Source organism: Lepidochelys kempii, chromosome 14 (genome assembly GCF_965140285.1).
Source record: "Lepidochelys kempii isolate rLepKem1 chromosome 14, rLepKem1.hap1, whole genome shotgun sequence".
Taxonomy (NCBI): Eukaryota; Metazoa; Chordata; order Testudines; family Cheloniidae; genus Lepidochelys; species Lepidochelys kempii.
This window is the reverse complement of record NC_136393.1, coordinates 12,712,945-13,001,302: the sequence shown is the minus strand read 5'-3', so window position 1 is coordinate 13,001,302 and position 288,358 is coordinate 12,712,945. Positions and strand designations below refer to the sequence as shown.

The 288,358-nt window shown below is 40.3% G+C and overlaps 6 protein-coding genes across 23 annotated transcripts; 3 read left to right on the top strand and 3 right to left on the bottom strand.

Moving 5' to 3' along the window:
* Nucleotides 1-72,490: 72,490 nt before the first annotated feature.
* SPAG9 (sperm associated antigen 9) lies at nucleotides 72,491-178,930 on the bottom strand. 5 transcript variants are annotated; one of them, XM_073310895.1, is made up of 30 exons: nucleotides 178,500-178,930; nucleotides 169,617-169,737; nucleotides 145,936-146,006; nucleotides 133,139-133,233; nucleotides 127,306-127,459; nucleotides 116,328-116,538; nucleotides 115,439-115,538; nucleotides 114,259-114,380; nucleotides 110,020-110,077; nucleotides 108,331-108,483; nucleotides 108,197-108,248; nucleotides 107,607-107,737; nucleotides 104,806-104,862; nucleotides 103,499-103,672; nucleotides 100,450-100,579; nucleotides 99,860-99,952; nucleotides 99,242-99,409; nucleotides 98,176-98,347; nucleotides 96,542-96,769; nucleotides 95,790-95,985; nucleotides 94,779-94,898; nucleotides 94,196-94,276; nucleotides 93,590-93,657; nucleotides 90,560-90,708; nucleotides 88,776-88,947; nucleotides 87,687-87,800; nucleotides 85,600-85,638; nucleotides 84,532-84,708; nucleotides 78,119-78,256; nucleotides 72,491-76,211 (listed from the first exon to the last, which is right to left on the bottom strand). In XM_073310895.1, the coding sequence occupies exons 1-30, from the start codon at nucleotides 178,803-178,805 to the stop codon at nucleotides 76,096-76,098; spliced, it is 3,966 nt and encodes a 1,321-aa protein (XP_073166996.1). In that variant the 5' UTR covers nucleotides 178,806-178,930; the 3' UTR covers nucleotides 72,491-76,095. The 5 variants fall into 5 exon arrangements, with proteins under 5 accessions (XP_073166996.1, XP_073166995.1, XP_073166998.1 ...); XM_073310894.2 differs by having other exon boundaries at nucleotides 94,779-94,901; nucleotides 178,500-178,929; XM_073310897.1 differs by lacking the exon at nucleotides 85,600-85,638 and having other exon boundaries at nucleotides 94,779-94,901; nucleotides 178,500-178,929.
* A 2,474-nt stretch (nucleotides 178,931-181,404) lies between these two features.
* LOC140897557 (uncharacterized) lies at nucleotides 181,405-195,936 on the bottom strand. Its single transcript, XM_073310311.2, has 4 exons — nucleotides 195,176-195,936; nucleotides 190,819-194,026; nucleotides 183,087-183,310; nucleotides 181,405-182,706 (listed from the first exon to the last, which is right to left on the bottom strand). The coding sequence occupies exons 1-2, from the start codon at nucleotides 195,701-195,703 to the stop codon at nucleotides 193,904-193,906; spliced, it is 651 nt and encodes a 216-aa protein (XP_073166412.1). The 5' UTR covers nucleotides 195,704-195,936; the 3' UTR covers nucleotides 181,405-182,706; nucleotides 183,087-183,310; nucleotides 190,819-193,903.
* LOC140897558 (nucleoside diphosphate kinase A-like) lies at nucleotides 185,984-192,489 on the top strand. Its single transcript, XM_073310312.2, is given in 7 exon segments — nucleotides 185,984-186,031; nucleotides 186,033-186,206; nucleotides 186,209-186,234; nucleotides 187,121-187,253; nucleotides 187,795-187,896; nucleotides 188,607-188,719; nucleotides 189,474-192,489. Coding segments are annotated over 7 exon segments (708 nt in total). The 3' UTR covers nucleotides 189,586-192,489.
* A 1,311-nt stretch (nucleotides 195,937-197,247) lies between the features above and the next one.
* On the top strand, nucleotides 197,248-201,707 carry LOC140897556 (nucleoside diphosphate kinase). Of its 2 annotated transcripts, none has more exons than XM_073310308.2 (5): nucleotides 197,248-197,353; nucleotides 198,029-198,161; nucleotides 199,371-199,472; nucleotides 200,689-200,801; nucleotides 201,459-201,707. In XM_073310308.2, exons 2-5 carry the CDS (start codon nucleotides 198,033-198,035, stop codon nucleotides 201,574-201,576), a joined length of 462 nt encoding a protein of 153 aa, XP_073166409.1. In that variant the 5' UTR covers nucleotides 197,248-197,353; nucleotides 198,029-198,032; the 3' UTR covers nucleotides 201,577-201,707. The 2 variants fall into 2 exon arrangements, with proteins under 2 accessions (XP_073166409.1, XP_073166410.1); XM_073310309.1 differs by lacking the exon at nucleotides 197,248-197,353 and adding an exon at nucleotides 197,505-197,698.
* Nucleotides 201,708-204,078: 2,371 nt separating this feature from the next.
* On the bottom strand, nucleotides 204,079-260,020 carry MBTD1 (mbt domain containing 1). 12 transcript variants are annotated; one of them, XM_073310301.2, is made up of 17 exons: nucleotides 257,464-259,016; nucleotides 256,731-256,932; nucleotides 249,112-249,313; nucleotides 247,731-247,870; nucleotides 246,119-246,233; nucleotides 245,936-246,021; nucleotides 238,908-239,025; nucleotides 237,589-237,723; nucleotides 236,984-237,072; nucleotides 235,456-235,690; nucleotides 233,893-233,948; nucleotides 233,480-233,584; nucleotides 232,435-232,582; nucleotides 229,439-229,521; nucleotides 228,713-228,947; nucleotides 227,129-227,206; nucleotides 204,079-208,457 (listed from the first exon to the last, which is right to left on the bottom strand). In XM_073310301.2, the coding sequence occupies exons 3-17, from the start codon at nucleotides 249,263-249,265 to the stop codon at nucleotides 208,339-208,341; spliced, it is 1,896 nt and encodes a 631-aa protein (XP_073166402.1). In that variant the 5' UTR covers nucleotides 249,266-249,313; nucleotides 256,731-256,932; nucleotides 257,464-259,016; the 3' UTR covers nucleotides 204,079-208,338. The 12 variants fall into 12 exon arrangements, with proteins under 12 accessions (XP_073166402.1, XP_073166403.1, XP_073166399.1 ...); XM_073310302.2 differs by lacking the exons at nucleotides 256,731-256,932; nucleotides 257,464-259,016 and adding an exon at nucleotides 259,876-260,020; XM_073310298.2 differs by lacking the exons at nucleotides 256,731-256,932; nucleotides 257,464-259,016 and adding an exon at nucleotides 259,506-259,581.
* Nucleotides 259,785-285,943, top strand: UTP18 (UTP18 small subunit processome component). Of its 2 annotated transcripts, none has more exons than XM_073310306.2 (15): nucleotides 259,785-259,915; nucleotides 260,120-260,428; nucleotides 266,905-267,035; nucleotides 267,218-267,313; nucleotides 268,371-268,447; nucleotides 268,704-268,789; nucleotides 270,023-270,148; nucleotides 270,634-270,808; nucleotides 271,352-271,452; nucleotides 273,521-273,611; nucleotides 275,265-275,388; nucleotides 279,381-279,555; nucleotides 283,141-283,283; nucleotides 284,119-284,186; nucleotides 285,774-285,943. In XM_073310306.2, the coding sequence occupies exons 2-14, from the start codon at nucleotides 260,159-260,161 to the stop codon at nucleotides 284,141-284,143; spliced, it is 1,620 nt and encodes a 539-aa protein (XP_073166407.1). In that variant the 5' UTR covers nucleotides 259,785-259,915; nucleotides 260,120-260,158; the 3' UTR covers nucleotides 284,144-284,186; nucleotides 285,774-285,943. The 2 variants fall into 2 exon arrangements, with proteins under 2 accessions (XP_073166407.1, XP_073166408.1); XM_073310307.2 differs by lacking the exons at nucleotides 259,785-259,915; nucleotides 260,120-260,428 and adding exons at nucleotides 261,330-261,663; nucleotides 263,290-265,579.
* Nucleotides 285,944-288,358: the final 2,415 nt, after the last annotated feature.

Sequence of the window (288,358 nt, the reverse complement as noted above, 5' to 3'; positions counted from 1 at the left end):
TCATTCTGATTTGGAATGAAAACAAACCTTTGAAATTCTCCAAAGCAGAAATCTGAAAAAGAAAGAACAAAAGAAAAACTTAGTGTCTTGTTCTGATCTTTTGCCACTCTGTGGCAGCCTGCTGGGATTTCAGGCAGCCAGTTCCCAGGAGTCAGGGCAGGTAGCCTGGCAGAGTTGCCCCACAGCCTCCGACCTTGAGTCCCCAGGCATGGATTAATCCAGCAGGTAGGCTGCTGAGGAAACAGATGGGCAAGTTGGCAGAAAACCAGGTAGGGTTCTGTCAGAGCTTCATCGAAACTGAACAGTCTCCACAATGTTTTGAATCCACAAATTCCGACAGTATTTTGCCAGAATTTTCCCAACCTGTTTTACTAATGAGGTCCTACACTGAAACACACAAGTAATATAAATGCTTAAACAAATGCTGCATTACAGGAGAGTACCCCCAACAACAGGCAAAGGGGTAAAGGATCAAACAAACCACTTATTTATATTTCACTAGGTGCTGTATAAACACAGAATAAAAACACTGTCCCTGCCCCAAGGAGCTTACAATCACTTGAGACCGAATGATCACTGCCTGGGGACAGTTCCTCCGTGTCAGGGTTGAGGATGGGTGCATGGAAGTTTGCACTTCTATTGCTTTTGCTGGACCTATTCTCCAGCAAAATAGGATCTTGTTTACGCTGAGACTTTTATGAAATTTTCTCTTTGCTGCTGTAGTGATGCTAGCAATGGCGAGGGAGGTAGTATAGACAGGCAGCCAGTGTGTTTTGGGCCCTAAGCATGTGCTTAAGTCCCATTGAATTAACTGTGTGCTTAACATTAATTGTGAAGTGCTTTGCTGAATAGGAATGGATTTAAGTCCATGCATAGTCTTCAGTATATGCTTTTGGTGCTTTGTGGAATCATCCTGAAGGATAAGCGCATGCTTTAGCGTTTTGCTGAATTGGGGCCCAAGTAGTATTCAGAACCTAGTAGCAAGATCTCCAAGGCCTGGCATCTTTCATAAGCAGTAAATTCAACACACACATTTAGAAAATACAGTTCTAGAAAGTGGTTTTAAAAAAAAAAAAGTCGAGAGAAGAGGAAGAAAAACAATCCCTGAGGAAATAATTAAACTGAGGGCAAGACATCTGTGGGGTTTAAAAAAGAAAATGTTACTAGCGCTAGTTTAGCATTTGGATATGGATGAAAGATGCTTTAGATACAGAGCTGATTCTGGCCTTTTTTTTTTTTTTAAAGTTTTATCACTGATGCCATTGAATTGCTGCCGTAGGGTCAGACAACTTCTGCCTCACGCATTTAGCCCTCTGGTAAGGTCCTGAAAGGAGGCTGTTCTGCTGATGAAGAATGGAGGTTTAACTGCTGGTGATCAATGCATTCTGGGGGTTTTGTGCATGAAAAGGGTCACTGATCAAATGTTGCTGTTCTCAGCAGCGAGCACCTGGTTTATAAATAACTCCAGATATAGTTACCTCATGACCTTCATTTCTCAGCACTGGCAAACCAACTCTGAGCCAATCAAAAGTTATCATTCTCACCCACTCCCTGAACAAATAACACTGTCTTATGACAGGTTTCAGAGTAGCTGCCGTGTTAGTCTGTATCCGCAAAAAGAAAAGGAGTACTTGTGGCACCTTACAGACTAACAAATTATAGACTCCTGTCCCAACACATCTGTGATAATGAGTGCCCTCTGTAGGAAACCAGCATGTTTACACTCAGTCTGCACAGCCTCTTTGATCAGACACTGCCACGTACAAGCAAGGAGCATGGTGCTGGTCTTGAGATAATTAAATAAAATCTGATCTTTCATAGATGTACACTGGCAGTGAGTTTCCCTAGGAAAAGAGATCCCGATCTGCCCTCTTGTGTACCAATGAGTATTCATTTTATATATGCTGCATTCTTAACTTTTCACTGTTTGGTAGAAGGTTGGGCATATATACAGGCTTTTGTCCTATATATATAAAATGTGACATACAAGACTAGCAAACTTTCATGTAATTTAATGCAAAATAGTTACATTTAGATTGGTTAGATATTAAATTGATCAGTGTTTTATAATTGGTTACATATTTTTACATGCTTTTTATGAAAGATTAAGCTATTGTAAATGAGCACTTGCCACCTCCATCTGTGTACCATGCAACACTTTCATAATGGAACTAAAACAAGCGGGCAAAAATCTCTGGTTACTCACACTTCAAAATCTCAGGCCAGGTTACCAGCATTTCAAGGAAACCTGGGCTGATGTGGAGCTTGGAGGGAAAGACTCGGTGACCTGAAACGAAACAAAACGTGGCTGTTCCAGGATTTGTTTTAACCTAGTACATAATGTTTGTGTAGCAATTGGGTCAGTAGTTAACTCCTGGCTGAAAGAAACCCTAATCGGTTCTTCCAGCAAGTTACCTTCTGTATCATATCTCCTGACGTAGAGTAAATAGGCAAGATATAAAAACCTGCAGAATTGTCCCAACTTGGGGGGAAGGAGGGCAATTAGAGGCAAAAGTCATAGGCCAAATTCATGTCTTGCCACCAGTGTCCTCTTACTATGATGCGTTGATCTCTTACTCTTTCCTGTAACACTCAGACTATGACTCTGATATAGGCTCAGGCAGAGGAAAAATATTCTTATTTCTTTAAAAAGAAATTTACATTTATTATTATCTATTGCTTGACTAATAATGCATAACTAATAACTTATCTGATCTCACCTTTTTTCTGATTGAGAATTGTCTGCCAATAGATCTGTTTTCTCAAAATTTGCTTTTGAGATTTTACCAAGGGACTACTGTGAAAAATTCTTGGTGTGGAGTTCATTTGTGAGTGGTTTGTTGTGAATATTTTATATTATCAAAATGATCTTTGTGATTAGAAACATAACATGCAGCTTAGGGTTACCATTCTTTGACTGACTGGACATAAAACTTAGAATTGGGTTTTCTTGCATGGGTGCTTGTGGAATGCAAACTTAAATTTGCTTCACATCAATATTTTCTAGTATTCATTTTAAAATTCACTGCTCCCACAAACATCCTGTCAGTAAACTTGCTCACTAGACTGTTTTGTGGAAGGCAAACACAAAAGGGGCCTGTTCAGTTAGTTATTTAAATATTCATGGATTTCTTTCAGTACTCTTCATCTCTACTAGGAGCAAAGTGAATTGCTTGTGTACATTTTTCACATTTGCCAGGGTACGAAAGTCCCTTTTACACTGTCTTATGGAAAAGATTTTGAAAACCATACTTATCAGGGACAGCTCTGCTTGTTTAGTGCATGTTACCTGCCTCTAGCTTTTCAGTTACTGTCTCTGTAGGGGTCATGTGCATGAAAAAAAGTCTGTTTCATAAACACATTAGCTCCTGTCCCCTACCTGATGATAACATAGTCCTTCAACATCCACATCATCTCTGTTAACAAATTGTGGCTGCTAAGGTTATGTTATAAGTAGTAAACAGAAGAACTCTAAAGAAAGCTTGTGTAAAAAGAAATACACAGAACTATTGAAATATAGTATCAATAGAATGGCTTTGAAAGATTTGCAGGTGGTTACAGAGTTTGTGTTTTAAGGCTTTTGCTAATGCATATGCTTGTTATACGTGGTTAATCCCAGGCAGGGAATCTTTACAAATGGGTAGCATAGCTGAGTGTGTAGATCCACCGTTTGTCAGGGTGAAATTAAAACCCTTTCCCTGAAGAGAAAGCTGCAGCAGATGGAAGCTTTTCTCTCTGCTGACATTTCTTGAAGGTTTAAAAGCTTTGCTTTATTTTAAAATGCCTCTTTCAGCAGAGGCAATGCTCACTGACACTTGTAAACTAACATAAATCTCAAAGTTTCTAAAAATCTGTCAAGGATTCCCTTCCTCAAATGGATGGAATCCAAGGTGGTGGGTGCTGGGTGGATAGGGACAGTCCCCATAAATCATAGCAACTTTGTAATTCATCTCTGCAAGACCACCACACTTTCAGATAACTGCATAACTGGATCATTAGACAATTGTCTGTTTGTTAATTGAGAGACATAGAGTAAAAATTTCAAAATGACCAAGTCCCGTTTTCAAAAGTGACTTAGGAGCTCAAGTCACTTGAAAATTTTGCCCTTTGTCCATTTCAGACTAGAGTTGCGTTTTATTCTAGAAGTGCCACGGTTCTAACAAATAAGCTACAAAATCAGTTCATGAAAACTTCATTTGTGTTTTAAGTATAAACCATAATTTGTGTTCTCACTGTCTCTGGGTTTGACATTCAACACAACATCATATTGATCTGCTGCTAAAAAGAGGGTGGCCATCTAGGTATTAATGGCATAATATTTTGTTCTGTAATTTAGAAACCATTTTTAACTGTGGGAATTCTTGAACTATTTGGGATCCCCAATGGGAATCCTAGCTCACCTAAAAATGTTTGTCACCGCTCATTCTGACCATCCTGTAAGCCCTAGAGGTCTAACAGATTCAGCAGGTTTTTCTTTTGCTAGCTTGCCAAAGTAGATGTCAGTATAGAGATCCTGTAATTTTCACTGCTTTGTAACTTTCATTGCTTGCACAGGGATCAGGTAAAATGTTGGCAGAGCTATGGAAATATTTACACATTACACTGACTAGATTGTAAAGGATGTAGTAATAAATCATTTAACCATGACCAAGCTGACATAAGTTAAATTTCTTACACAGTCACCACTAAATTCAAAGAATTACCACTGTATGGAAACCTCGTTCTGTTATAACCTGTGGAAAAAACATAGTTTGGATCTGATTTTTTGCATGTCTGGAACTACTGTGTGACTGCATAGGACATTTCATGTGGAGAAGTACCGCTCACAGAGCAAGATTTAGGATGCTGAGGTAGTGCAACAAGGCTGCCAAGAGAAGAGACGTTTTCTTCAGCCTCTCTCCCTCTAGGTCACCAGTTTTAATTTCTCTCAGCCTGGCAGGGACCAAAAACTTGCCATGATCGGCTTGCCATTTGGCAGTCTATATGAAATGTGGTGTTAAAATATCTCCAGTTCCTTGGGGATGGCTGTCCATATCACAGAAACTCAAGGCTAGGGCTGTAGAGTTGTTTTAAAATCTGTTTGAAACTGGTATGGTTAAAGTGATGTAACCCTTACAGTGGACGCTGTTTTGTTTTGTTTTGTTTTTTAATCTCTGTGTGAGAATATTTTCTGCATGGTGAGAAAATATACCAGGATGTCATATCCCCAGAAACTAAACAGTCCATTAAGGAAATACAATTGTTTGTTCTCTGCTACAACCCTGGATAACTTTAATCGGGGATTATGCTTTCTTTTCAAAACATTCTTCCTTCCATAATAAAAATGTTGCTCCTGCTAATGTTTCCGTTACAGAACTTTCCAAATTTGCTGTTGAGCAATAAAAGATACTTAGACTTATGATTTAGTCAACAAAAAGTTCATGATGTAATAAGGGGTTGCTTTTCTTTTATAGAGTGATATCATTTAAAGTCAGTTCTGGTTTGATGTGGCTAAAAATTCTAGGCATTACTATCAATGCCTGGTGCCACTAATCATATTGGTGTATCTCCAACTCTAATTCTGGTTATTGTTATATTTATACACTAGTTTCTACTGATGGGTGAACTCAAAGGGTCAGAATTCAGGCTGTCTGGATACTTATTTGAACTATGCTAACCTTGAATTTGCAAAATTCGACTCCAAACCTCACAAGAGGCGGCTCTCATAGCAATAACTTTAGACTGTGGTGTCTAATATATCTTTAACACTTTGTACCCCTCAGGCAGATCCCTACTCTTTTCCCTGCCACGTTGACAATCAATGAATTTTTTTTTTTAAACAAGCCTTAGCTGAAATCTAATGTTAACACAGATAGCCTGGGGAAAAACTAGACTCCAAGGGGCAGTTTACAGCTGAGACAACACAGAGCCAGTGTACTAATTCAGAGTGCACTTGGGTTGTGGCTTGCATGTTTGCCAGCTCTTGAGTGTTGTTTTGCTGCAACAACGCAACACATATGGGACCATCTACTGAAAGGTATTATGGCCCTACAGTGCAGGGAGGGAATTCACACAATTATTTCCACACTACCATCCTACCATGATGCTAAACTGCGCAGTACATGAGTAGCTAACAACTGGTCTCTATTAGAGCTTGGGGAAACAAGTGAACAACTTTCTGCAAAGCTTCTTGCAGACCAGGCATTGCCCTTTTGTTTCATGCCTGTCAAGTTAAATTTTTCTACCAAATTTGATACAGTGGTGCTTTTCTCTATTTGCAACAAAATCAGTTTAACACTAACTTTTGATTAAGTGATCCCATTTCCATGGGGAGGGGAGGAGGATAGCAGAATGTGTCAAGCTGGAGGGTGAAATTTTCAGTTCCTAATTTCTCAGACCTCACCTCTTCTATGGTATGTATTTTGCAGGCTGCCATAGCTATGGGGCACAGTGAGAGTACTGCTACGAGAGCACAAGCATGTAGCTAAGAAGCCTGCTGCTCCCCTTGGTACCGGAGCTCAGGCCCTCTAGCAAAAGGGCTCTGGCACACAGGACAGATTATTGTTGATCAGAAGAAACGCCTGCTCTTTTTTGCAGTTCAGTTCTTTGTTTCCTTAGTAACTCTTGGTAAAAGTAAATGTACCTGAGTGCAGCTTTAACAATGTGAAATTTCTACATACGTTGCCTGATCCAAGTCCACCCACTCTCAGCATCTCCCTCATCTTCCACGATCGACCTGCCATTACACACTATACGGTACGATCACTAGCGGAGTGGGTGCAATCAGAGACTGAGAAGCATGTTAACAAAAGTCCTGGTGAAGAACAAAAATAACCCCCCTGCCAGTCACCATAGCAAATGTTGCTCCCGAGAGATAGGAAAAAATTATATACTGAGATGTATGTGGTGTAAGCCTGCCTATACCCTGTGTGGGAAGGGGCTTTACTAAAGCACTGAGAGCCTGCCTGCACGTGGGTGGAGAGAAAAACAAATGTTAACAGTTCCTTTTGTTGTCCTGGATAGCATGATAGAGAATGGAGAGTGAAGGGAAAGCTCCCCTTGTTCTGAAGAGATACAGACTCATTGTGATAACTGCAGAGAGACTAGTAAACTGCCACACTTGGCACTGCTTTTTTTCCCCCTAGGGTTACTTGGTCCTGCTTCAGTACTGGGGACTGGACTTGATCACTTCTGACAGTCCCTTCCAGCCCCACATTTCTATAATCTACTGCAGCAACGTTATGGGGGTCAGTGTCCATTTGAGAGCTCACGCTTCACTCTTCTTTCCTGGAAAAGGGGTATGCTGAATTGTACTACGCCCCTGCATACATAATAGCTCCAAACATAACTGGGTCTCCTTGCAGGCAGAATGGCGGCTGGTTGCATTCATGGCTTGTGAACTGGCTGGTTAAACCAGACACGTGTCATTTTGCTTAGTGAAGCAGAAAGTAGGATGGGCTTTGTGTCCTCCCTCCCCCAGGTAGCAGCAGCTGGACACAGTGACCAGACAATGTTTAATGGGAGCCTCTGAGCAGGACCCCAGTGGGAAGGGAGAGTCCCGGACAGGCGGATTGCAGTTTCATGCAGGTAACTAAAAAATACAAAAGTTCCCCTTCCTAGAACAGGCCAGACTTCACGGAATGAAGCTAGGTGTAAGTATATGAAACTAGGGTTCCAGGAGGGGCCTGTAAAGGTGGTCCCTGAGCACCCTCTTGCAGTCCTGTGCACCTTAATGTCTCCAAATAGAGCAGCAATAGGTTTCAGTTTAACAGCTCAGGGCCAGGGAGAAGCCAATACATATTAACAAACTACCATCTCCTTTTAATCAGATGTCAGGCCAGGAATTCTTACAACACGCATTTCATTGGGCTCTGGGTTCACAGCTCCCAAACTTGCAGTCTACATCAAGTCTCTGAATCAGATTAGGCTTGTCTCCAGGTACCCGAGAGAGCACCTCCTGCAGCCCACCAGGCTCAGGCTCCTGCTCTCTTTCCTTGTTCTGCTTCCTGTTAATATAGCTCAGATCCCAGGGCAGGGTGGCCTTGATTATCCTCGGACTATACACTCCAGCCTGTTCCTTAAAGGGGTAATACCCTTTCCCCCTGTCTGTTTCACAGGGCAGTATAAATAAGTCCCCACATTAGACAAGCACAAGTCGTTGGGCCATGTGGTTGCATTTAATAACTTGAATTGTATGCAATCCAGTTTCATAATCAAAAATTGAAATTAGGAATGGATGCCATGCATCCTAGGTGTGGAGTGAGGGGTACTCCTGGCATTCCCCTGAGTTGGGAAGCTCATTGAATGCGGAGGGCTTGCAGGCACAAGTTCCAAATCAGAAACTACAGCTGAGGAAGAAGAATAGTCATGGGAGTAAGACACTGGACCAGGACTTCGGTGAGCTAAGTTCAATTCCTGGATTTGCTGCAGGCTTCTCACATGACTCTGGCTAATCATTTTTATTTATACTGTGGTAGCATCTAGGGGCCCTGATCATGGCTCAGAGCACCACTGTACTAGGCATTGTAACACAGTGTCTCTGCCCAGAAGTGCTTCCAGTCTAACTAAGGGCTAGTCTACTCTAAAAGTGCTACATTGGCACAGCTGTGCTGCTGCAGCACATCTGGTGAAGACTTTCTATGTTGATGGAAGAGCATTCTCCCGTCAGTATAGTAAATCCATTCTGCCAGAGGCAGTAGCTATTTTGGCAGGAGAAGTTTTCCCACCAACCTAGTGCTGTCCGCGCTGGCGCTTAGGTCGGTATAACGTATGTCACTCGGGGTGGGTGGGGGTGGCTTATTCACACCCCTGAGTGATGTAAGTTATACCGAAGTAAGTGGTAGTGTAGACCTGGCCTATGTCACTAACTCTCTATGCTTATGTACTATGGGGATAAAACCTACCTCACAGGATGATTGAGAGAATAAAGCCACAAATACTCCAGAGGTGTTCAGATATTACCGTGGTGGGCACCGTTAAGAATATAGCTGAAACCCCTAGACATGGCTTTTCTATAAATGTTCATGTTGCAAAGCTGCTATTGGGCAATCTCCCTATCCCTGTTCAGACACGTCCTGTACAGTATCGTATCTTGGTCACCCAAACTCAGCAAAAAGTTGGACTATCGTTATCTTGCCTTTCTTTCTTCCTTTGACAGGAATAAATGCATTGCCCCCTGAAAACTCGTATGAATGAACGTCTCATAAATTTTGCACTCGAGAAACTCTGCTTGTATCCTGTGGTCATAAAAAAGAAATTAAATCTGCATATAACATTCAGGAACCTGTAATTCTGCTGCACAGCTTCATGCCTACATAAATCAGCGCCTGTCATGAATATTGCACGGGCCCTGCAGCTGCCTGACCCACGTGATTTTAAAAAGATAAATAAAATGAAAACAAAGCAATATTCACAGAGAGGCTTCACAAACAGCACCTGCTCTTTGAAAGCTTGAAAGGCCACAAATAGCAAACTAGGAAAGGCACAGAATGTAAAGGTCTGTTAAAGCCTAAAGGTTGTGCATATGTTTGTTTTCCTCTTGCAACGGTGGGAGAGTGCTAGGAGTTCTAATACACGGAATATCCTCTGGAGGGAGGGTATTGTAATGGGGAAGAAGGCATGATGACCATCAAGCCTTGCAGAGGGCAAGGATCTATGGGAAAAGCTATTCTACAGATTTTGGGGAGAGGGCATTACTTGTAGATAGAGCTAGTCAGGAATTCATCGTTGGAATGTTTTTCTTCAGAAACTGCCGATTCATCGAAACCAAAATTGTTTGCGGGAAAGCATCTGTTTTGACAAATCTCTCAATTCCAAAGGTTTTGAGAAAAAGTTTCAAAATTGTCTAAATGTCCCATTTTGATACTTGAAATTTTCATTTTCTGCTTCAAAATGACTGTTCCAAAATGTTAGTTACTTTTTTTTAACACTCTAAATTCAAATCAAAATGAAGTGCCTTGATTGACATGATCTGAACCTTTTTTGGATTATTGGTTTGTGAAAATTTTACTTTTTATCCCAATTCAGAGTGGGAAAAGTCTTCAAAATCATTCTCGTAGGATGGGAAAAGCACAGGCACCTCTTCTACCCTTATCTTTGGAAACCAAGAGTCATGCTGCTATTGGCTTTTTCCTCCATGGCTGTGGCCCCTTACTGCGTCAGGGGGCTAGAAAATACCCACAACTCTCCCACGCCCACTAACTCTCCTGCAGATTTCTACAAAGAAAATCCAGTGGATTGATGGGGATCATGCTGCATAGAGGCCCTGTTCTGCCACCTCATCTTAAATGACTTTGTTTGCTGCCCCAACAAATTTCACTCCCAGAAACCACAGACTTGTGTGGAAGGGTACCCACCAGCTGTAGGGAAGGAGAAAACATGCCATTTTGGCTCCATTCTTCTCCCTTCCAGAGGGCTAGGGGCCTTTCAACCCTTCCCCACCCCCCTTTGTTTTTCTCATAGGCTTCTAGTGCCTGAGAACCCAAGGTCCTTCGGCAGCAAGTTAATAACATAGCAAATAAATGCAGCTCTCACACATGTGGCACCTTGGGAAAAGTACAGTAAGGGTTTGGAATAAATTATGAGTAGGTGAACTGGTTCAGAAACAGCATGAACGCTCTCTTCTTGCAAACTGTTGTTCATTGTCAGGTTCAGTTTGGGTCTGGTTTTATTTAAAAGCTTCAGCAATGCAGGTGCTGTATTGAAAGTTTGAAATACTTAACAGAACTTAAAGCAGAAGGCAGAAGCAGGGCAAGCCTCCCCCGTGCTGTATCACCAGTATGCCTCTATCATAATTGTCTTCACCCCATACCCGCTCAGTCCTATATTGTTCAGCTAAGACTGCACAGGGGACAGTGTATGGAAGGAAATTAGGCAGGGAGCTCAACTGGTGCCAACTAGACTGAGCTCCAAACTCATCACCCCATAGGCCACTGCTGAGTCATTGGAATGCAGCAATTTTTAGTTTGATTCAGTCCGGCAGGAAATATTTTCTTTGTAAGCTGAAATGCTCTGGTGCAAGATAAAATCAAATAGTCTCCCATTTATTTCCTTTTAGGAGAAAAAAATACACTATTTGCTTAATCCTAAAGGAGGAATTTGGCACACTGTTTTTTAAAAAGTTCTGTTCTGAGACCTGTCCAGACACCCTTTTGGTGCACTGAGAACTGGGCCCTGTGTGATGAAAGTACACAATCCTGCAACCTCCCTCTGCCAAAAAAGAGGCTCAATTGATTAATCAAAGGGCTGGGAGTCAGGAGTTCTATTCCCCATTCTGTCACTCCCTGTGTGACCTCAGGTAAAGTATTCCACTTGTGCTTGTTTTCCCCATCTGTAAAATGGGGCAATAGCTTAACCACCTTCATAAAATGCTTTGAGATCTACAGGTGAAAGAACTCTGGAAGCTGCAAACAGTTTCTAGTGCCATGTTAATCTATGGTTTACACCGATTTGGTCCTTGTTATCCTCTCATTAAATAAAGAGGATTTAAAAACATAAAAACCCAACACACAGCAATCCCATTATTGTTTACTCACATCCACACAGACTGTACTTTCTCCTATAGCAACCCAGAAATACAAAACATTGTGCTTTTTTTCTGCATGCTTTGCTGTACTGCAAAATCCTGCAGTTTTAAACATTAAGCAAAGTCTTTGTATTATAGCTGATGCATGCTATTAAAAGGGTACTGAATGCTTTTTCCACTGGCATTAATTGAGTGAAGGGAAAACAGACTCCAACACTGTCATATGGTATCAAAATAATTAGCTCAGCTATAAATAGCTTGGCTTGTTCGTTTTGCTTTTTTTTTTTTTTTTTTTTTTTTAAGGTCAGCTGTAACATCACTGTGCATGCAACTGTGCCTTCTGCAACGATTCATGTATGTTAGTGCTAACAGGGAAGTGCATTCTCAATCAATGATCCTAAAGCCACACAAACTATTTAATGCGCTATTGGACAAATAACAAGTCACACTTTAGACTGGGAAAGAGGTGTTAGCTAGTGATTTGAGTGCAAGGCCTTGTCTACACAAACTTATCCCAGTTTAACTAAAAGTGGTGGTGTTTTTTGTTTTTTTTCCCAATCCAACTTTAGTTAAACTGATGCAACCCCCTTGCAGGGAAACACTTGAGCTGAAGAATGCATCCTATCAAATTATCTTACATTGATTCCTTACCAACTTCAGCTAAAATATAGGGTACTCCTAATATGAAATAAGTGTCTACACAAGAGGGTTCATCAGTTTAGTTTCTAAATCAGCTTAGTTTTTTTTTTTTAAAAAAGTGAAACTTTCTTGGGTAGACAAGGCCCAAGAAGGCAGCTAGGAAACCTTTGTTCTAATCCTGGCGGTCTCTAATCCTGTCCTGACCTTTATATCCTTGAATGCTGATTAGGGTTTGTCTGTACAAAGAATAGACTAGGTAAAAAGGGTGTTTAAAATGCCACCTTTTACAGCTGTTCACTTTGTGTTGAATCTAGGCTCCCATTAGTGACAATCAGCTAAACTTACTATAAAGTTGTTTAACCTGCGTCCATGCTAAATCAGGTTTCAAATCCTGTTGGCCAACTCATTTTTTAAAAAGCACCTTTGCCCCAATCTATTCCTAGTGTAATTACACATTTAAACTGCCTGTCCATTTCCTCCTCTATAACAAGGGGGTGATAATACTGACCTACTTCACAGGAATAACGAAGACTAGTGACTATTTTAAATGTGCTTTAAGATAAAGCATGAGAGTGTTAATTGTTTTATTAATAAAGCTAAACTTTCAGTTCCCATTTAGCTTTCATGTTCTGCATGTAATTTGCAATTACTTTAGTTGGAAGATGCCCTTGAAGCTCAGTGGGTCTGCAGTAAAGCTGAATACAAAGCAGCTTGTGTCAGTCTACAGTTCTGCTTTAAAACTACATGCATTTTGCCCCCCCCCCCCCCCGCTCCACGAAAACCATGATGTCTTGTGACTGCAGTTCTGTGGTAAAATCTCCTTTAACTGCTGGGTATTTTGAATAAGGCAGCTTAAATTCTAATTGCAAATTCTAATTTGCTCTGTGTTTAGGATTGCACAACATATTGGACTAGAAAGTAGCCAAGCAACGCATTTAGGTCCATATCTAGGTATTGTGTGTACTTTGATATATACACTTTCCTCCCCCACATATTATGCAACTCTTCTTTAATTTATCAGAAATATAAGACTTTAGTTGTCACTAAGCTACTACAATGGCCACAAAATGTTATGGCAGCCGTGTAGACTCGGGATAGAAGTCTGCTCCTTCTGCTTCAAGCTAAAGGAGAATTTTTCTCAGCTATTACTAGGCTAGGCCATGAGTAAGGCCCTACTTCATTCATGATATTGCGAATCCCACAATATTAGGCTTTCACCGCAGTTTGATTTTAATTAGCTTACTTTGCATAGTCCACAGTTTTGCATACAATTTGAGCATGTAACTAGTACTGCACTAACAATCAATGTCTGTAAAATGTAAAAGGCTAAAGTGACTGGACTTGATTTCTACTGCAGTTGTGTTTTAGTCTTCTGCATTTTATATTGTACCGGTCACTACTTTTTTTTTGTTTAATGAAAGTAATACAATTGCAGCAAAACGTCTGGTTATTTAAAAAAAAAAAAATAGCAGGCATAACCTAATACTTGAGTGTTTATTTCATTCCAGCAAGTTTTTCTTAAACAAATAGGTCTACTCTGGCTTTTCCAAATTACCACTATTAATAAAGGTCCATTATTACTTTTCCATGTCTTGTCCACAACTCAGCTGCAGTTATTTGGAGATCATCCCACAATTCAAGTAGGGCCTTAGTCGCAAGTCTATCTTTGGGTCTGAGATTTTCATAGGAACCTAAGGGAGTTAGATGTCTAACTCACACTGAAATTCAATGGGAGTTGGACACAAAATTCCCTTAATCCCTTCTGACAATCCCAGCCTTAGTACCTAGTAATAAAGGCACACTGAAAATTACACAGAAAGGGAACTGTTTCTAAATAAGATTCACCACCTTTTTTGGAGTAGTCATGTTGGATCAAACCATTGGTCCCTCAAGCCCAATATATGGGGAAATTTGATGCAGTGGTTAGGGCATTAGCATGGGATTTAGATGAGAGTCAAATTCCCTGCTCTGCCACTTCCTATGGCCTGGTCTACACTTAAAAAATTAGATCAACCTAGCTGTGTCACTCAGGGCCGTGGACAATTTTGCAACCTGAGCGCCCTAGCTAGATCGATCTATCCCTGTAGTAAACAAATATAGGTCCACAGACTGATTTCTCCATCAACCTAGCCACCACCTTTTGGGGAGGTGGATTCACTACAACAACAGAAAGAACTCTCCTGCTGATGTAGCCTAGATGATTCCTACAGCAGCAGCACTGAACAATGCTGTTGTAGCAGCTATAGTATAAACACGGCCTATGTGCCCTTAAGTGGGGCACTAGTCCAGGGGCGGGCAAACTACAGGCCCTCGAGCTCGCGCCGGGGAGCGGGGTTGGGAGCTTTCCCCACTCTGGTGCTCCAGCCAGCGAGCGGGGTGGGGGGCTTGCCTTGCTCCACTCTGTACGTGCAGCAGCTCCGCCCAGCTCCCAGAAGCAGGGACAGCCAGGGGGCTCCGCACACTGCCCCCACCCCAAGTGCCGGCTCTGCAGCTCCCATTGGCCGGCAACTGCGGCCAATGGGAGCTGCGGGGCTGGTGCCTGCGGACGGGGCAGCGCACAGAGCGATGTGGCCCCGCCTCCGCATGGGAGCCGGAGCGGGAACAGGCTGCTGTTTCCAGGAGCCGCCTCGGGTAAGTGCTGCCCGGATCCTGAACCCCTGAGCTTCCCCCCACACCCCAACCCCCTGCCCCAGCCCTGATCACCCTCCAAACCCTTTGATCCCAGCCTGGAGCCCTCTCCTACACACCAAGCCCCTCAGCCCAACCCCAGAGTCTGCACCCCCAGTTGGAGCCTCAACCCCCTGTGCACCCCTGCCCCAGCTGAGAGCCCCCTCCTGCCCTCTGAACCCCTCCATCCCGGAGCACCCTCCTACACCCTAAACCCCTCATCCCCAAACCCACTCCAGAGTCTGCACCCCCAGCTGGAGCACTCATCTCACCCCTCCGCCCCCCGTGCACCTCAATCCCCTGCCCCAGCTGGCCCTCCATACAATTTCCATATCAAGATGTGGCCCTGAGGCCAAAAAGTTTCCCACCCCTGCACTAGTCTCTCTCTTTGCCTCAGTTCTCCATCTGTAAAGTGGAATAAAATAGCACTTGCCTAACTCACAGCACCGCTGAGATGATAAATACATTAAAGATTTTGAGGCACTAGGATATTATAGTAATAGAGGCCATATAAGTACCATCAGTACATACAATATCCTGCTGTGGGAAGAGGCCAATACTTGATGCTTCAGAGGAGGGTGAAGAGCCAAGCCCCCATCCACTATTGCACATAGGTTATGACCCAAAGTACAGAGAAATAGAGATTATTCCATTGACTTCAAAGGACTTTAAATCAGACCTATAGCCAGTTGTACAGTTCTACAGATGGGGGTGAAGAAGGATTCCTACCTGATCCCATTGGCAAATCAGTTTACAAACTGAGGCATGGGATCTGAATACGGGTCTTGTAACTCATATCCATATACTTGCCTTGACTGTGTGAAGGAATGAGATACAGGCTAGGTCTTAAGCCCAAGAGTGGCCCAACATCACAACCAGTGACGCTGCCAAATTGCCAAAGGCACAGCCTTATGAGCAGATGCAAGTGTGCTTGTGAAGGATAAGATGATAGTGCAGAATCTAGACTACCTTTACTCCCAGACACTCTTGTGAATCTGTTTTTGGTGTATGGTTTTAAAGTGTAAGCAGATGAAGCTCTTCCCAATTCAGTAGGATACACTGAACAAGAACCCAGAGGATTATGAAATGAGACAGACAAGTGTACAGAAATAGATCGCAAGCATTCTTAAAGGTTAGTGGGTTGATTTGTCTCATTAAAACATTCAGTGGAATGGAAAGCTTTATCTCAGTTTGAATATTTCTCAGGTACTCTGTCTTCTTAGGTTTGGGACACGGAATACGCTGCCTACACCTAATGATATTTCGGAAGCGCCTGTGGAAACTAGATTAATCATTTTATATGGGTCTATGTGAGGTTCTCCAGAAATCCCTGAGTGTTGAAATTATATTCTACTGTCTCAACAATACAGTCCCTGCTCTGCTATTAGTGTGAAGGACCAGTGACATCCAGTGGCAAGTTGGAGTGACTGAATTCCTTACAATTCTGCCAAAGCACAGGTACTTTATTTTCACATGGGTTGATAGCAACTCTGTCCCGTTGTTTTAGAATCATTATTATTAAACGTATCTTGTCTCTAGCTTAGGGTGACCAGATGTTCCAATTTTATAGGCACAATTCCAATTTTTGGGTCTTTTTCTTATATAGGCTCCTATGACCCCGTCCTGATTTTTCACATTTGCTGTCTGGTCTCCCTACTCTAGCTTCTTACTCCAGGCCCATTTCTGTGGTAGCTGGGAACCTACTGAGCATGCTCTGTTTTACTATTCTTGTGAAGCACATATAGTTCTATATTTGTTTTAACTTTGGTTGCATGGGTACTTCAGTGTGAGCTTCATTGGGAACAATGGCCATAAAACTCAAAATTCTCTAGCAATGACATTCCACATAAACATAACCAGGGAGAAATTTGACCTTGGGAGAGGCTATGTGCCTAAAATACATGACTTGGTTAAGGATATTATGAAATATTTTTCTAACACTTAGGGTACAGAAAGAGACTGAGCACTCAGCGATAGCACTGACTTATTTTAGAGTGAGTGAAGATTGTTTTCCTCTTTCTCCCTCCCCTCCCCCCCCCTTTAAGAAGAAATTCTGACCACTGTACCAAGATTGTTTACCAAACCTCCAAGAACTTCTCTTAAAGATCAATAACAGAATGCAGGTGTGTATTGTAAATTACATTTTGGAGAATGCTATATTTCAAAAACGGTTCTTCCTTTTGTTCACTGCCTAGTTCTGGATTCCCTTTTCCTTGCAAGAGTTGATCTCTAGTATTCACTTGAACTAAAGATGCAGTCCTCACTGAATGAGTGAAAGAATAAATGTCATTTATTGTCTGGGTGGGAAATATTTGAAGTTGGAAGTGGTTATTAGCAAAGTTTAAAAAAAAATCTGAAATCTGTTCACAATGTTGAAAGTACAGAATGGAGAATTATTTTGTTTAAAATACAAAGTAATTCATAAAAAATCATAACATGACTTGTGACAGAAGAGACCATATGAATTGCAGATCCTCTGGTAATCTTAATATTAGAGGGGCCTTTACTGAAGAGAAATAGAATAGAATGATTTACTGCTTGTGTTTAGATGCACTGAACTCTGAACCCCTCTGTGTAAAAATAGATCACTGATAACCTTAATAAGGTTGTGTATTTACTGTAACCCATAACTTGCATTACGTCAACTGTACTTCATCCTCTGTATCTGCCACAATCTTTTACTCATACTGTCAACCGCTGGTTAATAACAAAGCTAAAATTAAACACACCAATTGGTAAGAGGATCAGATTAAATATTGTCACCAGCAAAGTTTAGTGTCATTAAAAGCTCTCTAAGGACTCTGTAATAGTACCAAATATGTGGTCGGTATTATTTAAAACAAAACATTGATCTATTAGTTTTCCTTTACTTACACACACACACACACACACACACACACGGCATTGTCTTTCTACCACTGAGGGTCAATGGGAACCCTCCCAGCGTCTTCACAGGGAACAGTACTGTGCCTATTATGTATCTAACTTATCAGAAGGATTTTTTGGGGAAAAATATGGATAGTGTCTAGATTTTCTACTAGAATGGGATGGGATGGGCTACAGGCAGGGCCGGCTCTAGGTTTTTTGCCACCCTAAGCTCCGAGAGCACAACTGCCCAAGCAAAAAAAGGGTGGCCGGAATGCTGCCCCTGGAATTGTGCCACCCCAAGCACGTGCTTGCTTTGCTGGTGCACAGAGTCGGTCCTGGCTACAGGACTCTCCTTCAGGAAACTCAATTGCCAATTACCTTAAACCCAGTATTACCAACCTGAAGTATTCAAACATGAGTCAGGATGGAAAAAACATGTGATTTTAAAATACAGTAAAATTTGGTGTGGGGTTTTTTCTTTTGAGTCTTTAGTGTGCACTCAGGTCACCTTTTCAAGCCTTTCTCCCCAAATGAAGGCTAGAATTTTATTTTTTTAAACAAAAGCGGAGATTCACACTTGACCCTATGAACTGGGAACTGAAGACTCATGATTTTAAAACCATGAGTTGGCAATACTGTTCACCCACTGACCAACTAGCCTAAACCTGGAATATTCTTTCGTTCTTTTTTCACCTGGGGAAAATACATTGTTGATACTAAAAACTCATGAACATTCACAGTTAAACTGTACAGATATCTTTACTTTATGGCTGTGAGCACATATAACTGACGAAAGCCTTACCTATGTTAATTGGTTAATGTTACTTTTCATACTGTGATGTGATCTATATATAAAGATAGGGAAAGGATAACTAGATAAAGTGTGTGTCAGACATACAGACAAGAATATTACTTTCAGTTACAAACTAGGCACTATATATTCAGCAGTCATTGATATGTCCAATTCAATTTCTAGTACACTATGTAGACTTCAAATGGACCCACACCACAGGGACCGTCTCTTTTACAGTAGAGAGAGGATCACAAAGGGAAGCTTAATGTTATTTTCAATTACAAACTAATTTTGTAACTCAGACTGTAAATGCCTCAGGGCAAGGCCTTTTGGTTTGGGTCCGGCACAGAGCTCAGCAGTATCAGCGCTTTAACATTCTCTACTTCAGTTATTTTATTTTGTAGCTTACATAGTGACTAAAATTAGCCTGCTTCAGTCTTGTCTCAAGAGGACAACAGAGTTGCCACTGTTGCTTCAGGTTTCTTGGCTTTAACAAAAATCTCAGCCTCCTTAGAACATAAAAATATCCTTCATAGTTCACTCTCCTCTTGACTGAGTACTGCACTCTTGAGGTGACACTCAGGTATCAAAGCTGTCTTTTAGCATCAGCAAAAACCTCATTCTGAGCAAGGGAGAATGTAATCGAAATATATAATAACCCATGATCCCTGAAACTTCACCTTTTCAGTCTAATTTTTAGAAAATAGTTGATTGGGGAGAGTGTTTTGCAAGCTATCAGGCCAGTCTTCCTTGGAGCTGGGTGCAGTGACTCCTCTCTAAGGAAACCACTTAGCCATCATAAGAGACCGATTTTTCTGAAAACTCCAAAGGGCATAGTAGATCTGAAAGCTGCTCTGAAATGGGGAGGGAGGAAGAAAGAGGGGGCGGGGAACAAACAAGCCGCACACACCACACCTCAATGCATCAGTCTTCTCAGAATTGCTTTCTTATTCTTGTTTGCCCATTGGATTGATTCTAGGAGTTATTACTGGATCCTTAGTCAACTAACATCTGCATCCATGTTGCTTAGCATCCACATGTGTCTTCACTGTATAAGCTTTGCTACTGCAGTCTTTAAATCCAGTTTCTCTAACAACAATAATAATAAAAAACCTAGCTCTTATATAGCTCTCAAAGCACTTTATAAAAGGTCAGTATCATTAACCCCATTTTACAGATGGGAAAACTGAGGCATGGAGGGAAATTATTTTCCCAAGGTTCCCCAGCAAAGCAGCTGCAGAGTCAGACCCAGATCTCAAGTCCCAGTCCTGTACTATGTCCACTAGGCCACACTGCTGCCCACAGAGGAAAAATAAAGAATAGACCCCACACTTCCATCTTTACTCCTCCCGATGTGCTATTTGCTGGTTTTCACAAGAGTTCACATTAATTTAACACGAGACATCTGTTGTGGACGATAGGAGAATTCAATAGCAACAGACCAGCTTATCGATTTACATGGTGCTTTTCAACCTCAGATGCTGGTGGTTGCTTCTCTTTCACCTAGTTGTATGAAATAGTAATTCAGTTGTATAATAGGATTGTTTACAACTTCTTGCTGTATTACAGAATACTTGCTGTTGTGTGTACTATTGCTTTCAACTAGATTAATTCTGAATAGCTCAACTGTGTGTCCTAGATCTTATACTGCTAACAGCTAATGGAGATCTTCCTGTAGTTCTAGTGGTAGGGTTGGAAAAAGGAAAAGAGCAGGAAAAACAGAGTTCTATTTCCAGTCACTATGACGTTCCAAGTAGCCATGGTGTGAAGTTTTAGATGCCAGATTTAAGATACCACTAGAAACATACAAAACTAACTTATTCTAGCAATGTCCCAGTTAAGTACTGATTTTTATGCAAATGAAAGCCTGCATCCAATTTTGTTTTGTGCTATGTTGTAAAAATTAAGGCTCATCTTTTTAAAATGCATTTTAGATTATTTTTATGTTGCTAATTATGTGTTTTATGGGATAACCCAACAGTACTGACCAAAGTGGGATAAGTGTTCTGGCTGGTTGCAGTTAGGAACAGAACAGCTCTATGACATGAAAACTGATGATACTGTGGTGAACTTTTGACCTGATGTAGAAACTTGATCGTCACCTTTCCATGTTTTCTTTTTAAATTTCAACTCTACACAGAAAAACAAATCTATCTTTATTTTTGTAGGCAAGTTTCCTCACACTTCACCACTGAAGTTTTATATGGTCTAAAATAAATATGCCAGCCTCTGAAGGTAAAACTTATAAGTGGCTAAGTGAGATCTATGGTGTCTTGCAGTGTCTCTGGCTTTAACCTGTAAACCTAAAACTAATGAGACTGGGCCATGTAAGGAAAGTGAGAAGCTACCTTGTCCAACTTTGTGGTGTAAACAGAGTAAAATACTGAAACAGATATTACTGGACTTTTTTTCCACGGCATTTGGAAGCTAAATTGATGGGCTGTGCAACTTACTGGAGTCAGTAAAGGTATGTCTATACAGCACACTAAGCGCAGATGCTGACTCCGGTTTAAGCTCAAGCCCCTCCTTCCATCCCCACAGAAATCAGCCTGATTCAGGCTAGGAACTTCTCTGGACTTGAGCCCACAGACTCTTCCAGGAAGGTGGGTCAGAGCCCGAATCCTCCTGTGATGTGGATGAGAGGCCAGAGTGCAGTGTGAATGGAGCTCAAGCCCAGGTGCGAACTTGGGTCTGGAGAGTCCTTCAACACTATTCCACAATCCCTTAGAGCTGTGCTTCCCAGCCCTTCCATCCCAAAACTTTCCATTTGCTTCCCAGTTATTGGAAGCAACCTACTAGTTCAAATGCAACTACTTGGCGTTTATCCCTTCATTTCCGCATGGGCTGCTCAACTGGAAACACAGTCATCCTGCCAGTGTATTAGCTTGGTCAGCACTCAGAAGTCGTCTTGCATTAAGTGAGCTGCTAGCTGGCCAGATGAACACAGCTGGATTCTGGTTAACTTCTGATGCGAGGCAAGCAAGACTTCTAACTTCTGCAAGAGCACAAGAAACGTCTACAAAGCTATCTCTGAGTGGCTGGCAGAGTTGAGTATCAACCGGACAGCAGAACAATACAGAGAACGAATCAGGTGGCTGAAGACAGACTACCACAAAGTCCAGGTTGCTAACAGCACCTCTGGGAATGCCCCGTCTTCCTGCCTCTTTTACAAGGAATTCGACTGGGTGATGGGAAATGTAGTAAGGACTGAGCCCACAGAGGTGCATGACAACCTGCTGAGGGGGGATGGCACCCTGAAACCCTGCAGTCACATACACCACCAGAGGAGAGCCAGCCACTGGGTGAAGGAGAAGTTACCTGATGCTGAGGCCAGTAACCGAAGAGGCTATGCCACCAAAGCGGCTACAGCACATCCCGGGTCTGTACTCAGAGGAGTTGTTTGGAGATGGCCCTGTGGAGTAGCAGGCTGCAGAACTGGTAGCAGAGCAAGCCCTGGAGCTGGAGCCTGGTACATTTCTGTTTGTATTAATATGTAGATGGGAGATTTCCGGCTTCTGGGCCTAGTAAGTTATTAACACAAACTGTGGGTTTGGTGTGCTTCCATTCAGGCTGGAACATTCTCCTTCCGCCCTCTCCTGTTTCTCTAACACCACGTGAGACTCAAAATGGACACTGTGAAAAGAGGTGGGAAAAGCTAAACAAGCAGTTATCATGAAATGTGTACTAGCTACTTACTGATTGTTCTAAGTATGGTTTGGGGCTCCACAATTAGTAGCTTCACACATCCCTCCTGTCTATTCAGCACACCTTATAAGCCAGCCATGCTCTCATTGTAACTCTCAGACCCTCTCTCCCCCACCATTCTGAGATGTGCTGGTCCATCACAAGACTCTAAATATGTCCTTAGTGCATATGGATGGTTGTCCTGGAACTGAAATTCACACTTCCACTTTAGGACCTCCAGAATATCAATATTCTCCAGAGCTTCCCCTGCCTGACAGGATTGAAAAACCATAGCTCGTGACTAGGCCACTCATAAATTCTCCTCTCCCCTGCTCACACACACCAAAAATGAAGAGGTTGTAGAAATCATTTCAACTGCATTTTTACCATGATTTGTGATGGTTTTCACTACTGCTCCAAAGGACATCTGAAGTGGCTGGTGTTTTGTGTGAATAAAATAAAGCTCATTATTTTTTTTTTAAAATCAATCAATCTTTTGACCTTGAATTAAAGTGGTCTGAGTCCTCTCCACATTATCCTGTCCTGCAGACTATGTAGCCTTTGGACAATTCAGGAAGTAGCTGGACCTTGTCACATGCAATGAACAGTAGCATATGGAATGGACAGATGTACCCTGTGTGTTCATCCATTCCAGTCTATTTGTGGCCCACACATGCAAAATGCACCAGAAGGACCAAGGAGAACAGAGGGACAGGGGACATCCAGGAATAGCTGGATATGTGGATATGTTTGGGAACATTCACCTTTCACTGTTTTGGCAGTGAGCTGATTATGTTGTACGTTTTGACAGCAGCTGGTCTGCTTTTCTGGTTCTTACACTGGTATGTAAATATCCGTATACAATGTGTAAAATAAAAATGTTGAATTTGCACACAAGGATACAATAGAAAGTTTATTATGTCTAATGTTAAAAGTGGCACAAACTGTACTGAATGTCATTATGTGCCCATGCTCAACAAATTTCCTTATAAATATTTACAAAATGAGATCAGAGTAACCCATAAAATGAGAGTTGTAGCACATGGCCAGTATTTATAAAATGCACATCTCCAGACATTTCATGAAAGTGTTTACAAAATTCGTAATAGATAATACCAGCACATTTAAAAAACACCCCACAGCTGCCGCATCCATACACATTCTCACCTTAAATACCATTTTATTCTCCCTCGTGCGTGGGACCGTGCAAATCCATTATGTGGGGACACAAAGCATCCCTGATTTCTGGGGGTGTGTGTGTGGATTCAGCACTGGTCATGACAGGTGCACTGTCTGGCTGTGTGTACCAGTTCAGAAATCCAGCAGTGTCTTAAGGCCACGCCTGGTGAAAAGGGCTTCCCCCTTGTCCTTGCAGACAGTGTGCAGAACACAGCAGGCCCCTATAACACAGACTGCATTGATGACTCTGGCATCCAAACAGGTTTGAAGGCAGTCCCAACAGGATTTCGGTCTGCCAAATGCATGTTCCACCACCATCCTACAGCTACTGGCCATGTAGCTGAACTTGCTGTTTTGCCAGGTCTTCTGAAAGAAGGGTCTGGTTTCATAAGCCTGTCAGCAGGCGGGTTGGCGGGGTCCCCTAGAACAACAGTGGGGACGGTGACTGTTTCTAACAATAAAAAGAAAAGGAGTACTTGTGGCACCTTAGAGACTAACAAATTTACTGGAGCATAAGCTTTCGTGAGCTACAGCTCACTTCATCTAACAATGTCATTCGATGGGAATAATGTCTCAGCTTGTCCATGAAGGTAAAGTCCTGATCTCCAGAAAACCCTGGTACCATGCGCCCTGCCAGTACATCCCACATTAGTGTCTATGAATCTGCCCTGTGGTCAGCCAGGGCCTGCACAATGATGGAATAGTACCCTCTGTAGTTTATGTCTTCATGTGCTCCTTGTTACATCAGTGGTCCCAGCAACTATTTCAGGAACATTTGTAACACCCATTGCCTCTGGATCCTCAGTCCTGATCGCCTCACAAGCCTCTGTTACAACCACCCCCACAATTGATTTGTCAACTCCATACTGGTTACCCACAGACCTGTAACAGTCTGGGAGAAGCCGGCTTCCAGATGGCTAGAAGGAGCGGCTTCTGACTTGGCCTGGCCTCCCTCACTGGGGGGTTGGTGCAAGCTGATCACAAACCTCCAGGAATGCCTGCTTCTTTAGACGTTGGTCATCCCAAGTCCATGTGATGACATGGTCCCACCCGTCTGTGCTTGTGGCCCCGCTCCAGAAGCGCTGGTCTACAAAGGCGGTATGTGACCAAGACAACAGGAATGACCAGCATCAGTTGGGTAGCAGCTGGCATGTCCGTATCCTCCTTTGAGAAGTGCCTTTGGCAGTTCAGAAACTGCCAGTGAAATGTCCACCAGCATCTTGCAGATGGTCTGCCTGTTTCCCGAAATAGGACAGAGCATAAGTGGAGTTCTTCCATTGGGTCAGGATCCATCTTGGACTGTGCCTGCTGGAGGCATGCAGATGCAAAATGGCTTGACAGCGTGTGTTTGCAGGCTAAACACACTTCCGGTCAACTCTCTCAGGACAGACAAGTTCTCCCACAACCCACCAAGGGTGCCAGGACTCTTGAGATACGATGGTATATGTCCACAGAACCTGAAGTTCTGACTCAAGTCTGCATCGTGCAATATGGATGCACCAGCATGGTTGTAAGGCCCAGGTTTCCCATGCAGTGTGGATGCTCAAAGGCAGGCTTGGAAATATCAAGTGTGCAGGCACAGGTCATGTGGGCCCAAGTTTAGTGTGCTGTGTACACATATCCTAGTTACTAATTGACAACCTTGGCCACATTCTCTGCTTCAGGTGCAAATTTAGGGCTAAATTCTGAAGTCTTTACACAGTCCTGAACTATAGCAAAACTTCTACTGTTGAAGTAAGGTCAAGTAACTGCAAAATCACCGAAAGGGTAAAGATTACTGGTGAGAAGTGACATCTGCTGATAGATAACTGTGGTGAAAGCACCCAGTAATAAGAATTCTGTCCCAATTATCACCACGGCAAAATGGCTAATTTGGGCCTACATCCTAGTACTTTACATGCTGCCGTCTTTTAATGGCAAAGAGGTGACTGCTGTTCTAGTGGAAAAGCCCTAAGCCACCTAGTATGTGGCTAAACTGGGTCTCATTTCACACAGCTCTTTGAGAAAATCTGTCTCAGAACTTCGCTATCCACATGTGTTGATACTGAGTTTCTTATTCAGGAAGGATTACCACATTCTATAGCTTTTTCAGTTTCCCTCCCTCCCCCAGTGCCCTGTCACATAGTGTTCTATCACATACATAAGTAACCCTTTGTCCACAAGCAACCCCTCCTCCCATACACATCCCTCAGCTCTTTACCAGGGGCCTCTCCGTCATTCTGTCTGTATTTCACACAGTCCCCTCTCTGCATTCGTGTACTTTCTATCTTTACTGCTTTTGCAGATGCACTGTTTATTTCCATGACTGCAGCACTTTGCTGTTCTGTAGCTAGCGTTGTTTGATTATGATGCATTGATGTGATTTCTCATTTAAGAAACAACCTAAACTGGGAAAATTTACAAGTTTAAAAAGACTTTTCCCATCAAAACTGCAGAACCGCCTGAACTCCTTAAAATTTAAAATATTATTTGAATTGATTTGAATCCCTTTTTCTAGAGGGGCTCCATTTAACTTTCCATATCCGTGGACAGGTCCAATATTATTACAATGAAAGTGTTGTCTAGCAGTTAGAGCAAGGGACTGGGAGGCCACTCCAGCATTTGATTTCCCCTCTCTGAAACTGTTTGCATGTCGCTTACACCTGAAATTCAAAGCCACTGAGCTCCTGCAGCAACCATTGATTTCAATTGCAACTACAGATGTCCAGCAGTCCTGAAAAATCAAATTCTTTACCACTCTGCAGCACTGTCTCCCTGTCTGAAAACAAAGCACAGCTACCACCAACTGGTAGCGAGAGGCTTAATTAATGAATATCCATGGGTGGAAGGTGCTATAGAACTGCAAGTTATTAAGTTTGCTTTGTTAGATTAGTTTATCTTCAGCATGATTCCTGGCCTGTTTAGAAACATGGATAGAGCCTCATTCTTCAATTCAGCAGTCTGGCTCATTTAAGCATGTGCTTAACTTTAGATAGCTAAGTGATTTGTTGAGTAGAGATGAACTGCTGAACTGGAGAATGGAGTCAGTTACTGAGGTCTGAGGAAGAGACTGTTCCTCTCCACGCTTCTAACGTGCTGAAGATCTGTCAATTCGACTTAAGCATGCAATATTTTGTTGAATTGGTACCTTTGTCAGTGTGGTCCCAGGGCGGAACCTGAATAAAGGCCATTGGAGAAGGAATTCCAGAAACAGCACCATGGGTCCTGGTGGTGTGATGGGGTGGAATAAGCAGCAAGGGAGCTGGCAAATGAGGGACTAGACGATCCAAAGGAAAGAGGAATTGCATAGCTGGCTCAACCTCTGTGGCTTAGGAGGAATTTCCTTCTTAGAACCTTGCCAACATTGTGAGGAATGTGTTCACTTTCCTAAGTAGAAGCCAGTAAAAAAAAAACAACGGAGGGCAAGAACAAAAGACACTCACCTCTGCTGCACTTGCTCTCATTAAGATGCAGTGTCATTCATGTTTTGACTTTTGTTGTTTGAAATAGTTAGCTTGCTTTGACCATTTAAAAGAATAAACTGCACATCTACCAAGTTTCTGTGATCAGCACTAATTAGAAGATTCCTAAGAATATTGGGGAGTCTGCAATATTGTCTTCTGTAGTCTGGAATAAAATAGAAATTGGATATGGTCCTATGGAGTTTAAGATTAGATTTTGGGCTGGTGTCTAAGTGAGCTTGGACCAAAGAGCCTCTAACTAACAAGTCATGGGCATCAGGATACCCAACCTGGGAAAACAAACAATAGACCTGAGACCATGGCTTGTCTGAACCCATAATAACCAAACCAGCCTCCTAAGATGAGTCTTTAATGTTAGGAAGGCAGGCAAGCTATACTCTATTTTGGTTAATGTGATTTACATTTTCATGTTCAAGGCACTTTACCAACAAATTAATTCTCTCAATACTCCTGTGAGACAGGTAATTCTTAGCCACATTTTGTAGAGGGAGAAACAGAGGCAGAAGGGTTTAGACTTGCTCAGAGTCAGAGGGAGTCCATGTTGGAACCAACATTCATTCCTCACTACCAGTCCCATATTCAGTCCAGCAATTCATATCTTCCCTCCTTATATATTTTCCCCACCTTCCATAGCTATCATTTCCATCCTCTAAGAGGTCTCTCCATAAACCATGGTTAGAGAGCCACTATTCAATGAACGTCAGTCTTCCTACCTACCTATCATTGCCTTCTTACAGTTCAACAGTCTATCTACTGAGGCACTCCAAAGTGGACATCTGTTCCAAGTACAGTTCCACAATACCACCCTTTTGTGCTGTGCCATATTTAACTCTTCTCCCTTTTGTCTTTTCTACAGTTTGCACATCCCAGCATCCTTCTATCTTTCCTTAACATATGGACAAAAGGGCAGCAATTCATATCTTCCCCCTTATAAGATAACCAACCGTGCTCCTTCTCCACTGTGTTTGATGAAGGCCTTGGTGGAGCTGAGCCCAAAGCATGAACTGCTTATGAGAATTTGGTTTACTCTCAGTTAGACATGCCTCTGGCATCATCAGAAACTCGAGTTGTTGGGGCTTCCCCATTTTGCTGTCTGCCTGCTAGGGCAAAGGTTGAAAGCTCTCCAGACTTATCAGTTCATGGAGTTTAGCATTAGCATTGTCCTGAAATGGTAAGCTTTATTTGAGAGAGTATGTTTAAGCAGCTTTTTTTCCCCACTAGGCTATGGCTTTAAAGGAGGCTGGACTAGAGAGCTGGACCAAGTTTATTACATATAATGCAGCTTGTAAACATTCTCCATTATATGGCCGTTGTGAGGATTTTTAGTATGAAAGTGCTGTTAGCGTGCTTGGACCTGTACAAACCAGAGCAAGACACGGTTCCTTCCTCATGGAGCTTGTAGTCTGTCACTGAACCAATAAAGCACTTATTTTTTCTCCTTCCCACCCCCTGTTATGCAAAGTACATTTGGTGTATCCAGTGTGTCAAATTAACTGGAAAATCTTTTTGCACTGCATGTGAAGAGCTGTGCTAGTTACTTCACACTTCAAGGACCCTTTCCCTGGAGGTTCTCAATGTGTCTTACAAATTGGGCTCAGCCAGGGCCACCCTTCCCCACAGCATTCCTCCCAGACCCAGAATTGTGCAAGAGAGATCCCACCCTTATTCCACTCTGGGAAAAGTAGGACCCAAGAGATGCCTGCCTTCCCTCCTCCACAAACCACGTGACCTTGTGGAATAAGTGCAGAGAAGAACCTGCGAAACTCCAGCCTGCCTGAACAGCTGCAGAACAAACCAACACAGGGGCCTTCAGAGAACTTTCTATAGTTTTGACTGGACCTTCTCTGCCCTGTGCTGATTGGCTGTTTGCGCCAACTCTCCCCCTACCTCGCAGTCTTCACCTCGTCTTCACTCTATAGCTGCCCCTCTGCCTCCTCAGTTCCCTTCCCTATCTCCTCTCCCTTAACTTTTCTTTCCATTTAGATTGCCCCCTCCTAACTATACCCTCCCAAAAAACAAAACAAAACATGGAAATAACGTGTTGTTGCCATTACATTGTTCACTCTGCTAGTGTGGTGTTCTCCTTCCTTCGCCTTGTGTCTGTCTGGTCTATTTAGATTAGTCTCTGCTCTGAAGAGACTAAACTACTACTCTATACAGTGCCTAACACAATGGGGCCCTATTCTTGCTTGATCCTTCAGCACTTCTGAAATAACCCAGATTATTATTAATATTAAATAATAATAATAAGGTGCCTTGCAACACCCTGCGAATTAGGAAATATTAGCCTCCTTCTACAGATGAGTAAATTGAGTCACAGTAACAGAAAGCTACTTGTCCAGATTTCATATGCAATCAGTAGCAGTGATCGAAAGAGATATCCTGGTCTTTCACTATTGACTCTTGAGCTAAGTTTTATTATGTGGTGAAAATACACTGACATCCTTCCATGATCATAGATATACTTACTACTGACTAAACAAATCTGGCTGACTTGTAATTTAAAATTGATTCATTCATTGTCCTTTGGTTACACTACATGGTGCTGTTCTATGTAACAAAGGCCACAATATATAGAGTACAGGGCAGCAACATTAAGTGGTCTGGCTTGCAGCCAACTAAAGCTATAGAGTAGATTTTTTTTTTTTAAATGCACCTCCTGTAAGTTGCCTAGCAATGTGAGACTCTCTCATCCTTGGTTTTAGACTATAGATGGTGGACAGGATAGTGGAAAAGTCTGACCTTCCAAACCTGGGATTGAGATTCAAGCCTAGTCAGCTATCACATAGTAATTTGAGTGCAGAGTTCAACTGCCAGGGCGCAAGGTCTTCAGGACAACTCCAGTTGATCTAGTTTTGCCTCAAAGATTCAAAGTCATTTGTATGCCAACCTGTGTAGTACATTTGAGTCAGGCAGCTATCAGTTCATTATTACATCAAAGATTACAAGTCACCATGAGGAGAGAACCTTCCTTCATAATCAGTGTCCCCTGGAATACTGGTGAAAAACCTGAACTGCTGAAACTAACCATCTGTCTCAATTCAGACATATCAAAGAAAACCTGAACAGTAAGGCCGATGCCCAGTAAAATCATTATCCTAGAGTGTATTTTTGCATTATGATGTTACTCATTCACATCTATCTTTCTGATTGCGCTTCAAAATAGTTCTCATTACTTCTGTGTTCTAGTCCATTTGAGGAGCCTGACTTGTTTAACAACATCCCAAACAGACATTTAATCCTGAGTGCTGTTAAAGGTCACATGGCCCTGAGCTTTTAGAGAGCAGATACTTCTTAAATGCTGTCATAGGTATACCCTCCCCTGTGTGCACACAGGCTGAGTGAGTGCATCTATTTATCCTTGGTTTCCTTTTCAGGAGAATCAATGTGTTGCCAGTGAACACTGTTTGATATTTTACAGTTATAGAAGGCTGCTTATTCTTCCTCTGTGCCTGTAATGGTATCATTATTAGGCCATTTTAACTGACTCTTTTACTTCTGCCAGCTCTTAGGATTCACTTTGAAATTGTTGTGCTATTTTTATGTTTTGATTTAAGAACATAGGAACAGCCATAGTGGGTCCCATCAATGGTCCGTCTAGGCCAGTATTCTGTCTTCGAACAGTAGCTAGTGCCAGATACTTTAAAGGATCAAAAGTAATTTTGTATCACCTGAAAACTTTTCCACCTCACTGTTTACCCCTTTTTCCAGACCCTTTATGGAGATGTTGAACAGCACTGGTCCCAGTACAGATAACTGAGGGTCCCCACTATTTACCTCTCTCCATTGTGAAAATTGACAATTCACTCCTACTTTGTATTTTCTGTCTTTTAACCAGTTACTGATCCATGAGAGAACCTTCCATCTTATCCTATAACTGTTTACTTTGTTTAAGAGCCTTTGGTGAAGCTTTGAACTAAGTTAAAATGGCTTAAAAGTGAACTAGAAGGCTGCACTTATATGAAGTGCCCCATGGAACAGAGCCATGGCACTCAAGTTTATTCAGTACTAGTACAGAAGAATTTAGTACACCATCCACTGGCTAAATACATAACCTACCTTCCTGGGAATCCGTAAGTACCCTAGTAAAACGCACCACTTTGTAGCAAAGTCCTTCAAAGAATAATTCTCATACAGCCTTTGTGACATAATAGTACCTAATTTGTGTATACAGTAGTAGGTAGGTAAGTGGTGTTAGTCCAATATTAACGATGAGTGAGAGGTTAGCTGAGCCAAAAGTACATAATGGCAGAGGTGGGGCTGAACACAGATCACCCATTCCTAGTCCCATGCCTAACCTTCGGGTATATGCTGCCTCTCACATGTTTGTGCCCATTTTTTGTGGGGTTTTTTTCCCCTCTGTACAGTCAAGGGATGTGAGTTCGCCAGCAGATGTTTGCAAAAAGTGAAATTTGAAGAGCATTTCAGGATAAACCTCCAGAATAGGGTTGCCAACTTTCTAATTGCACTAAACGGAATATCCTTGCCCTGCCCCGCCCCTTCTCAGAGGCCCTGCCCCCTGGTCACTCCATACACACACCCATTGCTTTCTCTCCCCCACCCTCACTCACTCCTTTTTACTGGACTGGAGCAGAGGGTTGGGTACAGGAGGGGGTGGGGGTTCCACTGAAATCTTCCTGTTTATGAAAAATACCTACTAATAACTGAGACTGCACCCACAAGAATGAGGGTTTGTTAGCAAAACCTGTTATTCCAAAATATAAAGGGCCTAATTCAAAAAGTCTACTTACATCAACAGGAAAATTCCAATTGACATCAATGGGTTTAGGTGGCTTTTGAAGATTTGTACTCATTGCCCACAGCATATATAATGCATTATTCTCTGTAAAGACACAATCCCAACTCCAAGGAGTGTGGAGTCTAGGTACTGCATTATATATAGTTTCCTCTCAATTCAGAAAAGCTACAACAGTTTGAGAGTCTGCTGGGAGACAAAAGGGGAGGGGGAAATGACTAATTGTCCTGTGGTCTCTTCACTCATCCATTTTCATGCCTCTTCCTCTCAATCCACCCCAAGTCAAGCAAACAGTATGTGCAATGTTCAGCAGATGGGCTGGAGCTAGCCTGCATGGCAGCTGTGTCTCCCCAGCATTCAGATCAGCAATCAGACACTGGGACTAGAGAGGGAATTGGGATTATCATTAAAAAGAGATTAATCAACCCATCACTACCAGTCTTACTTGGAAAATGTCTATAAATAAATTATTAAAATGAGTCCTGCTGATGCCCCATCAGCTCATCGGCTGAAATGTAAATTAGGGGAACTGATGTATAATTCAGATGGGTTCCACTTTTCTAAAATTCTGTAATGCCCAATTCTATTCTATATAGATTCTTATGTTCCCCTCATCACCACAATATTCTGAGCGCCTTCCAGTCGTGACAAATGTTATTCATGTCACTTAATACACTTGTTCCTCATCCTCTCCACAAGGGGAGAATTGTGTGTGTAGTGTTTGGTTTGGCAGGGTTTGTCTGTCTTTAAAATGGGGAACATACTATTTACCTACTTCCCAGTGGTATTGTAAAGATCAGTCAGTGTTTGTAAAGCAATCTGAGGGGGTGCTGGGAAAATGCAAATTATTTTATGCAATGTGAAATATGGTTTGTTTTTGAAGTAAAGTAAGGAAAAGATGGAGACCATAATCCTAAATGTAGACATTATATGCCATGTTATTCCTTATTCATATCCCCCCTCCCTAATGTTGTTTCTAATTTGGTTGCATGTATGCAGTTTTATTTATAACATATAGTTGAAATCAGTCAGGGGGAAAGAAGTTAACAAATGACTCCTGTTTTCCTTCTGATGGGGCTGCAGGAATATGGAGAGGGAGAATCACATATCCACAAATTGGAACTTCATATGGAGTGGAATATACTTGTGGTTTTTCTGCCCAGAGAAACAAGCACCTGTGCTTCACCACCATTACTGTTCCGTGCTGGTTGCTGCACTACTGAGCTCTGATGCAGCCAAAAGCCTTGGTGAGCACAGATGTGTCAAACTAAAAATAAGTTTAAGTTGGGAGGGGCAGTTTTAAACGTTTCAGGCAACCAGCAAGCTGCAGTCCACCTGCTTCTTCACAAGCTTTATATAACCCAACCCCCAAGACCATTAACTAAGTAGTAGTTTTGAGAAGATACTAGCCCTTCTTGAAGGTTTTTCCTCCCTGGAGCCACAGATGAGATGTTAGCAACAAACAGTGTCTGAGCATAGGCAGAGCTAGGATGCTTACATGACACAGATGGTGGCTTCTAAAGAGGATGGGAAGCCTTTACCAGGTTAATCTCTTTTCCTTCCACCTCAAACATGTGGCTTATGCCAAACAACATTGGTAGCCAGTACCGTACTTGGCAGGCAGGCAGGGAGGACCAAAAAGTCACCCCCAGTCTTGTTAGTGTTCTTTTCAAACCTACTTCCCTCTTTAAAGTTGGAATTCACTTTCCAACCAGCCAGGAACAAAGCCCAGAAGCAAGACCTGATAACTACTTCTGCTGGATCATCTGTTACTAACTCACTATATAATTATCCTCCCCCACAAATAAATCAGGGTAGTTTTATTTTCGTGTTCAATGTGGAAAACTTATCTCCCTTTTGTACGTAAAGATTGTCTGGGATTTTTCAAATGAGACTAAAAGGAGTTTGGTGCTCAATTCCTATTGAGTTTTAGTTGGATTTGGATGCATAACACTTTGGCTCTTTGGAAAATTCCAGCTACTAAATATGCACTCTCAGATGGAGGCAATTTTCAGGTTATCCATAGTAGCAGACACTTGTTTGAGGTTTACTATGGTACCAATTAGAGGTTATTTATCTCCTTCATAAAACTGTCTCATTCTGGTTATTCATTTTCTCTGAAAAGCCAAAAGAGTTGGATTCATAAAACTTGTCTGGACTAAATTCTTCACTCAAAAGCCATGCTTGGTTTGGAAATAATACCTAGAGAAATCTTTTTCCATGGACGCTCATCATACATCTGAAGTAAATGGCTCCATATTAAACAGACACAGATCCACATTTCACCACCATTCAGAGAAGGTCAGATCTAGGATTTTGGTTTGGCTCACAAGACAGAGCCTGAGCCAACACCTCCAAAAATCTCAGGGCTGCTTGAAACGAGTGGGTTTCTCTGGCCACAGCTTTGTCTTAAGAAATGCGAACAGTATGAAGTGCAAAGTCAGTTCTTAAGTAGCATCACAGTGAAGTTTGGTGAGAAACATTTACACTAGTAATTGGTTGGGTAAATACATGAAATGAGACCCATTATGATACAGAAAACTGTTTTGGATTTGGATTTTGCTGACCAGTCTTCATTCTGAAGTTTTGAGCACTGTCTAAGCTATCCTTCCAAATATTTGCATTCTGTGATTTGCTACAGTCCCCCTGGATAGCTGAAATTGTAGGTAAACAGTTCACTATTCTTAATGTTGAAAGCTGCAAATGTTTTCTGAACTGTCCTACCACCCTTATGTGTTTAACTTACTCTTTCTGGTGATATACAGCACAGCTGCTTGTGATGATGACGACAAGGGAAAAAGAGACTTGTGGACTTTGTATATCATGCTATTTGTACCAAGACGACACAGCTGACTCAACAGCAAGCACTGACAGGCACTGCTCATGCTGTCTGTAAAAGGACATTTGAATTGGGGGGAGGGGAGTTAGAGAAAGAATATCTAAACAAACCAACCAGATCCCACTTTGATGATATGGTAAAACTTCCATTGCAGGAGGCCTTGATTAGAGACCATGCTAGGGCCAGATCAGGCCAGACTAATTATAACTTTGACCAAGGAGCTGGAGGAGGCTTGCCTGAGAGTCTTTAGCAGAACTTGGCTTTTGGGACTTGAAGAAAAATGTCACTAAAAAAAAGCAGCTTGTTTTCTTACAAAGATAATCCTGAAAATATGCCCTGGTCACGGGGTTGAAAGGGAAAGAGCGACTAGGTTTCATTTCTCAGCAAGGCCGACTGAGAGCATTCAGAAGTCATGAGTCAGGCCTCCTGATAACGGAGACTTAAAATGAGTTCCGGGTTTTTATTTGCCTTCTGTTTTGAGCCTGGGACATTCTTGTTTTCAAGATTTCTCTCTCTAACCATGATGGCTAGGAACTAACTTAAAAATAAAAGCAGAGATTCTGATGCAGTCACATGATTCCAGGAGCTAGAGCTTTAAGAAAAACAATTGAGACGCTCATGATAAACATTGATTACACTGATTTTTTTGCAAGCTCTCTCTTTTTGCATACACACATCCCCTTTTATATAAGATATGTCAATCAAGTTTAAGGGTATCCCAAAGAAAAGCATGTTTACTGAGCCAGAATGTATGTTTAAGTTCCACTCTTGAGGGTTGAATTATTGTTTTCCACAGCACTTGTAAGCTAGGTATCGGGTAGCCATCAGAGCTCTTGGAGTCAGGGATCCTAGTGGAATGGATTCCTCCTACCCTGATCTTAAAAGGACTCATAAGTGAGCCAATTATAGCTGTTTAGGTGTTGGTTTTATCCATCACTGCTTTACCTCCTCCTCAGTCAAGTTCTCAAAACATGACTAGCGATAACTAATGTTGGAGTAGAGAAACAGGTGAAGTCTGGCTCTGACTCAAATTCAGCAACACTCAGAAATATGGCGTTAGGCAGGCTGGTTTAGAATATGCCTTAAGCTTGATAACACATGCAAAAAAAAATCTTAATTAGAATGTATTTTGATAGTTATTTTTTATTTGAAAAGAGGTTAGGAATGAAGTTTGTGCATGTGCGTAATAGATATTGTGGGTTCAGTTAATGTTTCTTTTGAAGATCAATGCTATACTAAATCTCTCTCATTTGCTCTATGTGCTAAGTAGTTGGTTCTATTCTGGATGAAAGCATGGAGTTATTTATCAGTAACCGTTTCCTTTCAAGATGTGTGTTTTCATCTTACTCGTTGATTAAAAATAGCGGACTTGCCTCATTTTCTGCCTCTGCTTTGGTAGCGAGAAGTTTAACTAGATCTTGTTGGATCATTCTCAAAGGTTTCAGACAAAAGTCCAAGTTGGGAAGCTCTTATGAGCTATCAGCAGAACTGGGGGTGAAACTAACCCAGGAGATGGCTAGTACTTCCTGTTTCTGGTCAGGCTCCTTGCTTGTTTGTTTACTGTTTTTTCCTTCCCCCTCTTCCAATCTCTGGTTTCATCCAGTATCTGGAAGCGGCTGATGCAAGAAGCAGAGTTAAATCTACTCTACAAAAAAGTTTTATGTTGGCATTTAGAGCAAAATTTTGTGGTGAGATGTGCAGCACGTTTTGTGTTTTACCCGAAATAGTTTCCCCATTCCTATTGGGAACATCATCCATCCTGTTAATTCTGTTCATTAACCTAGCTTGTAAGTTCTTAGAAGAAGGGGATAGTCTTTCGACTGTTTGTTGAGTGCCTCGTCCAATGTGGTCCTAGATGCTACTACAGTACAAATAAATCAGCATTTTTCAGACTGCTCTTCAAACAAATTCTTAGACTACAATGCATATAGTGAACGTTATGACTGTGCCACCAAAAAGGACCTATTGTTCTGTCTATTATAAGGACCTCATAGTGAAGTGAAGTTGAGATAAAGGGAACTACCCAGGGACTTAGATTTTACCAGCTTCAGCTCTTTGCCCCTGTTTCCTCTTCTGCAAAATTATGGGTCTTGCCTATTTTGATTGTATCTCTTTGGGGCAGGGATTATACGGTGTGTTTATATAGTGCCTGGCATAGCGGTGCCCACGTCTTATTTGGTGCCTATTGGCGCTATAAATAAGTTTGCAGTTTTAATAGGGTTAATATCACTATCGTGTACCAGTCAATAAAGAATATTACTATGGTACTTTTTAATATTATCTGGATCATAACCATCCAATACTTGCTCCTAAAACTTGAATATCACTTCACAAAGATTGATGGAGTCCCACAGCTGGTATAATCCCATGGAGAAAATACGAACGGTCTCATCTATTGTATCTGAACAGAGTGTTTGTAACAGCCAGCAGCAGACAGCAAGGGAGCCAGATCATAAAAACTGCACTAAATAAACCTAATCTACAGCATTAGTTGATACAAAACAGCAATAAAAATCAGAGGCAATAAAAGGAAAAAACTGGAAAGAACAGGTTCTTGAAGCTGAAATGAGAGGATTTAACTTAAATATGATGACAGATTCCTTTTCCCAGTATGACTGGCATATGCAGTATTAGAGATCATCACCCATACATACATGGGTATGTCATCTTGCATTCATGGTACTAAAATGTTACTGTCAGTTATACAGTCCACAAACACCACTAAGATTTTAGACTCCACTTCCCTGCAACCCACTCCTGCAGTTGCATCTGCTTGTTTAATCTATAATTGGTCCCATCCTCCTCTACCTCGGGGTTTAGTGTGCAAATGCAGGGTGGTGTTGGTGGCCTGTGATGTACAGGAGGAGGTTAGACAGATGATCTGGTGATCCCTTCTGGCCTTAAACTATAGATTGCAGGAGACAGTTTAGAAATTCATGGCTAGGTAAGCCTCAGCCAAATTCCCAAGGTAATCAGATGTCATGTGCCACCTCAAATATATTTAAACTCCTTAATTAGCAATTACAGAGCCATTGATAAGTCCGGTTAAGTGTCATTTAATGCATATGGTATGTGCAGCCACTGTTTGCTATCCTGTATTGTGATAGAATGGATGTGCTTCACTCAACAAAATTATTCTAAACTAGCTAAAAAGAAACAGACTTTCCAAAGCTTATACAGGAAGTCTTCTTGAAGTGTTGTTATACATTTGGAGAGGACTCAACTTTTGTTGCTTGTTACCCATGCATGTACAGATTGTCTTGTCTACCCACTTAAGCCATTACTTTTTTTCTGTTGTGCTTTGGTGCTGAAACCAGGTGCATGTAATTATACATGTGCAAAAATGCAAGTGCAGCTGCACACCTGATTTGTTTGTGCAGTTACTATAATTATGGGTGCAAATAGGACATTCCTGTGCATAATTCCCCAATGCGTAAAATGGTTAATTATGCATAGGAATGGCTAGTTACGTGTCTGGCGGTTTGTCCACACTTAAATTTGTTCATCCGACCACAGAAACTGCAAACACAAAACAATTGTACATGAACCTAATTTTAAAAATTAGGTTCCATACTGCACAAGTGTCCCCAATTTTTCAGACGGATATTTCTGTAAACACACACAAGAGTCTATATATAGCAATATACACTAATGGTGTTTAGGTTTTTGTACTGTAAAATTTTATAGCAAGATTTCAGCCTGCCCCTCAGTCCTGCATATTTAGCACCCAGAAACTTGTACAGACCAGAGGAGATGCTTTGGCTCTGTACAAAAAATTCTCATTCCACAGCCAATGTCTTAAATCTTTTTAGAGATTTGCAGATGAACTTCTGTCCTGAGAGTGGGGAATTGTGGGGTGAGGCGTGAAAGAACCTTACAGTGCAAATTGCAGAAGGGAGCTTAGAAGCAATGAGTAGAAGAGACTGGCAGCCATGGAGATGGGTTAGGGAAGCAACTGGGAAGACTGGTGGAACATGGATGGGAACCAGACTGGAGGGTCAGGTGGATATTGGAGAGGGGTACTTCTTTTCGTAAGAGGTTCCCCCCCACCATGTATGAGACAAGCCACCCACCCCATACTGTAGGGTTACTTGTGAGTTATGATACTTGCAGATATTTCGGTACTGTGCATCAGTGGCATAGCAGGGTATTCCTTTTCCATTCCCGTCTCTTTTGCCCTTAGCTTGGGTTTCCTGATCTCATCCAGCACAGCTTCTCGGGCCTATGCCAAGGGTCCTAACATCCTGAGGGCAATGACTCAGCATTGAGGTAACTGGCTTGAGTTGGGACGATGGAAGTGGCAGTGTTCAAAAACGTTGGCCATCCCCTATTTCTCCCTTACAAAATCCAACCTCTCATACACTGGTCGCAGTGTAGTACAGAGACAGTTGCAGTGTTTGCCAAGCAACTGTATCAGCCCAAGCTATTACAATAAATAAATAAAAATTCCTGACCTCTTCGTTTCAGCCCAGTGCAATTGGAAACAGCCAAGACCAACACGCCACAAATCTCTAGGTTTCCAACAGAAACTATTCAGCCTTGGAGACAGCTAAGCTTAGATATAGTTAGTGGCCTCTGCAGCTGAGAAACAGACTAAGTTCACTCTTCTTATTAAATTAGACAGCAGAACAGACTTGAATGTTTGGAACTTGCACTGCACTTGGGCTTTTGCTAAGTCCACTTCAGCTCTTATTTTGGATCTACCTGCTACCCTAGTGAGAGCTCAGCTGCTTGTTTCACTGATGTCTAAGCCACTGAACCCCTCATTTCTCCCCCCCCCCATTCCCGTCAAAGCAATCTAGTTTAGCTTTGCAGAGACTAAAATACTTTACCAGCTGCTGACCACCTTGTGCGTGTGATGACTTTAGGAAAAGGGAATAAGAAACTGAAAATAAACTGCACAGGACCAAAAAGACAAAATACAGGCCACACACTAGAAGTGAGAGAACCAAAAATAACAGTGACATGATCCATTTAATACTATAGTTCAGAATTAACCACTTGAGTGTCTTAGGACATCTAGCAAGTGTCTATCTAGCAATAGGAAAGTAACATGGTTTTAATGACCTAGACAGTGCGTCCTGGGCTCCTGACATTCCATGGCTGAAAATAGACTATATATGGCTGGGCCCCAAGCCTGCTGATGTCAAGCATCAACACTGACTCCAGGCAGCATTACAGAACAAGCATTTCCCTCCCCCACCAGTCTCCTTAATTTCATTTGTGAATCACCACACTTGCTTAATTCTTCTAGTACTGGGAATCAGGACTTACTAGGGAGATGAGCTAATCTAATGCATTGATTCCAGCCTGCTGACGCTCCTAGGAATTAATTGGAGGGGTGAGTAAGAGCCACGGTGAATTTGGCAGGTTCCACTGCCGAGGGGAATTCACTTTTTCAGCCCAAGCACAGGCCAGCTGCCTTTTGCTATTAAAAGTGCTCAAAAATGCAAGTTTTGTGTCCCATGTTAACTGGAGGAAATCAAGTACAGATAAGCCTGAGCCAGCCCATTTGCTTTTGTGAATACTTCCTAAGCCTCAGGTACACCGATGTTTGTTTTACTGTGATTTGGAATCCAGAAATCACAGTGCTGGCCAGCGTTCAAGTGTGGTACGTGGAAGCAGTGTGGTTGGTGCTTCCTAGAATGCCAATATTCCAGGTAGCAAATATTTCCAAGTTTTTAGGCCATACAAACCCACCCAACCCTCATGCAAAACCGAAGGGTAGCTGGGTTTTTTAAACTCAGCTTTTTGTTGAAACACAAGTTACCGCTCAAGTAGTTGAAGCAAACAAAAAATTAAACTAGTTAACATTTTAAAGAGACATGTAAACTGAAAAAAGCAAGATGAGTTCTGAGCTAAGGTGGTCACTCCCTGACATGTCCAGACAGTCTTCTTGCATATATGGTATATATCAGGCAAACTTTCAGTGCCTTGCACATCCAGCTGAGAGAACAAATGAAACAGCAGTATCTATAATCTCTCCAGCAAAAATTCTGCCATAACTGGCACTCCATGATGCACAAAACACTGCTGTAGTGAATTATAAAGCCTTTTGGAAAGGTGGCAGTATTTAAACATAGGAGCAACTGCCATCCCCTCAACTCAAATGTTTAGCCTGCCACACTTTCTACAGAGAACTGCAGCGTGGATATGAGAACTAACCCTAAACTTCTAGGTATGGAGTAGGATTTTAGCTTCGTGGCTCCCATTGAAAAGTCATTTGGAGTCGTGATTAAAGAGCCCTAAAGTTCTTTGAAAATTCCATAATCCTGGGTAGTAGGGGGTGGCTTTGGGGGGAGGGGGAGAAAGGCTTTGTCCTTGGGGTGAGCAGCAGTGGGTGAAGTATTAAAAGATAGCTGCTCAGACTGTCCCACCAGTCACTCAAAAATCAAGATTACGCAATGTGGTTAGGCGTGGACAAGCCTAGACTGTTGTGAAGGAAGAAAAGCTGCTAGACCAGTGGTTCTCAACCTATTTACCATTGTGGGCTGCATATGCAGCTCTCTGTGTGTTATGTGAGCCACATCCACACAATATATATATTACCTGTATGTCTGAGGATGTCACATGGGCTGCAGCTGCATGCTGATTGGGCCGCAAGCGGGCTACGGGTTAAGAACCACTGTGCTAGACAGACACAGACTGAAGAGTTATAGTCAGTAACTTGGGTGTTCTAAAGTCATGAAATTTGCTAACAAACTCTCCCCCTACTGCAGAATCATGCTCCAGAACCAGACTTAAAAAAAAAAAAAATTCTAGCCTCTACGATTGCAGGGAGCCTCAAATATGAGCTGAGCACAAACTGTACAGTGTCATCTGCAGAGACCCTGAAACAAGCGTTCTGAGAGGTATGACCTGCCCCATTTATTTCAAATCACAGCCCTGCAGACTTGACAATTCCATGGAGCCAGCAGCAGGGAGTGGGAGCAAAAGCTACAGTCCAGTATGCAACCAAGGCGTAGAGCAGACAAGTGCAAGCTGGTGAGCTAAGTAGCTTGGAAAACAGTGCAGCAGCTGAGATATGGGGAGATAAGCTGCTGAAGTCACCCACAAGCTACCCTGGAATAGATAGGGTACGTCTACACTGTAGCTGGGAAAGTGCTCCTCAGCTCTGCTCAAGCTGGCATGCTAAAAACAGAAGTGTAGCTGGGTGTAGCATGGGCTGACGCCTCTACCTACACTGCTATAATTTAGCACATCTGTCTACTGTTTCCACCTACAGTGTAGATGTACCCAAGGTTGAAGAAGGTAGTTCTCAGGTGGCCTGACTGGTCAATATCACGGGAGCAGAGGCCTAGGGAGTGGAGCTCTGGCACATCCTCCTTTATCATGGCAGAAAATCAATCAGCAAGTTTTAGGTCAATGACTATTCAGCTAGGTGCGTGTGTGATGGGGAGAGGGAACAGGAACAAGAGGCATTTTATGGCAATAGAATAAATTAAGGTTGCTGTGGAATTCAGGGGCTACTGCCACAGAATTTGGCCCCATTGGGATGTAGAGTATGCAGGGTCCATATTACAACTGGTTATGATGATTGTGCCTCCAGCTAGTAATGTATCTGTGGTAGTTACATGGGTGGTCTCTGACTGGCTGCGAAATATCAGTGTTGATAAGGAGACACAGTGAGGTCAATTTAGGCCCCATTTTAGGTTTTTTAAATACATGATTTAACATATCATTAAATGTTTAAATTAAATGTTTCCACTTCACTTCCAGTGGAAGCCAACTTACTAAACCAAACAGCATAGCTTAAACTCAGACATTGCAGCATTGTGCTAGACCTTGAGAAATGGAACATAAAAACAAGTGAAATTGACTAATACATTTCCTTTGTTAAAGCAGAGAAAAGTACAAGAACTCAAGGCATGGATGAGGGGGATATGTTTGAAATCCTTTCCGTTTTAATAGTAGGTGATGGTTTAAAGAAAAAGAAAAAAGATTTTTAAAAACAAAGAAGAGATGCTCTTTAACCTGCCGTGTCCCCAAGGAACGTTTGCTTATGACATAGGAACTTGTATGGCAAGGTTCAGGATGAGTTTTATAGAAACACTGAGTTCCTTCAGTAGCATAAAGGCCAGTGACCATCCAGATCAATGGGAGCGGAGAGTGCTGAGCAACTTTGAAAAATCAGGCTGCAAGAGCAATTTTGAGATTTGTGTGCCCCACCTTATAAAATTAAATCTAGCTTAAATAAGGGGATAGTGTTGCTCTCAATGGCACTTTCATTCGCTTAGAAAAAGGATTCATTCTTCAGCTGCAGAAATGGTAGAACGAATTCAGAACTCTTCATTACCGACTATAGACTGAGTGTGACCATATGCCACAAGGGAGAAGAAACAGAACAAGAATTCAGCAGCTCCTTTTATTACGAGGTATATCTTTCTGGGCAAAGATGACACCAGTACTTTTTGGTCTGCACTGACTGCCTATCCAATACCAGACAGGAGTGCCAACCCAAAAAGTGGGAGTCAAACCCCAAAAGTCACAATTGAATCTTTAATATCCTATTTTGGTCTGATTTTTTTTTTAAATCTCTTCTTGCCAACTCCCAATATGTGTCACGGTGAGCAGCTTTGAGACTAAGCCTGGGTAACATTTTCAAAAGTGCCTAAGTCTTATTTTCAGAGGCGATTTAAGGACTTTAGAAAATGTTACCCGTAGGTTCTTAAGTGCCTGTGGGTAAGTCCACACTGCATTTTAAAACCAACAGCAGAGAGTCTCAGAGCCTGGATCTACAGACTCCATTTCATGCTAAGACCCTAAAAACAGCTGTGTAAATGATGAAGCTCAGGCTCCGAAGCCAGGGGAGGCAGGTTGGATTTGGCACTGTTCAGCTGAGTAAAATGTTTACAACTCTCAAAGAGAGAGGACCTGATTCTCCTTCCACTTACACCAGTGGGAATCGGGAATTCCACTAAAAATCAATGTGTTACCTAGATGTAAAACTGAGATCAGTCTTTAAATAAACGAAAGTTAACCCATACAGCCTCTTACCAGTCATGACTTGAAGACATCAAAAGATGGAAAATCCACCACTTCCTCTGGTAGTTTGTTCCAGTAGTTTAAAAAAAACCCCAACAACCACCACCACCCCACCTCCTTACTCCTGCTCACTATTCCCCTGTTTTTACATCCAAGGATCACATAGCCCATTTTGCCACAAAATCTTACTGTGAGCTCATCATGTTCAATTGCTTGTCCACTTCGACTCTTAAATCCTTTTCAGAGTCACTGCTTTCCAGGAAAGAGTTCCACATTCTGTAGGAATGCCCTGTGTTCCTTATTCCTAGAGGTGTGACTTCACACTTGACTGTATTAGAAACAAACAAACAAAAAAACCACCACATTTTGTTTGAATGGGCCCAGCTTACAAAATGATACAGATCACTCTATATGACTGTCCTGTCATTATTTACCACTCTGCCAGTCTGTGTGTCATCCACAGATTTTAACAGCAGTGTTTTTTCAGATCATTAAAGAAAACATTGAATAGCATTCAGCCTAGTACAAATACTGCGGAACACCTCTAGAAATACCCTCTTACAATGATAATTCCCCATTGACCCTACTTTGAGATGTGTTAGCCATTTCTTTATCAAAGCACATGTGTTTTGTATAGTGGTAATTTTTAATAAAAAAAGGGGAAAGCTAAACAGAACATATCCAGTAAGAAAGCAAGCATTTGATTTCGAGGAAAGCATTTAGAACCAGAAGGTAAATGACAAGTACTCACTCCTGCTTATTTAAGTGGTGTCCAACAAAGGTTGACCTGGGACAGAGATGTCAGAGCTCCCTCTAAAGGGCATCTCTTGGAAATGTTAGTTAAACTAAGCAGTGGACACATTAAGCTATTATTGATCAACTTCAGGTTTCAGAGTAGTAGCCTTGTTAGTCTGTATTCGCAAAAAGAAAAGGAGTACTAGTGGCACCTTAGAGACTAACCAATTTATTTGAGAATAAGCTTTCGTGAGCTTACAGCTCACTTCATCGGAATGCATCCGATGAAGTGGGCTGTAGCTCACGAAAGCTTATGCTCAAATAAATTGGTTAGTCTCTAAGGTGCCACTAGTACTCCCTTTCTTTCTGCAAATAGTAACTGTGCTTTAAGAAAGCAGCACTCTGCATGGGTAGCAAAGATGGAAGAGCACTAGTAGATTTTCTAGTCCGTATCAAGTTTCTGTTGGGACCTATATAATGCAACTTATTTCTTCTACTTTCTTTGTGCAGTGGAATATTCCAGGGGTTCTCAACCTTCTTCTTTCTGTGGCTTCCCCAACATGCTATAAAAACTCCACCGCCCACCTGTGTCACAACTGATTTTCTGCATATAAAATCCAGGGCCAGTGTTAAGGGGTAGCAAGCTGGGCAATTGCCCAGGGCCCCATGCCACAGGAGCCCCCTCAAAGCTATATTGATCAGGCCTCAATATCAGGCCTCAGGTGGCAGGGCTCAGGGCCCCAGGCTTCAACCTCATACAGTGGGGCTTCGGCTTTCTGCCCTGGGCCCTAGCGAGTCTAATACTGGCCTGGCTTGGCGGCCCCCCTGAGACCTGCTCACAGCCCCCCAGGGGGACCTGAACCCCTGGTTAAGAACCACTGGAATAGTCTATCCAATAGGTCATGCATGCTATGCTGGGTTTTATATTTTATTCCTTGGCACATAAGAACAAAAAGATAAGCTTTTCAAAACTCCTTTTGACAACTTAAAATTTTGTTTTAGCAATACGTGAGTAGTCCATTTTGACAGGGAGTTTTCCGATACATACTTTGTGAATGAAGGTAGATTGGGAGACCAAGGAAGAAACTATCTGTTTACTTTGTGTTGTAGAAGACCTAGGAGAATCCACTGAGCTAGAGTTCAGTACCTCTGGAAAAACATCTCACTCTTTGGGTCATAACTTTAGGTGCCTACCTTTGAACAGTTTTGGCCTAATCATATCTCTGAAAGCAGGTTTTGCTGACCAGGAACAAAACAGGTATTCTAATATTTACGTAAAAAGAAAAGGAGTACTTGTGGCACCTGAGAGACTAACCAATTTATTTGAGCATGAGCTTTCGTGAGCTCACGAAAGCTCATGCTCAAATAAATTGGTTAGTCTCTAAGGTGCCACAAGTCCTCCTGTTCTTTTTGCGAATACAGACTAACACAGCTGTTACTCTGAAACCTGTCTAATATTTACGTACTGACTTTTGCCAAGTTACTGTCCAGATGTACTTTCAATTCCAGAAAATAAAAGGTCACCTCTGTACTTCAGCTGCTAATTTGAGAACTTTAGGTTTTTGCTTTTTATTGAAAGACTGTTGGTCTCAGCACTGTTTGTCCATAATACAGTGCTACGAGATGATGGCAGCTCTCTAGAAGCAATAGTAAACTAGGCTAAAAATTAATTTAGGCCAAGATTTTCAAGAGTGACTAGTGATTTTGGGTGCCAGCTTGACACCTTAGAGGACCTGTTTTTTCCCAAATGGGCAAGATCTCAGCACCTTCTAAGAGTCAGATCCCCTTTAAGATGTTTAAGATACCCCAAAATCATTCATTATTTTTGAAAAGCTTAGTTTTTAGCACATTCAGTCAGCTATGTTAATGCATATTTACCTCTTATAGAGTGATTAGGCTGGAATAACCTGCCCTATTTATGGCTATTCCCCTGATAAGTGAAGTAACACACCTCCTATCTCAGTAAATGCTCTTCATTAGCATTTTGGAGAAGAATAACTCCTCCATATGGCCTGTTAAGAAGCTTGACATGGCTCTAGTTGAACATGTGGTTGAGATTATGGAAGGTAGCATTGGTTATTCCATATGGCTTGCCTGTCACTGAACCACAGCACTTCACAATGAATAAATGTATAGGTCTCAGTATTTCTCCCTCTATAAGTCCCTTTGGGAAGGAATACTGCTTCACCACATTTCACAACAGGTATACATGATTATATCTGCTCTAGGAATCAATCTGGGGAAGTCCTATCACCTGTAGGTGGTCAGACTAGATGATCACAAGGTCCCTTCTGGCCTTGGAGTCTGGGATTCCAGTTTCTAGTTTGAATGGCTTTATAAAAGTTCTCTATTCAGGTTTGTTGACTCTGCAGCCAGAATCATCTCACTATGGAACACATTCCAGGAAATGATTTTCTTTTTAGACAAATGTATCCTAAACATTGTCAACTAGACACTACAGATGTTCTGAACCAACCTAAACTGGACAGCCTTCTATTGTTATCAGGTTCAGCGGCAGAAGAGTTAGATCAATAGATTGGTATTCAGGATTCCTGTCTTTGCAACTGATTCACTGTTGCCTTGGGCAAGTTACTTCACCTTTCTCTTCCTCATATTCCCCATCTGGAAAATAATGGTGACTCTAATCTGCCTCCTATGGATGCTGTGAGAAGGTGTTCAGAGCTCTTTTTGTGAGAGCTCTGAACATATTATAGAAACAAAGTGTTAAAATAGGATATACATCATAGGCTCTGACTCTGTGGGTGCTCCAGGGCTGGAGCACCCATTTTTTCCCCTGTGGATGCTGAGTACTCATCAACAGCCCCCCCGCCCGATCAGCACCTCCCCCTCCCTCCCACCTGCTGCAATCTGCTGTTCCGCGGCATGCAGGAGGTGCAGGAGCGAGGGGAAGGAGGAGGTGCGCTTGGTGGAGGGGGTGGGGCAAGGGCAGGAAGAAGTGCCTGGTGCAGAGCCAGGGTCAAGCATCCCCCAGCACATTGGAAAGTTGGCACCTCTGATATACGTTTAATAATACTTTCTCAGTACAGGAAACAGGCACTGCACAGTAGATTGATAACATCCTTGTACTTGCTGTCACTCTCCTTACACACTGTGCATCTACTCGTATGTGGTCTACTTCATTTGGGTATCACTACCTGCTTGATGCACGCTTACAAGTTACAACCTGCAGTGCCTTATGTTCGTCAGCGCATGCAATGAGAGATTGGCGCAGGACATGCAGCGCCGTCCAGAACTCTAACGGTCAGTTCCTGTTCTACAGCAAATTGTCTCCTAGTATCAAGACTGGTATTCTAAATAAAGAATACAGGAGAAAATTGTAGAGTAGATGAAAGCAGACTCATCTGCTGTGAAATGAGAAAGCCATCAGTTGTAAATAAATGTCAAACTGAAAAAAGCAGATAGATAAGAGTGATTAGAAAAAACAAGACACCCCCCCCCCCAAAAAAAAAGTTTTTAGGTTTAAAATTGCCATTGCTGTACTCATCCTCCTGTCCTGGATGAAAGAGAAATCCCCACTTCCAAGATTGATGCCCATGCTACTCTGAATCAGCCAACAAATTGTATTCTTAGATCAAACCTTACCTCCCCTTTTCTCTCATGTGTCCCTGTGCTGAAGCTTGATGAATTAAGCCTGGTTCTGCAAACACTTAAAGCGCACACTTAACTTTAACCACAAAGAGTCCCACTGAAGTCAAGTGCTTAAACTTTAAGTGTGTCCTCAAGTGTTTTCAGGATTGAGGCTGAAAAGTCCAGAGAGGTCTACTGACCTTGGGTCACTTTCGTGGGAGCGCATCTGCTGCCCTTCAGCACAAGGTTGAAAAGCTTCTATCTAGAAGTTACACGTGTGTTGGAACCCCCTGTGGGATACTTTGAGAACTGCAATGTTGGTGGTCTCAACTGGAAGCAACCATCCTGGGTTTCTAGTCAGATCTCCCACTCCCCCTCACCCAAAACCAACAGATTTCACTGTTCAAATTTTGACTAATTTTCACTTGACTCCTGTAACAGCAAAAGCCATTGTTTATAACATATACCTCTTCACTGTTTACCTTCTTTGCTTCCAATCCTTTGCTATTGGTATCTCTCAGTTTACAGGAAGTGCCTGCTTATAGGGAAAATCCATTATACATATTTATATGTTAGCAGTTTGGGTGGACAACAGAGGTTTTTATAGAATGGAATTTGTATCTATAAACAAGAGTACAGACTTTGAGGCTTATTCCAGTCACGTAGTATCTTTTTTTAACAGAAGCTATAAAATCCAGGAAATAAATGTGGATTTATGGCCCATAAAAGGCTTAGTTAGAGCTATGACCTACTAGGTTATGTAACTTTATTTATTATTGGCCTTGGATGAAGTTCCTTTTCAAGTAACCCCACTAAGCCTATTTTATAGCATTCTTTTTATATAGGCTATGTTAAAAATGCAACAGTGTTAATCATTCAGTTATTTCAAAGACCTTGTTGTGGGAGGGAATATAGACTTGCTTTCCAAGAGGCAGTTACAGCCAGAGAGATTCAAAGCTTTGAGCTTCGGGGGGGGGGGGGGGAGAGGAATAAATCCTTCTCCACTCAGTTTATTGTAAATATAGACTTGTTAAAGTTAGAGATGGGATGAACTATTTATCTCAATATTCCTGCAAGCCTTCAACGTGAACTTGAAACAGATTTTCCTGAAGGGTTCAATAGGGGGATGGTTGGGTTCGAACCTCCACTGGTGCCCCTTCTCTGGCTCTTTAAGAGCTCACATACACTTTGAGACTCTGCGTAAGAGCACTCCAGGGAATTAGCTTCCTTGATCAGATCCTTCCTAAGAGATTAGGAGAACTGATGGACACTACACATGCACATCTTGGTTTATATAGGGCAGATCAATCCAGCATTGCTCAGTTGCCTACTCATCTATTCTCTGTTGGTAGCACATCACCTCACCCCCTAGGACAATCAGTTATGATGTGATTCTCTTTCACTCACAAGTGTTTGTAGTTGCATGTGAATGCTCTGAAAGTGTAATTGTCCCACCCATTTCAGGGCAGTCCCACAGAATCTGGGACTGGAGACAACCCTGTCCTAACCACATACAGGAGAGGGGTAGACTGGTCCTTAATTCATTACTGCTTTGGGTAGGATTTTTCAAAGAAGCTTAGGGGAGCTAGGGAGACTTCAAACAGCAAACTTTAGATTAGATCAAGATAAATTTGATACACAAGGTAGAGTGCCATCATGATGGATATATGATCAGTAGGTGAGGGATCTGCACCTTTGTGTTCTGTGAGCCAGATATAGCACAAAGGCCCGAAGTAGAGAACTTGAGAAAGTTAGTGGTGCAGAAAGCTTAAAGTGATCCTCCTGAAGGAAGGAGGACAACTAATTCCTTTAGCAGAAAGAAAGACAGCAATTTCTACAACCTCCCTCTGGGGTGGTGCATTTTGAATGCAAGTGCCCAACAACAGACTGTCCTAGACTTTGCAGTTTTGTCTTTGACCATGAAACATGGAGACCAATCTTAGCTGACTCCGCCTCCATATGCTGGAGTGCCTCACGAAACCTGTCGGGGCTCTGTACTAAAAGAACAACACCATCAGCATAGTCAAGGTCTGTGAGCGAGAGATCATCGATCTCAGTGCCTACAGACCTGACAGAATGCTGCATACTGGGTCAGACCAATGATCTATTTAGCCCAGTATCCTGTCTTCCAACAGAAGCTAGTGCTAGCTGCTTCAGAGGGAATGAACAGAACAGGGCAATGATCCATCCCCTGTTGTCCTCTCCCAGCTCTGGCAGTCAGAGGTTTAGTAACACCTGGAGCAGGGGGTTGCATCCCTGACCATCTTAGCTAACAGCCATTGATGAACCTATTCTTCATGAACTTCTGATTCTTTTTTTGAACCCAGTTATATTTTGCCTTCACAACATCCCCTGGCAATATGCTCCACAGGGTGACTTATGTTTGTTTTAAACCTCCTCCTATTAATTTCATCAGGTGACCTCCGGTTCTTGTGTTATGTGAAGGGGTAAACAACAACAACGTTTCCTTATTCACTGTCTCCACACCATTTGTGATTTTATAGACTATCCTCTTCCCCCTTTGTCGTCTCTTTTCTAAGCAAAAGAATTCCAGTCTTTTTGATCTCTCCTTTGCAGCTCTTAAGTAACATTCTGAAATCCTGGGCTACATGGTGCTAAGGTGATAGCCATACTTGCCAAAGAATGGAACACAAGGTGTAAAGTCAACACTATATATATTTTAAAAAACAAAACAAAAAAAAACCTTTCAGCTTTGAGCCTCATTGTCACTCCCTTCCCCTATCTATGGGTAATACTTGCCTACCTTTGTAAAGTGCTTTGAAGTCCTCTAGAAGGCTCTATACAACTGCAAAGCATTAGTTAGAGGTATATGACTATTGCAAAGAACAAAACACCCCCCCCCCAAAAAAAACCCACCACCAAAAACCCCACCAACCCATGAATATGGAAATAGCAAATATTGTGGGTGAAATACATATCTGTGTAGGACTGGTGCCTGCTTAGTACCACTTGGTCCCATAGCAGGACTTGAGCTGGTTTTTGGCATGTAATGAAGATTGCAGAATTTTTGCAGAAAGTAGATATTGAATGGGTACCCGTAAGCATTTGCACTGAAGCCCTGATTCTAATACATACACTCATCCAGCTGGGGAACAGAAGAAATAAGACATGTGAGCTCTGTACCTCAGACAAAATAGACTTTGAATAATCAGAAACTGCTTCTTGAATGAGCAGCTGACCAAGATCTATTTACACAAAATTACGTGGCAAATAACTTCAAGCCAATGAATTTGAGAAAGTTGCCATCTTCTCAGATGATTCATGGCTGGGGAAAAAAGTTAAAATTCATTGGATAGATAATTTGTTAACCAACTTTATTTATTTGGATTTAAAAGTACAGCAAAGAGATGCCTCTCTCATGTGCATGTGGCACCCCTGAGAGTTATTTTAAAAATACAATCACTATAAAGAGAAAGGAACCTGCAGCAACCACGAAGTCTCACAATCAAAATCTCCTCCCTAAGCACTGGGGCATCTCCCGTAGAAAGGCAAACCCATAGAAAGGCAGGGCAGTGCCCTGAAGGTAAATAAACTTAGCATTCATAGAGGCAGAAATTATGGAACAGCTGAAAAGCTTAGGCTGAAGAACAGCATCTTTAAAAAAAACCCAAAATAGTTGATTTATGCACAGTGTGTGTAGTAATTATTTTGATTAGCTTTTTATCTCTGAATTTTCCTTTTTGAGCTCAGCCTGACTGTAGACCTATAATTTAGGACACCTACATACCAGCCTAAAGCAACGTTCTGTGCAAGCAGTAAAAAGTTCGTTCCTGCTTCTCATCTGAAAGCCCAGTCACTTTGGCACAGAGACCAAGCAAGTCTGTTTTAATCATGAGTAGCTGCTTGGAAGTGAAATACTGTTACATCAGCAATATAAGCTAAGCAATACCATTGGAATTCTTCTCAGGGCTGGAGATATTTTTTTATGAGCTATTCAGATTTAATTCCCTTTTTCCTTTATCTCATTTGAGATCACACCTTGCAGTGCTTAAAAAAAAAAGTCACAAAACTAGAACGCTTTCTACATGGAAGTGTCACTGTGAGGCTGAAATATTACTCCCAGCTCAGGCTGAGGCTTATTAAAATCTCTTCCTTCCCCATAAATTTCTTCCTTGCTGCCTGTTTCAACATTTTAAAATCCTTTGTGTCATTTTTGAGCTGGATAACTAGCAAGGACATGCCCTGATCTCCTCTTTAAAGGAAATACTGCAAAGGCAGCCATGACAAGTTGTTTCTGGATTCTTTTATTGGCTAGAGCTGTGTGAACTCAGTATTTGCTGCTTATGGGTTTAGGACCTTCACGCTAAGACTTTAGGGTTGGAGACTTTGGAAGTTTGCAAAGGTGTAGCTACACCCATGTGTTTGTACTGGTGCAAATACCTAATGTAAACCTACTGCAGCAGAGTGTCTTAGCCCTGTAAATTACCAGGTAACTTAGTAGTGCAAGGTAATGCAAAGACACTCAGTGTGGACAGGACCTTTCTGGGGGTGAGAGAGTTGGGTGAGAACATGTGCCAGCTAGGTAGGGTGAAGGCACACGGTCACCCTCCTGCAATGTTGTAGCAATTTGTGCACTTCCACAGCTGTGTTTGATCAGTCCCAATCTGGAAGTGGGACCCCATTGTGGTAGGCACTATACACAGATAATGAAAGGACAGTCCTTGGCCCAGGAGATCACGATCTGGGTAACATTTACTTCTGCTTAAAACTGGGGAAAACTCTACTGGTGCAAATCATGGCTTTCCTTGACTATAGTTGAGGGCTGTTCTCGTGTAGGTACATTGAAGTCTGGTCATTGGTTACTGAACAAATTCCTAAAAGAGATGAGGCCTTTGTCTGGGACCTGAGCAGTGTTGAAAAGCTGATAGAAAGTGGTTTCTGGGGCCTGGTTACAACTCCTTACCACCACCAATGGATGTAGTCTTGTTAATGAAAGTAAAGCACTCTGCTAAGAATATTCTCGTGAGCACTTTGTGGACTCTTCACTACATAAGTCATTTGTCTCAGGAACAAAATGGGTGAGCGTATTACAAAGCAACAGGGCTGACTGGCTGTGCCTCCCTTCCATATCTGCATAACAGCAGGTGTCTAGCTTCCTCCTGAAAAAAGTTACAGTTTCTTTGAAGGAGTTCAATATGGGACTTCCGTTACCAGGCATTTGAACCAAAACTCATATGGATAGCAGATGAAATGGCAGACTCTTTATTCCCAGCCAGCACACTGCAGAGGTTAAACCATGACTTTAGCCAAAGTCAATGTATGTTTCTGGCTTTGTTACAGATCAAAGTTGCCATGGTGAACTGACCTTTTAAGCACCTTGAAAAGTTCAGAGATTTGGCTGAGAAGCAGCTAGCCTTCAATGCTGCTTGCAAAAGCCAGTCATCTGACTTGTTATTCTAGCAGAGAGCAGGGCACTTTGACAGAGTGTATTCACCCTGGAGGTAGCAAAACTATTTCCCTGCCCCCATTCCCAACTACAGAGTTTTTACTCTCTGCCCTAGTGTTTTATAGCGAAGTTATTGCTGATGGTCAGTGCAGGAGGCAAAGCTCATTGTTCTGATATCAACCACAGAGGCTACTAATTCCGTCTGATTCGAGCGTAATACAGCAACAGAAGAAGTGGAGTTGCAGCCATTTTATTTTTTTTATGGGGTTATGATTAACTTCAATCCGAATGCAAATCGTCCTTAATCCCCTTCATCCCCTACTGAGCTGTGTTTGTGTTAGGAAACAAAGAACAAAAACCCTTATGTTGTCTTTGAGGCATAACACATGGAGGCAACATGTCTAAAATTAGCTGCTTACTGCTCACCACTTAGACACCCACTTGTGTAATATTGCTGACCGCACAGCGGACACTTGGCTTTTTTCCTTAAAATCAGGAGTGTGGGGCCCCCACAACAACATTAAGCTTTGGGGATCCAGACTTATCCAGAGTCCAGTGGTGGCCAGATATGGGGTTTGGGTGAGTCCCATCTGTGTTATTTATATGAACAAAGGTTTATTTTTTCACCTCTTGATCAAAATCCTTTAGCAGTGTTACACTATATACTCATGAGTGGTGGCTTGTAGACCAGGCATCAGATGTATTTAGAAGATATTGAGGGAATCCTGTATGGGGGAGCAATTGCCCCCCTCTTTTCCAGATGGCTCCTGCCATCTTCATCCCTTCCATCACCTTCCTCCTGAGGGTAAACTCTGTTGCTGCCACTCCCAGTCCTAGCATGTAACATGTGGAGGGGCATCCAGGGCAAAAAGACACCACGTGACTGCATTGTGTGCACAGGCCTAGGACTAATTCTCCTTTCTGGCAGCAGCAAAACTGTGCAAAAGAGAAGTCCTAGGTAATTGTAATTCCCATACTTGGAGCAGTTGGGCTGCAGCCCCACTGGCTCACTCTGAGAGTCACGCTATTTTGCCCAGAAATCTAATAACCAAGATGTAAAAGGGATGGATGAGATGGGTCAGGGGACTAGTACTGGGTTATAGTCTGTCTCCAGATGAAATCCTGCCCAAGTCAATACATGATCCATGGCTACTACTGTCTGATGACTGGTGGTCTATGTGATTTTGGGAGATCTCAACCTAGTTCCACCACTACATTTGACAGTAACTGTCAGCTCTGTTGGCAAACTGAGAGGCCAAGAATGTGACATGGCATGTAGGAGCTTGGTCTCCAGGGCCATCAGTTCGGAGTTCTGTGTCCCCCCGCCCTTACCTGAAGGGACAGACCTTTGGTTGCATTGGTGGGCTCTGCCCACCAATCCTAGTCATCAGCTAGGCTGACACCTCCCTAGGGTGACCAGGTGTCCCGATTTTATAGGGACAGTCCTGATTTTTGGGTCTTTTTCTTATATAGGCTCCTATTACCCCTCACCCCCGTCCCATTTTTCACATTTGCGGTCTGGTCACCCGACCTCTGCCCAGTATTAATGCACTTTGATAGTCACCACTTACCGATGGAGCTGGTAGAATCTGATGCTTTAGAAGTTTGCATGGAAAATTACCCAATAAATGTGTATTTGGTTCTTTTGTAAAGTGGTGCTGGACTCTTCATTTTTGGCTTGTGCCGTTCTTGCCATCAGAAACAGAGCTGAAATCACCAGCAAATAGCCCCCTGCTTGCCACTTTGCAAATCAGCAAATAGTTCGGAGAGATGACATGTGCGAAGTTCACAAAAATAGGGGCCGGTAGGACAGAATAAGTGGGAGGAGTTGGAATTCTATGGGCCTGGTTCTCCTTGCATAAGTTTTACACTGGAGTAACCCCAGTGACTGCTACTGGGCTACTCCCGATTTATATCTAAATGACAGGATGATCTAGCCCTGGACCTCTACCGCAAAACCATATTGTAGTGTAGACTATTTTCAGTGTCTCCACCTAGATCAGAAGTTCAATTTTAAATTCTTAGCTTCACCATTCATTATTATGTTTCCACCAACATGCATAGTATAGTCATACTATGGTTGTGTTCCTTATTGCTCCAATTATTTGCATAGTGGCAGAACTGGGCAAGGTGTTCAAACTGCAAGTGACAGGTCACTGTCCCAAGGAACTTTAATTTAAACTAAGCGTTTACAACCTAAATCCTGAAAGTCTCCTGATTGGATGGAATCCTTAATGGGGAGTTAGTTGTGGGTCCCTTTTCATGAGCCTAGAGCAGAAGTTCACCCAACCACCGTTCACAGTACCCGTCTGCACTTTCACAGCCAGAGGTTTATGCCGATTCTGCGTGCCGCACAATTGCGTAGTAGTTCACCAGCTTTACAGCACGGATGGCACCTACACCATCCTGACAGAAATAGTAAGAATAGAAGTACAGCCACTGACACAAGAATTTAAAAAACAAAACAAAAAACAACCACCCCATGAACTGTGGATTTGTGCTACAGTTGAAATGAAATCTCTTTAAAATCAAAATCTTTCTTCATGGAGCAGGGGTGCGGAGAGCCATTGAACCAAACTATAAACCCCGTATATGATGGAAACCACTTCCAACCAGGGGGTGCAGCAGCACCCCCTGCACCCCTAGTCCCAGCACCTGTGTTATGAAGGATACCATAGTGTGTGTGTGTGTGCTTGTTCTCTCTCTCTCACACCCCCCCATCATGCTGACCAATATTGTCTCATTGTTCACTTGTACTCCGCCATCCGTTTACATCCCTCTGTTGTCTCTTACTTAGATTGTAAGCCCCTTGGGGCAGGGACCATCTAGTTGGTCTGTTTGTACAGCACCTAGCACAATGGGGGCATGGGCCACGACTTTAGGACTCTGAGGCCGTATGAACTTACAGGTTTCCGGTCAAAGTTCTCTAGTGCCTAGAACTGTAGCATTCCCCTTTTAATTGGGAAATTCAAGATTGACATCTCTTCAAAATGCACAAGAGATTTTTGCTGGTTGGCACCCACACAGGCCAAGTATTATTTGCCAGCTGAGTCATCCCTACTCTAACGGTTTTGTATGTGATGTTCAAGTCTCCTCTTCTATGTCTCAGGGGTTTTCGTTATTTATTGGGCAATTTTGACAAGAATTCTATTTTCCCTGCCCACACAGGCATGCTGCCATTCTCTCCCTGAACAATTCAATTTGAAGCCAAGAAAGCCCTTGCATCCTCTCTCCTCTGTATATTCAGTCCTCTTCAGATCAGTCTCTAAGAACATTTCCCCAGGCGGTTATCCGAGGGATCTACTAACATGCAACTGCTAATGGATTTGATTCCTTCCTCTCCCACTCCAAATGTAGCATCACAATCTCCAGGGCCATGACCTGGTAAGTCTGTAATAAACTGCTGCCCCTGAAGACTGGCTCAGCTTTGTATCTTCAGTAGCAACTGTCTCTCTGCAGGTTTCAGATTATTTGTTTCCCTTCCCACCCCCACAGGGAGTTTGTCTATCAGAACTAGAGCTCTTGCTACCAGCCAAAAGTGCCACTGAAGATTGTTGGGAGAGAAAGTAAATGGTGGTTTAAATAAAGCTCAGGGCCAGGGAGGCTGCAGAGTAACCCCGTCAGCAGCTTGGGCATTTCTGGCACCACATAGTCCCATTCCCAGGGCAAATCCTGCCCCCACTTTACTCCACAGGCATGGACGGACCTGCCTGCTGCAGAGGGTCTGCTGCACAGGGCAAAAAGAAAAGGAGTACTTGTGGCACCTTAGAGATGAACAAATTCGAAAGCTTATGCTCCAATAAATTTGTTAGTCTCTAAGGTGCCACGAGTACTCCTTTTCTTTTTACGGATACAGACTAACACGGCTGCTACTCTGAAACCCGTCATTATGCACAGGGCAAGAGGCTAGTAACTTGCATTCCAATAGGCCAGGGTACAGCTCCCAGTACAGGGGGAGAGATCTAGGGATGGTAGTGGAAGAGGAGCAGGGATAAGAGTAGATCCTCATCTATATATCTATTGGTCAACCCTCTCCCATTTTGGAGAATTGGGTGAAACAGACTGCTTAGGAATTCAGCAGGGTTAGAACTCGGGGCCTCTCGCACCAGAAACCACTGGTCCCTGCCACATGAACTGTAGCAATGTGGGGGCCCTTTGATACACTTAAGCAGGTGTGACGTTCCACTTGGAGGGTAGTGGCAATACTGTTGTAAATACAGCCCCTCTGTCTCTCTCAGGCGCACATGCTCTAGTAGAGACTAGCGTTCTCATGATTAACTCTGACCATTTGAGTTTTCATCCTGATTTGTACACTCTTTAGTGCCTAGTTTTTCCTCCCAACCCTCCCCCCTCAGTGTTTGTCATGCAGATGCCTCTTAGAGCTCTATGCAAACCTGTACTTCTGTTACTGCACCTAACTGCGGGCTGCCAGGGTTTGCTGCAAAGCTACCTCTTGCATTTTGCAGTCTGGGTGATGCAATGTATGGAATAGGCTTGTTTGAAAGGGGATTAGTAAATAAAAGCAGAGAAATAAAAGTGGTACAATTCAGGCCCTGGATGTGAGTGTACCCCAACATTCATTCTCCATCCCAAAAGGCAAAGCATGCTGTAGAAATAGACTCAGTGCACACACCCTGACATTCCCCAGCCATTGGATTATCCTCAGCATGACAATGTCAGCAAAAGCTGTGAGATAGCTGGGAGGACGATTCCGGGCAACAACACAGAAATCAGCACACTAAGTACTCACCTGCCCCATGTTATGGGACCTGCTTACAGCATGGGTCAGTTCTGGCTACAGTAAATCATGAACCATGACAGAATTAAAAGCCATGTTGTAACCGACTCCCTCAAGAGTTGTTGGGTTTGTTTTTAAACCCAGCTGTGTTTGAGTTCCTGTAGTGAGTACTGCTACAAGAAGTAGCTTTCTGAAGTGCAGCAGGGTTTGTATGCCCACATGTGCAGTTATGTGTCTTATACAAAGATGTAGTTGCGAAAAAAGCTAATTTCATTCTGGGGTATATTAACATATATTAATATGTAAGACAAGGGAGGTACAGCATTAGGCAAAACTCTCACTGTAAGGGTGGTTAAGTACTGGCTTCCGAAGGAGGTTGTGGAATCCCCATTTACAAAAAAAAATTTTTTTTTAAGAAGCAGGTCGGACAAACATCTGTCAGGGATGGTCTAGGTTCACTTGGTCCTGCCACAGCTCTGGGGGCTAGACTTGACCTCTGGAGAGCCCTTCCAGCCCTCCAGTTCTACAATTCTAAGGTTGTCAGTCATTTTTAAAAAGCTGTAGTAACAGTTTTAGTTCTGTTTAAAACCTAAACAGCAACTGTGCATGATCATCTCTGTCAGAGTCTAATTGTGTTACCTCATGGTAGATCACCCCACCTTTTGTTAATACAATTATCACAGCCTTGGTGCCTAGCAATGATTCAGAGGCATTAAATAGCATGCTGTGGAGATGGGCGGATACTGGGCTGCCAGCTGCAAACCCTGATTTTCCTATTAAAAACACCTTTACTGGGCTAGTGACAGACTTGCCACCCTGGTTGCACCCAATCTCATCTGATCTAAGAAGATAAGCAGGGATGGGCCTGGTTAATGCTTGGGTATGAGACCATGTGGGAAGACTGTGTGCTGTAGGTTAGGCACTTAGATACCAGGATATTGGAAAAAAATCTTCATAAAACCGAGAGAGGATGATTTTTCTCTTTCAAAGCAAAAAAACCAATCACAGTGGCAAGATCAGGAGTACTTCTGGCACCTTAGAGACTAACCAATTTATTTGAGCATAAACTTTCGTGAGCTACAGCTTGTGAGCTGTAGCTCACGAAAGTTTATGCTCAAATAAATTGGTTAGTCTCTAAGGTGCCAGAAGTACTCCTTTTCTTTTTGCGAATACAGACTAACACGGCTGTTACTCTGAAAAGTGGCAAGATCTTTATTCTCTTAAGCCTCTTCCTACCTACTTAGATAAACTAGGGCCCAAACCCTGCACCTCAAACTCAAAGGAAGCTTTTCCATTGACATAGCAGTTCAGAGCACAGTTCTGCATTGCTCTACCACACCAGAATTCCCACTGAAGTAAATGGATGCGAAGGAGCACGGCTCTTGCTGAGCATGCATCACCAGAGAGATTCTGTGTGGAAAGGGATTCTATAATTGTAAAAGCCACAAACCCAGACTGTAGCAGCAACTTACCTAGTCAGATGACAGGAGACTGGTGCCTCATCCGCTCCTCAGGTACTTGGCGAGTTAGTGCTTTGAGCCTGCTGCTGAGCCAAAAAGTGCCCCCTTTCTTGGGTAATTGACTCAGAGTCCAACCAAAGTGGAGGGGCGGGGAGAAGACACCAACTCTTCCTCCAATCTCTGCTGGGTCTGCCCTACAGCCAGAGCCTCCCCACCTTCTCCTTTTTGCAGGGTGCAATAGCATTTGCCCTCCCTGGACCACAGCTTCCTTCCCCTAGTTTGTAGAAGTTCCCACGCCACCTGCAGATATCACTGCGGGGGGCCCAAGTGCAGGCCCTGCAAATTGTATACCACGATGGGTTGCTGCCCCCAAACTCCCAACCCTATCACACTTCTCACAAGGCCACTTTCTACATTATCTGTCTGTAGGCTTTCTCGCTGGCCTCATTCCCTGGGCCTCTGATACTTGGCTACTCTTCTCCCAGGTATCTCTGGACCCAAGTGAGATACCTTAAACACCGCTCTTACCTCAATTTTCATCTCACCTGGAATGAGTAAAAGAACTTACTTTATGTAGTCCTGCCCCCATTTTCCAGCAGGGATGCCAGCTTGGTCCCAAAATGCCTGTCCTTAAAGGGATATAGCCTTGGAACAGGGTTGGCTGGCCTCAGGTCTGCCCCGTCAAAAGGACCAATGGCATAGCTAAGACCCTTCTGCTCCTAATGAACTCTCCCTCTTCACCCAGCTGCACAGAAGATAGAAAAGGGAGCCTGACAGGAAGGATTTGTGAGCTCTGAAAATGGCTGTAGACTGAATATCCTTAGAGAGAGAGAGAGCGTGCTCCAAAAAGGGGGCCTGACCAAGAAGACCCAGCTCTTTTGTTTCCAGTGGCCTTTGTCTTCACTGTGCTTTGATATGATAATCACTTTGTTTCCATATGGCATCACCAGATGCACATCTGTGACTCTGTCTCCCGAGTGTTTTGCCAAATCAACTACCCACCCCTTTCTGCAGACTAGCTCCTGTTACATTGCATCACCCAAGCTGTATTTAGGGTCAGCCAGATCCATTGGTAAGTGCTTTTGGGATTCTCCCTTCCAGGCCTCTTCAGAGATCTGCTTCAGTACTGCCAAATTAGGCGAGTTTTTTTTTTTCTAATAGCTCAACTATAATGTCAGTTACTCAGCCCAAGGTGTGTTTCTGTATTCCTCACCCCATCAGCAAGAAGCAGGCAGTTCAGTCAGCCTGCCCAGTGCTACCACAAGCAAGTTGTGTACTTGTTACCCATGAGAAATTGCCCAAAAAGGGGGGGGGGGGAAATCCAAATTCTGCACTGTTACACCAGTGAGTTGTGAACAATCCCATTGGAAATTGAGAACAGAACTTGGCTCTGAGTTGCTGGGATGTGCACTAAATTTTTTGTCCCTTCAGTGCTTAGTTCCCCTGCATAGAGATGGGGGGAAGAGACACAGACACCCAAAGGAGAGCACCTGTATACTGTGCTCTCTCTTCCTCTGCATCCTTCATCCCTTAGCTAACTCAGCCTAAGTGAAATGGAATATGGGCTATACTGCAGATGGCGTGACCGTATGTATCTATCTCGCATACAGGTGACTATGTCCTGGCCAAGTAGGTAGGGCGGGAGGCACAAATTGTTCCACAGAAATTGAGAGAGAGAAAGGGACCTCAGGACTGTTGTAAAAATTCCTTATTCTTCCCCCTGTACCTTCTTGTGCAGCCTTGTGCTGACAGGTGGAAGTGAAAAGCAGGTGTGGAATCTGGGAAGCTTTCTAAATTAATCTTTATTATAAAATAAATAAGTAATAATCCTCTGGGAGATAGTCTATCATCAGTAGAACAGGATGGGCAACTTGAGCAACGAAATGCAAGGCTTGCTAATGCCAGCCACCTGGCCTGGATCCCCGCCCGAGTCTTTCAACATGGAAAATACGGGTACGTTCGTAAGTTCTTGTCATGTATTAGTTCTTGCACCAGGCCCTGGAGTTTATTTTATGGTGGGGGAGGAATTGGAAAGGAGGATGGGGCCTGTGCTACTGCTGCTTGATAGCTTGACAGCCCTTTCCGTAGTCCTGGCTTCCTCAGCATCTCAACCAGAGTGGTCATTGTGCAGCCCTTCCTCCAGAGACATCCTTTACATGGCTGCTCTGAGTACAGTACTGAAGCCAAGCTGCCATGCGGTGCTCTTAGCGATCGTGGGAAAGCAAAAGAGCATGGCCATAGCATGTGCGGCTAGTTGACAGGATAAGGATGTTAGGGCAGGTCAAAAAATGTTCTGTCAAAACTGTGCTTCAAATTGAAAAATGAGGTTTCTGACTAAACAGATTTTTTTGGTGAGAATTATCAGCTTTTTCTGTGGAATACTTCAGCTTCTTGTTAGAAAAGTGAATGCCTAAACAGCGAAAAACATTGGCCAAAAATTTTTCTATGGTGCTGCAGTGCCTTCTGGGAGTTGTAGTTTGCCTGTTTCATGTCCCCATTCTCCTGTAGGGGCCAGGCTCACCAGACAGATTACATCTTCCTCATGCGCCAGGGCCAGGGACTCCCGTCTTGAAGAGGGGAGACAGTGCATCATGGCAGATGTAGGGCAACCAGAGAGCCCAGCGTATAAAGGAGAACGTTAACAGGTGGTGCCCAAACAAACTCCCATGAGACACTGGGGCAGCATTTCTGAATTGAAAATTTTGGGTTTAGGATTAAATTTTTTGGCATTCAAACTTTTAACAAAAATAACAAATTTCCACAGGAATCCACTCCTCCCATTTTGTAGCTAGCTCTAGGTGGGCCACATTTTTCTCTTATATATGAATATGGGTTCAGTTCCTGCCAGGGAAAAAGATTTTTTTTCTTAAATTATTGTTTCCCACTTTTTTAAAAAGACACTATATTTTAGAGTGAGAACATACTGGGTGAGCCAGTTTGTAGTAAGGGTGGGTGTCATGCCATCCAGAGAACGGGAGACCCAGTAGGGGGATTTGCAGCATACAGCATGTTCAAGAGAGGCCTGGATGGAAGTTCCCCCTCTCCCCAACCCCAATGCCGGCACCGCTGTTATAGTCACTATTCTGCTTATATTCAGCTTCTTTGTGTGTTGGTCTGCAGAAGAAAGCTGTCATGGGGACATGGGGAAGTTCACAGTGGAGAGGAAATTTCAAGCTAGCTTTGGCAGGCTTAACTAACATGTCTGTTTCTGAGAAAAGTGATAGTCTGGCCAATTATCCCACCCTCTCTAAGTAATCCAACCTCCACTCCTTTGAGGAGGCAGCGGCTCTAGACTTACACATGGTTTCCACAATACAAGAATCCAGGCGTATGATGCTTTAGACCAGAGATAATTTAAGTGCCCGCCTTGTGCAAACTACTGTGTAAACCTCCCTAAAAGGCCCTTGGCGTGGCACATGCAACCATTGGATGAAATGCTGCACTCCTCCCACTTGGCATAGTGTGTTGCTAACCTCCAGCCTTCCCAGCTGCAGTGCGGGTGTACCCACTAGGAAGGCAGCCAGGAGATGGGAGGAAGATACATTTTTCAAAGGGTGAAATTCATCTCTATGCATAAAGCCAGCCTGAGTGTTACACCTCAATTTAAATCCCACTTAGGCCCTATTTCAGGAACTGAAGTGTTGCCAAGCCCTTTGGGTGGCCCTCTGCACGGGGGTGAATTCCTTTAATGGGAAAATATTAATCCTCAGAAAAGAGAGAGAGAACATAATCAAACCCTATTCATAGTTAGCCTAGTAAGAGATGGCATGGCAGCGTGACCTTTCTGGATACCTTCAATGTCCCGTTTCTCAGCAGCCAGTGCTCTAGGCCCAGTGAGATCTTGGCACAGAACTGTATTGACTCTGCATCTCTGATACTGCTCAGTAACTGCTAGACTGGATCAGATCACTGGTCCATGGAGTTTGGTGCCATGCCTGAAGTAGTGCTTTTGAAGCAGACAAACACCTATAATGTATCTAGCAAACTGCACGCTGCTGTATAGAGGGAGAATTCCTTCCTGACCCCCTGTGGCAAACAACAAAGACCCTGATGATGAGAGAGGATTCCCCTTCTCTTATGTAAAAAGAAAAGGAATACTTGTGGCACCTTAGAGACTAACACGAGTACACCTTTTCTTTTTGCAGATACAGACTAACACAGCTGCTACTCTGAAACCTTCTCTTATGTGTGATTAGTGAGCACAGGTTAGTTACAACTGTCTCACCTGGACCAGTACTTAGGAGAGGAAATCTGTAACCTGAGACGTTACAGAAGTAAATAGGAAGGTAGGGAGGGGAAACATGCAGCCCCATGATATATATTTTCCCCTTTATATCTTCATGTTGTCTCTGAAATTGTAATGGTGCCATCTTGTGTTCAAAATGCAAGTCAGCTCTTCGAACTGCACACTGTGGATTTTGTTTGATTTTTCCATTATGAATCTGGAACAGTCACCGAATATCATGATCAATAATTCACATGATCTGTTCCCTTTCTCATTGCTTCACTATAAATATTGCAAAAAACAGGAAGCCATGCCTTCCCAAATCTTAGTTTATTGGCTGAAAATAAAAGGTTTTTTTAATTAAAAATAATTATGTCCCCACATGGTTACAACAGGCCCAGACAGGCTGTCGAGTAAAGCTTCTGCATGTGCCAGGAATATGCTAAAATGCCATGAATTTCATGGGAATGCTTAGAAGAATTACGGTCACACCTAGAGGCCACAACCACAATCAGGGACCCACCCTAAGGTATTGTATATACTGTGGTAAGTATTGTATACATAAACCTTAGGAGAGACCTGCTGCCCCAAATCACTTACAATCCAAATAGATGAGCCAGACAAAGGTTAGGAGACAAAACAGAGGCACAGAGAGGTGAAGTGAGTTGCCCAAGGTCACACGAGAGATCAGTGGCAGAGCCAAGAATAGACCCCCCCACCCACTCTCTCCTGACTCTCTGGCCAGTATCCTGTCTGCACTGCCTCTCTCTCTACTAGCCCAACACTTAATTTCAATAATATCTATTTTAGCAATGTATTTTTTTAAAGTTATAAAGCTGCCACCATCAGCAAGGCAGCCAAGCTGCTCTATAACGTAATAAAATAAACAAATAGCCGCCACCCCCCCCCCTTTAACACTCAATCAGATAAAACGGGGGATGATCTGGGCCCATGATGATGGCACCACTGTAAGTAGTACAGGGTGTGGAGGCCGCTACAAAAAGGCATGGGAGAAAATGAAGGCTCAAGGTAAGAAGTGACTTTTCCAACGTCCATACAGTAAGTTGGGGGGTGGCACTAGTTGTTTCTGGCTCCCATCCCATACTGAGGCCTTTCAAGTGTAGTAGGAGGGATCTTTACCATCAGCTCAGATGCTACAGTTATAGTCACCGTAGAAATGCCTATGAAAAGTATAATCTGTGGAGCCTCTCATGTTTTCCAAGTAAAGAAGATAATGTGCTTAGCTCCATCTGCTGCTAAGGGGAGTCCATTCTAGCAGTTAGTCCTAACTCGCATTCATTTTAAAATTGACCTAACCCCATAGTATAGACCAGGGCTCTGTCGCTTGCTCTCATAGGTTCTATTCCCAATTCTTCTCCTCACTGGAAAGGGAACACAGTAAGAAAATATAAACTATAAATAAAACCCAGTGAATTTATCCTAATGGTCACTTGCCTTGCAAGCAAAATTTATAATAAAATCATATGTACAGTGTATGGTAGCCACAGTCTAGAGACGTGCACAGGAATAAAAATTTGGCCACCTGGGAAGAGGCACGTTCTGTGTCCACCATGACCAGAGGAGCTGCCTTTCCCCCAACCCCCATGGCCAGAGGAGCTACCTCTCCCAGCCCCAGCCCTGGTGGAGTTGGCTTGCTCTCCCTCCTTCCCCGCGTGGCCCTGGGGCCAATGGAGCTCACTCTTCCCCAGCATCCAGAGGAGCTGACTCTCCCTCTGCAGCTCCGATGAAGTGAGCTGTAGCTCACAAAAGCTCATGCTCAAATAAATTGGTTAGTCTCTAAGGTGCCACGAGTACTCCTTTTCTTTTTGCGAATACAGACTAACACGGCTGTTACTCTAAAACACCTCAAATTTACTATCTCCAAAGAGACAGCATACACACCATCTTGTTTGATTTTCTAAGAATTCACACTTTACTTAATAGTACAGCTCTGAGGTCTACTTATGTTAAAACAAAGAGAAGTTCATTAACAAAGATAGACCTTTAAGTGGTATAAAACAAGGATAAGGGAAACAGAATTGGTTACAAAGGAAGCAAAGATGTAACACGCTTCCAAGAGACTACACATAACTTTAGCAGGCTACGCTCCTTTGGCTAAAGCAGTTTTCTTACCCTCTACTTTTTCTGTAGAGCTTGTTGATTTTCAGTCAAATCAGGATCCAGATTTTCATGATTCCCCATGCCCTGGCAGGGGGTCTCCTCAGTAAATAGATAACCAAGTGTCCTTTTCCTTCACTCTATGCTTCCAAGAGTTCATTGTCTTTGTTTCTAGAGTCAGGATGGGACTCCAGTGTCTTCCCATGCTGACTTCATATCTCCCTGTCCATTTGGTTTTTCCTGTTGAATTCTATGCAAATACAGCTCCCATTATACTTGGTTCCACATTAGCTCAATTTGCATTGGAGACATGGAAATAATTCCCTTCCTTCCCCCTGTCTGAAAGAAAACCTGTTTGTTCCTTTGGTTACAAACTTTAAAGCATAATATCAATCAGTAGCGATATTCCTCATTCTGTGTTAATACGTAAGTTTCACAATTATCTATCACCACTGGTACCAGCTTTCATTCAATACCTTACAAGACAATATAGATAAAGATAACAGCAATGCATTGGGAGTAGTGAGTTTGTCAGGCCTGGTAAGTGTTGTTGTCACAGGATAGTGAATCCTTTGCCAGTTGGCATCGAGGGGGGTCAGACTGTTAGATAGGTCGTATAAACAGGTTTCAGAGTAGCAGCCATGTTAGTCTGTATTCGCAAAAAGAAAAGGAGGACTTGTGGCACCTTAGAGACTAACTTCGTAGCTCACGAAAGCTCATGCTCAAATAAATTGGTTAGTCTCTAAGGTGCCACAAGTCCTCCTAGGTCCAATAAAGTCTACCTAATATATGAATATAGCCCAACATACACAGTGCAGTGGCTTCTGTGGGTCTAGGATTCTACTGTGTGGTTTGATTTGAAATGACGTACATTGTTTTATAAGACTATCGCAGCTAAAGAGCCTCTTTTGCGGGGTTTGACAGTCATTGCTGGCGATCGCTGCATCTCAGACTGTCATTATTGCCATCCTAGTCTTTCCCTTTTACAATATTCTTAATGGTTTAACAGCCCTGACGACAGTAGGTAATTATCCCCATTTTATCACTGTGGAAACTGAAAGATGAAGTGACTTGCCTAAAGTGATTCGTCACTGCCAGAGCTGGGAGAACTCATGCTCCTAGCGTCAAAGTCCAAGGTGGAACCTGGCATGCATTTGTGTACAGTGGACACCTGTGATTGTGCTTGCAGAGGGGTAAGTGCTCCAGGAAAAGGGAACTTTGGCAGCAAATCACAGTTTCAGAGATGAAAAGCTGAAAAATCTTTGTAAAACAAGCTGCAGGGAATGTTTCAACGCTGTAGCTCCAAAACTGTGATTTGCCCCAGATATTATGGGGGGAAATACATCAGTCTACCCTGCATTGAACGTGGCATGTGGAAGTTGCAGGGAGGAAGTAAAAATTAGGCTTGTAATGGGGAGGCTTCCTCTTAACCAGCATCTATTACAGCAAGAGTGGGCAAACTTTTTGGGTCAAGGGTCACATCTGGGTATGGAAATTGTATGGCGGGGCATGAATGCTCACAAAATTGGGGGTTGGGGTGAGGACTCTGGGGTGGGGCCAGAAATTAGGAGTTCAAGGTGCGGGAGGGTGCTCCAGGCTGGGCCAGGGTGTTGGGGTGTGTGCGTGAGGGGGGGGGGTGAGGACTCTGGGGTGGGGCTGGGGATGAGGGGTTGGGGGTACAGGAGGGGGCTTTGGATTGGGACCGAGGGGTTCAGAGGGGGGATCAGGGCTGGGACAGGGGTGCAGGCTCCAGGTGGCACTTACCTCAAGCAGCTCCCAGAAGCAGCAGCTTATCCCCTCTCCGGCTCCTATGTGGAGGCACAGCCAGGCAGCTCTGCCCTAGCCACAGATGCCACCCCTGCAGCTCCCATTGGCTGCGGTTCCTGGCCAATGGGAGCTGCAGGGGGCGGTGGCAGCATGTGGGAGCCTCTTGGCTCCCTCTAGACGTAGGAGCCAGAGAGGGGACATGCCCCTGCTTCTGGGGGCTGTGCGGAGTGGGGCAAGCCCCAGACCCAGATTAAAACATCTGGAGGACTGGATGTGGCCCCCAGGTCATAGTCTGCTCACCCCTGCTTTACATTGTGAAAGTGCTGTAATGAAAGATGACCAAGGGACCAGTTCTGAAAAAGCCACTCACAGCTTCAGCACTTGTTGCCCTCCTGTTATTTCCACATAGAGGCACTGCAGGAGGGAGTCTGAGTCCATGTAGCAAGTAACTCCACCTCGTAAGGGAGATTGCTATGACCCTCCATTGAATGCCTGGCAAAAAACCCAAACCAAACCAACTCTCCTCCCCGCCCCTCCCCAAAAAACAACAAAAACTAACCCTCCTCCCCCCAAAAAACAGGTAAGACAAAAGTTTAGAAACAAGAAGAGACGTGGCAGACCTACACATTGGCCGTTTTTGTTTGATCCCAATCCTCCCTTCCTGCTTTTTAACTATCCCTCTTTTAATCCTCTCTTTTGTCACAAAAGAATGTGTAAAAATTTATTAATAGTCTGCACTTCAGTAATCTTCCCTTGTAACTTGATCGATAAGATTTTTCTTTTCTTTGAGAACCCATTCTCGCTCCATCTATTTCTTTCTCGTTTCAAATACTCAGCACTGTCCTAAGGAGGCCAATTCTAAATGGATGTTCATTGGCAAGAGGCTGTTCCAAGAAACTTCCCAGTTTTTAAAAAGCTGGTGACTAAAGCCACACTGTGGAAATTTTCCAAGGCATGGACTGTTTTACGCCAGAACACACACTTCAGTTTAGGCATGGTGGTGTAGTCCTAACAATCCTTAGCACCTCGCTGCACTTCTCAGCTGTAGCTCAGTGTTATCCCAGATGGGGAAATGAGGCACAGATTACTTGCTTGTGCTCTAGCTGCTTTAGCATAGGCTCATTTATCTACCAGAGACAGGTAACAGTTGATAGAGGGGAGGGGGGAAGGCGGTGCACAATTTAAAGCTTCTGGGGGGGGCACCTGACCACCCCATATGTCACCTCTGCTGCCCACCCATCAGTCGTTTGCATGCTTCCCTGGCCAGCACCCCAGGAAAGCCCAAGACCCTCCCGCACGGGGCACTGCCCAGGAGGAGCCAAGCCCTGTGCGTGCAAAAGCTGCCCAGAGCACCGCCAGCTTGGGGGAAGCCTCTCCCTCCCTCAGACAAGTGCTAGAGTGGGGTGAAGGAAGTGATTTCCAGCCTATTCCCACCCCAACCTTGCAGGCTCTACAGAAGCCCCCTGGGCAAGAACGTAGAGCCCTCTTCACCCCTCCACGCTCAGTATTGGGCTGCTCCGTTCCCTAGGCTTTGTGAGTGAGGCAGCAGCCACATGGTGGTGCTGCTCCTCCTGCTGGGGGTGCCCTCCCTTGCTGAGCCACCTCTGCCTGGGCTCCAGAGCCCAACATCTGCAGCTAGTTCACGGAAAGTGGGGATGGGATCTGCTAGTTCCCCGCACCAGCTCAGCTCCCCACTGCTGGGCACCAGCAGTAGCCCTGCCCTGCCTGCTCCAATGGCCCTCCTGGCCCCAGCATGCTGCCCAGCTAGATGGTCCCTCAATGGAGCACCCTGGGACTCAGCTGCTCCTCCTGAGCCCCAAGACTGCGATGGCTCTGACCCGCAAGCCCCCCCAAGTGCTGGTGGATGCTTGGCTAAAAATGGGAGGCAGAAAGCTTGGGGGGCACATGACCCCACGTCCCCCCACCTGTTATCTGCCATAAAATGTTTACAGGACCAGTGTATCTTTTAAATATGTATAGTCACTTTACGTAGGTTCTACAATGGATTGTGCTGAACTGCACTGTCCTTAGCTGTAGCCTTCATTGGCAGGGAAATGGACTAGATGATGTAACTAGTGTTAGAACTATAGCCACGTTGCCTTGTGTCCCATAATGCTTTGGGGTGTGTATTTTCACCTTTCTAGCAGGCCATAAAAAATATTAAATAGTTTTAAAAGACTTACAGAAAAGTAAACTGAGGTGACCATTTGCTAAAAAACAAACTAAGCCACACATCTAACAGACGGCTAAACAGGAGCAGGTAAGCTAGCAAAAGTTGGAAGCTGACTCTAGCTGAACATTGTGTCCACGCATGAAGAATGAATCTCTTGGCACTGTCTCTCTTCTCTTTCCTCCTACCTTTATAATTCACTAAGTATTTCCTTTGTGTCTGGGCTCAAATAGCTCCACTTGTGTTTTGGCTTGAACGAGTCAAGTCAGATACTTTGGCAAGGTGAAAAGGAAAATACAGTCCAGTGCCAGAAACTATTTCATCTGAGCTGCAATCATAAGTGGAAATCCTCTAGATTCTTAACATGAATTATAGGTTGATTTTTGCCTGTGACTAGAGCCAGCTTTTAAAAAACAAAACAAAAAACTATGATTAGGAAGTGAATAAGGCAGTAAAAAAGTCTCTTAAAAAGGAGGAAGAGTTAACCAGGGAAGTCAAACAATAAAGAACAAGAACTGGCTACAGCTAACAAAGTGAGCTAGTTTTCATCTGTGTTCCCAAGACCAGAAGGAAAATGCCAGGGAAAAAAAAAAGCAAGACTAAAAAAGTCTTTAAGCCACCCCATCTGAACAAGCTGTGGGTAAAAAAGTTCAATGAAAGAAACAGCCCTAGCATGGAGCAGCTACAATTTAAAATCCACCAAAACCAGCCAGACTACATTAACAGGCTCCCTGAAGAACTGAGTGGAAGGCGAGACCATACCTGTGTTATGTCATGTGCAACTTGCTCTACTTGAAAGTCACTTAGAACTTGTCTTCACTGCAGTTAACTTGTGTGTTGTCCCTAACTGTCCACACACAAAAACCCTTCATTTGAGCATGGTGATTGTCATAAATATAAAGGGAAGGGTAAACCCCTTTGAAATCCCTCCTGGCCAGGGGAAAGCTCCTCTCACCTGTAAAGGGTTAAGAAGCTAAAGGTAACCTCGCTGGCACCTGACCAAAATGACCAATGAGGAGACAAGATACTTTCAAAAGCTGGGAGGAGGGAGAGAAACAAAGGGTCTGGGTCTGTCTGTAGTCTTCTTGGCCGGGGACAGAACAGGAATGGAGTCTTAGAACTTTTAGTAAGTAATCTAGCTAGGTATGTGTTAGATTATGATTTCTTTAAATGGCTGAGAAAAGAATTGTGCTGAATAGAATAACTATTTCTGTCTGTGTATCTTTTTTGTAACTTAAGGTTTTGCCTAGAGGGGTTCTCTATGTTTTTGAATCTAATTACCCTGTAAGATATCTACCATCCTGATTTTACAGGGGGGATTTCTTTATTTCTATTTACTTCTATTTTTTATTAAAAGTCTTCTTGTAAAACACTGAATGCGTTTTCATTTTTCTCAGATCCAAGGGTTTGGGTCTGTGGTCACCTATGCAAATTGGTGAGGCTTTTTATCCAACATTTCCCAGGAAAGGGGGGGTGCAAGTGTTGGGAGGATTGTTCATTGTTCTTAAGATCCAAGGGTCTGGGTCTGTAGTCACCTAGGCAAATTGGTGAGGCTTTTTACCAAACCTTGTCCAGGAAGTGGGGTGCAAGGTTTTGGGAAGTATTTTGGGGGGAAGGATGCGTCCAAACAGCTCTTCCCCAGTAACCAGTATTAGTTTGGTGGTGGTAGCGGCCAGTCCAAGGTGTAATATTTTGTACCTTGGGGAAGTTTTGACCTAAGCTGGTAAAGATAAGCTTAGGAGGTTTTTCATGCAGGTCCCCACATCTGTACCCTAGAGTTCAGAGTGGGGGAGGAACCGTGACAGTGATGTTTTAAACTAGAGTTGACTGGCCTATCAGGTACTGCACTACAATCGGAGTCTGGGAGGGGGAGGTACTGAGACTTAGCGTAGGGGTGGGGAGAGATGGCTTCAGGCTGAAAAGGAAAGTCCTGGGGGTTCCTACCTGCTGTGCCCAGGCCCAGGCCCGATCCTGGACCTCACTGTGACAGGTCCAGCCTTGCTAGGGCTCACTCTTCCTCCCCTCCCCGCCCCTGGACATGAACAAGTTTAAATATTTCTATTGCAGGGGCACTAGCCCCCTTGGGTAGAGTTGTAGTACAATGCTAAGTTAGCTGGTCATCCAGTCACCACTGCACCTGGAATTCTGTATTCCACTGTGGCTGCTCTCTTGAGCTAAGCTAATACCAGAGGAGTTGACTTGAATTAACTCTCCCGTGAAGACAACCTTAGAAGCTTAAACTACTGTAGAATAGGGATGGCTCTGTCAAATACAGCAGGGCAGTCATTACACTTGTGCTTGATACTCTGTACTAAATCTTTCTAGATGAAAATCAAGATCCTGGCTACTATCTACAAAACCCCAAAGGTCTAGTGCTCCGTAGGGACCAGTAGCCCCGTGAGAGTGGGGGGCAAGGCCACAAGGTTGCAATCTCCCAGCCAACCCAGAGAGATGCTTTTTGGAAAAGTGAATGATCAAGCCAAATTCTGAACCCCTTCCCAACACCCACCCTGAAGTGAAGAACTCCACATTTACGGAGCTGCTGAATATCTGTGGTCAGGAGAGGTACAGGGGCCATCAGGAAGCCAGAGCTGGTGTTGAAAGACCATGGCACTTGCAGTGTCATGAGGTTTGTGAATGGATTCAGTTATTTCCACTGAGAGGTAAATGCGGTCTGTCTACCCACCATGCAGCAATCAATGAGAAACTCCATGAAGAGTTTCATTAGCCCCCTCTTGCTGGTTTTACCATGGGAGAATGCAGCCTGGCTCTTGGTTACAAATATTACACATTTACATCAATTACTTAAGATGAAGTTATTTGGCTGTTAAAACTATTTGACAATTGTCTTCTGGTACCAATTGTTACACACGTTTAGCATGAGTCTACAAAGAAAACACCAAATCCATTGCATGTTTCATATACATATTTATATATATTTCATGTACAAAGTTACATTCTGAACCCCAAGGATTCAATAGAAATAAATACTGAAATAACTACACTGCTATATGAGCTTTCTTGCTCACAGAAAAGCCTTGAGTTTTAACAGACAGCAAGTTGAACGCTGTAGTATCCATCTCAGATTACAGAGGCAAGTAAAATTCAGCGTAAAGTGTCTAACAGACAAAACTGTCAAATTACAGACCATAAAATGTTTAAAATAGGTTTAAAAGGTTGAGAAATGTGCAACAAAATTAATAAAGGAAACTTAATTTTTGTTAGAGGCTGGGAAAGACATTTAGTGTATAGAAAAATGCTCTGAGGTGCAACATATGTTGTTAGAATATGGCATAACCCTGTTAGAAAAAATATTTAACTTCCACATAGAGCTGTATTTTATTATTATTATTTTTTTTTTAACTGTGTCTCATTTTACAGACAAGGGTCACTTACAAGACCCCAGGTCAACAGGGTCACTTACAAGAGTGCTAAATCAAGTTTAATCCTTTGGTAACTTTTATAATACTCACATGGAAATAAATATTCAGTTACACACCATTTTAAAGACATATGTTCTTTAGAACAGTTAGTATAATAAAACAGTTTTAACATTTGTTTGTTACGAAGGCAGCCTATGATAAAGTGTCTACACTCTGCCAGCTCTATCTGATCCAACGCAGGAAGACCTTTACAAGAAATGAACAATACAGCAGCTTATATAAGTCATTTTACCTTTACCATGCAAACACACTTATCCAGACAAGTAATGTGCTGCATATTTTGTGCTCGAAATGTTTTCAAACTATTAACAAGCTGTAGCTATCAAGAAATTGATTCCTTTTTATAGGACGTTTAAACCACAAAGTCTGTGATGCATAAACACATTCTTGAGATTTAGGATTTTTAGGAGTTTGTCATCTTGATGCATGGGGTTTTACGTGCTTTACCCACCCTTCAAAGTGATCTGGAATTTATAAATCCCAGTGCATTGTGAGGAGAAGAAGTATGCCCTTAACCTACTGTTCCTTAGAACAGGGGATAAATTTTAAAATGAATAATGCAGAGTAGTGTGCAACCCCCTCCTCTACACCCACAGTTGTACTGTAGTGACAGGCCATGTTTCCTTTAAAACCCCTCCACTATTGGACACAAACACTTCTGTCTCTGCAGCCATTTTTGCAAGAGCTGGTCCACTGAAGTGACTAGAATGGCACAGTGTACCAGACACATTTGATTTGGCAAAAAAGACTAGGGATGCACTTGCCAGACACATCTGCTCTATTTGACAGCAGTGAAGCAGTTCAGAGAAACTGTTAATAATTACAAATAAAATGCTATACAAGACTTAAGGAACAGAATTGTGCGTTCTTTCTGAGAATACATGAAAGTGAAAATCCACTGGCGCATAAAGCTCATAGAATGTTTTCCTAATAGCCAATAAGTTAAACTTAAAAGGAAAGATGGCAGGAGGAGCAATAAAACTAGTTGTAGTGATGGTTGCATTACTGTTAAAGTTTAGTCAGCATTTTTCTCAGACACCAGTTTCATGAGATATAACTCAAATGTGCTTGAAGTTCAGCATACAAATCCAAATATATATATATATATATTTATTTTTAAATAGGTCTTTCTTATAACAATGTTTAAGACCGTCTGATTTTATGTACTTGTATTTTTTTTAAAGTTCCCAGATTTCATATTTAAGCCAAAGCAATTCAAGATTGATTGTAAAAATGAAAATTTGGAAAGTGATTTGTGAATAACACTCATCACATTTGGCATTCTGGAGAGAAAATACACTACCAAGATATTAGGCATTTTAATAAGGATTTTTACTACATAGCCTATGTCCTAAATACATATTTACGAGAGTGGAACAGTTGTGTACAAAATATGCTGTTTAAAAAGTATTTATACATATAAATCTAACCAATAGACCTGAATGGAGTTTTTCTGGTTTATCAGATATGATATGCCTTTGAAAAAAGCTGCCTAAATATATATTTACACAATAGACCTCAGCTAAATGTGTTTTTAAAAAATTAAGAAAAATATATAAACACGTTTGCCTGATACACCAGAACTGCTCCTATTGCATAAAAATGTTTAGGCAGTTTTAAAAAACGTTTGTCTATATTTATTCCTTTGAAACTGTTCCATTCTGTCACTTAAACAGATTGCTCAGACAGTCCCAGTCTTTTCGGGATACGTGCTGAATGTTCAGATTTTTAAAAATGTCTATTGTTCAGAGACTAAATTAAGGAACAAACTGGCTAAGTGTTATACATTTTACAGAAATTATATAGAAAGTGTTCAACTCAGTTTTGATACCAACTCAGGAAATTCAAAGCAAAAGGAAGACACTCAATCCTGAACTCACTCTATTGTGGTTAAAAAAATATATGGTGAGTAGACAGAATGTCCGCCTTGATATTGGACTCTCCTGGCTTCTGTCAGTTAACTCGATCTTAATGTTACTTAATCTGTTAATGTGTTTTTCTTTTCTCTAAATAACATAGTATTTCACTACCTAAAGAGGGGTATGAAACAATTATGTGTTTTTTGCCTAATTATAGAACTGAAAGTTCCTTTGCAATTTCATTTGGGCAGAATGTATTTTCTTTTTTGTCAGTCAGTTCTTTTGCTCTGTTTGAGGTCTTTAACCTCCATAACAGTTACTCATGAGTTTGACTAGCTAGGCAGAGAAGATTGCTCTAGGGTCTAAGAAAAGATATATGGATTTAAGTCATGAAGAAAATAAATGTATCCCCTGCTCAAGGATTTTACAACTTTTCAGTTTTATAATCATCCCAATGTCTAAGTGTCCTTTGGAAATTACTGAGACGTTGCCAATTGACAAGGAAAAAGCGAGAAGACTGTTCTCCAAACTGTTCGTTATTGAGGGTAGCAGTTCTCAAACTTTAGAGTTCTTCAGCAGTCAAACATGAAATTTTATTTAAATATTTTATTTAAGTTCTTCTATACAATCCCCTCTTCCCCCAGAAGTTTTGATGAAAACCACAAACAAAACTGTATACACTATATAAACACGATTTGTCAGGTTTGAAAATAAAAGTTAAAATTTACAATTCACTTTAGCCCTCACTGAATGTATACATGAATCTTGATAATTCATCTGATATTAGTTTGTCAATGTTATAATACACTGGGAATAACTTTGCTGTTTCACTCAATATGTCGTGCAGATAAATTAATCTCAGCTGTAATGAAGTTTAACTCAATTAGTGATAGAGAGTGACACTAGCAAAAGAAGTGAACTACATAAGATTGTTGTGGTACAGTAAGCTCTCTGGATTGCTTACCAGTGGTCACCAGTCTTGAGAAAGGAAACACTTTGATTTCTTCATTATACTGATCTTACCTATGTAACACTGGTGCAGTAAAACAGCACAAGCTAATTCCTGTATTGTTAAGGTCTGACAGATTTGCGATATAAAGTTAAACAGCAAACAAATGCTTCAACACCATGTAGTGAAACAGATTCTGCAAAAATAAAAAACCAAAAAACATGCAGAAGCCTTTTCTCAGCCTCCAGCTGCTTTAGTGGGTTCACTCATTGCCATACATTACTTGCCACACTATTAGGTGACTCCTCTCAGCTTTGGCTACAGAAGGTTCAAGTTGCAGAGCTTCTCCAGGAAGTTCAGATTCCTCACCTTCATCACCTGAGAAACGACAACTTAGATTCAGCTGAACATACCAATGAAAATACATTGGTATTAGCACTATACACCAGGAAGGGTCAGTGTAGTAACGGGCAAGAATACGCAATAAAAGACAGCTGCCATCCGCCCCTAGAGCAGCAGCAGATTCAAAACCCTTAACAAAAAACTAAGTTAGCAAGCTGGAAACTTGCACTACAAATATTCCACAACATTGCATTTTAAAGACCATATTTATTAATACTAGCCCTAGCTTAAATTAATTGTAACTTATAAATGTTACATTTATTTTCTGAGAATCTAAGGTTTGATGCTAGGGTACATAAAGCAAAATAGAAAAGGGACACAATGTTTACCCTGCATATCATCCAAGTGGAAGTGTTGACATGAGTGGGATTGCAACAGGGAGGAAGAGCTTGCAGACATACTTTTATAATTTTGGCCGGAGGGGGCAAGGGATTGTACATTAACTGTTTTGTAATGGTTACACCTATTAACTCTTACGCTTCTCATTCATGTATTTCTTTCCTAAAGCAAAGGCTTTTTGATTAAGTAAACCCGTGTTTATATGGTCAGTTTGGATGAGCTATTACCAGCAGGAGAGTGAGTTTGTGTGTGTATGGGGGTGGGGGGGATGTGAGAAAACCTGGATTTGTGCAGGAAATAGCCCAACTTGATTGTCATGCACATTGTGTAAAGAGTTGTCACTTTGGATGGGCTATCACCAGCAGGAGAGTGAATTTGTGTGGGGGGGTGGAGGGTGAGAAAACCTGGATTTGTGCTGGAAATGGCCCACCTGATGATCACTTTAGATAAGCTATTACCAGCAGGACAGTGGGGTGGGAATAGGTATTGTTTCATATTCTCTGTGTATATATAAAGCCTGCTGCAGTTTCCACGATATGCATCTGAGGAAGTGAGCTGTAGCTCACGAAAGCTTATGCTCTAATAAATTGGTTAGTCTCTAAGGTGCCACAAGTACTCCTTTTCTATATGGTAAATGTATACCAAGTCCATACAGGTGGGATCAATGCAAGAGTGTTACCAGAACAGGAACCGTTACAAGCTTCTATATGAAAAAAGGGCAAGCATAGATCTGAACTGATTTTTTTTTTCTTATAAAAGGAAAATTTTAAGATTTCTGGACAAAGACTCATGTAATCTTTAAAAATCAGGTTTATTAAAAGGTAAATTAAGCCAAGGGCACATGCTCCAGCAATGTAAGATATTAACACAAAAGCACTTAATGCCTTCTTGTCAAAGTAGTCCAAGAAATACAGGAACATGGACTAGGGCTTGAAAAATGGGGATTGAATGAATATTTGTATGCAGATTGCATTAGTCTTGACAAAGATTTGACTAAAATCTTTTCACTTTATCTATCTCTTCTCCACAGCCCGATTTCAAATGTATCACTGACTTACTTGCCCATTAATGAAAATGAGAAGACTTCTGCCACTCCCCAAATAAAGTCCTGTTTGTCCTATCTTCGGTAGTGTAGATGTTAAACAGCTGTTGGGTTTTATCCCAAAGGTGGCTGCATTTCAGAAGTGGTGAGTGAAGAGATTCCTGGATAGTTAATATATGAGCTACAGTGTATCTAAATGTATGAAAGCATTCTGAAATCCTTCTGGATGAAAGGCACTAAGACTAATATAACTCATTTTCAGAAAGAACATGGTTACAGTTACAGTTCAGTCTTCTATTAAATCCATACAGGGCTAATATTTATCCAAACATATTCAGATAACAGAAACTTTCCTAAATTACTGTCCCCTTCCTTAGAAGCATCATAACAGATTTAGGTTTTAAACAGAAAAACAGATCAAGCCATTAACTCTATCATAAAGCACCTTTACTGCATTATACAAAGGTAATGAAAACACATTTTGCAAGATCCAACTTCTTACCCATCCTGAAGTCAATATATCCCTCTCCTCCACTTATCACCAACATAGATTTTAAGGGAGTTTGGCTGAAGAATTCTTGGGCAGATTTATCACCTGATAGTTCTGCTCCACCACTGTTGGCTGGGCAAACAACTTGACCTGTATTTCAGAAAAAGACATGGTTTTTATTCAGCACCTTGAATATGAAATATCTTCAAAGTAACTGATTAGGGATGAATAGCGCTGTGGCTTTGCTAGACATATATTTTATGGCCAACCATACATTCAGCTACTCTCGGCCTTGATGCGAGACCCCATTAGCAAGAGACAGAATGCTGGCCATGCTAAGATTATCCCCTAACTCTTTAAAGAGATGTGAGATATACAGGTTACTTACCTGTAACTGGAGGCTCTTTGAGAGGAGTGGCCCCTATCTGTATTTCACATGTAGGTATGTGTGTGTACCATGTGCCTGAGATTGGAAAATCTTGCAAGTAGTGTCTTTTGATCCACACCTGTGCCCTGGAGCTCCTCATACTCAGCACTCAGGGTATAAAGGGAGGAGCGGATGGACCGCTTCTCCAGTAATTTCTCTACCATGAATCCTGTCATGATCTAAAGCAGAGAAGGAGGAGGGCAAGTAGTAGAATACAGATAGGGACCATACATCTCAAAGAACCTCCAGTTACAAATAAGTAACCCTCCATTTCTTCGAGTGCTGGTCTCTGTGTATTTCACATGTGCGACAGGTAAGAGGTAGTCAAATAGGAGGGGGATGCAAGGATGCACACAGTACAGATGTCTGTAATACTGCCATTCCAAAGGCTGCATCTTCAGAAGAGGCTTGGACTAAAGTGTAACGAAGGTGTCGCTGGAACTCCTAGTTGTTGCCTTACAAGTGTCCAGCATTGGCACTGCCTGAAGAGATACCACTGAGGTTGCCTGTGCTCTAAGGGAACGGGCCCTCACCTCATCCCAAGAAGGGAGATGCGCTGATATCAACGGAGTATAAACCAAAACCCACGTAGTCTCTGAGCAGATACCACTTGTTTGCATTCTTGCTCTGTTACAGCAAGTGTCTTGCCATTTTTCTAACTGGTTTCGTACTTTGAGGTAGAACGCTTTGCAAAGAATACTGGTAAGTGAATTGACTGATTTATACGTAACTCTGAAATTACCTTACCGATTAATTTTGAGTGGAGGCAAAGGAATAGCTTTTCTTTATGAAAAGTAGCGTATAGTGGGTCAGCCAGAAGTGCCCACAGTTTGCTCACCCTTTTGGCTGACATGATGGAGAGAAGGAAGACGACCTTCATGGACAGGTGGGACATCGACTACGTGTCCAGTGATTTGGTGAACTGGTCCCGGGATGGCATTCCCCATTGAGTGATGATTTCATTTAGCATTGAATTGTGTATCTCCCACTCATGGTCAGTGGAGAAGTGCTTGCTGAGATTGTCCACCTCTGAGTTTTGTGCACCCGGGACGCATGTGATTCCAGATACACCAGTTCCCTAAGAGGATTGACTCTACGCACAGAAGAGGAGATTTCATCCCTCCTTATTTGTTTATACAGAAGACAGTCATCAAGTTGTCCAACATTATCCGGTCAGGTTAGGATTGTATAAGTGGGAGGAATGCATTGCAGGCTTGTCTGGCTGCTCTTAGTTCCAAAAGACTGATGAGCATTCTGGCCTCTGAAGGTGTCAACGTACCTTGTGTTGTGTGGTCACCCGTGTGGGCTCCCTAGCCTATGAGGGATGCCTCTGTGATTATGATTGTGTCAGATGTGGGAGGAAGGAAAGGGACTTTAGCACACACTTGCCCTGGACTCATCCACCAGGCGAGGAAAGCCCCGACATTGGTGGGGACTGTTACTTCGGTATTCATACTGTCTGTCTAGTAAAAATACCAAAGCCAGGCCATTAGGCAATGGAGATGAAGCCTGCCAAACTGCATTATGCAAGTATAAGAGACCATGTTGCCTAGTAGGGATAGACAGACCTTGACAGTAGTTGGAGGTCTGTGAGTGATGGCTTATCAGGCTGCTCATGGCCTCGAATCTGTCCATAAGGAGACATGCCCTTGCTGAGGTCAAGGCTAGGATCGCTCCTATTAAGTCTATGGTCTGAGAGTCAGTAAATTTCTCCATGTTCATGCAGATTCCCAAAGATGCCAGGAGGCAAAGCAAAGATGAACTTTGCAGCTGGATCTTCCTGTTTGGAGCAAGTCCACGTCTCGGAAGATGGTGTAGCAGTTTTGTCTCATCTGTGCCACCTCCACTGAGAAGACCTTTGTGAAGACCCTGAGTGCTGTTGCCAAACAGGAGTACCTGGAACTGGTTGTGTTCCTGTTCTCCTAGGAATCTAAGAAACCTTCTGTGCCATGGGTGAACATTCACATGAAATTAATCATCTTTCATGCTGAAAGCAACAAACCATCTGTCTTCTTCCAGAGATGAAATTATCAGTGCCAGCATAACTACGCCGAATTTGCAAATAAAAATATTTAGCTGATGCAAGTCAAGAATGGGCCTCCATCTTTTCTTGGGAACTACGAAATATGAAGAGGAGAACTCTTTCCCTTGATGTTGAGGTGGCACTTGCTCTATAGCCCCTCACTCAAGAAAAAAGTGTCCACCTCTTGTCAGAGAATCTCCTCATGAGACTGATCCCTAAGAAAGGGCTGGGAAGGTGTTTTCTGGGGAGGCGGAGAAAGAATCTTGACAGTGTAACCAAAGTGGATCATATCTAGTATCCATTTGTCCATGATTATAGCCCTCCAGTTGTGGGTGGTGGGTGAATAATGCTGAGCAGGGGATAGCATCTGTGATGGTTCGCAACTCCTGAGTGTTCCATCAAAAGTAACCTTTACCGGGTGGCTGACGCTGAGGTGGATGGGGTTGCATATCTTGGTCTTTGCAACTTCTGCCACTTCATATGGGTCAATGACAGAAAGGCTGTGGAAGAAACCTTGGTTTATATACCTGTTTAGGGTAGGTCTTCTTCCAAGCCAGGGTATAAATGCACAGGAAGCACAGGCTTGTCCTGGAGTCTTAAGATATGTAGAAAGACTAGTCTGTCAGAGATTAGTTCGGTCAAACGACACCTTGATGGTGTTCTGGGCAACCCCAAAGAGGGAAGTCACAAATTTATGCCTCATTACTATTGCAGTGGCTATAGCTATAGATGCCACATCAGCTGTGGCTTGAAGTGAAGTTTTTGCCATGAGTCTACCCGCATCGACAAAGGTTTGTAATTGGGCCCTTTTCTCCTGAGAAATTTATCTCTAAGCTCCAAGAACTTTATATAGTTCATAAAAAAAATCATACTTTAGAATCACTGTTTACCAGGCGCAGTTAGTAAGCTGGAGGCTGGTGGATCTGAACACCTTCCTCCTAAGGAGGTCAAGATGTTTAGTGCCTTTGTCCACAGGAGGCATCCTGTTGTTTGGATCTTTCCATAGCTGTTTGTACTACTGGGGAGTTTTGGGTGGTGGTGGTGGGGGGGTGAACACAAATTCTGCCCCTTTTGGAGGGACATATCTCTCAGCTACTTTGGGAGTAGGGGTGTATGATGCAGGTGTGCGCCATATCACCATGGCTCGTTCCACAACAGCCTCATTTACTAGGAAAGCTATGTGGTTTATAATATGTCCAAAAACTTATGCTCTGTGTCATGAGCTTCCTCAAGTGGGATCTAAAGTTCAGTTGCCATCCACTGTGAGAGATTTTGGTATTGCCTGTGGGCATTAGGTGGGGATGGGGTGATTGCTTCATCAGGGGAGGAGGAGGATATGCTTGTCAGTACCCTGGTACCAGTAGATCCAGCTCAATGTCCTCCTCCTCCTCCATATATGCTGGTGGAGTCAGTTGCTGTTGCCTAGGAGAAGAGGGCTGGTGAAACTCTTGCATGGATCCAGGGTGCTGTGTGTAGTGATCCATGGATCCCAACAGGGCCAGTATGATGGTTTGAAGGCTAGTTGAGGGAAGGTGGGGGGTGGCAAGACATCAGGTACCAGCAGTTCCTGGGAGGGTAATCATCTGGTCAAAGAATGGATTCAGGACAGTCTAGAAGCCCTGTCTGGTCCTTTGTGGAGGTAATGGTTTGTCCTGAATATCAGATTCAACTGATGAAATGGTGAGATCCAAGTTCCATCTGTGGTACTGTTGATGCTGGTGGATGGAGACACCAGCTTGTGGACAGAGCAGGAGTGCAGCTCTTGTTCCTCAAGGTGGATTCCTTTTCTGGTGTTGAAATGTCTCTCGGAAGGACCGGACCTGAAAGCAGAGCAAAATTTGGCTATGGGAGGGCGAAGATATCCTCCAGGGAGGTTAACTCTCAGTCCATTCCTGAGCATGAGGGGTCCCAGTAGTCGGTACTGTCGGAACAGGCACATCCGCAGGCTTAGTAGTTGGTGGGTCCTTATGAGATTGGGCTGGTACTGTTGGAGGAAAAGAATCCCATCTGGAGCTCTTGGCTAGTGCTGGTGATTTTTTGGCTTACTAGCTGGTACTGAATTGGTAATATTGGATCTTTGCGGTCAGGAGGATTTAGTGGATCTAAAGTCTTTAGGACCTGAGTACAAGGACTCACCCAATTTGGAAGGAGTCAGGCGGGATCCTTTCTCTTGGGAGCAGATCTGAAAGGGATCTGTTTCTGTGTCAGTATCCATTACTCTCATAAGACGACTGGTCTTTGGTTTTATCAGATCTGGTCTCTGCTTCGGAACTCATGCTTAGAGCAAAGATGCTTGAGGGCTGAGGCTCTCCCCAGCCTGTATCTGACTCAGGTCTCATGGCTTTCTACATAAGTTACTTGCTCTCATCTTACGTGGGCCTGGGGAGAGAAGGAGCAGCAGATACTGCACCTGGAGGAGACGTGGGCCTCCCCCAAGGCAGCAAAGACAGCACTGGTGGTCATCACTGGCAGAGAAGGAGCAAGGCACAGAAAACAATTCTTGAACCCCAGAACTCTGGGCATAGTCCTTCCCGGAAGGAGGGAAATGGAAAGGGTCCCTGAAGTGAGGAAAACTAATTTACACTAATTATAAAGAGATGACCAAAACCACTAAACTCTATAAGCCATTATGTTTACAAATAAAGACCCTGCAAAGTTAGCTTCAGACAGAGAATTCCGACTCAGGCTATGTGGCAATAAAAAGGAACTGGAGAGGCGGTCAGTCTGCACCTCCCTTTATACCCTCAGTACTGAGCCTGGGGAGCTCCAGGGTGCAGGTGTGGACCAAGAGACACTACTTGCAAGATTTTCTGGTCTTGGGTGCACGTGTACCCATCTGTGGAAAACACACAGGAACCAGTGCTCGTAGAATTTTAGCTTCCACCTGAACAGTTTGATTGGACAGACAGAAAAAGATCTCTTTTTAACCGCTCACTTGTCAAACCATGTCTGCTGCTTCCTGACTGGTAGAGCTAAAATGCTGATAGTAAACTTGTTGCTGAACAGGAAAAGAAACGGTTTAAGGCAAACTGGAATACCAGTGAACAAATAGTCTCTTTCTAAGGAACATCTAATCCAAACAGGTTCAGTTTCTCATGAAAGGCTTGAAGCAAAACATGGGTAAAGTATATTTGCATATATCTTGTGTTTTACTCCCCTCATGTTTTAGGGAGAGGAAAAATTGATGCAGGTTACTTGAATTTAGGTATGAATAATTTGTTCAATGTAAATTAAAGAATGCAACAAGTCTAGTTTGGTTACTTGATACTGAAATGTAAAGCTAATTCCTTTTCAGTACAACAGTTAAATCCACTTTCAACAGTGACTTTAGAAAAAGAGCAGAGCAATTGGAATTATTTACGTATCATTAAAGCACTGTCACCTTTTTAAGCAAATAATCTAACTCCTGCCTTCCTGGGGCCAACTCGTCTGTGTATGCACATTCAATATGGGCATGCATCTGGCATTCTAGTTTCTAAAAAAAGTGTGCTTGGCTTTTTGAACCAATATTTTTACAATAGGGGCATTCTCTATCAATTGTGCTTCATTCATACAGAATGTCCCTTGAGGACAGGAACTGGGCTGGCTAGTGCCAAATTCTTACATCACAGCTGTAACCATCTACCAATTCATTTCACTACCTTTTTAATAGCCAACTGCTCAACTCCTCCCTTCTTCACCCCTGCATGGCATCTCCTCCCAGATGAAAGCAAAGCATTTTCTCCACTACCACGCAGACCATTCTCATACCATTAAACAGGATGGGGCTTTCTGAACTGAAATGCTGACCCACTATCTCAGAAGCAAGGTGGTCTCTCTCCAAATGCACTATGGTTTGAAGCCTAGAATCCTAACTCCATTTCTGAATATGGGGTTTTCCCCCTCACATTGACTCTATCTCAACACTGCATCCACAGAGCAAAGATCTAAAAAAGGCAAAACCCCGCATTTTAAAAACAGGAATACAAAGCTTACCAGGTACTGCAACAAAAAACTTAACAGCATCACGGTGCCCATGAAAGCAAAGCTGTGCGTGTGCCATTGAACAATATGGTATGAATGTTCCAGGAGTCACTTTATCACTGTTTTCATCCCCATATACACGTATAACGCTCCCAGGACGGTTTCCAGAGCCTGCTGTTGTTTTATTAGCTGTAAAAGAAAAGAACAAAAATGTTTTCCACTTGAAAATTCAGTCTGTAGAAGTGGTTATTTGTTAAGTAACCTTATGGTACTATCTAAAAGCTAAAGCCAATTCAGATAAAATGGAACAGAAGGGCAGAAATGCCAATTCAGGACAGAGCTGGAAAGAAAAAATAAGACTGCATGCTTGGTTATTTGAAGTACATCACAAAATGGAGTAGGATTCTTATTCGTCTAGCATAATTGTCTTAAGATTTACTTTTTAAAAAACCCTAAATTCGTGAGAGAAAAATATCTTTAATATACAATACATCTAATTGATGTCTCAATGAACACAAATCCTAAATCATTCAAATATATAACTAAATTAAAATGTTAAAGGAAGATTTCCTTAGCATCTGTGATGATAGGGTATCCTATTGCCAGCACAAACCCCACTAAAAATAGTCAGCTGTGGGCATAAAGCAGCTACACCATTATAAACACTGTTTAGTTTTTGCTGGGATGATTTAAAATCTACTGACAGAAAAGTGCTTCTTATTCATGCTAGACAGACAAGCCATCTCCATTCCAAAGACTATCAAAGGGGTGAAAGAAATGTGATTTGTAATGAGACAGTCAACGATGTGGATTAATGACGAAGTTATGAGATATGGTATCAAATTATTTGCTGGAAGAAAAACAAAGTCTGTATGAAAGTTCAGCTGCAACACAGGATGATACACTAAACTGCTGAGCAGATTGGTGGCCATTTAAGCAAACATAAAACTGCTGCAATGCAGTAACTGAGTGGGAAAACATTGAGGAACATACAAAGGGTCAATCTATAGAAGTGGGAAACAGCCTCAAAGTGGCTATTAGAAGCCTGAAAATAGATTTTTGTTCAGGATCTGCACTTACCCCTCAGCCCCAGTAAACGTCCCTGGTGGAGGATTACAGCTAAAGTGAGAAAGGAGGAAAGGGGAAATGGATAGGTATGACAGTAGAGGAGAAGGATTAATGAGAACCTGACACTTTCATATTTGAGTATTTGATAAGACAGCGTTTTAGATTTTAGCTCCTAACATAAGTTAAAAACCTATTTAAAGAAGATTCAATAAAATCAATAAAAGTAATCAAGAACAATATCTTGTTATATGGTTTCAGGATAAATGGTCAATGAAGTCCATGTCACTTTAATGTGATATTTTTATTATTGTTAAGTTACATCATTAAATAGTAAAGTTTCCCCTTTCTCTCTTTTCTTAAATGGACACGATCAAAACTGATGGGCAAAACAATGTATAATTAAACATTGTTTTAATATTTCTTCCTCACCCTGAAAAATCCATCAGCTCTAAAAAGTGACTACTATACGTGCGAGATAAGATGTCCAGCTCATCAACTCACCAACAAGACCAATGGGACTGAGTTTGTTTGTAGTTGTGTATGCATGCAAGCTATGTGGTCTGTTCTTGTAATCAGGAACATTTACAATGGCAGGGTACTGAAATTTACAAAATCCTGCCTACTCATAAGTACAAAGCATGGAGAGAAGCATCATTGTGATCATGAACCAGAACATTATTTAAGCCTAAAATTAAGCCTACCAGCGTTGACAGGATCCTTTTTTAGGTTCACAGTATTGAAAAAGGAAAATCTCCACCAAACTTTTAAAAAACTGACTTTGCTACAAGCTAAGTGCAACTATTTAGTTTTTGGAAGCCTGATTTAACTATTTCAAAACTCGTTATGATTTTAAGTGTTTATGTCTTTGCTCAATACACCCGTGCAATGCATAAAAACCCCAAACAATTACTTAATGGATGATCAATGTAATGGAACAGTATGAGAAACATAATGCATGTGCTCTCAACAAAGGAATTAAAACATGAAGATTTACCACCAGCAAATTTAAAAGAAAGGTCGTCCTCAGGATTATTTACAGTCAAACCTTAAAAACCTTACACAGTAGGATGTTTATCACCACAATTGATACTATATTTAAAGTTGCCAGCTTTTCCTTTCAGAAACCTTTCTTCAAGCATTTTCTGTTATTAAAAGCTTTGATCCAAATTGAATCAATGAAGTCTCTAGCAGGGAGCTTTTTTTTGTCAAAATTTTAGGGAATGAATTTAAATAGATGTTTGGGTTTCAAGACAATATTGTCATTCATAGCACTTGAATTAACAGTGGTTTATCTCTTGAGGGAGGGAGGGGAAGGGGGAAAAGGAGAGGAGGTTGGTAGTTCTATTAGCCTTTATAAAGGCTAACTGCTTTTCCTAGAATGCAAGTATTTCATTTTTAAATGTCCCACCAGCATATGGCAAAAGCTCAACTTTTTTTTTTTTTTTAAAACGTACAGACTTTTTGAATAACCAGTGGCTGAATTTTACCCACCAACTATTTGAAGAATGTGGTTACAACTCATATACCTTTGTGCAACACCTTTAAAAGCAGCTCAGTTTCACCCTGTCTAGTCACAGACACCAAGGAGACATTATCCATTATGTGATGGATTCTGAGAAAACAAGGATATTTTACTTGTGCTCACTATACCCTTACTGCCAAAATAAGCTTTAAAATGTGAATTTAGAGCTCAAGGGATGTGCCAAATTGTCATGACTGAAGTTGAAATCCTCTTTTCGCAAGCGGTGTATCATAGGTAGCGCTGTCAAACTTACACAGATCACTGCCCACATTCTTTAAGGGTACAAGTCCCAGTGTCCATCCAATCCCTGGCATTCCAAGAGGGCCTTTGGGATGAAGTGTTTTATACGGAGAGATGTCTGCTAGGAGATGGACCAGATGGTACCAATCCATTTTATGCAAGCTAAAAAGCTCTCGGATATTTACTAACCTGGAGCAGATTCAAACCTGGAGATAAGTGTAGCTATATCCTTTACCAAACCCGTGGATAACACTTCCTATTTTAGTCTTATTTCTACAGTACTTTCACCGACTGTTTTTGGTATTCAGATACAGACATTCATTCACATTTTACTTACTTTCTGTTAATGGAATGGAGATGATGACACCATTTCCTGTCCCCACCCACAAACGATTACAAGACACCATAAGAGCTGTGATTCTCACAAATGAGAACCCTAGTTTTCCAGTACCTAAAAACAAACAAACGCTTTAGTAAAAATTCTGGGCACCAATAATAATCACCTGGATTTCTAGGGAGCTCAGAGCATTTCATAACTTCAACATCCATGTGAGATGAGGGGAATGTCCCCATTTTACACAGAACCAAGCATAATGGTTGTGTCCAAAGTCACACTGAATCTAGAGAGGAAACTCATGTGGGCCAATTTCCAGGCCTGTGCTCTAGTCTAATCTTGATTCTGTAAGGAATAAAATACTATACTGATAAACAGTTAATTTTAAAGAATGTTATGATTTTTTAATGCTGCACGTTACAGTAAAATGCTTCTGGGCTTACGAGGCAAATGCAATGACCTACCCAAAACAAGGGATTTAACTTAAAGACAAGTTCAAAGACCTCTGACACCATATTTTTCCTGGCTAGCTAAAAAACAATACTGTTTTTTGAGGGGAGGGAGCGAAGGGGATGATAAAACAGAAGTAAATCTCAAAGACTAATATTAAGGGTACAAGTCCCAGTATCTGGGGAAAAAATGGTAGCAAAATCAGAAAACAGGTATTCAGTTTTATGAGACGCAAATATATATCTGAAGTTTTGTCTCAGTATTCTCCCCCATAAGTGCATGGCAACTTTTCTCCCACATTTACAGGCTGCAAAATCTCAGGGGCTTCATACACTTCTTCCCACTACCATCCTGTCTTCCTAAACAGTTCTAAATTCCCAATGGTTGTCCGCAGTGTCCTTAAGATCAGGAGATTGAACCAAAAGGACCACGATTCTCTATAGTCAGTATTAGACTGTTTGACTAGTGACAGCAGAATCAGATATGTTGGGGAAGTTAAATTCCATGCCACCATAGGCTTTTGATGTCCTGTTTTAAGTTTCTTCTTTGGTTGAGACAAGCTCCATGGTAGATAAAAAGAGATTCAAGTAGCAACAGGAATGAAAAAAACACTATGGTTAATTTTATTAGTCAGCAACTTACCTAGCATTTTGCTTACATAGGGTTCAATGTCCACATCTTGTAGGTGCTGATATGTGTGCGCGTGATAAAGTCGGAGCGTGGAATCCAAACGAATAGAGACCCACACCCCATCACCCACCCAGGCCAGCTGTCTCACTTGGCTCTCTTTCCTTGGGTGTGCATCAAATGATTTCTATGGAAGATTATACTTTGAATTAGATTGATCATGAAAAAGACAAGATAATTTCTTCTCAGCCAGATGTTATAAATATTGGTAACTTTTCCGATAAGCTACTAACCTTGCCTTGAGTGTGTTTTGTTAAGGCTTGGCATAGTGTTGCCTCACAACATACATCTCTACAGTCATTTGCTATTACATCCCTATTTATGAGCCACTATGATCTACCAACCCTTCTCGCTAGAGAGAGAGAGCGAGCACGCAAGACAGAGAGAGATCATATATATATTTATATTTTTGTAATTAGGTTCGCTAGTACAGTTTGAGACATTTGCCTAAAAATTATCTGGCTCTTTCCACTGCAATCCTGTCCTCTTGTGTACAATTAAATCAGGGGTAGGCAACCTATGGCACGCGAGCTGATTTTCAGTGGCACTCATACTGCCCGGGTCTGGGGGGACTCTGCATTTTAATTTAATTTTAAATGAAGCTTCTTAAACATTTTAAAAACCTGATTTACTTTACATACAACAATAGTTTAGTTATAGATTACAGACTTATAGAAAGAGACCTTCTAAAAACGCTCATGTATTACTGGCATACGAAACCTTAAATTAGAGTGAATAAATGAAGACTCGGCACACCACTTCTGAAAGGCTGCCGACCCCTGAATTAAATAAATATAACATCCCAAACAATCCTGGAACTACAAGATGCATGCCAAACCGCAACAATAAGCATTCAGATGAGGCTGCATCAATTCCTTCTGTCTTCACTTCCTTTTCCCATATATTGCCTAATAGATCGCAAGATGCTCTGAGCAAGGATCTTGGCCAAGATTTCCAGAGTGATTAGTGATTTTCGGAGCCCAACTTGAGACACTTTAAAGAAACCTGGTTTTCCAGAGGCGCTGAGCGCTCAGCCTCTAAAAATCAAGATCCTTTAGTGTGGTCTCAAGTTAGGCACCCAAAAACTAAAGCACCTAAAATCCCTAGTCACTTATGCTGGCTATTTCCTGTATAAGAAACATGCCATGTACATGTAGGGCACTGCAGAAACAGCAGCTTAGACCTCTAGATAAATTTTAACTTTGCTTGATCTGGATGCCAAACGCTCTCCTAACAACAACAAGTTAAAAAAAATCCATCCCCCAGAAATAAAGGTATGGAAAGCCAAATCCTAGAAGAGGCTGCTGATGGATGGGGGAAGACCACAAAACGCAGTGTATTGTGCACTCCCCCTCTAGGCACTGCAGAAGCTGGTTGGTTACCAGGTTTTATTTCATAGGATCTGTTCAGGAAGAGGAGGGGTTGATGCACAGATTCCACAAAAATTGATGTATTAATTTCAAATCACTTTTAAAAACAGATGTGGGGTAAGTTTGATACTCAAAGCAAAAAAGCTGCTTTTTAAAAACCACAATGTGAAATATTAACATTGAATTTTAGAAGATATTTGATTAATTTCTCTCCAAAAAGATAATTTGTTAATGATAGCTTGTTTCTGTGCTGATGAACAATGTCTTCTCAGGGTTCATGAATAAAACTGGAGGTGGGAGGAGGGTGTTTAGACAAAAAGACAATGGCAAAAATTAATTGTACTTTAACTAAAGACTGTTTTAACTTGCCTCTATTTTCATGGCCTTTGGTTGAACAACATAGATTTTGTTCCTGTAGCCACACCAGACTTTATCATGTACAACAGTCATGCATCGGATGGAGTGATGAGGTCGGCCAAGGTCTAAGAGGTGATAGTTTGTCAAGTCCCACTGACCATCTTTAAAACAAACAGGAATAATTCATTGAGGTTAATTTGCATGCATATTTGCTTTTAAAATGGTACATCTCTACTTTTAGAAGAGTAAAAACGAGGAGTCCTTGTGGGGTCTTAGAGACTAACAAATTTGTGCATAAGCTTTTGTGGGCTAAAACCTACTTCATCTGAAACCTTTTAGAAGAGTGTTATTCACATTAAGTTATGATAGACATGTATTTAAAAAGTCAATTCAAATTCAGAGTTATAATTTCCATTAAACTGAAACAATTAAGTGTGGGACTGTTATTGTCTAAGGAAATAAGTGCAATTTTTGTTCTTACAGAATGTGATTGTAGATAGTGACTCAGTCAAAGTATGCCAAAGCATTTTAAAAAGCAGTTAGATACTACTAAATGCATTGCTTGGATAGGCATACAACAGCTACAATGAGCACTGAAGTACACATAGCACTGAATATTAGCTGTTTGAGTATGGAAATGCTGGCCAGTGCACTAAGGTTATCCCCTATGTTGTCTAAAGTGTGTTATGACTTCTTTAAATGCTGCCTACTATCTGTATGCCGCTTTTTTTTTTTTTTTTTAAATAGCACACACGACATCACTCACCATTAACTGGAGTTCTCCTCTAGGTTAATCTCCTCCAAAGATCATCATTCTTTGACATATACCTGAGATCCTTCAAGGACCCTGTAGCCATTGGAATTTTAGGTATCTAAAGTAAGAGTATCAGTATCAAGCCAGTTGAGCCTTTCCCTGTATTTGCGTCAGTGCTGCATGCCTGCTTAATTCTGTTAGAAGCTGATCACAAGGATCCAAAGCACCACAAAGAAGATAGCAAATAAGCAAGGAACCTGTGGTGATGATCCAACAGGAGAATTCCAATTACTGGTAAGTAACAACCCCCATCTCTCCTATTTGAGATCTCCCATACAGAACCTTACTCAGAAGATGGAGAAACAGTGCCTGTTGAGGAATGGTAGGGCTGAAAATATTGAATACAGATTTTCAGAATCAATATTATTAGAAAGAGGTTAATGCTGGCAGCCATGACCAACCACAAATGCTCACAAAGAGGCAGGGGTATATTGTGTATCTTGTAGACATGACTAGTTCTGCTTTGATAATTAAGTAGCTTGTGCTACACAGCTTGCATATAGAGACTTCCCCAGCTCTCCCATCTTCTGCCCAAAATATGAATGAGTTTTTAAGAACAACCAACCAGAAGGACAGTGGATTGGTTTCTGTAGAATTCAGAATAAGCCCTCATTTTCCTCAAATGCCATTAATAAGAACAATGTTATTTTTATGGAAAAATAATTGATGGGACAAGACTTTTCTGGCCAACATAATGGCCAGAAAAAAGAAAAAAAAAGGCTATCCTGCTAGAAGTAAGTCTCACAAATACGCAAAGAGCCTGGAAGACTATACTAAAGTTGTATGGAGGATATAAATCAATGCGAATGTTTTAAGGAAAAGAGTGGAGAACAAGAGGAAAAACCTGATCCCACCAAGGGCCTGCAACTAAAAATAGACCTCTATGACAGACAGACCAGTTATGAATTGTTATGGAGATTACTTACAGCTCTGGATTATGTATTTGAAACATTTGCAGCAATGTTAAACCTAGAGAGGAAGATACAAGCTTGATGAAATGAGACTGGATAATAAAAAGCCTCCAGAAATTCATGAGACAAGGACAACTTCCAGTTAGAAGACTTCTGATTTCTTTGATTTCAAAGGGAAATATATTAACTCCCAGAGTGTTTTTTTTTAGTGCTGATATGGTGCAAAAGTCTTCTGAACTGATGGATGGTTTCTACCATTTGAAGTTAACAGAAAAGGTATTGCAGAACAAGTCAGAATGCTGGCCTTTACATGGCTAAGGATTCAAGGCAGAAAATATATAACAACCTTCAAAAAGTCTTAACTTTGGACACAAGTGACAGTAAAAAACTATCCTATATTTATGACCTGATATATCAGCACTGACACAAGACAGAAATAAGCAACAATCTCACTGCTCAGAGGTGGGAAGAAGAGTGACAACATAAAATATGGATTATTGACAAGAACTAGATACAGCTACACAGTGTGGCCAGGATCAATAGATAAGCAAGATTTAATATATACAGTTCTCCAAAGTATAGTGGGGGCCTAAATATGACAAACCCTGTTTTCAAGAAAGGGCATTAAGCATTCTATGACAAACAAGTCTCCGAAGGCCAGCCTCAACACCACAATACCCAACTAAGGGAAAGCAAACCAAGCTAATGTTAAGTTTATCTTTTAAAAGCAAGCAGAACTTGAAGTAGAGACAGGCATGAGTGAAACTAACATGGAGTTCAGACGACCCAGCTGACTGAAAAAATCTGTACTGAAGGGGTGCGTAACAATGATGGAGATACAGGCAGAGGATCGACTGGCTTAATGCATGCACTTTACTTACTGTACCTATAATTCAAAATTTCAATTACTCCACAGTCCTGGAGGCAGCTCAAAAGAACTTCAGAGTGAGGATCCATGGTGGTGATTCCAAGTAGGAGAACTTCTTAGCTATCTACTAGAAAGAAAGGGAGAACAGGGAAATTCCTAATTACTGTAAAATAAGTTTGCCTGAACATATCTAATGCTACACTTCATCAACCAAAATGCTAACAGATTAGTTACACAAAACATTAAAGAGACTGGAAATGCTTGTTGTATTAACACTGTTTGCAAAAATCAGATAATTCAGTGCATTCATTTTCAAAGAAAAATATTTACTAATGATACATTTTATTTACTCAGTTTCTATCATGAGCTATTTCTGTATGGTCACTGATTCTGTTCAGTTCAGCAGATCGTTCAGCAGAATGTTCAAGATCGTTCAGCAGAATGCTTACCAACTCCTCTGTGAAATATGGCTAATGTTCCATCAGCTAGTGCAACTAACACTATTCCTTTTACATGTCTGGGAAAAGAAAGGAGGTAAAGGTATCTCATTAGCATTTAATTCATATTATCAATATAAAAATCTAAATAGGATATTTTACAGTAAATATAATTTCTTACAGTTCAGCATAATTTTATAAATGAAATTCACATTTGCTCCTAAATATATAGTTTTCTGATTTTTAGAAAATGGTTGATTGAACAGAAGGGGCTGTAATACACACAGGCTGAAAACTGAAAATTGATAGTAACAATACATTAGCTAAAAAATACGTAGGACACATCTCTAGGAAAATTATAATAGTTTCCTCTTTATACGAGTCCCCAAAACCTGGAAATACCCTTGATATTTCAGTATCCATAAAATCCCCTTTACTTCCCCTGCTCCCCACTATGCTGACTTAACCCACCTCTCCATCATCTTCCCCAAAAGAATAAATAAATTTAGTTTTTTTAACTACTGTCTCAATGAACTCAGAGTGGAAATTTAAGTAATCTATAATTACGGTTTACTTTAAATTAGCAAAATTTACAAAACATTATTTCAGGCAACTTACACAATACTGAGAATAGAATCTTTAAGTTTAATGGCATGAACACATTTCCTCCACTGGGCCACTGAAGAATGAACATACAAGCTGCAAGGACATAATCGGGATGAATTAAACATGAATACTTCAAGACCACGTTAATATCTCAGAGACAATACAATAGTTTTAATCAATTTTGGCCAGGGTAAAGCTTTAACTAGGGAAAAAAACCTCACTGATAACTGCAGCATTGCTAGGCTGCCCAAAACATTACTAAACATCTATCCACAGAGCCTGTAACTGGGATAGTAAATGATCCTAGTGATCTGACATTCAGCACTACAGAACCCTCAGATAGTACCATATTTCTTTCAATAAAAAAAGGCTTTTCTAGAGAGACGTGTCAGATAACGGTTTAATTTTGTTCTGAAAAAGATATATTTGTTAAACTCCTACAATATATAGTACAGTATATTACACTGCAGAACAATACATTCCCTATGTTCTATAATGCCAAGGCACACTGAAAGGTACTACTGCAGCTTTGGTTCAGAATATTCTTCCTTGCTTTCTTCTTAATTTAGTAGTTTTATAATTAGCATTTTCTTACCATCCATTCTGTGCTCCAAGCCACATTGTAGGTAAAAGGCTGCTCATTTTCTGTGCTTCTTCTCTCACTAGATCTTGCTCATTTGGCAATTCTACCACATCTTTACACAAGTCTGACTCACTACTGAGAAAAATGGTAAAATGATAAAAAATACTCTGAACAAATGCACAGACTGCTCAGACTATAACCCAGATACCAAATTCAAATCTGTTAAATGTTTAAATATCCAGTGTATTAGAAGTATATCTAAAGCAGAGTAAGAATCCCATTAAGTATACCAATCGTACGAATGAAATGAACACCTTTTTAGAGTCAATTATTTCATGAGGATATCTACTTTTTACAAGGAATGAGAAATTGCATTCAGCCCCATTATTCTGCTCCCATACATACACACACCAGGCGGAAGCTCATGTGAATAGCTGAAGGCCTTGAAAAATCTCAGAAATGTTCCAACTTTTTTTTATTACATTTATAAACGACTCCTACAAACCTCATTCAAGTTTTCCCTCAACTGTCACAGCTACTGCACAGCAGTTGGCTGGACTGGGAAAGAGGCAAGTTACATTTGTTCCCATACAAATGTAAGAGCCAAGTGACAGACATGAATAATAGAGCAAGTGTGATACCAATGAGTACACCAGGTGCTGAACAACACCAGCAGTTTGCTGAAAGGGTGGGTTGAAAGGAACAAATTAAAACACAGATTAACACACTCCCTTTTGGAAGTAACTGCGTAGAAAAGCGTAGAAAACATAATGAAGTTACATTGAAACTACTCTTCATTCTCACTCGAGATCACTTTAGAGAAACTAGTGCAAGACATTCTGCATAACTATTGTGTAAAGCTTAATCTACACGCACACCTTGAAACCCTTCAGTTATATAGTGCCTTCCAAATGAGGGCCTCAAGTGCTTTACAAATATCTGAACCTTTGTCTCAATAGTACTCTAAAATGGTATATTTATGAATTTTAATAAATTTTAATGGTGTGGATATTGGCCATGTACCTAGACTGGTATACTGGAGAACCCTCTGTGGTATTCTGCACCCCCAAAGGATCTGTGAAGACATGCTCTGTATACACTCCCGTTTGGGCTGGATCAGCTAAATCGTCTCCTGACCCAGCACTGACTTCTGTCGCCTCCGTTGCTTCCTCTGCTGTTGGAACATTTTCATCTACCACATGACTTTCAGCTGCAGTTTCTATGAAACAAATATTTCAGTTAAAAATTAACTTGATACCAGTCTGTATAGACACCGGGGCAAGTGCACGGGCAAATTACTATTAATTCTTTGCCTTCTGTTTCCCTATGTGATAGGCTATTCCTTCGGCTTCCACTGAATAGCCCACATTAAATGGGAAAGGATATGTAATTGAAGGACATGAAAAGACAGCTTTTGACTGAATGCACGCTCTCTCCAGGTTTCTCTCAACCCATCTCTCCTCTGTTATTTTATTTCTCTATCTGAGGTACTTAACGTTATCCCTATTGCCATCTGAACACCTCACAGCCTTTGGGACATTTAGTCTGACATCCCTGTGAGGTAGAGAACTAATACTATTACCATTTTACAGATGGGGAACTGAGGCAAAGACAGACTACTTGACTTCCCATGGCAGAGCACATCTCCAGAGGCTGAAGTTAGCATCCTCCTCTTCCTTCAGTGCAGGTCTATTCAATTTGTGTTGATGCTCTTGATAACTTACTCTGTATTCCCACTTAAAACTCTAAACATACATGGATGAATATTTTCATACCTGGCTGTTTATCTGTCACAGATGAGGCACCATTAGCATTGTGCGTTATGAGAGATCCTGTAATACCCTCTGCAGTACAACCAACCACTGTGATTCCTCCTAATAGGCTATCAGTTTCTGCTGAGCTGTTGCTGGTCATACTTCCACACAAAGAGGTCCTGTCCACCTGATTGGAGTCTGCTTCTTGTGACCCCTCCTCTCCTACAGGATAATCTGTTTCTCTAGCCCCTGAAAGGCAGATTAAGCTTCATATAATTTCTTGGCTACAGTAAAACAGTGCATAATCTATCAAGCAATAAGATCCAAGTTAGATAATAAAAGATATTTACAGTCTACAGTGCCTGAGAGTCACATGAGTAGAACATCCTATAAAACCTGCTTAAATGACATAACATGAAAAGGCATCTTAAACCATCCTTTAAATTAAAAGTGGACAAAGTGATTTAAAGAAGTGCTGCATGCTTGTACCTTGTACATCAGGTTTCTGTTTGATCAAAACTTTGCAGCCAGGTTAAAAGTAGAAACAGATGCTGATAATACGGGGAAAATGTTAACAGACCCTCCTCTAATTCTGTTTGTTCTGATTTAAATTTATGCATATAATAGCTCATTTCCAGAGATAAGAATGTTGCTTTTGTTTTGTATGATACATTGTTTGAAATACGTATCATTCAAGACAATCCCAATAGTAAGAATCATCATACGCAGGCTAATTCAAGAAGCAGTTCCAACAGAGCAAGTTCATCTTCCTGTGACTTTCAAGGTCTACACAACTCCATTCCTCTAACTTGCCTTTCTACAGTCTCCTGCACATTCTGTTCTTCCCAGAATCTCATGTCTAAACACACCCTCCCTTCATCTCACATATGCACCTTCATATCTTGCTTCCAGGCTACCACTTGATTTTACTGTGCTACATTGGCACTCTCACTCAAACCTCCACTCAAAGGAACTTGCTTTTTCAAAGCCTACTAGCACAAACCCTCCACTGGTGGCTAATTTTTAACAGATTTTTATCAAATGAGTTAACAGGATGCACACAAAGCAACCAACCTCACCTCCTGAAGTATAGCATCCACCTAGTTTTCTATACCCTCCTTACACACCTATTGTCTCCTAATTGGACCTTTGGTTAAATGCTAAAAGATAAAGCTCCTTGGGGAGGGATCTCATTGTCTCCTATAAAAAGTATCATACATCTCTATCTCAATAATGATTATAAAATTAGAACCATACTTTAAACGTGGAGATTATGGAATACTCCTACTACTGAAAAGACTATTTACCTCTAAACTGGAGTATTGGAAGATAGCGGGCCAGATTATTGGTCCTATTAAGTCACATTCCTGCATTGGTGTTTTAAGGGCTCTCTAACTTATGATAATGGCCAATTCCAGGATCAGAGGTGGTAGAAAATTGGCACAGGACTGATGTAAGATTAAACCCAGTTTCCCCTCAGCTATGTTGTTTGCTATGCTGTCAGCTACCGTGTATTTTTATCAAGATGATTAATCACATAACTTGTATCCTTTTAGCTTGTTGTGTCTAAAACATTCTGGCTCTAATTTTCTGAGATGAACACTCACCACTCTAAGGGAAGTCAACTGGCACCAAGGACAGGCTGATTCTCTTACCTGGAATGCTAGCAATACAAAGAACGTGAGAATTGCAAACAATAAAATTGTCTAGGATGTTTCCTGGCTTGTTAGCATCCACAATGATCACTTTTGTAGCAGAGTGTGTGCTAGTACAGATCCAGACTAGACTGGATAATTCTTCCTGATGTTTCAGCTGCTTCTGCTGCTCCTGCAAGAGCAAAAACAAACCAACCAACAGCGGATGTACTAATATACTAGAAGGGAGCAGGTGGCATCAGTTTTAAAGTTATATACCCATACAGTATGTAAAACTCATACTGGACAGCTAGGCATATGTTTAATACGATTATAAAACAAAAGGAAAGCGAACTTGGACTTTGTTTCCTGGATGCACAAGGAAGGTATAAAACTTACGTTCCATACATGAGTAAATGAAAAGTAATGGAACTACACAGAGAACTGTAATTTTTATCTAGTGACTAATCTAAGACAGGTGGTGTCAGAAGAAGAGTTATATTTACATGTCTGCAAGCTCTCAGTATTGCCAACTTCCAGTGTTTAATAATCGTGAGTCAGGCCCCAAAGCGTCATGAGATTCAGTTGAAAAATCATGAGAATTTTAAAAAAGTAAGTTGACTTTTCTTTGCTTTCTAGTTTCTGAGGAAGTCTTCATGTTTTACTTGCAATCATTCAGGATAGAAACCTTTTTTTAAAATGAAAACATTCTTGTGCAATCTCTTGATTTCAGAAGCTGGAACTTTAAGAAATACACAAAAAATGTGGACTCGTGATAGAATTGTGAAAGTTGGCAATGCTGGTATCTCTCTCAAGTAACTACACAGATTGTGTAAAAATACTTAGCTATTTATTTAGATTTACCTCAGAGCCTGTAAACCTCAGACAAAACGTGAATATTTATTTCAGTAGGTGGATTCAATACAAAGCACCAGGTTTTTTGTCTCGATCATCATTTCAATTCTACCTGAGAAAACTTGCTTATCCTTTGCTGAATAGCAGAACTGATTACCAATTAAGTATTATTTAAGGTAATGTTTAAATATGCTCTTAAATATTCAACATTATATAACAGAACTGATCTTACCTTGAGTTCCTGGTCCAGTCTATCTAAGCTACTCTGAGATCCTGTTCGGTGCTTGTTCCCATCTGCATCCGAACCTGCTACATCATTGTAGAATACACTGGCACCCACTACAGAGCCTCCATCTCTTGTCTTCCCTCCTGATAAGTTCACCCCTACAGCACACCAAAGCTTGAAAGAGAAGAATTTGAGCCTTTTACTTGCAAAACACTTGGCTTTTTTGGCTTATAAAAATAAGAAAAGAACTAACTATGTAGGATACAACACTGCAAGAAAATAACAGCACATTGTTAAGAATGCAAATTGATTTTGGGGGGGTCAAGTACAATTTTTTTTACAGTACAATTTATGGAAGACATAGCAGCAGAGAAAATGAATCCATTATTCTTAAGAAGGCAATTTTTAGAAAGAGCATGAGTGTAACGTTGCGTAAGTATGATTCCGCTGCAGTGTGCATTCTGTATCACACATTTGCTTTAGACACCCACCTTAATTACCTAAAAGGGTAAGAAAAGTCATTCAATATTTTAGGTTTCAGATCAAGAAAGTTACCAGTTCAATGTCTCACTGTCCTCCATCAAGGGCTATACCCTCTAATTCTCATAATTCTGGAAGTCCTACCTTCATAGATGTATCCTTTTCATCTAAGGGTCTCAGATAGACAGGCACGGGCAAATTCTTCATCTTGTTATCACCCTGACCACCATTTGCTACCTAAAAAGAAAAAAAATGACACTTTTCCCTAAAAAAAAATCGTTGTTTGTGAACCTTGTCCAGCACGCAGAACAATATTTTGCCATGGCTGAGGGCTGGTTTGGTTCATGGCCCATAGTTTGGTCAGCACCACTCAAAGGAAACAAAGATAACAAAAACATTTCAATGCCTTTTTAAATAATGTTGAAATCATATTCTCTTTTAAAGGACTGAGCCTGGAGGTCCCAGCCTTCCTGAAAATTAATGCTCTAGTCTTACTAAAGTTTTAAAAAAAAAGTTTCTTCTACAGAGAGTTGCCCTTGTCCTTCAGTTGGATGACTAACACTGCTTTCTCAAGGTACTAATTCAGAAAGCAGACTTCTTAAAAAGCTATCTGACAACTAGCTATAATATACTAACATCAAACACCACGGTTTTATGGAGCTTTATTACTTGAACAATAATCATAAATAATAGTTACTGGATAAATGCCCTAGAAGAAGTCATAACCACAATACCTGTTTGTATTTTTGAGGCAGACTCCAGCCAAAAGCTTGCACTCTACCATCTTCCTTTTGAACGTGTGCTTTCACTTGGCGGTATTGTTCTCGTTTCTGTTCTCTGCGTGAGGCTAAATTGGCTTCAGATCTAGAGTGAAAATGGATTTTTTTTTTTCAAATACAATTCATCCCCCTTCTCCTAATAAGTTCTTTTAATGTGTAGGTATGCCATAGCAGAAGCTGACCCCTAAACTACTGAGGGTAAACATAATCCAAACTATTTTCAGAGCTATTTATTACAGTAAAAGAAAAATGCTACATTCGTTAGTCTGAGCCAAGGATGGTATACTTCGATTTAAACCTGCCTCAGTGCAGTGCAGTGAACTAAATGATCTCTTGAGCTTCCTTCCAGCCATACAGTTCTCATTACCACTACAAAACTGATTTTTCCTCCCTTGGTATTACTGTTTACTACTGTTAATTGAATTGTCTCGTTAGACTGACCTCCCACTTGGTAAGGCAACTTCCATCTTTTCATGTGCTGTGTATTTATACCTGCTATTGTATTTTCCACTCCATGCATCTGATGAAGTGGGTTCTAGCCCACAAAAGCTTATGGCCAAATAAATTTGTTAGTCTCTAAGGTGCCACAAGGACTCTTCGTTGTTTTTGCTGAGATAGACTAACATGGCTACCTCTCTGAACCCTACAGTTCTATGATTCTGTGACAACTAAATCTATTTCTGCTTTCTCCCAATGAGCTTAAAAAGGAATATATTCAAAGACTACTGTGAACTTTAAATTGCCAATTGGAGGAGGAGGAGAGGGGATTCAGTTATCTGGTAGAGACCACAGAAACAGTACATCACTATTGTTTAAAGTTCTTTAAAATGTATAGGGTTTTTTTGTTTCCTGTTCACATTTGGAAGGGTTTTGTTGGCAGCTGAGAGCATCATTAATCATCATCTGGTCAGGCCCACTCTTCTTCCTCTTCCCATTTTCCCACTCTGTGACCGATCCCTGCCTCCTGCCTCTTCAGCTTTAGCTTTCCCACTGCTTTTACTGGTAAACACCCTTTTGCAGAGCATGAGGAAAGGCAAATGAAAGTGACTGCACACAAAATGCTGTCAAATACACCAAGTACACAGATTTTTTAAAAACGTTTGAATTACAGTAACCTTTGTGGTTACTTTTAACAATAGTAGATACAACATTTTCATCCGGAAATGTTATTTTTAACTTAAGTGTTCTTTTACCATGTAGCTTTGGAGAAGGAAGCTAAAGAGTTTTTACTAAAAATGAAAGCAGAAGAAGAGAAGCAACAGGCCAACACAACAGTGTCCCTTGTGGGCATGCAAGATGCATCCAGCTAGGGCAAGGGTGAACATAAGAATGGCCATACTTGGTCAGACCAAAGGTCCATCTAGCCCAGTATCCTGTGTTCCGACAGTGGCCAGTACCAGGTACCCCAGAGGGAATAAACAGGTAATCATCAGGTGATCCATCCTGTCACTCATTCCCCGCTTCTGGCACAAAACTGTTCTACACAAAATTCATACCAACCCTTAAATCATTTAATCTGATGAAAAATGAAAGAACTTTACTGGCATAAATTACATAAGCACCAATATATGTTTTTGTTCTGGCTGGTCTCTAATTTTGTCTCTGTTTTATTACTGTGCTAGTTATGATCACTATATATACTGTGATGGGTGCTCAAATTGGATTTTTATAAACAATGCAGAGATTCCTTTTTTAATTTCCTAGATTTATCAAATATTTTACATGCTTTGTTTACCTTAAAACCTCCTTGTGCATGGATATTACCAGAACAAATCAGCTATATAAACTAGTCTCTAAAACAGTACTATATTTAACTGCTTTGTTTATATTTTGTTATCCAAGACATTTTCTACTGTAAATTTACAAACTGTGAAATACATTGATCTTATTAGCACTAACATGTATTTTTCCCTTTAATCATATAATCCTTAATTATAAAAGGTTTCAGAGTAACAGCTGTGTTAGTCTGTATTCGCAAAAAGAAAAGGAGTACTTGTGGCACCTTAGAGACTAACCAATTTATTTGAGCATAAGCTTTCATGAGCTACAGCTCACTTCATTGGTACTTCATGAATATGCATCCGATTAAGTGAGTGTAGCTCACAAAAGCTTATGCTCAAATAAATTGGTTAGTCTCTAAGGTGCCACAAGTACTCCTTTTCTTTTTGCTTAATTATAAAATATTTCTTGTGTAGAGATATATTATTAATTATAAAGACACTGCTGGAACAGTATTTTGTTGAAAGTCATATGATGCTCATACAGTAGAACCTTAAAATTTCACAATGGAGGTTGTTCGTAACTCTGAAATGTTCATAACTGGATAAAACGTTATAGATCTTTCAAATGTTTACAACTTAACATTGACTTAAAATAGCTTTGAAACATCACTATTCAGAAGATAAATGCTGCTTTTAACCATCTTAATTTAAATGAAAGGAGCACAGAAAGAGTTTCCTTATCTTGTCAATTTTTTTTTTTAAACTTTCCTTTGAGTAGTTTATGATTAATGGTACTGTACTCTATTTGCTTTTTTTCCATCTCTGCTGCTGCCTGACTGCATACCTCCAGTTTCAAATGAGATATGTGGTTGATTGGTCCGTTTGTAACTCTGGGGTTCATAAATGGGAGGTTCTACTGTACTTAAAACATTCTTCTGAGAGCTAAATATTTCTCCATTGCCTAGAGGTAATTTTTTTTGAGGGAGCAACACTTGAAAATAGCAATGTCACCCATGCCATCTCTTACATGTAGCCATCACTCTACACATTGCAATTTTCATAATGCTGATTTCATGAGTATCTTCTTTGACATGTTCACGCCAAGAAATAATTGGATATACTTGCAGTTGACTGTTCACATTAATGCTATTGATTTTTTTTTTATCCTGTCTGCCTTTCTGGTGACTTGATATAATCATTACTTGTATATTTATTATAGATTATTAATGAACAAATTAGTTTATTAATAAAAGTTACAATGGGAAAATAAAAATGTATCTTACTCTTCACTGAGGAAGTCAAAGGCTTTAGATTTGTCACTAGGTAGTTGAGATAAGGTGCTGCTTCTTTTCTTGACTGATGGAGTAATATGTGAAGTTGGAGCATTATACTTAAGATTAACAGGTGGTTCTGGTTTCTTAGCAGTATTGCTTGATGAACTGAACAGTCTGCTGAAACTGAAAGACAAAAGACGTGACAAGTCTGTATGCATCCAACAAAAAACTGACCTCCTTTTGTACTAGGGTGACCAGATAAGTGTGAAAAATCAGGACTAGGAGGGGAGAAGGGGTAATAGGTCACCTATATAAGACAAAGCCCCTAATATCAGGACAGTGCCGATAATAGTTGGACATCTGGTCACCCTATTTTGTACTCAAAGCATTGTGCACACTACACTGCTCAAATCAATGTATTACAATGGTTGGAAGGGAGTGGAACCAAACAGAGCAGCTATTATGTGTTTAGCAATAGCTTACACAGCCATAATGTGAACCTGTGTTAATAAGAGAAGGCATGTTAATTCAAACAGTGGTATTATCCCAGCCTCTTCCTTTAAAGGAAGACAGGATCTTAAGTTTCACTTGAGCATCCACCACAAAATGGGCAAAAGGTAGCTTATGTTCTTAGCTGAAGAAAAGTCTTAAAGAGTACATTAGCTGAGTGGTGAGGAACTGCAGGTAAGCCCAAATCCTGGTGAATCTACAACCTTCTATTCATGTAAACCCTCTAGCCCAGTGAACCTACAAATCTTCCAGACCAGAGATGAACTATTACCAGTTAAGCCATTAACACTTAAAGAAAAAAAAAGATTTACAGGGATTTCAACATTTATCTCCCTTTTTTAGTTTATGTTTATTCTTTAAATAAATTAAATGTCAAAACAATCAGTAAACATTATTTCAGGTGGAAAGAAAAAAGTGTTGAAATTATATGCAAACCACAAACATTCAAATTATCATTAAATTTTAAATCATTATCATATATTATCATTAAAGTAAGTTACAAAAATGTTCAGAATCACTGTATTTAGAACCTGGTTCATCTTCTGATAAAAAAATATTGTACCCTTACTTTGAAGCACATTAGTATCTAACTACAGTAAGTGCACAACTGTTCATTATGGGATACAGCTTATGACACATTTTGTCTTTGAGAACAGCCTTACCGAGCTGGCATGCTAGGTATCAAAAAGAGAAGCACTTTAAACATATTTATCCCCAAAACAAAACAATTAAACTGACATACAAAAAGCATTAATACCAAATGCGTGGAGATTTTTGGCAGTATCTGCCTGTATTTCAGTACTTACAACTGCCAAATGCTTGATCTCTTCTTTTCTTGCATGGCTGGATTTTCTCTTGATGCTCTAAAGAAAAAGGAATACTGAGTTTATTAAATAAGCAATAATACAAAAGGTAAGGTGTATGGGAATACACACAACTCTGGTATTTAAGCATAAGGCTCTGCCTTGAGTCATGGAGATAGAAGTTGAAGGTGTTAACACCTGCATAGATGCAGAAAAATCTCTCAAGTTAGAGACTAGTTTTCCCATTTAAACTCAGCTGCAATTGAAAAGTGCTCTCCTTTCAGTAAGTAAGTTAATAAGCACCCTCCATTCTTACTTCCCTAGTCTTAGATACCAGTTTTATTTATAGTGTTATTCTGTAAGGCACAGTAACAGCAGTGAATACTGCTCCAAGCAACCTTTTGAAAAGAGAAACTTTCAGGTTTGGGGTGGGTTTTATTTTTTATTTTAAACACTAGTTTTAAAGAATTTGGGATGATAATTCTCAAATCTTTAGAGAAGACAAACAACTAATGTTCACTTTCAGCACCAGAAATCAAAGAACATTGTACTTTATCAATTCGAGTACAACCCCATGTATCTGAACCTCTATTATCCATCTTTCTGTATTAACCAAACCACCAGCACACATACAGGAATGTGGGAAACTGACCCTTCAGCCCTGCTGCCCGGAACTGATAGCCCGTGCCCTGCCAGGGGGAGCTGAAACATGTAACTTAGCATTGTGGGGCCACTGTGGTGTGCGGCCCAAGACAATTGCTACAAAAAGGTTAAGAAACACTATAATGTTCAGGATTAAAAAGAGTAAAAATGATCAATACGTGTACAGATGGTTAAAAAACTCATCTGTTTTCTTGTTAATACATGAACAAAAACATTGTTTGCAAGAACTAGGGGTCTGTATGATCTGTTAAGTAGATAAACAGATAAGAAGGGGGGTATGTTTTAATGCTTTTCCAGGAGGGGCCAGCTAGTTTAAAAGCAACTCCGCATCTTAAAATAATGGATAGAAAGCTCTTTGCCCATTCTCCTGATTGTCCAAATTTTTGATTATCCAATCTGGCCCCGTTCCCAACCAGATCAGATAAACAGGGTTCCACTGTAACTTGTAAAAGAGACTCCTTAACAGTAAATTGAGAGAAAGGTGCTTAAATCTATTTTGTACAGATGTCAGTGGGTCTGAGGAAGCAAAGGGAGGGAAGGGAAGTGATGGCGAGAGAACATAAGGAGAGCTCAAAAGAGCAGTGGGTGCTCTTCACATATTTGAGACACAAGACTTTGGGGGTAAAGAGCTTACAATGTATATAAAGAAACCACCCAGGTGAAATGCAACAACTTGTTTTTGGTTTTTTGTTTTTTTTTTACTGCAATGATTTTTCTTGGGTTTCCTTTTTAAATTTTAGATTTCCACTTTTAAACAAAACCTTGCAGTTTGTTTTTAACTTACCTGTCAGTGTCTAATTTACTCCTTAGGATTTAGCTGGTGACAAAATGACTTTTTCCTGAAGCAAGCCAACTACTGGTGTGGGAAGGAAGAAGAAAGAGGGAGCAGAATTCCATTACAGAGAGTAGCCATGGAAAAATGAGCCATCTCTACCTGAGGAAATGCTGTTTCCCACCAAGTTTTGGAGTCAAAATGGCTCACATACCTAATATGTTATAATTAAAGCCCTACTTAAATTACAGGAGGATTGTCAAAAAATTGAAGCTGACTTGCAATCAAGTCTTGCAATCTGCATGGAAAATTGCAGAAAAGTAATAATGGACCTTATTATTTGCGGGAATAAAGTCTATTGTTTTCCTGCAAATTTTCTGCTGTCGACTGCCAGAGACTGAGAGTGCGGGCCTGGGTGTGACAGCAGGGGCTCCAGCTCTCAGCTCCAGGGCAGCTGCCACTGTCAGCCCCACAACGGGGCTCCTGCTCTCAAAACTGCAGTGGAAACCTAATACTGTGGAATCCGCAATATTGTAAGTTAAATAGAGTCTTAGGCCTGGTCTATACTGCACAGTTAGGTCAATGTGAGGCAGCTTACACCGACCTAATTATGTCAGTGTACACACTGCAGCAGTGTCCCACCAATGTAAGTCCCCTACTACACCGACATAACTCCACCTCCATGAAAGGCATAGGGCTTATGTCCCTGTAGATAGGGTGACACAGTGTCTGTCTAGACACTGCATTACTTACATCAGCTGTTGGCTGTCTTGTCAATTTCAGGACTCCATGCTGGTATTGATATTGACCAGAAAGCCTGGCAGCTTCTATTTCCCAGTCTTTATTTCTTAAATTTGACAATTCTTGCACCCTTTCAAAAAAGTTATAGTAATTACCTTTTACTTGAGCTGACCAACCAATTCTGATTTAATGATCACATCTGGGCCACAGACCAGACCAATCTTATTTTATTGTTTGTATGCCTGTCTTAGAAGACCGGAGTACAAACACACAGTAAGAGAATTATTCCTGCCCCAAAAACCTTTACAGTCTAAGGCTGAAAAGACCTATGATGCACTTAACATTGCAAGGACTCAGAGTCCCCCCCTTTGGCTTCAATGGTATGTGTTTCATACTTGCTTAAATCTTTACAGGATCAGAGTCTAATTTGATAAGAAACAGCAAAAGGGTAAACAGAGGCCCAGAGAGGGGAAGTGACTTGCCCATGTTAACCATAGGTCAGTGGCAAATCTGGCAACAGAATCCAGGTCTCCTGGTTACCACCTAGTGTCCTATCCACCACACCGCTCCCCAGAAATCAATCTGCTAACAATACGAAAGGAATATCAAAGGATCTTAGGTCACTTACCTTATCATTTCAGTCCATCGCACAGCTTCCTGAAGCTCCATCAGCCTCTCTTTATATTGATTTCTTTCCATCAGGACACGGGCCATTTCAACACGGGTAAAACGTTTCCTCTGAGCAGTGGGAACATCACTCTGCACATACAGAAAAACAAGCTTATAGTACTACAAAGGAATATCAGGGGCATGAGGTCAACCACCACTTTCTGCTTAGAAAACAGGGGAATTAGCTCAAGTGTCTTGGATGACTGCAAATGCCACTGAACTGCACAAGGCAAGAGCTGGGTAGCCAGGATTCAAACAGTTTTGGGCTCTGTAGGCCTAAGACAACACCATGAACTCCAACCAGAAATCAATAAATAGCCAGTGGAAACTAAGTCAAAACCAGTTCACTAAAGGGAACAGGAGGCAGGAAAGGATTCAAGCAGGTTAGTCTAAATAAACTGACATTTTGTTTCCCTTGACTTTTCTTCTTTCCCACATGGAAAACAGTTTATATCTTGATTAAGCCACGTAAGTTCCATAGAATTAAACCAATAAGATGGAATATTAGAAAAGGACATGACACAAACTTAGTGTTAAATATACACCTACATCATCCTCCTCTTTCGCTTTTTGTCTTGCTTCCTCTGCTTCTGCACGAGCTCTAAAGAAAAAAAGATGAGATAACTAAAAGAATCTTTAGCAGATGTTGCTAAACTTTCATGAGGACAGTACTAAACACTCACTTTCTAAGCTCTTCTTCTAATTCCTTGTTCTTCTCTTCAAGCTTCTGCTTGGCTTGTTTTACAGCTTCTAGTTCTCCATGCAGTACATCCTTCTCACAGGTCAATTCATCCACTTTTGCTATCAAATCATTCTTTACCACATTCAGCGCATTTCTATGCGACAAACATTTGGAATGCATTTTTATAACAACTCCACTGAAACCTAACAGCACATAGCTTTGTAACACTAGCATAATTTAGTTCCTATACTTGGGAAACCTCCAAATAGATAATGTTGTATGCAGCAACTAGAAGTTTCTAAACTTTCTAAAACAAGCTTAAAAAGTACATGACATGCAACACCACCACTGTGTTGTAAACAGATGACTTCACGTGTTACCATCTTCTCTCTAAAGCTGCTAAAAACCTGGAAATAAAAGCATCCAAATGCAATTAAAGTTCAAATTCAAGTAATCTACATAGCGAATAAATTCCTATAGCTGGTTTCAATTCCAAATTGGAACACATTTTCAGCAGCTTGTCAAAACAGGCAGAAAAATAAAAATATTTGACAACAGTCATGCTTGTAATGGAAGTTACAGTGGCCAAGTGGCACAACTGTATTAGAGAACAGACTGGCCAGGTTCCTAGGGCTAAAAAAAATTTTTTTTTTTAAATCTTTATTTACACTGGACCTCTTCGCCCTGAAAATTCCTAAAAGAAAGAATATCAGCAAAGCCACACATACTCTGCCAATAAAACCTACAAAGTAGGGTTGCCAGATGTTCGGTTTTCAACTGGAACGTCCAGTCGAAAAGGGAAACTGGCAGTAACTGGCCTCTGCCACCGCGGGGCAGGAAAAGCAGCAGCTCCTGGAGAGCACCTCTGCTTAGCAGCTGCTGCTGCTCTTCCCACCCCGCAGCCTGACAGACCTGACTCCAAAGTAGGTACCAGTGCTGTGCATGGAGGGCAAGGGTGACCTATCTGTCCCCCCTGCCCTGCTGTGCCCCAATTTCCCCTTCCCAGCGCCTCGCTCTGCGGACCCCCTCCACCCCACTGTGTCCCAATTTCCCCTTCCCAGTGCCTCGCTCCCCAGCCTCACTCTATGCCCCTGCCATGCCCTGATTGGACATGCAGGCAGGCTCCATGTCAGCTCCTCCCAGCCCAGCTCTGCAGGCAACAGGTGAATCCCAGGGGATGGGGGGCAAGCGACAGAGGCAGGTATAGAGAGCAAGTGACCAGGGGAGGAGGGCCACAGGGCAGGGGTGTTCGGTTTTCAGGGATTAGAAAGTTGGCACTGCACACTGTTCTTGTTTTGCTCTTGGAAGCTAGTAGATTACTGAAAAGGACAAGATTTCTTGCTCTCTCATTAAAGTTTTTGTATTTTAAATACTCTGCATACTAACAGGAATGGAGGACGCTGGCAGAGTGCAATACAAGTCTACCAAGCAAAAGTATAATTAGTAGATTGAAGTGACATTCTAGACAAAATCAAATACATTGTGATTCACAAAAAGAGCCAGACATAGTACACATAATTGCGGGTAGCTCTGAATACTAATATATACCATTTAATGCTAAAGTAAAAGTGTCACCATTTGTCAGTGATCCCATATGGCACGGTCCATTTTGGAAAATGATAAAAAGAGTGAGAGCAGAGGGAGGAGGCAGGAAGTGCTCCCCAATTAAAAGCTACAGTTTGACACTTACTTAGTCTCCAATAGCTGGGTGTTCTCCAGAATAAGATTTTCAACTTCACGGCCCATTCCTTTCCAAGGGAGAGTAAGTGAATGAATTTCAGAAAAAAGAATGGATATTTTTACAACAGAGAAATCAAATTCAAATATTTTATTTAAATATGGTTAATCTACATTTTGTCTTTATCTACCTAACGAGATGAATATATAAGCACCTCACAGAAGCAACATAAATACTCCCACTGAGCAACTATCTAAAGCTTTTTGTCCCTTCCATCTCTACTTAGCTTTGCTTTCATCCTTTCCCAGGTGATGCCCAAAGATAGCCCTGGCTAATGACCAACAAAGTGTCTGCTGGTTTTTTCCCCAAATGAATTGCAGGCTTTATGGAAAGGTTAAAGTACTACTAGGTCAAATAGAACATCTATGTCATTCATGGACAATTTTTTTTTTTAACCATTTACAATGCGCACATTCAATGAAGCATTCTACAAAAAAGGTTATAGAGTATATTTTATGTTCAAAATATGCATTTTTAATACACACAGGACATGCTGAACAAGAAAGCTCAGAGATAGTGTGAAAGCCTTGAAGATCTCCCCAAAGCAGACGGTACCTTACCAAAGAAATTACGGTCTTTATAGCCCATGCATTCCATGTACAGCAAAAACAAGAACAAGAAACATTTAATGTAAGGAGTAGTATGAGCAAAAAGCAATAACAAATCAAGAGATTTGTAAGCTGTAAGAGTGAATTTAAAAAAGCCAGCACCGAAAATATGAAATGAAATGTTCTATCATTTGAAGCAGATTGATATGTAAGACAGACAGTAAAATAAATGAGTATCACCAAATGAGTTAGCCAGGTATAAACAAAGCTTTAAATGAACCAAAAGGTAATCTTCACTTCTGTGACACGCTTTAGAAGCATGGTATTTGGAACAAGTGCTAAACCGATCAATGCAAAATTTAGATGAAATAGTCGATTCTGAAAAAAATTCCAAGTTTTGAGTTTAAATGCTTTCAATTGTTTTATGCATCCATAAGGTTCATTCTTATTTCTAGGAAGTTCCTATACATCACTGTCTGCATGCTTATTATATTTTAAGTAGAATCTACTGTAGAATTTTAAGTATTGTTTTAATTTTTAAAATGAAACAGCAATAATAGTTGTAAGTCTTGTTCATCAAATTATTTTCAAGACAACCAAGCCCAGCATTATGTACACACTGATAATAGGAGCAATTATGGCAATTAGAGGTTAGCATTACACAGCAAAATAAAAAAATCTTAAGGAATTACCCTCATTGAAAGAACAGTGTGCACGTCTGGGTTTAACAAGTTCCCTAAACACAGTAATATCTTCCAAAACATTTGATAAAGCAAAAAGAAAAAAATTAAAAATGAACAAATCTTAATAGTAAAAAGTAACGTTTAAAATAGGCAAATTGAAGTTTATTTAATCTTGTGAGTGATTAGTGTATCATATTCCCCTAAAAGGGGAACACCAGGTCTCTTATAGGGCTCACTGGACTTTAGATTGAAAGTAGTAAGTTACCTTTATAATATACAGGTTATTTTATCACAGCTATTTTCACTTTGCCAACAGTTGTAGAAAACCAAGGATTGCAATCAGGAGGTTTTGCTTGTTTGAAGAACAGCTTTGCCTTTTTTTATTATTAAAAACTGAATTATATATGAAGAACTATTTTAAAAGGGTACCTAGGATGATTTGCACTAAATGCAAATAACTGTTGGGATCCCTACATTGTCAAGAATGTGGATAAATCACAGCTGGAAAGCAAGGGCAAAAAAATGTTTCCAAGCAGAAAAAATGCAGATAATGTATTATATGAAAGCAGCAGCCAGGAATGCCTAACTGTAGAAGCAATAGTTTTCAAAGTATTTAAAAGCATACACACCAGAATATTCCCCTGGGTATGCAGCCCAAGAGAAAACAGATTATAGAATCCCGATTAACTAGGTTTTACAGAACTAGAAACTCAATGCTAACATTAATTTAGAATGGAATAATCCACTAAAAACACACTCAATACACTGTAAATAGATGTGGCTTGTGTGTGATGCAACAGTTATGAAAATGTATGCTTCTGAGACAAAAATATCCATGTGCTGTAATGCTACATAAATGAAACTACCAATCTGATCATATCAAGTTCGTAGGTCAACACATATTTCCACATAACACATGAGAAGCCTAATTGCACATATTATAGGAATAGACTTAGTAAAAGAATTGTTCTCTAAACATAAGTAACAAAATAAACGTTGCCTAAATAATGAGAAGACTAAAAAGGGTTTTAATTTTTGCTCAAGGAAAATGGGGTGCCCAATACGGGGACAAGTCTGACAGATTTAAATAACTATTTTGTAAGATCTACTACTAGGAGTAGGCACTAAAAATTGCTGCTAATGGGCTATGAAACTTGATCTCAAGGACCCATTTTTGAATGCAGAATGTTAGTAGCAACTAAAAATGACCACTGTATGAGGACATGTGAAGTGAGTTATGGATGCCTACCAAAACTAGGAAGAGATGACCACAGAAAAGAACCACCACAACAGTTACCACCATTGCTTGTGGTCTCAGCAAGGAAGTCCCAAGTATGAGGAAAACAACAGAACTATTTTTCCCCTTAGTGGTGGTCTTTCCAGACTAGGGACAATGGCAGCTAACAATAGGTACAACCTGCATCGCTGCTGCCTATTCAAAATAAAATCTGTTCCAGTGCAACTCTGTATCCAGTTTTCCCCACTAAACAAGGAATACTCAGGGAAGTGCACAATGTGAATCACCAGAAATTCAGACTATACAAAAATACGTTTGGTTCTTGCAAATTCTACACCATGCCTCCTTAGATAAGAAGTCTGAGAGTCAGACTGCTCTTAATGCTTTCTACACAGCTCATTTTCAGACTCAAAAATCAGCTGCTTCTAAGGGCTTGTCTACACTACTGCTTAAGTTGATGTAATTTACATTGCTCAGGGAAATGAAAAAACCACCCCTGAGCAACAATTTACATCTACTTAAAATGGTCTCTACACTGCGCTATGTTGGCAGGAGACATTCTCCTGCTGACATAGCTTCTGCCTCTCGTTGACAGTGAATAATTATGTTGACAACAGAGTGCTCTCCCATCGCCATAGTGTGTCTTCACCAGACACGCTGCAACGGCACCGATTTAGCTCGGTAGTGAAGACAAGCCCTAAGATATGTTCTATAATATCTACTGCCATCTATTCAAAAAAATAAAGTGTGGATGCTGAAAAATGGCTCAGTTGTTTTGCCACAGCAAAAGTTTCATGGCACAGATGTCATTACTGAGTTGTTGCTTTTTGTTAAACACTGGGGGATGCTAAAGTGATTCTAAATGGTTTGGTTCTCAATCACCACCAACTTGTTTCACAAACTCTTTCATAGGCAAAATTCCAAATATGAATATAAAAAGCACAGTGAGGCCCAATTTGTTACCCAAAAGGTTTTAAGCAATGTTAATTTGATTGTTCAAAACTGAGAAAGAATTGCTTTGTAAGAAACATATCCTAAATATATGAGGCAGTAGACACATTCTTGTGTCATACCATATACAGAGCAATTCAAATACCAAGCACTTGAAAGAATTTATGAAAGGCTGAATTTTAAAATGTGTGCTTTTAAAAAGTGTGCTATACCACAGGAAATTCACATTGAACTAAGAGATGGTTTCATTTATCAGTACAGGAAAACGGAGCCTTATTCAGCTTCAGGCAGCAGAGACTAGAAGAATTATCCTAAGTGAAGTGAATCAGGGTTTGAACAGTCACCAAGTTTACTATTACATTTGTAATCTTGACTCAGGACCTCAATGAAAATAGAATCTGTCTCCACTGAGTAATATCCAAATTAATCCACAAAAAATTTAGGCATCACAACAGAAGCTGAATAGGGCGGTAGAGGTTTAGCAAAACGTGGACAGACTGATTCCAATGTTCTTGTTCCTTTCTTGATACTGACAGAAGTCACTTGAACAAGAAAAAACTTTCACACTTAAAGAAGCCTAACCATGAAATAGCACACACATTTATTCTACTAACTTAACTGAACTTTAATACCCTTTCAAGGCCACTGAAATCGGAGCTTAATCCAATGAATCAGTGTATATTTCAGGAAATATATTTAAAGGGAGCTGCAATTACCAGAAATATGCTATAAAAACACTAGCATCATAATTTCTTCAACTAACTTGTCTTACCCAATAAATCTGCTCCTTCATCCACATCTCCAATTAGGCCAGAGCCAGCAGAGGACAGCTCTTCGAAGAGAGATTCTGTATTACGATCAAATGCTTTGTTCTCTATACCTTTGGTAGGAGTGCTAAGCAGCAGAATTGAAATTTTTAGAAGTCAGAAAACTGAACCAACTATCAGTCAAATATTTCACACAGTTGCACAGCAAAGGAAAAATGTGATTTTAGATGGCTGCTCTATGGTTTGGCTTATAGCTCATTCATTAACACAGAAATGAACTGAAAACCTTGCTGGACGTTTCTTAAGTACCAGTGTTGGAAGAGTGTACCCCATATGGGCCCTGAAGGGGATAATGTGAGCCAGAGAGACCTATTAACATACATGGCAGCACCTGGGAGAGACAAAGCCAGGAAGTTTGTAGCAGAAAGTGGGCTGCAGGGACAGAGTCTGCAGTCACTCCCTGCCTTTTCTATCCCCCAGAAAGCGGCCCAGGGAGGCAGCAAGGTGTCTGAGGGAACAGACCTTGGCTGCCAGCTACAGGGTCCCTGGACTACAACTAAAGTAAAGAGGGGGCCTGCATTCCCCTACCAACCACAAAGGAAGGTAGTGTGAAACCCCCAGAGATAAGGGATGTAAGGACCATGGAACCCAGGGACAGACAGAAGACCTGCTGTAAGGTCACTAGACCATAGCTGGGCTGGAGACAGTTACCCTGGAAGTGGTGGACTAAAGCATGACCTGGCCAGAGGGCCAAGTTGCAAGAAGAGAGACAACAGCACCAACAGAGCAACCTCAGCAGGTGATACCATAGGGGGAAAACAGCTGCTACACTACACTTGACCACAAGGAAGTGCTCATGCAGTGAGAAAACCCCTTTACAGTGCCTAAGTGGCTTACGAGACTAAGAGCTTGTCCACAAAAACTTAGTACTCTCTGAAGTAAGCATACTATGGAACTTTTAGTGCATGATTGCAGGGGGGCTCAGGGCTCTGGACTGGGGGTGCAAGCAATAAAAACAAAACTTGCTGTTATAAGAATTCTTCAGGGAAGAAAAAAAGAGGTCATGGGAACTGATTGTGCAACATGTGCTCTCAATCTGTTAAAACTCCAAAAAGTTCAAAATGAGTAACTGTGGTAACTTCTGAAACCCTAATCTGTGTACTCAAGTCACAGTATACAATTTACCTTGAACCTTTATATCCACTGAGGTCTTTATCCATATCGAGCTCTGGAGTGGACTCGATGATTGCCTGAACTTCAGATTTTTCTTCATTTTCATTAGCACCTGGGGGTGGAGGTGGGGAAGTAATATTAGTCACATACAAGAAAAGCTCTGTACATTATTGGCTTAAAGAGAGTCACATGCAGGGGTCCTCCTGACAAATTTCATATATTGTGGCAAAGCCTCTAAATTGTATAGAACTTGAGTTCATATACTGGTCATTCTATACTGGCCTCACATGTTTAAAAAGTGATGTCATTCATCAAAACAGAAGGACTAATGAACTAATTCTATTTCACTTTAATTTAAAATTCAATTTTACAATGCCTGGATTTCAGGTTCTTTCTGAAATGGTGCTGAACACACATTACTTGGCTCTACTTGCTGCTAAATCAGGTTGAGCACTGCTTCAGCTACAACTCATTAGCAATAGGTAAAAAATTCATATTGTAAAGACAAAGCCTTAGACCATGCAATAGTCTCCCAAAGAAAGTGGTGGAAAAACCATTACCTCAAATATTTAAAACCAGACAGAACAAAGCAGTCAAAATATATTGTAAGGGAAACTCATGAAGGGAGATGGAATTAGCTCATTTAGTCTTTCTAGTTTTTTTAAATAACCCTGGAATGTAATTAATACATAGATATACTTCACATTCCATGGAAAATAAGGCGTGAACAGCCCAAGAAGTAAGTAGTGATCCTCATTTCAACTTCACCAGTACTCTGCACTCCCAAAAGTATGAACACAAATACTTCTTTCCCTCCAGGCACCGTGGACTGACTTTGTACTGCATTGCATTGAATTGCATATCAAGCACATCACATGCCTGAACTGTTACAGCAGCTTACCGATGGACACAGTTCTTGTTTCTTGAGCTACCTGCACTTCAATGTGCTTGCTTACATCTGATTTCTTGTTCAGTGCATCTGCACTCTTTGCAAGCTCTTCATTATCCTCTTTCAGGGGAGTTTCAGCAGATAACACAGGCACATCTGAAGCAGCTGTTGATGCTGGGGTAGTCGATTTTGAGCCTGCTTGACTAACATCAGAAAGTTCATCCTAAAATGGAAAGTTTTATTGTTTACACAATTGTCACAGGCATTAGTTTACACAAGGAGGATTCCAAATGAAGAAAAAGCATTAGTGCATGAACTTATTTCCCGTGCTCACTATGTTAATTTCATTCAAGTTAAAGCGCTAATTTAGATGTGGCAGAATATGCAGACTCTCATATGAATTTGAGCGATTAGATACATCTCGGCGATCTTAATATTTAGGGTTATGGTTTATATGTTTTAATAAGCAGAACGCTAAAAACGACTTGGCTTGCATGGTCAAGAAATAGTCTCCAAAAGGTACTGAAGATGATCAACAGTATGAATGGAACTTTATTTGAGCCTCCTTAGGCAACAAACTGCGTGTACCACTTCAAGAAAAAGCACTGAAAATGGATAATACCCTAATTTACAACGGTGATTGCTGAACATTAAGACAGACAAAAAATTAATATTAATATGTCTAAGGAAAGGAAATCAGTTTGATATGAAAACTAATCTGGTCAAGCTGGTTGCATGGAATCAATCATTTCTATTATTGCGTTTTCATTTACCAATGAAGTCCCCACACAGTAGCGTACTAAGGTGGCTAAATCCTACCTGGCAGAGTAAAAAGGACTACTTTGTTATAGGACTTCCCCTAATGAAAAGGCATGTTGAAGCCTTGTCTACATTGAGAACTTCAGGGAAACCTCCCACTGTTACAACTCCAGTGCAGCTCTACCAGTGCTAAGAATAACTAGCACTTTTGGACCCTGTCCAGCACAGCTCTACACAACAATGGTAAGGTTATCCATCACTAGTATACGCTACCATTCCTCTGCTAATTTCCCCACAATTCTCAGGGCAGACACTCTTCGGAGATTGCCTGCTAGACATACAGATTCTGAACAGATAGAAAGGCACCCAGATTTGAGTCGAGTCACTAAACAGACTAAGTATTCAGTTTTCTACAACGATATCCTGTAGGATTTGGAGCCGGAGATGAGATACTTTATATCATGCTTTATTTTCTTTACTAGGCCAAGAATATTTGCTTTTATTCAAGTTATGGGGAACTTTATGTGACAATTTGAATTGGGAATATTTGCTAGGTTTTTGTCTAAGCCATAAACCAACTTCTAACCTGAGAGAGGCAAGAATGAGGACTTAGTCAAAGATGGTTGCAATTAACTTCTCCAAACAGTGCCAAAAGGGACCTTGGGGCAGTCTAGCCCTGATATAGCAAGAGCCAAACATGACAGTTCTAAGGCTTTTTACACTGAGTCTAAAGATAAAACATCCTGAGATTGATACATACAAAAAGTACATTGATTTAGAGATTACAGTGTAACCTTTCCAAGGCCTTCTGAAACAAAACTGGAAGAATCAAATAGCTGCAAGCAAGCTATTTAGAACATAGGAAATATGCCTAAAAGCAAAACACAGATTTGACCCTGGAAATTATTTTAGATCAAGACACCAAAACCAAAGTCAAGGTTGAAACAAAGTTTACATTTTATGAAGCACAAATTCACTGGCCTAAATCTGTATCTCTAGTGTCCCTTTTTAAAAAAAACCACATTACGGAGAAATGGAATTGGATTATATTAAATGATCATTCAATTAAGAAGCAAATAAAAATGGGCATATATAAATGGACATGCAGCACTATCAAAAAAATTTCACCCATTCTTAACACACAAAGGAAGTTTAATTAGGATTTCAGTTTTAATATTCATATCTGTAATTTTTTGCAAGATGAGATTTTTAAATGATTATTAAAATAGGGAGAAGCCAAACAATGTGACTATTGCTGCTTACATGGGAATTTTACTGCTGAGGGAATTGAGGGAGAGGAAGACAGTCAAACAAAGCACCACTTTTGAAAAACAAAATATTACACACTTAGGGTACAGTATTTTTCAATGATACAAGAATCTCGGCAGTGCTCAGTATGTCACTTACCCAGTTTACATACTTAAGGGAAATTACAAAAACAGAGGAAAATGTTACCAGTTTTTGAACATTAAATTATACAGACTGCACAGGATCCTCAAAAAAAAAATCTGTATAGCTTCTAAAAAGTAGTAGATGGGCACTGTACATATATAGGAAATTTAAACTAGTGTTTGTTTTTTTTTGTTTGATCTCTTACTCACTAGTTACAAATTGGAAAGCCAAATATGATAGCAAGCAGAACATGTAGCTGCATTTTGAAGAAAGACCTTGGGAGGGATGGAGAAGAGATGGTGAGGAGGCTTCAATGCAAACCAACAATAAACAGTGCTGTACTTGCAAAAAACCTGAGCATTCTTCCCATCGCCATTTAATTTTCTGTACCAATACTTCATGTAACATCATCCATTGTTTGGCATGCCAATCCAATTCACTTTCTATTCAGAGTAACTGACTGCATGTGAATTTCCTGCTGAAATACATTCCTGCTAGAGTGTTCAGACATTTATTCTGAATTTTATTCTGTTGTCACTACAATATATGAAATAAACTGAAGAGGAAAACTGATTTAATATACCAACTGTATTTATACGCAGAATTATTCAAAATGAAAAAAGTTATGTAAATAGAAATAAGGTCACTGCACAAAAACACGTAAAATATACAAATAAGGTGATACTTCAAATGTAGCTGAAAACCCTTTGTGTATTCACACTGCTGAAATGTCTGATTTTCCTTCAGACAGGGACTCCACTGTAATTCTTTGTAGTCTCCAAGAGGTTAACTAGGTGATCAACAACCTCCCCTTTCTTTTAAAGCACATTTTGGATCACAGCTAATAGTTAAACTATGAATCCAGATCTTATTACTATTACAGATTTTTATTACAGCTGAACCAAAAAACCCTGCTCGGGATTGTGGCTCCATTTTGCTAAGCACTGTAAAAATACATGACAGTCTCCGAGATGACAATCTAAGAAAAGTGGCCTACGAATGTGTGAGGGGGATTCCACTGAATACGTTTAAAATATATACTTTAATACCTATGTGCACATGGTCCCCGAGAATTATAATATAAAGTACCTACTATCCCCATCACCCCTGAAGACATCACCTAAAGGTAAACCCTAGTGATATTTCTGAAGTTGAACCACACAATTTTGATATAAAAATGGAGCTGGCTCTGAAAAAAGCAATTAACACTGAATTTAAAACACCACCACAAGGCTGCCATCTACCACGTCAAGAGCGCCTCTCTATCACAACTGATCTTCCCATTTTATGAAACAGTCACTGTGATCCAGGAAGATAAGAATTGCCACTTTGTAGCAAATTTGACAAATGGTCAAATCTATTCTAGTATTCCATCTCGCACTGTTGCCAGTACCAGATACTTCAGAAAAAGACAAGTTCTCCATGATGGGCAATTAATGCAGTATCACGCACTGGGAAAATATTTCCTCTTAACTCCAGGCAGTCAGTGACTGGCTTATGTCCTGAAGCAAGAGGATCAATATCCCTATAATATTTAAGAAATGTAATTGCAGATAGTTTCATTAACCATACGTTTAATTGTTCTTTGCCTCCATTTCTTGTGACAATGAGTTCCAAAGACTGTATTGTGTTAAAAGTTTCCTTTTTAAATTTGTCATTTTAACTTTGTTACGGCTGAGTTGGAACAAAGTGGCATAGCTGGAGGTCTACTGTGTCACAATACCCACAAGTCATTTACATGTATATATCGACTAGCCCCAAATGGGTTCAAATTAATAGTTTATCTGTCCATTGTGGACAAACTCTACCCCAGTGTCTCCAACCTTTGTGGGAAGAGCATATTGCTATTCCCAGAAGACTGTGGCGGGTGCCAGACACCTGGCCGCTGAGAAACGGCAACACGTCTCGGCGGCATTTCAGTGGGCGGTTCTCCGGCGGCCACACTCGGCAGCACTGTGTCCTGTGGGCGCACAAAAATGCCCCAGCGGGTGCCATGGTGTCCGCGGGTATCGTGTTGGGGATCACTGCTCTACCCTAACTATGTTTAAAATGTTCTTTCGAGATCCCTAACTAGTCTAGCAAATAGTTTTAACACTATCTTGTTTGTTCCTGCCACAAATTTGCTTGCTTGAGCAGGTTCAGGAAACAGTTTTAGCCTCAGTTTAGACTGGACCATTGTATACAGGACTTTTCATACTGAGGACCCTTGGGCTCACAGGTATTTGGGCTTAGGGTCTCCACCTGGATGCTGCTCATTCAATCTTTTTAGTCTTTCAAACACAAATGATGGGTGCTGTATAATAAATATACTTTCAGGTGTGCATCTAGATTTGTCTAACTCAATGCATCTCAAACATGAAGGCAACACACCTCTCCCCCACACCCCACATCTCACTTATGAAATGTACATATTTTATTTGGAAACTACTGTGCAATCACTACTCTGGGCTCCCTCTCATCCTTTTGACTTGACACTTTAGAAAAACATTCAATAACCAGAATGGCTGCACAGCCTTCAGAACAGCAGACCTCCAAATACAGAGTTTTTCACATGAGTAACAAGGCTTAAGAAAATGATCCAGAATTTATTAGCCTGGGGACCAAAACCGGTATTCAAGGTGAAATATACCTGTACTGCCATGTTCTGAAACCAATCTCCCACCCCCCTGCATTCAAAGGAATAAACAATTGTGTATTCGATAAGATGTTCTGCATTTATCTGTAGTATACATCGAATAGGAACATAACATTCTGTATGTAACTTACTATGCCTCTTGATTTTGTTTTATCTTATTTCCTTCACTCCCACTTCCTTAGTTTCTTACTACAGACTAAAGCTGCTCCTGCATTTGCCACATGTTATTTCTACTTCTCTCCCGCATATATCCTTTTTGCTTCCCTAACACTGCTTTCTGCTATGTCACCTGTATTTTCCATCCCATTTCCACCCCCTGCTCCTCCAAAAATGCTGACTTTGGCTCTTAATTTATTTCTCCGCTCTCTCTGGCACCAACCCTCACCTGCAGAAACACACCACACCCAGCCTTGCCCATCATCCATCCCTTCAGACATAAGGCTTGAAAAGTTTATTCCACCCAATAACCAGAAGTCTAAACTAGATCATTTAATTAGATGAAGGGCCTCATTGTCTAGGGGCAACATCCCGCGACGAAGCCAACCTCTGCACCAGTTTGTGCTTTGTATTCCTACTAGGGTGCTCTCCTTGAATCCTGCTCAGAGGTTCCATCCTTTATGGCCTCCACTTAGTAAGTGTGAAATCTGAAGCCTTCCCACCTTCCAGCAGCCAGGGGTTTAAGAGGGAGTTCTCTTTCCCCAATCCTAATCCAGAACCTCTAGACTATTGCAAGGGGAGGACATTCCCTACTGAGCTGACCCTATAACAACCTTTTTATAAAGCTCTCCTTTAACCTGCCTCTGCTGCTGCTTACAGCTGTCCCCCAGCCAGCAGCAGGAATCCAACCTGATCCACAGGGTCCTTAACAGCAGCAGTAAAATTGACTAGAGGCTTGTTAATTTCACTCTGCAGTTGAGCTCTACCAGCAGCAAAGATGCTGGTGCTGTCTGAGGATTTAGACAGGCAACAGTGCATGAGTTTGTACTCTATTGTTTGGAAGGGGTTCTCTGCAATCATAAGTGAAAAGCAAATCTTACCGTAAATGCATAAATTAATGGTATTTACCCCAGATCAAGTTCCTAGTCATATGAATTTTTCAAGCCCTAATGATTAATTTAGTACTTTTAGGTCCTGCCCCATCAATGATATCAAGCCTCATCTTACCATATTCTTTACTAAATACAGAGTTCACTGTACTGAGTTACATATGTAATACCAAATTTAGATTAGCTGTAAAGTGTCAGATTTTGAACATCTGAAACAACCTGCTGGAAAAGTCTCCAACTGTTTGGAAGTGTCAGAATTGCTTGCATTGTCTCCATATACCAATATCCTTAATCACAAATTTAAAAGTGACCAAGATGGGAAGAGTGAATATTTGTTAATCTCACAGTGAGTCAACTGGAGACTATAACACAGCATGTGTAACACCTGACTATTGGACATCTCTGACCGATTCCAAGAATATGTACGTTCCCTCCAAAGATACTCAGGAAGTCATGAAGCTCAAAATTAAGGAATTATGGCAAACAATTGAAGTCCATTTTCTAAAAAGGCTATGTGATTAAATATTATAAGTTGTTTTTTAATGTTAAAAAACACCTGCCCCAAGTTAAGGTTAAAGTTCAACTGGATAATGATTCATATTTTAGTAAACAAGTAATGAAGGGAGGAAATTGTACTCTAAGCGAATCCAGAGCTCACCCACACAGGGAATGAAACCTCAACATGAATGTTGGCTCTGTTCAAACATTTCTCCAACTCTGTATTCCGAATGCATACACTGAAGAATGCAGCACACACTGACCATTGACTTTACCACACAAAAAGCTCCAAATAAATGGCGTGGTTGCCCAACAGAAAGTGGCTGTGAAGAAAAAGGGTCTCAACTGAGTTTGAATCAATTGTTTCCAAAAATTATAAGGGACTAACCAAGGATTTCCGTATAATTCCATTGTTTTGCTATAACTACTTAATTTCTTCCCTTGCATTTGGACACTGGATTTATCTATAGATTTAACTGATAGCAATATATGCTCCAGAAATCAGTGTGTGTTAAATGTAATTCCATTAAGCAGGAGTGAGTCTAAATATCTTCCCCAAATATTTTAAGAATTTGAAATAACCAAGTTGTATTTTGTAAGCAATGCCCCTCTGCCATGTACATTGGCCAAACCGGACAGTCTCTACGTAAAAGAATAAATGGACACAAATCACACGTCAAGAATTGTAACATTCAAAAACCAGTCGGAGAACACTTCAATCGCCCTGGTCACTCGATTCCAGGCCTAAAAGTCACAATATTACCAAAAAACCCTTCAAAAACAGACTCCAATGAGAGACTGATGAATTGGAATTAATTTTCAAACTGGACACCATTATATTAGGCTTGAATAAAAACTAGGAGTGTCATTACACAAAGTAAAACTATTTCCCCATGTTTATTAACCAACTGTTCCTCACACATTCTTGTCAACTGCTGGAAATGGCCCATCTTGATTATCACTACAAAAGGTTCCCCTCCCACCCCCCCTGAAAATAGCTCACCTTAACTGATCACTCTCATTATAGTGTGAAATACACCCATTGTTTCATGTTTGTGTGTGTGTGTGTGTGTGTGTGTGTGTGTGTGTATAGATTAGATAGATCTTCCTACTATATTTTCCACTGCATGCATCCGATGGAGAGGGTTTTAGCCCACGAAAGCTTTTGCTCAAATAAATTTGTTAGTCTCAAAGGTGCCACAAGTACTCCCATTCTTTTTGTAAGCAACGTTTCCTAAAGCCTTTTTTCATGGAACTAAGTTGTGTATTTAAAATTAGGTCACTAAGTTTGTAGAGAACTAAATAGTGGTTTGTAAGCAATGCAATCAGAATAGGGATAGAAGAAAGCAATACACAACTACATCTCGTCTTCCAATGGCACCCAATATTGTCCTTACTGTACAAAGTTCCAAACTATCTAGATAAACCCTGGTCTGTGCTGCTCCTGGGCACCAATATGGAAGTGTTTTTAGGTGTACCATTGTGTATCCTTCAAATACTACAGCATGAATAAAAATGCAGGTATTTGAAAGCAATAGTACAAGACACTGGCAAGATACAAGTTAAAAACTATAATAGAAATTAATATTCCTCTTAGTAGTGACTGCAGTGCATCATGCCATTCCACAGGATCATTTATTAAATATAGGCACTGTGCTTGGCACTGTGTAAGATAAATACTATCTAACTTACAGAAATGATCCCTGCCCTAAGGCACTTAGTCTTATAACTAAACTGAGATATGTATATAGAGAGCATCAAAAATTGTGCATGCAAGGTAGCCATTTTTAAGTGTGTACAAGTTAATATTTTTAGAAGGACTAATGCCAAAAAATATAATCTGACAATATGAAATGACAGGTATTTTCTGGAGGGGACTGAAGGAGATCAGAAAACCCCCTTTATAACAACTCCATCCACTCAAGTCACGCGAGTCTAACCTGTATTTCAGCAAAGCAACTCCTCCTAAAGCCTGTCAATTTCTGAATAACTGAAATTGCTATGGGGAAATATGAATATAGAGGATTACTTGGGGGTACACAAGACAAATCTGACTCCTGAAAAGGGTACAGTAGCCTGGAAAGGTTGAAAACCACTGTACTATAGTATTTCTGTTCATGGATTGCTAAAGGACAAAGTTTTCAACAGGGTCTTCAGATCCTTTTTCTTTTTCAGTTTTTGTATCTATCAGGATCATGAAGTATGCTATAGTTTAGACAATGTTTTATCTCCTGAGTTGGGGTACTTATCCACCTGTGAAGAGGCATCTGTTTTTGTACCTCCAAAACTAGATGGGTTCATTAGTGGTAAGGCCCTTGTGACACCCTGACACCCCAATATCCTAATTAGATGACAGTGGTGAATATGTTTTGTACAAAATATATTTTGAGGTATCGTTCTAAAAGTCTTGATCTGCTAGACATTAATACCTTGTTGGATTGTGTGTGTTACCGTTGTATGTGAAGTTATGAAGTTTGGCTCTGTATGTGTTACTGAAACACGTTGTGAGGTTGAAAGCACCCACAGCCTTTCAAGTACAACAGTAAATAGGCCAAACAATGTTAATAGCTTATTGAGGAAATGCACAGAAGCAAAAGGATTACCTCAGGAACTGTATAAAATAGAAACCTCTGGTAGATAGCACTACACAATGGGAACTGTTTGACCTAGGTCATAGCAAGAGAGCTTTCCAGCAAATGGGAAGAAGAGGAACAATGACATCCTGGAGGGCAGGGGCTCACTCTCTCTGCAACAAGACACCTGAAAACACCTGAGGGGCAAGGACTGAACTGTGGACAGTGATGGTCCCAGGCTAGAAGGATCTTTAGCCTGTATATGAAAACCTGGGAAAGCCAAGGAAACTAGTGTCTTAAGAATCTGCCAGCCTGTTTATCACTCAGGGTGAGAATTTGCTAATTTATATCCTACCTATCCAGTGTCTTAAGGTCAGTTGAGTTTATTTACTAAGGTAATCTACTTTGATCTGTTTGTTATCTCTTATAATATCCTTTGTAATTAATAAACTTGTTTTTGTTTGTCTAAACCAGTTCGAAATTCATAAATGGGGACAAAAAGCTGTGAATATCTTCCTCCACATTGAGGGAAGGAGCGAATTTCATAAGCTTATGCTGTACCGTTCTCTGTGCAGTGCAAGACAATACAATTTTGTGTTTGCATCCCAGAGGGGGAGCAGACTTGAGTGCCGGGCAATCCCCTAGCTGAGTTTTCCCATGCAGCGCTGATTTCAGTATCTGTGTCTTTCTGCAGCTGGGCGTGTCCCTATGTGTGTGCACGCGCTAGAGACAGTTTGAGGGCCTGGCTCAGCAGGACAGGGTGAGGGAGCCCAGGCTGGTGGAATGGGAGGGCTCAGTGGTACCCCAGTACATCCAGTGGCACCCCGAAGGGGGAGCAACCTGTCACAGCCCTTTCTAATAGGATAGGGGAAAAGATTAGCCATGTGGTGTAGTCTCAGTCTTGCTCTCACGTCCGGGACTGACAGTGATGGAGGTAGCACACTTAGTCCACCACAGAAGGAGAATCTCACAAATCCAGCAGTTTAGGCACCTGCTTTTTAGGCCAATTTAAATTCTCTTGGTTCAAGAATCAAGCATCTAGGGAGCCTTACTCTTTCAAGAAACTGTTGGTGAACTGGAATTAGAGGACAAACATGGCAAACCCCACAGGATTAATGATCCTCATCTTCAGGCACTAACAATTAAGGTCTGCAGCCATTTCAATAAAAAAGAGCCCAAAGTAAAATACTGAATAACGGAGTTAAAAAAAAAGAGGACATTCTTCCTTCTGAAATGCTGTAATCAGCGGACCTCTTCACAGAGAGCAGCTGTCAGATCAGACTATCTGAACTAGAACTGCACAGGTTTTTCCAAATTGTATGTGAGGCAGAAAGCTTATTAGTTCTATAGAGCTTTGATATCAAAGTCCTTTAGAATGCTCAAAAAAATTATACAGTTTTAGTTTTCCCAAAACACATCTAAAGAGGGAAGGGCCATTCAGATGTTCCTTCATCTTTTTATGGCATCCAGTGTGGGATTATGTTTAAAAATAGTTCAAGTGGAGAACATCTCAAATTCATTTGGGATTTTTAAATATATAAAAAACGGTTTCAGGAATCTCATTAAAATTAGAACTATTTTCCTCCGAGTCACACCACTGAATTTTACTGATTTAATATTTTAATTTTAAACTATGAGCACTAGAATTACACAAACTTTATATACAAATATACACATATGTACATCACAGTACTTGAATACTCAAAGTTTTTCATGCCATAGAACATTAAATTCCCAAAACTGTATACACTGTCTATCCAGCCTGTAAGTACAAGAACTGCAGGCCTTAAAAAACTGTACCTATTTAGAAAAGGAAAATCTCTCTGAAATACCAGGAGATGGATCTTGCATTCCCATCCCATGTTGAAAGTGCAGCCAAAATCCCCTTTCACTGGGCACCCAAAGTTCCTTTAAAATACAAGACTCAAAAATCACATGCAATAACTGATGTGTTGAGGAGTTTATATAACTGGAGGACGACAGTTCAGCCCTTCCAGTAATATAGTTATCACCAACAATGTACTGAATCCATGGTTTATGATGGCTTCTCATAAGATGCAAAACAAACCTGAAAACCAATAGCTCACCTTTAGGCTGGTGTTGGAGCGTGGCTGGCTTAGCTCATGGAATTTCCAGTGCTCTGACCCAGGTGTTTCCCCTCCTTCTCTCTGAGTCTCAGGTGTAAGCAGTGCATCTCCTGGAGGTAATGGGAAGATGCCCAGTGATATAGGACGCTCTTTTCTGTTGGGGAGGAGAGGGAGGGGTTTAAAACAAAAATACCCAACATTTAATGAGGTTCAATTTTACACACTCACTGCCTATGCTATACCTGCTTTTGAATATGGCAAGGAAACAGAATTTAGATTCAATCATGCATACTATATTTCCCATTATATACACATGCAAGCATACAGAGTTTGCATTATTTTATTTAGTAATTCCTCAGATTCTGCTTATGTATTTCAAAAGTTTGAGTATTTTAGACCCATTTAACGGATTCCAGTTTTGAACAACTTTGTGCAGCATTTACATCTGATATCCATTCCAGGTGGAGAAGACTAAAAATTTTAGTATGAAATAATTGTTGGACCATGAACATCAGAATCAATGTTTTAAAAGCAAGTTGAATTTTTTTCTTTAATTCAGATGAAGCACTAACAATCCAATTGCATTCAGAAGCCACTTTTGAAAATGCATTTCTCATTTGCTCAACTCTTGTACAGGACCACAATTTCTGTAATGATCAACTACTAAATCCAGACAAATCTTTTCAACTTTCCCATCCACATCAAGCAACAAACCCTTACCTTGAAGTCTAACTCATATCTACTCTTAAAAGCATTTCACATTTACAAGTACTGTTTGTATATCACAGTTTGTAGTCTGCCTAGCTGTATGTTTGGGTGTGAACAGAAAGACCCGTTATGAGAACCCGAGACTCTGAAAATTAGGGGACTATTTTTGGAATGGACTAAATTTAAGATTACAGCTTAGTTTGTATGAGAGAAACTATACAAAACTGCTTTCCCAGTTAAACACTCAGATCTTATGGTGATACCACTGAAGAGTTTTCAATGTTGGTGCACTCAGTTCCCAAAATAACAGATATGAGACGGCAGGAAACCTAAGTTGAGATATGAATTTAGATAGCCTTTTTAGTACATAGACACAAATTACAGAAGTTACAGAACTGGCTTTTTTATCAACAGTACCAATACCGTATAGGACATTGAGAAAGCTGGTAGCAGAGAGGTGTGTCACGGGCGCGGGAGCAAGTTCATGGAAGGTTTTAATCCTCATATTACTGGTCATATTACCACAGCTGGCTATTCTATATTCAGCTGTTAAACTAGATAAAACAATCAAAAGTAACCTAAAATACCCCAGAAAGCATACAGAATTCCACAGACTGGCATGAAGCAGGTCCTATCTCTCCCAAGATCCTTGGGTTATTTGGATAACGGTCCCTTGAAGTATTTTGAAGTGTTGGCACCTCTGCATGGGAACACAGCACCAAAAACTAAATATCACTTTACAGCAGAGAAGACTAGTGAAAGCCAAACGATTTCACCCTCCTCTTCATAAAGAGACAATTTGGGAGACCCCAAAGGCTCATCTCAAAGAGCCATCCCAAAATCCCAGGACTGATACCCCACGTCCAGTGGTGTGATCACAATGAATAAAACCAGATTACATTTGGGGAGAGACAAAAATGTTGTTTAGAAAGTCATCTGCAGAATGCTGTGTCTAGCTCTGTAAAGGAATGTCAGTACTGGACACTTAACTGAAGAAAGTTAAGATGAAGCAAAACATTTGCTTGGTCAAAACAGCATGATCCCAAAAGAAATACGTGCAGTTAAGTACCACTGCCAAAAGTAAAGCTGTGGTTAGATATAAGTTTACCAAAGGTAAGAGGTAGAGAAAGTACACAACGACTGCAGAAAATTGAGCTTCGTGATACAAAGCAAACAGAAAGTATAGTCCATAAACCAGTGGGCACCTCTCAGTGAGAAAACCAGGGTAAGTATTTTCACAATGATTATGGAGACTCAAGTCTATAGTATTGACTTGTAAAATGATTCAGGCCCTATCTATATTAGCCAGGACAACTTCATAGTCTGCTAACAAGACCTGTGTAGCCAAGGGAAGGTCCATGCTCCTATGCAAAGAGGATGACAAAAACTATAGTAAAGATAGTGAAGAAGTGCTTGTACTTGGGGCCCAAGAAGCAATAGGCCCTTTTGAGAACATTCACTATGTCTGGATAAAAATTTTCAAGAGATTAAAAACTTTTAGGAAGTTAAGGAAAAATGTCTGAACAGCACCTTGTGAGTACTGATATATGAAAGACCACAACGTACAAGATAACATCTGTATGACTAAATATGCTGTACCAAAATTGATACCAAAGATTTTGCAATAGGAAACTAGTACAATCAGGAGTGGTAGGCTCTTAACCAATACAGAAAGACAGCTGGACATTCAATCAGCATTAATACAGTTAAGCACAGATAATGTGAAGCAAATGAAAAAAGCAAAAGCAATCAAGGCCACATAGATAAAAAGTATTGGAAGGGTTGGGTTATGCTGGAACAGTAACAACTCTGAAGAAAAAACCTTACTAAATAGTTGCAAAACTAAACAGAAGTTTTTTTCTACAACAGCAGGAGTCCTTGGAATCTATTCAAGTACTTCCTTTGTTTAGCATTCCCACATTTCTAATACATTGGGGCGGGAGGGAGGAGAAGAGACACACACACACACACTTACTTAGTTTTCAAGTATTGATTTTCTGGAAAAAAAAATCCAGTGCCAAAAATCCAGCTGGCCCCTTTCAGTTTAAAAGGGGGCTCGCCTTTAAGCATGCTCTGAGAGGCCCTTAGCTTTGGAAACCATCTTCTGGACAAATAGTCCAAAGAAGCCCAGATCTGTTTCTCTTCAGGGCATGCTGCAAAATCTATCTTTTATATAGGCTTTTAAGGAGAGGAGTTTAATGGGGAGGAGGATTATGAACTAAGAAGGGAAAGGGGGAATCCTCAAAGAAAAATTCTTTCTTCAGTTGGGCTCACTTTGGGGAGGAGGGGGAGAATTAGCTGGATTGTCATTTTAAAAATAATTAGTCACCTAGAGTAAATAGATAGATGTCTTATATGTATGACCTCAAAATCAAAATGCATGCAAGGAATAGGTCATTAAGGTGTAAGGGGGTCTGTCTTCCCTTCTGACAAGCAAGATCTTCTCCCACTAAGAATATCAATTTGTTTGCTTGCATGTGGGATGGGGAAGAGTCCCCCTTTCAGTTTCCAAGAAATATTTGGAAAGATGTCATTTTGCTGAATTGAAGTCAGATATTACAGTTTACTCCCTAAACAAATAATAAAAGTATCTGTTTAGTCTTTATTTCTTTTAACAGTGGCCTACTGAAATATTAGAGCTTTAAGTATTTTTGCAGCCACTCTACATTATATCTTTTTGATGACAAATACTCAAGTTAATATAATATTACATATTCAGACCATAATGCTTTTTCAATAGCAATTTTCTACAATTTTTTTTTCTAAGCTAAGAAAATCAACAGCACAACCTTTAAAAATGCTGGTTTATTTACACACTAAAATCATTTTAAAATTTAACCAAAAGGCTCTACTGAAAAGACAGCACAGTTTCTAAGACTTGAAATTTAAATATTCACTTGAAAAGTGATGACATGCTACTAAAAGACTTCTTTATCAAGCTGATAGCATTAGTGTAAAGTGTTAGAGTTCAGACTTTTTAAACCTAAAAAAGTAAAATATTTTGCTTTACTTTTAAAGTAAAAGGCCTTAGTAATTATTCTACAAAAAGGAAAGGAGTACTTGTGGCACCTTAGAGGCTAACAAATTTATTTGAGCATAAGCTTTTGATGAAGTGAGCTGTAGCTCATGAAAGCTTATGCTCAAATAAATTTGTTAGTCTCTAAGGTGTTACAAGTACTCCTTTTCTTTTTGCGAATACAGACTAACACGGCTGCTACTCTGAAACCTGATTGTTCTACAGTAATATATTACCCTATTAAACTTACTAAAATGCCTTAAGTCTACCAAACACTTAAGTCAACTACGCACTACATTTACATATTTGTCACAAAAGATTAAAAAACACACTGAAGGCTAGAGACCAAACCTAGGCTATGTGCTACATTGATTCTTTTAAAATCATCTTCCATTAGAACTAATTTTCTGACAATCACATATTTTTAACAAGTATATACATTTATTTAAGCCAGAGTGATAGTGATTAAAGAATGCCAAGTTCACTAGTTTGAAAGATGCAATTTTAAAATGTGGCCCATTGTATTTCATTTAAAACAAACATTAAAATGTCAAAAAAAAAAATTTTTTTTTCCACTAATGCAGATCTGCTACTACTCTAGGCAACCAGGACAAACAGCACATAACTCAAGGGAGGAAAGAGTTGGTTGACTGCCATACAAGTATAAAGAGAACGATGAGAGAGGATAACATTTGACTCAACAATAGTGAATAGGCTCTTACAGCTCTAATACCCAAATACAAGATTTTTCTTTCAAAAGTATCTTAAATGATCAAACAGTATTTTTTTTAAATATGTAAAAAAATATTGAAATTATATATTTGAACAGAGCTCCCATTACCTGTACATAAACTGCATAAAGAAAAGGCCTGCGGCATCACAAATTTAGGACTATATAATATTCGCTAAATACCTTACAACACGAGTGCAAGCTCTGTCCACAATGTTTAACAAAGCACCTCTATTCTGTTGACAAGTTAGTGTCAAAGATTTAACAGCTTTCTAAAGCAAAAACTCACCGACTGACCTTGTAATTACTTAAAAAAACACCAATGCAAATTTCCTTTAACAATTTACAAAACAGTGCCTTGCCTTACTTAGTGTATGAATACTAAATATACAGGACTTCAAATCAGCACTTGATATCCCGTTGCCTCCTTTTATAGATCGAAAGATGAGCAAGAATGAGGAAACTAACAACAAAGAATACAATAAGCAGAGGTTCAGTAGGTCAGAGTACCTGAGTATCCTTGATAGATTCTGCGTCAGAGCTGGCACACCAGTAGAAATAGAAAAGTGCACAAGCAGCAAAACAGAAAGAGATACTAAGATAGCTGAATTAATGACCACCGCCCCGCCAACGAAGCCAAACACAAATAGCAGCATGCATCCAGGACTCATGGTGCTGCGCTGGCATGGTGAAACGCCGGAACCAAGGCTACACAGACAACGAGGGTGTATCTTTGTAGTGAAAGTCTGTCATTCAGCTGCTGCCACAAAAACAATGCCATCAGCAGCAGCTTTCCACTCTCTCCTGCAGCAGCTCCAAACCAATGACATCACTTCTCTCCTCCCCCATCTCAATGAACCATAGAGCTGCTGCTCTTAGCATCTATGCAGCAAGCGACACAGCCAGCTTATTACCTATTCTCTCCCCCTTCCAGAGTTCATTGGCAGAAAGCTTTGAGATCTACATAATATATTCACATAGAGCTCTCAGCACAAGCAGACATTTAGACATGTTCCTTTGTAAACCTGTGTATAAAGCAGCAGAAGCAATGCAATATTATTTAAGTATTTTTAGACTCTGGTATGTCTGTTATTTTGAAATTATCCATATCCTAAAAGAAACCCTGTCTACATTTATAAAAATGTATGCCAAAATTATTGCCCAAGACCAATGTACAGACTATATATCAACATTTAGTGTTACAAAAGCAAGTGTTTTTTCCCATGGATTTCTACAGTATTCTCCTACTGCATTCCAATCATCCGACAAATCTTTCTGATTCAGCCAAACTGTTGTTGTAGGATTAAAGAACAGACAGTCTTGCAAACATACATGAATGAATTCTTTTTATTTCAGGGTGAGAGCATAATAATGCTTACCTAATTCTACCGTGTGTGGTGGATTCTAGCAGATCACCCCCCGTTAGTTGATGAAGTTTGGTTCTTTCCAAGTGTTCCATATAATTGTGAATCATCTGTTTAAAACAAAAGATACTGTAAGACATTAAGTATCATTTAAATGTATTGCAATAGTGTATTTTACAGCCAATATTTTGCACCACTTTGCAATCCTCCTCTGCATATCTGAAAAAAAAAAAAGATACCAGGAGCCCACTCCATTTTACAGTTTAGAGTTAATTTCTTTCAAAGTAGTAAACAAATGTTAGCAAAATATTTGACATTTATGGCCACAAGTCTGATCTGAGACCCTTTCCTTAAAATTTGAGCATTTGAGAAAGAACCTTAAGTTATTTTTCAAAAATAAAAATTCAGTTTCACTTTAACCCCTTAGACATATTCCTATATTCATGCACAGGAAATATCTGAATAGCAACATAAGTGTCCATGGCATTTCAGACAGAGTTCTGCAACTAAGTGCCAATAAATGGAAATAACGAAACCCCAATGACTGTAACCTGCTGAAGTTTAAACACATCCATGAAGTAAAGGCAATGTGTGTGATATTTCTTTGAATGACTGGCAACTAAATCTTCTATATGCAGAGATTTTATTTATAAAAACACAGAGAAAATAGTATTATATGTTGAAACATTTTATTGCATTGTGTTAATACAGTATAGAAAAAAACAGCATCTATCTAGAATATAGTCACCAAAACAAAAAGATAATATTTTTAAAAGTATATTATGTTTACATTTTGAGCAGTTAGTTCCTTTATCAAAACGTGGCCTAATTTACTAGTTAATACATTAACGAAGAACATGGTAAGTGTTTGGAATTTAGAAAAGTGAAGTGAGATCTGATGCGTGTTTCAGGCTTTCCTTTGACTTTTCATGTATTCTGGTCAGATAATTCTTGGTAAAATAATGGTTAAACTTCCCCATCTACACCAAACTGCTCCACAATGAAGATAAATATCAGACACCAGAAGACTGAAAACAGACACTGCAAAAAAGTCCCTGTGTAAAAGCAGAACTTTCTTTTTTTTAATTTATTCAATAGAGTCAAAGGAATACCCAAAATCACAGATAGATACTACAACTGCTCATTGTCTTGGTTTTTTGTTACCTTATGTATGGTCTTGCAAATGTATATAGCTTTCTGAAAATAAAATCTGTGTTGAATTTTATGTTCTTTAAATGTGTATTTATGGTAGAATGTAAAACAGGAATAGATATATATGCTGTACATGGTAATCTGTATATATTTCACGTTTTTATTCAGTGAGGGTTCTATAAAATTGCAATCATAGGGATTTATTACTAAAAACAAAGTATTTGTAAACAAAAACAGTTAAAGAAACAGCCAAGCTATTTGAGCTATGGATGTACTATTAACCCATTTTATTTGTTTTTATTGCGTAAGTAGCCCTCTATAAAAAGACAGTTGCATTATTTGTAATAATTATGTCACACCTTGGATAAAATAAGCCACTAACCAGAACCCTTACTAGTTCATTAAAGTCTGATCATATCTAGGGTATCCTTTGTCTAGATTTTGACCTGAAAATAAATAAAAAATAAAGGAGCATTGGCTGGTCGGTATCTTAGGTAGTACCCACCATAAACTGATGGGCATATTATCAATACCAAATTTTAGCCAAATTAGAGTAACCCCTTCCTTTTGTAACCATTTTCTCATAATTGTGTACATACTTTCCCTTCCCTCCTCCACTCCACAGGAACAAGTTTTGTACCTACAAAATGAGGAAGAAATAAGACACCACAAAAGACAGTACATTTCAGTTTTAAGCTAGTGAGTAGTTAGAATTTTTTTCTGATCCTTTTAAGATTTATCTTATTTCATCCTTAAGGTTTTCATTATTAAGTCATGCTGTTCTAGCTAGCATTTCACAGTCATGCTATTGAAGATTAAGCATTGTTCTAAATGGGTGCTGTTACACTGGAGCACAATAGGGTTTTATAAATCTATCAAGCCAATCAGGAGCATGAGGCATAAGGCTGAGTGCGATTAGAGTGGTAATGATAGAGCCGTCAATTTTATGTAATTGTTTAAATGACAATGGTCATAACTGAAAACAGGCATTAAAACTACAACAATACGTAATAGCAGATTTTATAACGTTAATGCTTCATCACAATCATAATTGTGCAAAGCACCAGAGTCATATCAAAATCAACAGTAAATACAACACACGAGTCACTGACCAGCAATCTTCCTCCACATTTTTCATGCACATCTGAGAAGTGTGCCATACTACATCCTGTCCAGTCAGCAAGCCACATCATCAAGCCACCCTTGTAGCAGGTGCACCCTGCCCCTGGTCCCTGCAAAACTTGCTTTGGCTATCTTCCTCCATTTATAATCCTTGACTATTTTAAAGTACTAAGAGACCATAAACATTAAGGACTTCTGTACAATATGGTTCTGACTGCATTTATAATATAGCCATAGTCTATTTACCAAGTCAGGCCCAAGACCATGGGATGCTGTTGAGAAAAGGTGGTCCGCTGGGAAGACCAGAGGTGCACCTCACCAAGAAGGGGAAGAGCATCTTCATGCATCAACTTGGCAACCCAGCGAGGAGGGCTTTAAACTAAGCTCAAAGGGGGCAGATGACAAAAGCCAGAAGGTATAAAAATATGACCTTAAAAGGCTAGATGGGGGCGGGGGTCACATGGAAAATTACATTAGGGTCATTAGAGCAACAAGAGGGAAATCAGTGAGGGAATCTGATTAACATCTTGGATGTCTATACAAATATATACGGAGTATGGGGAACAAACAGGAAGAACTGGAAGTATTAGTACATAAGCTAAATTTTGAGTTCATTGGCCTTAGACTTGGTGGGATAAATCCCATGACCGGAATATTGGTATAGAGGGGTATAGCTTGTTCAGGAAAGACAGGCAGCCTAAAAATGGAGGAGGTGTTGCATTATACGTCAAGAATGTGCACACTCGTTCTGACGTCCAAAAGGAGGTCAGAAGCAGACCAGTTAAGAGTCTCTATGTAGAGATAAAAGGGGTAAAAAACAGGGGTGAGATCATGGTATGGCTACTGTAGTCTACCAAATCAAGGAGATGAAGTGGATGAGACATTTCTAGAACAAACAGAAGTAAACAAAACACAAGACCTGGGAGTAATGGTGGACTTTAGCTACCCAGACTTCTGTTGGAAAAGCAATACAGCAAAACAACCTTTCCAACATGTTCTTGGAATGTACTGGGGACAACTTCTTTCCTCCCAGAAAGTGGAGGAAACAACAAGGAGAGTCATTTTAGCCTTGATTTTGACCCACAGGGAGGAATTAGTAGTTAATCACTCCATTCCCACCTGCCCCACCACCCCCTCCAGCACTCACTCTCCCCGAGCCTTACTCACTTTCACTGGGTTGGGGCAGGAGGTTGGGGTTCAGGGGGGTGGAGGCAGCACTTCCCTGGGTGGCTCCCAGTCAGGGGCGCAGCGGGGCTAAGGGAGGCTCCCTACGCCGCTCCCGGAAGCGGCCAACACACCCCTGTGGGGGGGCACGTGGCTACGCGTGCTACTCCTGTCTGCAAGCGCCTCCCCTGCAGCTCCCATTGGCCGCAGTTCCCTGTTCCCAGCCAATGGGAGCTACGGGGGTGGTGCTTGCAGGCAGGAGCAGCATGCAGAGACCCCGCTCCCCCAGGGGCTGTGGGGGCATGCTGGCTGCTTCCAGGAGCAGAGTGGGGCTGGGGCAGGCAGGGAGACTGCCTTAGCTCCACTGCACTTCCTGACTTTTAGCAGCTGGAGATAGTGATCAACTGGAGAAACTCCAGAATCCACCAGTCAATTGTGATATACGGTTTGATGACCCCCGATCTACATATATAGGGCAGGAGGAAGGTTATATTTACAGGGCTAAATGATTCAATATATCCTGTCACACTGACATTCTGGTTTCAGAGTAACAGCCGTGTTAGTCTGTATTCGCAAAAAGAAAAGGAGTACTTGTGGCACCTTAGGTGCCACAAGTACTCCTTTTCTTTTTACTGACATTCTGATCTTTTATTCACCATTACCATTTTTAAATCAAATATTGTTAAGTTATCCATTAGCATCTCATTAGGAAATTAACACATTACAGAAATGCTCCTATGCTGCAAAAGTTTGAAAAAGAATCCTTCAAAATCACTGGAATAATCCAAGATTAGTCATCCTGACCAAAGGTTGCCTGTCTCCTTATCACTAATAGGTTTGTTTCCTCAGTTTCTTTGTATGCTGGAGACTAGCAGGAAAGTCATTCACTTAAAAAAAACAAGCACCCTACAAGTTTATTGAAAAATAAGCAAGCCAACATACACTATCAAGATAGATGTACAGATTAAGCCATTAAATAAACTAGTCTCGCAGGTCAGAGAACCCCTCCTGTGCTTCTCCAGGAAATCCAGCATTAACCCAGCCCACTGCTATCAACCTCTTGTGTTTTCTCCAGGAATTTTTATATTCTGAGATTACTCTTCCCCCCTCATCTTAAAAAAAAAGTTCTAACTCCTCAAGTTTTCTACACTTCCTGTATTTATTTTAAGAGTGGATCTGACTCTAGGCAACAACTCCCTCCTCAGTGTTATGTTTGAGATTAACAGATTACTCTTTTCAAGTGTTACAGAAGTCTTGCATTAGACATTTGACCTTTAATACATCAATAGAAACTTTTGCCTTCCTTCTCCTCTCGGTTACCCCTTCTTTTTGTAAGAGTTGCACTTCAGATTCTATTCAATTCCTCATGACTTCCTAGTATTGTTAGCTCAGCATCCTGTCTCCAGATCCCATGAACATTTTTGACCAGGTCCAGTTGTCCATATGAAGCCAGCCATACGGTTTTAATAGATAACAGGCTGCTCATTCTTGTCCTGATTTTGTGGTCAGGTGCACCATTTGAGTAGATCTTCAAGATGGGTTTAAGCCTTCAAGTTTTCCAGTAATAGCACTGACCAGAATCATCCCCTGATAATCCAGGCAGGGCTAACTTCTTCAGACTTCCCCAGCAGATGTGTCAGTCAGCTCCCTGTCCCAACAGTTCCCCAATAGGTGCCTCTCCTCTCTTGAGAGAGTCCCTCTTAACACAGCCAAGTCTCTTTATGCTTGCCAGTTCCCAGGCTTTGGCCCTTCTGGACAAAACCAGTCCTGCAGGCTCAGCCCAAGGTTGAGCCAGACTCTTCAGAGCCAGTGACTGTCATTGTCCCATCATACAACCATGAAGTGTTTGCTGAGGTGTCTTATCTTGAGCTAACTCTTCTCTTCCTGCTTGCTTTCCTTAAAATCCCTAACCAACATAGTTGTGCAATAAACATCCCAGTAAGCTGGTTAACATATAGTACACAGTATTTATATATTACAGAGCAGCTCCATTTCCATCATATGCTGCATGTACTCCTTCCAGTTTGCAATATTCCCATGTCCCAGATAATCCACTTTAATCTGGCATTTCTATTTTAGCAGAAATGTAAGGGATTTCTGCATCCTGTCACAGGATATTCTTCTAAGCATAGTTTGCACTCTCAACCTACTTTGAAAAAAGTTACACACCCACTGGGCAGAAATTATCTGAATGTAAATTGAAAGCATTCTTCCCATTAACAATGGCTAATGCACTGATGTACACCAATTAAATAAGATGATGGGGATGGCAGATATGGTAACTTTGAGTCATTAAGCCCATTAAATATATATTAATTTTAACACAAGGTCATTTAAATCTTACTTGGGAACACTTTTTGGGAAATAAGTATAGAGTTTTACCTCAATTAAATACATACGATTGGTATAACTCTGCTTTGTCAAATTTGTAATGAAAAAGTTTTCTGCATTTCTTCTATGTTAGCCATCCTCCTGGCACGAGGACCTACTCAGGATATTTCTTTGTCTGAATCAGCTTGACAAAGTATATTCCAAATGCTAGAGAAATGCTCACTGTTGTGTCACATTGTATCAGACCAAAACAGTGACAAACTTACAGGGCCCAATTATGCTTCATTAAACTAAGCAAATACTCACGGGGGGGGGGGGGGGGGACACGACACTATATCCTGTACAGTACCTCTGTTTTCCAAAGAAAAAAAGAAATGTTTCCTTCTACTTAAACAGGGAAGGTGTTTGGGAATTGCTATCAAACCATCTCTACTATACATCATTTAGAGCACGCCACTTTTCTCCAAGCTAATTACAAATTTTGAGAAGTTTCTTCAGCTGTTTGTTCACACAAGTTCTTCCTTCCCAGCTTCCTACACAAGAGGTAAGGAGAAAGCGGTCTTTATGGCTTGGCTTTTTAGTACAGGAATACCTTTTCTGAGTACAGCTATTAGTGTCATCAGACCTCACTTCCAAATGCTACTGCAAGCTTGAAAAAGGTTAAATTTCCTATTTAAATATAAATGCAGGTAAATGAAGTAGTACAGGGGTTCTCACACTCTGGGTCGTGACCCCATTTTAATGAGATCACCAGGGCTGGTGTTAAGACTTGCTGGAGTTCGGGGCTGAAGCCCGAGCCCCACAACCTGGGACCGAAGCTGAAGCCCAAGTCCCACCACCTGGGATGGAAGCACAAGGGCTTCCGCCCTGGGCACCAGGGCTCAGGTTACAGGCCCCCCTTGGGCTTTACCCTCCCTGCCCCTTGAGGTGGGCGGGGCTTGGGTGGACACAGGCTTCAGTCCCCTTTCCTGGGATCATGTAGTAATTTTTGTTGTCAGAAGAGGGGCGCAGTGCAGTGAAGTTTGAGAACCCAAAAGTAGTAGATTGTGTAGTCATGGCCATTAAAAATATTTAAATCTATCATCCCTCTTTTCTCTGCTCTGGTTCATGCATTGCACTGACAAGTCTACTGTACTCTATATGTAGTAGCAGCAGAGAGAAATTTAATAGAATATTGACAGTATATTTCAGTCAGTTTGCAGAAAAGGGCAAAGGAAAGCAGACGACTGGAATGAGAGAAAAATAGGAAAAGGAAATGAGCCATAATGTCAAAAAGAGGAAAGGATAAGAGAACACACCAATGAATGAAAGATGGAGAAAAAAGCTAGACAAGCCTGACACACTAAAAAGTGGGATGAGGAGAGAAAGAAAAGGATAAGGGGAATCAACAAATAGTAAATAAAGGCAGAGGACAGTCACATGGTTTAGATCAGCGGTTCTCAAACTGAGTCAGGACCCCAATGCGGGTCATGACCCTGTTTTAATGGGGTCGCCAGGGCTGGCTTGGACTTGCTGGGACAGGGGACGAAGCCAAACCCGAGCCGCACTGTCTGGGGCCAAAGCCTGAGGGTGTCAGCCTTGGGTGATGGGTCTGAGATTACAGGCCCCCTGCCTGGCGCTAAAGCCCTTGGGCTTTGGCTCCAGCCCTGCCACCCAGGGCATTGGGGCTTTGCCCTCCCAACCCAGGGCGGCAGGTATCTGGCATGCTCGGGCTTCGGTCCCCACTCCTGGGGCCATGTAGTAATTTTTTTTTGTTTGGTCAGAAGGGGTTCGCGGTGCAATGAAGTTTGAGAACCCCAGGTTTAGACAGCTGTCAGAGCTAATACTGCAAGCTTCAAACACTCCTTTCATTATTTGATCAACTGACAGGAAAAATGAATTGTTATTTCAGTAAGCATCAAGGATTATTACTTCCAAAGACAAAAGTGAAGTTGATTAAAGAAAGAAGAAAAATATTCCTATTTAGAGAGATGAGAGTAGAAGATAAGTTCTTGAAGCAAATACTGTGGTGAAATCACTCAGCTGAATCAGAGGTTTGATTTCATGCAAGAGACCCTTGAAGGTAACTTCAAAACTACATTAAGCAATCTGTAGAGTGATGTCATCCAAATAATCTTATACTAAATAAACAGTGAGGTTACCAGCGCAGAACTGAAACACTAGGAAGGGTAGTGAAGGGGTTAGACAATAAGAAAACTGAGAAAATTCAAGGGAGAAAATCTGATATCACTGTCTTTTAATTCTATCTGGTTTCTCAGTTTGAATCCACTCCATCATGAATCATTAAACAAAATAAAGAGACATGTGCATAGGACAGGTGAAGATGGACTCAGTCTTGTACTGACATGGCAAGATCATCTATGAGCTGCAATATAAAGAAGCAAGTGAGGTCTGAGAAGAAGTTCACGTTTTCTAGGATTCCCTAGTGACCCTGTAATGGTGCTAGAAAACCCTACAAATTAAGAGGAGACTATGAATTAGTACCCTGTTATTTCCTCCACTATTATGTGTATTGCAGTAATGCCTAGAGGTCCCAGCCAAGCCCATTATGCCAAGCAAGGTAAACACAGTATGAGAGAGTTCCTGTTCCAAACAGCTTACAGTCTAAACACACACGACAGGCATGGGGTGGAGAGAAACACACACAACACAGACTGAATAATGTGACGTTTGGCAAATGTCACATACGATTTTTAGTAAGGGTTTGGGGAGTATTAGGTTGTGAGAGTTACTAAAGGGAGAAAACCAAGGAAAAGAAAGGAGGGGAACATGGAGTGACACCTAAGTGAAAGTGACTGAAAAGGAGTAGGGTAGAGCAATCAGTCAAAAAGCACTGCACAGGAAACGGAATGCCCAGAGTAAAAACTGAAAAAGAACTGTGACTTGAAGGGGATGAGACAAGAGCGAGCTGCATTAAATCCTTCTCGTTTGTGGTAGAAGATAGTCACCTCAGTGATAATAAAATCTAAGGAAACAACTTTTCCCACCCAAAAGAGTGCATTTTAAATTGTATAAATGTTTGGTAAATTATTTGAATAAACCAAACCTGCATAGCTTGTTGTCCGTTTTGGAAGAAAGTCTATATAAAAAACAAGACATTCCAAACATTCTATTAGTGTTCATTAAATCAAGTTAAATTGATTACATACATTTGTTGATCATTTTTGTAAATGGAGTATTGGGGAACGGGGAAGAAAAGTTTAAACATTTATATTAATTTCTATTATGGTAATGCCTGGAGGCCCCCAGTCAGGATCAGGGCCCATTGTGCTAAGTATTGTATAAATATAAAGAGACAGGGTCTCTGCTCCAGCGAGTTTACAATTTAAACAAGCAACACAAAAGGGTGCAAGAAAGTGCTTCAAAGTCTGAACAGTTTTTTAAATATACCACGTATCTTACAGGCAGGACTGGTTGCACCTCCTATTATTAAGCTTGCTTGTCACTTCCCATTACAAAACCCTGTTTTCAATTGCTTATAACTTTACCAAACTAATCATTTGGGCTGAATTTCTCTAGACCATGAGCCTGCCTCAGTCTTAAATTTTTTAGAAAGTTTCAGACAAAACAGTTGAGCTGTTTCCAAGAATAAAACGAAGGAAAAAAATTGCAGTGTTAAAAATAATCCTGATAACCTTTACTTTGAGACTGCAGCACTCCTATGCTTTGGATCAGAGGTGGTGTCTGTGTAAGGGCTGAACCTTTTACTGTTCCTGTGAGAATCCATCTAACTTTGGCCTTTGGAAAAAAAATCTCAGTTCACATATGCTCAAGTAGAGAAGTGCTAGAGCTGAACAGCTGAAATGTCTGAAGAATCTATGCTCAATGAGCATGCTTCAGCTCCTAGTGCTGGTTAACCTAAGCACGCACCATCCCCACACAGCACCTGAGTATACTCCATTCCCAGAGTGGGGGCCAGGCACTGGAACTGAGACCAGGGAGCCCATATCTCCTGCCTTTATGCTCTCAATGACACCCTGTGGCACCCAGGCAGCCACCTGACTCAAATGCAAAGGAAACAAGTGCTGAACTGGGGGTGGGATGGGGAAGGCGGCAGGATACTGGGACTGGAAGGGGATGGAAGAGAAACTGACTACAAGTTGATGAGGACTGGAGCTGGCTGGGCAAAAAGACTAGACCAAGAGGCAGGAGAGGGGGGGGCTGGTATTGGTTGGATATCAGACCAGAAGCTTAGGGAAGAGGGGACAAGGACTGGGCAAAGCAGGCCAGGAATCAGTGTGGGAGAAACAGGAAACAGATCTGACAAGGAGCAAGGAGGCGAACTGGGACTGGCTGGGCTAAGACACTGGGACAAGGAGCTGGGTGAGGGACAGGGGAAGACAGACTGCTTGAGGAGCCTGGAGACGAAGACTGAGAGCCAGTGTGGGGAGGGGAATGACTGGAGGGCAAGGGAAGATATGACAGGAATAGGTTAGAAGGGACAGAGCAGAAAAGTGGGCCAAGTTTTGATGGGGAGCAGGGGAAAAGACAAGCAGAAGGATCTGTGGCCAGTACAATCCACTACAGAGCTTGGAATGGCCTTGGAATATTCACAGATGGGTAGTAACGTGACAAAACTCTTGTGGACAGCAAAAGGCAAGAGCCAAAATTTGAATTTTAACTGGTTTTGATGTGAAGTTCATTTCCAACGATTTGTTCAGAAATTTACAACTCAAATTCAACAGCTGGAAAGATATCAAAGTTCTGGTTCTGTCTGGGGGACAACTCTATTCAGAACCAGAAGAACAGGCAATGATGTCTACACAATCTGTTCAGAAGGATAGTGTGGCCGACTTGTAACAATATGAAAGGAGGAATTAAGACTTGTGGGTACTAGTCTTGTACCACTGACTATCCTCTGGGTATAATTCCACATTCCTCACATACCCTTAACTTTAGAAGCTACAAAAACTTCCCACAACCCACATCATGGGATCCCACAGTGCTCTGTCTTAAGTCACCTCTCCTATTCCCCCCCGCCCCCGGTTAGGCCTCTTATTTCCTTTACTTTCTCATCCCCACAAATAAGCCATTCAGTCCTGTCTTGATTTTTGCTCTGTACAGCTCTTTCCCTCCTCTTTGTTTTTTTCTGGTTCTCTTCCCACCCCCCTAGGCTTTTTTTTTGTGGGGGCGGTGAGAGGGGGTCAGCTTCATGACTTTACTAAGAGGTTTTGAATGTATAATAAAAGACTGGGTACTCACTCTATGTTTTCCTGTCTACTAAATGTATGTCAAGTCTACCTCAGTATTGTGAGGCTGATTCTTAAAGCAGAGATCCTTACGTTAAATATAAATTCAAACTACTATTATAGTTTAGGGTCTCAAGCCATTATGCTCTAAGCTTTGCTAAACTAAAACTAGTGGAAGAAGCAGTTACCTACCCCTTAGTGTGGCTTCAGTTTCTCCTGTTTTACAGTTTTAACTAAGTCTACTTTAGGAGCGTTATTTTTCAGCATTAAACAAAATATTTTTCTTTGGGAAAAATTTTATGGAAGTCTATATACATATATAGCCTACTATAACAAGAGCAATATAAAATTAACATTTATACACAATAGTGTAAACATATTTAGAATAAACATGGATTTCTGAAAATACAGTTTCAAGGATACTGTGTTTCATCATACATACTTCAAAACTTTGTGCACAACCGGTAGGCTCAAATTTCCAAGTTAAAAAACAGGTTAATTAACTGCTACAGAACATAACAGACTAAGGGTAAATTTTCAAAAGTGACTAGCATTTCGGAGCTTAATTCTAAATGAAAATCAATGGAACTTGGGCTGCTAAGTGACTTTTTTTAAACATACAGTTGACATCTTGTTTTGTACTGTTTGAAAGCTCCATAAACATTATGGTTCCAGTCCCTGTGAGGCTTCCTTTCCCTTTCTGCTACTCATTGTGAGGATTGTGATGCCTCACACTCCTAACTCACATTCATATTGATGAAAACTAAGCTAATGTTACAGGTAATCAAATGTCATGTTTCAAGGCACAATATTTTTAGTTGAAGAGGCCAGAACAGAATTGCTCTCACTTTGAAAGACCAAGTATTACCTACTGCTGGAGAGCTAAGAAAGAACAGGAGCAGTAAAGGGCTGGAATCAGAAAATAAGAGGACCAACAAGAAAGATCCTCTCAATACCAGAACATAGCAAGTTTAGTTAATTAAAAGGTACTCAAATTAAAGTTTTATTAGACTGAAATATTCTCACATACATATGAACACTAGGCCAGCTAGGATCCCTGCCTGCACTAGGAAGATGACCCTTTCCACTGAACCCATCCGATGAAGTGAGCTGTAGCTCACAAGAGCTTATGCTTAAATAAATTTGTTAGTCTCTAAGGTGCCACAAGTACTCCTTTCCCTTTGCTAATAGTTATTCAGTAACAGGCCCATTTCACATGATTTATTACTCTTCAATTGCAAGAACAGACCAGGCTGAGAACAATTGTTTGGTTTGATCTCAACTAGCAGTTACTGTTAACAGTTGAAAGAAAGAATGAAGGAAAACTCTTTCCTGACAATGGTTGTCAGCACCAAGTTGATTTCCTAGGGTAAATGAACTCAAGGAAGAAAGTAGAACCACTGGCATTGTGGAAAAAGCAGTCAGAACACCAGAAATAAGGGGATTAAGTTACCTTTTTTTCATCTGTTTGCATTTTTCTACATTTGCTTTGAAAAACTGTATTGGGGGTATGGGAACTACGAGGATGCTCATGTTTCAACAAGGCCTGAATATGAGAGAATTGTCTATATAATTGACAGTTTTGTACAAGGAAAGTAACTTGGAAAACATATGTACACTAAAACATATATGGCAAATAAAAACTACTAAATGCCAAACAGAGCCTGGGTACAATGGATGTTGGCAACAAAAATGTCAAAATTCATTAACAGAATTTTGTGTACATGGTTTAGCAAGCTAGAATGGCTAAACATTTTCCACTTTGACATTAACTGCTATACATAGGAAGCTTAAGTTTGCACATGGTGTAAGTATTTTTACATCAAAATGAATTAAGAGTACTTAGACACCTACCTCTGTATGTCTTGAATGAAGTGCATTGTATTCTTTCTTCAGTTCTGCCTCCCTCTCCTCAAGTCTGCTAACTAAAAAAAAAAATTAAGGTTAACCCAAGGAGACTCCATACCAGCTACTGAAAGTCCAGAATTTCATGTCCTGAAGTCTGATTTTCACAGACCACAACTGTCACTCCAGAGGTCAGGGTATTCCAACTGATGGGTATCAAGCAGCAAGACTCACTTAATGGAGTTGAGGAAATTGAGCTCTATTATTGTCTTTGTTAAATCTTTCTCACTCCCCCTTCTATTGATAAAGAAAACACACTCCTTCCCCTAAAGGTTGCAAATAGCCATATGGAGCTGAATCACATTTTTCACAGACAAGTTAATAGACTATTAAATCATCAGATTTCCAGTTAAAGTTGTTTAAATTTGTCCAGGAAAATTTTTTCACACATGCATAACAAGAGAAAGTAGGAAGCGACAGAGACCCTATCACATGCTATACTGTTAATCTTGCATTCAGAGGTCATGTCTATGAAGAGAACTGCAACCTAGATCTGTTGGCATTACCAATAGCAAGTCACACAAGATTATCACAATGGTAACTTCTAGCCCCGGAATCTAGAAAGCTTTTCTTCTGCATAAATAGGCAGCCAACTCACAGGTCTAAATCAAACCTATATTTCTCAGCTGAAGAGTTTTAAATGGTTTTAATCAGAGCAAATATTAACCAGATATTTTAGATCACTGTAACATAGCATATTAATAATTTGGCAATAACTTACTGTATTCCACAAGCCATAACAGACGTTCTTTATCTTTAAGAGGTCACCCTTGCACGCCATTGTATATTAAAGTAATGATCCTGCAGATGCAAAACTACTCTTTTCATTTTCTTTGAGTGCTTACATTTGAAGAAAAATATGTACTGAAATTAATCTCAAGTTTATTAAAATACAACTTAGAAAACTTTTAGCCATCAGTGAAGTCTTAATTCACAAGATTAAAGTTAATAGGGTTTTTGGTTACGGCTTGTCTTCACATACACTACAGCTGTAGCACTGTAGTGAAGACACTACAGTGAGCTAGACTACAGCATAATTACCACTGGGACCCAGCTCTACCGATATAGCACTGCTAGTGTAGATGCATTATGCTGATCAGAGAGCGCTCTCCCCTTGGCATAATTATTCCACCTCCCCGAGCAGCGGTAGCTAGGTCTCTTCCCCACTGACATAGTGCTGTCCACATTGGCACTTAAATTGGTAAAACTTACATCGCTCGGGGATAGGTTTTTCAAACCCCTGAGCGACTTAAGTTACACTGATGTAAGTCTGTAGTGCAGACCTGGCCTTAGACCAAGTTATCTCCAATGCTATAGTATTCCCTATACCACACTTTGCTTCCAAATAGTTTAACAACTCAGTGTTCTCTTTACACAACATTTTTAGTATAAGTAGAATTCTGAACAGCCAGACCCACGTTAGAATTAGCTCTCAATTAAAATGTTGGTTGGTTGGTTTTTTTGTTTGTTTGTTTTTTGTTTGTTTTTTTATTTAAAAACCTTCTGGCTACCTTTCAAAGTGCAAATTACTTTTTTTTTTTTTTTTAAATAAAGGAGTACTTTAAATCTGCATACTATTGGTATGTCAAAGATATACCAAATTGATCAGCTGCTCCCCTCAATTTAGAAATGGGCTAGAAGTAAAACAAGTATGTTTTCTGTCCCATTCTGAAAAGGAACAAAGTACCAGTACAGGATCTTCTGCAGCTCTCAGTAGAGAAAGCCACGGTTACCCTTGGTTTTAACACTTTCAGCTCCTAACTCAACTGTAATTGGAATTCTCACACTAACTCATAACAAAAATTGTAATTCTCATATTCAGTAGAGTGTTAGGAAGGTTCTTATAAATTCTTTTTTTCCAACCAAAATGGTCAGTCATGGCCTTCTGCAGTGCTCATCATGTCATTTCAATATAAGCTATTAGTGACAACACTTCTGTTTATTTTTGTGTCTACTTTGCCCTATTTTGCAATTAGTTTATTGAAGGCCTTACCTAAAAGTCTTGTTTTTCCCTTCCCCCCCCCCCCGCCATTACAAGTTTGTCAACTCTAACTTTCAGTTTGTGGAATGTGAGAGAGTAATACACTTATGTATTCTTTTGATTTAGCCAAGTGCTCCACATTTTCTAGCTGAGGTTTTCTTCTTTCACTTGCCCCGTTTAAACCCCTCAAGATGATTTATAATATAGTTACCAGTCTGTCTGCAGCTGTAGACTCAGTGCCAAACACCACAGTATCACAAGACCTAAGCCAATATTTTCTCCGCAATTTGTGCATTTCTACTATTGCCAGCATGCTCCTATCATCAATATTTCTCAATGCACCTTTTTAGTGCCCCACATTTTCTACATTTGCACATAGGATATACTTTATATAGGTACTTTATATAGATACTATTCAATCTGAACATTTTAAAACTAGATTCAAAAGGTGTAACCATAACCTGTAATTGTCTGTGCACTTAGATCAACATTACTCTCTAATCTCATCTTGCTCTTCTAAGAGCATTAAAGTATTTGACAAGACCCTTTGCACTCTAGCTATAAATATCAAACTGCTCAAAAGTATACACATATACCCCTATGAACCAATCTTACAATACAGTAAAAAAATCTAATGCACATAATGGCATATAATAGCAATAAATACATGAACATTAATTTTGAAAGGCTTGATATAGGATGCAAGATACTTTGTGCGTTACTAAAGAAATTATCAGTGCACTGTAGAATAAAGCAGATGAGAAGAATCTAATTGGTCAGTCAGAGGCAATGTCCATTCTGAACACTCAGGGAGAGAAGATAAGTGCATGGAAGCTTTGGGTAAGTATCCAGAGAAACAGATTTTATTTGAAAAGCCAACTTTTGCCTACTCTATCAGACTGTCTGGACTATTATCTTCTAGTATAGCTGGACCACAGCATATCAATTTACAATCTAAGTTAACTAAGCCTTGGTCAGACAGAAAGATACTGTAGAAATACTTAAAACAAGCAAGACTGGCTCACCTTAGTTTTTCCTGTCACTAATACGTAGGACACATTTGTCAAATCATCAGCTTTAGGACTTTTAAGAGGAAAGGTCTTATGGTCCTTCCCTTTTGCCCTCATAGCCAATAACATTTTTCAGGTGCTCAAAAACTGCCTCAGTTCAAGCAAGCAGTTTGGAAATCAGGAAGTGCAAATAGCATTGCTAATTGGCTTCATATTTTGGGAGACCTGTTCCCTTCCTTAGAAACAGTTTCCAAGTATACTGAAATAGCATCAGGACCTAGATAATGTTAATCATGTTAACCTAATCATGGCTTGGGTTTGAAATTTTGCTTCTCAGTGCTGGTGAGTAGAAGATTATATTTACTGCAGTCACACATGGCGATTAGCACAAAAACACACACTGATACAAGTTTAAGTCCTCTGACTAATGTCTTAACTAGTACTGGCTCATAATGATCTTCCAGAATTCACCAGAGGTGACCTAAACACACACCATATTTAAATAACTATAGACTATCACTTTACAGTAAACCATGAGAGACTAATTCCCAACACTTCATTTTGATCACAGCAGTCTACAGCCAACCTAAATGCAATCAGCAGTAAAATCTGCTTTCTACAATTTACTATGGTTAATAGTTTAAGATCACTGATGGTATCCTAGCTCTATCCCAAATTAGGCTATTTCCCTCCTTCACTGGGCCTATTTTAACAAGAATGGCAGCTCCATAATTCAAGCTATGGGTGACAGATTCACTAGATGCAGGCACTGAAGACCCAGGATGCCCACCCACACAGATTTATTTCATAACCATTCTATTTGTGAACATTTTATTAGAAGAAGGACCTGCAATGTGACTGAAATGTCTAATTCTGGTTTAGTCTAATCTCTGGAGTTCTTTCCTCAGTAAGATGCCTTCAACTGAATGCCTAGTCTCTTGCTCATGCATTTCATCCTGGGCTTTGCTGGTCAAGCTTGTTACAGCCTGACACTCAACTTGATGGCATTTTTCTGTCTGTCTGTAATGTAATAACTTTTGAATGCCACATCTGATCAATTACAGAATTTCATGGAAAGTTCTACTCATCAGTGGCCAAAGCCTTATTGATTGTTGGGGAAAACTGGAAACCAGAAGAGGAAAAAATGAGACACCTGAAGCCCCTGCCAGCTTTTCATCATAGCCTCAAGCACCTCTGCAGTTTTCTATAGATCAAAAAAACTGCACAACATTCTAGCATAATACTCCCACCTCATTTCAGTCCATCCTCCCAATAAAGTTTAACATGTTGATGTCCTGAATGACTAATCACCCAAACAGAAAAAGAGGGGAGGGGAGAGGGGACAAATTAGGGTATGCACACAGCCCCTGGCAGGTGGGAGAATGGGAGCACACAGGCCCTGCCATGGGGAGAAAATGGGCAAACCCTGGAATGGGGAAAGGAGCCTGTCGATCTTTAGCCAACACTGCAACATCTTCTGAATGACACTCAAAACGAACAATCCCTTCTACTCAGACATGACTCACTCTCTAGAAACCAACAACCCCATAAAAAGCCAATGAAGCAAAACAAAACCCAAAACACTCCCAACCCCAAGATATTTTACTTAAAAAGAGAGAATCAGGCAGTCCATGCAACCCATTAGGAACTTCACTCTTACTATCAAATTTTACACAGACGATGCTCAGATACAACACTGATAAGCAACAGTATAAAACTCTAAGATACTGAGTAAGGGTATCAGAATCTGGTCCAAAAAAGAAACATAAAAGGTTAGCAATTAATATGGGTTTACAAATGGGTCTCCTAATCCTAAGAGAAACAGGACATTACCACAGCAACAGGCTAGATGGCAGTACACAAAGCCCTTTAGACTGGCAAGAATACCACCAGGGCAATAAAGTTAAGTCTGAAGGTTGCCTCATTTTGCTCAGCTTGCACATGGAGCAGAGTAGTAGTCTGAAATCATCCAGGTAACATCCATTTTAGTCTACGCTACTTCACAGCCACTGTAAGTGGAGCAAAGCACTGTTGGGGTATGCTAACTATAATGCCATTTGGGACAACCTGGAGCCTCACATGGAAGGGGTTTAAAACAAAAGTGAAGACATTTGAGATTATATTAAAGAAATGATCATAAAGCAACTGAAAAAGTTCCTTTTGCACTCCAATGTCTCAGACCCCTATTTCTGGCTAGAAAAATATTTTAAAAAGATACCACCACAAGGATGGTGGGGTCAAAGAAGCCTACAGAAAAGTTCAAGCAGAGATTAAAAACAACTTGTTTTGGTCCTTTCATTGAAATAAATACTTAAATTGCTGAAAACAAATCCATTCTCAATTTTCCTACTAGCCAAATGTAACTATTCAGATGAATGGAGAGGTTTAACAGTTAGCCTTATATATAATTACCTTCACATGTATTTTAAAAAGTTGAGTTGGCAAGATCATTATCTGCTGCCATTTAAGACAGCCAAGAGCATCAAGAATTGAGCAACTTTCATCAGACTTAATCTGTACTAAACTTGGTGTCAGCTATCAAGAGTATCTAACCAAAAAGAAATAGTTGTTTACTTCAATTACTTCTATTGTTTAATGTTCTGCACAGATTGAAGTCTAGTTTGGTGATATGCAAGATCTGAGAATCTCAATTTCAGAAAAAATTAGAATTAGTGAAGTGAATTGAATGCCCTCCAAATTCATTGTAGCCCAATTTATCATAGCACATTACAAGTTCAATATTGATTTTGCAATACTGCAGAGTAGAGATTCTAAAAGGTCCATCTTCCCAGGTATAATACACACCTACTAAATAACACTGTATCTAGCTCATTTAAACAGTGTTTTACACATTGAAAAATACTATCCTGAACAGTAGAAGAATCTGCATCCATCAATTTAAGGAAGTAATTTTTAAAATTTTTTTTGGACATTTCAATTTTATACAGAGCTCTAAATCCTCAATGAAGTTCTGCATCTATACCAATATTAGTCAGCTTTGACTATAGTATGTAAACCAAATTGTAAATATTCTAAAAATCAGAACACTAGACTGAAAAGAAAACAGATTCCATTGGAAAAACAAAGCTTCCATAAACAAAAATGTTCACTTTAATATATGATCAAGGCCCATCTGCAATCTGATATACAGCACACAGTGAAACAGTATCCAAATATCTGAAATACTAGTACTCCATATGAAAACCTATGCCTCCTTGATTTAACTTATCCAGTTCATCTCAAACTGAACCAAGCAAGCCTCAAAACAGGAAATTAAGTATTAAGGGAAAATGAGGTGAATCATTTGGAACTTCCGCCTCCATCCTGAGAACAAGTATGAACAATTAGGCAATGAAAGCTGCCTGCCCTGCCTGTTCAAAAATCAGAGCTTACCTCCCAAGTTTGATGGCTTTTGCCAAGTTTGGAACACCCTCCATCTGTTTGTTGTCCTCTGCCTCAAACTGCTGATTAGCCTAAGGGGGAGAAAGAGAAACAAACCTGCTAGAAAGCCAAATCCAACTGATCAGATGCCTCCTCAAGAGGAATTTTCAGTTCCTGCTGTGCAGGCAGGGCAAAGAGATCCCATTTATTGGTCGGCCTTACTTGCATGCCACTTAAGCCCATTCTGAAAGGTTCTCCTTGGACAATCTTCCTTCAACTGATTCCCTAACAGCATGTCTCACACCAACTTTAAAAGATACAGAACACACATGTTCTTTAGTGACTACCTGATAGGCTGACCACCCCAACCTTGGCAGGGAAAAACTAAATTGATTCAACACAAGCGTTTAACTACGAAGCAGTAAGAAAGCTAGACAGAATCTGGGGGTAAAACATACTGTTTAAGACAAGTAGTAACCTCAGTTCCTTGGCAAGAGTTTAAACACCTTCAAATAGTTCACATTTAATACTTGCTCTACACTGTAGTTAAAGTTTTTACATTGACAACAATTCTTGTTCCCAAGTAAATAGCAATGTGCATATATTCAGTTTCTTGCTTGCAGAATTCCATAAAATGAACTGACATCCATTACCTTTGGACTTCAATGTGTCCATTACTGTTGCTTTAAGTCCCACTAACTTCCGAATTTGATCGAGTACAAACTATCACTGAAAATCCTTAAATTTGACAGTGACATTTTTTAAATAAGCGGTCATCTAAAATCCATGTTATTTTCATTTAATGTTTATATAACAGTGGCACTCTAGGATCCCCCCCACGCCCAAGAAGTGACGCCCTGCTGAGCTACACTATAAAGACACATGCGAAGACAATTTCTGCCAGAACAGCTTGAATCTACCACACTGTTTAGCCAACCTACCTCCAAAAGTAATGGAGCATCCTGACAGTGACTACAGGGTGAAAAAAGGACAAGGTAGTGCTGCAGAAGCAGGGATATAACTAATGCGGGGGTGGGGGAGAGAAGAGGGGAGAAACAGAGTGAAGAACAGAATCAGGATACAAAATTTTGCTGTTTCTAAAAGAGCTCAATACCAGGAGAACAGTGATGCTAAAACTTCAGCGGATTAACTTTATAAAAGAAGCAAAGTTACCACCAATGACAAGCCAGAACATAAAATCCAGAAAGACATTTAAAATCTTACACACCCTTTGCTGTAAGTAACTCAGCTACAGCAACTGAAGTTTATTTGATAAATTTTAGACTGCCTTCTAAATTTTGCTTAACAAACGAGAGATCCTTAACAAATCTGTACCTTATCAGGCCTTGGCAGGAGCTAAACCTTTTATTGTTAACTTTCCCCTGAGAAATACGTCAGTGTTGATGTTGGTCAAGTAATGTTTATGACTAATACTGGTTAACTTTAAACCTTTTCCCGCCACTCTTAGTCATTTTCATTAATAGGCTTCACATGAGTAGAGTTTAAAGCACATTGATCCTTTATGTTGTTGTGATTTTCTACTACATTTTTTTCTCCAGTTCTGTAATGTGACTGACTCCTATGACGAGTTCTCTAACTGTAGTTCTGCTCCATCTAGTGGGCTCTCGATTTTCAGAGAATACAGAGGAACAATCAATGGAGTGCAGTAAGTCAAATAAAGGATTGATACTGAAACCAATAACAAGGTTTTTCTAGAAAACATTTTAAGTTGATAAAGAAGTTATGCTATTAGACAGTGTCAGCTGGATCCTCATCCTTTTCTGGTGCTATATAAATAATTTTTAATAGAGGCTGAATGCCTTGCTCAACTTCAAGTGAGTAATACCCAGAGTTTGACCATCTGATGTCCAGTTTTGCAATTTATGTGAAATTAGTAGGTGGTTTTCATTCATTCCTAGGAGACGGGGGGGGGGGCGGGGTGTCGTCAAACCACAAAGCCATTCCAGCTAGGTCCACCAGTACCAGACTTGCAAGAGTTGAATGGCATTGCACCAAATACCTCACCGCACTACGGGTTGATTCCTCCAGGGGAGGTTACACAGTCAAACCAATGGATATGACAGGCAGGGAGAAAACTGCCCTGTAACTGTCTGTGCCCCAATATATTGCAAATAAGACTTCAGCTTCTATTGCTGCAATTCTAGACCGCAACTTAGTTACACTTTTTTTTTTTTTTTAAAGTTAGTGCTCAACAAGAATGTTCTGAAGACCCAAGTGTTTTGTAGTTATTTTGTTGCACAATGGGGTTTAATCAATTTTCTACAAAACTAAGCAATGTGATATTTGCTTCATGAGGTTAGTGTTCTGAAGCAGCAGCACTTAGGGTTTATGTAAGAATACTTACATTCTAATAGGATATTGTACCCCACAAAATCTAGGCTCTTAAATTCAAATGAAGTGTTAGCTGTAGAAAGTCTTCCAGTACAAAAAGCAAGAGCTTTTAATTCCACGATATACTTATATGCAGTCCTATTAATTTAAGTGTTATGAGCAATTAGGGAACAGTGTTATTGCCTAACAGTCCAGTATTTAGTCATTTATTGGAGATACAGGAAGCCTCAAAATTAGAGTTTAAATATGAAAATTTATCACTGGAAATATCACTTAAGCAAGTATGATTTGTAGTTTTTCTGAGAGTAAGCCTCTAAGATCAGGAAAAGATCTTATGCACAAGAGCTAAACTGCAGAATTATAGTTAAAACAATGGATAAAATGAATTAATTCTACAAAATGTGCTTCTAGTATGATGAAAGCGTACAAGACAGTTAATGGTGGATAACTTAGATTAGACAGAATCTACCATCTCAAAACAGTAACAGATATCTAGTGTGGCTCAATTGTCAAAGAAAACATAACATGATTTGGGCTTTACAGAGAATTTCAGAGACAGTGAATTTCTGCAGTAGACATAATTATTAGGGCCAGATTTACATTCAGTCCCATGAGAACATTCCCATAATAGGGAAGAGGTTTCAGAAACAAGAATGAATGAATGATTAAGGAGGCATTCTGATATTCAAAACCATGAAGTACAAAGAAAAGGCAAGGACGTTTGAAAAAAACAATTTTGAATGTGTTAATGGTCTTATCTAACTCAAAAAAAAATCTGCAGTCAAACATTACTAAAGAGGGGGATTATATTATTTCTGCACTGTGCAACACTCCTATCCCAAAGCTTAAGTTGACACTGGGGATACACGTCAGAGTAAAGTTTAGCATAGAAGAGGTACTTGATCTCACAGAAAGTCATAACGTCGTCTTCAAAGAGTTACCACTAATTGAATGAAACCGTATCACATCCAAGAAAACTGCTATGCAATCAAGAGTGTGAAGGCAATTCCAGGCTAAAACACTTAAAGTTTCAAGTTGACATCTTGAATCTAAAGAATCTTCCCAAATGCTGCAAGATCTAGTAACAATTATGGTGCACCTTTATCTAAATATAACCTTCCCAAATAAATCAGAAATACAGTAGTCAGGGGCTAAATGGCTTCTTGAATTATATTCCTGTGCTCACACTAACATATACATGAATCCCTCAAAGATCAGTAAATGAAACCTTGGGCAAAATTTTGAGAAGAACCAGAGACTTTCAAATGAGAGCATGTGAATACAGAGCAGCTGAGTTGAGATACGAGCAATAAGTACCAAGCATCAGTATTTTTGACAGTAGAAAACTTGCTAACACAGACTGCTCTGTTCCTTTTAAATTGGAAGTAGCAAAACAGTTTTAGGCTATTGCCACCTTCATCAGTTTTGAAAATTAACAACGATGAAGATACATAAACCATAAGATTTCTTCCCCCCAGTGAACAATCATGAATTTGTACATTATTTTGTTTGGAATGATTTTCTTGTATTTAGAACATTATTGTACTTAGGCCTGGTGTACACACAAAGCTGTACCACTATGTGTTAGGATATGCCTATACTATGGAGACTATACCAGCATAGCTATGTTGCTTGGTTATAATAGCATAACCTCATAGTGTAGACAGCCTACACTAAGGTGTTTTTCCGTCAGTACTGGAACATGACCTCCCCAAATGATGGTAGCTACATCAACAGAAGCATTCTTCTGTCAATACAGCTGTGTCTACATTGGGAGTTAGGTTGGCATGTACTAGTCAAGCATGTGGTTTTTTTCCCCCTCACACCCCTGACCAATGTAGCTGTATTGACCTAACCCTTAAGTGCAGACCAAACATAATGATCTGATTTTATACTGATTTAATTAAACTAGTGCAACTGTGTATGGTCACTGAGGGATTGTCTTCACTTACCAGGGTAAGTCAACGTAAGTTACGCTACTCCAGCTATGTGAAACAACATAGCTGGAGTTGACGTAGCTTAGGTCGACTTACCCCAGTGTCTTCACTGCACTGCACTGACAGGAGATGCTCTCTGGTCAACTTCCCTTACTCTTGTCCAAGACCCGGAGTATCGGGGTTGACTGGAGAACACTCTGCTATCGAGCTAGTGGGTCTTCACTAGACCCACTAAATCGATCCCTGCTGCATCCATTGCAGCAGCATTGATCTCCCCGAGTGAAGACCAGCCCTGAGGTATGTCTAAACTACAAGTGCTACCGCTATGCCACTGCAGAGCTGTAGTACACATTTACTACAGTGATAGAAGGGGCGTTTCTGTCACTGTAGTAAATCCACCCTCGAGAGGCAGTAGCTAGGTTGACAGAAGAATTCTTCCATCAACCTACCTGCATCTCCAGTGTGGTTTAGGTCAACCTAGCTATGTCATACACGGTCTCAAATATTTCAAATCCCTGAGTGATGCAGCAAGGTCAATCTAAGTTTAGGTGTAGACTAGGCCTTATACTCATTTAGGGCTTGGCTACACTTACATTTTATAGCACACTAACTTGGTGGCTCAGGGGGGTGAAAAATCCCCTTGTGGAGGTGGATTACCAGGAGCGCTGGGAGAGCTCTCCCCCAGCACCCGCACGTGACTACACTCGCACTTTAAAGCACTCCCGCGACAGTGCTTTGAAGTTTCCAGTGTAGCCATGCCCTACGCTTGTGCTTGTAAATTTACAGGTGTAAGCTAAATGGATATAACCATTTTTAAGTGATGATAGTCCACACACACAAACTGTACTAGTTTAATTTAACAGATTTAGGCTAAATGGGTACAATTTCTGTATGTACACTAGCTTTTAGAGTAAAGGGGACCAGATGTTTTCAGCAGCCTCTCTGTCAACAGGAATAGATATCTAGGTATTTATACCACAATAACTAGAAGATCTAACAAGTTAAGCTAATATGGGTTCTCTTTGGTACCTTTTCTTTCATTCTCTTCAGCAAAACAGCTTATATTACTATCATCACTGTGAGAAAACTATGGCAGAAAGATAAGTCTTTCTGTCTTAAAGCCACGAAGATTTGTACTTATGTTGGGCTCTGGTGGCAAGAAGTTCCATAGGTGGAGGCAACTGCCAGAAAGTAGGTCCAATATCCCATCAAGATCACTATTGTCATAGAATGTTCCACTGTTTCCAAGAAACATAGCTGCTTTTCCCACCTACTCAGTGAGTTCAAAGATCAACCACACCACAAATTGATTCCTCCTTATTCCAAAAACCTCCATAACTCCATAATCCATAACTGAGCATGGGAGAGCCCATGTGCCCAAAGGAAAAACCAAAGATTTCTAGCCTCCACAAAATCCAATGACATGCAAGGGGAGCTCTGAGTAAAGCTTCTCCCACATTCAGTAATTAAGGATGTCAATATAGCATCTGAAGCCCAGTCTCATCTGACCTTATGGACCTGTGTTGGCCAATAAGTGGACTGCTTCATGTTTCAATTGAAAAATCTTTATTGGTGATGCAAGAGCTAGAAATAACAGTTTTGGGCTTTCCAATTGAAAGGCGAGTTTGCAGGCTGACCAGACAAATATTTTACTTGCAAACTAGACACAATATAGGCAAAGCTGGCAGAAAGTCCTATAGTTGAGGTTGTCTAAAACTTTCCATTATATAATAGTTTTAAGTCATTTATAACTATGCCAAACTAACTGTTCAGACTAAAATTTTCCATGCATGTGTCTGCCTCAACCTAAAATCCCTTGAAAATTTCAGCAAAAACAACTCAGCCACTTCTGAGAATGAGGCTAGGGAAAAAATACATTTTGCCAGTGAAATTCTTACAACCATTTTGTTAAGAAAAACTAGCACCTTTGTGATTGAAATTCAGAAAGGTGTGTTTCGCTGTCCATTTGAAAAATCCACCTACATTTCACCAAGTTATAAACCTCTGAAAACAGTCATTTGCCCATGCTCAGTGCATATATGCCTCAGTCTTTAATAAGGCTAAAGAGGATTTTAGGGATAATGGTAGCATGACAAATGGGAATGAGGATACAGAGGTAGATATTACCATATCTGAGGTAGAAGTGAAACTCAAACAGCTTAATGGGACTAAATCGGGGGGCCCAGATAATCTTCATCCAAGAATATTAAAGGAATTGGCACCCGAAATTGCAAGCAAGAATTTTTAACAAGTCTGTAAACTCAGGGGTTGTACCGTATGATTGGAGAATTGCTAACACAGTTCCAATTTTTGAGAAAGGGAAAAAAAGTGATCCAGATAACTATAGGCCTGTTAGTTTGACATCTGTAGTATGCAAGGTCTTGGAAAAAATTCTGAAGGAGAAAGTAGTTAAGGACATTGAGGTCAATGGTAAATGGGACAAAATACAACATGGTTTTACAAAAGGTAGATCGTGCCAAACCAACCTGATCTCCTTCTTTGAAAAAGTAACCGATTTTTTAGACGCAGTGGACCTAATTTACCTACATTTCAGTAAGGCGTTTGATACCGTGCCACATGGGGAATTATTAGTTAAATTGGAAAAGATGGGGATCAATATGAAAACTGAAAGGTGGATAAGGAATTGGTTAAAGGGGAGACTACAGCAGGTCATACTGAAAGGTGAACTGCCAGGCTGGAGGGAGGTTACCAGTGGAGTTCCTCAAGGATCGGTTTTGGGATCAATCTTTTTATTACTGACCTCGGCAGAAAAAGTGGGAGTGTGCTAATAAAGTTTGCGGATGATACAAAGCTGGGAGGTATTGCCAATATAGAGAAGGACAGGGATATCATACAAGAAGATCTGGATGACCTCGTAAACTGGAGTAATAGTAATAGGATGAAATTTAATAATGAGAAGTGTAAGGTCATGCATTTAGGGATTAATAAAAAGAATTTTAGTTATAAGCTGGGGACACATCAATTAGAATTAACAGAGGAGGAGAAGGACCTTGGAGTATTGGTTGATCATAGGATGACTATGAGCCACCAATGTGATATGACTGTGAAAAAAGCTAATGCGGTCTTGGGATGCATCTGGAGAGGTACTTCCAGTAGGGATAAGGAGGTGAGAGGCACTGGTGAGACCTCACCTGGAATACTGTGTGCAGTTCTGGTCTCCCATGTTTAAAAAGGATGAATTCAAACTAGAACAGGTACAGAGAAGGGCTACTAGGATGATCCGAGGAATGGAAAACTTGTCTTATGAAAGGAGACTTAAGGAGCTTGGCTTGTTTAGCCTAACTAAAAGAAGGTTGAGGGGAGAAATGATTGCTCTCTATAAATATCTCAGAGGGATTAATACCGGAGAGGGAGAGGAATTATTTAAGCTCAGTACCAATGGGGACACAAGAACAAATGGATATAAATTGGCCACCAGGAAGTTTAGACTTGAAATTAGACAAAGGTTTCTAACCATCAGAGGAGTGAAGTTTTGGAATAGCTTTCCAAGGGAAGCAGTGGGGGCAAAAGATCTATCTGGCTTGAAGATTAAACTCGGTAAGTTTCATGGAGGAGATGGTATGATGGGATAACATGGTTTTGGTAATTAAATATTCATGGTAAATAGGCCTAATGGCCTGTGATGGGATGTTAGATGGGGTGGGATCTGAGTCACCCAGGAAAAAATTTTCTGTAGTATCTGGCTGGTGAATCTTGCCCATGTGCTCAGGGTTTAGCTGATTGCCATATTTGGGGTCAGGAAGGAATTTTCCTCCAGGGCAAATTGGAAGAGGCCCCGGAGGTTTTTCGCCTTCCTCTGTAGCATAGGGCATGGATCACTTGCTGGAGGATTCTCTGCTTCTTGAAGTCTTTAAACCACGATTTGAGGACTTCAATAGCTCAGACACAGGTGAGAGGTTTTTCGCAGGAGTGGGTGGGTGAAATTCTGTGGCCTGCATTGTGCAGGAGGTCAGACTAGATGATCGTAATGGTCCCTTCTGACCTTAGTATCTATGAATCTATATTTGCTAGAGGCTAAATGTAAAAATCTCAGAAGATTCCATCTGCACTGAACATGCTCCAGAGCAGTCCTGAAAGGGCTGAGCACTATTTTACTTGTCATTTCTTTCTACAGCCACAAGGTACTGTGGACCCAGAACTGAGAGACCGTCTCTTATGCTCCCAATGCTCCCTGGTGGTGTCCAGAAAGTAGAAAGAAGTAGGAATACATAGCAGTGAGAAGCAGAGGGATGGAAAGGCTAAAGGGAACAGGTGCAGGGATGGAAAGGAGCAGGGAGAATGGAACATAAGAAGGTAGGGACACAAGAGTCTTTAAACACTAGAGTGGACTCACCCATATAATACAAGAGAACCAAGAATTCCCAAGTCTCAACATTCCTCTGCTGTCAAGCAAACTGTGAAACCCACTGGCAAAAGATGTGTCGCAGCCTCCTCTAGTGGCTGGTCTACATAGATAGTGACTGAGGGCTTGTCTACACTTCCCCCCAGGATTGGCTGGCAGCAATCAATCCAGCGGGGGCTGATTTATTGGATCTAGTAGAGACGCAATAAATCGACCACCGAGCGCTCTCCCGTCGACTCCGGTACTCCACCAGAATGAGAAGCGTAAGCAGAGTTGACAGGAGAGCATCAGCTGCCAACTTACTGCAGTGAAGACACCACGGTAAGTAGATTTAAGTAAGACTACTTCAGCTATGGCTATTCACGTAGCTGAAGTTGCTTATCTTAGATTGACCCCATGCAGTAGCGTAGACAAGCCCTTAGTATTGCTACCAGTTACTCCACTGGATGAAATTGTAGTCATCTGTGCTGTGGTCCCTCTTCCAATCCACGAGGAAGTCAATATGGTTCTGCAAGGTATTTTTTTTATGTTAAGAGCATTAAGACTACAAATTCAAGTGTTCAGAAGTTATGTGCTAAAATTCAGATTCCTTTTGAAACTTTAACAAGGCCCCCTAGTGCATGTGTGTTATGATACAGTCTTTAATTATATGATCACATTCTATTGTCTCCAGGACTAGGGTGATCAGATAGCAACTGTGAAAAAACAGAACAGGGAGTCCAGGGTAATAGGCACCTATATAAGAAAAAGTCCGAAAAACTGGGACTGTCCCTTTAAAAACAGGACATCTGGTCACCTTATCCAGGACTCTGCTTCATTTAGTGCACAGGAAGGATGGTGCTCAGGAAAATGAATCAGTTGTGGAGTAAATAAGTTGGTTGCCTATATATCCTCTGCCTTATTTGCAGCAGAAGGCGTATCGTAAATAAGGCTGATAACTACAGGAAGGGAAAAGATATTGTTGTGGTTAAGGCAATTAAATGAATCCTAGAGAATTGAATTCTATCCCTGCTCTTCCACAGAGTTGCTACGTGATGGTGGGCATATTAAATCAAACCAAATGATGTTTCTCAATTTCCATATATACAACTTGATGGACCCGATTTGAAGAAGAGCTGAGGATCACAACGTAGCCAAAGTTGATGGGAGCTGCATCTTCAACATGTGAAGTGCTGACAAAATGCTAAGTACTCTTAAAAAAAAATTAAGTTCCAAGTTTCTCAAGCTGGGCATCCAAAATTAGTGGTCTCTTGTGCCAGTTTACCTTGGTTTCTTTGTTTCTCAATTCCTCCGCTGCAGAATGGGAATATCACCACAACCATACATCTCGCAGGAGTGTTGTGAAAATAATTTACTTAAGATCTCTAAAGCACTCAGATACTATAGTGATGAGCTCAGTAGAAAAAGCCCATGAGGAACCTAAAGAAACCCCTGTATTCATTGCAGTATTTGGATGGTATGTGGTAAATAAAACATGGGGCCACCCAGGATAATTATATGACTAACCATTTGAAGTATGCACTGGATGAGGCAGGGATCCTGCGGAAAGCATACTATATGACCATTTAATTAAATACACAAGCACAAGTGAACAACCTTAATTCCGGCATTTCCTATTTTTTGACGCTTGACTTTGCAACCTTAATGCTTTTAATGTACATTTTTTATGTAATTTGATTGTAGAAGTCACAGAAATAAGTACAGAATCCATTATTCCCTTTTATACGGTTACTCTGTAGATCTTATTCAACCCTGAAGTAACTTGCCCAAACTATAGAAGGAATTAAATGCTGGAATAGAAACTAAAAAGAGTCCATGTTTTCAGACCTGTTCTCAGCCACCATTAAGATTTGCAGCTAAAATTTCAACCCTCATTTAACCTTTTAAAAATTATTATACATACACACTACAGGGAGACTTCACGAATCAAGCTTCCAAAATCAGCCAACGCCCACTGATATTAAGGGTCAATAACAGTAAAAATATTATATCTTAAGTATACTCAGGTCAAATAGCGTTGCCACCTTGGGCTCTTTGTGAAGATGAACAAGTCAGGTCTCATCAGTTTCCTTCCTGTCTCAAATGTTCACTCCATGTCCTTTAGCAATGCTATCACAACAACATCCAGTAAGTAATGAAGTGTTACCAAATCTTGCCACACAATAAGCCCCTTTAAATGCACAGAAAGTTGAGGGAAGCAGGAGAAGAGAGAAAAGGAATGTAGCCAAAAAAGAAGCAGGTAGCAGTATCCAGGGAATTGAAAGGGGACATTGTGCCCCATACTTTGGTACCATAGGACAGACATCTAAATAGGTGTCTCAGCTAAAATGGGAGAGATGACACTAACACAGTATAATTAGACTACCTTATGAAATGAGAAGAGTTCAGAATGATGGGTATACCAGTACGATTTTCACAATGCCAACCTCTCAAATCATTTTTTGCAATCCACCTGTCATGTTTTATTTGTCAGGCATCAACTGAATTTTTTGTCCCATTCCTCTTTTACACTCACTTTCGATTAATCGTCTGTGGAATGTTTGCAGTCTTGTTTTCAAATTCTCTGTGCCAAGTTGGCCATTGATGTAGCAGATGAAAAACTCATTAAAGTTTGATTGGTGCTCTATTTAAGTACTCAAAAACCCAGTACTTCTAGCAAGATGTATACTTCAAAAATTTTAGAAAGGTTTGCTAGTCAAGTTTCTAATCCTTGAATTCTATGTTTCTGATGACTGCTGTTCTAAAAGCAAAATGCAATTCTCTCTCAAAAAACACTTACCAGTACTAAATTCTGCTTCTAGAACAAGCCTGTTTCCAAGCAATTAACATGAATTAACTTCCAAATAGAAAACTAATAACTGTTTTAGATAGCAACTATTCTGATCAGAAATGGCACTGAAACAGAATGCCAAGCCTGCACTGCCTCCAATAGCCTTAATGTGCCTACCGCATTAGAGATGCCAAATCCGAACAATCAGAAGTCTTCACATTAAATGTAGTAAAGCAACCATACATAAACTGATTATAGCAGAAACTAAACAGTATAAAAATGTGGCATTCTATGGTGTTATGTACTGTGAACACGTAACAAATGCATCTTGATTTAAAAAGACATTCTATAGTAAATGTAAGCAAGTCCATTTTTTAAAAATATATTAATGTTTGAGGGCTTTTTAGAAATCCAGGTACTCAGACTGAAGTTAGATATTCAGTCTTTAATTCAATTTTTGTAGGTTATTTTAAGGTTAAAAATTTTAAACACACATTAATAGTATTAGTTTGTCAGATCACTTCCAAACCCCTCATATTTCTTGCCTTAAAGGTGAAACATGGAGCACTCGATTTAGACAACAAAAACTGAATCAGCGCTATAAGAGAGGCAAAAGTAGAACTAAATTTAAACCACCATTCCTGAGTGTGCCACAACTACTGGCTAAAGAAATCCAATATTGTATAAAGATTAGTGAAGTGGCCTGATTTTAAAAGGTGCTGTGGACCTGCAACACAACTTTAACAGGAACTGCAGAGTCAGGCTGTAATTTAGCATTAAGAAGAGGCCAGACATGAAGCTAGCTTTCTCCATTAAGGCAACAATTTCCTCATGTAACTGCACAAAAAGGAATAAATGGAGTGATCTACCAGTCTAAATGCTAGACTACCACATTTTTTAGACAGATGGTAACAGGGGAGGAGTTAGAGTCCTGAGGTGAGCCTCTTCAGCTATACACAGCTGCAGCTTCTGACAGAGGATATCAGAAAAAAAATGCTCTGGCAGGCTAATACATACACCCTGTGCTGCTACAGTTACACTGCTTTAATATTCAAGCTAGCTAGATCAAAGCTACCTCAAGTATGCCTACACATGTGACAGTCAGACCTCTTACTGCAGTGCAGACATACCTAAAAGGAGACCTAACCCCCCCAAAGAAACTAGAAAAGGAAGATGGGTTTTGAATGAGCTAAGAGAGGCTGACCAGAATGTGTCAGACATTTGGAGACAGGAGGAGAAGGTTAAAAGCCATGAATGCTCTTTCTCCCAATTAAGAGATGGAGAATAAGCCAGACTCACCCCAGCTTTGGACAGAAAGGTTAAACCTAGGTAAGGAAATACGACTGTAGGTCTGCTATTTTAAATTCACTCCTCTGTTGCAAACCTTTTGGGCAAAATAAACCCTACTTTCTTTTCAAAAAGCTGTTTCTGTCTCCCTAAAAATATATGCTGTCACAGGTTCCCAAGAGGAAACCCTTGCCGAGACAAACCCTCATCAGACCTGCTGTATTAGTCAAGGTTGTTTCCAAATGGGTCTCCAGATTACAGCCACTGGGTGAGTGGCTGGATTGCAGGATCTCACTGCAGAGAAGTGGAAGCATGGGCTTAGCTTTTTAAAGAGATCCACTCAGGGGACTGGAAGAGGGTCTCAGTGGGGGCAGCCTACCCAGGGTCCGTGACACTGAGTTTACTTCGATAATTCTTATAGAAGTCTCTGTTTGAACATATCATATCTGAGGCATGTACTCCTGCAAAACGTACTCTGCAAAGATCCGCCCATAATATTCTAATCCACCGAGGAGCAGGGTCTTTGTCTAATCAAAGTTTACACTATAGCAAAACTGGAAACACCACATAACTGTTTTTCTTAAATTGAATACTGGAGTTAAGATGATCTGTATCGCCCTCCTTTTACATACTTCAGAGCACAACACAACCTAGCTCTTCAATCTCTACCCTTGCTGTAGATGCATGCATGTCACTAAAAAAAGCAACATTCTTCCTGTGAGTAAAATTTTTTATGTGAGAGAGGAGGAAAAGAGAGCTACACATTACTCATGAAGAGAAGACAGCTACACATTACTCATTAGTATTACAGAGAAATCATCCACCATGAAAGAAGGAAAGCTGGCTGAGGAGAAGGAACAAAAGGAGACAGGAAGGAGATGGCGCAAAAAGTGTGTTTTAATAAGTAGCATCCTGCTTAAAAGGGTGGAAATTGAGAACCAGTGCCAAGTAACATAGCATCTTGACTGGCAAGGTTGCGTTGTAGCCCAGCATTAGGAACTATATCTATCACTACCCTTTTTAAGTCTTTAATGTAACATTTTTCATCAGTTTAAGCAAATTTTAAAGCACCGCACATCTTGATTTTGATAAGTTAACATGAAAAGAATATTCACATTAACGAGTTTGTAGAGCATTTCTATACCTATGCTATGAACACCACTAGATTAAAACAATCTTGGGACATTTAACGGTAGTCTAGACAAAACACAAATCAATTAAAATCAATCTAGTACCAAATATTGTAGATCCTTCATCTTCAACTTATGATTTGTAGGGAGTGTTTTGTTTTTTTTAAAACCTTCTGCACTTCAGTTAGCTAAAACAATCAAAGTGAAATTAATTTATTTTCATTTTCATGTAGTCCACAATCTTTGTGTTGGAAATAATGCAGCAAAAACATAAGCCAAAATATATTTAAATTAATTTTTTCAAGTTTTCAGGAAGACATTTCTATTAGTAGGTTGTGAAAAATGTGTATAAGTGTATTTTGGGGCTAAATTACCAGAAAGTATCCCTCTAAAGTGAAAGAGTTCTATTTAAAAACTAGTTTTCTGTAAATACTAGATCCCCCACTTAGGACAGAAAAGTAATTGAGCAATTCCTCTTTTCTCATTATAAAACAGGCTAATCAGGATTAGAGGTGAAGATGCTCTCACTTCTAAAGCCTCAGTTTACATTTCACTTAGAAGTAAACTTATTCCCACATTACTGACTTTAGCACAACAAACAGCTATTCTCCTACTCCAACAATATGCCACAATCAAGTTACATCAGTGTTTTAAGGTAATTTTACATAATAAACTAGCGTAGAACAAAACATCTCTGCCTCCAGCAGAATAAACTAGACTAAGGAGGATGCTTCATTAGTGGACCTGTATTGGAAGAATGTATATCTGAAAGTTAGTCAAATGACTAAATAAAGTCTGCATTCAGTACTTCAGCAACTACTCGCAAATGACATACAATTTTAAAAAGTATATTTCAATTTGTTTATCTTCATGCAATTGAGGCTTCTTTAAAATAACCCAAAATATTACATTTTAAGAAAAACAATAGGTTGAAATAGCTGTTTCCTGGAAAGACAATGGTCTAAGCAGCTCCAAATGTTCCAGAGACCCTTTTTTATCAATGACTAACACATTTATGATACTGAATCTCGTAGAAGCCATGGACACACCACATTTGCCCTTCTGGATGCTGCAGAAATACAGAACACCCTCCCAAAATGCATTACTCTGATTATCAGACTGGAAAAATACCAGAATTCAAGGTTTATAATGGTGGTAATAAAACTATTTTCTGTTCATGCCTGGTCCAGCAAACTGGACAAGAAGAAAAATAGATATCATTAGGGCATCTGCACTTATTGCCAATCTACTGAGGTCAGTTCTGGCTGATTTCCCAAACTCTAAAAGGTAGATGGACACACCTAAAATGCCATCAACTTCCAAAAAGCAGCCTGTCATTCCTTACAAGAGATTCCTGCTCAAGCCGAGACAAGAGGAGAAAAGTAAACTAGGGAGGATTAGGAGTAGTAATTGGAAATGGAAGTGAGGAACTACAGATGGCCATTTTATGATGAGCATGAACAGGAAAGTGGTGTTAATAAGAGAGGTCCAATACTTCTCTAGGCTAAATGAAAGCCACCAAGACTGCCACATTAAGAAAAAATGAGACTTTGCTCTAGAAAAAATATGGAGTCTCATTCATCTCCTGTTTGGGATTTCAGTGAGTTTCTCTTACATTCCTAAGTTTCGGTCTTTTGTACTTAAGGTATTTTCTCCTCTAATGTAATCATCTTGGGTCCTGTTATCATACATAATCTTTTGCCCTGGGCTCTGAAGGAGGTCAGTCTAGAATTTATTCTAATCTTTCAGCAGGCCACAGGCTAGGGCCCAGCACCAAACACACCCTGAAAGGTCTTCATAGCTAGAGCCCGGGAGAGTGGAAATGATCTCTCAGCAGACAACTGACGTTCTCAAAGAAGCAAGGTTGAAGCAGGAGATTCCAATAAAGAGCAAAGATGGGGGAAAATTTTCAGATTAAACTTTTTTGCCAAAAATTGAAAATTTAGGTCAACCAATCCAACCAATTGTTTCAGTCCAAAAAAGTCAGCATGTTTGATTGATATTTTCTAAACAAAATGTTATGACTTCATTTCAAATTTTATTTCAAGTTTATTAAAAAATTATGAAAGGTATAAAAACTGAAAACAAAATCAAAATGTTTCATTTTAGGTCAAATGAAACATGAATTTGATTTGTGTCAAAAAATTCTGAAGTACTTCATTTCACTTCACATCAATACAAAACAAAAACCTTTATTTTTCAGTTCAGTCACCAACCCCCGCAAAAAAAAATTTGGTTATTTACACGTCTCACACACTAAGGGCTTGTCTACACTACCCACCAGATTGGCAGGCAGCGGGTCAATCGAGCAGGGGTCAATTTATCGCATCTATATGTTGATTTATCGCATCTACTCTATCGACTGATGAGCACTCTCCCATCGACTCCGGTACTCCACCAGAATGAGAAGCGCAAGCCAAGCCAACGGGAGAGTGTCAGCTGTCGACTTACTGCAGTGAAGACACCACGGTAAGTAAGATCCAAGTACATAGCTGAAGTTGTGTATCTTAGGTAGGGCTCGTCTACACTACCGCGGGGGGTCTAAGAGTCCTCTTAAAAGCAGAAAAGTGGAAAGAGTCAGTAATCAACATCAATTTATAGACTGAATGCTTTTTGCGCAGTAAGGCTATGTCGACACTACCCCTTAAGTCGGTATAACTTACGTCGCAAAGGGTGTGAATAACCCACCACCAAATGACAAATTACACCAACCTAAGCGCTGGTGTGGACAGAGCTATGTCAGGGGGAGAGCTTCGCCCATCAGCTTAGCTGACCCCACTAACTGGGGATGGATTAAGTTGATGGGAGAGCACTCTCCCGTTAGCTTAGAGCTGCTACACCAGAGAGCTTACAGTGACACAGCTGCATCGATGCAGCTACATCACTGTAAGCTCTCTAGTATAGCAATAGCTTAAGACTTATACCCTGACCTGAAAAGAGTTATGTAAAATGAAGGTAGTGTTGTGTCAGAGAGGAGGAGGATAAAGGAATCATCAGAACAAAATGTGTTAGCATCTAAACTTCTGTCCTAGTTACAGGTGGAACAACATTTAAAGCTAGGTTTCAGAGTAGCAGCCGTGTTAGTCTGTATTCGCAAAAAGGAAAGGAGGACTTGTGGCACCTTAGAGACTAACCAATTTATTTGAGCATAAGCTTTCGTGAGCTACAGCTCACTTCTGAGCTGTAGCTCACGAAAACTTATGCTCAAATAAATTGGTTAGTCTCTAAGGTGCCACAAGTCCTCCTTTCCTTTTTATTTAAAGCCAGTTTAAGTGCGTGTGTCAAGAGTGGTAGACCAGGCATCAGAAAAAGATTTGTCATGTATCACTATTGTAGGCTAAATTAGAGTGAAAATTAACATTCTGAAGTCATAATGTAATCAGAGTGCAGTTACAGCACAATAAGCCATTTCTACTTACTTTGATCAGCATAATTTTTTGCTTTCAGTTCAAGCTGTCGTGTTTGTGATTCTAATGATTCCACTCGGGTCTGTAAGTCCTTTTTTTCTTGTTCTTGAGAATCTTCAAATTCAATGAATTTCTGACAAAAAACAAATAAAATATTCAATACTGTGGTTAGACACTGAGCAGCAAGGTTAGGATTTTCAAAGAAGTCAAAGTTAGTCCGCTAAAGCTCACAAATTCAAAGGAAGTGGGTAGCTAACTCCCTCAGGCCTTTTTGAAAATCCTAGCTTAACTTTTATTAAGAAGAATATATAGTAGTTTACTTTTCCTGAAACACTAAGCTGCAGAATTTCAAACATTTTAGCTACTGAACGGTAGTTCTAACTAGCGTGCCCATTTTTCAAAGTCTTAAGGTACCTAAATTAGGGTGACCAAATCTGCAAGTTGGGCTCCTCTACTTCCTCTTACTTTTTACATGTAATTATAGACTTTTTTCTTACTCCAACAAAGAGGCTTTTTTGCTTTTAAAGATGTAAACCTTACCACCTTCCTGCCTCTAAATCTGTTCAGTCCTGTCCATATACTGGAAGAAGTGTGAGGAGCTCCACGGGACTTCTAATGTAAGTTTTTCCTTCCCAGCTCCTACTGTAGTACAACAAGCAACAATGCTCTGACAACATGATAATGCACTGCCCTCTAACTATTAAGTATTGTGTGTCACTTTCAGATCAATACCGAGTCAACACCCATTCTGGATTTACATGAAGTGTAGAAAATTAATCCTATTCTCTTAAGTAGAATAAATTCTTCATAAGCCAACCTGTCTTACAAAGAGTAAAATATGAAGTATTGGAAACAGTACCTATTTGTTATATAGGCTATAGAAGAGCTAACATGAAACAAGTCTTGAAGACCTGATAAAGAAAGGTGAGTAATTCAACTATCAACATCTTAATCATCAGCCAGACTACTAGTCCTCATGTTGTAACAACTAGGATCATGACCATAGCTTTATAGGATCATAAATAGAACAGTTTCATTTCCATAAACTATTCTCAGACTGATTTCCACTCCTGAAGGTAGAAAGCAAACCGTGGGAACTTGAATAACATTTACAGTTTAAGTTTATAGTGAGCACACAGCATGCCATTTACCTTATGTAGCATTCCAGTGTTCATTTTTGGAGCATTCTGTCCAAATTAACTTCCCTTGATCACTTGGCCAATAAGGTGTAATCGAAAAAACTTTAGAGCAGTGCCAAGCAGACTAAGTTAACTTATTTTAGAGTAGCAGCTGTGTTAGTCTGTGTTCGCAAAAAGAAAAGGAGTACTTGTGGCACCTTAGAGACTAAAATTTATTTGAGCATCCGATGAAGTGAGCTGTAGCTCACGAAAGCTTATGCTCAAATAAATTTATTAGTCTCTAAGGTGCCACAAGTACTCCTTTTCTTTTTAAGATAACTTAGTCCTCTACAACCACTCTGGCCCTTCCTAACCATAGATACTTACCTTCCAGCACAAAGTATGATCACACGCAGCTACCGAGCATCCTAAAATCCTTTGTAAGAGGGACTGAACACAAGTGGGAGTGGGAAAGAGGAAAAACAGGAAGTGTGTGTTAAGGAACAAATGCCAGCAGTACTGCTGCCATCCAGTTAGAATTACATCCAGGAATCAATTTTTTAATACTAACCTTTCCATCTAATAGTTATTACTATTCAATAGCCTGCGAGTAAAGTTTATGATCTGAGTCCAATTCCTATATAGGCATTTATGCAAAATTAATTTCTACTAGCAGCTAAAATCCCATGTTGTCATACAGATGTGGCGGCTAGGCCAAGTAATCCACTATCTGTGTTGTCTCCCTCATACAATGATTAAAAATGGCCAAGTGTACATTATGCTTAATCAACTCTCACATACAACTCTTATTAACTTTAATACTGAGTGGGGGGGGGACGACGACACAGCAGTCTTAACATGCATAGCAAAGTTTTAAATTGGGAGTTAAAGACACGCAAGCTAAAAGTGTTTAATGAAAGTTAAAGTTCTAGTTCAGTTGTTTCAGGTAACGTTAGTCTTCATTGTTCACACAAATGGATGCATGAGTAATTTAAGTATAACAGTACAGTAATGGTATTATATGCAAACTGTGGGAGTACTGTGATGAACCAAGTTGTTGTAGTTCCAATATCACAAGTGTCCAACAAGCAATGCTTTATTGTAGCTACACTGTACATAACACTTAAAGTTCTAGCTAACTTGTTTTGATTCTTTCAGGGATGGCTGGAAAGTAATAATAAAATAGTCCAGTTACTAGCTTCATTTCATAGTAACTAATACAATGTGTGGTTACATATTCTAGTATTCAGCATATATAATAATGAAGATAACAGAAAATAACCTAAAGCCAGAAAGCTAAAACGGTTACAGAAAGGGTGCGGTCTTATCTTCTGAAAATGTTTTTTCCCCCCATCTCCTGACTGTGATGTGTGGAAGTGAGATCAGCATGAGGAAGTAAATCAGATGCAGAAATATGCATAAGAAACTAAACTCAAAGCTATGCATAGAGTGAGCACAAGACCTGTAGGTCTTTGGCAGTGCATAGGTCTTGTGCTTACCCTCTGCACAGGGTGAAATTCACTCAGCATATTTTGTAGGTAATGGACTTCTAAAGTTGATGACAAAAAAAATGAAAGTGATAGGTGAAGTTCTAACGACTCAAAAGTACTTTTCCAGTTCAAATGATTATACTTGAACTGATCCAACGGTCTAAAAAAGGGTGGACTTTAAAAACCACAGAAGTTACATCTGTAGGGAAAGCATACCACCTCAGAAAACAGACCAAAAAAAGCACTCTCCTTCGCATAGGAGAAAGCTGAGCTTTCTCTATATTTCTGATCTAATGACAATAGGAAACAGGGGTCTTTATACGTATGGAGGCTCCTTTCGGTGACAGACTCCTTGACCTCACTGCAAGTTCACTTAAATCATCAATCCTCACGCTGTCACACATGGAGCACTGGTGGCCCAGGGAGCTCATTCTTATGGACCTAAGAGCTGGCAGGTCTTATGGCACTCCTTGTTTCCAATCGCAAAGAGCGGCCTATTCTTTACCAATATTACTCATCCACACAAGCAATTGCTGTAGTTGTAACAGGGATGATATACGATTATGAATAAGATTAATGAGAAGTTGGGAAGACAAGTGGTCCACATGATGATCTATTAAGATGACGTTGATATAGGACTCCTGTGTGAACAAGTAGCTTTTCAAAAATATCATGTCAAAGTTGATTGTCACTCTTGAGACTATTCCCCACAAATATTGCATTGAAATAGCTTGTTCACAATTGTTTATATCTAACTTTTATGATCTATCATCAAATTTTAGATTATCCATAAAGGGAAATAGAGAGAGAATTCATAACACTTTATGAAAGCACTTTATTTCTACAGACCAATGCAGCAAGAAATTTAATACAGACCAACCAGCAAGAAATTCTGATTAAGCCAAATTACCTAAATGCACTGTTTTCTATTCATACTATAAACTTGAAGAAAAGTGCTTTCATATAAGCTGTTACATGGCTATCATAGGACTCAATGCTGTTCATATGACAGCGCTTGGAGCAAAATGCGAAGAGAAGCAAGAACAGCTGATGCTGAAAGACAAGTAAATGGTTTTGTGGTTCTCTGCTTTAATGAAGGGAGTTCATATTTAAATTTATTAGTTTATACCAGTATTCCGATGAACTGCTGGAAGAAGGAGTGAACAGTTTAACTATTTCCCTTTGTTTTAGTAATATTCACTAGTGAAATATATGGTGTAAAAATACGACCGGAAACCAGAAACATACAACTTGCACTTTTGTAACTGCTTCTACCGCACCACATTAAAGTAAGCAAAAGAAAATGGGCAAGAATAGGTATAAACACAACTGCAACAGCATTGTCAAATGGAAGCAAATTAACAATTTCCTGAAGTCACGTGTCACATGAGTGCAAAAGATTAGCAACAATTTTACTTCTGAATCAGCTGTTTTTATTTCCATTTTAATGTCATCACCGCACATAAAACCAAATATAGATTTAGTTTTTCATCCTTTTACACAATTTCTTCTGGAGCTGCTCAGGACTTAGCTAAAAAACACACCAGTTTTCAAATTAAGGTTGTTGTGGTTTTGCTTGCTTGTTTGGTTGGTTTTTTAACTAGTTAAAGGTAATTCTCTTGCTCATTCCACTGCTATTTTAAAGATTTACACTGGACAATCTAAAGAGATGCTAAGGACCTAAGTTCTATTCAAGGGGAATTATGTTCTATCCAAAACAAAAGAATATTCACCTACGAAACAAAAGAATATTCAAAATAGGTGAAGTTATTCAAAGGGACAGTACCAACTTATTTCTATTTTTGCCCATATTGTTACAAGTAACACCTAACATGAACGTAACTGGGAGATTAGAGAAAAACAGACATTTCTCTCAAGTTTACTTTTTGCATCCGACAGCACTATGCAGAGTTCGAGTTGCTATTTCCCTGTGTAGTCAGTTTTCCCTGTTTATGTAGATCTTCCACACAGCAAAAGCGGTGGGAATAAAAAACATTTTCAAAAATAGGGAATTTATTGCAAAGCCACAGAAATTGGCAAGGCAGCTCAGCTTAAACTACTTTTAACTTTTAAAAGTGACTAGATTTCAAGGTAACATTCCTTTAGAAGTGAACTGACGTTGAGGACCAACTTCAACAATTCTATCAAATGACATTTTACAAAATATCAATTTGTAGCAAGCATTCCCCAAAATTTAGATGAACATAACAGCAATTCAACATGCCATGTAAAGCCACTCCTTGGTTTTAGTAGTTAAATTACACTAACACTTAATACTTCTTCAAAGCACTTTCTAGGTATTAATCTTCACAACACTCATGAAAGGCAGCTATATTTCCCATTTTGCACACTGCAAAATAAAGAAGGTATTTAAGTGACTTGCCCAACACCTCAGTACATAAACAGCAAAACCAGGGCTGGACCATAAGTTCCTGGCACTCAGATTCATGCTCCATCCACTTGATTACTACTTACCATAGATCAAAAACTACACATTGAAAGTATGTGACATTCAAAATGTCAAATCTGGATAAGAGTTCTACTCTTGTAAAAGTTAGAGTATTTGAGTTTGCTCACTGCTGAATAAGAGTAATTTTAAATATTTAACACTGTTAACCTGAAATCCTAAGCAGAAAAACTTTAGCCATGGTCTTCCTCACTATTTCTAATTAGTCTACAATACTTAAACCCATTTAATGGGAAGCTGGAAACTAATTTCCTTTTCATGCTTACAAAAAAAAAATGTATGTATTAAAGACGTCAGGTTTCAATAATAGGTTCATTTAATAAGTTATGGGGCAAGTCTATAAACCCAAACCCCAGATAAACGTTTCTTTGCTGAAAGAAACTGCTTGTGGCTGTTGTGCTGTTTTTAAGCCCAGTAGTAACATTAAGCAATTATGTGACTCAAAGCTCCCGTAAAACTTTTCTGCCACCTCCCCATAGCGAAACATAGACCTGTGTGCTCCTCCAGGAACTACTATCAGAAGTATATTTATAAGACACAGCAACATAAAAGTTCTTTTCTTCCTCTTCCTCATTTCTTTGTTGCTTGTTACTTAGACTATACTGGAACCTTTATTAACAAATTTTCCTAATTCTCATTTTGTAAATATAAATGGTCACACAGCAGTCACATGCAAAACACTGGCAAAATATCCAGATATCCCATCTTCTCAATTTTCATTTAAACCAGGAAACTGAACAAACATCACATGAATAAAGTTTCAGAGTAACAGCGTGTTAGTCTGTATTCACAAAAAGAAAAGGAGTACTTGTGGCACCTTAGAGACTAACCAATTTATTTGATGCATCCGATGAAGTGAGCTGTAGCTCACGAAAGCTTATGCTCAAATAAATTGGTTAGTCTCTAAGGTGCCACAAGTACTCCTTTTCTTTTTATGAATAAAGTTATGCAGGCAGCTTCTTAATGATTATGAAAACTGATCACATGCATCAGTCATTGAAGAAATGACTGGCACCCAAAGAATAGCTAAAAGAAGCAGATTTTAACTTCTCATTTTTGGAGATCATTACCAAAAGAAACCCACAATCACAACTTGCATCATGTCACACAATGCTAATGAGGAAGAAATACAACAAAAATGGGAGCTTACTGATTAAAGAACAGTGAAGCAAAAAAGGTTCTGAGTTAAGAAACAACATAAATATTCATCATCAAGCTACGCCAAAGAAAAAAATTCCTATAATGATAGCGAGAAAGGGGGAGAGAATTATTCAGAATAGTCAAAAGTTGGGAAGCCAAGCAATACCAGGTTTTTAGTAGACAATATGGAAAAATATCGTAAGCATTAGGTCAATCAAGCAACAGAAGAGTTCACCCAAATAAGTCAAAGGACTATCAAAGCCAACCATTTGTTAAAAAATTGCCCCTTAAAAGAAAGCAATAGTATGAATCTGCAACTCATGTACCTTCCCCCTCATTTTATTTCTGCTGGTTACCCTTTTGTAGAAGCATCTTTGCATTAGTACCAAATATTAAAAAATGGGTGCTATGACTGTATTTGGAAAATGCATATACATCTTTGACTGTATCATGCATTTTTTAATTTATCATACATATGTTAATGGAGTAATTGAAAATGGCCTGTGAGTACTACAGGTGTGCGTTCATGTTGAAAGGACAATCAGTGTGTTCACATTTGAAAACATTGCCTTAAAGTTAGTTGCAGTTTCAGCGACTATCAATAAGGACTTTTGCTGTAATTGAGTAACAATTTTAGTCTACATTATATTGGTCACCTCAATTGTCTTATAGAAATAGAACACTACTATACTGCCATAGATATACCTACAGGTGCGCACTTCTGAAAAGTCCATAAGAGCTGGAACAACATCACATTTTGTTCCTGAGCTTTGTTATAGTTTCTGTTCCATGTTGCCGAGACCCTTTTTTTCATATTTCACCTTAGTATGAACCATCTTTGCAATATAGTCATGAAACTTTACCAGTCCATGAAAATAAGTCAAATACCCCCTCTTCCTTTTCACCTTGATAATAAAGTGAAATTCAATCACCTATCAATAAACTGATTCCCTTGGGAGTTAATGAGCAATTAATTTTGCAAATCTGGTATAGAAATTTATCATTCTTTTTATTGGTTTAGACAAAAACTAGACGCAAGTCTTTAGAGCAAAGATGTGTGTATTCATACTGTATTTCTTTATAATTTTATAATAAACATCCTTTGTTTTGTAGTCTTCTTGCCTGTTCAAGTGTGACCTGTAGCAATTTGTACCTTAACCTTTTTTCACATGATTTTAGAATTATTTGCATTGCACTACAGAGTTAATTTTACTAGGCTTGTAAAACAACTCTTTCTAAGTTAAAATAAGACAACACTAGTACGGAAAAAGACTACTTTCAGAAACAATGCTTTTCAGTTTTCAAAACAACAGAAAGTAAAGAACATGAAGATGAGTGCAGGAGAAGAAGCCTATGTCTGGACATGGCAGTTGGCTAAATTAAGGATGATGGTTTCACTCCAATTTTGGAGAGATAGTGTGTTGGAGGAAATAATTAAAGCAACAGTGCGGGACAGTATTGTTTGACACTTTTACACAAGGGATGCTTTACAAATTTTTACTCTCTGAAATAAGAAACTGGATGATCTACCTTGACACACCCAACCGTGGAGCTTATTATGTGGTATCATCACTGAAGGACTATGCTACTGAACTATCTCTAGCCACCTGCTGCTCATCTAAAGCTTCCATCCACCAGCCCAGGGAGTTACAGCCTGAACAGCACTGCCGATTTCTACACACCACATAATGTATCATTTTTCAGTCACACCCACACAAGATATTTATAAGGAAGGACAATAAAAATAACTACTGAGCGTCTTAACTTTAGAAAATTCACAGTGGGGAAGTTTGAGATACTGATTCATTTAATGTTTGGTTCCTTGACTACTCTAGCAAATAGTATTGTTCTTCTGTCTGACCCATGTGAATAAAAGAAAAACAAAATCTTCTCGCGCTGTTCTAGTCAGTTATTTTAAGAGTCCCAAAGAAAGAAGAGCCACATAAAAGAGTGGAAGCTGTGCACTGAGATAAACAGCTTGCTGTAATTAACTCTGTATTGCCATTTTCTAACTCTGCATTGTCTATTCCTAAAAAAGGAATATGATGTACAATACATTCCTCTGACCAGGATGCTATGCGTCAGTACAGTCTGAAGAAAGGGGGAAATATCTGTTTCCTTACCCCTACAAATAAGCCACTTGTTTAGCCATGATATGGCCATCTCTACACCTCAGATGAGTTGGTACAAAGTTGGGTGTCTGTGTGTGACCTACCTTGTATGGGAACCAGGTGAAGCCAGCCTACTACAGCCTAATACTCTGGCACGCTGGGAAGTGGGGTAGCTCCACCGTCCCACCAGCATGGGAAGAGGATGTTAAAGCACCCTGCACTTCGCCCTACGAGGTGGAAGCGAGTCCCGGGAGAAGGAGCTCGAAGCCTCCATCCCACTCCCAGGAAAGGAAACTAGGCTTAGGAAACATACAGCCGGCCCCGGACCTCGTCGGCCCGGCCCCTACTCTCACCCTACCGCGACCCTTATATTGCTGTATCCCAGGAGCATCCGAGCCCGGCTCCCCCGCCCTCCTCGGCTTGCTCTAGCGGCCCCACCTCCCAGGTCCTGCCGAGCCAGTAGGGCGGCCCGGTCCCCTCAGCTGTGCCACGGGCCAGTCCCGCATCCTCGCCCAGCGCCGCCGCTAGCTCGTCCCTGTGAGCAGCCCCCGACCCCGCGGCCCCCTCACCTCCTCGGCCTGCTTGCGCAGCGCCTTCTCGCGCTCGTACTGGGTGAGCAGCTGCTCGTTGTCGTCCCGCAGCAGCTCCAGCTCCACGCTGGCCTCCTGGCTGTGCGCGCACACCGAGTCCAGGTTCTCCAGCACCGCCACCACCAGCGGCATCAGCTCGGCCACCACCTCCTCGTCGTAGCGCCCGATCAGCCGCTCGAACTCGCGGTAGATGGAGCCCGCCAGCCCCGACACCCGCTCCGACATCATGGCGGGGCCCGGGCCGCCCGGGTCTTCCTGGTACACCACGCCGTCCGCCAGCTCCATGGCCTCGGTGCGGCCGGCCCGCCTGGCTCCTTCCCTGACAGGGCCCGGCCGGGCGGCGGCTCTCAGCGCCTCCTCCCCACTCTGCGGCGGGGCCTGGCCGAGGGCGCGGGCGCACCGCACTGACCTCACCCACAGCGCCGGGGCGGGGCGCGGGGCAGCGGCGTCACCTGGACAGGGCGGGGCCGCATGCGGTGTACGGGGGAGGGGGAGGGGGAATGACGCGCCTGCGTCGCCGGACTCACCGCGGCACAGGGGCGGAAGCGCGGGCCACGCTAGAACGTGTGGGGCGGGGCTTGCGTGGGGGGGGCGGGGCTTGCGTGGGGGGGGAGGGGCGAGGAGTCGCCGGAGGCGTGTGGGCGGGGGACTGAGGTCCCTGGGGCAAGGGGCAGGGTCTCTGCGGGGAAGGTCCTAGCAGGGGAGGGGAGCAGCCCAGTGGTGCTGGGGAGACAGCCTGGGGGAGGGGCTTAATGAGGACGGGAACGGAGTGGGCGGGGCCTGTTGGCTGAGGGAGAAAAGGTGAGGGGCATGTGGGGGGGGGACTGTCAGGGTAGGAATGACGTGACCTGCAGGGGGAGGCTGCGCTAAGGGAAGAGGCATCTGTATCAGAGGCTTTAGCCTTTTGGGGGCTAAGGGGTGGGGAAGGGTGTCTGACCTCACAGAAAGGAGAGAGTGGGGCGGGGAGAAGGGATAGGTGGGTCCACACTTAAGTCTTGTGATGTTTTGTAGGGGATCCAGGCCAAGAGCCTTGAGTCAGCCTTTGTGTCATATGGGTGGGGCAAGGCATGGGGAGATAATACATGTGGCAGTATTCCACTGTAGCCAGCTCCTGCTTCCTGAACATCTCAGTCAACAAGAAAATACATTCCAGAAAAATGACATCAACAAGTCTTGAGGAAACTTGAGGCATTTATACTGCTGAATGCTGCATAAATGGTCTGAAGTAAATAGGCTGAACTTCAAAAAGGACAAATGCAAAGTACTCCATTTAGGATGGAACAATCAGTTGCACACATACAAAATCGGAAGTGACTACCTAGCAAGGAGTACTGCAGAAAGGTATCTGGAGGTCACAAGCTAAATATGAGTCAACAGTGTTACACTGTTGCAAAAAAAGCAAGCATTTTCCTGGGATGTACTAGCAGGAGTGTTGTAAACCAGACACAACAAGTAATTCTTCCACTCTACTCCACACTGATTAGGCCTCAGCTGGAGTACTGTGGACAAATTGGAGAAAGTCCAGAAAAGAGTAACAAAAATGATTAAAGGTCTAGGAAACATGACCTATCAGGGAAGATTAAAAAAAACTGAGTTTGTTTAGTCTGGATTAAAAAAAAATTGAGGGGGGAACATGATAATAGTTTTCAAGAACATAAAAGGTTGTTACAAGAAGGAGGGAGAGAAATTGTTACCTTTAACCTCTGACGACAGGACAAGAAGCAACGGGCTTAGTTTGCAGCAAGGGCAGTTTAGTTTGGGCATTAGGAAAAACTTCTTAACTCTCAGGGTAATTAAGCACTGGAATAAATTTCCTACGGAGGTTGTGGAATCTTAATAATTGGAGATTTTTAAGCGCAGGTGTAGACAAATACCTGTAAGGGATGGTCTAGATAATACTTAGTCCTGACTTGAGTGCAGGGTACTACACTAGAAGACCTCTCAAGGTCCCTTCCAGTCCTATGATTCCATAAAGCACTTGAAACAGTTGTAGGAAACACAGCAGCCTGGCTGGTGGAGCCCAGGTGAATATGCATTTTCTGTAATATGTTTTATTAGCATATTTCACAAATTATTAGATGATGAAAAAAATCTCACAATCCCACTCACTGTACAGTCTCTAACTCAGAGACTTCAAGAGTTTTGACTGACGAGATCATCTGTATGTTTCTTTGTAGTATGTGCCCCACCAGCATCAGTGGTGTTAATTGTTTATACTTTGAGGGCCCTCTGCTGGCTATGCAGCAGTAGATCTTAACACTGTTTCAGTCTAAATCAGTGGTTTTCAAACTTTTGTACTGGTGACCCCTTTCACATAGTAAGCCTCTGAGTGCGACCCCCCCCCCCTTATAAATTAAAAACTCTTTTTATTATATTTAACACCATTATAAATGCTGGAGGCAAAGCGGGGTTTGGGTGGAGACTGACAGCTCGTGACCCCCCACGTAATAACCACATGATCCTCTGAGGGGTCCCGACCCCCAGTTTGAGAACCCCTGGTCTAAATCATAGAATTTTAGGATTACAAGGGACCCCAAGGATCATCTAGTTTAGTGTTTCTCAATGATTGGTCTGTGGACTGGTGCCTCTCCATGAGATCTCCCTGATATAATTTAGGAAGGCAGCAAGCTGGTCCCTGGTATCAAAAAGGTTGAGAAACACTGATATATAGTCTAACGCCATACCATGAAAATCCTACATTAGCAGAAGCTCTTGGAATTTTGAGGATATTTTTTCCTCATTTCTTGGTGCCAACTGGTGGATTTAAAAAAAATTTAAACCTGGAATAAATGTATCTCCAGATTATAACTATTTGAAGGCAGGTCAGATTTTGGGATTAAGCAGGCTGAACAATTGCTCTTTAATTGTGATAATAATACTTTATTATAAATACATGAATGAGCGAAACCTCACAATATGCTGGAGAAGCAAGCAAACATTATTATCCACTAATTATATATGAAGAAGTTGAGGCACAAAGAGGTTAAGTGAATTGCTTAAGGTCACATTTTGAGTCAGTGACAGAGCTGGAATTAGAATTCAGTAGCTCGTGGTTCCCAGCCCAGTGCTAAGTTCAAGGACTTTGCTCATCTCTCATCATGTAGTTTTCTGAAGTATTTCAAGGAATTAATATTAGGTATACATTTCAATACTGGTAAAAACTTTTGGAAAAAAATGTACACTGGCTGATAACAAATGGTTTATAATGAAAGATCCCTAAAATACGGAATGATGAGCTCCAATCTGGATATATTATATTCATATATGAATAATATGGGCTAATTTCTATACTATTTTAACATTAGAGACCGAAAAAGAGAAACTTAGATTTGAAAAAGTGTTAGATACTCCATATTCCACAATTTTCATCAGCTATTTCAAGATTGTTTTGGAGAATACCACCATAGAAATTTTCTGTGGATTGCTATGAACTACTGGCTTTCTCTGAGTTTTAATGCTATAATGAACTGTATTGCCTGAACTAATATTACTGTTTATATTGCTAAGGTTACAAAGTCTATCAAATTAGCAAAAAATGCTATTTCAAAAAATGCAAGAGCTAATCAGGTAGTGAAGATCTAACTAATAGCTAGTCCATTAATTTCCACTGAAGAGCAAAGGAGGCTCATACTGTATTTTCATTTGGCCTGGTCCTGAACAATTACTGTACTTAAGACTTGTGTGTTGCACTGCGTATTTAGATACATCAGATCAGCGGGGTTGTATAGATGTAGGTCTAGTTATGACAAGAAGTAGATCCAAGCTACAAGGTGTGTACTCAGACTGGACCTTTCCCAATATTTAGAGTTGTACAGATGTAGGTTTTTAGCTCAGACCACTGTAAAGTAGGGGTCAGAGTCACAAACTTAGGATCCAGACCTGAATTCTCCAAAAAATTGAGGGAAGGTGTTCATTTCAAGGTCTTTGGGTCAGGCCTGTCTCATAAAATATCAGCCATTTCTAGGTGTCAGTGGTTCCCAAACTTGTTCCGCCGCTTGTGCAGGGAAAGCCCCTGGTGGGCCGGGCTGCTTTGTTTACCTGCCACGTCCGCAGGTTCGGCCGATCGCGGCTCCCAGTGACCGCGGTTCGCTGCTCCAGGCCAATGGGAGCTGCTGGAAATGGCGCGGGCCGAGGGACGTACTGGCCGCTGCTTATATTAGAGATGGTAATTTTCCCGGCATCCCCACTGCAAATAAATTGTGGAAAATCAGAGGTTGTGGGCATAAAAATACTTCACTGGACTTACATATTATGTAAAAGGAAATAAGAGAGCATATATCAGGAAACGAGATGCGGATTAAAAGGTCAGATGAAAGAAGGATCAAGGGCATCCACAGGAAAATAAAAATCCAATTAGTGGATTAAAGGTAAAAGGCCAAGGTATAAATAAAACGGTTTTAAGAAAGGATAGTGAAAGGATCAGAGCAGGACGAGGTCAGGAGCTAATACTATGTAATTGGGAAGGGAGGTTACAAAAGGAGTATATAAAAGAATGAAGTGAAATGAGAGATAAATATACAAGTGAGGAAGGCCTAAATATGAAGGGATAGAAGTGCAGAACCGTACCACTTTATTTCACCATTTCCAGAGAGTAGTTTTCAGTGGTTCACAGTCAAGCTAGAAGGGATCAATTCTGGGTCCAGTTCTGTTCAATATCTTCATTGATAAATTTAGATAATGGCATAGAGTGTATACATAGTTTGCAGACAATGCCCAGATGGGAGGGAGTACAGGTGTTTTGGAGGATAGGATTAAAATTCAAAACGATCTGGACAAACTGGTGAAATGCTCTAAAATAAACAGAATGAAATTCAATAAGGACAAATGCAAAGTACTCCACTTAGGAAGGAACAATGAGTTGCACACATACAAAATTGGAAATGACTGCCTAGCAAGGAGTACAGCAGAAAGGGATCTGGGGGTAACAAGCTAAATATAGGTCACAAACTGACTATGAGTCAGCAGTGTAGCGCTGTTGCAAAAAAAAAAAAAAAAAAAAAAAAGCAAGCATCATTCCCTGATGTATTAGCAGGAGTGTTGTAAGCAACACACAAGAAGTAATTCTTCCACTCTACTCTATGCTGATTAGGCCCCAACTGGAGTACTGTGGACAAACTGGAGAAAGTCCAGAAAAGAGTAACAAAAATTATTAAAGGTCTAGGAAACATGACCTATCAGGGAAGATTTAAAAAAACTGAGTTTGTTTAGTCTGGAGAAAACTGAGGGTGGGGACATGATAACAGTTTTCAAGTACATAAAAGGTTGTAACAAGGAAGAGGGAGAAAAATTGTTACCTTTAATCTCTGAGGTTAGGACAAGAAGCAATGGGCTTAAATTGCAGCAAGGACGGTTTAGGTTCGGCATTATGAGAAACTTCCTAACTCTCAGGGTAAACACTGGAATAAATTGACTAGGGAAGTTGTGGAATCTCAGTCACTGGAGATTTTTAAGAGAAAGTTAGACAAACAGCTGTGCAGGATGGTCTAGATAATACTTAGTCCTGTCATGAATGAAGGGAACTGGATGAGATGACCTCTCGAGGTCCCTTCCAGGCCTATGATTCTATGATTATTCCAACATTGGGAGCTACTACCATGAAAATTGTTATGCTCTATATTTGTATACTTAATAGCGTGCACAGAATCACAGAAATGCTTAATGTGGCATCATTAATGGACTAAAGAAAAATGTTATGATGTGAGCTTAAAAAGAAGGGGAAGAGATATAAAGACAGGTGGGGCAACAATGAAGAAAAAGTTAATCCCTTTCATGTCAGAATCATGAAGAGGAGGCTTGGGATGGAGAAGACAGAATGGCTATGAGGTCAGGGGTGCTAGTTGCTGGAAATGCAAAGAAACTTGAAAACCTATTTTGAACTGGATTTGGAGATAGGTAGAAAGCTAAAGAATGTAATGAGGTGGGATGGTCTCCGCCTGCTTCCTAGAATGGCACAACAATGGCTTGGCCAAAGCACTGTGGACCCTTGAAGTTAAAAAATTAGGGCAGAAGACTGTGAAAAAGGGAGCGTGTATATTTAGGATTTGCTGTTCAGATTTCCTATATACTAATTCTAATTAACTGCGGGGAGCCCCCCCCCACAACCCAATTGTCACATAGGCATGTCCAGGCATGTGTTGGCAGGGCTTTGATATCTGTGTCCTACCATTTTCTCCACATTTATACATTTTATTAAAGCTAATGTTAAAAAAATTATATAATATATAGGTTAAGAAAAGAGTGTCTGTACATCTGGGTATACTACTTAGATTATCCACAACTACAAAGTTTGTTTTTAAAGTCATAAGATACATATAGTGCATAATCAGCAAGAACCCAAATTTAGGTGAATGAATTTAAGAATTCAGTTCAGATATTTAGCATCCATGCATTCAGGTACATTACTCATGAAAAAGTTATACAGCGAGTTGGTGGCAAAAAGCAAAATATATCAACGAGTGAAGATTGTCCCTCAGTAATTGAGAATTTAGGATAGGCAGGACACTTTCATTGTGGCTTTTTGCTGTTGTTTTAATGCTGCCAAAGTGACATAAAGGGAGTGGAAAGGACACCCTTGCTCTGGAGTAGGAGCGCTCACATGGGAGTGGCGGGGGGTCACTACACCAGTATTTGTGCTGGAAATGGCCCAACTTGATGATCACTTTAGATAAGCTATTACCAGCAGGACAGTGGGGTGGGAGGAGGTATTGTTTCATATTCTCTGTGTGTATATAAAGTCTGCTGCAGTTTCCACAGTATGCATCCGATGAAGTGAGCTGTAGCTCACGAAAGCTCACGCTCAAATAAATTGGTTAGTCTCTAAGGTGCCACAAGTCCTCCTTTTCTTTTTGCGAATACAGACTAACACGGCTGTTACTCTGAAACCTGTCTATAATCTGTAACACTTCCCCCTGTAGACACAAAACTGCGTGTGTATGACTGGCGGAGCACAGGGCGGTCTAGGCTGACTAGACAGGAAGTGTGAAAAATTGGGACAGGGGATGGGGAGCAACAGGCGCCTCTATAAGAAAAAGCCCCATTTGGGACTGTCCCTATAAAATCCGGACCTCTGAGATCACCCTAGGGCGGTGACCGCACCCGCTTTGCACCCACTGCGCTCGCTTACAGGGGCGAAGTCTCCTTGGAAACCGTACCCAGGGCTACACGTTTACAGCCCGACCCGTGTCTCCCGTGCTGGGAATGCCTGGGGCTGCCCTGCGGCCCCTGCCGGGAAAGCGCCCGGAGCCGCCCCTGGCCGCGCGGCGGGCAGAGCCCCCAGCCCCGCCGGCCTCCCTTCCCCGTCCCGCTCCCCCCTGCCATAGAGCTGGAGATGCGCAGCAAGAGCGCCGCCCACTTGCCGGCGCAGTTAGGACTCGATGGGCCGGGAGTCGCTCTGCTCCCTCCTTAATCTTGCGTCCCCCCGTGTCGGGCCAGAGCGTCGCCTCAGCCCCCCGCCCCCGCCCCCGATGGCGTATCCGCGCCCCGGGACAAGCGTCCCCGTGGGGGTGTGGGGAGGAACACGGGCTCCTCGCGGCTGCCAGGCCGGCTCCGGCCCGCTCGGCGCTGGGGCAGCGGGGGGCGTGTCTAGAGCTGGGTGGTCGCGAGGCTGGGGGCGGCGGCGGCGTTACGGCAGCTACCACGCGACCCGCCGCAGGGGCCGGGACTGCAGGAAGGCGGGTGAGAGGGGGCGCGCGCGCTGCGAGGGATGGTTGAAGGGGCATGGGAGAGGGGCGCGCAGAGGGGGCTGCATGGGTCCAGGGCAGCTGCGGTTATGAATGATCCAAGTGACGCAAGCAGGGTCAATAGCAGGGGACGGGAGTTGTAATTAGATGTCTGCCTGTTGGTCTGAGGGCTGCCGTCCGTCCAGGGCTACTGGCAGCGGGAGCATTATTATTAGGTGTTGAATTGCTTTTTTTTTAATTTGAAGCCCTCTTAGCTCGTTCACAACTGCTCTGGAATAACTAGCTTGTTGTTTCTCAGATGGTTCAGTCTGTGGTATACTTACAGAAAGCACCATACTTTTAATGTGTCTATTCTTAGAGATTAGTTTTTAATGTCTGAAAAATGCTTAATTTTGGTTTTTAAAATGTTGACTATTGTAAACTACAGTGACTGTGTAGCTACTGTAGAAGTCAGCTTGTGCCTCTAAAAATGACACATCGGCTATTCCAGTATGACTTTCATTCCTTCCATTCACCACGCACATTCTTAGCATACTTCATTACAACACTGACTGGCTGTAGATAACTATAGATCAAAGTGATACACCTGCTCTTAGGTTAGCCTGTTTTGTCTTAAATTGAAGGTAGCATCCTATCAGTGTGCACGTTGGAATACACCGACCTGCAATACAATCTGTATTTATCGCTTAATATAAAATCTTTTCATTCTTGGTATGGACTAATTGCTCTCCTCAATATTTATAGGGCTACTATGTTACATTTATTTTTGTAGCACTTTTTGGATATTCTTTGACTTATTAGTTCAGTGCACATAAGCACAATAAGGTTGTGGAAGATTGTGGGTACCCCTTCTAGATTTCTGTTGTGGCTGCATTTGCCTTCTGGTCCTGGAATACGGAGTCCCTTTTTCTCCTCTTGTAGGATGATGGCATCTATTTGTGAGCGCACTTTCATTGCCATCAAGCCTGATGGAGTCCAGCGGGGACTAGTGGGAGAAATCATCAAGAGATTTGAACAGAAGGGTTTCAAACTGGTGGCCATGAAATTCATGCAAGTGAGTTTCCTTCATTTCTATATTTCTCCTTTATGTTTGAAATGAGATCTTATAGCAGGCTAGTGTACTCCACTCGGTGAAAAATCTTTTGTAATTTTTTAAAATGAAATCTTAGCAGAAATATCAAATGTCAAATTTTGTGGCTGGATATTTTTGGAGACTTTCCAGCATCCAGCTGTAGCTAAATGCTTTTGACAGTTTGAGCAACCTAATTTTAGTAAACTGATGTCCTTAGTCCAAAGGGAATATTCTTATAGATGCCACTTACACTTAATAGGCATCTAGGGATTATCTACAGCAAAAAGAGGTTTCTTCTCAAAAGTAGTTAGATATTGATGAAACAATCTTGCTGAGTTAAACTGTGTACTGAAATAATTTTAAATTCATATAAACCAAGCAACACATCTAGCCAGTTGCTGTAATCACTTATTTTTAAAGAGCATGTCTGTTTAAGGATTAATAGTGCTCTGTGGTTAATCTCTTGTGATTTAAAGATACTCTTAAGTTCTTACAGTAAACTGCTCTTTTTGTGTGTGTGCAGGCCTCTGAAGACCTTCTGAAAGAACACTACATTGATCTGGAAGATCGGCCATTCTACGCTGGTTTGGTTAAATATATGCACTCTGGACCTGTTGTAGCTATGGTAAGCTTTTAAAAATAAAACCTGCTTAAGAAGAACTAAGCAGTTGATGTATCTTTTGTTCATAACTTCATTTGTGTTACATATTGAAAATGACACTAAGAACTTGAAATTAAATACTTAAAAAATTGATTAAATGTAGTTACAGGTACAACATGTTTCCCTTTAATTTGTGGTTTTACAAGTAAATCTTTCTTTTTTAAAAAAACCCTCTCTTTTCCCCTTTGCAATGTGCTGGGATGTAAACAACGGGAAACTGACTGCACAAAGTGCTGTCAAATACACAAAATAAGCAAACTGGAAAAAAGAACAGTGAAACATTTAATCTTTCAAGTAATGATATGTGTTAGATGTTGATTGTAACCTACAAGTGTGACTTTTTTTTTTTTTTTGGAAAAGAGAGTGTATACCTCTAAAGTATTTGAGATCCCTATGAAGCTTTATGTGTTTAGGAAATTCTGTAATGGATTGCTTACCTGTTTGTTACACTTAAAGCTATTCAGTACCCTCTCGCTTTGGCTAACAGTCAGTGAATGACCACAGCTTGTCGGAGACAGTTTCACTCTAATCCTTCTATGCCTTGCCCATAGATTCTTTGAAAAAGGGGACTTAGCAACTGTACCATGATGGGATCAAGTTTGGATAACATTGCCAACTCTTACTGTGTTAGTTACAGTTTGGATTCCGTAATCTTAATGGATTTTATTTTTAAGGTGTGGGAAGGTCTTAATGTGATTAAGACTGGCAGAGTAATGCTGGGGGAAACTAACCCAGCAGATTCCAAACCTGGCACCATACGTGGTGACTTCTGTGTTCAAGTTGGCAGGTATGTTCTGAAACTGTCTTATCAAAACTAAAGCAGTTTTTAATCATACGCATACTGACCTACTTAGTTAATTGATTTATGATGAAGTTTGGTAATGTGAACACTATATCCAGTTGAAACTGTTGGAAGAATTCAAGCAGCAGAATGTAAATGTTGGAATTTGATCAACCTTATAGTAAGGACATATAGACAAGGTCTGAAATACTTTCTACAGAACCTCCATTTTTTCTTGGAGGTCTCCCATTTGAGTACTGACACAATCCTACTGATTTTATGAAAACTAATAAGCTCTCTGCATGATGACTTGCCTCCTGGTCCCTTTCTATAAGACTGTCCTGGTAAACAAGAATATGCCATTTTGTAACAACATGTATTTTTTAATGTTAAATTAGAATGAATGTTAGGAAATAACAGTTGGTACCAAAAACTTGCTAACTGCTGAAAAACCTGTAAGGACATTCAGGCCCTGATTCTACAAACTGATTATACATGGAAAGACCCCCATTAACTTCATCCAGATGCAGGGGTCCACTAGACAATGTAGGACTGGAGTCAAAGGATGTAAATGGAGACGTGGCTTTCCTTCTCCTTCCCCCATGATCAAAACTGATGAGAGAAGAAGCTTCTGTTGCATATTTACGTGTACATTTTATTAATACTTGTAGTCATAGTAACCAGAGAGGTTTTTCTAAAAAGCAAATTCTTGTGCTTTTAATTCTATAATTATTAATGACCTTTCTTTATCTTCTCTTAGGAACATCATTCACGGCAGTGATTCTGCAGGAAGTGCTGAGACAGAGATCAACCTGTGGTTCACTCCTGAGGAGTTGGTTGAATACACAAGCTGTGCTCATCAGTGGATTTAAGGGCTAGTCTGCTGTGGCAGCGCTTTAATGTGGCCAGTGTAGTCGGGGCAGGGCGCTGGGAGAGAGCTCCCAGCACTCTAAAAAAAAAATACTTCCACAAGAGGCGTAGCTACCAGCTCTGGGGCAGTCTACACTGGTGCTTTACAGCACTGAAACTTGCTGCGCTCAGGGGGGTGTTTTTTCACACCCCTGAGTGAGAAAGTTGCAGTGCTGCAAAGTGCCAGTGTAGACAAGCCCTAAGAGTAAAATCTGGTCTGTGACTTTTAACATCCACTCATTCCAATGATTATGAATCCAGAAACAGTTCCTATTGCCATTATTCTTTAGTTATTTCAAGGCACTTCTGTATAAACTGGTGGAAATCTCTCTCTCTCTAATCTGTGTTGTGAATATTACATGTAACCAGTGTTAACAACTGTTGCTCTAATTAAAAAGCTATTGAATTATTAATTGGGAAGCTTTCTAACTCTCTGTGTGTAGACAAGAGAAGAGGATTACAATAGGGGAAAGGATCTTTAATTAACGACTAAACACAAAGCATAAACTTTCATGAAATGCCCTGTAACCCCCAGAGGATAACTTGGTATATAGTAACTCTGTAAATAGATCCATAATATCCTTAAAATACAGGAATTAAAGAATGATATAGAAGTAAGGTTAGCAAAAAGTAATTTAAAAAACTGTGATAAACAGCTATGGGAAAAATTCAATTTTTTTTCTCTCCAGAAAAGCAGTGCAGTTATACATAGGCAACAGCTTCACTTTGAAAATAAGGGTTTTAACTAGATTGCTACTTTAAACTCATTGTTTTCCACCTTAGGATCAGTCATTTATGTAGCATTTTAAGGCAGGATTAGCACGGCAGCTTTTTAAAATGGCCTTTTATGAGAAAAGAAGATTAATGTGCAAGGGCTGCTCAGTAAGCTTTACCTCTTGTCACTTCAGTGTAGCATTCTGTTTGACATTAGTAAGCATATCAGCATTGCATTATATCTCTGTGCAAACAACTGACGACAGCTCAGATATATTCTTTCCTTAATTGTTTGAATGGCAAAGTAAACTGTGCTTGGATAAGCTTTTTCAAAAGTGACTTTGGAACTCAGGAGCCTAAGTTTCAGTAGTAGTCAACGTGCTTTTTAAAACTTTACCCATTGTATTTAAACTTATTCATATGACAGTTTTTCTGTAATATTAAACAGGTCCCAGTAGTGCAGTTTAGTTCTAGCCACAAACCTTTCAGCGTCCTGCAGAGTTGCTATGGCTGTATTCAATGTCCAACTGTTGTATTCAGCTCAGGAGCCAGAAGTGGTATTTGGCTGAATAGTGGATACAGCAATAAATGAGTAGCATGTTTATTCAGTTGTAATAGGATGTTAGTTAAAAAGCAAAACACAACACAACAATAATTATCTGAACACCCTAACATTGCAAATCATCATTAGAAACAAAATTTCCTCTTGTGTTTTGCTACTAACTTGTTGATATCACTCATTCCTAAAACAAAACCTGCACATAAACATTTGCCTTTGATTAAGCAATAGAAATTTAGTAGAATTTCATGTCCAATACCCAAGCATGATGAAAGCATTAAACCCATTTTTTAAAATGACGCTGGCAATTTAAATCTATTCAGAAAATCAGTATTTTTAGAAAAAAAACTTAATTTTTCTTTAAAAAGTGGACCAATGTACTTCAGCACAGTCTCTGTTCAGAATGCTCCTTTGACTGTAATAGATGCTTCTACATCACGCTATTTAGATCTGCCTTTTAAAATATTTGATAGCAGTAAAGTGAGTGTTGGAAAAAACTCAGAGGAATGAGTAGTAGTCTTGCTATAGCCTTATCTCCAAAACTGTACTCTTCCAGAGTCTGTGGCTGTGGGGTGCCAGAGGGAAGGGTAGTGGGAGAGTCTGTCTCCTAGTTTTGAGGAGGAAGAGATAAATGGTTATTTTCACTGGGAGGAACCAGAAGAAAGTAGAGCCTTGCTCCAATTTGCTAGTGCATTATCATAAATGACCAATAGGAAGAAGTGGCTGAATTAAATATGCTGCACATACTGCAACGGAGAAGCAGTTCTTTGTAATTTGGCTACATCTGTATATTTGGAAAATCATTGCGAAAATCAACTGAATGTATTAATGGTGAATGTATTAGATGGACCATTTCGTGATCTGTTAGCTACATCTTTCAGTTCACATTACTGTTTCTTTCGCTCACGATAGCATGTACAATGTTAAAAAAATGTGAAAAGCATCACATCTTGTTTCTTTCCTTTGTTACCTACTAATCTCTTCATGATCATGGGCATAGTCATCTTCACTAAGCACAGTGGATATGAGACTATGTAAAAGACTCATTTTCTAAAAATGGCTTAACAAACACTTTGTCCTTTCTGTTTAAATAGATAAACTTAGGCCAGGGATTTTTACGCAATTTTTATTCAAGTATCCCAAGCCTCGCAAGTCTAAGACAGCTGACCCAAGCCAGCCATGCCGTCACTTGCTGTGGGTCTTTTATTGCTGTGTAGATGTACCCTAAGAGTACCTTCTCCCAGCCCTGAAGAAGAGCTCTGTGTGTCTCAAAAGCTTGTCTCTTTCACCAACAGAAGTTGGTCTCAATAAAAGATATTGCCACACGTACCTTACACTCTTCCTGACAGCTAACACTTCTCACCACTTTTACCTTAATACTATCTAAGTTAATATCCATTTCCAAATCTGTCTGTGACTATGGTTGAGGTTCTTTGTACCATTAATTGTGGTTCATGTTTAGAAGTAATCCAATTATGTGATCTAGAGGAAACTCATTTCAAACCCTGTTGTACGTCCACCAGATTAGGAGACAAAATCATTGTGGTAATCACTGAAGTGTATGTGAAATACTTATTAAAGAGGTAATCCTGAAGGAACTGAGTGTTGCTAGTAGTGATTAATGGCTACCTTGTCATTTACGCATCATATTAAACTGAGACTAGCTCGTGCACCTGCAAACCAATAAACTTTTTTGATGTTTCTGGTGCATTATTACACTAAAAAATTAACTAGAAACAAATAGTTAAATTGCATTTTCAGATCAAGATTTGTATTTTATCATTAGGGTGTAGGTCAAACATAATTTTGTTCAAAAAGGACAAATTCCATTCAGAAATTTCCATGGAAGATGGGAAATTCAGTGTCATATTTAACAAAATGTATAATTGTAAATAATCCATAATTTATTTACCAGGATGAGCAATATCAGAAAGACAAAGTTAAGTGGGTCTTGAACCACCTCCCTGAACCCACGATGCTCCCAAAATAATTGTTTTTTGGTAGGGGGAAGAGATCATATCCAAACTTTCAGATTAGTCCTTATCTTAATAATGAGTTAAACCAAAATCCCACATCCAAATATTTTTGAAAAGTTCAGTTCCAGGTTTGGATCCAAACTTTGCAGCTCAGGTCCATCTCTAAAACATGACATGCTCAAACAGGACCCAGTCCATTGCCTCCCCTACCCCAGTGAGAGAGTATTTCTATTAACTTGAATAGGAGTTGACTCAGGCGCATAAAGAACAGCCCCAAACACAGCACTCTGCCTGCATATCTGCTTTGCTCAAGATTTAACTCCTTGTACTCTTATATTTGATATAGTTTTTCCTTATCAACTTAAGCAGCAAGATCAACAGAAGTCTGCATGAACATTTAGTGAAATCAGAGTGGATATTTCTTTAAATTCAGCAAAGACTTTCCTATTATCTTCCTTACGGCCATAACAAGTGATTGTGTACTCAAAATAAATGTAAAAGAAAAATAGTGTTACACTGATGCCACAATGTGAATAAAAAAGGAAAATGAAGAGACAGAAAAACCAAGATAAGCCAATTTGCTATTCAAATTTGTAAAGGAGCACAACAGGGAAAACAAATCAGCAGACACTGCAAAACAAATGGGTGAATAATGAGTAATAAAATGTTTTGCACTTTGTATGCATCATATGACTTCAGAGTGCTTTACAAACAACAAATAAATAAATAATCAAACAACACTCTACTTAACAGCACTTTTCATTCAAAGATCTCAAAGCAATTTTCAAAATGTGGGAACGTATCCTTATCTCCATTTTATCAATGAGGAAAATGAGGCAGAGAGAAGTGACTTGCACAAAGTCACACAGTAAATCAGAGGCAAATGATGAAGGAAACCATGGAGTCTTGATCCTCACTAGACCACACTCCTAAACTATGTAATCTATGCCAATGTAGCTCAATGTACTATATTAAGACACAGAAATATGCATATTATAGAATACGGTAATCTCTGTGGAGGGATACAAATGCTCAGATTATACAGGTAAACTGAGACAGGAAGGGTTCCCAGAATTTAGTTGAGAATTCAAGGAGAGATCGGATACATCCAGAGAAGAGAAGGTTGTCAAAGGGTTTTGAATTGCCTTCCAGTGTCTATAGACAGAAATGAACGAGAAAGGGAGATCAGTGAAGACCAGGTTCTTCTGGAGCAATGCAATACTTGCCACATCTGAGGTGACTGAATCAGCAGTTCCAAATTCATAATCTAGTAACTGGATTAATCACATATTTAGATTAGATAGAAATCTGGATTAATCTTGAAAGCAACTAAATATAAACTGATTAAATACTGTAAGTTTATGCAGTATTACAACTGTAATTGGTTAGAGTAAATCTAGGGGTAGAAACTGTGTTTTCTATGTGTTGTAATTATTAAAAATATTTGAAATTATTAATATTAATGAGGGAAACCACAAAACACTAATTTAACTATAAATTCCTTTATTAAATGCAAAGGCCAAATTATACAATTGCTCTAAACATGCCTAAAAAGGCCTAAACAATAAGCAATTTACTACAGCCACAGAGAAACAAAACATTTATAAACATTTGATCAAGATACTTACAAACTGGCTAAACCCAGAGATGCTTAGACCTATATTGGTCAGCTCCAAAGTGGTCAGGCAGATATTAAAAATGAACTTTTAAGAATTTACCTATTTTCTTCCCACGGCCTTTCCTTCCTGTCTTCTTGCTAGTCACCAGTTTTCCCATTGCCTCTGGCTTTAACACCCAGAGTGTGGGTTGGGGAAGGGCCATGGTGGCTCAATTTAAGCAGTTACCCGCTGAATGTCAGGGGCCTTCTTTTTAGAAACTTCCGCTTCTCTCATTAGTTATTCTTTGAACCAGACATCTTCCCTACTTTATTCCTTCTAACCTTATCACTTATTTTCAAGGCTTTCCTTCTACTGGCTAGTTAGGGCCTTTCTTGACTTTACAACACATACATTGCTCCTTAACCAAACTTAACTTACTTTAATTCTTTAATTTTATACTTATTCTACACTATCTGTACAGAGCCCAGCAAGAATAACAGTAATTAATAAACTGCAACCGACTGCTAGGTCTATTGGTCTAATCACAGCTGTACGAGGTAGGACCTGCTGAGTTCTAGTTCTAGTCCTAGTTCTTATACTTTTCACTATTCTTACTTTTAAACTGCAACCACAGCTTCATTCTCCTACGTGACAACAAAAGAATCTGGACCAGTCCTACCCCTGGCCTCCGGGCACTTGACATTACCTCTTTGTGGATGATGTAATTTCGAGCACATCTTCTGGCTCTGTCAATCTGTTTCTTCACTTCAGCAGGTGGGGACTGTAGTTGTAAGAATGCTTGATAGAGATCTTGTAGGTGTTTGTCTCTGTCTGAGGGGTTGGAGCAAATGTGGTTGTATCGCAGAGCTTGGCTGTAGACAATGGATCGTGTGGCATGGTCTGGATGGAAGCTGAAGACATGTAGGTAAGCATAGCAGTCAGTAGGTTTCCAGTATAGAGTGGTATTGATGTGACCATCGCTTATTAGCACCATAGTGTCCAGGAAGTGGATCTCTTGTGTGGACTGGTCCAGGCTGAGGTTGATGGTGGGATGGAAATTGTTGAAATCATGGTAGAATTCCTCAAAGGCTTCTTTTCCATGGGTCCAGATGATGAAGATGTCATCAATGTAGTGCAAGTAGAGTAGGGGCATTAGGGGACGAGAGCTGAGGAAGCGTTGTTCTAAGTCAGCCATAAAAATGTTGGCATACTGTGGGGCCATGCGGGTACCCATAGCAGTGCTACTGATTTGAAGGTATACATTGTCCCCAAATGTGAAATAGTTATGGGTGAGGACAAAGTCACAAAGTTCAGCCACCAGGTTTGCCGTGATATTATCGGGGATATTGTTCCTGATGGCCTGTAGTCCATCTTCGTGTGGAATGTTGGTGTAGAGAGCTTCTACATCCACAGTGGCTAGGATGGCATTTTCAGGAAGATCACCAATGGACTGTAGTTTCCTCAGGAAGTCAGTAGTGTCTCAAAGATAGCTGGGAGTGCTGGTAGCGTAGGGCCTGAGGAGGGAGTCTACATAGCCAGACAATCCTGCTGTCAGGGTGCCAATGCCTGAGATGATGGGGCATCCAGGTTTACAGATCTTGGGTAGCAGACAGAATACCCCTGCTTGGAGTTCTAGGGGTGTGTCTGTGCGGATTTGTTCTTGTGCTTTTTCAGGGAGTTTCTTTTGGTAACCCTCAGTGGGATCAGAGGGTAATCGTTTGTAGAATGTGGTGTTGGAGAGCTGCCTAGCAGCCTCTTGTTCATATTCCGACCTATTCATGATTACGACAGCACCTCCTTTGTCAGCCTTTTTGATTATGATGTCAGAATTGTTTCTGAGGCTGTGGATGGCATTGTGTTCTGCACGGCTAAGGTTATGGGGCAAGTGATGCTGCTTTTCCACAACTTCAGCCCGTGCACATCGGCGGAAGCAATCTATGTAGAAGTCCAGTCTGTTTTTTTGACCTTCAGAAGGAGTCCACCCAGAATCCTTCTTTTTGTAGTGTTGGTAGGAAGATCTCTGTGGGTTAGTATGCTGTTCAGAGGTGTGTTGGAAATATTCCTTAAGTCAGAGACGTCAAAAGTAGGATTCTAGGTCACCACACAACTGTATCATATTCATGGGGGTGGTGGGGCAGAAGAACATAGAAGATAAGACAGATTCTTCTGCTGGGCTAAGAGTATAGCTGAATAGATTAACAATATTGTTGGGTGGGTTAAGGGAACCACTGTTGTGGCCCCTTGTGGCATGTAGTAGTTTAGTATCCTTTTTCTTTTGTAGAGAAGCAGTGTGTGTTGTAAATGGCTTGTCTAGTTTTTGTAAAGTCTACAATCTCTATGTCTAGAGTTTCTAGCCAGGCTTTTAGGGTAATGGGGCTATCCCATGACTGCCTTGTTTCTAGTTCCCCTTTACCCTGTTCCTAGCACCCTTTGCCCTGAGTCTGGCCTCTATCCATCACCCCCTTTGTTTGCTACTTGTCCCCTCCGGCCAAAGCCACGGCCCCACACCCTTGAGCAGCTGCCAGCTCCCCCAACGCCCCTAGTTTAGCCATGGCCTTACCCCCTTCGGCTTGGGTCTCTCTCATCCCCGGTAGCCAGGCCTTTTGGGAGCAGCAGGGCTTGTGCTCCGCCGCCAGGCGGGGGGCGGCCCCCACAGCGGCTTGGGGAGGGGCGGCGAGGGGACAGGTTTCTGTGAAGCCCCAGACCAGCAGGCCTCGCTCGGCATGAGGGCGGGCTCTAAAGGCGCCATGTTCCGCAGGGAGGAAGGCCAGCCCCTCTCCGCCAAGGGGGGGTTCCGGCTCCGGCTCGCCCCTCCTCTTTCCCGGTGGCCGCTGAGGTGAAGGCGGGGGACCAGCTCAGCAGCGGCATTAGCAGCTCCAGGGAGGTGAGGCCGGCGTGGGGGCTGGGCTGGGCAGGTCTGCGGGGGAAGGAGGCTGAGCCCAGACCTGGAGGAGGGGGCGGGGGGGGGGCGACGCCCCTTGAGCCGGGGCCTGGGCTGCCCGCCAGACCGCGGGAGCGGGGCCACCGGCCGGGCCGGGTCTCCAGAGCCGGCCGGGGGCGGCGGAGCAGGGAGCCCGGCTGGGGCCTGAGCGGCAGCCCTTGGGCCGGGTTCTGCCGGCTCGCCGGGCCCGCGATGCGGTGAAGAGGAACTGAGCGGCCGACACGTGGGAAGAAGAGCCGGGGCAGCCCAGCTGCCACGTGCCTGGGCGGGGCGGGCACGTCAATGGAGGTCTCGAGTGGAGAGAATCGGGGGGGCAGGGGGGCACTGCAGGAAGGATTAAGGGGGGCATGGGCGGGAGTGAACGGGGGCCAGGCAGAAGGGGCCAGCAGGGGCTAGGGGCGGATCCTGCACGTGTCTGGAATCGGAATCCCTGTAAGTGGCCTCCCTGGGTGGCACCCCTCGCCCCTTGAGGCCCTGCTGACCTTGAGGCCGCTCCCTGGGTGATGGAAGCCCCCTTCTCGGGCATGTCTGTTAATCGGGACAGGATAGCGGCAAAACTGGCTCTACCTGGGGTGTTGTCGCCGCCCTACTCTTACCGCTCCCCGTTTCCTTTCACAGGATAATGGCTTCTAATAGCGAACGCACTTTCATCGCCATCAAGCCTGATGGAGTCCAGAGGGGCCTGGTGGGAGAAATCATCAAACGGTTTGAACAGAAGGGTTTCCGCCTGGTGGCCATGAAATTCATGCATGTAAGTTTTTCCCCCCCCCTCCCCCTCACTTTGAGGCAGGGCTGTTGTGAGGCTTAATTAATGTTCCCACATCTCCCTGCAATTCTTTGTGCTAGAAGTCAGTTTGTTATTACGATATGTGGTGTTTTCTCTCTCATTTTTACTTGCAAATCCTAGCCATCAAGATGAACTATACAGAAGCTTCATTCTCCCGTATTGTTTTTCTCACATCAAGGAGTTGGCAAAGTGAAAACCTGTAGGCCAGACTTCACAAGAGTTGATCTGCTTATTGTAACTTTTTTTCAGATATAAATACACATACCAGGCCAAATTTTCCCACACATCCATGAACTGGATGAAGCTGCATGAATGTAACTGAACAGAACAGAAAACGTGAAAGAATTGTATTAATTTAGGAAAAAGAAAAGGAGTACTTGGGGCACCTTAGAGACTAACCAATTTATTTGAGCATAAGCTTTCATGAGCTACAGCTCACTTCATCGGATACATCAAATAAATTGGTTAGTCTCTAAGGTGCCCCAAATACTCGTTTTCTTTTTGTGAATACAGACTAACACGGCTGCTAGTCTGAAATCTATTAATTTAGGCTAAGTCTGGCGTAGCTTCCTTTCAGTTGTCTCTACTCATATCAAACCATGACTACAACCTTCTGTTTCACAAGAAATAGAAGAGACCCAGTGTAGTTGTCTTGTCATATCAAACCACAACTACACTGGGTCTCTTCTATTTCTTGTGAAACAGAAGGTTGTAGTCATGGTTTGATATGAGTAGAGACAACTGAAAGGAAGCTACACCAGACTTACTTAACATTAGGTTGTATTAATTTAGGCTAAGCAAAAGTGACCATGACTGGAAGGTTACATCAGGAAATGCAATCTTCCAGATGTCTTGTATTCATAATAATCCACAGCCATAAACTAATATAAAGAAGAAATCATAGTTTAACAAAGAGCTCATGGTATTGAACCTGCCTCAATGTAAATTCTTTGTTAAAGTTAATAAAGAAAATTGTTCTGCATGTAAAATACGGAACGAACATAATTAGCTTGCAGAAGCAAACTTCTTGCTGTTGATATTTATTTCATGATTGATATGAAGCCATCTCATCATTGATTACATTGATGTTGTAATGGGGTGCTGCTTCTTTTTAAATTTTATTTGTTTGTAAAACATTGCTCTCAAAATCTCACATTCAACTTTTCTTTAAAGGCTTCCGAAAACCTTCTAAAACAACATTACATTGACCTGAAAGATCGGCCATTCTACCCTGGTTTAGTTAAATACATGAATTCTGGACCTGTTGTGGCCATGGTGAGTAGCATTTTATTTACTTAAATATATATTGTGCAGGACATGGCTAGGTATCTTTCATCTAATTACATAAACTATTTTGTTTAATTGTTAGCATCTGTGGACACTTTATAGCTTTAAAAACAATTTTTTTTAAAAAAAAATTACTCTCCCAATATATAAAATAAAGTGGTAAAAGAAAACAAGACAATTTCCACATGATCCAGTGCTGCCCAGAGCACTTCTGAATGGCGGTCTGCGCGAGTCCTGCATTAGTAGAGCTGCACTGGAAGTGGTGCAGGAGTAAGAAATTTGAAGAAAACTGCTAGTTTATATGTCAACAATAGCTGTATAGCAGATGAAACAACTGAAGAATACCCCTGGTGGGGTTTATAAAATAGCTATGAAATAATTTTTATATAACAGTCTGTTTACAAAACTTGACTTGAAAAGCCTTCCCCACTTCCCATGAATAGAACATGATGACTTCATTAGGATTCCCTGCCATTCATAGTTGTTTCTGAATTATAGGGAAACAGGAGGGCTGTACAGAGTCCTGAAAGTTGCCTAGCAGGTGAAGTAGTAACTGGTTGAGATTTCCAAGGCAGCCCAGGGGATTTAAGCACTTCAGATAACTTTACAGTTAGACTACTATGAAAGTCTCTACCTTAATTCTTAAACAGTTATGTGAGCCAATATAATGGTGTGTGTGTTTGAGTTTTCACTGTTTTGTGCCTAATTGGCTCCATGGAGTCTGAACTATTTAAAGATGCTAATTGCAGGCCACTTCATTAGAGGTTTTCAAGTGGCATCTATGTGAGAGCCACTCAGGAGTGGCAATAAAGTACCTTCTCTCCATAAGCTTTTGTTTACTTGATTGGTGTTAACAAGAAGTGTGTCCATTGTTCTTCAGGCCAGATGTTCTTCTCTTTAAAATCTCACTTCCTTCAGATATGTTCTGGTAACCAGGAGCCATTCTGATGCTATCTACTCTCATGCCTTTTCACAGTGAAAGATAACCAGTGAAACAAATGTAATTTACAAAGAATTGTAACCATTTATTTTATAATTTTCTCTTGTTCCTAGTCTTCCTTTAGCAATTTAATTGATACAGATTCTGAAATAGATTTAGATCTTTGTGGGGAAGGCCTTTGTCTCCTTGCAAAGTGCCGAAGGTGAGTTTTCTGTGATGCCTTGAATGGATACGGAATAATGTATTTTTTTATTTTATTTTTAGGTTTGGGAAGGTCTCAATGTGGTTAAAACTGGCAGAGTTATGCTGGGAGAGACTAATCCTGCAGATTCTAAACCAGGTACAATCCGTGGTGACTTCTGCATTCAAGTGGGAAGGTTGGTGCTGAAATTATTATAAAATTAACTTTTCTAAATATTTTTCCACAGTTACAAGATAAGTATATTTACTGCTTTCATTGTAAGCATCATTTGAATAAAAAACTAAAAAACGCTTAAGAACAGAAATTGTGCAAAGTCACCAGATACCTATGTCTTTCCTTGAAAGGTATGTTCTTACCTATGCATATACATTATGTATAGAGAAAATAAGTCTGTGATACATCAAGCTATTTTAATGTGGCTGTACTGTTTCCTTTTTAGTGATCCAGTTTGGCATAGGATGAACTTTATGTTGCCTTCTGGAAAGCTTAGGTAGTTAGTCATAAGAATCCTAGTCTGAAGCTGAATTTAATTTGTAGGACACAATCCAATAAGGTTGCTTATACAAAGCATTTTGGGTTTAATTATACATCAGAACTGGATGAAAAATGATAATCATGTCATGGTGGTGCTGTTAATAGTTTGGGTTATGTTTAGAACTTTGTTAGGCCCTAGTTTTATTTGTGAAGTGTGTGTATTTTTAAGAGTTGTACCAAAAGCTCTAGCTTTTCAGCAGTAGATGAATCTCCAGACCTCCTGTCCATATAGACAAGTTAAGAACAGTTTCTAAAGCTACTGCCACCTTTGAAATTTTGTGGTTGGCTTTCTTCACAGGAACATCATTCATGGCAGTGACTCTGTAGAAAGTGCTCAGAAGGAGATCAAGCTATGGTTTCAGCCCACAGAGCTTGTGGATTTCAAATCTTGTGCTCATGACTGGATCTATGAGTAAAATGAAATCTCTCTAATGAAGTGTGCCTTCTGAACACAGCATCTCATTCCAGCAGCTATTGACCGGGGAGCAACCATTATGATTACCTTTACATAGTGCTGCAAAGTTGAATAAATAGATCATGGAAACTATTTCTGTGTAGTCTGTATTCACTGGAAAAACATACTTAAGTTTGCATGGAGTAGAACTGGTCATTTGTACAGATGTATACAACTTTGCTTGTGGGGACAAAATGAAATCCACATTCAGGAAACTTCTCTGAAAACATGATCAAAACGAAACCAACTAACTGTTACTGTACATCTGTTAGGTGCTGAAAACAGGTATGTGTTAGCTACCCACATAAATTTGTTTTCTCATCACAACCTGAGATGATTCTTTGAGTCTTTCTTCAGCCTGCCCCTTTGCTCTACAGCTTTTGCAGTTTGTTGGCTACAGTGAAAGCAGAGGAAGCACATTAAGTATCAGTAGATACCATGAGAGAGAACTAAAGAAAAGCACATCTCCTTGCTTATTAATTTTACACAAGTTGACTCACCCGTCAGAAAAATCATTACACTTCTGCCCTGTTTGTCAGTCTCTGTGTAAACAGTAGTAGTATTATGGTCTGTACTCCACATTATAGGACTACCACTTCATGAGTTCTTTACAACTATTTTAAATGAGACCTCCGAAGACTAACAAATAATTCAGTTCACAAACTGATGCTCTACTAAACAGGACGTAAAGTGAAAATGTAGCATGTGGTAACCAGATTCAGAGCTGTCTGAAAGATCTTAATGAATAGTACTAGCAGACAGGATCAGATACCCTTATCAGAATGGCTAAGACATGAAACCCCTGCAGTGAGAAGCTGAACCATTACACCACTATGCTGGCAAAATTACATGTAAGATACTGATTTGAAAAGCTTCCAAACTCAAGTATAGAGTGGGTGATAGAAAATTTGCTTGGAGTATCTCCTATGGATTGAATAGTTTCTACAGTGGTGATAATACTTACGAGAAAATGTTGAAAGGAACAGGTCCATCCACTATACTATGAAGCTGTAGATGTCACAGCACATTGAGTGAAATAAGAATTTCCATTTTATGAGGCACAGGGATAACTGACCTCTAAAGTGACAGCATATGACCCAAGTCTCTTGACTGCCATTTCAGTGCTCCTGTTCATAGGACCAAACTGTCTCCTGTAGGCTATAGTTATAGCAGAATAGTATGAAATTTGATAAACTTGCTCTGTTCTTATGCTATGATAAAGCCTTATGGCACCCTTAGTAATGAAGGTCAACAGGGAACATAGTGTACTAGCCAACTACCCTACATCACTTAAACCATACAGTTAAGGCACTTGGTGATTTAGCTCTAATGGATTTTAGAGATATATGTAAACTGAACTGGGCTCAAACAATATTACACATAATTTGATGTGACAGCCAATGTCCCATGTATTCTGCAACTATATACTTACATTTAGTGGTACTCCAGCAGAAATTCTTAATTTTCTAGCACTTTCTAATAAGTGAGGTCTGATGGACTTTAATATTTATAATCCAGTCAGTATAGTAACTTGTTTACTTTTATAGTGAATTCAGTTTTTTAGATTGTCCCCATATTTTCAGTTTCATGGACTGGTGGACTACCAGGTGTAGCTTTTAAAGGAAATAGCTCTCTAGCTGCATAGGGCAGGTTACATTGCCCAGTTGTTTCAGGGTGCCTGCCTAGCTCAGAAGACAATGCTGCACTAAGTTTGTGCTCCCTTCTCCTTTATCTGTTTATCTTCACAACTGAGGATACAAACAGCTTTTTTCCTCCAGCGAAAGCTGGAATTTTTTTTGAAAACAGTTCTGTAGAAACAAGTAAATTCCACTGATTTGCACTTAAGCCATTACTCAGTCTACACTGCTATTTGTTCCTGTGCTAGTTGTTGGTGCAGTGTCTCTATTCTACATCCACCGCAAATGCAGATGTACCCTACTACATCATGATTAGCACCAGCACAGTCTTACTGCTCCAATGCGCCCCACTAGGCTAAGCAGCACTGAGTGCAAATCACACTGCACTAATGTCAGTTGTGCTGGCAGGGGTGCAGCTACACTGGTGGCTAAATCACAGTTTAGACAAAACTGGCAAGGACTGCTTAATAGTGTAGAGTTGTGAAAGGTCTGGGATATGACTTGTGGCAGCTTTCAAAAGCTTCCCTCTCAAAGATAAAATTCCCCCCTCCCCCACAAGTTCCAGCAATGAAACCTGCACTGTGTATATGGTATCTTAAAGGAAAAGTGATAAGTTTTCATTTCCATTGAAAAGCAAAGTTTTCAAAAATAACTGAGGTGTAACGTAAAAATTAAAGCATTTCCCATAAGTATATTTAAAAATAGATTTGATTAACTGATTTCTATACTTCAGTTCTGTTATTTGTTATTTGGCCAAATGAAGACACCACAATGTATCTGAATATATCTCAATTAAAAAATACAAAGAAATTACCATCCACGTGGTCTTATTTTAACATTTTTATTTTGTGTAAAAAAGGCAAATTTAGTGAATTATTTTCATCTTGTACACAAAGTTATAATTTTAATGCTTTTCACATCCATGCTGAAAATCTGCAGTCTGGTAAAAATGAAAGTAACATTAATTTCTCCAAAAGCATTTTTCACTTATATACATTTCATGAGAAAGTTTTAAAAACTCTCTCTCATTGACCACACAAATTACCAAGAAAATAAAAGATTAAATTTGTACAGATATTGATCTATATATCAAATACATACAGAAATGATGTAAAAACCCTATTCATTTCATCTTGATTCCCACCCCAATATATTTTCCCAAGGGCAAAAGCTGATGCTTTTTGTTGTATAAATGGCTGTGACTGTTTTTTTTAAAAATGAAAATTAAAAGGAAGAAAAATTCAGCTTAATCACAGTTTTTTAATCCCTTCCCAATAAAGGATTGTTACCAAATATATATTAGCACCATAGTACAAATATTGGTGGGAGAGGGTATTCACATCACATAAAAACAATAATAATAAAAACAAACAAACACTGAAACCCGTGTTAGTATCCGTAAAACAAGAAATTGATAAATGCTTTAGCTTTCCTTATACATAGCAAGGAAAAGGTTAAGAAGTTGCATTTAAAACAACAAAATCAAGGTCAGCAGTAAAATTCTGAGCCATAAAGGAAGGGGGGCAGTTACAAGGTAAATTTAGTTATTTGCACTACCCCTTGGTTATAAAAACTTGCTATGCCAAATATTGAAATGACTGTTTGATCCCCAACTTAGACATCAATAGAGATTTAAGACCTCTAACACCTCACCTTTCTTTTAGCCGAGTAACATGGTTCACAGGAGAACGAAGGAAGAAAATTCTTTGAACCATGTTATTAATTAATACTAGTACATATACAGTGAAGCCTGTACTAAAAAGACACCACTGCCAACAGGAAACCCCACTGTTTTAAGAGACCACTTTAAAGACCACTGCAAGTATGAATCTGGTACGATTTAGCTCAACTTTTACGTAAACAGACCTCTCCCAAGCATGTGATTTTAGGTGATTCCTTATATGCTTTGCTTAGGACAGGTTTCATTGTACTTGACAGGTAGGTGAAGGATTTAAGTATTCTTTGGATTCAGAAACCAGACTGAAATTCCATCCTCAAATACACATGAAATTCCCACCAAAGTCAGCATGTGTATCTGAGGGTGGAATTTGGCTTGCAGATAGCCATGTTTAGTTTTTAAATAACCATTTTCAAGGAATATTATAAAGGTTGACAGACCCCCCAAATTCTCCACCCCTCCCCCTACAAGGGCATTTTACTATAAAAAAAATCCAAAGATTCCCCTTAAAATCTAGCCCAAATCAGGGTTATAATAGTCTGGATAATCCAAGCTCTGAAGATGGGCAACAAACACGAGCCCAGGAATCTGGATATTTTGCCCTCATGATTTGACTTGCTAACTATGGGCCCAATTCCACAACTCCTTTTCACATTAACCCATATTCAAACAACAGTGGTTCTCCTGAAGTCAACTGGGCTACTTGTGTCACTAGGACTAGTCTACACTAACGCTGTAAATCGATCTAAGTTACGCTACTTCAGTTGTAAGTCAGGTCAACTTAGAGTGGTGTCTACACTGCGCTACGTCAATGGGAGATGCTCTCCCACCGACTTAACTTCTGCCTCTCGGGGAGGTGGCATACAGACGTCTGATGGGAGAGCACTTTGCCATCGACGTAGCTTGTCCTCACCAGACCGGCTAAATTGACACTGCTGCATCGATCGCAGCAGTGCCAACTTAGCCAGAAGTATAGACATGGCTTAAATGTTATTCTATGGAAGTAGAGGCTTTATGAAAGCAGATGCATCTCATGCATCCCTTGTGCTCTGTGGGCCTAATTCTGCCAGCCTTGCTCACATTGAGTAGTTCTTTATATGACATGCGACTAGTCCCAGTGAAATCAATGCATTCAAGTACTAACCAACCTGAGGAAGTACCAGCAGAATCTGACTTTTTGATAGGTGACAGATACCGTACTTGGTGTGACCGAGGCTCACCAAAATGCCTTTGTTTCAAGCTTATGTAATCCAAAATCCTGGACTTGCCTTTACATCTCTCTGACCAAGAGCTGGGATTGTAAAACTACACTGCAGCCCTTGTTTTGGAAGGCTCTGATTTTTTTTTTTTTTTTGCGTTTTAAATAAATTAAATGAATCAAAGGGCCTGGGAACTGAAGAGAGTAAATTTGAAGCTGGTCAACCTTGACAGAGTCCTTTTAATATGGATACTTTAAAGCTAAAATAGCTTTTCCACCTGAACTCACTGATATTTCACACCTGATAACCAGCTTTTGCTGATATGAGAAAACAGTTGTCAAAAAGGGATCAATATTACAAAAAATTGACTGGGGGAGAGGAGAAAAGGTTTCCATACATTCCTACACTATACAGGACAAGTTTTACTTTCAGTAGTAACTACAAAACTTTACATCATCCCCTCTTGCATAGAATGAGGTAAACCTGTGCATATTAACAATGCTTCTACCCAAAGTTAGAGCAATATTTTAGAAAATAATCAAATTGCTGGTTTTCAACTTTCTATGCATTTTTTTTTTTTTTAAGTTCAAACAATACCAAAAAATGGTCTCCTGGGGCTCTGTGGGCAGATATTGTTAAAGCATTTCTTCGGCTGAAGGACCATAGAAGTTAATAATTTTGATTAATTTCTTCTAAGCCCTACTGTATGGGTCAAGAGTCAGACGATCATTGTACTGCTCTGAAGGGGACCTCCAAAAACCCAGAAGCACTTATAGAACATATTCAGTTTATTCCTGAGAGTTTAGTGAATGAACCTTACTGGTAAAAGCTAAAGCTCTTGATGCCCATTCTTCCCATCACAACTCTGCAGGGTGGGGGGAAAAAGATAAATAAATCAGGCTGCTAATCAACTCCAAGAATTAGGCCACCTGCCAAAATCCACACAGATGTAAAAATGGGAAGGGGGATTAAATTATTCAGCACTTATTAAAAATCCTCATATTTTGATGTTAGTCACTATAATCTTCTGCGAATATGTCTAAAGAGATCTGTTCAGCTAAAGAGTCAAAAATAATGGGATGATTAAAGTGAGACTGGCGTCTAGAACTAAATGAGTCCAATTTGCCAAGAAGCAAAATATTTTTTTTTAGATCCCAATTCCATTGTTATATTCTTGGACAGCAGAATATTAAAACCTCTGCAGAACTGAGAGTAGATTTTTTTTGCCTTCATAGTAAGTATTTTTCTAGTTCATCTGGTACATCTCTTGAGGATGCCAACATACCCAGGTATTTGAAGATATGGAAAGCAGGAGTCTAGATTTTTCTGGGGAATAAAAACCAGAGAAAAGGCCCTCAGATTCCTTCCTCCCTCAAATATGTTTTCCATCCAAACATAAAAAACAGGAAAAGGTCCTGAATTTCTAGTTTAAACACTTAGTTTCATGTAATTTTCCACGAGAGAATCTGCTGAAGTTCCAGTTTAACATGGGGCTCAGTAAACATTTACTTGAGCATCCCAAGATTAAGCGCCCAATCCAAAACCTACTGAAGTCAATGGGTGTTGAATCAGGCCCTAAATGAGTAACCATCTTGAAAAGTTAATACCACACCTCATGAAAGCACCCCCATTGAAATTGGGCTACTCACACAAGTAAGGCTTGGCAGGGCTGGTCCCCTTAAATCATGTATATGTTTTTATGCCCCAAAGTCAGGACTTCAGTTCAGTATTTTCACAATGAAAAACCAGAGGTGTGACTCATACAGCTCACAAAAGTCCCAAATCTCCCAACTTGTACCAACAAGGTTCATTTGTAATGACAGTTCATTTGTATTTGCAACAATATCCTCCTCAAACAGTTTTCTGCAATCCTGCTAATTAAACTTTAATTTTACCAAAAAATTAGAATTTCAGTTTAAGAATGCACAATAAATCTGAATTTGAAAATATTACAAAATTCTTTCAAAAGCTTCAAATACAACACAAAAATGTCATTTTTTGTTTAATAAATTGTAAAAATTTTTCACTAAAATAGTTTCCCTGCCCCTCCAAAAATTTTTCAACAGAAGTTTCATCTACAGTTAGCAAAGTGCCCCAAGTACAGCTCTGCAACTGTACTATTGAAATGGGAACAAAATCAGTCAGTCAGTCTTGGAGAAAGGCTCTTTTCTCTATCACCACCACCCTGCCCCTCACATTTCTGAGCTGCCTTATGGTTCTTGTTTGATGTAGTAGCTGGCAGACCCATTGCTTTCCTGATCAGATGCTCCTTGAAGAAAGTTATACTCCTCTCCATCTAGCAACTCCTCCTTCAGCTGCAGTGAAGTCACTAAAAATAAAAGATAAAGACCCATAAAGAATTAAAAATAATTAAGATTTCCCTTCAGTTTAACTAAAACCTAACATTTTTCTTCCCATTAATAATTTTAAACTGAGCATTAAAAAGGCTAAAGTTTAGATAAATTATTTTTAAGAAACAATATATATAGTAAATAAAATAGCTTCAGACTTGCAGATTTAAAGTGCAGTTATAATCAGAAAAAGGACTGTAAAATGTATAAATTAGGAGGGGAAGAGGGAGGAAAGGGGTGTTCCACAGTAACTGCTTCTCAGTAAGTTTAAATTCAGCTTGTATCTAAATATGATTTTCATTTACTCCCAGGCCTACAAATTTAACTTGGGATCACGGCCAGGGGAAAAGAACCACCAACCTAACCCAAGATGTACCTTTTACATTATCTCCAGGCTGCATAGTCAGAACTTAGCTGACAAGCTACATGAGGCAAAATAAATTCTGTTCACACCTCTACAGCTGGGTTGTCTCCACAGTTCTAATAGTGAAGTGGGCAGATATATTAATCACTAATACACATTACATTACTATAGCACCTTCCAGTCAAAACCCTAAAGGCACCTTTCTCATCAATGAATCATGAGCTCCCTGGTGAGGCAGGCAGATATTAAACCCATTTCACAGATGGGAAGACTGAGGCAGAGAAAGAGATTAAGAGGTCAAGTATGCCCAAGATCCCATTGGAAGCATGTGGTAGAGCTACAGTAGAACCCAGATCTCATGTCTAGTTCTTTGACCAGCCTTCTTCTCTTGGGACTCAGATACCTCACAGGAAGCAGATGCTTTGACTTTTCTGACAATAACTGCACTTTAAGTTACACCCTTAACATCACTTCAAATGATAGAATAACTTTGCTTTAACAAATGCCCCTGAGGTTTAATTTTAGCCTCAGTGACCCCATATTAATGCCTCTGGTTAAGCTAGTGACAAACTGAAAACCGATTACCCACTGTTTAGAAGAACAAATACTGGACAGTGATGGAAAACATAGTAAATCCATCTATGTATAGGGCTACACTGCAAAAAAAACACCAAAAAAACCCAAAATAGAATTGTAGCAAGTCTCAGAGCCTGGGTTGACAGACTCAGGCTTGTGCTACAGCACTAAAAATAGCAGTGTAGATTTTCCCCACTCCGGCTCCGACACCTGGTGAAGGGGATGAGTTTTAGAGTCCGAGCAGGAACTTCTACACTATTATTTTTAATGTCATAGTGCAAACCCCATGATTCTGAGTCTCTAGATCCGGGCTCTGAGACTTGATGCTGTGGGTGTTTTTCTTTTTTGCAGTGTAGACATACCCTCAAAGGGTCAACCAGTAAGATGTGCAAAAGTGATTTCTTAAAACACAAATATCCATGTTGCATAGCAAAATAATCTAAGTTCAAAGAGGATTTTTTTTTCTTCTTTACAAAGTCTGCCCTTCTGAGCCATCTGCCTACAGCAACCATCTTAGCATAAAAGGTCATTTTAAGAAATGGTAAATTAAGCTTCATCTTGTTGCAATGCTGCTTCCACATAGAAGACTAGTAACTGAATTAAGCAGCTCATGTCACTGGAATTCCACATTGTATTCTGATGAGTAAGTGGCAAGTTTTGTCCAACCAAGAAAAACAGATGTTATTTCAAGCGTGTCACTACTGTGATTATTTCTGACAAAGTGACAGATTGAAATCTGTATGCAATGTTGGTGTAGCTGTGTCAGTCCCAGGATATCAGAGACATAAGGAGGGTGATGTGATATTTTTTATTGGACCAACTTATGCTGATGAGAGGGACAAGTTTTCACAGAGCTCTTCTTCAGATTGAAATATAACAATTTTCTCAGGTGGGTGCTGGGCTTCAAGAGTGAGAGTGGCCTGCTGTACCTTTAGAACTGGTGCACTTTGACTAGATTAGAGAATAGACTGTATCAGCCAGTTATACACCGACTGCTTATCTGGGACAGTAATTCAGCTTAACTGGGAAAAGTGTAGATAAGCAAGTAATACTTACATAGGGCTGTCTGGGTTTTTGATGCTCTCAGGCTGACGTGCTTTATCTCCCCCTATAAGTCTTCTGCTTATAAAAGAGAGCTGTTTTTAAACATCACTCAAAGCTAAAATCTCTTCTAGCTAGCAGTATATTACAAGTTTCTCAGAAACTTGGTGGCTATGGATTTAGAATAATAGAATATCAGGGCTGGAAGGGACCTCAGGAGGTCATCTAGTCCAACCCCCTGCTCAAAGCAGAGTCAATCCCCAACTAAATCATCCCAGACAGGGCTTTGTCAAGCCTGACCTTAAAAACCTCAAAAGGAAGGAGATTCCACCACCTCCCTAGGTAACGCATTCCAGTGTTTCACCACCCTCCTAGTGAAAAAGTTTTTCCTAATATCCAACCTAAACCTCCCCCACTGCAACTTGAGACCATTACTCCTTGTTCTGTCATCTGCCACCACTGAGAACAGTCTAGAACCATCCTCTTTGGAACCCCCTTTCAGGTGGTTGAAAGCAGCTATCAAATCCCCCCTCATTCTTCTCTTCCGCAGACTAAATAATCCCAGTTCCCTCAGCCTCTCCTCATAAATCATGCGTTCCAGACCCCTAATCATTTTTGTTGCCCTCTGCTGGACACTTTCCAATTTTTCCACATCCTTCTTGTAGTGTGGGGCCCAAAACTGGACACAGTACTCCAGATGAGGCCTCGCCAATATCGAATAGAGGGGAACGATCATGTCCCTCGATCTGCTGGCAATGCCCCTACTTATACAGCCCAAAATGCCATTAGCCTTCTTGGCAACAAGGGCACAATGTTGATTCATATCCAGCTTCTTGTCCACTGTAACCCCTAGGTCCTTTTCTGCAGAACCGCTGCCTAGCCATTCAGTCCCTAGTCTGTAGCGGTGCATGGGATTCTTCCATCCTAAGTGCAGGACTCTGCACTTGTCCTTGTTGAACCTCATCAGATTTCTTTTGGCCCAATCCTCCAATTTGTCTAGGTCCCTCTGTATCCTATCCCTGCCCTCCAGCGTATCTACCTCTCCTCCCAGTTTAGTGTCATCTGCAGACTTGCTGAGGGTGCAGTCCACGCCATCCTCCAGATCATTAATGAAGATATTGAACAAATCCGGCCCCAGGACCGACCCTTGGGGCACTCTGCTTGATGCCAGCTGCCAACTAGACATGGAGCCATTCATCACTACCTGTTGAGCCCGACGATCTACCCAGCTTTCTATCCACCTTATAGTCCATTCATCCTGCCCATACTTCTTTAACTTGCTGGCAAGAATATTGTGGGAGACCGTATCAAAAGCTTTGCTAAAGTCAAGGAACAACATGTCCACTGCTTTCCCCTCATCCACAGAACCAGTTATCTCATCATAGAAGGCAATTAGATTATTCAGGCATGACATGCCCTTGGTGAATCCATGCTGACCGTTCCTGATCACTTTCCTCTCCTCTAAGTGCTTCAGAATTGATTCCTTGAGGACCTGCTCCATGATTTTTCCAGGGACTGAGGTGAGGCTGATTGGCCTGTAGTTCCCAGGATCCTCCTTCTTCCCTTTTTTAAAGACGGACACTACATTAGCCTTTTTCCAGTCGTCTGGGACCTTCCCCGATCGCCATGAGTTTTCAAAGATAATGGCCAATGGCTCTGCAATCACATCCGCCAACTCCTTTAGCACTCTCGGATGCAGCGCATCCGGCCCCATGGACTTGTGCTCGTCCACCTTTTCTAAATAGTCCCGAACCACTTCTTTCTCCACAGAGGGCTGATCACCTCTTCCCCATGCTGTGCTGCCCAGTGCAGCAGTCTGCGAGCTGACCTTGTTCGTGACGACAGAGGCAAAAAAAAGCATTGAGTACATTAGCTTTTTCCACATCCTCAGTGACTAGGTTGCCTCCCTCATTCAGTAAGGGGCCCGTACTTTCCTTGACTTTCTTCTTGTTGCTAACATACCTGAAGAAACCCTTCTTGTTACTCTTAACATCTCTTGCTAGCTGCAACTCCAGGTGTGATTTGGCCTTCCTGATTTCACTCCTGATTTCTCTAGTTCAATTTCATTTCAGCTCATTTTAGAAGGGGTGAAATGTCACTGAGCATTTTTCCTTTAACTTTTCAGTGGACCAGCACATTTCGTAGCAATCTGAAGGACAATTACAGGTACAAAAAGTGAATATTTGTGTTTATTACTCTTATTTAATATCTACTACTGTAGTAGCTATCAGAAGCCAACCAGATTGGAGCCCATCATCCTAGGTGCTATACAAATATATAGTAAGTGACAGACCCTATCCCAAAGAGCTTGCAGTCTGGAAAATTCTGTTTACTCAGGATGAAAGGCTGATAAGGCATCCTACACAAACAGGTTGTATAACATTAAGGCTTTGGTCCTACAATTAGATCCACTAGCACAGCCCCTTGGACATTAGTGGGTCTGATCGCAGGATTGGGGGGGTCTTAATTTTTAAATAAAATCTGAAGAGTCAAATTCTGCCCTGGGATACACGCATAAGTCTCCAATGGACTATAATGGAACGAACAGCTCCAGAAACAGAATTTGTTCCTTAATGTATATATAGCAAGGGAGTTTTGGCTGTTAAACCAGTTTAAAAGGAGAACAGTAATCCACTTTCTCTCATATGCTCAGCTCCTATGATATTGGCATAATCAATTCTGTCACTCTTCAGTAAGATGGTTGCCATCAGGAACAGGCTGAGAAATGCAGACTTCAATTAAAACCAGCATTTTAAGTTATCATTCACAGTTCGCATTGAAGGAGAACAGCTTATCTTGTGAACATTAAGATGGATATTGTTTCTCCTTCATCTTCCGAAACAGATGGCTGAATTTAAAAACTTCCTTTACTACAGATGTGTATGTACAGCATTCAGAACCAAGTTACATTATTTTCGTTACTAACTGAAACACTCAAACCCATAATTTCACTGTTTAATTTCATGCTTTAATTTTTGCTAAGGAGAATTAAGCATGATTAAAAAACATGTACTATCTTCAGATCACAGATGCCTCATAATTCATTTTCTTTCATGGTCATTTTTGTAAGTGACAGGCAGGAAAAACTGTTTATAATAGAGGGTTTGCAGCATATTTGCAATTAATTTTTAAGACCCAGGATATGTTTTTAAATCTTCTATCTTCCTATTTTAAAAAAAAAATCTGAAACACAAAGAAGAATGATATTATGGATAGCAGTAGCAAATAGGTTGTAATTAACCCCGCAATCTGATTGAGTAAGAAAAGTGATACTTATCAATATATGAGCATATATGAAAAGCAGGAACACTGAAAAGAAAATATGGCAAAGTTTTCATTAAAGGTGCAGTACCCACATTAAAAGGTTGATTAATATACAAAAACTGATGGCTATCTGATGACCAAATGAATGAGAGAAGCATTAAAGAGTTTCAGTTACTGAATACCAAGTTAACACCACCAATGTCTTTTCAAATGCAAAAATTTGATGTAGTGAAATCTGAAAATAAATCCCAAAACCTGTTGCTATTTGTAATCCTGCTACAATTTTACAAGCCATTTAATTATTCTTTTATTATGGTCCTATATCTTCCATGGTGATACACACTCCTGTGCTAAATAAAAATAAAATTTAAAAACATTAAAATATTTTAAAAATCGCTAAGAAAGCGGCAGAGGACGATGTAAAACCTATAAAAAAATCAAGCAACCTCACTACCTTGCGTCATGAAAACCTCTTCCCTCCCTACCCTGCCCCAAAAACCTTGGTTATTTTTGCCTGTCCCTATGTCACATCTAATGTACAGCAGGGACCTTTTCTTTTATTAGTCTGTGGAGGACCACACACACCTAAGGCATGGTATCTTTACATAATAAGCAACAACAATCATTAATAGAGAGATTACTCTAGGAAAACGCTAATACACAGAGGTATAAACTGCTTTCCTACAACTTGAAATGCTTTGGTCAAGTTCCCATCCTCCCCAGTATTTAAATAATGCTTGTGGGTTTGCCCAATATTTCAAGTACACCTGGTGAGTTAGTAGGCTTCACATTTTGTCCTAGATCTGTTCAATTAGCATGAAGATCCTGACAGTTACATATTTAAACAACACTATTTTTCCCCGCTAACAAATCTCCTGAAGAAAAGTTTATCAACACCATGGGTTCAAGCTACACCTATATAATACACCACTTGAATGATAAGCAAAGAGATAATTATTTAGCTATAGTGCCTTAAATCATGAAGCCACTTGGTTGAACATCCAGCTGATGAAAGGTTCTGAGTAGAAGGAAAGACACACAAGGTGCTCCCTCATGAGCTATCTGCAGAGTGCTCTCAGTACCTTGCTACCCAAGGAAGCCACATACTGATCTCCCTTGTACCAGTGTGATGAGATGTCACTAACCTGCCCCACCAGGAAACATCAGACCCTGACTTTAGGGGATAACACACGTCAAGAAAGTGGGACTGGTTTTGGAAAGCAACTTCTTTCCTTGACAGCCCAGAGATCATGTCTTTCTCAACAGAGAGCTGTCTGAAGGCTACATTTCAATGCTGAGAAGTTATTTCACATACAACTCTTAAAGGTTCAAAATACAGATGAAAATAAAAGAAAAGCAGCATGACTGTGCCAGAGAACAAAAGCAATTCTTAAAGAAGCAAGATGAAGTATTATTGAATTCTATAGCCATACAGATGTTGGGATGAGAGGGCAATGGGATTTTTTAAATGACCCTGATGTAGCTTTTCTGATAGAATATGAACATTCAGAGCAGACTGGATATCAGTCAGCAATACACTGTTTGGAAAACGAGGGCCTAATCTTGAGAGTGGCTGAGCACTTCTATGGGGTACTGAGTGCCTTCAGTTCCTTGTATGATCAAACCCCGAACATAGCAATGGCCACAACAACCCAGGGAGAGAACTGCCAGTCAGAACATGATCTTAGCTCAGCATCCAAAGCCACATTATGGTGTTCACAGCATCTCATCTAAGGTGCTTAAAGAACATTACCACTAACTGGTGATAGATAGCATAACTACACCCTAACAGGTGTCAAGGATATTTTGAGTATCTGATACATCTGATTATCTTATGTTTGAAGGGAGACAGTCATGAGGATCTCAGAGCTTTTTTCATCTCTAACTTCTACAGTCCAGGATTACCTTATACAAACCACAAGACTTGCATAAGACTCAGATGTTTTAATCTGCCAGACCAATATTATTAATAAATGAATTCTTAAAGGGTTTTCCCTATTCACTGATTAAGATGGATAAAACTTCATTTTGTCAATGTTCAAATAAAACCAGTCTTTGGTTTTGGAGCAAGCATGGGGGGGAAAACAAACAAACAAACCAGGTTTGTTTTAAAAGGGTAAATCTTTCAAATTTATTTCTTATCATACCCAACCATCGTCTGTAGAACACTGAATATAAGAGACTCAATTATGCTTAAATTCAAAAGACCTCTTTTTCCAAACAGCTGTTCTCTTATGCACGGGCTGTATGCAAACACAAATTTCTCTCCAGTTACACAGGGTGTCCAAGCCTTTAAGGAATAATGTGCAGTGTTCTAACAATGATGTTGTGTTGCATATTACAATTCAGTAAGTTAAATTAAAGTATCTGCACACGTAAAAAAAAAATCTGCTGAAGTGCAGTATGGTAGTTAAATCACAGTGTCCATAAGCCTCAGTGACCTAGAATCCTTATATTTGCCCTGGGAACCATTGCTCCCTTATGATGAATTCAGTGAAGTGGACTGATATGGACCAGTGGAAGTGACTATTCCTCCTACTTTACAGACAGAAACAAGTAAACAAGGCAGCATATTTCATGCCAGACCATGCTTTGTTCCCCACCCTGTTCAGCATTTCCCTCTGCAGTAACCAAGAGACTTTGATGGTGCTCATTACCTGTTTTGAGGCTGGGACTGAACTCTTGGCTAGTCCTGGGAGGCTGGAAGGCCTCCGGGGCTGTCTGTGCTGGAAGGGTTCGATATGGAGGAGGAGTCAACTCTTCATCACCAGAGAAGCTCCTCCGCACCCCACCTGCCATGGGTAGGCTCGACAAACTGACAGGCTTCTTCACAACTGGTATCTTCCTCTCTAAACATCAAGTCAAACTAAAGTAAACGCTTGGGTCAAAGTGAATTAGGTAACTCAGACTGGTCACTGAGAAATGTCTGCCTCATTCTGCTTTGGAGTCTGGAAAATAAGGGTCTTGATGTGAAATGGCAAAGTTAATTCATTTCGGGGATGTTAAAAATCCCAACTCTCAACAACTCCACCCACCCCTTTTATTCTCTGAATTCTAGTGATTACTTGGACAGGCTATGAAGCAATCATTAAAGAAAAAAAGTGTCCCAACCCTAATCCCTTTTACCAATAAAATAGGAGCACTTCAAAGCGTTACTGCAGCAGCTGCATTTCACAGCCAACACCTGATCTCCTGACCACATACTGAAACAACTTTTGTCTCTAGATCAGAAGTGCAGTTATTAGATTTACACAGTGTGACAGGAATTTTTTTTGTTTGTGAACCAATCCCACTTAAAAAGGAGGAGTTGGGTTTTTTTTTTGCTAGTTCACTACATATATCTTAAATATATATACCACCATCACTTACTAAGCACTTCTATAGTGCCTTACAAATGTTTATTAGTATTCTAATTTGGAAAAACAAACAAACCTGTTTTTTCTAAAAAAAATCTTCAAGTTACCGGATACCACATCTTCATTCCAGAAGTTGATTTTCCCTCCAAACACTCAATTTATTCCTGCCTCATCATATAAGAAAACCCTACTTTGTTTTCACTTCCAAACAGAGGCCCTGGTCCTGAAATTAACTCTTGGGGGCAAGCCCCTGTGCCTAGGGGAACCTCACTGCAGAATCAGGGCCTTAAACACTATGACAGCATTTCAGCATCACCATTGCTTACACTTGTTCTCAAAGCTACGCTGATGAATGCTAAGAGATTGCCAGTCTAATCAAGTAAATGTACTTTGGGCTAACACAAGAGAACAGCCCTCAAGAAAGCTTTGAAGTCAATGGGACTATTCGTGGTAAGAGTTACACATATGATTAAGTTTCTTGTCTAATCAGGGCATAGGCGACTAAGGGTTGGCAGGTCTGGGGCCTCAGTTTGTTCTTCTAGGAAGGAAGTGACACAATCAAGCAGCAAGTTGTCTGTATAACCAGAGCTTTAAAAAACAGATAGGTCACATCATCTATTAAGTAGCCTTAGAACAAAACCGATTACTAGGAAGCAGTCAGTCCTGGTGGATACTGTAAGCTACCATACTATTCATTATCTGTCAAAGCAAATTGATAACTTGTCATCACTGCGGTCTTTAGCAGCACAATATTTGGTCACAAGAAACCAGTACGATATTCCATCCATTTCAAGTTGACACTGAAATCAGAATGGTCTCCAAAACATTACAGGAGCATGCATAAAGTTTTAAAGATGGCAGCATTTTCCTTATTTGGGAATTATTGCAACCTACATCAAAACACACTGGCAAGACCAGAGACAATTAGGAGAAATCCACTGTCTCATAATTACAGGGTCCTGTCCCTTCAAAAATCCTGAGAAATTCTGATGTGCTATAGTTCCATTTTAGAACAGAATAACCATCTACCCAAGGTATGTGCACAACAAATCCAACCTGATCTTTCCTACTGTGAATAAAAAGCAAGTATCAGTGATGGCTATATTGATAGATGAGAATCTAGTGACTGACCTGAAGATGCCAAACACAATGTAACTGTCACACGTTATTCCACATGCACACAATTACACATAAAACACATTGGATGTTATCACCGTAAAGTGGTGTCACCACAAAATATGAATGCTGGATGTTAGCCTACAGTAGCAGCAGAAAGTTCTGAGGAGTTAGAACTATATGACCTGATAAATGGATCTTGCAATGAGCTATACCAATCCTAGAAAGAATAAGAGTCATTTCTTTGCAATCCAGATGTTAGTGAAAGAGCCACTGTTCTCCATTGTACGCGGTTTGCATAGCAACATACAATTACCTGTAGGATTATTGAAGGTAAGGCCAAGCAGGATGCTGGCTGATTTCTGTTCCCCTTTCGATTATCTCCTTTTTCGGATATATTTTTAAAGCCACTTACAGGACTAACTCAGGCTGTATTAATTTACACATCAGTTAAAAAACCCTATAAAAAGCTTAGATTACAACAACTGAAGTCAAACAGACTCTGAAATCCAGTGTCAATGTAGATGTTAAATAATAAATATTAGAAGTTACCATTTTTCCTATGTGCTTCCTTTATATGAAATGGGCAACAAACATAATAAAAATATAAAAATTTATTGCTACTAAATTTGTGCTTATTAACTCCTTGTAAGTCACATTAAAAAAAAACTACAAGAAGCATTTGAGCATTTATTTTCCCCAACCTAACATTTAAATGTTTTGGAATAAAAGCAAGATTAATCTCAGCACCAATGTACTTGCTTTTAGAAGCTTAAAACAAATATCAGACTTTATGTAATATTCTTCTGGGGAGTGGAAGGGGAGAAGTATTACACTGTGGGACCCATTTCCAGTTAAACTGCTCCCACCGTTCAACACTAAATCAGGGATTCACTAGTACATGTACTACTGTTTGCATTATTAAGGTACTTCGGAACAATTTGGGACTTTTACTATTAACAGAGCTTCATTATCTCAGGAGTTCATTATATGCATGTTCAATGGAACCAATACATTCGCGTACTCCTTCCAACCGCATGGACCCATTAAGAATTTGAAATATTGCATCAGAAATGTTTCCAATACACATTCAAAACATTCCGCAGAATGACTCAAGCCATTCTGGAGTGCAACATGAGTAAGTGCGAGTACCATGCATGTAAATAACAACTCATTGTAGTAAAAAAGTTACTCAGGATGTGTGGTAGTTTCTTGTTAAACCCCAGTATCTTGGCTGTTTTTGCACAGTGTGGGGAAAAACACACTAATATCACATAGATTTGTATGCTTCAAAAATGTTCTTTCCAAAACAAAATCCACCCCTTTCCCCAAAAAATTACAACCAAAAACTATGGAAAGAACAGTTTCTCCTTACCATTGATTATTATTTGCTGAGATGCAGCACTTGTGCCACTGTAACTTATCTGGCACAAACAAAAAACAGGAGGCAGCCAATAACAAGAAGATTTTTTCATGCCCTTGTCCTCTCCTCCCCTTTTGGCCTATTAAATAGGTTTCTTAGCTAAACAGCCCATCAGACTCTTCTCCCCACTCCACATCACAAATCCACTTCAGGTTAGTAAGAACAGAAGAATCTCAAACCCCATAGCGCAAGAATCTGCCCTGGTGGCCTTAGGTGAAGGAAGTTTCCTTTTCTGCGACTCAGTCTATCATCAGTGTTGTGTGAAGTAATGGTTTCCAAATAGCTTTAGGGAGACTTATGGTGGAGAGAGGGACAAAGCAAAAAGGAGAAAGACTGAGCAAACTCTGCCTACCAAGCTCCCTTCAGCCAGTTCTGGAGTTCTCCAAACAGAAGTACATCAAAATGCAGCACAGAACTTTTAGTGCACAGTAGCCAGGGTCCACACAGCCATTTAGGGCACGGTAAGCTAGCGCGCTGTAGATACACATGCTGCCATGCTGTGCACTAAGTCTCCACATTGACCACCACCTAGAGCTTTTTCCAGACAATAGGAGTCTTTGAAAGCTCCTTGGAGTGTACTGCATCCTCCTGTTCCCAGGCTGGACATTTAAAACAAGGCTATGCAAAGATCTTATGGTTGAAGTACGATTTATAAACTAAGTTAATCTAAAAAAACCAAAAACAACCCACCATACTGAAGCAGATCTTCAGAACAGTTATGTCACCATGTAACACAAAATATGGGGGGACAGAAGTAATAATCACCACCAAGACTACTTGAGAGTAGCAAGTTTTAGCAAGTGGATAGAGGAAGATGACGACAAAATAGCATTGGGGAGTGGGGCTGTACCAGTTGTTTGCTATTCCTATTGCTGCCTTGCTGCACTCTGTCCTTTTGGAAGACAAGAGCAGTGAGCTCAGACCTTTAGGGGTTGCCTAGAGAGACCTGCCAGCATCAGCTGCGGATAGAAACCAACAAGACTTGGTCCTCCATTAGAAGGGCCAGGAGCAAGCAGAGGTCAATCAGGGCCCAGCAGCCCAGATAAAGAGGGCTGGCTACCTCTTTCAAAGGCCAGTTCTGGATGAGGCTGTGACAAGAAAGGAAGGCTTCTCTGTCTTGACCAGGCCCAGGTTTCTTGGGTTAAGGACCTAACTGACAGTATTTTGGTGGATCAGTGAAGGACTATTGTCTTATGTTATGAACTTCAACGCTGACATGAACTTTTAGCATTGTCAATTTATTTTCTGTAAAATTAAAATGAGTCCTCTCTGTGGGACATTCAGCTCAGGCGAGCCAATGATAATTGGTACCAACAATGAGATGTCCAAATCCCCTTTCATCACAAAGGGGATGATGAAAGACTTACAACAACAGCAGGTCCAGACTGAACAAGAAGCTCAGTGGACTGCCAGCAGCTAATCCTGGGAAACTTCTCTAGTGAGAAGTCAAGGTCTGAACTTGTTGCTCTGCCCTTCCAAAAAGGGCAGGGTGCACCAAAGCAGCAGGGCCTCCAGTAAGGAGTGACCAAGTTTTGTGCACCCTGTCACAGGTATCAGCACCACCAGGTTAAGGTCTCAGGGAGAAAAACAATGCAGATTTATGAAACATGCACGTGATGTTAAGGAGGTTATGAAATCTTTTAAGAACTTTCCTCTCTGGCTAAGTACACACAATGGGGAAACTGGAAGTCGGATCACTCTTCTGTTCATCCCAGGAATGAGGAGACAGTGGATTGTAATGATGCAGGTTTCCTATGAAGAACTTGTTTGTTCTTGCACTAATTGTACAAGATCATCCAGGTCTTTTAGAAGGCTTTGCATGTCCTAAATGGTAAAGAAATTTGGCCAAAACTTCCTGCAATCTCAGCACCTGTCTGTCACAAGCCAGGCCGTGCACTTGAGAAAATTCTTGGCATCAGAGACTCAGATATTGTTTCAAGAGATCTGGCACTGATGGGAAATGTAACTGATCTTTGAGCACCAAATACTATGAGTTCAGCAGGCCTTATTGGGTGAGAAGATGAATACTCCTCTATTTAGTGCCTTTGTATACATGGTGATTTATATGTGTACATAAATTCCTGTTGGCAGGCAACTTAAGAGGCATTAATATGAATAAAAAGATCATTGTTATGTCTTCGGCTGCCACCTTCAAGGCCTTGAAAACTTGTTTAGATTCTTCAGAGAGACACTTGATCTGACAATTCCATAGGAAGGTAACTGAAGGAAGAATATATGTAGAGGATCATTCCACCTGATGTAAAAGGCATTTGGTTGTTATATCCCCGTTCACATATCTGATGCAAAAACCACTGTACTTCCAAGGCAGGCAAAGACACCTACCTGTAAAATAACCTTAACAACTTAAACAGAGACCAAAGAGATAGCCTCTTTAGGATCCTCTTGTACCAAATGTGTGGATTTCTTAGAGTGAACCAAACTGCACTATTATTGAGCTAGACAAACACATGCAAGGCTCTAATATAGTCAATGAATTCCTGTGCTCAGTTAGAAAAGCAAACCTTCTTTCAGAAACATCCTGGATCTTAGGCTGTTAATTTCAAAAATGCTCCCCCTCTCATGCAGACTCATATTTGGGGTACAGATTTTTTCTTTTGTTTCCTGGTGTGTTAGGAAGGAGAAACTATAAAAGACTTGAGTCACTTATCAAAGGATAGGGGTACATCCTGCACGTATGCTCTAGTCAGGTTAATTCTGTGTCCGTGATAAGACCAAGTTCGCAAGGGTTGCCGTCTCCATTCATTGGTAGAGAGGATCTGTTATGTCTTCCTAATAATGCCTCTGCTATTGGCAAAGCTCAGAAAAGCTAATAGACCCAGTAGGCCCAGCCAAATATGGTTGTCAATCCTGCTGCAGAAGACTAAACCAGTACCACTAATTTGAGAGCCAAGTCTCAGATTATCACTCGGAATCAGGCTATCTTGCCCTATCTACACCTATGAGTCCTAACAGTTTAGTTTGTGACAGCATAGTAATCAGCAAGCTTGATGTCTATGAGCAGAACGAGATACAGTTCAAAGCTGAAGAGGTCTGTGGTGAGATGTAGTTATGCCGATGTGATCTCTTGCTTGACAACCTTCTTTGTATGATAGTCAAGTTGGGCCATTTCCAGCACAAATCCAGGTTCTCTCACACACACACACCCCAACACACACAGAAGGAGAGTGGGTTTGTGTGTGTGGGGGTGGGGTGGGGTGAGAAAACCTGGATTTGTGCTGGAAATGGCCCAACTTGACTATCATACACATTGTAAGGAGAGTGATCACTTTAGATAAGCTATTACCAGCAGGAGAGTGGGGTGGGAGGAGGTATTTTTTCATGCTTTGTGTGTATATAAAAAGATCTTCTACACTTTCCACAGTATGCATCCGATGAAGTGAGCTGTAGCTCACGAAAGCTTATGCTCAAATAAATTGGTTAGTCTCTAAGTTGCCACAAGTACTCCTTTAATCCAAGATAGACTGGTGTCTCTCTATAGACCCTTATTGTCCATTTTGAGTGAAGACGTTCTTGGCGGCAGTGACTTCAGCTTGTACAGCAAGTTAAGTCCTGGTCCTAGCAACTGAAGTACCTTACATCAGATTTCACAAGGTACAAGATTCCTCGCCACAATGGTGCCAAAGCTTGCTAACATTCTTCCCATACCATTTTCAAGGCAGCATTCTTCTCCATATGCTCAATGGCAGAGTCCTTTGGGTTCTACCTAGCCCTTAGAAAGCCCACCTACTTTTTGTTTTTAACACTCTTACACGATGACTGGCCCTTTAAAGGGAGATGGATTCAGCCGCACCTGTGACTTACTCAGCTCATCTCTCCAGGTGCAGAAAAGGAACAATGTCACATGACATAGATCACATGTGGCTAAACGAGGTCTTTGGGGTGGAAATAAAACAGAAGCCTGTGGAGAGAAGGAAAGAATCCAGATAGGAAGTCCTGGGAGTTGCTGCTTGATAGAGAGCAAGGAGAGACTCAAAACAGGCAAGAGAGCTGCATGAGCTCTCTTCACAGAGACTCTCCTTAGCTCCCGGGCACAGGGCCTCAGGAGCACAGAGAACAGGTACCAGCTGGGAAAGGTGGAGTATGGACAGCAAGTCTCCTAGAGGAAATCCTCAGCTCGAACAGGACTATGAACCCTGCACTAAGGTTGTGAGCCTGCTAGGAAGGCTGGATGGGAGTTCTTGTGAACTTAGTTAATAAACCCAGACACCAAGAAGGGGTGTTACTTGACACATGGAAGCTTACGCTGAAGTTACTGGGGAGCCCAAGAGGGGGAAACTGTGGCAGTGGCTAGTCTGAAGATAGGTGAAGTAGGCAACATTGCTACAGACTCCAAATAATTGAGCAGAGCTGATGCCAAGAGAACTACATCTAAATGGATGTCTGATTGTATTTCACACTGTTGTAATATGGCTGGCGTGAAACTAGGGAGGCCATGACAAGGCTCACTTGTTCTGAAGTGCATTTCCACTGCAGATACCTACAATGCAGCTGGATGGCCTTCTCACCACACATTTACAAAACAGTATTGCTTTCATTTGAGAACTCTCCATGCTACAAAGCTTGTTTTCAAGATAGATAAGAGAATTTGGCTTCCCCCTTCAAAAGACGTTTATTTCAGGGTGCTCCTCATTTTAAGTTAATTAATCACTGCATGAAGCGTTGGTTATTCATCACCTTGTGCATACTTGAACTTTGTTGTCCACTTGAATATTTAAAGAGATATCTTAGTCCTCTTTATAGATTAAAAGATCCTTGGCATTGACCTTGTTATAGTTGCCTATTGCGGCCTCACCAACTTTTTCTTTTGGGAGATTCCTCTTCCATGACTCAAGTATTTTTGATACCAAGAATCTACAATAGTGAAATACAAGGTTTGGTGTTTAACTGAGATAAACAGGGATTGAAAATCATCTAATTTGTAAACAAGTACAGTCAAAACATTGTTTTCTAGTTATTTATTGAAGAGAATTTCTGATAAACTCAAAAGCTGCTCTGCAAATGCAAGCTATGTAAAGGGTCAAATTCAGTAGGTAGGTCTTCTTAACACTGTCCCTTCTCCCATCCCCGCAGACTTGATTTTTCTGCTGAATGAATTTTAAAGGAATATCAGAGCCTCAAGGAGGCTAGAAAAGTTTAAAGTAGGAGGTTACAATCCTCGTTAGGAAGCGTTCAGTAAAGTTTTCAAAAAACTTTCTTTGTGGAGCTAGCAGATCATGCCTACCTCACAAAAGGTATGAGGATTAATGTTTGTAAAATTTGCTACAGATGGCACACCCTATCAGCAAGAAATTAATTGTTGTATATGCTCTTATGTAGAAATATTTTGAAATCCAGGTTTTTCCCAGTAAAATCCTAACAATTTCACTTCAGAGTGAAAATGTAGAACCCGACAACCTAAATGGATTGAACTGTAAATTAGAAATGTCTTGTGTCTTTAAGCTACACATTGTGGCTGCAATAACAGCAGTTAATTTGATTAATGCAAAGAAAAAATGTTCAAGCTTATTAGGAACTTGCAAGTAGTAATAAGGGCCTTTAAAGCATATTTAAAAAAAAAAAAAAAGTAAAAAACCCAAACACTTCCTTTTCCTCCAAAATGGAGGTGCCAAAGGCTAGAGAGCTTTCTTAACTCTAGAAGTATTCAATGCTTCACACTTGAACGAACTCAAGATTACAAAACAATGAACTGGTAACTCCGCAGGAAGACATTTGAATAGACCAGAGTCAGAGAAGACAGAGCTTAATGGTAGTAAAGGTGTGATGATCAAACTTGGAATTTAAGCCCGGTGATAAACCCTAGAATCAGGGCTCTACACCCTGGATCTCTTCCAGCACTATGTTAAGGACCGTCATGCAGCTCTTAACCACCTAGGTCTGCCAACTTGTGGGCAAGTCATGTCCTGTGTCAGCAGAATTGCCCACTTCCTAATACAAGGGCCTCGCTGGCAGCCAACACGAAGGCAACTGGACTGCAAAAGAGATGGTTTGCAATCCACAAGGATTAAAAATTGATAGGTTTGCATTCTGCCTATTCTTGCAGTTAATTTTGTCCACTATATCTTCAGCACAAAGTATCAGCTGCTATTACAAAACACGTTTCTCCTACACCAAGGAAATACCACCTCTTGCCAAGGAAATATCAAGAATGTGAATAGTAGCAATGGCTTAGTGCTCCAGGAATAAGTAGGCTGTCTTCTAACTAGCGTCTCTTATTATGACACTATAGAATTGGCTCTTCATTCTTATTAGGCAGATAAATGAACTCCTCTCACTGTACGTGGGTTCTTCTCAAATGTTTTAAAAATTAAGTGTCAGCTCTGCTTAGATATTCAAGATGTTGTGGCACTTATTTATTTTTTTAAATAAGGAGCTTGCCCTGAGTTCTTGTATAAAATTTACCATCTTGCATAAAAATTTGCCATGCACCATGGGTTGGTGCTATCCTCCACTGCTCTCTTTCAGAAGCATCCAATCTTTTGAAAAATGCCTTGGCATCCTTTGGAATAAAAGGGGCAATGTGAATTTAAGATAAATATAGATGGATCTGATCTCCAACAAGAAAGGGTAGAAGAAAGCACAAAGTGCTCTTGTGATTGGCTGTCTCTACTCCCTTTGTTAGGGACAGAAAATAGCTTTGGTTTGAAATAGAGTCACAGAAATAGGAATAGAGGGGGAAGGGAAAGTGCATTATTGGAACTTAAAAATTAAACAGATTTGTTTGAATTTTTGAAGAAAACAAACAATTTGCTCCCAGGGAGACACTACAAATGTGGAAAGGATTTGGACAGTTGTTAAATCCCTAGTATTTTGAAAAAAAATGCAATACTATATACTCATTGACAAGAGTAGTCAACTATAGCAATATTACTAAGTACCTTTGTAAGTAACATTATTACTAAGAGCTTTCTACTGTTGCCCCACATCCTAAAAATTGATAAACTTGTCAATTTAAAAATTAGTATTGTTTTGCAAGAGGAGACAAATTTTAGTTTTATGAAGTAACTGAGGACGATAGATTGCCCTCGGTTTTCTACATCTCATTTACCATCTGGTTCAAAACAACCTTGATCTTATTTCTACAGCTTTGCTACAAAAAAAGAGTTAAAAAGCGAACAGCCATACATATATGAGCAGTTTGCTCAAGACTGCTTTACTATATCTTCATGCTTATACAGAATTCCTTACCTAAAACTGGTTTTAGGAGTATCAAAAATAATTTAACTTATTTGTCCATGAACAATATACACAGAAGTTATGAACAATATCAATCCTCTCAAAACCACTTACTTTCCATTTGATTATTTTGCTGCAAGTTATAAAAAATAATGTTTCTCAATTAATAAAAGGCCTCTTTTTATGGCATACTGCACCTTTAAGCATAACACTTATTCACACACAAGCAACGTTTCCAACCAGAATAGTTTGAGACAAATTGCACAACTTTGTAACAGCTGCGAAAGGGCATATAAGCACCACTTTGTCACCCACTTTTCTTGTGTCCTTTGTACTGTTGTGACTTAGCCTTTTTCTTTTGCTTTGATGAACTTGACTGGCTATCTCTTGATGCTGAAAAACATTAAGAATTAAAATTCTGAATTAATGCTTTGGGAAAATACTGCACAGTCTTTCATGCTAAGGAAAATTCACAAAAAAATGTTTTCCTCAATGAATGAATGAACGAACGAAGACAGAGCCTCTGTTAAACAGAACACATTCACAGAAGAAAAATCCTCTACTTGAACAGCACCCATTCCAGTAGCCCCTGGAACACAATTACCCATATCACGTTTCCTGACCTAACAGGCTACAAATAGTCATCTCATCCGTCATTATGGGACAACACACACTTGCTGCAAGAGCCATAGCTCTGCTCCTTTGAGCAATTAGTTATTCATAGCAATCATTTTCCTGACTAGAGAAGTACAGCTGATAAATCATAAAACCGAGTCTTGCTGCCACTCTGATTTCACATAAGACAAGAAGAAAGTTGGGAGGAAGGGGAGAAAAAAAAAAGATGGAAACAGAAAAAGATTAGAAAACCAGACACACAAAGAAGATTTACATATGAAAAATGGACACAAACACACAAATTAAGTCAGAAATAAATAGAGAGAGAGAGAGAGAGATCAAAAAATTCAGACTACAAAGAGAGAAATTATTAAAAGAATGGGAAAAGGCAAGATCAAAGAATGAAATAAAAGAAATGGAGCAAAAATAAGCAATGGTAAGGCAGACTAATAGGAAAAACACTTAAAGAATAAACTAAAGTAAAACATTCCAAATCAGCCATAACCTGTAATATGTATTTTTATATTACAGTTAGTTTATACTCCTCCAGTATGTTTGTCTAAACAAAGAAGAAGAAAAAAAACCAAACCTGTCAGTTGACAGAACTGATTTCATGTATTCCTGAAAGCCTGCCAACATTTAAAGTATTCAAATCATAAGCTGCCAGCTACACTAAGACAGCATCTGGTGTTTACATATTCACTCTCCAGGCTCTGGACAGGTTTATGGGACTGAAAAGCCAGGTATAGACACACAAGCAGGCTGTCTGGGTTCTTTAAATTCAATCAGTGCATACTACAAGATCCCATATTGCAAACACTTGTGCATGTGAACAACTTTATGCATATGCACAGTACCACTGATTTCAATGCATGAAGTTACTAACACATGTTTGCAAAATCAGGGCCTCTTAATGTAAAGTGCCATGCAAACTGATTGTGCTATAAATGATGAATAATGTTGTTATCTAGGCCTGATGCTTAAGCAGTCTGCTTCTTCTCTGGCCCAAACAAACATCTGTTAGCCCCAGGATTTAAAATAAACAGAGCACAGCCATGCAAATGCTCTGAAGTGCTTTATTCGTTATACAGTGAAACAGATTAGAATGGTGTGCCTCTGAGAATTAGCAAGGGTCTAGTCCATTTTTTGTTGCAGCTGGCTACCCAACCCAAAAGGGTAAAGTTACGAGAATGACCACACATGTATAAACACTGGAAGGCAACTGGTAAATTTTAGATTTAAAAAGATGCAAGAGGAATCATTTACAAATGCATAGCAACTTACTTTGTGGTGCTGGAGGCTGTAGTTGATATCCAGTTAATTGGCACCACCCTACAGGATAGAGGTCAGGGGACTCACAATCCACCCACTGATCATATTCTTCTTCCCAGCCATCAAAATGTATCCTCAGTAGACGATGGATGATGCGGGTTACTGTGGCCACACATACAAGGCGTGGTTCCATAAGATCTACAGCCTCCAGTTTCATTCGAATGTGAAACCCATGGTTTGGAACTTCCTGAAAAGGAGAATGAAGCAAGACAGCCAAATATCAGGAAACCAAGTCTAACATCTTACTCTACATGAAGTTTAAATACTTCATGGGGGCTGCTGTTTCAGTCAAGTTTAATTTCAAATGGCATTATTCGGATGGTGAAAGCGAACATGGTGAAATACCAAGGTATCATCTATATAATTTAATGTGCTCCTATTTTTTCCATAGTAAGATTTTTTTCAGAGTCTGAAATATACAAGCTGAATGCACACAAATTCTAAGAAACAATTTCCCTCCTCTTCTACTAGACATTTTTCAAAGCATACTCACATGGACTTTGAAAATCACTGTCTTTGGTTTCACGAACAATTAGCACGTAAGTGAAGAAACATATTTAAGACAGTTGAGGAGACTGATTAACCTTATGGGACCAAGCAGGCAGGAATTTACAGCACAAAATCCACTGTAAATAGCACACATGCCGTACAGTTGGCTTTACCAATGATTTATCTTACCTTATTGAAGAGTTTTACAGGTGCTGCTATAGAGTCAGTTTCCCTGAGGTAGTCAAACCATTTGAAAGGGAGTTTTGCATAACCTGTGAATTTTAAATAGTACCTTCGTACATCAACTGCAAACTTTGTTCATTTAAAAACAACACTGACAGGCTACATGGTCACTAAAAACACAAAGAAGCTAGACACGAATATCAAAATATTTTTCTCAATTTGAGTTTTTGCTCCATATTGGGTTCCACACAAATCAAACGAGAAGAAAACCTCTTTAAATGCTATAACAGCCTTTTTATAATGATATGAGTGACTAAAGACAAATCTGCAAAATCATCTACTCTTTTCTGAGGGAGAAAAATAATTTTATCCTTGAAAAGTTGGATTTGTTTGGAGAAGACTGGCCAAAACACAATCAATGAAATAATGTTTTTAAAACATAGATCATAGGGTTAAAAAACGTAGCAGCAGAGGTAATGAAGGGCTTCTCTCCACCTTGTAAACTACAGGAGAGAACTGTTTCTCAATAATGTATTTAACGTTTGTTTAGTCTATTGAACTTTCACGGGATAGAGGACTGTTTTGGGGCAACTTTTCCCTTCCGACAGCTTCTTAGACCAGAAAGTCTCAACTTTTGTCCTGTGGACCAACAATAGTTTGCAGATTTCTTTGTGGTGGTCTGTGGAATTAAACATTCTGAACACAAAGAGGTGATGGGGGCTTGGAGTGATGGGATGGAAGATAGTCCCCATAAGACTTCACTTAAAAAGTGGTGTGCAGAATAACAATAATAATAACTAAAAAAAAAAAAAAGAGAGAGAGAGAGAGAGAAAGCCACTGTTTTAGTCCAAGCTGCCACTTTGGGTCACAGCTCAATATTACAGGGCTACATTCCTCAGACATATAATTAAACTTCAACACCAAACTCCAGTCCCAATCCTGAGAGGTTCCAAGTGTCCTCGACTTCCACTGACTTCACTGGGAGCCAAGAGTGCTCTTCGCCTTACAGGATTGAATCCTATGTTTTAAGGCCCCTTTTCTCATACTGTAAAATTTCAAGCTAACAAGATGAATACGGAAAGGGTGGCAGCAAACCAAGTTCACACCACCCTCATAAACAGACGTGTCTGACTGGCTGCAGATTCAAGAAAACAAGGCAAGAGGTGCACATAAGAATTATTTTTTTTTGTTAACATACAGAGATCTTCAAACACAAGTTCAATTTTTTTTTTTATTTTAAACAAACGTTATCTAATTAATCCTCACAACAAGCCTATGGGAAAGATGGGAGCAAAGGAAGTCCATCCCAGAGCTAAGATTAGAACTCAGGACTTCCAATTCCCAGCTCCATAATTTAGCCACTAGAACACACCTCTCACAGGTATTAAAGGGGCTCTGATCATTATAATAATGCACTGGCTTCAGAAATAATGTAACCTACTAAGAAGGTTAAAGTTCTATAACATTCTTACTGCTGTTTGTTAGTCATACACAAAACGAAATTTTACAAAACTGAATATGATTTATAATAATAACAATCCTGTATCATCCATTGATAGACTATCAAGAATTCTAAAGAGAGAAAGTGAAGAAATGCAGACAAAAGCAGAAAAGGAGGAGAGCTGCCACGATATGAGAAACAAGGCAGTATATTAAATGATAACAGAAGTTCACCTTCTCTTGTAGGTTCAGTGACCAAAGAACAACATTTACTCACGATTCTTCAAAGACAGGCATCTATCATTTATAGTGTATTGTCCATTTAAAAGTCTGGTTTTACCAGAGTGTGTGCAGACATACATTTTGTCATTATTAAATTTTCATTCTGTAAATGACTCCGAAATCTCTTATTTTTTGGAGGGGATAGAAAGCTTTTTTTTTTTTTTTTTTTTTTAAAAAAAAGCACAGGATGGACTATGTTTTTGGCAGGTCAGATTATCCCCAGGATTTTCTCTGCAGTAATTCCACTGAATGTTACAGCTCCAGTAAGCAAGGGTAAATCTGCTCAGCTACTGATTCGCCAAATGCTAAAAGCCAATAGATTCTTGTCAGCTAATGGGAACGCTATGAAATGTTTTTCATTTTGTTGCAGGTACAACTGTCAGTACACTCAATATTCAGAAAATCTCTGCACTCAGTGCAATAGAAACTTGCACTTACCAGTAATATAGGCTCTTCCCCCCCCTTCTCCTTCCAATAATTTAGAGATTTTGAATGAATAGGGACAGACACAAAATTCTTACAAAAAAATAAACAAACAATGAGCACTTATCATCTACTATGATGCAATTACCGATGCCGCCCTTTATATGTTGCTAAAGCAACATAATAAAGTTTAGAGATGAAGCCAACAGAAAACCATCTGCAGACATGTATGATGGTGTTCAGGCAGTTTTGCTCACAAAAATCATTCCTTAGGCCTTGTTCAAAAAATGAACCCCTCCCACTCTGATGGATACTGGTATGAAGGATAAATTTATGTGCATTTTAACAAGAGAGAGAATAATTCATCATGCCCAATGAATAATCCTGCAACACTTCGCAAAGCTTTTAATATGGACAATTGCTCTGTCACAATTCCAGTCCTCTGCTGGCCCAAGACTTCCTAGCATTGATATTCTTGACATAGCTCTAGAAGTGCTCTGCATATCTCTCCCCCCAACCCCCACATTGATTGATGCTGAATATAACTAATTTTACTCAATAAAAGTTTAGTTACATAATGGCCATATTATACCTTTAATGTTTTTGTAGTCAAAACAAACCTCATTTTATTTGCCCATGAATTAAAGAAACATTCAATTTGGGCTCTTCTATACATTGAGTTTGACACCCCTGTTTCAGACCATTTTAAAGTAGTGCTGAAGTTTGTTTCTGAAAATCAAGATGGTTCTGAATATGAAATGAATGCTTCAAAATGATTGAAGAAACAAAGAATCTGATTATATACAATACCACTGAAAAATTATCAAAATAGAAGTTGGTCGGAATAGTGTAAGTACCTCTGGGTGGAGTTAGCTCAATCGCATTAATTTCACAGAAACCAACAGGAAAAATAGAAGGGGAGGTGGCATGGTAACAAAACCAGTCAGATCCGTCTGCTGCTTCTGAGCCATCAATACCGATCATTAGATAGCCATCTGCTAACACCTTTGTAAATAAAAACAATATTGTATATTAAGCACCTTTATACTCTGTGAAGGCCAGGCTAAAAATTAAGTAGGTCATGTTTCAAAGCAGAGTAAGAAATGAAACAAATGATACACAAATATGTATAAGGAACACTGTCAACTTAAGAAAAAAGTCACTTCTCTCCAACATTTTTTGTTGTATATGCTATTGTGATCATCAACTGGCAACATTAATAGAAGAGCGAGATTAGAGACTATTTTAGTTTTCAGATTTTTTCCTTTGTGTATTTGACAGTGCTTTGTGTAGTATCTTTGTAAAGTTTGTTTCCTTTCTAGCTTGTGAGGATCTTCCACACAGCAAAAAATAAATAAATAAATAAATCAAAAACAAAAACTATAAAACCAAAAACACTGGAAAAAATATTTTGGGGCAGATGTATTATCCAAATCTTTTGTGAGGGATTAGATTGTCTGCAAAATAGCCAGATGAGAATTAACAAGAGGTTCCACTGCACATTAACTTTCACAGGCATACTGTTTGTCAATCAAAGATCAGGCTGGAATTTTGAATGTTCATGAATGCCACATACAGGTACTTTTCATCTGCCACTATATCAATCATTCATTCTTAATACCCCAGTAACAGGAAAGTAGCTAATTAATGGAAGCCACTGGTAAGCATTCACAAATTGCACACATTATCCTTTTATTGAAAGAGGTGGATGTGGAAGAAGCAGACAGGAGTACATGCTGATGACCAACACATTGGTTGCTTTTTTAAAATCTTGTTTTAAATAAAATATCAGCCTTTATTAAAAAACATTTTTAGCAGCAGTATTGAATACAGAAGACTGGAAATCGGATTAACAGGCTTCATGTCCCGATCTCCCACAAAAATATAAATTAATTCTCTTACCTTCCTAATGGTTGCAACACATATTGCAGACAGGTTTAAGGGATCGATAGCCTCCAATTTCATTCCCTCCTTGAACCATTCTCCACTTGGATCTACTTCTTTTACCTAAAGATTCATACAACAGCATTACACAGCTAGCTGAGGTGACAAGAATAACTGATGTGTAAAACAACATAACCACACCCATGAAACAAAGTTTGCAGCAAAAAGACCAAAATACGTCTCAAACTCAGTCAGTTTTACTTACATCAAAATAAAATTAAAAAAAAAAAAGTAATTTCCAATAGCGACAGACCTTTGTACGGTAATTTGGTATAATTTCTAATTTATGCTTTGCCTTCAAATGATGAAAAATTCCTCTTCCAACTCTGAGTAAATGTAAATGATCTTAGAGTTCTCGTTGGCAAGCTTACCTTTGCAAATAAATGTGGGGGTGCATCATAATGTCCATCCTGTTTCTTTGTAATATCTAAAAGGGACAGTTACATTATTAATCAGTAAATATTTACGAAGAGACTAAGAATGCCCCAAAAAACAAACACTTTTTCCTGACACTGTACCATTTAAGGTAGTCAGAACTTTACAAACATGTGGGCCCGAAGTGTATAAGCAGGCCTTCACAGTATGCCAGCTAGACAATTTGGGAATGGAGCTCAAATCGTGCAATTTATGGATTTTGAGGACACTGGTGGACAAGAGATATGACTGCATTCAGAGAACACTAATACCCAGAAGGCTTGACTATAGCACAAAAGTGTCAGTGAAATATATAAGCTTTTGCAGAAGTTTGACAAGTCAAACTGGTTTGCATTCACAGTAGAGTTAAAGCAGAGAACTGACAAATTGAGGACTTATACACATATGTGACTTCAAGGCTTAATGTAATTAAACTTTGATTTAAAACATCTTGGTATTCTAGTCATGCTGTTTGTTACCTCATTTGTGTACTAGAAATTCTTATTTTTGAGATACATTTTTCTAGTGTGGTGGGATCCATAGCTCTGATAGGATCCTATAGCAGAGGAGCTGCCTGATCTTTGCAGCAGTTTGCAGCTACTGGTTGGATCCTCTTCTCGGAAATAAATTCCAGCAGCTTTGTGAAAAGCTCTTTTCAGGAAGCAGTCGTGAGTATGATTTCTTTTAACTGCTTCCCTTTTATTTTTAATATTGATTTCAATGAAGGTTTCCAACCATAAAAAATACTGATATTTTAGTGTCCCAAGCTGATGCAACATGGAGCTTTTTTATTCCTTTTCTATGTTACAGATGAGTGGCTTATGTGCAAAAGATCAAAAAGATTCTTAGCAACAGACAATGTTCATTTATCATTAAGAAAATCACAAAATATTTAAAAAATAGAAATGTTTTGATTTTAGGTGATGAAAACTCCACTACACATCTGTCAGCCTCTACTTTTCTGTCCCTCTTCTGACAGCCTCTACAATTCAGTTACATGTTGCCATACAAAAATATGAAGCACACCCAAAGGATGACGTCACAGCAAAATAAACTGAATTACATCAACACCACAAGTGATACTTGTGCTGACTTTACTGTACCATGTAGGTGGTGGCAGCTGGTGAGGCAGTGCTGTGTAATTCCAGGGTGCCAGCAGCAAGACATACTAAATACATAGAACATTGGGCTTTGTGCACAGAAGCCATTGTTTACTCTAGCCTATATTGTGAACATTCCTCGATACGGTCTCATGGATGGTGCCTCATTAAAGTTTACTTGAGCTCTTCCAAACCCTGAAGGAAACACTGATGATAGTTCTTAACTAAACCATATGGAATGGAGACCTAGTGGCTGAAAAGTCTTGATTAGCATCAATGCATACGTTTTTGAAGATATAATTACTCGAATTAAAAGCTTTTTCAGCAGATTACTCCTTTTACCCAAATCATTGCATGAAGTATCTTTCAAGTAAGCCTCTACCCAGCCACTAAGGTGTCTTTGCAACACAACTTGCTTACCAGATCTTTTGAAGCGATGTCCTATACTTCGGGACCAACCAATGTGATGAATGAGTGGGCTGTACATATGGCACCAGAAATCATCATTTTTGTCTTCACTTTCTTCATATACCAATCTTAGTCGTCCTCCAATTACACTGTCTACAACTGCTACCCGTGTTCGACAGAGATGCGTTTTGTCAACAACTTCTACTCTCATGGAAGGTTTGAAAGGATACTGCATACCTTCTGACACCTTAAAATAATAGGGAAAATGTTTAGTCCCTGTCATCTGCTATTAAAGAATCTTCCACTAAATTCAGTCTCCAGTTTCTTGGCTGCAAAAACCACCATGAAAATTTTCTCCTGTCTATATCAGGATGATGTAATAATGGTAAAATCCATAAAGTGAACTTCTCACAAAAAATATCCTGGAATGGTACAGCTATATTATGTAAGGAAGCCCCTTATCCAACTCCCACTGAAGTTAATGGAGTGTTTCCATTGACTTTACGGGGAATTGGCTAGGTCATCAGTGATTGATAACAGTACCTTGCAGAGCAACAGTTAATTTGTAATGTGAGATGAAGATAAACCAGTTTTTGTTTATTTTTCCTATATACACAAAGTGCAAGATTTTTTAAAAATTATGAGGAGTCTGGTGACACCTTAAAGACTAAACAGATTTATTTGGGCATAAGCTTTCGTGGGTAAAAAACCCACTTCTTCAGATGCATGGAGTGAAAATTACAGACGCAGGCATAAATATATTGGCACGTAAGGTAACTCCTTTCTCTTCACGTGCCAGTATATTTATGCCTACATCTGCAAATTTTCACTCCATGCATCTAAAGAAGTGGTTTTTTTACCCATGAAAGCTTATGCCCAATAGATCTGTGAGATTTTACGGTGCCATCAGACTCCTTGTTGCCTTTGTGGACACAGACTAACATGGCTATCCCTCTGATTATTAAAAATTATACATCACAAGCTTGGACACAGATGTTCTAGCCCAGTGGTTCTTAACCTATTTATCATTGTGGGCTGAATATGTGGCCCACAAAGGGTTACCTGGGTCACAGGTTGAGAAGCACAGTGACCCCCACCTCACCCCCTCCCACAAACCCCTATGCTCATCGCCCTCTGCCCAGAGACCTCCCCACAGAGTGGGACCAGGAGTGGAGAGCAGGGCATGGGGCAAGGACCCCAACCCAGGACCCTGCTGCACGGGGACCCTGACTCCCACCATGCAGGCTTGGGGGGCAGCCAGGACCTGAACCCCACCGGGCGGGGCCGGATGGCTGGGAGCCCGGAGCCCCACTGGGCGGCAGGGAGCCCGCAGCCTTTAGCGCAAAGCTAAGCAGGGCCACAGCTGTGTGCTGATTGGGCTGCACCGCTGACCTAGCCACTGAAGAGGTAAGGCAAAGGGAGTAGCTGCAGTTCTATCTTCCTCCACAAGAGGGGCAAAGTGCCATTGCAAAACAGTTCAATTCCCCACACAGTAATGAGGCTGTGTTTATATTACATCATTAAAATCACATTACCTTACCTTCTGAGAAAAGTCAGGAGGAAGAGTTTTGGCACCAGTAAGTCGCTTCACTAGAAAAGCTTTCCAGTTTGTGTATTTGTGTTGGATTGCTGTTGCAAATGAAGGGGGGGAAAAAGTCAATGATTACTAATTAAGTTAATCTATTAGTGATACAAAGTTAAAGTCAGTATTTAACAATATACGATTGTTAATATACTGAATGAAAATATCAGAATAATTAAAACGTATCAAAACCTTAAAGGCTGAATTCTGCTCCAGTTTCACAACTGTATGTGTGTATATCTTGGGGCAGAAGTCGACCTCAGATTTTAATAAAGAATAGATTAAATAAAATAGAGTATGCTTTAGCAACTGATTAATTTAATTACTTAAGATCTGATCTTAATCACCCTTATTCACACGAGTAAGGGGTATTTCCTGAGAAGGTTGGCAGGATCAGGTCCTCGTTGACCCATAGGCAACAAGTTTTATTCACAACTTTAGACATGATTCATAAATGAGAACCAGATCAATTTGATATCTGAATCACTATTAAGTCAGTTAAATACAAAGTGTAGAAGATTACAATCTCTACTACTGAATCAAGAGTGCTAATATTTACATACTTCTAGGTGGGACTAGAGGCTTCCCACTAGTTGCACACCAACCAACTGGATGGATGTCAGACCCACACACGTTGCACCAGAAGTCAATGCTTGAATCGTTTTCAAACCCTTCATATCTCAGCAAAGCATTGTAGCCTGAAAGAGAGCAATCCCATGTTTAAAAGCTATAGCTGAGTGAAGTTATAAAAGATTAGACTTACATTATGCTGGGTGGAATACTATTAAAAAATTCAGTGGACCACATGATTCAGAAGCTGTCTTGCTTGACTTTAAGGTAATTTAGTATCAATGCAAAAGAATAAAAACATTATGAGGCACTATACATGTGTATCTGATATGGTAGGAAAATCTGTATATCACATTTGAGATATAATATATGACCTTATAATTGAAGACTGTTGCATTGCAAAAGTAGTTCAATCATAATTTTCGCAGTCCTTGACTTTTGAGTGTTTAGCTATGTAACTTTTAACTTTGTATTAACCTGTCTTTTTACTAAGAAAGAAGATCAGTAATGGAGTTTATGAGTTCACTGATCTGGAGCTATTTGATTTCATATTTCCTGATCCTGAATCATCCATGATATGCGGAAGCTGTTCCCTCAAAACTGGGCCAACGCAAAAAAGGCCCAACCAGCAGAGTTTAACACTTGAACAAGAGAAAAACTGAAGAGTTTGGAAGCTCGTCAGGTGGGATTTTCTCTCCCTTATTACCTCTGCAAGGATAAAGATTCATACATAATCTGTATGTGGTGAAAAGCATCTTCAAAGAAAACTGTTGATACTAGAAGCTTTTATATAGACATTTGCTAAATGATTAGTTTAGGATCCAGTGCAGTGAAGTAATAAGCACCTTCAATTCCCACTGAAGCCAACTGGAGTTGAAGGCCCACAGCACATCAAAGGAGACAGTTGCAACATCTTACAACATTTATCTTAGTGTTATAGCTCTGAGGGGCAGCCCACTATTGCTCTCAAAGACAACAACAAAGTTCTCACTGACTTCAACTGGAGGAGTAGCAGGCTTTGGGTTAGTTATTACTTCATATGCATGGCTAAACTTTCAGCTAAATCTGTTTCTCTTTTAAAACAACCCTTCCCTCCCAAACACAAGTAGATTATAGTACTCACAGAGAACACTGAATTACTTTCCAGATACTACTATGATAGCTTCTTAAAGCCCATATTTATCTCTACACATCCTATTTTCTTTTAAAAGAAATTGCTCAGTTCCCTGAATTGTGAATTCTCCAATACAATTATAATTGCAATCATTTTGATACAAATGATCTGAAAAAAAAAAAAAAAAAAAAGGTTAACCTGCTAATTTCACAATTCCAGCTATCCAGAAGACTTTGGTAGGTAGGCTGCAGTCTGTGTTCGGAACTTCCACTCGCACTCCTTCTGAGATATCACCCCAGCACGTCCCCATGGGTGCCTGTCATTTAAGTTGGTTGGGGGGGGGGGAAGAAATCACATCTCTTTATTCCATTTGAAAGTGAAATATTCATTTTTGTTTTATTAAATCTTTATCAATGACCTTCAAAAACTCAATACAAATGATACACACAAACACATATTTAGAGAATTAGAAGTCTCTCTGAAAAATCAAGTTTGGTTTTCTTCTCACAATTTATAAGGAATTTTGTTATATAATTACTACTGCTAGAATAATTCAGCAGTTCTGTGACTCTCAATTTAATAGTTGCAAAACACAAGCACTAGTAAGTTATACATACTTTCAACCCAGCATCATTCCACAACATGTTTCAATCCAAAGCTAGGATCTGATCTCAGGGACACTGTTGTAAATCTTTGGATTTATACATGTGCCACAGATAACACAATCTGGCCAATAGTCTCTACAGCAGTAATTTCTTTTCAGAACATTCCTTGAATCTTTTCTGCAGATTTAACAGGATGGGTATTATCTCTCACTGCTTAATGCAGTTCACATGCCTTTCTAGGAATGGGCTTTCACATGGCCTTCAAGTGATCGTCTCATCAGTTAACAACGAGAGATGCAGTCTAATTCATGTGAGTCGTGCAGCTGACTATCCATAGGAACTGCACAGCTGGATTCCTCACTGCTTTGAAAGTTTAGACTGACGTATTAGCAACAACAACAACGAAAGTCTGAATGGACTTTAAGGGTTTTTGGAAAATTGTAGATAGAAGCCAAATGTCCTTTTACATTCAGTTCATGAAGGAAAGTTTTATTAGGTTGGACATGAGGAAAAGATACTTGATCGATAATGGACTAGTCAAAGGAGGTGTTGTGGGAACAGTGAAAGTGTGTGATGCTGAACAGTCACTAGAACTTATAGTTCACTAAGCCAAGGGTTATTAGCAGCAGAATCAGAATCTTCCATGTAAAAAGTTACAGCTTGCAACTATCACATAATGCAACTAGTAGCTATGTAGTTATTGAGAATAGTGTTATCACATCACATGAAAATAGAATTGTCTTAAGTTTCTTCTTTAAAGGACAGCGAGTCCATGTTAAACTAGAGACTACCCAGAAACAGGTATTCAGATTTTTGAAAATTCAGAATAGTGGCCAAATCCACACCAAAAGATGTACTGAGAAGAACAGACCCTGATCAGTGCAGACAGTATCTAAGCAGATTTTGTGTGGGCAAATGACGGAATTTACTTGTTTTGTATCACATCAGGCAGCAAACATCTTTCATTTAAGGCTCTATGCCTTTTTACTAGTCTCCTTGCAAACACAAAGGACTTGAACACAATTCACTGGAAAGACCACAGTATTCAGTCCCCAGCCTCTCAGAAGCCAAGCTGTGAAGGAGAGGGGAAGAAGAGTTGCCCTAGTTCTGAACACTTAGAATGTGCAAGTCTGGAAGACTGCTAGAGATCAGCAATGGCCACGTATTAGCAGTGAACATCACATTTTTCACTATGGAGAACACAGGATACCCTTACTACTCAGAATATTGGAGGACAGACATGCATGACCTGTTTTCCCCAGTAAGGGAAGACATGTCCATTACAAATATGACAAATTTATTTTTCTTGAAGCCTGATCTGTATGTTCTACTCTATCTCCTACACCATTCTAGACTGTAGGGCTCTCCCTTTGGCCATTTGACACAGAGAAATAACTTGAAGGAAGACAGTTTATTATTTATGTATAAACAAAGCAATTTTCTACAGTTAGATTTCTCCATCTAGGAGAATAACCCAATCCAGCTACTGTTTAGTCAGCTCTGAGATATTGTTCTTTCACTTGGACTTTTTAGAGAGCTCTTCTTCTATTTAGCTTTCAATGTGGTCCTACTACATATCCTCAAATTAGATCTAAATTTACACCTGTGGCTTTTTAGAAAAGGAAGGGAAAAAATAAGCTTTTTAAAACTTACATTTATGGATAGCTTGTATACAAGCCTTGTATACAAGGCTACAGAAGGGTCCAAACAGCTGAGAGTGTTAATACCTAAAATGATCTGACATGGTGCACAGCCTTTTGTTTAAAAATAAGTTATATTTTTTAGTTGATCCAGAGAACCCAACTACTGAAACTGTCAGGGCTCTTTCTCCTCTCTGCAGGTCAACCGATATCTGAGTTGGCACAAAGATTTTATATTTCTAGATTGAGGATTGGTATAGGGGTAAATAGCAGAAAGTTAAATTTGTCCTTGTCTGTGAAAACAGTGGTTCTGCTAGTTTCTCCTACACCAATCCATATGGCTCACCCTTTAGAAGAGAGCCATCCTGGGTAATGATCACTTTATAAGAGCTAGGTATTATTGTATTTAATGATGGCATACAATATATCTAATATACTGTATATCTTTTTTTTCTCTCTCACCGAATGAATGTTCTTAATGGAGGAAGATTAGGTAATGCAGGGCTATGATAGCCATCTTCCTTCATGTCTTCTCTCTCCATCTGACTAATCAATGTTTGTACAGTGCTTTGAAAAGAAACTTAAAGCACTATGTAAGTTCTAAATCTTATTCATCTGCTTACTGGAAGGGGGGTAACTCTGAAGTCTGGATTGGCATAGTATGAACTAGCAGAACCATAAATTTACAGCTAAGAACAAATTTACCTTTCAGACTCATGACGAATAAATCCACCTCAGGTTCCTTCCCAATCAAGGAAGATCTGGTTCACAACTTCCTGATCCAGGGACCACTCGTGAAGGTTTATCTGTGAGTGACAGTCGCCTTCCCTGTAAGGTAAGTTGCAATCAGGAAGGTCCTGTTGGACACCATCCAAATTCACACCTCCAGGGCTTCCTAAGACAAAAAGGCTGACCTTGTGACTCCCTACATGATAAGCATCTCAGATTGGCTATGTAACTGTACAGAAACCTTTTGGGGAACACCTGATTTCTCCAGGCCCAGAATGCCTTCAGGATTGCCCTGCTTCTAATGTGAAACTTGAACTCAGAAGGTTAAATGCAAAGAAATGCTGCTGATTCCTGAAATATGTGAGGACAGTATTCTGATACCTTCTGTGTAGATACGAAGAGGAAGGATGGGAAAGGAAGATTAGAAGTACAGCAGTGCCACCTAGTGTAAAAACTGAGAATGCCCCTTTTTAAATCAGAGAACTAACAATTGGACTTCTTTTTAATAGGAAAATGAAAATATTGCATTCTAAAAGAATATTCATCTGAAAGAGGTTTTGAAACATATACCACCAGATAAACTTGTGAGCTTTATACTGGGAACAGGGTGGAAAAAATATGAATATTGATCCTGTTCATTAAGTTGCCTAATAGCAAGTATTGATTAGAGACTCAGTTATCCTTGCTCAGCTCACTAGGAACACTGAGGTACATTCTCCCTATCTTTTAAGGCTACTGGAGAAAAGTAAGCTTTTTTCAGAAATCAAGGAAAATAAAACAAGAATTTAGGTTAGTTACAAAAAATCAAAAATGGGAAAAAAAACAAAACAAAAAAACCAAGCCTATCTAGTGATGATGGACTACACTAAATTACTATTGCTGTAGAGGTCCAATGGATTTAAATATCGGACTGGATTTTGCACACTATCACACACAAAACAGGTATGTGAGAGATTGTGATTCAGTGACTATAGGAAAGAGTCCAGATGCACAAATTCTATTCATGGCTCTGCCAACAACTCACTGTATCACATTAAATACATTTCTTTACATCTAAGTTTAGCCACCTGTAAAATGGGCATAATACAACGTGTCTGTGAGGCAGATAAGTGAAACATGGAAAAGCTTGGCTATAAAGCAATACAGAAATGCACAGCAGTATTATGAGCATCATCAAAATACACTAAAGATTACAGTTTCCTCTCAATGTGTAGGTAGAGCTTCCATTAAAGCAAACAGCATTAAATATTGAGCACTGAGAAAGGCAAATTCACACTTGAACTGCTGAAAACTACTGAATCATTAGACAAAAGCACTTCCATACAAAATCATCAACAAGACAAAATGGGATCTAATAACTGATTATCTGTTGTTTAACCCTGCCCCACCCAACCGGCTAGAGCCCGTGTAGCCAGATATTTTCACCTAATAGCAACTTTAAGGACAGATACAGCAAAATCTTACTCTACTGAGTACTCTTCACTCATGTGGTTAGACCTATTGACCTTAACTGGATCGGGATTAGGCCCTAGATGTATTTAGTTTGGTTTTGTGGATGTGGAATGTGCATTCAAATCCATAACACATAAGTGCTAAGTAAACACCAGCAGATTAGGGTTATGGAGCTGTGTTAATGTACTTTAGGCATAGGAGCTACAAGAACCTAAAGGTCAAAATGTTCAAACTTGATTGCCTAAAGTCAGTCACCTAAATAAAAGAGGCCTGATTTTCAGATTTCAACTCACATTAAGGAGAGCAGCAGGTGTTTCAAAACCTCTAAGAATCAGGCCTCTTATGTCTTGGGCAACACTAAGCACTTGTTAGAGCTTACATTTGCTTTTACAATTTAGTTTTTGGGTTAACAAACCTAGTCAAGTATTAAGATACATACTTATACAGAAGCCCTACTAAAAAAGATGAAATACAAAGAAAAAACAGTGCTCTATAACTATTCAGATAAACAAAAACAAAAAAGTTTTATGTTTTTTGTTACAAATTCTTATTACTGATTAAAAGACTTCCTGATATCAGGGAGTATATATTAGACTTGGTAAAAATAACTGCAGCAGCGTTGATCTCCTCATACTGAAGACTAGCCCTATGAAAGACACATGATTATTTTGTTTCTGTGTTTATGGAAAGAAAAATAATTTTAAAGACCAAACAAAAACAAAAACCAAGCAAACAAAAAACCCCCACAAATCATAAAAGGACAATACTCCAAAAAGGGAAGAGGACCGATATGCCTACAGATTCTTTGATGAATAGTTTATACTATGTTCTTTGAAGAACGGTGTAGAGCAAAACTGAATACCAAATCAGACTTATAGTATGCTGAACAATGCCCAAGAACTCCACTGAGGAAGTGAGAACCTACAAGAGACCTTTCTAGAATGCTGTTAGACTTAAGGAGCAGTGTACAAAAAACACTACAGGGCAGGAAGAAGAAATAGGTTTCAGGTACACGTACATATGTAGTAGTATGCTGATTGTTTTTCAGCACTGCCACCACACTACATATTGTAAATGTGTAAAATTCAGCACAAAGTAGAAGTATGAATATAGTATGTATTTTAAGTTACTGATGTACTATTCTGATTCATCGATGCAGCAGTATGATACCAATTTTTAAAGATTTAATTACATTTTAAGTAGCATAATACTGTGAACAGACCAGGCAATTATTTCAGATTTTTCCTAAATGTTACATTATCCCTGAGCTGTTCCAGAGTATGGAATGAAGCAGTCAACAACAACAACAACAGTTCACAGCTTACACCGTTTTACTTACACACACACACACGAGATTTTTCCAATGGAAATGTTCTTCAGTTATATTTGAAAGCACAATTAGATTGCTGTTAAAACAGCACAGTCTCGTCTTAAAACTACCTTTCACTATGCACTAACTAAATTACTTTTTATAGCACATACAGTATTGTGATACCAGAATGAAGAAATGCTTGTTCAAGCATGTGAATTTTGGCACTCAATCAATCACAAAGCTACACTACTCCAGGGCTTTGTTCTGTGCAACAATAAGGCCCTTACACGTGAAGGGATCAGTTCAGCAAGGTGTGAGTGCCCTCAGCTCCCACTGACTTAAGAGCTGCACCTTGCAACTTCCAGCATGAATTTTAGATGTGGGTGGAAAAATGTTTAGTTGAAATTTTCCACAGGAGAAAACTAACAATAACCTCGCCTTTTCTACCCTTAGCCCAGAGCCCACCAAAATAAAGCCATTTTCATTGAAAATTTTGACAGAAAATTTTGACTTTTCATGAAAGAAATTAAAAAAGTTTTAGCTTTCAGCTAAAATGTTTCAGTTTTCCAATATACAAGTAAAATAAACCAGAAACTATCTGGGAAAGCGGATGCTTTCCGTGAAAATTTTCACTCTCTCAAAAACCCAATTTCCATTAAAAACCTCATTTTGACTGAAAATTTGTGACCAGTCCTAATGAATTTATTTTGCAGATATGAAGCAACAAAGAATTTTTAAAAATATGGATTTAACTTGCACATAGAGCTCTTAAAGAATATCTTCTAAAATGTTTCTGAAACATACAGATGTGCTATCTAAAATATGAATTGAATATTGTCTGTTATAGCCAAAAAACCCACATACTGCTGACAGAAGCTTATATCCAAGTTGTTTAATGCATAATTAAGCAATTTTTGTACTTCCATAATGCTACGTACAAAGAAAAAGGAAGTGAAGAATAGCTTTATCTTCATAACTACGAAAATTATCTCCCCCCCCCCCCAAGTAACACAGCTAACAAGTAAGAATCCGATTAAGAGAAAAACTAACCTAGAGCCGAAAGACCAATTTTATACATGCTGCAAGAGGCATGACTTGGTCTAATAGGTAGTTTCCATTTTTATCTATTACTGTGTCTCCAACTGGTTTGGTTTAAATTCTATAAATTTTGACCAATCTGTGATTGTGCTTTGAATGTGGGATAAATAAGGTCCCAAGGGCTTAAGATACCAGCCTTCTATTTTGTAACTTTGAAACTGATTCATATATATAACAGGAGTGGCTGATGATAGTCAGAATAGTTTCAAGTAGAAGAAGGCGGCATGCATATTTCCTTCTATAATTTTTATGTAAAAAAAGTGTTTAAATATTAATGTAGTGCTAAATTAATTACATGATAAAATACTAAGTAACTGATTTGGTTGCTCTTTCTTGATTAAAATAAATTTAAAATGTCTCAGAGAAAAAATAATAGTGGAGGATACTTACATGTTTAAAACAGGTAACAGGAGCTGCTGTTAAATTATTGCTAGTAATGTAGTTACCCCAACTGAAACCTTCCACAGGGATAGCTGCTAAAAGAAAGTTATTTTGTTTAGGAAGCTGTACAAGGGGTGAATGGCATATCTTACATTTCCAAGAATTAGTTTCATTTCTATTATACACAGTTACCTGTTTTAGTCTTCACTTGGTTCTGCAATGTAGCCTGGTACTGAGCATATGCTGCTAGTTTAGCCACTAAAGGTTGTTTCTGGAGAACTTTAGCCTTTTTAGTTGGAGGTTTACCCTAGGACAATAAGAGTTAAGTAAATAAAGCCTTTCAAAACTCTCAACTGGACATTTTCAAAAATGTTCCTCTCACACTACTACACAAAATCACTTTTAAAAGGTTCAAGAACATTACACAATTAATTTTGTAAACAAAATGCATCTCTCATGAGGCTATCCTGGTAGGCAAAAATTTTAACAAATAAAACAGAATATGGAAGTTGTCCATTCAAGTACCACATGAGCTACACTTAGCATTAATATAGTTTCAACCCATAAAAGCAGACTCGAGGTAATGTCAGAAACATTATTTTTGCCTAGGTATGGAAACCTGCACAGAACACAGCATCAGCTGCTGTTCTATGGATAATGGGCAAAGGGCCTAGACATCTGTAACTATCAAAAAGATGACAAAGGCAGAATCTTAAATGTAATTCTGAGGGCCAGTCATTAGGCAATATTCCCACAGATGCTGGGGTTCCATGTGAGAGACAATGGTAGAACATAAAGTTGATCTCCTGCCAGCTGAGGTTGCAGTCTCTATTAGTGTTATTTTTATAACACATCTACGCTAACTAACCTTTTAAATAAACTAATTTAACAAAGGGGAAAAAAGAATGAGAATTAAAACAGTTTACAACATGCCAAAATTAATACAGCTCAATATGTCAATCTCTATATAGGGTCTTTTAAAAACTCTTATTTGTGAATGAAGTGACAGCAATGGTTTAGCCACTATGATCTGTGAAGCCAACAAGTACTTTGAGGCTAAATCTATGGATTATTCAGATGCCACACACTTACATTTAAAGAATTATCCAGCTCTTTCTACCGCAAGTGCAGTAGGCCCATGGCAGCAGAGTTTATTTAATTCCTCTGCACAAGAAAACTAAATACCCACAGGAAGTGCACCATAAGAGTTCCTTCAACAGCACCAGGTAAGGCAAAAGTGGACCAGAGCATCAGCCTCTGCACAAATCTTCCCTTTGTCTACCTGCCCTTGCCTATGGGCCACAGAAACTATTTTGGCTACTTAGTTGGTGGAGGGGCAGAAACTCGTTTTCCACAATCCCATTCAACATATCTGCACAACCCACTCAGGTTAGGTGTTGAGCACAAGATTTGCTCCTTGATCCTTACAGAAGTGTTGATCTCTATTTTTGTTAGGTGAACACATTTCTGAAATCAGCTCTGAGCATTTAAGATACCTAGCTTAGTTTAACTTTAGTCATGTTGCTAACATAACTTTTTAAACTTATTTTCCTGTAAGGGCTAAAAAGACCAGGTTTTAGGTTTAGAATTTACTCAACAGGAAATTTGCACTCAACAGCAGGTGAATAATCTGATAAATTTTGACTCACAAACACAGCTACGTTACTATGAGTTTACTAAAAAACAACCTAATTTAAAAAATAAAACAAAAACATGCATGAGCTCAGATAAACCAGACCAGACAGATAAATGCTTATTTGTAAAACATGCAAGGATAAATATGTAAACAAGATGGTTTCTGTACCGTTACCTGAAGTCTGGCCAGAATGCTGGCCTTCTTGGAGTTTGACGAGTAACTTCTGGAGCATGAAACACTACAGAAACGCTTTGTCTTAGAGTAAAAAGCATCTCGGACACCGACCATCCCACACATCTCACAGGTGGCTAATCAGAGAAGAGAAAAGGTTCAACTGTAAAGCGTGATAAAAATTTCAGATTAAAAGAGAAGTAAAACCCAAACATAAGGATTCCACCATGAAGGTCTTATTGGCTGCAGCCCCGCTTAGCTTCATTTTGACTGTTTAGACACCAAGCCATTTCTTAGTCCTTGATCTTACAAAGACTTACAGGTGCTTAACTTCACAAAATGACAAGTCCCACTGACTTCAGTGGAACTACTCAAATGCCAAGGTCTTTGTTGAGTGGAGGCTGAAATGGTTCCCCCCCCAGGTTTCACTAACAGAAATTAATGACTCATCCAAAGCTGATCTTCACTCTGCATGCTACCCAGTTCTAGAGTTAAAAGAGACTTCAGGTGTACATCTGTGAATGCAGACTTCATCTGATGTTTACTACTCCCAACCCAAAAATAAGACTCGTGTCTCTATTTTCCTTTGAATTACACATAAGCCTCTCTCACATATCGTGGCCAGTCAACACCTGCATCCTGCTGGTATTACACACTTTATGTGTTGCACTACCCAGTCAGCTCTAAGACACCCAGAGAAACAGAGGTTGCAGGTGACTAGTGCCACTGTGATGCCCCAAGTGGGTTTTACCACAAAATAATTCCACTGCTGAGCAGTATATCTGTCCTATTGTTTTTCTGTGATGATGAAAGCAATGTTCCCTCTTTCTCACAATAATGTGATTCCAAACATGTGGGGGTTGAACACCGTATGCTGAAAGAGTGGACTTAATAGGAGTAAAGATTTTTTACAAGCACATAAAGAAAACCAATATAATAAAAGCATTAATGAATGCCCTACAAAGTTATACAGTATAACGCAACTCTGGATTCACCTCCTAAAAATGTTGATGTTAAAAAAGGGTTAACCCAAACTTTTGAGAGGGAAGACTGTCTTAGCACTTTAACAGAAGCCTAAGAACTAAAACGTATTTGAATACAAATTTACTTGATGTAAAAATAAAACTATATACATCACAAAATATTTGCATAGTGTCTTTCTTGATAGGCAAACAGAAATTATTGCTTGTTTCTGGTTGTTAGGAGTAAAAGTCTTCAACTGAACTGCTTTGTTCTCAGAAAGAAAGAGTCAACACGTATTCTCAGACCCACACAAATGACACCTCAGCTTGAAATAAAACACAGAATATGTTATATGAGAGCAATGGGATCCAGCTGAAAACCCACAAACTCAATTCCAGAAAATCTTTGTACTCACCCATGCCAGATTTACCATCTGGATAAGTATAGACCTGTCCATTATTCTTGATAATGGGGAGACTGGATGGTAAGGGAGCAACTTCTTCTTCACTCTCATCAGAGCTTGAGCTGCTACTAGTGTCCTCACTACAACTATCATAACCGTCAAACATCCCGAATGAGTCACGTCTCTTCCTTTCTGACCGTGAAGAATGCTCAGTCTAAAAAGCAAAACACAAAAACACAAGAAAAATTAGAATACTCTTAATGTAAAGATTTTGGAGATGCAGTAAATTGCAGGGTGAATTAAAGTATCTTCTCTTTATACAAAGAGATATCAGCCATGTACCTGCTAATAAAATTGTTCAGGATTGAGAACTTTAGAGGCAGAATTAGCCAGTATTTGATAGTTATATACAAGAAAAAAAAATCCTGTCTCATAACAGGCTGAAGAGTAATGTGACAAGTCAAATCTCTTCTTTTGCTGACATCTCTTCAGAGTTCAGTAATCCTGGTATCTAGAGTATTGATAGTCAGTCAGACCACATAAGCAAATGCGTGCATCCTAAATGGCTGCAGCCAAGTTCACTAAAAACTTTAATATGCTTGCGTTGAGCTAGTCATAGACCTTAGAAAGGTTTGTTTGATCAAAGAGAAAGGATAGTCTATTGGGTAGGGCACTAGTCTAGGATTTGAGAAACCTGTGTCCAAATCCCAGCTCCACCGTAGACTTTTTGTGTCACCTTCGACAAATCACTTTGCCGCTCTGTGGCTCAGTTCCTTCTGTGTAAAATGTGGTACTTAAGATTGTAACATGCTCAGATACTATGGTAATGGGGTCCATATAAATAGCTTCAATAGAAAGGTGGCTAATTTGTTACTGTTACATACAAGAAGAAAATCCTGGCTAATGGTAGCTCTTTCCTTTAACCATGTTATGAGGAAACATACACAAGTGAAGTTCACTGCTAGAATGGAAGAGGTTTCACAAATTTGCAATGAAGACATTCGAAATGTATAAAACAATGAACGTATTGATGTCCTATTTTGCGGAGCATCTCGAACATGTATTTTACATGCCATCTTTCACCGCAAAGGATCCCCAAATGCTTCACAGAGAACCACTGAAATGTAACCACTGCCAGAATGGAGAGCAAGAAATTACTGGTTCGGCACAGTGCACAATAATTCAAACATGGAATTTTGGCCAAAGACACCAAGGCCCTATTCATAACCATTCCCCTTAAAGTTCACACAACAGAAGACAGTGGCCCTCATTCTCCTCTCAATTACCACCATTTTTAAATTGACGCAACTCCAACGAGCTGCATTTGTCTCAGTCTACGATGGTGAGAGAAGATTCAGGCCCAGTGTCTGTTTAGTTATTGTTCTGTACTGCTTTCCCTTTCTCTTTGTGTTAACTGCTGAGCGTGATCAGATACTTCTGTGCATCCACTACTCTGCCTGCATTTCCCTCCTACATACTTGCAATCAATCACCAAAGTGGGAGAATCCCAAAGACTAACCATTTGTCTTGTGATCCTTCCCTTGCACCTGCCAGAGACAGAATCACATTCACAGAAATCACGGACATCTGTGATTCCATGCATGAAGACAATATTTTATGGTAAATATGCATGTTAAAAATGTCATAACAAGAGGACATCCCTTGCAGACCACAAAACTGACATGTTACACAAAATAGGTAGAAATACGATGTAGGATTCACATAAGCTATTTCACTAAATGATCTCAAAGCATTTACAAACATTAATTATGTTTAACACCACCCAGGGAGGTAGATATCTGCATTTTATAAAGGGGAAATTGAAGCACAAGGAGATTACTCCAGTTGTCTAAAGTTGGACTGGAAGTATGTGGCCAAACCAGGAACAGAATCTAGTCCTCACCAAATTAACTGCTCTCCACCCACTGGATAGAAATTAATAGGAAGTGGTAAGGAGACAGATCAACAAAATAGGGTAAAGAAAGAAATTCAATTATTTAAGTGTGGGTGGGGGAAGGGAGTGTTGCAAGATAGCTGAAAAACTCAAAGCTAGGTTTTTGTCCCTGATATTTTTGATAAGCCAACCCTGCCTGAAAGTTAGCATATACACTAAGAGACTGGAAGTGATATTAAAAGACTGGATTTCACTTTCCTTTTTTACACTGGACCTGCTCCCTGTACTGCTAGTTTTAAGACTTCTCCAAAATAATCCTCCAAATCTTTTTTCCTGATCAGCATGCTAGGTGACTGTTCCATTGAGAACATACTTATTTTACATTTGCCACCTGCTGGTCCAATCATCTAATCTGGTTGGATCGTCCCTACTCTGCGTGTTTTAGGACATTTGTTTTCAATCTTTCCACTCTCTCGCTTTGTTTTTTTAAATGAAGATCCTCCACTCTTGCCTGGCAATATGCCTAAATCCTGGTATGGAGAGAACTTTTCTAATATTCAGAGAGGAATATAGTTTCCACACCCACCCAGTCCTAGCCTCCCCACCCCCTTACAACAAACCCACCAATACGTAATGGGGTGAATACACATTTACCTCACTAACCGCTCTCAAACATCAAAAATGTCAATGCACTGTAAACTACACAGAGATTCCTCAGCTAGTAATTCAAAATTATATTTTAAAAAATGACAACCAGGTGAACCAAGGGAATTTCCCTCCAGTCAGCAACTGGCTGAGGAGTGGAGCGTTCTTGAACTAGACCCCAATTTGACCCAAACTGAAATCAATGGAAAAACTTGCATTGACTTCAAAAGACCAAGACCAGACCAGGTCCTCACTGTTAGGAAAAGCCTCACCTGCAGGCCATTATTTATTACGATTATAAGCCTAAGAGATGCAAGCTCAGTTATTACCTCCTGTGTGTTAAAATTAAGTTAGCAATTGAACAACAGGTTGCCATGGATACAGTGTTCTAGTAACAATTCTGGTCAGTTACAGATCAGCACACTAACCAAGAGGAAAGCAAGTCTTCATCCTCAACATTTCATTAGATTTGTAACTTCTTACAGTTGATGTTTAACACTGTATTGACCATGGCATTCAGTCTAGGCCAACCCCTCTTTGTCAAATCATTCACAGATGAAAGAAAACACACTTAGCAAAAATGTTTTAAATTAATACGTTTCAAGAACACATGGAGTTATCAATCTAGCCATCTTCAAAATAACCATACACATCAAATGTGCCTACCAATACATACCTGCTCAAGGTGGCATAACATTCCTCCTCCATAAATCTTGTGCTTGGTCAAGCTGTTCCATTATCTTAACCCATTGGAATGTGGAAGTTTTGGTTTGGAGGGGAAGGGGCTGTCTGTGTAAGTTTAAAAAGAAGACTGTGGCTTCTATAAAGTATTTTTATTCAGACTTTTGCCAGAAGGTGAATGGCATCTGTGTTTAGGGGAGAATTTGCGTCTAACACTCTTGTAGTTGATTAATATTTGCATTGTATGTGTATGCTCAGGGATTTAGATCAAGTCTCAGGAAAAACTTCCTAACTGTAAGAACAGAAGGCCAATGGCACTGACTGCCTCGGGAGGTTGTGGAAGCTTCTTCACTGGAGGTTTTCAAATGGAGGCTGGATAGCCATCTGTCTTGGATGACACAACAAATCCTGCATCTGGGCAGGGGGTTAGACTGCTAGATGACCCTTACAGTCCTTCTAACCCTATGATTCTAGGATTTGTGCAGCGCACAGTTTATAAACTGACAAAACTACAGTTTTTCCAAAAGGAAAAATATATACACTTTCAAAATAGCAAATCTAATGAAGAGTCTTATAGACAAAAATATTTATGTCATGCATAGCCCCATAATATTTCATAAGCCCATTCTCACTTGGCCAAATAACTGCAATACATCAATGTAGTTACCATGCAGCAAGACCCAGATTTTCAGGGAAACATTTTCAGGATACCATCAGAGTGGGGAGGTGCATTTTAAAAGTATACCATGGACAGATATGTATAATGAAAAACAAACATCTGATCTATGCAGAGCTGCTGAACTACATAACAGATGCAGCCTATAAATAATGAGAAATGTGGCAACAAAGGAGTTAAGTCATGCCAGGGGAAACTATAACTTACTCCTGCTGTACAGGCAGGGCGATATTTCTGGACTATGTGGTCTGAAATCTGAAGACACGAAAGGCTATAGATAATAAAAACAATAATATCCCTATTTCAGTGATTCAAACAAGAGAGATTATTTAATTAATCTTATTCCAGGCCAAATTTAAAGGTTTGTTCATGTTGGCATCATATTTATTTTTTGTTAGAAGGAACTTACCCACATCTTTCTGTTGGGGGAGAAGAAACCAGACCCAGGATGAAGTGTGGCACCCTTCTCTTTCCTAATCTCTCCCTTTCTTTTTAGGTTTTGATCCTTTTACTTGAACCACTCCAAGATGCCTGCAGCTAAATAAGGAAGTGAACTTGCATCATGATTCCACTTCTGTGACTTTGATTCCCTCATGGCATTCATGATGACCGCTAGTCTATTTCATGCTGTCTGGGGGGAACCTGCTAAAATGCAGGAGCATAATCCTAATCAAGTCTATTGTTTTTTCCCATTCTATGAACTAGCACAAGTATATTTCTTCTGTTGCGTCTTCAAGCCAGTTACCACTACTAACAGTAAATTTGAATGGATACAGCCTTGGGGATTCCTTCCCAAACCTACAAGGTGTCTTAGTGTCCAAGAATATTTTCCTTTGCTTAAATTGTCATTTTGTATGCTGACTCCCAGCAATCTCAAAAGCTCTCAGAATTTGCAGGCTTTTGAAGAGCTATATACAACAGACATTTAATGCTGTATAGCCTTAATATTTAGTTATTGATCCTTAGATCACACTCTAGTAAGTACAGAAATAGGGGACAGCATATATATTCAGGAGAAATTTAGGGAGACAGTATGCAATTTACTGAAACTGGAATTTTGCCAGATCATGTCTAGCACCTCTACTTTTGCAGTGTGCGCCACAGAAGCCTCCTTTTAATACCTTGTTGAAAGCCAGAATCTGCTGCAGCATGAGAGAAGAGTACTAGTTCTAGAACCACTGATATTGCTTCCCACAGGACTTGGGTTTGCTTAGATTACAAGACCTGACATCACAAGCCTAGGTGGAATAACTATAAGCAGAATGGGACCAAGTATAATGTTCAGATTTGCAATCAAGTACCTTAGTAATAATCAATAAGTGGAAAGGACAGGTTGAAAGCACTGATGTTTGGATAACTACTCTTTTTAAAAGTCTGCCTGAAACTAACAGCAGTTTTAATTTTCTCAAATAGAATTGTATCATATTAAGTAATTGACCATTAGTATATAGATATACATGGTGTGAACTACACATACAAAAAGGAAGGAAAAACCCAAGCACTTTTTGATGTGGGATTTTACAGGAAGCAGGCTGTAGAAAGTTTGCATCAATGTCAAAATTAGGATAGGATAAAGGCCAGCTAGCTTCACCTACTGATAGCTTAATGGAGGGGAGCCCTGCCTATTGGTATCCTTTTGCAAAGCATGCTGGGAGTGGGAAGAATCTGGGACCGTAGTGAGTTTTTTTTAACTTCAGTCATTGGGAAGAGTGGTAGCACTGCAGAAAGGCATCTTACTAAAGTAGTGTTGGGGGAAACAGCACCAGAGACGGGTATGCTAGCATGGGGAAGTCACAGCTGCTAGAAAGAAGGTACCGGACCTGGAACTTTGGGCACATAGGCTGTGGCTTGCTTCCTTAAAGGGATTATGGACTCCTCAGCAGGAAAAAAGGCTTTTGGCATACTTGGGACATACAGAGCACTTCAAATTTATGTGGAAATAGGACTGAATGCAGCTGCTGGTGAAATAAATAAATACTTATGTGGCTTTTTAAAGAACAGTTTAATCTGTGCCTTCTACGACACAACCCTCCGACGAGTGAATGCCTAGTGACATACAGCCTATCTGTATCAAATATCTGAAAACATGTAACCATTCTAATCATTGAGAGCTCTCACACAAAAAGTTAACACCTTTTCCCCTCCCTAAAGCTGAGCACGCAAATGTGTCTAAATTGGTATGTGCCAATCAGATAAATGGAAATTATAGTCCCTACAATACGCAATTATCTGATCTGCATAATATTAATAACTGCATGTAGAAACTAAGCATATGACTGCATGTCTTCTCTGTACACAGTAATGTGCCTTTTTTTTTTTTTTTTAAACTGGGACGATCTACAATGCTATTGATGAAGGTACCTTATACAAGCCAGAACTAAGCAAAATAAACAAATTACCACACCCAATACTTCATAAAAATACTTCCTAAATTGTGTCATTTTGGAGATTGAACACAAGCAGTGGCAGGCCATCATGGGCAGCAAATTCCAAAAGCTCGAAGTCTTCAATTGAGAATGTCCTACTACTGAGACTGCGTAGCTTCACAGCGAGAACATCGTGGCCGCACTTAACTGCCATGACAAGACAAGCTGCAAGTGGAGGTGTGGGGGAAGGTCTAGAGAATCCAGGTTCAAGACCATCCAGACTGTTCAAGAACTACTTACAGAAGAAAACAAGGAACCTGCGCAGAACTTTGAATACAGTTTATGAGCTAACAAAGGCCTATCCAACACAGAGGTTGGCAGCTGCATCCTACTTCAGGTTCAGTCTGCACGCGATGTTCAAACCTAACCCAAAGTACATTGCATATAGAGGAGGTGAATGTGGCATGGATCAACACTCTTGCATTAAAGGATCAGCATAACCTCTAGGTCTGAGGCACATAAGGTCATCACTGCTACCCAGTATCCGGGAGCAGTGACTATTTAAGCAAATATTCTCAACTATCAGACATTATCACTACGCAACATTTCTCTTCATGTTAGAAGAATACTGCAATGTACCCATTCCTTCTAATCAAGACACCGTTGACATTATATGCAGTTATCCCAGTCCTAGCTCTGAGCTTGATCAAACTCTAAACCAGTGGTTCTCAACCAGGGGTACGGTACAGGGGGCATGTCAACTCATCTCAACAGTTTCCCAGTTTTACAACAGATTACATAAAAAGCATTAGCGAAGTCAGCATAAACTCAAATTTCATACAGACAAGGACTTGTTTATACTGCTCTATACATTGAAATAGTAAGTACAATATTTATATTCCAACTGATTTATTTTATAATTATATGGTAAAAATGAGAAAATAAGCCATTTTTCAGTAAGGTGCGATGTCATTTTTGTATTTTTATGTTTGATTTTGTAAGCAAGTAGTTTTTAACTGAAATGAAATTTGAGGGTACACAAGACAAATCAGACTCCTGAAATGGGTACAGTTCTCTGGAAAGGTTGAGAGCCACTGCTCTAAACCACAAAAAAATTAAATTAGTTATATTACAACAGTTTTAAAATCAAATCTTGTCAAAACAATTTTCCCTACAGCAACTTATTAAAAATGTAAAGCTTTAGCATAATTGTATCCCCCGTTGCACTGTGAATTTAATACCTTCTCATAACATTACAACAGTAGGAAAAACAAACAATTAAGCAGCAATCTAAAGGTAATGTGACCAGCTTTTAAAAAAGATAAAATAAAAATCTTTATTTCTGATTCCCTGGAATCCTATAACTTACCTACAAGTTTTGGACAGCGGGTTTTGAGACATTTACAAATATAAATTCTATCTGAATGTTTTACAAAAGTAACATGTAGAATGACTCGCTGAACAGCTGTAGAAATGCACTTCTGTCTTCAGTGTGTCTATTTGACATCATTCTTTATCGTCTGTTTCCCATGTCCGTTTGGCTTGCTGTTTGCAGCCTCCATTTTATGGGCCTTTTGCACAGCAACAAGGAGAGAAATTGACTTAGCTGCCAGCTGACAGTGCTTAGCACCTTGCAAAATCAGGCCGAATTTTACGGATTAAGAGAAAAAAAATGAAAGACCAGGAGCACGAACCCTTAAACACTTTAACCTATGTTCCCCCATCCAGCCATTAATTTTTATAAAGCAGAAACTAAGGAAATCTTGCCTCCATGCCCCAATCCTGTCCGACTGTGTAAAGTTATTCACATACTTAAGTGTTTTCAGGACCAAAGCCTAAATTATTTGTTCCTTTGTATGTTAAATAACTCCCCAGCTAGGAAACTTATCCTTCCTATGTTTTCCAGTAGTCTGTGTTATAACTTGCTCAAAAAAGCTAGTTAAAATAGACTATATACCACTGAATTACAAAGCTGCTATTTTATAGACTAAGTGACCCCCCCTCCCCCATTTGTAAGGCAAGTTTAGCATACAGATTTAATTTTCTTCTAGATTGGTTACTTAATACAATAAAAAAAAATCTAAAATATAATTGTTATTTACCTCATTTTGAAGCTTTGAGACCCGTGTGTGACTCCCTGACACTAAAAACATCAAATCACTAGGCTGCCTCTCAAGCTTTAAATGACAACTTCCCTATAAAAAGAATAGAAACTTTTAAAGGGACACTACCAATTTAAATATGGCCCAACATGTACATTTTGTAAGAATAAGGTTTTATAAAAGATGACAAACAGAACTGGTTTGTCAATTTTTTAAAAAAAGTCTACTATAACCAGTAGCTCTTTAAAACCAAGAATTTTCATGCAATACCTGGAAATCCAACTACTACAAATCTGAAAGTGAAACTAGCTTCATAGTCATATTGCTCAAAGGGAGAAAAATGCCAAAAGTAAACCAAACCATAAACCAGGGGTAGGCAACCTATGGTAAGCGTGCCAAAGGCAGCACGTGAGCGGATTTTTAGTGGCACTCACACTGCCCGAGTCCTGGCCACTACTCCGGGGGGCTCTGCATTTTAATTTAATTTTAAATGAAGCTTCTTAAACATCTTTAAAACCTTATACAACTAAGCTATTGTTGTATGTAAAGTAAATATTATAGACTTAGAAAGAGACCTTCTAAAAACGCTAAAATGTATTACTGGCACGCGAAACCTTAAATTAGAGAGTGAATAAATGAAGACTTGGCACACCACTTCTGAAAAGTTGCCGACCCGTGCAAACTATCACACTGGATTTTTTAAAAGTAAAAGCATTTTAAAAATCCCAAATTGTCATTAATAACATAGGTAAAGTGACTGCAACATTTGAAAAAAATCTAGTGTCTCATTAAACCCTCATTGCAAAAGCTTTAATTGTGAAAGGGATAATACTATAATAAAAAAGTATTATCCCCAACCCAGCTCCCCCATCAGTGAATGACAATCAGGGCAGGCCTGAATTGTCCAGGTAAAAACAAAAACAACCCATTGCCATTGTTTCTGGTTGTCAGGAGATCCTGCAGAGACAGTAAGGCTGTCTGCAGAGATCTGAAACCTACTACAACCTTCTGAAGGAAGAAGGGATCACAACAAAAGGTAACCTGTCTGAGCAGGGTTGTGCTGTCCTCCCGCACATTACCAGTTTCTCTCCTGGTGATGACAGATATTGCCATGTATTTCAGCGAGGTATTAGAGGCTCTCTCATAACACTGCGGAACACTATGCTCATTCACTGTCCCAGCATGAGTACCTTCTGGTAATTATATATCAACTATATGCAACCTTTACTCCGCATTTGCTGCAACCTACTCTGGTTGCACAGTCCGTTCCAGAGCTGCCATGCAGATTAAAGTTGCACGAATAAAACTCCTAGCGCGAGCTCTCACAGGAACTAAGGGAAGCCTGAAAATTACCGCAGGAGGAATCGCAACAAAAGAAAGCAGCGGAGCAGCCCCGGGATCGGAGCTGCAGCCCTCCCTCCCCGCAGGCACACACACGAGGGGGCCGGGAGGGGCGGAGAATCCAGAAAAGAGGAGAGCAAAGTAGCCTAAAGCACCAGGGCTTGTGACTGCTGCTGCTGTTTTCTTTCCTTCCCGCACAAAGCCCCGGTGCTGTCTCCGGGCTCCTTCCCCACGTACCCGCGTGCGGCGGCGGCTCCTTCCCCTCCCACACGCACCCGGGGGAACCTAGGAAAGGCTGCAGCCGCGGGTCCCCGCCAGTTTGCCCCCTGCAAATACATACAAGCGAAACAACAACAACAACAGAAGCCCGAGGGTGCTCCTGGCTGCTCCCCTCCCACACAAGTGCTGCGGCCAGCACAGCTGCTCTGCTCCCGCCCCCAGCCACAAGGAAAGCTCCGTCTCCCCCCGCCCCCTCCCACACTGTTCCCACGCCTGCTGGCTGCCCGCCCCCCCGAGCAAGCTCCCAACCGCCCCCCCCCCCGCACTGCCCCTGCACCGCCTCCCCGCAGCCCCAGGGCTGCTCCCCACAACCACTGCAGCCCCCCTCCACCTCCCGCCCGCGCTCAGCCCCCCCCGCAGCAAGCCAGGCGAGCCCACCGCAGCGGCGGCTGCCCTGCCTCCCCCGGGGTTGTGCTACTCACCAGGTCCTTTGTGTTTTCCATCAGGCCCTCATGGGCAGGGGATGCCTGCTGCTCTTCCCCCCTCCCCTCCGCCCCCTCCCTCTCTCCCCCCTCCCCTCCGAGGGGCAGGGCCCGGCTGGGACAGGAGGTGGCCTGGAAAGTTCAGCCTCTCACTTAGGCAGAGAAAGAAATTCAACTCCCTGCCCAGAATATCAACAACATTAGCATAACGGCAGCGCGCACGCGCAACGCCCAGCCCGCCGCGCGCTCTCATTGGGTCCCCGAGTCTTCGGAACCTCCTCGCTCGCCGTATCCCTCTGGACGAAACCATTTTGTGGAGAGGGGGTGCGAAGCGGCGTGCTAAAAACAGCCTGGCAATGGACCGGTTCACCTGATTCGCTGCTTCTGAGCCCCGTATTACCGTCCAGAAGGTTAGTCGTTATAAGTGGTCTCGTCTGTAGGGGCAATAGAATAGTCCGGCCTGGGAGCCTATCACGTGGAAGAGAAGGATGGGTCATGTGAGAATGTCTTGAGTGAAGGGAACCGGAGTGAATCACGTGAAAGAGGCGGGGGGCTGGTGAGGTAAGTACTTGGTCACGTGGGAGACAGACCTTTCTGTTTCCGCTTCCGGTTAGCGAGCGACGCCGCCTGCTTCAGCGCTCGGTCCGGTCGGCATGGAGCGGGAGCCGGCGGGCGCTGCGGCGGCTAGTCGGAGCCCCGCGCGGAAGCGTGGCTGGGTCCGGGCGGCGAAGAAGCGGCGGCGGCCGTTGCCGCGGACGGGAGACGCCGGCGATGGGGGCGAGGAGGCCCGGCGCGCCCGGCACCTGGGGGTGCTGGCCGGGAGGCCGGCGGTGGAGCGGTGCCTGGAGGAGCTGGTGTTCGGCGACAGCCAGGGCGCCGAGGAGGAGGAGCTGCTGCAGCGGTTGCGGGGCCCGGGCAAGCAGGTGAGGCGGCGAGGGGGAGGGGAGGTAGGTGCCCGTCGGGGAGGGCGCTTGAGAGAGGAGGCGGCGATGATGGAAAAGGGGGGGGGCTGGTTTGCGGCGGAGGGAGGAGGTACGCTCCCTGTATCCCCCTTGCCTGCCCTCCCAGACCTGGGGCCCGAACAGTGATTTCCCTCCCCCGCCCCTGAATTTTCCCCAGCACCTCCCCCCCCCCCCCAAGTTTTTGTGAACTAGTTACATGACAATTGAGTGACTGTTTTGGAAATTTGAATTGAAATTGAAACCTTAATACACATTTTAAAAGCACGTACAGTATATGATAAAATGTGTACCTTAAAAAGTATAATAGATTTGAAAAGTATGAACATAGACTAGCTTCCTTATACAGCTGTTATTTTTTTATGATAAGGTCAGTCCATTCATTTCGGTGATGTTGGCCAACCTAATAATTTCAAATTATGGTTTGTAAGCAAAGTCTAAATGAGCTCTCTCTGACAGCTAGTGATGAGCTGGGGGTGAAAGGCTTCAGGACCAGATTGTATTTACATTCACACCTAATATCTAACTAGGTATCCAGCAAACAGAGCTGTGTTGCCCAAGTGATAGATTTTGGCTGGGGTTAGGTTACGAATCACTTGAATGGCGGGGGTTGGGGGGATGAAATGTTGTTGTTTATGTATGAGTAAAGGGCAGTAGAACTGTACTTAGCCTGTGCTGATTGAGGGCATCAAGGGAGAGGGTGGGGACAGGTGTTTCGCTTGATGGTCTGCCTGAGTCACAAGTACAATTTGACCTGCTCCTCTCCACTGTTTAAAGACAAAGCTCCATAGATAGTCTTTTGTTTTGTTAAGCAACCACTACAGCTGAAATCACTGATAATCAGGTCTAAGTGTTTAGACCTGCTGTGGGACAGTATTTCTGTGGAAGACATAGCCCAGTCTGCACTAGCAGTGAGGTTCCTCCACTGAGAGCTCAGCTGAAATCACCCAGAGCTGGGTGGATCCTCAAGAGACCAACTTGGAGAGGTTGCAGTGGCAAGTGGCCACAGAAGGTGATGGCGCAGGGCCATTGGCAACAGAGTGATGGAGTGAACAGTGGCACAATGAACAACAGTGGCCAGAGCGAACAGTGAGCAGCTGGAGGAACGAGCAAGGTGCCTTCTTGCCCCCCACCTTGGAGGTGAACTCACGTGAAAGCACCTCTGAACTCTGAGTCTCCACTGACCAAGGACAACAGTGGTGAGTGGGGTGCAGTGGAGGGAAAAGTGAGGGGCATGTTAAATAAACGTTTGTTAGACTATATTTTAGTGCCTTTGCTCCAGAATGTTAGATTTGTGACTGGGAATGGAAACTTTTATACATATGTTTCCTAGTAGGCCAAGACTTTTAAAATGCATTATTTGCCAAGGTTGTTATCTCACATCATTGCTATAGTGGTCATTATGTTGGGGAGTTTCTGTACTAAACTTTTATTATTATTATTATAATTAATTTTTACATAAGAGTGGCCAGACTGGGTCAGACTAATGGTCCATATAGTCCAGTATCCTGTCTTCCAACAGTGGTTAAGGCCAGGTGCTTCAGAGGGAATGAGCAGAACAGGTAATCATCAAGTGATCCATCCCCTGTTGCCCATTCCCAGCTTCTGGCAAACAGGCTAGGGACACTCCAAACATGGTGTTGCATCCCTACCCATCTTGGCTAATAGCCACTGATGGACCTATTCTCCAGGAATTTATCTAGTTCTTTTTTTAATCCTGTTATAGTTTCGGTCTTCACAGCATTCCCTGGCAAAGAGTTCCACGGGTTGACTTTGTTGTGTGAAGAAGTACTTCTTTTTGTTTTTTAAAAACCTGCTGCCTATTAATTTTATTGGGTGACTGCTAGTTCTTGTGTTATGTGAAGGATTAAATAGCATTTCCTTATTCACTTTCTTCACACAAGTCAAGATTTAAAAGACCTTTATCATATCCCCCCTTTGTCTCTTTTCTAAACTGAAAATTCCCAGTCATTTTAATCTCCTCCTGTTTCATACCTCTAATCATTTTAGTTGCCCATCTCTGTACCTTTTCTAGTTCCAATATACCTTTTTTGGGATGGGGTGACCAGATCTACACACAGTATTCAAGGTGTGCATGTACCATGGATTTATATAGAGGCAATATTATATTTTCTGTCTTATCTATCCCTTTCTTAACGATTCCCAACATTCTGTTTGCTTTGTTGACTGCCACTGCACATTGAGTGGATATTTTTAGAGAACCATCCACAATGACTCCGAGATCTTTCTTGAGTGTTAACAGCTAATTTAGACCCCATCATTTTGTATGTATAGTTGAGATTGTTTTCCAATGTGCATTACTTTTCATTATATCAACATTGAATTTCATCTGCCATTTTGTTTCCCAGTCATCCAGTTTTGTGAGATCCCTTTGTAACTCTTAGCAGTTTGCTTTGGACTTAATGATCTTGAATAGTTTTGTATCATCTGCAAATTTTGCCATCTCACCGTTTACCCATTTTTCCAGATCATTTATGAATATGTTGAACAGTAATGGTCCCAATACTGACCCTTCAGGGATACCACTATTTATCTCTCTCCATTCTGAAAACTGATAATTTATTCCTACCCTTTGTTTCCCATCTTTTTAACCAGTTACTGATCCATGAGAGGACTTCCCTCTTATCCCATGATGGCTTACTTTTGAAAAGTCAATTTTAAATTAAATACATTTTTTTTAAGAAATTATATTTTTAAAGAAATCTAGACCTGTTGTGTTTTGGTGTATTTTGCATTATCCTCATGTTAAATTTGCATTATCCTAACAAAACATTTATTTTATTCATATCTTTTATATGTTGCAGGTCAAAGTAAAAATGAATAGATAAAAAACAATACAACAATTTTTCCACTCAAAGGCCTCAAACTAACCAAGCTGAAGAACACATCAAGAATATATTAACATGTCATCTGAAGGTTCAAGTGGTGTATTTACATCCAACCAGCCCAAAGCACAAGTACAACTACCTACTGAAAAAAACAGTGTCTCCAGTTCCCGATGTTTGTCGGTCAAAGTGTTCCCATTTGTTGAAGTTACAAAAGATGGCTACTGGTGCACCTCTTGCAAAAAAGCTTACAAAGAAGGAAAGCTTTCCAATGCTATAATTGGTAAAAGTGGAGGAGCTTGGTTTGTCAGACCAATCAGCAAAGCCAATGCTGACAAACTACGTGAAAAGGCAGCAGAACACCAGGCCTCTGGACTGCATCAACATGCAGAAAGCCTTATAAGCCTACTTTGAAAGCCAATTTTAGAAGTACTTAATGAGGCTGTTAAGAATGCTGGAGACACAACATAGTTCATGCAAACAAACATGGCCGTGGCATCATACTTTCTATTTAAGCAAGAGATACCACACACTACAAACTGGAGGCCAGTGTTAAGTGCACTGTCACTTGTTCATCTTGAAGCTGAACGCTTGTTCTGAACAAGACCAGCAAATGCTCTATCTTTCTGCAAGAAACTCAACTGCCTGGCTAGACGCATATTGTGCAACAGTGAAAGACTCAACAGTTGAAAAAGTAAAGAACTCTCTCACCACATTCCAAAAATTTGCATACATGGCTGATGAATGCACCGATGCAAATGGGCATCAAGTATTAAGTCACTGTGTACGTTAACTTCATGTCAGTGGTAGGCCGTAGATGCATTTCTAGAAGTTACAGAAGACACATTGACTGCAGCTGTGACAACCCACATCTTAGAGTTAAATGCTTGTCAATTGGACCCCAAACAGATGGCTGATTGTGCATTTGATGGAGCCGCGAACTTCTCTGGAAGACATGGTGGAGCACAAGCTTTGCTCAGAGAAAAGTGTAACCCTAATCTCTCCTATACACACTGCAGAGGCCATCTACTCCAACTAGCACTAGTATGAGCTGCAGGATCTTCAAAAGACATTAAAAAGGCTATAAATGTAGTGTCTTCATTATATTCTTTTTTCAGCAAAAGTCCAAAAAGACTAAATATCTTGGAAAATATAGAAGATGCACTGGGACTGACGTTTAAATTAGCCCAATCTGGGAAAACCCGCTGGCTTTCTCATGAGCGATCCTTGGCTGTTGTCTTAATTACTCCAGCCATTATCACTGGCTTTGGAAAGCATCTACGAAGATGAGATGGATCTAAGTAGTGAGACTGATGAATTACTTTTGCTACTACGTTCAGAGAAGACTTTTGCCATTCTTTCTCTTGTAAGTCTACTGTTGAAACCACTTGGGTCATTAAACAATGCCATCCAGGCATCTGCTACAACAGTAGTAGATCCTTGTCTAGCAATAGAAGCTACATTTGGATCAATCAGAAAGCTGTCCATTGAAAAAGTACTGGAAGAAGCAAAGACTTCAGTCCAGAAGTTGACTAATGAAGGCATTTATATCGAATCCTTAAGTGAAGAGGACAAGAAGTTTAAGACAACTGAAAAAGTACACAGACTTGATTCTTAAACTACAGCAGCGACTTCTAGATTCTACTCAACCTCTACGTAGCTTTTACAGATGCCTGTCGTATAAAACACTGACAGTTGAGTGGAGTGAGGCACTACCAGCAATGAGGCTGCCTTGTGATCAGGACAGAATAGAGAATTTGAACACAGGATGGAATACCATGCAATGAATGAATGAAGATTTGACTTTGACTTTTTTTTATCATCGCTAGTGGCTCGACCCAATCTTTGAGCTATGTTTCCTGGGCTGAAAGAAGTAGGAATTCATCTCTTGCTACTCCCAGTCACAACAGCTACAGCTGAGTGTTCTTTTTCATCATTGAATAGAATTTTGTGTTCTGAAAGAAGTCGCCTTCTGCCTGATCATGTGAATGAACTAATGAGCATTCCAACTGAAGGAATGGAAGTACCGGACACATGAGAAGCCACCAAAGATGAACGCATTGCATTCAAGAAGCTCATTAACAGAGTTGTGCGAAATTATAACGAAACCAAGAAGGATGTAGATGTAGTGCTTCATAGAAGGCTTTTGTAGCCAACTTCAATTTGTGTGATAGATTTAACTCATGTTTTAAAATCAATAAAATGGTCATGCAGGCTCTGGCAGGGCATCTCTGTTCCCAAGGCTGGCTACGTTTTCCGCATGCATGGAGTAAGTGCGTTGCAGTCCCTGTCCCCAGCACGGGCACAAATAGCAATGTGTATGGCGAGGCACTGCTTAGGAGAGCAAAGACACAGCAGAACCCTGTGAGCATGCACCCTAGGTGCCCACTCAGCAACCCCCTCCACTACACTGCTATTGGTAGTGGTGTAGTGTCCTGCTGCCTCCCCCTGCTAGAACCTTTCACTGCCATGCTACACACTGCACTGTGGACACAGCCAACTTTTCACTGCAATGCATATCCATATGTGCTGCTGTCAACCTAGACCAGGCGTGAGCTTTCAACTGAAGTATGGAGGGGAGGGGACAGGGGAGCCCTTACTAGAATGGCATAGGGAACTGTCTAAATCTCTCTAAATTTATATGATTTATTTTCCTGATCAGTTTTAAATATAGCGTAAAACTGCTTCAGGTTGTAGTGGCTATTGCTGCAGGCATTTGGATGTAGTGAACATGTGTTTAGAGGCAGAAACAGTTCCCAGATCTAGTGGGGAGTTGCCCTTTATTCCCATGGTGCACAGGGCATTAAGAGTAAAAGAATATAGGAATAGCTTGTTTAAAGGTGCATCTTATTACATTTCTGGAACCTGTTGATTTAGGCCAGTGGTTCTTAACCTGGGGTGCACGTAGCCCCTGTGGGTGCGAGATACTTTCTGGGCATGCGAGACATGCCAGATTTTTTAGAAGGTAAATAATTGAAAACACAAATTAAGCACAGGCACCTAAGTACGACTTTGTTTCATTGAACCTATGTATTAACATTATACATTTTTTAATGATTACTGTAATATACAAACAAAAAATATATCTAGGTTTAAAGAACTGATCTACTTCCACAATTTTTGATAAGGGGTCCAAGAACATATTTTGAGAACCAAAGGGGGTGCAGGCTGCAGTAAAGGTTAAGAACCCCTGGTTTAGGCTAATCTATCAATAGCAAAAGGCAGGTGGCTTTTATTTTATTATGTATTTTCTAGTATAAATAAACTGTTTTCTAAACTTTCACCTTTAATGAGAAATAGTGGGGAATGGACTGTGGGAGGGGTGGTAGGTGCCCGTCCCGTTCCCATCAGGGAGGGCACTTGTGGGAGGTGATAGATAAATATCAGGGAGAGGGGGCTAGTTTGCTGTGGAGGAAGGAACTATGCTCTCCATATCCACCTTGGCTACCCACACAGCCTTCCAACACTGGAAGAGTGGTGGTTTTACTGTTCTTGATTTTTCTCCCCATGTGGAGAACTGTATTAAAACTTCTACTGTTTAAAGTTGTTATATTTGACCAATGTTTTTGACCAAATGATATTGTTTTTTTTAAGCTTGATGTAGTCACGGGAAATCTTCTAAGAGAGGACTCCAGTGACTCAGAAGTGGAGAATGAAGCAAAAGATAATTTTCCTCCATCTAAAAAACCAGCATGGGTGGATGATGAAGATGAAGCCGAGGAAATGTGAGTTAAGCTCCTAAGGTTGTAATCCTAGAAACGGGGAAATAGAGGTATTGACTTTAAGACTTGGTAGAAATACAGAGTTTGCTATTTTAAATGGCTGCTTCTTGAAGATTTAAAGAAAATAAGGACTGTTAATACACTTTCTTCAAAGCTTTAACATATAGAATATGTCTGTTTCCTAGAGTTGACATGACCCATCGTTATCGGAAAGACATGATGAAAAGTGATGCAGAGAAGAAGCTTACCAAAAAAAATCTTCAAAAGAGACTTCAAGAACAGTACGAATTGTTAATTGATTGTTAACATAATTTTGCTGCTAATTTTAGTAACATGAGATGAGATGTGTTGTGGTCAAGTCAGTTTCCCCCTATTACGAGCAATTAAGATGCCCTTTTCTCCTTTTGACCAAGGAATTCAGGCAAATAACTTCAATTCATTAAAGCTAGGGTGCCCAACAGCATCAACCATGTTGTTTGGACTTAACAAATAACCAGTAAAATGAAAAAAACTACGTTCTTAGCTTGTAATTGTGTTGTTTGTGTCCTTGGAGCAGACAGTCTCGTTTCTGTTTCCTTACAATTATTTAACATGGTAGAGCAGATAATATACAAATTTAGGCTTCGTAAAATCTGTCATATGTAAGTAGATATGTTGCTTCATCAATCCAATGCATCCAGTCCTACAGGGGGAACGTTAGCTGTCTTTGTGTGCAACAGAGCAATTAGGAATAAGAAAGAGAGACTAATAAATCAATTCAGATTGCAATTTAGGCAGGAAAAAGTGCATTGTTTAATAAAGACTTGAATTGTGAACCAAACAGAGGTATTATGCAAATAGCATAATATTTATGTGCCTTTATTATTGCACATTTGTGTATATTACCTTACATTTAAGGACCCTTTTTGTACACATGTGAACTTAGCTATATAGGCAAGTCTTTGTATAAATTGAATTTTACATAAATGGCTAAGTATTTTGCTCAGATTGAAAATCATCACTGCCCTACTCAAGCATTAGAAAACCTTATTAAGAAAACTAGATTTCCCTCATTTTTTTTGAGGGAGAGAACATTTTATATATGTATGTCATATGGTTTAGGTTGTTCACAGATTTTTATGTAGTGAATTCAGTTAACGGAAGCTGGAGTAGAAAAGATCTGTTAAAAACAGCAAAGGAAGATTGTGGCTGCTGTATCTAAGTGAGGTGATGAGATTGTTGGGAGGGTGTTTTAATGTCTCCCTATTACTGTGTTAAAAATTGCTGAAAATTTTTGGCAGCATGATATACAGGTTATTAAGAAAGAATGGGCATATGAAAGTTCTCTTTTTCTTTTAGATTTCAGCGAACTATGGGAGGAGTGCCTTTCTGGGCCCAGAAAGACAAGAAGAAAGCCAGAAAAAGTGAAAATGATGGTAAATTTATTTAAATACATTAGGAAAGTGTTCAGTTCTTTCAACATGTTCCTTTATTTTGTGTGACCTCTTAGAGATTCATTCATTGCCTGGCATTTTTCCTGTTCTAATTGTATACTGGATACCTGCTGCTTTGTGCTCTCTCTGTGCTTTTGCTTATGCAGAGAACACACAAGATAATTTTAAAGAACATCTATGTGGGGATTCAGGAACAAATTGTACATTCAATAAGCCGTTTTAAATCTGTTTTAATTAGAGGACAGTGACGAAGATGATGAGCTGCTCTGCAAGACGGGCAATTTTGTGTCTGCATCAGAGACTTTACCGAGAGGCATTTTACAGGTAAAACTACCCTCTCATTTCCTTCAAAGTGTTTCAATATAGTTACTGTTGATATATGTGTACATAGTTTATAACACAAGAAGTGCTATTCTGCTGCTTGGGCAGCAGTGTTTGCCAGTGGTTCTGTGGATGGCTTACTGCAGGGTTTCTCAAACTCTTGAAAGCTGAAATCCTCCCACTCCCTCTCCAAGAAATATGAAGCCAGTTAGTCAGGGTTGCAAGTCTGTCATGTGGTGTTAAAGACCTACTTATCTCAATTATTACATCTATACCCCCTGGCTCATCCTCAGTAGTCTTCTCTTCCCTCCCACTACCTTGGGAGACACTGGTATAGGTCTTCATAATATTTCTCCTCCTTTCTTACATGCTTTGAGCAGTGGAGTACCCTAAAGTCAACATTAATTATTATTGGCGTCTTATTTTTTTACACATTGAAATAAATGAGGCATTCCACCCCTCAGAGGTGTTTCAGAGTCTCTGCAAGCTCTTCAGTCAGTACTCTTGTTTCACACTTTGAATGTTTTCTTTGTAATTATAATAGCTAGAAACTTATTTTTTTAATTGAAATTGAGCCTCTGCAGAAAAATTCAGATTTCTATACCCCCAGTCCTCTGAGGCCCCCTGTGTGATCCACTCCATGTTGGGAAACACCCTCTTACTGAAACAAGTAGTCTGCTTCAGATTATTATATTATTCCAGATTAGCAGACTGCCAATTTTTAAATCGTAGTAAACTGGGTAAACTATTTTCTGATTATTTTTTTTTTTAAAAAAGTGTGATGCATTTTGCTATTGTATTAATAGAAGAACTTATCTCTACCACTGGGGCTATTGTTCACTGTTGTGCTATGTTTAAGTTTGACATTCCTTTGTGGCTTTCAAAAGTTGAGGTGGAGGAAAAGCAAAATTAGACTTAAAATGGAAGGTCAGTTGAAACCTTATTTACAGCTACTCCATAGTGTGCTATGGATGACACTCTTTAATGCACAAAAATATGAAAAGTAACTTCAGAATACCTTTTACTCTAATGTCTGAAGTAGGTGATATTCTAAAGTTTATGCAGAATGTTTACAAGGTTAACCCAAGGTCCCTCCTGCACGTCTGTACTCTACAAGATCAGTGAAGCTGAAATCCCTTTAAGCCCTGTTTCCATGAGTGGAGTGGAGGAGGGACATGCAGTTGGATAGGGAACTAATGACTGCATTTAAATCACATTGGTCTGGTCTTTTTCTAGATGAAAAATTGCTTGGACGCTAATAATGAACGTCCTTCTGATGCTAAACTGAGAACTGTGCAGTTCCATCCTTCTGCACAAGTAGTTATGACTGCTGGACTAGATCGGTCTATATCACTGTTTCAGGTGAGCAGCTTGTGTTGAATTTGTAAAATGAACAATGAGGTTGTGGATCACTTTTTTCATGTGCTTCTAAAGTGTTGGCTATATTAAATATAAAAAGTTTTATTATGCCAAAAATAGCTTTAGATAGGATTGTTGCTGGGATCACCTCTCCATGTGTCGCCATAGGAATTATGGTTGGCTGAGTTGTTTGGCTGGAGTTGGGGTGGGATATTCTTAATTGAGGGCCTCTATCTGTAAACTGTTCTCACCTGTGATCTGTTGTACTTTGGCCACATCCGAAATATGTGAAATTTGTTTTCATCAGGCTGCATAATTTGAAGGTTTCTTTTGGATTGAATGGAGTGATCTGTGTTTTTTTTTTTTTTCAGCTGGTATTGACTACACATTCTTGATTCTTGTACTTGCCTACAGAAATATATCTGAAAGGCACATTACAAATGAATGTATGAAGAGCAAAAACAACTTTTTTTTCTGTCTTCTTGAAGGTGGATGGTAAAACTAATCCAAAGATACAGAGCATACATCTGGAAAGCTTTCCAGTCTATAAGGCTCATTTCAGTGCTGATGGAGAACAAGTTATAGCTACTGGTACACACAGTAAACTGTTCTATGTGTATGACATGATGAGTGGAAATATTATTCCTGTTCAACAAATAAGAGGTGAGGTTTTATTGCGATGTTCAATGCTTTTTAAGGTCTACAATTACAAACCTTTTGAAAGAAAAAGTAAAATGCTTAATGGTACCAGTCCAGATTTACTATAGATCTCAGTCACTTCTGAATGTAGTAAGTATATACACATGTTGCAATACTTGAAAAAAATCTCATTGACTCTCTGATATGTCAATATTCTAAGGAGGCTCTCTGCCAAAATCTTATTTTTAAGCCTGAACTCTTTTAGAGAATATTCTGTTAAAATAAAACTTGAACACAAATCTCTCTAGAATCTGAACTCTTAAAAGGTTGGCTATCAGTTGTGTTATGCTTAGGCCAGATAGAATATGAAACTTGACAAAATATTTAAAGCTTATCAGCCAGCCCGATCTTGTTAATTGAAGAGACAGCTCATCCATATAAGAGAAGAGTGTTAAACAGGTGCCTTTATGAGATACACACTTTTCACAGTGAAGCTGTACGATACACAAAGTGATAAACTCATTGGTGTAAATTAAAATTCTGAAAGTTTTACTTTTTTTCTTCAAGGAATGCAAGAGAAATTTATCAGAAGGTTTGAAGTATCTCCAGATGGATCGTTCCTGCTGCTTACTGGGACCTCAGGTTATCTTCATTTGTTGGCAATGAAGGTAGCTGTTTTGTTTGTCATTAACTGGGGCTCTCAACCCCTGGGGTATGTTGTCATGGAATGAAGGAGTTGTGATTATCCAGTTCATATTGCTAAGTGGGTATGCTAGGGGGAGCAAGGGGTTGTCCACCACAGAAAAGGCTAAGAACAGCTAATCTAAAATATCTGTAGCTCTTTGGAAGCCGTTAACTCTTGCATCTGCTTAATTTTGAAAATACTTCTGTACTTTAAATGAAGGGGCTTTACCACACTAAATAAGGTGCACCATTTTTATGATGATATAACTGTTGCTTTAAAAAAAGGGTTGTATGTGGCAGAGTTTTTTCTTAAAACAGTTTTGTTAATGGTTAGTAGTGGAACTGGATAACTCATGACACTGGTGATGGATATGAAATTTTTCAACTCTGTTTGAAGTCCCATCCATCTGGTAGTGATAGACTGATTTGCAATTTCTTAGTGGGAAAACAGTATTCATGCCAAAAATCACTACCTCAATGGCCCTAATTTTGGCAGAGGTACCTAAAAGTGAGCAGGTAATGAAGACTGAACTATACTGTCCATTGCAGTAACCTGTACTATATGAGGCACATTAGTGGGGCTATGGATAAATTTACACTGCTGTTTTGCTCTGAAGATTTCTAGACATTTTCATTCACATTCACGTTTCATCCAGCTCTTGTATTCACATTAAAACACCAATGCACTTTTTTGAGGAGAAGCACAAAAAATACCCACGTAAAACATTGTAAATAACAATGTTTGTGTCAGAAAAATGGGAGTATCGAGCTATTTCAGGTGTTCATGGATTTTAATGTCTTCCTGTTGTGTTCATAATTGTCCTGACACATTTTCACTTCACTTGAATCTTGCATAGAATACTATATGTTAAACAACAAACTTCAAGAGAAAACCTGGATTTGTGCTGGAAATAGCCCAACTTGATTATCATACACATTGTAAGGAGAGTGATCACTTTAGATAAGCTATTACCAGCAGGAGAGTGGGGTGGGGGGAGGTATTTTTTCATGCTTTGTGTGTATAAAAAGACCTTTTACACTTTCCACAGTATGTATCCAATGAAGTGAGCTGTAGCTCACGAAAGCTTATGCTCAAATTGGTTAGTCTCTAAGGTGCCACAAGTACTCGTTTTCTTTTTGCGAATACAGACTAACACGGCTGTTACTCTGAAACTTCATATTGTATTTGGAGCAAGCTAAAAACACACAAAGGAGATGAAATAGCCTGTCAAAAATGAGTAGGCTGTGCATAGGTTTAAATACTTAATATAAGTTAATGTGTTCATGTTTTAAGCAATATTAACACTTTTTTATGGTATCACAAAACAGAAGAAAAGAGATTGTCCTTTTCCTCTTTATAGGTGTCCTCCCTGCCCTTGAATACCTGACAGTCAAGAGTGATTACTTTGCCCTTTTGTAGGAGCAAGTTTTGGGAGAGACAGCAGCAGAGAACAATAGTCTTGAACTTATCTGAAAGCATTTAAAGTTACCTGTTTCAGGAGGGAATGTTTTCTAATGGATTTGGAAGCTACCTTTTTAAAATCAGCTTACTTTTAATTCACAAAATGCAGTAGACCCAGTTGTATTCTCCAGTTGAATACTTACAAACAGTTCTGTTGTATTCTTGTATAATTGTGTGTAGTGCATTATGATGGGAATCAGAAAAGGTCCTCAATATCATTCATATATTGCCTGTGAGGAAAATATTTATGGAGAGAAATTTGCCTCAAATTAAATCTGGAATCATTGGTTAGATGCAATTGCACAAAATAAACTACTTTTATTAATGTTCCCTGTGGCCCTGATCTGCAACTGTTTCTATGCAGAGGGACCCATGTTCCTGTGAAGAGCAAGAGCAGGATTGGAGCCTGAGTTTGTAAAACCCAAGTCCTGCTAGATGCAGCAGGAATCAGATATTCTTTGATATACTTATTCTGATAATTAAATACTAGGGTTGGTGGGTGGGAATTCAGGCAATATTTGACTTCCACAAGTGACAAAGATCTGATTTCTCTTGGTCTTCTGAATAATTGTTACTCTTTGTTCTCCTAGACAAAGGAGCTGATTGGCAGTATGAAAATAAATGGAAAGGCTGTTGCGTCAGCATTCTCTCCAGATAGCAGCAAAATTTACACAAATTCTAGTAAGTCATTTGTGTTTTCTTAACATTAATTTCAGATTCAATCACTTTGAAAACTAAAGTTTATGGATTTTATTTGTAGTTGATTAGGCTCTTAAAGTAGCATTTGGAAATGATACCCTTAAGCTTCAGACTCCATGTACCTCTCTAAATATGTATATAAACTCTAATTTACTTTTGGGCATATACTGTCATCCGTCACTGACGTCCAAAAAAGATTAAGGGATTGTTGAATACAGGGTAAAATAGCAAGAAGGCAAATGAAAGGAAATTAGTTTGATGGTGAGCAGAATAGAAGGATGAACAAGGATTATGTCCAAAATGCTTGACAGTCATTACTACTTATAGTTTAGCAAAACTAGGTTTTTCGTATCCTGTTGAAGTTGCTTTTAAAGAAAAATCATTATAGGTGAATGCTTGCATTATACTCTGTAATATTTAATGGGAATACTTTACTGGCCTGAATTGACACACTTGCTAATACAAATTTGACCACCATGAAAATTCTTTACTATTCCTACTTTGGAAGTTATGGCACTTAAGAGGGAAAGAGAGATACTAGTGAAATTTACAATATTCAGCAGTGTTTACCCTTTTTGAAACCCTCTAACAAGAAGTTGGTATATTCAGCTTTCTCCTCTCCTGCTTTGAATCAAAAAGCTGCTCATTATTTCTGGTTGAGGATTTTATATCTTCCCTCTTTACTTATCTGCTGTCTGATGTTATGTTGCTGTTGGCTGTGTCGATTAGAACACAAAACCAAGTGCACTGTACACTACATATCGAAGACTGAATTCTGGTCAAAACGCTGACATTCCTCAATTGTGGACAAACTGAGAAGCTGAAAGCAAGGTGACACACATAGGAAAAAAAATTAGCAACAATTTAGAAGAAAACCATGCATGTTAACTTATACATCCTAGCTGTACCAACAGCCTTTCTGTACTGGTATGGCATGTTGAAGCATCTGACTATCCTTGCTTTTTGTACTCTTATCCCTTCAAGGTGATCTTGCCTTTCCCTCAGAAGGAGGATTTCTGTTAGTTTAATTTAAAAGCTTATTCAGGCCCCTGAAGTTGCCCTGTGGCAGGGTCTTTTGCTGTGTTTTGACTGTTACGTAACACTTGGGTGGAGAATACAGACTCACATGGCTTAATGTTGTGGGGACTTGCATTTAAAACAATACTTTAATATTAGGTAAATCTAGTACATACCAAATGGGAATGACAGTGGCCTGTAATTCTGACTAGATATGTTTTTACTGGTATCTATGTAGACGCATGCCTTTTTTTGTACCAAAAATAGCATAAATAGAAGTGAATTGCCATATTAGGCTAAGTTAGTTTCACATGTTAACTCCTTTATCTTTATTCAAGAATGTACAAACAATTGATTTGCAAGTATGAAATTTGAAAGTCAGCCTGTCTGTTAGTTTGTTTCCCAAGTGTGGGGGCACCCCTCCCCCTTGGCTTTTCCTACTATTCTGACGAACTTGGAGACCATAGATATTTCTAGACATGCATGGTTCAGATTTCTCTAAAGTAGATCTTAAAAGTAAATTTTGATCGTGCCCAATTTTTTCATGGTTATGTAATTGCTACTAGGTTTTATACAGTAGAATTCATTAACAGTTACTTTTCCTTTGCTCATAATTAGACGAGGGTGAAGTTTTCATTTGGGATGTGAAAAGTAGGCGCTGTCTAAACAGGTTCACTGATGAAGGCTGCTTGCATGGAACATGTCTTGCTGTATCAAAAAATGGCCAGTACGTGGCATGTGGGTAAGTGATGATAAACCAAGGATTTTAAAGTTTTTCAATGTCCTGTTTTTTCCTCAGTCATTTTGGTGCTCTTGGATAAACTGTTCACAATGTGGTAAGTAAAGGAACAGGAGGTGAGACTAGATTTAGACTGTCTACACTGCAGACGCTGCTGTAAGGTCTCCCATGTAGCCACTCTATGCTGGCGGGAGAAAGCTCTTCCGCTGGCATAATTAAACCACCCTTAACAAGCGGTGGTAACTATCTTGGGGGGAAGAGCATCTCTCACTGACCAAGCACTGTCTATATTGGTGCTTTTTTCTGTGAAACTTTTGTCAGTCAGAGGTGTGTTTTTTGTTGTTTTTTTTTTCCATACCCATGACTGACGAAAGGGCCAGGGTAGACATAGCCTGAGTTTTAGGTGGGGAGCTGCATGGACTTAGTTCTTTCTCATGAACACCTAACAATTGTGTTCCATAGGTGTCCATAGTACTGTAATATTACCAAATCTCTCCATTTTCCTTCCATTCAAGTCATGTAGCTGTAGGTGAATTGTGATCTGTTAACAAAGATTCTAGTATAGGGATTTTTTCTAAATGCCAGTAACGTTTCACTCTTTCCTGCATATTTTTACTAGTGCAGCCACTGTTAACGTGGTCCAACTACAGAGCTGTTAAAATGCAAACTGGATTCCTGTGACCACTTCATGTTGATAAATGTCAGCTCAAGGTTTTTTCCTCCTCAATCTCGTCCCAATTCTCTCCTTTCTCTAACAGTTAACTCCTTGTTTGGACTTCTTTTTTTTTTTTAAATATAGCACGGATTTGTAAGGAGGCACATCGATTTGAAAACTGCACTAATAAAAATTGAGTATTTGCTAAGATGTTTTGAAAAACAAGATGGGGAAAAATGTTTGCTGGTACTTCTTGTGTGGTCAGGTTCACTGCTTCCATAATCAGTCTACCCTTGCTTTAAAAAGATCCTTAGGTAAAATTTTAACAGGGGAGCAGAAAAAACATTATAAAATATTTTTAAAGGAATTTGAAAAAGACATACTATTTAAAGCCTGGTACATCAAACTGGAATCTGATTGAAATAATGATTTCAGAGTTTAAAATTTTTTTTTTTAAATACAGACTTTCCTGTAGTCTCTTAATTCCCCAGTCCAGCAACTGGGGTCGGTCTTTGTTGCTGAGAACCTACTTTTCGTTGGTTTTTAAAGAAGTTGAAAGATTCTAGATCCCTATACTTAGTAAGGTGAAAATATTCTGTATCTTGTCTGCATAAATTTCTAAAACTGCAGATTATTCAGTTTGTCTCCTTTTTGTATACTATTTGAAATACTGAGTTTTTTAATAGACGTAATTTGGGTTTTAATCATTGTTCCTTACTATATCCATTTTAGTGGAGTGCACTCTTCAGCACAGAACTTCTGAGTTTTTCTTGCATCTTTTTATAACTGTTCAGAGGGCTTAATTCTAAGACCATACCGAATACAAAAATGGAATTCATTCTGTCTTTTTAATTGATGTAACCTTCAGACTGTTTGCGGCTTTGTTACATACAGCTGCAGTGTTAAAGACTCAGGATTAGAACTGCATTTGTTTAACTTGAACAAACATAATATGTGACACTTACCAAAGCATCTGGAGTAGGATATGATTCTTTGCCGAAAACCCTTTTTTTAAACTAGATTATACGTAGAGGTAATGACCAGTTGATATTATTTGACCATGGTTTGATTCATCTTGAAGAGAATCACTGGCTTGGTGATAAGATTATTTCAATAAATGTAGGTTGAACAAGGTGACTTTCCATGAGGAGGAAATCAATGGGTTTCAGTACCTAGAATACTAGTAACAGTTTTGTATTCTGTATGGAACTGTTGTGGGTCAGACCTGAATACTGTAGTCACAGAAAGGGACCATTAGAATTGCAAGATTCAAAAAAGAACTAGATAAGTTCATGGAGGATAGGTCCATCAATGGTTATTAGCCAGGATGGGCATGGATGGTGTCCCTAGCCTTTGTTTGCCACAAGCTGGGAATGAGCAACGGGATCAATCACTTGATGATTACCTGTTCTCTTCACTCTCTCTGGGGTACCTGGCATTGGCCACTTTCAGAAAACAGGATACTGAGCTAGATGGACCTTTGGTCTGACCCCGTATGGACATTCTTAATTCTCCAGATGTGATCTAAACCTGAACACACACCCTTTAAATCAGTAACTAGAAAATAATTTATAATATTTGTCAGTTGTATGTGTGACAGGTTGGGTCACAGAGACCCCCTTAAGACTGCCACCTGATGTGCTGAGACTACCTCTGAACCCGTTTTCCCTGGCAGCTTGGGACTTCAGTACCCTGTCTTGTTGAACCAGACATGCTAGCCTGCTGCGAACACAGACCCAGGTCTGAAGCAGATCCCCCAAAAGCAGCAGACTTAACTGAAAACAGCTAGAGAAGTGCTCCTGTTTCCAGCACCCAGATACCCAGTTCCTAATGGGGTCTAAACCCAAATAAATTGTTTTTACTCTGTATAAAGCTTATGCAGGGTAAACTCATATATTGTTCACCCTCTGTAACACTAATAGAGAGAAGTATAGCTGTTTGGTCCCCCAGGTATTAATTACTTGCTCTGGGTTAATTAATAAGTAAAAAGTGATTTTTATTAAATATAAAAAGTAGGATTTATGTGGTTCCAAGCAATAACAGACAGAATACAGTAAATTGCCAAGTAAAATAAAACAAACACGTAAGTGTAAGCTTAATACAGTAGGAAACTAAATGCAGGTAAATTTCACCCTCAGAGATGTTCCAATAAGCTTCTTTCACAGGCTAGACTCCTTCCTAGTCTGGGTCCAGCAATCACTCAACCCCCATAGTTACTGTCCTTTGTTCCAGTTTCTTTTGGGCATCTCTTTGGGGTGGAGAGGTTATCTTTTGAGCCAGCTGAAGACAAAACGGAGGGGTTTCCAGGGCCTTTTATATTCTCTCACTTGTGGGCAGAAACTCCTTTGTTCTTCTGTGAGCAAAATCACAGCAACAAGATGGAGTCCGTAGCCACCTGGTCAAGTCACATGTCTATGGATGATTGAGCTTTTTGCAGACCAATGCCCTTGTTTACATTTTTGTTTGAAAGTTCCCAGGAAAGCTCAGATGTGGATTGGCATCTCCCAAAATCCATTGTCAGTTAAGTGTTTCTTGATGGGGCACTTACTGAGAATAGTCCTTTCTCAAGAAGCTGACCAAATGCTTCACTAAGGATACTTAGAATCAAACAAGAACATTGCCAATATTCATAACTTCAAATACAAAAATGATACATACAGACAGCATAATCATAACCAGCAAACTACAACCTTTCCATAGACACCCCACTTGGCCGCCTCTGTACAACACCTGGTGCAACCATAGGACCCTGGTTGAAACAATGATCTGTATGGTCACAATTCCTGTCAATAACATCACACCCTCCTCCTGAGCTTAGTGTCAGAGACATGAACACTGTCCATGGCGGAGGCAGTACATGTAAAATCACTGTTTGTCTCCGGTCACACACCTTCTTCCCAGTTCCTGTCGATGTCACAGTATGACACATCTTTGTTAGCCTGCTCCAGATGAGACTTTCTAAACAGAATAAGTGTCTAGAATTGTGACATGTAAAGTGAGTAACCATTTCGAAACTAGTAGTTCAGAATGTTCATTCTTCATTCTGTAGTCTGACCTCAGAACTTAGAATTGAACTAGGGACCTCCACAGCTTGAACTAAGGACCCAGGCTCACATTTGAGAGTTAATGCTTTGTTTAGCTATTACTGTGGATATTAGTAAATATTCAGTTGGGGCGGGGGGAAAGGTTTAGGTTTACTTGAATGGTATATGTAGATATGAAACTGCTTCTGATATAATCTAAAATTTAATGTCACAAACTGAGAAAATGTTTCTTTTCCACCTGGTCTTTTTGAGTAGACTATCAGTTATTTTCCCCCCCTCTCTCTTTCTTTCTCCAGCTCCTGTTCAGGAGTTGTGAATGTGTATACCCATGATGTTTGCCTCAGAGAAACCAATCCTAAACCAGTTAAAGCCATAATGAACTTGGTTACAGCTGCTACGTCTCTGACCTTCAATCCCACCACAGAAATTTTGGCAGTGGCCTCCAGTGCAGCGGATGATGCAGTCAAGCTGGTAAGTCAAGCCTTTGTTCTTTTCAGTGAAGGTTTGCTGTGATGCAAATACCCAAATTGAACAGGATAATGGCACAGGGAAGTGCTTTTATTAACAGTGGTATACCCCTGTGCCAGCCTCCTTCTGCTATCTGATACTAGGTCTATGGAACAAACACCCTAAACTTTTCATTTTTCTTTGTACAGTTGTTGTGCCATGGGGCCTTACTCCCAGTTTCCTGTGCACTGTGCAAATACATAACTTAAAGATGGTCTCTTCCTTGAAGAGCCTAACCTAACCTTGATATCTGGTTCACTCCAGTGCCTTCAGGAAACTTTCTTTCCTTTTTGATCAGCTGTACTTGGTTGACAATCTGAACACCAAGGGTAACCGTCTGCTAAGTACATTATAGTTATTCAGACTTCTTTACTGGCATTTCAATGCAGCCTTTAGTTGTAGCAGTCTCTTCATTATGGATTTTCTTCTCTAGCTCTTTGAGGTTTTTGGTTCTTCCTTTGTCCTTTTTCTCTGTAGCCAGTGATAGAGCTGTCCGTTGATTAAAAATTGCTTTTTAAAATAGGATTTACCACACTTAGAAAAAATAAAATGGAATTGAATTAAGCAGTATCCAATGATTAATTGGAAGATACAATAACACACCCCTACATACAGTCCTCATGTTCTCGTAATTCCTCAGCAGCTGGGAGGGTTGAACTGAATTCTTGAGAACTTAGTGCAGCTTCTGACTGGCATGAAGATAAGGCTGGTAAAGTAAAGCTCAGCTACCTTCCTTTCTCCATGCTGCTATTATCTGTTTTAGGCAAATAGGGTGGTACTAATGTACATGTTCTTAACTGTAGTAGTTTGAGATGCTACTGAAATCAGCATAAATTCAAATTGAAAGATGTAGTTTGGTCTGTTGGTTTTGGTTCTGCATATCAGAGATCCTCCATAGTAAATCTGAGGCAAGACTACATGATTTGTATTCATTAGACTAGTACTGTGGTAGCAGTCAAATCACATTAATGCTTAATGGAGCTAAACCTGTTATTTCTAATGAAAAGAAACCAGACATAGTGTCATTAAAATGCTTGACTGGAAGAAAATTAGAGGTTAGCTGACTGGTCTCAGTGTATAAAATGACTTAAAACTGTTCTATTATCACATAACAAAGCTATGAAAGATAATCCCAAGATAATGACATGCACTACACTGATGAGAGAAGAATCAGTATAATTTAAATGCATGTATCTAGTGATGTTGAGGTGAAAATACTGTAGAAGTATTGGCCCATTAAATCTATGAAGAAGTGTATTAGGGATAAGTGAGCACCCAAAATACCTTTTTTAATCTATTTCAAATACAGAAAACGTTTGCTGTTGTGACAAGATGATACCTTGAATTAGTACCTGAGCTGTCAGGGCCTGTTTAGGATTAGTTCTAGACTAGATATATGTTAATCCTCAAAACAAGGAGAAGCTTCTGAAGTCAAGACAAATTGAAAACGATTCTATCAATTAAAAAATATGAACTCAGATTGGGTGGGGTAAAAAGTGGGAGAAGATCTTCAGAAATAGATGCTAATGCTTTATTAACCAGGCTTTCTGTTTGGTACAATAGGCCTTAAAGATGGAAAGAAAGAGGAAATAATATATTGTCTCATTTTCTGTCCAGTTTATAAAGACTTCAGCTGAGGTAAATTTTTGAGGCATTTCTGAGGCATGCCTGTCCTTATTTTGGTACCAGACCACCTTGCCACAGACTACATCCACAGAAAGGGCTATTTTTCTATGGTTATGCAAATGCTGGTGGATCACCAGGGATGCTTCACTGATGTGTTGAGTAGTCAGGAAGGGTGCATGATACTCACTTCTTTAAGAACACAGGACTATTCAGAAAGGTACAAGCAGGGGCTTCCTTTCCCGACTAGCTGATTCAAGGGTGCTGGAACAATTTGTACAGTGGGAGGTACTGAGAGCCATTGAACCAAACTGTAAACCCTGTACATTGTAGAAACCTCTTTAAGCCAGGGAGAACCAATACCCCTAGTTCCAGCACCTGTGAGCAGATTACCTTTGGCAATGTTGAAATGCCAGTAGGGGTTCTCGGGGTATTGTCTACCCCTTACACTCCAGGCTCATTAAGCCGTACGCTGGCCACAACAGCCCAGAGGAAAGATTTAACTTCCAGCTCAGCAGGTGCACAATGATGATTGAATGTGCTTTCGGTAGATTGAAGAGGCACTGGCATTTGTTCACTCACAAGATTGAATCTCTGAGAAAATATCCCAATTTTTATAACTGCTTGATGTGTCCTTTGTGATACCTGTGAAGCAGAGGGGTAGTGTGAGAGGGGAAATGGCTGCTGGTAGCCTCCAGGTTGAGTAACCATCCTATGTAGTCCTAAGACATCTGATTGATTAAATTTGAAGCCTTTCATTCAGTTACTGGAAGGCAGGCAGAAGGATCACTTTTTTTTTTTTTCATCTTCCTAATCCACAGCCTTGGAGTTGATGTTGGATCCTTGTTAATCTAACTTTTCCCAAGCCTCTTACAATACAGGCAGTCATTTGAGGATTTATCTCCTCAATTTCCCAAGCTACAGCAGAATGAAATTGAGCTAATTTCTTGTTTGTTTTACTGCTGCCTCCTTGTTCCCATCAGCCGGCAGACTTGGGAGGACAATAGCATAGAATATCACTTAACCTTCAACATGTGATTCTCTTTCTCTTCCTGAGCATACAAGCTAGAATAATATTGTAACTTCAATAATAAAAGCTTAGGTTCTGTACAGGCTGATGGCACTTGCTAAGTAATACTTCTTGTCTACCACATGGAAATGGATTTTTCCCAGCCCTATTGTGTACTTTTTAGTATTTAGCGTTACGGAACAGTAACAATTATTTGGCTTTCATTTCAACAGTGCTAAGGTTTCAACATTTTAGTGAATCAGCTTTTAGCAAAGAAATACCTCTATATGAAACTCTTTTTTAAAGGGCTACTTTCTTAAGGTTGAGTCAACTGAATATTGATGCTTTATTATGGGCTTTAAATGTACCTTAAGTGTTAAATCATTTGAGTTGCTGAATAATGTTAAATTAGTTAATAGTAACAAACTCTACAGTCATCTCCAAAATATTAGTCCTTTGTCCTGGTGCTAGGAATCATTTTGAAGTAAGCATTATTCATTTTTTCTCAAAATAAACTCAATGTGCAAAAAAGGATGCCCTGGAAATGTAATGCTGGTATTAAAATGAAATATACCCCTCTGAAAATAGTTGTTTAAAGTGGATACATTGAGGTATCCTGTTCACTTCTTAAACTTTTATAATTTTTTTTTTTACTGCATGGCTTCTGGAAACTTACAATCATTTTTCAGAGTAGTAGCCGTGTTAGTCTGTATTCGCAAAAAGAAAAGGAGTACTAGTGGCACCTTAGAGACTAACCAATTTCATGAAGTTGATAGATTTCCACTCCATACGGCTAAATGCAGTGACTTGCATAATGACAGGTTAGTCTCTAAGGTGCCACTCATACTCCTTTTTAGTCATTTTTGGTTTTGTTTTTTACCCAGTTATAATTGATAACTATATCTTTCTCTTAATAGGTACACATTCCTTCACTTACTGTATTCTCAAACTTCCCAGTGTTCAGAAGAAAGCTCATTTATCTTGCTCAGTCGATGGACTTCTCTCCCAGAAGTGGGTTTTTTTCCATAGGAAACAACAAAGGCAAAGCTTTGTTGTATAGGTGTGTATTAAATCAATTTTTTTGTTTTAAGGACACTTTACTGTATTTAAGGAGGGGAATAGATGGCTACGGAGACTGGTATGGTAAGGATAGTCTTTGATCTCTAGGGCACTACCTCAAATTGGAGACTCAAGTTAATTAGCTTTTATGCAATGTATGAAGTATATACTGTGCTTGACAAAACATAAGACACATTGCAAGTTCTAAAGAGCAAATCTTGTCACTTCAATTGACGATGAAATGGGGTTTAGTCCACATATTAGTCAAATGTCCATACCAAAAATAGTCCTAGTTGTTTCAGCAGAGGCCAAGGATTGAACAAGGCATAGATTGAATTGTTCTAACCTTTATTTGAGATACAAGTTTAAAAACCCCTGTCTATTTAAAGCTTACTAACTAGAGATTAAAAATCTCACAATATAAATTAGCCTTGATGCAGGTTGACAAGTGTTGTGTTGGGGGCGGTTATGAGGATAAGGCTTACAACAGTAAGACTGCAAAAAAAGATAGTTAATGTGTGCATCTTGTCACTTCCTCCTTTAATATGAATTTGGGAACAGCATATCTGTATTGATTCTTCATGTGCATATCTTCCCTGAGCTGTTAACATTTGAAGAATATACTTTGTACAGTCCCACAAACTAGCCTGATATATGATCTTGTAACAAGGCTCTCTGTAGTAAAATATACTCTAGGGGAAATGTTTGGGATTATACATGAGAATACCGAGTGTTTCCAGACACCGTAATAATGAAAGTTGTCTGTCTCCTACAATGAGGAGGAGACAGACAGCTTGTAAGGTGGTTTAGTTTAAGTGCTTAACTTTTTGTTTCAGGTTGAAACATTATTCGGATTTCTAAGAAGAGAGACGGTATGAGGCAAGTTTCTTTGAATCACAAAAATGTAAGTCATTTTGGGTCAGCTATTAATAGCATAATTCTGGGGAAACATAAGTTTTGATCTTGCTCCTCTTCCCTTGATTAAAACTTCACTTTGGTGTGTTTGGGGGGAAAATTTGGGAGGCATTTCATATTTCTTACCTTTTTTAAAAAAAAAAAAAAATCTTCAGGTTGTGTGTAGTACAAGTTAGCATGATTTGCATGTACTTGAGGCAGAATTTAATGACTGTTCAAGGAACAAACTGTTGCCAAGCAGGCTCCAATCTCTGCTGCTCTGCTAATGAATCTCTCTAGTCAACATACTACCCCTTTAGTCATTAATTTTTTGTCACCTTTCTTACAAATAAGACCCTGCTCTATATACTGTAAATACACCTCTACCTCGATATAACGCAGTCCTCGAGAGACACAAAAAATCTCACCGCGTTATAGGTGAGGCTGCGTTATATCAAACTTGTTTTGGCCCCCCTCCAGTTGTTCCCTGACTGCCCCCTCTAGGGACTCCAGCCCCCTGACAGGCACTCACCGGCAGCGGCAGAAAGCAGAGCAAGGTGGCCCCAGCCCGCTCCGCTCTGCCATCTCACAGTCGCGGCGCTCTGCTTCCCGCTGCTGCTGGTGAGTGCAGAGTGGTTGGGGAAAGGACACTCTCTGCACTAACCAGCAGCAGGAAGTGGAGCGATGCAGCCCCAGCCTGCTCTGCTTTCCTTGCCCCAGCCCCAGTTGTGTCGCTGGGTGCGGGGGGTTGGGGAAAGGTCCCACACTCACCTGTTGCGGGAAGTGGAGCGCCACAGCTGGAAGCGGGCTGGGGCCAGGCTGCTCCGCTTCAGCTGCTGCCAGTGAGTGTGGGGAGATCCTTCCTCCAAGCCCCCTCTCCCAAGCGACACGGCAGGGGCCAGGGCGAGGGAAGCGGAGAGGGCTGCTCCCGGCCTCCCGCTAATCCCTCGGGCCACTCTGGGACTGCGAGGCCCCCAAAAGTGCCCCCCCACAGCTCCTGCCTCCCAGACCCTCTGGGGGGGGAGCCCCTGACTGCCCCCAAGACTCTCTGCCCCTTATCCAACCCCCCAGCCCGGCACCCTTAACATGTTGCTCAGAGCAGGGTATCGGAGCTTTACCGTGTTGTATGCAAACCCGTGTTATATCGGGTCGCGTTCTGTCTGGGTAGAGGTGTATTGTAAATATTCTGGCCTCAATATTATCAAACAATAGAATAGTTACACTGCAGGCTTCAGTGTGGAGATGCATAAATCGGTTTACAGTTGCCATATATTGATTTAGCATGATTTGATAACTGACTGATTTAGGTGTCCAAAAAAAGGTTTAATTTAGACAGTGTCTGTGTGGTATTTATGCCATTTAACCTGTGTATCTAAAAGAGGTACAATACAATCTCATCACATTTCGTTACACGTCGGCTGGGTGGCTTCCACCAGTAACCCAGTACTGTAGATCACTTAACCCAAATGCCTGGAACAGTGCAAACTGGGAACAATGGCACTGACTTTATATGTAAACGTCAAACAAATATTCACTTTCTCTGGTGTCTAACGTTTTCCAGATACTAATGTATTCCTCTGTACTGTTTTCTCCCCAGATGCTGTAATCTTCAGTTACAAGTATACGGATTTCAAAAAACAGCACAAACTGCTGATCTTTAAAATACTTTTGTATTTTTTATGAAAGTGCCAATGTTGTGCTTGTTTGGTGGCTTTTGTGAGTATTGTGTTGCTTAATAAAAGCACCTGATAACATGTTTCCGGACAAGTCTTTCGACCTCTAATTTACGCCAAAAAAAGAAAAGTGTTCTTGGAAGCAAGTAGGATTTGAATGGCTGGTGTGCTAATCCCACTCTGTGATCTATCCCTCTTCAGCAAACTCTTGAATTCTTTTTTAGTTATTCTAGGAGTATCAAGTATTGCAGTGCCAGAGATGAGCTAAACACGTTGAATTTTAACCAGCTTAATATATTAAGCATTTAAGATGTTTTCCAAGCCATTGAAACCCAAGTTGGCCTTAAGGTCCTAAAAATACATCTTATAAGAAACTAATGGTACATCTGAATTTTTTTTTTTTTTTTTTTTTTTAAATTCTTGGCAGAAACCACTGGCTAATCATAAGATACTTTGCTTTCCCGAGGTGCCACCTATCAGTTTGTTTGACTCTTAAACTTTCTAATTCTGAAACTTTTCAGACATGAGTCAACCGGCAGGGATAATTTTATAGATGCTGATGCTTCATCATTGGAGATAAAATATACAGCATCTCTAATTTCACTCCTTGCTTGGTCTGAACTGGTTTCCTAGCTCCTTCCTTTAGTCTATGACTCTATGGACAAAAGTTAATAGAAGTCTATTACTGCATAATTGTAGTGATTTGTGATCACTAAGTATTAGCTAACAATTTTAAGTGGAGCAAGGAGGTCTTTTAAATACAATTGTCCACTTTACAGAAGGAAAAATTAACACCTAACCTTTTTTGAGCCAGTGCACTTTAGAGATCAAGAACTCTACTTCGGTAACAAATCAGTTAGCCCTAGAATAGCTATAGTTACTAAAGTAATTGGTAAGTATGGAATCACTGTTAAGCCTCCGGTGAAGGTGGAAGTACAAAAGAAGGTACGAATTCATTTTGTGCATTTTCATCCCTGAAGTAGGGGAAAAATACAGATTTCAAGTCTTAATGCTCTCAGCATCTTTTGAAGTTATAGCTATCGACCTTTTTTGTAAGCTAAGGGAGGAAAAGCTAGTGTGCTTCATACCATATACTGTGATGGTGTAGCCATGTTGGTCCCAGGATGTTAGAGACTAGGTGGGTGAGGTAATCTTTTATTGAAACAGCTTCTGTTATCTCTCTGACCAACAGAAGTTGCTTCATATATACATATTTAAGGGATTTTTTTAAAACATTGTACTGTTGTCCATAAACCTCCTTCTTAGTGTTTTTGTCTAAAACCCTATGACTGCATAAACCCAAGAGTAATGGAAGAATGAGTTTGCTATCGATGTGTACAATCAAGAATATCTGAAACCATGTTTAATCTCTTATCAAAGTTTGACATTTGTAATAAATGTAAATTAAAACTAGTTGATTTAATTCTTCCTGTGGGACTGAAATATGCACTTAAATAAAATAAGACGACTGCTCAGGGATTATTCTTCCTGTGGCTTTGAAGAAATCTAGCCAAATCTTCCCTGAGTGAAATTTTACTTAATCTTTCAAAGCCAGTCTCACTGAGGTAGATTTCTCTAATTATTCACTAGAGGGTAGTATTGTATCATACAAAGCAATGCAGGTCCAAGTCAATGTGAGCTTATATTTCAAGCTTGTTCTGTGGCAGTACGTGCACTCAGTACCAAAATAGATAATATTAAGCATAGGAAATGTGAATGTTAAAATGCACATAATTATATGAGAAATTGTTTTCAGAGTACTGGGGAAGCCTAAGCACTGGTAGCAACGAAACACTACTTCCAAGGAAGGCATAATAATTGGAGAAATTTAGTGCTGTGGGTCCTTTTGGTTGCAGAATGAAGCAACTTTATAAAAGCTTTGCTTTTAGCTGGAGGTCTATAAAATCATGACTGGTGTAGAGGAAGTAGATAAGGAAGTGTTTCCTACTTCTCATAACACAAGCACTAGGGGTCACCAAATGAAATTAATTGTCAGCAGGTTTAAAACAAAAGGTTTAAAACAGGTTTCTTCACCCAATGCACAGTCAACCTGTGGAACTCCTTCCCAGAGGATGTGAAGGCCAAGACCATAACAGAGTTCAAAAAAGAACAAGCTAAATTAAAGGAGGATAGGTCCATCAATGGCTATTAGCCAGGATGGGCAGGGATGGTGTCCCTAGCCTCTGTTTGCCAGAAGCTGGGAATGAGTGACAGTGGATGGATCACTTGATGATTACCTGTTCTGTTAATTTTCTCTGGGGCACCTGGCACTGACCACTGTCAGAAGACAGGATACCGGGCTAGGTGGACCTTTGGTCTGACCCAGTAGGGCCATTATTATGTTCTTAATGTTAAATCCTTCTAACATCAGTGTGTGGTAAGTAAGTTTCTCCGCTTAGCTACCCTCGCTTTTCAGATGGAGAAATCTTAGTGATTCAAAGTCACACAGCAAGTCAGGTTAGCTGATCTGGGGTTGGAAATGGGAGCTCCTTGGTCCCAGTATCATTTA

Coding starts and splice junctions, on each gene's coding strand:
- SPAG9 (XM_073310894.2), bottom strand. CDS start 178,805: ATGGAGCTGGCGGACGGCGTGGTGTACCAGGAAGACCCGGGCGGCCCG. Junction 116,539..127,305: donor GCTCCAACACCAGCCTAAAG/GTGAGCTATTGG, acceptor TTTCCATTTTAG/GATGAACTTTCTGATGTTAG. Junction 93,658..94,195: donor GATTCTATTCTCAGTATTGT/GTAAGTTGCCTG, acceptor TTCTTTTCCCAG/ACATGTAAAAGGAATAGTGT.
- UTP18 (XM_073310306.2), top strand. CDS start 260,159: ATGGAGCGGGAGCCGGCGGGCGCTGCGGCGGCTAGTCGGAGCCCCGCG. Junction 270,809..271,351: donor TCCTGTTCAACAAATAAGAG/GTGAGGTTTTAT, acceptor TTTTTCTTCAAG/GAATGCAAGAGAAATTTATC. Junction 279,556..283,140: donor CGGATGATGCAGTCAAGCTG/GTAAGTCAAGCC, acceptor TTCTCTTAATAG/GTACACATTCCTTCACTTAC.
- LOC140897556 (XM_073310308.2), top strand. CDS start 198,033: ATGGCTTCTAATAGCGAACGCACTTTCATCGCCATCAAGCCTGATGGA. Junction 199,473..200,688: donor CTGGACCTGTTGTGGCCATG/GTGAGTAGCATT, acceptor TTTTATTTTTAG/GTTTGGGAAGGTCTCAATGT. Junction 200,802..201,458: donor TTCTGCATTCAAGTGGGAAG/GTTGGTGCTGAA, acceptor CTTTCTTCACAG/GAACATCATTCATGGCAGTG.
- MBTD1 (XM_073310294.2), bottom strand. CDS start 257,514: ATGTTTTTAGTGTCAGGGAGTCACACACGGGTCTCAAAGCTTCAAAAT. Junction 235,691..236,983: donor CTCCTGACTTTTCTCAGAAG/GTAAGGTAATGT, acceptor TATTATTTTAAG/GTGTCAGAAGGTATGCAGTA. Junction 233,585..233,892: donor CCCCACATTTATTTGCAAAG/GTAAGCTTGCCA, acceptor ATGAATCTTTAG/GTAAAAGAAGTAGATCCAAG.
- LOC140897557 (XM_073310311.2), bottom strand. CDS start 195,703: ATGGGTACCCGCATGGCCCCACAGTATGCCAACATTTTTATGGCTGAC. Junction 194,027..195,175: donor ATTACATCATCCACAAAGAG/GTAATGTCAAGT, acceptor TTCTGTCTATAG/ACACTGGAAGGCAATTCAAA.